Source organism: Alligator mississippiensis, chromosome 3 (assembly GCF_030867095.1).
Source record: "Alligator mississippiensis isolate rAllMis1 chromosome 3, rAllMis1, whole genome shotgun sequence".
Lineage (NCBI taxonomy): Eukaryota > Metazoa > Chordata > Crocodylia > Alligatoridae > Alligator > Alligator mississippiensis.
In genome coordinates, this window is record NC_081826.1 from 218232449 (window position 1) to 218520806 (window position 288358).

Consider the following 288358-nt stretch of genomic DNA (forward strand, 5'->3'; position numbering starts at 1 on the left):
CTGGAGTACTAGTAAACAAGTCTGGCCACCATGTTCAAGAAAGATGAACTGAAACTGGAACTTATGCAGAGAAGAGCTACTAGAACAGGTAGAGAAATTGAGTGCTCACCTTACTAGAAAGGACAAGAAAAGCTTGGCATGTTTAGCCTAGCAAAATGAAGGCATAGAGGATGTGATAGTTGCTGTATATAAACACATTAAGGGGGTAAACATGAAGGAGGGATTTAATTAAGCTAAAGGGAAATGGCACAAAAACAAATGTGTAAAAACTGGCCATGAATAAATTTAGGATGGAAATGAGAAAAAGGTTCCTAACCATTAGAGCAAACATGTTCTGTCACAATCTTCCATTGGGGCATAAAATACTACTTTTAAGAAGTATTTCAATGATTTTATGATAGGAATTATAGGGCATGGTGCCTGTAACAGCTTGAGACTGGACTTGATAACCCAGGAGATACCTTCTTGTCCTATAATACTGTAACACGCACACACACAGACTTTGGTTGTGTATGGCAAAGTGTGTGCTTTTGGTTGTTGTGTATTATGTGTGTGCATGGTTGTTTTTTTTAACGTGGACAAGATGGCTCCTGTTGTTCTGGCCATGTGCTCTTCATATGGAAATCTGGGGCCTTGTATCAGGGCAAAATGTGTAAAATCCTTTGGCCTGATTGGCCAGGGGCAGCAAAGACTTTTCAAGCAGATTAGTTAAGAGGAAGATGAGAGTGTGTCACTCCCTAACTGGACAAGGCCCTGGTGATATAAAGGAGGGATATAAAGTGAGCTAGGCTGGCTTGGGGAGGAGGAGAAGCTGCTAGGGGTCAATGAAGAGTGAAGTCTCCTCCAAGGGAGAAGGAATCCGTCCAAGGAGGATTATTCTGCACTGGTCCGGTCCTGTAGGGAGCAGACCAGGAAAGCCAAGGCTGCAACTGAACTCCAGCTAGCTTTGAGCATCAAGGACAATAAAAAGTCCTTTTTCAGATATGTGGGGAGCCGGAGGAAAAGCAGGGGCAACGTTGGACCCCTGCTGAACCAGATGGGGCAACTGACAACTGACGCCCAGGAAAAAGCCAACCTATTAAATAGGTACTTTGCGTCAGTCTTTCATCAGCCCCATGGGACGCCCATGCCCGCTACAGGGCCAGGAAGTCCGGGTGAGGGTGATCCCCTGCCCTCCATTAATGCTGACTTTGTGAAGGAACATCTTGAGAAGCTGGATACCTTCAAGTCAGCCAGCCCTGACAATCTTCACCCCAGGGTACTCAAGGAGCTGGCGAGCATCATAGCCCAGCCTCTAGCGCGGATCTTTGAAAACTCTTGGCGCTCTGGTGTAGTGCCTGAAGACTGGAAGAAGGCCAACGTGGTGCCTATCTTCAAGAAAGGGAGGAAAGTGGATCCGGGTAACTATAGGCCCATCAGCCTGACTTCTATCCCGGGGAAGATCTTAGAAAAGTTTATTAAGGAGGCCATCCTTAATGGACTGGCCGACGCCAACATCTTAAGGGATAGCCAGCACGGGTTTGTTGCGGGTAGGTCTTGCTTGACCAATCTCATTTCCTTCTACGACCAGGTGACCTATCACCTGGACAAGGGAGATGAGATTGATGTCATATATCTTGACTTCAAAAAAGCCTTCGATCTGGTGTCCCATGATCGTCTCTTGGAGAAACTGGCCAATTGTCGCCTTGGGTCCCCCACGATCCACTGGCTGGAAAATTGGCTCCGGGGTCGGACCCAGAGGGTAGTAATTGATGGAAGTCACTCATCGTGGTGTCCTGTGACCAGTGGGGTCCCCCAGGGCTCTGTCCTTGGACCCATACTGTTCAACATCTTCATTAACGATGTGGAAACTGGAGTCAGAAGCGGACTGGCCAAGTTCGCCGATGACACCAAACTTTGGGGCAAAGCATCCACGCCAGAAGACAGGCGGGTGATCCAGGCTGACCTGGACAGGCTCAGCAAGTGGGCGGATGAAAATCTGATGGTGTTCAATGCCGATAAATGCAAGGTTCTCCACCTTGGGAAGAAAAACCCGCAGCATCCTTATAGGCTTGGCAGTTCTATGTTGGTTAGCACTATGGAAGAAAGAGACTTGGGGGTCATCATTGACCACAAGATGAACATGAGCCTGCAATGCGATGCTGCGGCTAGTAAAGCGACCAAAACGCTGGCTTGCATCCATAGATGCTTCTCAAGCAAATCCCGGGACGTCATTCTCTCCCTGTACTCGGCCTTAGTGAGGCCGCAGCTGGAGTACTGCGTCCAGTTTTGGGCTCCACAATTCAACAAGGATGCGGAGAAGCTTGAGAGAGTCCAGAGAAGAGCCACGCGCATGATCAGGGGTCAGGGAAGCAGACCCTACGATGACAGGCTGAGAGCCCTGGGGCTCTTTAGCCTGGAAAAGCGCAGGCTCAGGGGTGATCTGATGGCCACCTACAAGTTTATCAGGGGTGATCACCAGTATCTGGGGGAACGTTTGTTCACCAGAGCGCCCCAAGGGATGACGAGGACGAATGATCACAAACTACTACAAGATCGTTTCAGGCTGGACATAAGGAAGAATTTCTTTACTGTCCGAGCCCCCAAGGTCTGGAACAGCCTGCCGCCGGAGGTTGTTCAAGCGCCTTCATTGAACACCTTCAAGATGAAACTGGATGCTTATCTTGCTGGGATCCTATGACCCCAGCTGACGTCCTGCCCTTTGGGCGGGGGGCTGGACTCGATGATCTTCCGAGGTCCCTTCCAGCCCTAATGTCTATGAAATCTATGAATTTGCAGCTAGAGAAAGGAGAAACTCAGGTGCAATGGAGCCTCTTGCAACACAGAAGGATCCATGCTCTCAAACAGCTCCCCGCAGTGCAGTGACTCCAAGGAGCAGCTCATAGGACTCTCTGGCATAGGCCCCCTCTCCAGCCCATTTCTGAAAGGCAGGCATAGGGGTGCAGGCCCCTGGAACTACCTGTTGGGGAGTCCCAAATCCCAGACTATCTGGGTATGGGTGAAACCTCCTCAAGAGGATGCCACCTATAGGCTTTGTTTTGTAGTTAATAGTGTTTTAAAATTATATTGCAGGGGTTTAGGTTGTAGCCATGTTGGTCTAAGGATATAGGCAGACAAGGTTCCTTGGGTGAATTTGATATCTTTTATTAGACCAACCCAAATGGTTGGAGAATAGTTATTAAGCAAGCTTAAGCTTAAGCCACTCTCTCTCCAATCTCTCAGTCCTGATCCTCAAGGGAAACTTACACAACACTTCCCAGAGACAAGCCTATGAGCTCCATTTCATCAACCTGCTGGATACTAGAGATCAGGGACTAAACACAGACATTGGATTTTTGATACATTATAATCTGCCTGAGTCCCCAGCCCAGCCCAGCCCAGCCCCTGGCTTCTTTACTTTTCATTCCATCCAGGAAGAGCACGCAGCAACTGCTGCAGCGTCCTTAGCCTGACGAAGGGTTTTTGAACCCGAAAGCTTGCTTAATAACTATTCTCCAACCATTTGGGTTGGTCTAATAAAAGATATCAAATTCACCCAAGGAACCTTGTCTGCTTAAAATTATATTAAGTGTTTTATCTTGTTTTCTCTGTAATAAATTTGGGTTTTGTGTTTGCTTGCTTTTGAGGAGGGGTTTTGTTTATATAGGATGACCCAATTTAGTGTTCCCAGATTTCTGGGTGGGGGCTCAAGCCACTGGTATAATTTATAGGGTAACCCAAAATGTGAACCCGGCCCTTCTTGCTGCTGACCAGTGCCCTGCAGAAGGGTTACAATACTATTAAGTGTTCGTTCATATATTCTAAATAAGTGATGTTGCAGAAACAAATTACATTTGCAAAAGAAAGCTAACATCTATTTAAAATGGTTGCAAAACACAGTCTATAACCATCAGTAACGTTCATTGATTAACTGTATTTGATGCACTATAGTTTACAGAACATGGTTTGAACAGAGACAACAGAGAAGCATCCAGCATTTTGACTTTGAATTTAATAGGGTTGTCTTGATTACATAGCACAAATAATGATAAGCTTGATTAAGTGACTTTATTTCATTGAGGTCTTTAAATAGCTGAATATGTAATTTGTAGCATAACCTACCCAGTTACCTGTGTGTTGCCATGGCAATAAAATACACACTGAAATGACATTTGACATTCTTTTAAGTTTTATAATTTGCAATCAAGACAACTACGAGTGTGCTTTATTTCAAAATGGCTTGTGAACAACAGAAATGTAAATAACACATCTTCCAAACAGCCATAAATTCTAGTAACAAATGAAAGGTAAAAGATATCTACTTTATCTATTGGCTGTGTAGTTCCATTGAAAGCAGCTATCTATGATTACCATGTAGGAGGAAGTACTTAGTTACAAGGCATGTCAAAAGCATATTGCTCTGGCTAACAATTTAATATCAATATTTAAGTACACCTATTTTTTAAACAGGGAAAGCTGCTACAGTAGATTAACACATTAACAGTGATATGCTGATAATGGGTCTCTGAGACTTGCAGGAGCCCTTTGTTAAAATTCTGACATCAAATTAAGCAAAGGTTAGGGTGATTTGCCTGTGCTCAAGAGAGGTCTTCTCTTGTCAGGATACCACTTAACCCTTTCTTGGGGCTCTTTAAAATATTACTGAGAAGCACATTTTCACCAGATACTCTGTGAATAAACTCATCCTTGGAAGGATTCTGAGTGCCATCTTGACATTGTCGCCCAGCAGGAAATTAATCAACAATTGGGTATCTTCACACAAGAGAATTAGGCTCCTTAAATGGATGTTACATGACATAAATGGATTTTCCAATTTCAGGAGGCAAAACAAAGTGGAGTTGGGCAATACTCTACTTTGCATTTGCAGCTCAGGAAAACTCATATCAGGCACTTGACCACATCAGCTATACCTTCATTCAAAAGAAGAGTAATGTTCCTTCTCCCTGAGAGAAAGAGATGCAGCCAATACAGCCAGAAATCTGGTAGAATATTTCTAGTCAGGAGACAAAGAACAAGCCAAGAATGTAATACATTCCCAAGGTCATTTAGATAGAGACTCAACTTTAGTTACTCTGAACCAAAGTCAAAGTCATGGACTTGAGGAACACAGAATGCTTTTTTGAAATCCAGACTCTAGTTTAGAGGAGAACATGATCAGGAGCCTTTCTACAAAATAAACTTCATGTCATTGACCTTCACCTGATTTGAGCCAATGGCCCAACAATTATCACTTAAAACTAAATTAGTTCTTCACACTACAGTATGAGTGTCAACTAATACATTCTTACAATACTTCAATTATATAGGTATATCATAATGATTATTCCATATTGAACAGGTACCGAAATAGAGAGGTTAAGTGACTTGTCTAAGAGCACACAGTGACTCACGGGCAAAATACAGATTGAAATTCAGGAGGTCTTGGCTCTCAGGCCTATGTTCTAGCTGATAGATTATGCTGCCTCTCAGAAATGAAAAGCTCACCTACAAGTAAAAGGCACCACATCCCCATAGGAATTCTCTCAGAAAAACAGTTATAGAATTAAAGAGCAAAGGGCATGTTGTCACACAGTACTAAGATCTTACTAACATATCATGCAGAAAATGAATGTTGTGCCTTTAAATATCATTTGAAATAGGCTTATTCTGTTAAGCAAGCACAGCTTTTGTTTTTATAAGGTGCTTTTGTCTGGCATAGTATGATAAAAAACAAGAGTTCCCTTAATGCCACAACAGCATTATAAAGCACTATTTTGGCTGCACCAGCACTTTGCAGTAAATCCCAAGGTAAAATTTTACATACTGTAATGTCATTGGGAAAAGAGTCAGCATTTTACAGCTTTCTCAACTGTTATTCAATAGAGTTATAGTAAAGAAGGCCAAGGGATGCTTGTTGCTGTTACTTTGACACTGTCATAGTTAAAAAAGTAGAGGCAATGATCTTTGTCCTGGAATAATACAGCTATTTAAGACCTTGTCTTTGAAGTTATAGTCATGGAAATATTTAAGGAATGATGTTAATGAGGAAGATGTATGTTGGCGATACACAAATTTTACAGGTAAACCAAGGACAATAGCTACAAAAGCAATTCTAACAGCATATTTTTCACCCATTTTTGTCTTCATTTTCCATTAAATCTTTGCATGAAGGAAACTCTGTTTACATTGAAGCACATAGAAAATACATGTGGGTCTTGTTGCCAACAGTCATTTTGGGATTAAATTCAGGGTTACCATATTTCCAGTTTCACAAAAGAGGATACCTGTGTGGGGGGTATATGATTAAACAAGTACAAAAAGAGAAAAGGAATGTGCCCTTCACAACAAGAAACACATAAAACCCATTGCCAGAGCCTTATTACAGAGGTAATTAAATACCCCCCCAAAATTGACTATGACATACACAATTTGCAATGTATATGATGAAAGAAAATGTTTTGAGCCAGATCTTAACCTGTAAGATTTCAAGACCATAATTTCAAATAATAACTTCTCACTTGAAGCTTGTCAGAGGGCAAAATATGTAATTTCATAATAATTACCTGATCCTGGTGCTCTACCTTTTCCAGATACCATGAACTAGTCCCAGCCTCTGATGGGAACATGATCATGCCTTCCACTTCTTTATTAGAAGTGCATTCATTCAGTTGGTTAACAAAAAATATCAAGTGTGAAATTTTGGCTCCACAGAAGACAATGGAAATTTTGCTTTTGGTTACAGTGGGACCAAAACAAAGTCCACACGATTAAATTGACCAAGAGCAATGATGAATATAGACAAAAAGTTTCAATCAAAAAGTTGGTGTAAAAACACTCTCTAAGCTGAAATTTGTACACATCAAGCATTTGTCAAAAAATTATAAACAGACATTGAAAGTGTAAAAAACAAAATCTATAAATGGAAAAAATGGTGAAATACACTGGAGAAATTGGTTGCTGTAAATAGCATTTCCACTATCCATTAGAAGTACCCTTATTGGACAAAAGTATAAAAAAGATACATCATACCTCAATATAACATTAAGGGGGTTTTTTTTGTCCTATAAGGCTTTGAATTTCAGCACTTATATTTTCAATGATGTTTCCATTGATCTTTCTTTTAGGTTAGGAATTACACGAAAAACCTTTCCAAGCTGGCACCAAAACATGAATAATTGGTCGAGTCTGCATAGAAATGACAAACATAGCATCAATAAATCTGTGTGGATTTGACATCAATAAGGATGTCAGTGTTAATAGTGGAAGATTGATGTTCAAGTTTTTCTGGTTGCTGACTGCATGGGATTGTTCTCTTGTGCATTACAGAAAAGAGTTGCATATCTAATAATAATTTAGAAAGCGTATTCTTGTGGTATAACCAGTAGTCGTCAAGCCTGGTGACTGGAAATTTGCTTCAGGATGAGACGATATAGCATTTCTGTGCTACAGAATTCATGTTTTTTTGGGCTTTTTGGCATTGATCCTTTCTTGAATGTTGTCAGAGGATGAGTTGTTGTTGGGAGTGGGTTCAGTTTGGTCGTGAGAACCTGCAATCTCTGATTTGAGTTCCACCAGAAATTCAACAGTCACCATCCCTCCATCCGACTTTCTTTAGAATACTCCAGCACCAACATCCCCTTTTTAGACACAATGATCAATATCCAGAAGGGTAAAATACAGACCACAGTATACAAGAAACCCACAGACCGACATACATATCTGCACAGAACCAGCAAGCACCCGAAACACACCAAAAAAGCTGTGATATACAGCCAAGCCCTCAGATACCCCCGCATCTGTACTGAAGAGAACACCCGGGATTGCCACCTCACCAATCTTAAAAAGGCTTTCACCCTTTTCACATTTCTCACAGGAGGGCCACTCTCTCTCCAATCTCTCAGTCCTGATCCTCAAGGGAAACTTACACAACACTTCCCAGAGACGAGCCTATGAGCTCCATTTCATCAACCTGCTGGATACTAGAGATCAGGGTCTAAACACAGACATTGGATTTTTGATACATTATAATCTGCCTGAGTCCCCAGCCCAGCCCAGCCCCTGGCTTCTTTACTTTTCATTCCATCCAGGAAGAGCACACACCAACTGCTGAAGCTTCCTTAGCCTGACGAAGGATTTTGAACCCGAAAGCTTGCTTAATAACTATTCTCCAACCATTTGGGTTGGTCTAATAAAAGATATCAAATTCACCCAAGGAACCTTGTCTGCCTATATCCTTAGACCAACACGGCTACAACCTAAACCCCTTCTGGCTTTGTCATCTTTTTGGTTCATGATTCTTAACATCTACTAATAAAATTCAATATGTTTGGCCTTACAAAGCATATCTCTGAGTAACTGTGTATAAGTCTAAAGGAAAAGCGGTACTTTAGGGCCCATACCCACTCCATTGAGATTGCTGGGAGTTTGATCCACAGGCTGTAGAGAAGCAGGATTTGGTTCTTACAGCAATTTTGAGGAAGAATATAAAACAATGCTTGTAAGTAATAATGCCATTATGTAAACTTAAAAGCAAGTTGTAGCATTAGACCTTAATTGGTAGGAAATGTCTTACTGGAATTTCTAACAAATATTCTCTTAAAAATTATATTATGTGTGGCTGCTGAACTGTGTTATTAGTAAGCTATTTTAACAAGGAAAATTAATACTTTTTTATGGATACAACATATCCACGTCTTGCAGAATACTTCCTTGGGATGTTGAATACACATACATCCCCAAAACCAAGCTTTATACATTTTCTCCCAAAATACTTAGATGTAGTACTTGTTATATTAGTCTACATGATTTTTTAGCATCTTTTTTGTTGTTGTAAATAATCAGATTGATTAATTTTCTACTTAACAGAAACTTCTGGTGAACTGTAAACAGCTGAGAAAAAATAATTGTCAATCATCAGAAAAAAATGTTATTAAAGGTAGAAAAAGAATGTATCCATAAGCTAATGGAAATAAAACCAATAAGCCCTGAAAACAGTAAAGGAAACATTAATTCAGTCAGCGCCCTTTCAGTTCGCCTTAGGAATCATGAGTAGCAATTTAAAATCCTGTTTTTCTCCTGGGAAGAAGTGCTGCCTGGAATATGATATAAACTATACTGATCAAATAAAAAGGGGAGCCTCAGGCTAAAACAGAGAGAAAGAAGTTACAACAAAGAAAAACAGCTAGTTGTATGAAATGACACATTTATATACCAGCAAAGTAAAATTAGAATCCCCCCCATTTACTTTATATCAGCTGCAGAAGAAAAATGGCTGTTTTACAGAGACAAGACAACAGAAAACTAGAGTAACACAAAATAAAGGGTTATTTTGAATCATACCCAGAGGATGCCTTCCAGTATATATATTTAGGGTCTGGTAATAATATAATATCATTAGTTTGTTTTGGACACAAAAACCTGATACAATAAAAACATACATATTACAGAGGTGTAAGAGTATATTAATAAAGGTCTGTATGTGACAATTCAAGCACAAAATGGGATTTTTGCCCAAAACCTACCAAAGAAGAGAAAACAACCTCTTTATGCCCTGTCAAAGAGGAATTACAATATAAGGATTTTGTTTTCTGGAAGCTTGAAATCTCTCATGAAATCATACTTTTTTGATTTATGCTTATGCTTTAGATTGAACACTATCTTAAGAAATAAAGAAATCATGCATACTAAATAGCTGTGTCCTAAAAAGCACAGATACTGCCAGCATATGGGATATAATAACTTAACAGAGAAATGAGATTGTGAATTTACTGTTACCAAGAATCTCATTGAAATTAATGACCCATCATATGTTAAACAGTTCTTGATTTTGTTTTTGTGGCTAGGCTGGCTTTCCAATAGAGAAAGAATATTCTTTCAAAAACACTCTAGGTATTTGTGCTTGCTGTTACAAAATAACAGCTGACACTATTGTATGTGATAATTGAAAAAAATGCCCTGTGGCACTTTGTGGAAGTTACATGGCATAGCTGTGCGTTCGGTGAAAGGTTTCTAGTGAAATATATCAGTCCCAAATTTCAGCTTAAAAACCTATCTTGCTGCTAATTAAGGAACAGCATGTAATGGGTAAGTACTGTAGATTCATAAAATAGTAGGTTTAGAAGGGATCAAACACCCAGAATGATAGGAGAACCCAAGGTCAAGATCTTACATCTAGATGAAAATTTACAAAGAATTTTAATTATAGCTGCTTAAAGCAAATGCTCTAAAAGTGTAATAGAGGTCAGCTTAAACAACTGTTCCCATCCTTCATGGTTGTGAGAAGATACATCAAGGCAGATGGCAAAAGAAATAATCTACATCTGCCTTATGCATAATAAAACTGATTTTAGCTTGAACCACAAAGGACACTCAGCGTACAAGGCAGGTGTGGGGAGGCGATGCAGGTGAAACAGATTGTTCCAAGACACTGTAATTTTAACTCAAATTAGAGGGGTGTAAAGAACTGATTCTTATTAATTCTACTGTACATTCCACGTCCAAAATGAGAACAAAAGGAACACATACATTTTCTTACCTGTAACTTGCATTTTTCCTAGAGCAGACTTGTTGTTCTGGACCAAAGACCATCAAATACTGCCTGTCTAATCTGGTTTTATGAAGGAAAGAGTCCTTTTAATAAAACAACAAGATTCCTTCCTTTAGCTTATTTGCTGAAGATACCACACCATTCAGGGGCAAACACTTCCTAAAGTAAATAGAATCAGAGCAATTACCATTTGAAACTGAACAAACCAATACAATCAGTGCATAAATGCTCTTATTGTTTTATTTCAGCTCCATTTGACTTTCCTTTTTTGTACTGACTTGAAGGAGAACAAGAGAGAGGCAAACTAAGCATATTGGACCTCGTACATATATATTATGAACGATCTTTAATTAGATGCTATTTTGTCACAGGACACCTGTTTCACTCTGTATACAGAATGAATAGCGTTAACTAAATGTTAATATTTTGCTTTTGTCTCATTCCGTGCGTGGTCCCTAGCTACTGCACACCATTCTGTAAATACAAGTTTATTAATTTCCTGATAGACTTTCTTTAGCACACACCCTGATAGCATTTCTAGCATTTTAGAAACAATGGCATTCCAAATCCCCCACAAAGCAAAATTGGTGTTTTAATCCCCTTTGTATACAGAGGCGATTAAAGAATGGAGACACACAGAAATTAGGGTCAAAATTATTAGGTGTGTCCACAAATTATGGGTGTCTGATGTGGCACCATTCTGGCCTGAGCTGTCAGATACTTAGAAGCTTATATCACTTGTAAGCTCGAAGCACAGCTCCTCTGCCTCCATGTACAGTTATGAACCTGAAGTATTTCTGTGAATCAGATCCCCAAATGTCTCAGACTGTGCACAGAGAATATGAAGAAATTAAAATGGCCAGCTGTGAAAAGCTAGGTTTAAATGATTTGCCGAGCACAGGCTATTCATGGCAGAGCAAGGGATAGAAGCCACTTCCTCTGGATGCAGGGGTTTAGGTTGTAGCCGTGTTGGTCTAAGGACATAGGCAGACAAGGTTCCTTGGGTGAATTTGATATCTTTTATTAGACCAACCCAAATGGTTGGAGAATAGTTATTAAGCAAGCTTTCAGGTTCAAAAACCCTTCATCAGGCTAAGGACACTGCAGCAGTTGCTGCGTGCTCTTCCTGGATGGAATGAAAAGTAAAGAAGCCAGGGGCTGGGCTGGGCTGGGGAGTCAGTTGCCAGGCAGGTTGTAATGTATCAAAAATCCAATGTCTGTGTTTAGTCCCTGATCTCTAGTATCCAGCAGGTTGATGAAATGGAGCTCATAGGCTCGTCTCTGGGATGTGTTGTGTAAATTTCCCTTGAGGATCAGGACTGAGAGATAGGAGAGAGAGTGGCCCTCCTGTGAGAAATGTGCCCCCACCGGTAATTGGGTGTTTCTGTCTTTGATGGATTTCCGGTGTGCGTTCATTCTGGTGCGCAGTTGTTGTCTGGTCTCTCCTACATATCTTCCATCAGGGCATTTGGTGCATTGGATGAGGTATACTACATTCCTGGAGGTGCAGCTGTAAGATCCTGGGATGCTGATGGCTCTGTTGTGGGGTGTAGTAATAGTGGAGGTGGTGGCAGGTTTTGCATTTCTTGTCATGGCACAGTCTGGATCCTTTTGGTGTGTTCTGGGGCTGAGGAAGTTTGCTTCTTGTGATGAGGTTGGCGAGGTTCGGTGCTTGTCTGAAGGCTAGGATGGGTGGCTCTGGGAAGATTTTTTTAAGAATAGGGTCTTTTTCTAATATGGGTTGCAATTTTTTGAGGATTTTCCGTATAGGTTCAAGGGATGGGTGATAGGTCATAACCAGCGGTGTGCGATTTGTGGGTGTTTTTCTTCTGTACTGCAGCACTTCTTCACGTGGTATCCAGGTGGCTCTTTCAAACGTGCGATCTACCTCTCTGGAGGAGTGTCCTTGCTGGGTGAAAGCCTTTTTAAGATTGGTGAGGTGGTGATCCCGGGTGTTCTCTTCAGTACAGATGCGGTGGTATCTGAGGGCTTGGCTGTATATCACAGGCTTTTTGGTGTGTTTCGGGTGATTGCTGGTTCTGTGCAGATATGTGTGTTGGTCTGTGGGTTTCTTGTATACTGTGGTCTGTATTTTACCCTTCTGGATACTGATCATTGTGTCTAAAAAGGGGATGTTGGTGCTGGAGTATTCTAAAGAAAGTCGGATGGAGGGATGGTGACTGTTGAATTTCTGGTGGAACTCAATTAGAGATTCCAGGTTCTCACTCCAAATGATGAAGATGTCATCGATATATCGTAAGTACAGCAAGGGTTTGATAGTGCAGTTCTTGAGGAAGTCTTCTTCCAGGTGGCTCATAAAAAGGTTGGCATACTGGGGGCCATTTTAGTGCCCATAGCTGTTCCCATCGTCTGGAGGAAGTGTTGATTATTAAAAGTGAAATTGTTGTGTGTGAGGGAGAAGTGTATAAGCTCAGTGATATCTTTGGGTCTGTATTCTGGGTTGTAATCTTGTTCTTGTAGATATGTAAGGCAGGCATGGATGCCATCCTGGTGTGGGATGTTGGTGTATAGGCTGGTAACGTCCATGGTGGCTAGGAGTGTGTTGCTGGGAAGGTGGTCTATGTTTTTAAGTTTCCGTAGCAAGTCTGTGGTGTCTTGGACAAAACTTGCTCTGTGGGTGACAAGTGGTTTTAGGATGGATTCAACAAAACCTGATATTTCTTCAGTTAGGGTCCCATGGTTGGATATGATAGGTCTGCCAGGGTTCCCTTGTTTGTGGATTTTAGGGAGCATGTAAAAAGTCCCTGGGTTATGTAGCGGGGGGATCAAGGTCTGTAGTTTTTCTTGTAATCTCGGTGGAAATGATTTGATGGTATTGTTGAGTTTTTTGGTGAAAAGGGGAGTAGGATCTTCTTGTAGTTCTTTGTAGTAGGTGGTGTCAGAGAGCTGTCTCTTGGCTTCCTTTATGTAATCCTCACGGTTTAGGATGACTATGGCTCCTCCTTTATCTGCTGGTTTTATTACTATTTGGTGGTTAGATCTTAGAGATTCTATGGCCTTTTTCTCTGGTAGAGAGAGGTTGTTGTGGTGGCGCGTGTTGCTGATTATTTCATTGTTCATTCTTTCCCTGAAGTAGTCAATGTAGCGGTCAAGGTTAGGGTTTCGTCCGAGGTGTCCATCCTCTGGATGGCATTCAACTGCCTTAACCATGAAACCATACACTCTATTCCTACAGTCTTCTGCATCATTCATTCCACACCTTCTAACTTCTACAACCAGTGAGGCAAAAGTCCTATGCAAAATAGTCTTCTTCACATGTGATAAAATACAGAATAAATACCAAAATAGTCATTATAAACACAGAAAAACTAGTGACTATTATTCAGTGGAAATAAGCTACTCCATAGCTATCAGTGAAGATAGTTATGCTACCTTCTTCTATCCCTCAAATAATAAAGGCTAAACAATTAGCTTTGTTAGCAAAACTTACTATTGTTCAGAAGACATAAACAGAAAACACCTGTCTTACATACGCACATATTTACGTATCAGATTTATTTTTGAAAGTGACTAAAGATTTTGGATGTTTTTCAGTGATGAGCACACATGGTCTATAAATCAGCTCTTGTATGGTGTCTTTAGTTTGGGCACCTAAAATGGTAATTATATAAGGCCATCATTTAATTTATTTGCATCAAATTTATACAACTCTTCTTGAAGATACTGGCAGTTAGTTGACGGATCTGTCACCTGAAATTTAATCTGAAGAACAGAGAGAGTGAGTGTTGCAGTGTTTTGGGGGAAAAAATGGACTGATGACTCAGTAATAGACTCACAGCCTTCAAAAGGAGCTGCTTTCTCTCCATCCAATATGTTATCCATTTCTAGAAGAATAAAGACCAAAATTTCAAAGCAGGGTAAAATAGCAGCTTAATCTGTCTAGAAAATAGAAATTTCCTTCTGATGCATCTGGGAAAGTAGGACTTGGAGGATGATTAACAGAGCCTTTTTATTAGACTGCTAAGCAACATGAGAAAGGCATCGGTCTTCCTCCAAAGATTAGAATGGTTTCTGTAGAAACTATTGTTCAACCTACTTTCTCAGAATTAAAATATATTTCTAAGTTGTCAAAACTCATGACTGGAAAGGGAGAAAGGAACTGACTGCTTTAGGTGGAGTTCAGCATTCTAAACTGAAAGCTGCTCTGCTAATCGTCTTCTCCAGAGAACTGAAAATAGGGGAGCTACAAATGAAATAAAAGAATCCCTGCTTGCTTAACCTTCCCACTGAAGTGAAAGCCATGACAAGAAAGATCTAGAAAAAAGGAATGCTACATTCTTCTGTTTGAAAGTAGCTGTAATGAGGGCTTGTAACATCACATTAGGAAACTGTCAAACCCCAGGTAGCCTTCTAAGTGGACGATCATGAGCTACAATTACAAAAGAGTGGAAAATACAGTGATAGAACCAAATGTTGCAGTAGGAGAAGATAAGGTGCATGGTACATGCTGAGAACTGAACCTAAGTATGCTCCTCTCAGTCCTTATGAAAAACCTTTAAAAGGCAATAACTTTCATACAAAAAGGAATAGGAATAATGTTTTAGCCAGGTTCCCATTGAGAGTAAGATCTCTGAATGGCTGTGTCAGCGCAGTCAATGTTTAGTATGTGAGAGGTTCAGGCACCGGACATCAAGAAGCCCCAGTGAAATTTCCTGTAGTAGTTCTGCTAGGATGGCATGTTTAACAAAGGCTAATGGTCTGACCAGAGCCTGTCATTGCACATTTTCCTAACCATTTCAGTCTCGGTAGGAAGATGGAATAAAATAGTATCCGTGTAAGCGGATTTTGGAAGCCTGGTCCATGATTGTTGCAACCCAAGAAATCAGTAGAAACAATTAATTTTGTAAGAAAACTATTTAGTTGAGATCTGCAAGATGTGACATCACACTTGCTAGTTGTTATACCGTGTAGAATTGCCAGTGTGTTAGCAAACACATCCTCTCTAGCATATACAGGGCTCAGGAAGTATATTATTCTTCTTTAAGATAGACCCAAAGTGACCACATATTGATGGACTTGATCCCATCATTTATGTGTGCTCCTCGGGAGCAGTGTTATCACACTCCATAAGAGAGTGTGATAACACTAAATTATCATACATGCCAACTTGGGGATCTGCCTTTTAGTCATCACTTCACCCATTTAACTGAATAACAGGACAAGGAAACAACAGTTCTGTAAGTGCCCTCCAAACCTCAAATTCACTACAACTTTCCTGAACCAAGAGTACTGCCACTTAGGCTCTCAGTTCAAGAGACTATCTTCCCTTGGTTCACAAGCAGTAGGCATGCTTGATGAAGAATTGCTTCTGAGATGATGGTTGCTGGGTTTTCATCCAAGGAAGAATTGTTTATAAATCATTCAAGAATAATCCACCTCCAGAAAATGGGGGAGAGATGCTACCCAAGGTACAATCAGAAAATTATGCTTAAGGTTTACCTTAAAGGATTATGGGTGAAATGGAGCCATTACATTGTTTGTTGGTGTGACATCCAAATGAAAACTTTTTTTTATTTTCCTTCCTAAATCTTGACATGATACAGGTTATGATGAAGAATAAATTAGCACTGGTCTACTGCTTTGACCTCAAAATAACTGCTAGCAAAATGAGGTCTGTTTTACCTTCTAATGCTGAGGAGGTGGCAGATTAGGGTTCATGGGTTAAAACAGACGTGGAATATCCAGGGCTCTCCTCAAGAGCAACATGCAACAAAGAAGCATAAGGCAACTAAGATTCCCCTGTGATGATAAAGTTAAAGATCTACTTCGTCTTTCTTTGCAATGTGGAGCACAGTTCTCTTCCTATGATAATATATTCATATAAGAAATACTGCCATTGCAATGGTGGAACATTTCCTGCCATTGGAAGCTCTATTTTCTCTCCTGCTCTTTACCTGGGGCACACTGTGGGTTTCATTTTTAATGAGTTGGCTGAAATGTGAGATTAGAGTGGATATTTTTGTAGATCCTTTGGACATGATTGTCTGAAAATGTAAAGAACTGGACTCATTAGCCTGGGAAGTTCCTTCCAGTCCCAGATTCTTATGTCCCTAAATTATAGAAAATGAGGGTTGGAAAGGACCTCAGGAGGTCATCTAGTCCACCCCCCTGCTTAAAGCAGCACCATCCCCAACTAGATCATTCCAGCCAAGGCTTTGTCAAGCCAGACCTTTAAAGAGGATGGAGATTCTACCACCTCTCTAGGTAACTTGTTCCAGTGCTTCACCGCCCTCCTAGTCAGAAAGTTTTTCCTAATATCCAACCTAAGCCTCCCTTGCTGCAACTTGAGACCATCGCTCCTTCTTCTGTCATCTGTCACCACTGAGTCTCTTCTCATAACCCCCAGTCATGACGCCTGGCCCCCCCACCATTTTAGTTGTCCTCTGCTGGACTCTCTCCAACTTGTTCACATCCTTTCTATAGTGGGAAGACCAAAGCTGGACACAGTACTACAGATGTGGCCTCACCAGTGCAGAATAGAGAGGAATAATTACTTCCCTTGATCTCCTGGTAATTTTCCTACTAATGCAGCCCAGTATGTTGTTAGCCTTCTTGGCAACAAGGGTACACTGCTGACTCATATCTAGCTTACTGTCCACTGTAACTGCCCAGGTCCTTTTCTGCTGAGCTACTGCTTAGCCAGTCAGTACCCAGACTGTAGTGGTACGTGGGATTTTTCCGTCCTAAGTGCAGGACTTGGCACTTGTCTTTGTTGAATCATGCAATCTCTTTTGGCCCAATCCTCCAATCTGTCTAAGTCACTCGGGGCATGTCTGCATGTGCCACTATGGCACTGTTGTTACTGCGCTGTCATTTAGTACATGCGTGCCATGCAAGGTTATTTTTAGGCACTACATTGCCATAGCAATGCAGTATAATGGGGGAGTATGTTGCTACAGTGATGTAGCTGCAGCGCCATGGGTTTTGCCCACAGGCGATATGTCACTGTAGCATGTTGCTTTGGCAATGTAGTGTCGTGTGTAGACACACCCTCTGAATCCTAGCCCTACCCTCCAGTGTATTTACTATACCCCCAGCTTGGGGTCATCTGCGAACTTGCTGAAGGTGTAATCCATCCCCTTTTCCAGATTGTTAATGAATTATCATACACACCAACTTGGGGATCCACACTTTAGCTATTACTTCTCTTATTTAACTTGAAAAAAAAGGCCAGCTAATTATCCCACAAAAATCCCTTATAAACTGTCTATTAATTAAGTAATGTTTCAAGTCTCTAAACCCAAGTAAAGAGAATTTTTGGTGCAGTTATTTTTAAGATTGAGTTAAAATAGACAGCATTTTAAATATGTTTTACCTCACCTCTGGTGGTATTACTAATTTCCTGTTTAGCAGAGTCAGAGCCCCTAAACAGGAGGTGAGGGAGATTCTCCATTCAAAAGTTTATTGCTAACTTTACTTCTGCTTAATGCAAAATTATCCAATGAAAATAATACAGCAATTCTATTTTATAAAAGCAAACAATGGTCAAATGTCATCATTTTGATGGCAGCTATGACAGTTTTCATACAGTATTGTTCATGATATCTTTTGTTATGACAGTTGCAATCGAGCTGTTCAGAAAGTTATTGGATACTGACAAGATAGGTTTCTTAACTGTTTTCTCATTGTGAAAGGGGAGCCTTGCAAAGAAGGAGGTCTAATAAATGATGAAATTTGAGAGGAAATATGAACCCAAACTGCCCTAGCTATTTGCAAACTCAAAAGTGTGGATCTGCTGACTTTAGTAGATAATGTATCACTAAAAACAGCTGCTGCACTGCAGGCCTGGAGGGTTGCCAATATAACACCATTCTTTACAAAGGGCTACAGAGATCTGGGGAACTCCAGACAAATGAGCCTAACTTCTCTTCCTGGAAATTTAGTATAAACCATAATTAAAAAAAAAAAAAAAGGATTCTCCATCACATGGATGAAGAGGACTTGCTGGAGAAAAGTCAAGGCTTTTGTAAAGAGAGGTCATGCCTCATAGATGTTCTTTGAAGGCCTCAGCAAACATCTCAATTGGGGTTATATGATTGATGTAGTGTATCTTATTTTCAAGAGGCTTTTGACAAAGTCCAAATGCTCTTAATGAAATGAGACTGTGATAGCATTAGAAGCAAAGTCCACTCATGGTTCAGTAACTGGTTAAAGGATAGGAGATAAAGAGTAGGCATAAATGATCTGTTCTCAGAATGGAGAGAGGTAAACAGTAGGGTACCCCAAGAGTTTATGCTGAAGCCCATGCTGTTTAATATAGCCATAAATAGAAAAATCAGAGTTGGAAGGTCATCCAGTCAAACCCCTGCTCAAAGCAGGACCATTCCCAATTACATAATCCCAGCCAAGGGTTTGTTTAGCCAGGTCATAAAAACCTCCAAGGATGGAGATTCCACAACCTCTCTGGGAAACCTGTTTCAGTGATTTACTACCCTCCTAGTGAGAGTTTTACCTAATATCTATCCTAAATTTCCCTTGCTGCAACTTGGAAATGATTTGGAAAAGGCAGGTCAGTAGTGAAGTCAGTAATGTTTTGATCAGGGGCATGGAGGAGCTTTGGCACAAGAGACTAAATAGTCTAGGATTTTTCAGCTCAGAGAAAAGACAACTGAGGGGAATATGACAAAAGTCTATAAAATAGTGAATGATGTGGTGAAGATAATAGGGATTTACTTTTTAGTATTTTTCATAATACCAGAACTAGAGGACATACCATATCTACCCCAGTTCATGACAATTTTGAATTTAAGATGACCTCTCTAGGAATTCATAGTTTCATAGTTCATAGTTGGTAGGGTCAGAAGGGACCTGAGCAGATTCATAGATTCATAGATGTTAGGGTCGGAAGGGACCTCAATAGATCATCAAGTCCGACCCCCTGCATAAGCAGGAAAGAATGCTGGGTCTAAATGACCCCAGCTAGATACTCGTCTAACCTCCTCTTGAAGACCCCCAGGGTAGGGGAGAGCACCACCTCCTTTGGGAGCCCGTTCCAGACCTTGGCCACTCGAACTGTGAAGAAGTTCTTCCTAATGTCCAGTCTAAATCTGCTCTCTGCTAGCTTGTGGCCATTGTTTCTTGTAACCCCCGGGGGCGCCTTGGTGAATAAATCCTCACCAATTCCCTTCTGTGCCCCCGTGATGAACTTATAGGCAGCCACAAGGTCGCCTCTCAACCTTCTCTTGCGGAGGCTGAAAAGGTCCAGTTTCTCTAGTCTCTCCTCGTAGGGCTTGGTCTGCAGGCCCTTGACCATACGAGTTGCCCTTCGCTGTACCCTCTCCAGGTTATCCGCATCCTTCTTGAAGTGTGGCGCCCAGAATTGCATGCAGTACTCCAACTGCGGTCTGACCAACGCCCTATAGAGGGGAAGTATCACCTCCCTGGACCTATTTGTCATGCATCTGCTGATGCATGATAAAGTGCCATTGGCTTTTCTGATGGCTTCGTCACACTGCCGGCTCATGTTCAACTTGGAGTCCACTAGGACTCCAAGATCCCTTTCCACCTCCGTGCCACCCAGCAGGTCATTCCCTAGGCTGTAGGTGTGCTGGACATTTTTCCTCCCTAGGTGCAGCACTTTGCATTTCTCCTTGTTGAACTGCATCCTGTTGTTTTCTGCCCACTTGTCCAGCCTATCCAGGTCTGCCTGCAGCTGTTCCCTGCCCTCCGGCGTGTCCACTTCTCCCCATAGCTTTGTGTCATCTGCAATGATGATCATCAAGTCTGACCCCCTGCTATGGCAGAAAAGAGTACTGGGGTCAAACGACCCCAGCAAGGTGTTCATCTAGCCTCCTCTTAAAGACCTCCAGGGTAGGAGCCAGAACCACTTCTCTTGGAAGTTGTTTCCAGATCCTAGCTGCCCTGGCAGTGAAGTAGTGCCTCCTGATGTCTAGCCTGAATCTACCCTCTGCCAGCTTGTGACCATTATTTCTTGTCATTCCTGGTAATGCTTGGGGGAACACGGACTCCCCCAATGCCTGCTGGTCCCCCCTGACCAGTTTGTAAATGGCTACTAGATCCCCCCTCAGCCTTTTTTTGTGGAGGCTGAACAGGTTCAGGTCCCTTAACCTCTCCTCGCAGTGCCTGCTCTGCTGACTCATGATCATGCGGGTGGCCCTCCTCTGGACCCTCTCAATGTTGTCCGCATCCCTCCTGAAGTGGGGTGCCCAGAACTGGATGCAGTACTCCAACTGCGGCCTGACCAATGTCGCATAGAGGGGGAGGATCACCTCCTTGGACCTGCTTGAGATGCATCTGTGGATGCATGACAAGGTACGGTTGGCCTTCGTGACTGCGTCCCACACTGTCGGCCCATGTTCATTTTGGCATCAATAATGACTCCAAAATCCTTTTCTGCCTCTGCACTGATGAGAAGGGAGTTCCCCAGTGTGTAGGTCTGCTGCTGGTTCTTCCTCCCCAGGTCCAATACCTTGCACTTGTCAGTGTTGAAACCCATCCTGTTCTCATCTGCCCACCCCTGTAACCTATCTAGGTCTGATTGCAGCCTATTCCTCCCTTCTAGCATGCCCACTTCTCCCCACATCTTAGTGTTGTCTGCACTTCTCCCCACATCTTAGTGTTGTCTGCGAATTTGAACAGGGTGCTTTTTACACCCTTGTCCAAGTCGCTGATGAAGATGTTGAACAGTGCTGGCCCAAGAACTGAGCCCTGCAGAACCCCACTGCCCACATCCCTCCAGGTCAAATAGGACCCATCCACCACCACTCTCTGGATGCAGCCCTCTAGCCAGTTAGTGACCCATCTGACTGTGTAGGTGACGATGCCACAGTCCCCTAGTTTTTTAATGAGAATGGGGTGAAAGATTATCTCAAAAAGCTTACCCAGGACCGAGGTAAGACTGACTGGCCTTTAGTTTCCTGGGTCTTCCTTCCTCCCTTTTTTAAAAATGGGAACTACACATTTCTAGTCCTATACATGGAAAATGATAAATATGTTATAATTTTCCATATATGGAATCTAATGATTGGAGGGTCTTCTTAAACTGCAGAAGGGTAAGCAGCTGCAAAGCGATAAAATCTGATCCCCACCCCCTTTGCCTCCCCAGCTGTCCCCCAATCCCTTGTCCCTCCTCTGCACTACTTGCCCTTCCATCCTATGCCTGCTTCCCTGCTGCCTGCCCCCCATCACTTCCCTGTCCCTGGTGTCTAGCCCCTGGTGCCTGTCCCCACTGCCACTTGTTCTCCCTCCCATTAGTGCCTGCCCTTTACTGCCTGCCCCTCCCTCTCACCACTTCCTACCTGGGTGTCTGCTCCCCTGCCCCTCCCTGATGCCTGTCCCCTTGCCACATGCCTCCACAGTCTCTGCTGCTTACCGTAGGAGCTAGTTATGGCTTTGGGTCTAGCCCAGGGCACAGGCCAAACAGTGACCCTGGCCTTGGTCCCAGCCCTGGCCAGGTAGAAGTGGCAGCAGCAGCAGCAGCAGAAGCAGCAGCAGCTCTGGCTCTACCCCTGGCTCTGTCCCCTTCATGCCCTCCCCTGCACTGAATAGTCTCCCCCACACATATTCCCTCCATCACATTGTATGGTCTCCTCCAGGCTCCTCCCATCATGTATCCCTTCTCCTACCACATGAACTATTTTGAACTGCCCCAGCCAGGCAGCAGCAGCAGTAGATGCTCCAGCCCTGGCCTCAGAAACCTCATCTTGGATTCAAGTAAAAATGCTACAATGAAATTATCAGGAAGAAGGTTTCAAGCAAAGAAAAGAAAATTGTTTTTTTTTCCACAGTGTATAATAAACTCAGGAAATTCATTGTCACAAGACATTGTAAAGGCTGATAACTTAACCAGATTCAAAATAAGATTCGACAAGTTCATGCAGCATCTGATGAAAGCTCATGAAAGCTTATGCATTTCTGATGTAGCTGGTCTATAAGGTGTCTCTGTAACCTGCCTCATACAGTGTGTATTAAACATGAGAGTAGGGATGGAACATCCAAATTAAGATTTCCTAGGCCTCTAAATGCCAGAAGTTGTAAGCGTAGGGAGGCAAGGGACAGATCAGTGGGCCCTGCATAAATACTCTTCCCCTTACCCTCTGCGCTGTGCCACTGTAAAATACAGAATTCGGAGATAGATGGACCTGTGGTCTGACCCAATAAGGCATCTCATATGTTTCTATGTTGAGCAGAAGCAGTGATTTGAGAGTTCTGAAAAAGGAACATTATTTCTGTTTCCTGGAAATACCTGTGACTACAAGGGCTAGGGACAGAAGTTAAACACAAACAGGTATAAGCAAGTGGCAAAGGGTTCAAATCTGTAATACAACAGAAGCTCAGTATACATAAACTGTTTCAAAATGGCCAAAACTGGTTTAAGATAAACCTGGATGGACGTAGTATCAAACCTAACTGATTTAGGTTAAATCAATTTATTGAACTTCTGTGCCAGTTCCCCTCCAGATTCAAGTTAACTCACAGCCTCACAGAATCCCAGGATGTTTTTTACCTCTCCTGGAAACCCCGCCACACAGGGTGGGTAGGCTAGCCATGTCCCAAGCTGGCTGATCCTGCAGAGCAGAGAGGTGTGCTCTAGAACCCCCCCCCCCCCCCCCGCCCCAGCTTTTTGCCTGGGCCACTGCAGGAATGTATCTGAATTTCTGGAACCAAAAGTGAATTTCTGGAATCAAAAGTTCACTTGCCTATTGGTTCAATCTATGCAGCTTAGACTAATCTACAGAAATTGAATCGATTTAGCCTTGTGTTTTTTTGACTGTCTGTATTTAGTCCATGTGTCCAGCACTACATAGGACACTCTGATACATGATTTTTTGGTGATATTTTCATGAGCTATTCCTAAAACATGTCCATCAAAGTCAACATATCAACTGACAAGACTGTTTTGTTCTGGTAGACATACAGGATTTTACTACCCAAAGCATGAAAAAAATAACAAATTTCCATCCAACCCTTCCTGAAATGTCCCTTTAAAAGGGTATCAGTTTCAGTTCTTGCCTCTCAAGTATCTGCTTCTTTTTACAACTCAACTTAAAAAAAAAGAGTGCTTGTTTTAGTTTTGCATGAAAGGTCTTAGATTGAAAGCTCTAAAGTCCTCTCTACAGAATAGGTAAGGTAGCGGTAATGGTAGTGTGAATCTTATCATTTGGATTCTCAGCACTTACATTACTCACCTTTTTCACTGATCTAGTTTCAATTAAGTCTCGTAAAATCAATTTAACAAGGTTTAACTTAAATCAACTTTGAAACCATCTCTTTATTCTCATTTCAAATCCCTGTCTAAACCTGAAGCAACCTTGTCGTCCTGAAAAAACGAATGACAAAAATTCCATGTGTGTGATCACTGGCTACTTGTGTGGATAAGAGTGGGGGTTTTTTAGTATAATGTTCCAGAAAGAAATACTGGGCATACCTTCATGAGACGTTTACTGTGGGGTAGACTAATTAGCTCTGCAGTAAACATCTTGCATCTACAGGTGTGGCCCTATTCGGCTGCAGGAAACTAACTCTGCAGCAGGGTAGTACTTGTAAATACATCTACTACCCTGTTGCAGAGTTATTTTGTGTGCATCAGTGCACGTGTAGATGCTGACCCAGCTGGCTGGGGCACACAGGTGCTTCCATGCGGGTGCTGCTTACTGGTTTGGCCGTCACTGGAGCACCCTTGTGCCCCAGTCAGTCTGTCCGCAACCTATAAAGCCAGGTCAGAGCAGCCCTGGGCTGGAAGGCTGACCCTCCGTGTTCCCTGCCAGCCAGGGCTGCTTTGACCTGGCTCAATGTGCTTTAGTCCCGGGTACATGTTCAAACCTGCCACCCAGGAGCAATAAACTCCAGTGCATGACATATCACACTGGAGTTTATTGCTCCATGCTAATAGCAAGTGTAGACATGCTCACTGAGAAGGACATCTACATTCTACAAATAGGATACAAATGAGAGTCTAAAGCCCAAATGGCAAGCCCCAATTCCTTGTTATGTTTCATTGCTTGAATGCATGTTACAGTTAATTGATGGTTTGTATAAGTTGTATTTGTTTATGGCAGAGACAGAGAATCAGGTTTCTGTGCATTTCAGTCTGTCTGTCAATCAGCAAAAACTTCAGGATGGTTACATGATATTTTGAATTTCTGGAAATGTAAAGGCCTCTCAAAGTGTTAAATATTGGAATTCTTCCAACTCATTTGCTATCCAAGTAGGTATGCATATATCAGCAGCTGGCACTTTAACAGGAACTTTTACATAATCTGTACTGAAGGGCCATATATTCCCATGCCAGTTATTGTACCCTACTAGTTGTATCTCTCAGTATAAGTTACTTTATAAAATGGATTGGTATATAATTGAAATCCAAGAAAAAAAAAAGTGGTGAAGAGTGAGAATTAAATGTAGGAATGTCATAAATTACTTTCTAATTGAGCTTTCTAAACACCCTATGTTAAAAACTCTCCCTTCCAAATTTTTGAGTGAATTTAATGCCCATGACACTTTGGCTCTTGGCAGGTGTTCAATTAAAGGTACTATGGGTTCAAAATATGTGTAATCACTTTGTGGCTTATTCCTTGTTTTATCACACCATTAATGCATTAATGTGTGGCCAGGCTGCTACTTAAGACGTGATTAACTGGTTTTATCATAATGTAACCTACAATTTAAATCCAAATCTCCAGAGGTTCAAGAATAATGTAAGTATTCTGAATGGTCAGGCTGAAAGTAACCAACCCAGTGGAAAGTTCTAATTTACACACAATAGTTCAATTTATTAGGGATATTCTACAAAACAGTTGGCCCATTTTTACAGTGTCCCTTCAGTGTCCAGTATTGAAGTACAGTTGTACCATACAGAATAGATTAGGCTCATAATTTTTATTACTATTTTTAATTTTGGATATTGTAGATAAACCCCCCCTATCTAATATACTTATGTGTTGTATACCTATAATTAATTATTATTATTTCTCCTCTTGAATAAACACATTTTATAACATTTAAAGGCACTGATGCACTACAGATTTATTTAACAGCTTATCTTCCTCTCCAAAACTGTTTCTCCTTATGGCTGTAACCTGTTAAGATGTGGGATTTTACTTCGGATTTAGAGATGCATGGTTCATATGTAAAATTCAAATGTTGATCCAGGTCAGATTCTGAACATTTATACCCCCAAATTTTTGGTTCAACAAGTGATTTTGTTTGCACCAACTCCCTATGATTGATTTAATTATGTTCTAGATATGTTTTGTGTATGTTTGAAAATACATTCCATGTACAATGTGTTTTTCTGCATAATGTGTTCATATGTTATTGTTTTGAATCACTAATTAGAAGTGGGGCCAAATCACAAAATCAGAATCTGAGTCTGTTTCACATCCTTTATAATTTTAACCTGTCCAGAGCTTGGATTTTCATTCTGCCTGTAAAAAGATCTATTATGAAATTTAGACCTGAATCCAGGTTTAGATTCCAGCATCCCCCAAATTTATACATGTTTGGAGCTGGATTTTTGTTTCTGTGCATTCACTTATTAATTGCAACACAACTGGGATTAGAATCCTGATTTTACAGCTCAGAATCACTTCAAACTTTAATAAATTCAGAGAAGCATACCCATAACCTCACCTCTTCTTCCAACTTCTCTTGCATTAATTTTAGCAGACTTAGCCAAAGATAACAACAAGGGACTCCTTTTATACATTACCTCAAAGAAATTTCCCTCAAATGTCCACCCATATTGTTTTCAGTCATGCTCATCTGACATAAGCTTTCATGTAAGTACCAAATATTTAAAACATACCCCAATGATATTTGTTCAAGTCAAATTTCATCATCTCTTTAATATAATAATATTGACATCATCTAAACTGGCACATGAAATGCAATATGTCTCTTGGGATGCCTGTAGATTTCCTGTGCTGGAAGAGTCTGTAACACTAACAGCACTGCTGTTTTAAAAGAAAAACAGTCTTCAATATTCTTTAGACATTTGTGTGGCAGGGAAACACATTTGGGATGAAAACACTAGGAATATCTTATAAAATTATCACATCTATAAGCAAAGTAATAGAGGGAGCCAGTAGCTTGATTTATTACAAAGAGGAGGAGATAAAGTAGATGCAATAAGCAGTGGATGACTTTTGGCTTCAAATAGTAGAAAATAATTGGTTCTTGCTACTCTCAACAGGAGAGGTACAAAGAATGAGCATGAAATCACAGATAAAGGGATTCTTACTTTCTAGACATATTACCCCCTCCAAATGGTGGAAAGGAAATCCTAGCCGTAAGTCAAAGAAGGGTTTCTTCCTTTTTACCTTGAGCTTACACAGAGAATAGTCAGATAAAATATCCTATTTAATAAGGCGCAACCAGTATTATCTGCATTTGCACAGCATGCATGAAAAACATATGTACTTCCACATCAATAATTATTGATGTAGTCTTTATCATATATGTCCATAAAAACAGGCCACTTTCCTTTCCTCACATATGCTTATGTGAACCTGGAGTAGCTCCATTGGCATTGATGGAGTTTCTGGATTAAATGAGAGCACAAAATTGGTCAAGTCCCTGTAGATATAATATACTGCCACCTAATACATATACAGGACAAGAGGTTAATAAAAAGCCTTAAGATAATGGGGTATGGCAACTTTGATCTTTAATTCAGCAACTGTAATTCATCTCAGATTGTCACTGTTGGCAGTCCCTCAGTACGGGGATGACAGTCTTCCAGTAAATATGGAAGTCATCAGTGAGTCTATAGATGACTGAGGAAGCTGATCCAAGATCCACATGTTTGACTAGAGATGTGGCAAACATTTTCCACAGGAAGGAGTGGAACCTGGTGGTGTCGGGTCACGGCTATTTCTCTTTGCCTCTCTCATCCATCTACCACCATAATGAGGTAAATTTATTCCAAATGATCAGTGTCTTGTCATATATCACAGTGCTTGAGTCTCCCAGGTATTGATGCTAATATTGCATTTCTTCAGATTGGCCTTCAAGGCATCCTTGAATCTCTGCATTTACCCACTTCTAGAGTGGGACCATTGGTGAGCAGGCAGGATAGGACCAGTTTTGGGAGCTGGTTGTCAGGGATCCTTATAACGTGTTCTGCTCAGTGGAAATGATGCTGTATAAATATGGCTTCAATGCCGGTGGTGTTTGTTTGAGCCAGAACACTGGCATTTGCTCCTCTATCCTTCCAATTGACATGGAGGTTTTTCCAAAGACATCTTTGGTTGGAAACATTGGAAACCTTTGAAATATTACAATGTCATCCAAATTTCACACCCATACAAAACAGTTGGAATGATGACAGTATGATAGACAAGAAGTTGGGTACTGATATGAAGATTATTGAAGACATGATTTCATAGATTTCCAAAAGCAGCACTGGTAGATTTTATCCAGTTTTTTATTCTATTTTATCCATTTTATTCTATGTTTACTTTTTGGGAAAGGTAACTACCTAGGTAGGGAACATGCTCAACATCCTCCAGGGATTGGCATCTACTTGTAATATGTGGAGGAGTAGCTGATTGACTTGGGGTGAGTTGGTAAATTATCTTGGTTTTTGTCAAGTTGACAGTTAATTCAAGCATTTCATACCCTTCACAGAAGCAATCAAGAACTTGCTTCTGTGAAGGGTATGAAAGTTCTAGATCATTCTTGATTGCTTCTGTAAAGGGTATAATCTAGAACTTTTAAATTCAGTGGGAACACACAACACTATTGTCAGCTGGTGTTAGTTAGCTTGGAATTGTAACGTAATAGTTTAATGTTAAAGAAATTCTCATCCAAGTGATACTGGATTCTGATTCCAGATGGAAGTCTATCACCATTGAGATGCAGAATAGTTGTGATATTGATAGAAAAGAGTGTTGGAGCAATCATACATCCTTGCCTGATTGCAGTTCTAACAGTGAAGGAGTCCATTTCCAAGCCCTTGTTTAGGATGGTTGCTGTCATGAAGAAGTCTCATAACAATAATAAATTTTGGTGGGTATCTGTAGCAACATGGGTGCTGTAGTGGTGAAACCACCTCTTCTGGCCATTACCTGGGCCCCCATTGTGTTACTCCTATTTGGCCTCTTAGGGTCCCATCCTGGTGTCTTGTCTGTCACGCCTTGATGTTATAAATTGACAGGGGAGGCTGCCCCTAGAGGACAAAGAGTGTTTTGGATGGTGGGTCTTTGTCTGGGTTAAGACCTCTTTGGCTTTGTCCAATTTTGCTCTGGTTGAGCCCCTCAGCCTGGGGTCCACTGTCTCAGAACTTCAAATTCCTGAGCCCAAGATCTGGCCACCCTCTCACAGTCCTGGGCCCTCTAGCCCTCTCTCAAGCCCTTATGGGTTCTGGGCTGGTGCCCCAAATCCTTACTGTATCTCACCACTTGTGGGCTCTGGGACCCTCAGTTCCTGGTCTCACCCTCTGTGGGCCCTAGGCTTTATCCCAGTCTAGGAGCACAGTCCTTCTGTCAGCAACAGCACCTAGGATCTGGGGTGTACCTGGACACACCTCTCAATGGCCTCCTCTGCCTCTACAGCCATACCCCAAGCCTTCAGTTTAAACACAAACCAAAAAAATCAGCATCTGCTCCCGAAACAAAGGTTCCCCTCCCAGGGTTAATCTCACCCTTGACTAACACTACCACAAAGACTCAAGGCACTTACCTGTAGCTGCTTGGGGTGCATGGTTTCTTCTGCCCTCCTGTAGCACATAGTTTTTCCTCTGTAGGCAGTCCAAACTGGTCTTTCCCTGGAGCTCTGCTGGCTGCAGCTCCTATGGCCAGACTGCCCCTTCTGGGCTTATGAGTCTCTCCTTAGATCACCTGACCCTCTACTTCTGCCCCAAGCCTGTCAATAACTGCCTGTAGCTGGGCTGGTGGCCATTTTATTTAAGGCCCCTTTGCTATGGTAACTTTGTTCCAGGGGCTGGGGCTGGTCATCTGACCCTGGGCTCCCTTTCTTACTCAGTAATAGGACAGGGGCCTCATTACATCATTCAAATCTCATCAACATATTCCATAGGGCCTCTCTGTTGATTGAATCAAAGGCCTTAGTCAGGTCAATGAAGGCCATGTAAAGATTCCTGTGTTGCTTGCAGCACTTATCCCACAGCTGCTTAATAACAAAGATCCTATCTATTGTACCTTTGAGCATTCTGAAATGAAATTAGGACTTGGATAGAATCTCCCCAGTGAAGAAGATAAGTCTATTGAGTCTATTGAGGAGAATGAGAGCAAGAATCATGTACAGCAGGAGTGCAATACCATGATAATTGCCGTGATTTGATCTACTTTCTTTCTTGAATACGGTAAAGATGCTGGCATCTCTCAAGTCACTAAGACTCTGTTTGTGTTTCCAGATTTTCATAATAATGACATGTAATTGGTGAGAGAGCTTGTTTCCACTTTGCTTATAAATTTCAGCAGGTATTCCACCAAGGCCACATGCTTTGTTGTTCTTCATCTGTTTAATGGCTTGTATGGCCCCTTGATAATTTGGTGGATCTGCAAGGTAATCCTTAATGGGGAACTGTGGGATGGCTTTGCTCACTGTCCAGTGAGTTAATGGCTTTGCTATGTTCTGTGAATTAATGGTTTTTAGTCCAGTTCCTAGGAAACATGAGAAATCCACTCTAAATAAGCCTGACCTGCTGGTAGCCTTTAGGCTTCTCTTTAGGGTTCAGGCTTTGTCCGACTGCCACTGAGAAACTACAGTGACAGAATCTCTATAAATGGCCGAGATAGAAAAAAAGTCTAAACTTCATAGCACCTTTTGTGTATCGGCCTCACCATGTCTGCATTTTATTCATTGATAACTGTCGGCCAGGTTGCCTCAGTATCTGACTTCTTTAAAATCTGATTCTCAAAAGTTTCTTTGGGGAAATTACCATAATCTGGTTTAAACTGTTTTAATAATAGGAAAGTTTGATTGATATATGATACGAATGAATAAAATAAAAAGTGAGTAAACATACTTATGCCACAGTCTGGTATTGATTAACATTGCAATGTGAGATAGAAAATTTGAGTTGAAAGTGCAACATTTGATGACTGTAAAGACTTGATTCTAAATATAGATGGGAAAAGTTGCTTAACTTCTCAAACCTATCTGGTCCCTGTGTCTCAGTGACATGCAAAAAAGTCATGCTTTATTAGTGTCATTCACATTTCCTGACCATGTGGCACAGTTGTTTGTTAAGCCAGGCTGTTTGGCTTGTTTTCAAGTTCAGATTTTGATTTATAATTTGTTGCTTTCATCCAACTCAAGAATAGCACAGCCAGGTTGACTCCTGCTGGGATGACTCAGATTTCTACTTATCTCCTGTGATTGTAAAACACATTCAATAACACTGTTAGGTAGCCTTTATAACAACAGTGGTTTTAGAAGACCCCATGCCTGCATCCAGAAGTGCAGGGGTGTGCGCTTGCAGCACTAAAAATAGTAGCAGCATAAATTTGTGCCACTACTTTTTGTTGCAGCACATGCTTCTGCACATGCACTTTCTGGAGTGACAGATGGTACCACTTCGGGCAAACTGCTTTTGCCCAGCTCCTCCTTGCTCCTGGAGTGCTGGAGAAGCCGGGGCACAATTGAAAGAGTGGAGGTGCTCTGGCCAGCAACCAGAATGTCTCCTTTCAGGAACAAGCCTCCATGTCTTTGGGTGCACGTTCTTGTCATGTGCACTGTGCCACATATTTTCCTGGTGCTTTTTTTTGCTACCCGGTTCTCCCAGCAGCAAATTTTGGTCCTGCGCTGCAAATCTGCAGTGCAGGCCATGTTTTAATATTCTCCGTATGTAATTTGTGGCACCATAAACTGCATGCCCCTGCTTGTCTGGACACAGCCCATTTGTCCAATTCAACACATCAAGCCATTGCAAGCCTTTTATATCAATTCTACCAGTAGACTTAATTAATTAAGAAATGTTAGATGTATAATACAATTTTTTAAATCAGCGATACAAAAAGAATTAGTTGACAACTCCATCTTCATAGAAAACTACTGTGTTAGCTTCAGAATTGAAAAAGTTTAGAGAAAGACCCATCATTTCACTTTAAGAGATGATTAGCAGTATAGCAAAGGCACACTGGTGGGGCAGTATAGAGAAACTTATTTTTTCTACTCATGGTGTACTTTTTTGTGTATAAAAGGGTGCCATTCTTCAGGGCTATCATTCTAGTAGTTCTCACAAAAAATACATTTATTTAAAAAGTATTTATATGTATAGGTACATAATGTGGATAAGTAAACTTTCTTTAAAATATAATAAAATTAAAATATTCTTTAAAATATAATTGTGATATATGGGTAAAAACAAAGGAGAAGTAGTTTGTAGAAATTAGACATATGGGGTTGAACTGTAATTCGTTTTCCAATACATTTTCTTCCTTGTGTCATCTTGCATTTTCCCAATGAGAAAGTTATAAGGGGAAAAAACAAAAACAACAAAATAAACAAGCAAACAAATAAAAACAAAACAGACCTTCCTCCCCAACCCATCCTCAATGAAAGCTATCAGTCTTTTCCAGCGGGGCAGTGTATCAACTATTTACTCTTATTGAGCCAACACAAAGCATACAACTTCATTAACAGCTTCTCTACTATCATACTGAAAGTACAAATGAGTGAAATTTATACTGTTATGATGGAAAGTTGCTAATAAAAGATTTTTATATTACATTATTCCAGGAATTTGACTGCTGGCAGTATTAGTTCATATTCTGCAAAGCTTGTGACTGCAGCAAAACAATGTATTAAGTTCTGCACCCATTCCAAACTGAGCTCTGTTCTCATATCTTCGTTTGTGTAAGAAAATGTGTTTTTTCTACATTGTTTGCTACATATATCTAGGTTTTGGTAAAAGAAACTCTACTTCTTGAGTATGCATAGCATTTGTACCTTCAGTTCTGTCTTATGAATTGTAACCATTTACAAAGTCCTAAAATATTTGTCTATTACAATGAATGCAACCTTGCATACAATCTTGAAGCCAATCAAAAGTAGAAGTCAGAAGCAGATATATAGTATTTTGTTTCAACTTCTAATCTCCATTTTGATAACATACGTGTGTAGGGATTATTGAACTAAAAACTTTTGCATATGATATTTAAATTTAAATAGTTATAACCCACGTATAACTTTCATCATCACTACTGAAGCCATGGATCAATTTTAGCACTCTCCCTTCGCTGCAGAACTGCAATATTTTTCAGATTGGATGTCAAAGTGAATTCTATTGCTATCCTAAGGGCTAGATGCAAGGTCATGTGATTCTTTACTTCTTCAATAAAAATGAACTTATAATGCAAAATGTGATTTTCATTTTATTCTTGTGTACTCATGTAATGGTGTTTGGGTTGCTAAGGTGTTCACATATATGTATTCTGCAGCCTTTCATTTCTGCAAAATTGCATTTATATAATTTCTTGCAACTGGCAATAGCTTTATTCTTGATGAAATAGTTTCTTAGTAAAGGGAGTAAAAGATGTGGTGAGGTGAACCAGGAGATACCTGCAGATCTGTTTCTTTTCTGTAATTGTTTTTAAAGACAATGGTACAAAATGGGTTACTTTCCTTCATAAACCTATTGCAAGGAAACTCTGCAAAACCTAATTGTCTTATTTTTTTTTGTATTTAGAAACCCATTTTTATCTTGGCTAACATTTGGGCTTATATCATGGACAGTCAATGATCCTATAGCAAAATTATTTATAGGGAGTTCACTGTATTTTCAATGAATTAATTTAGAGCATTGGTGCTCAACCTCTGGCCCACAGGCCAAATGGGGCTCTCAAAGCCGTCAGATATAACCTGCAGGACTCCCCACAGGTCTGGAAATTTGGCGGTGGGGAACCAGTGGCTGTTAATATGGAAACCCTCTCCCCTGCCATACTCCCAAGTCCGCATGCCCAGTGAGAGCCAAACCATGCCCCCTCTCACCCTGCAGGGCCAGGTTTGGACCCCTTTTCCCACTGAGGCTGGGCCATGCCCCATTTCTCCTGCAGAGCTGGGTTGAGGCTGGGCCACAACCTTCACAAGGCCAAACCATACTCCCTTTTCCCCTGTGAGGCTGGGTCAAGGCCCCTTCCTCCCTACAGGGCCAGGTCATGTCCCTCCCTCCCTATGGGGCTGGGTAAAGTCCCCTTTCCTCCCTGCCAAGCCTGGCTTAGGCTGGGCTGCCCCCACCCTCATTGTGGCCAGATGGTGGCCAGCACACTGGCGCTGAGTACCGGATCATAACCACAACCTAGGCAGCATTTGGACCAGGTAATACCCATCAGCCTGCGAGGGAAAAAGCTTGAATATGACTGATTAAGAGCAATGCATTTAAAACAGGGTTAAAATCTATTAATATTTTCCTCCTTAATGTTTCTTCTCTATGTCCCAAGTTGGGGTGGTTGACAGAAGTAACCCTTCAACTTCCATTGTCAATGGAAGGAATTACATGGAAACACTCTGATATGACTCACAGAGCATTCACTCCCTACTCTGGTCTACCCCAAGTAGAGAATTTGACTTGAGAGACAACGTAGCTATCATTGTCAAACTCCCACTGACATGGATCAGAAAAGGATTTCACCTAGTCTACAAACTGCCTATAATTATCTATCTAATGATTTACTATTCTAAAAGTTTATAAAACAGGATAAATAGAAAGTATGGTGTTGGAATGTATCAGATGGGTTTGTTAATTTTTTTCTTCTATCAATATCAAATGATTAATACATATGACATGCAGTTTAAAAATATGAAACCCAGTTATCCAGCAAGTCAAATATATTTATTGGCTGCAGACTGAGAAAAGCAAGAAGAAATGAGAAATAGCTGGTTTGCTAACAACAGAAGCTTTAATCTTGCTATTTGCTAACCTCCTCTTGACTCCAAAGGTAACCATTTCTTCCCTGGAAGAGAAGATGTCAATAAGCTGCTATGCATCAGAGAGAAAGGTTGTGGCTGACAACTAAAGTTGGCGTTCGCAATTATTTTAACAAGAAATGAGCAACATGTGTATTTTTCACCATTTCCAGTGCAGCAAAGAATAAACCTGTACAAGAGATTTATTTCTTTTATAAGGAGAGTCAATTGAGCATGTCACTAATATATTGTTCCAAGAAAAGTTTAACTAAACTAAACTGAGACTCAGTAGGAAACTTAAAGAGAAGCAATTTCTGTTATCGACTTTAATGAATACCATTAAGTGATAACCAAAGAGAAAGGGGGGGTTGGGGAGGAAGGGAAAGATTAGTGATTGCTCAGAAAACATCCTTCCCACTCCTCTAAATTATCATGACACCACAATCTTTAGCTGTGAAGTTAATTTCCTCAATAATTACATTCTGTTTAGAAGCATAAGAGCTTAGAAACACCCGCTTGGTAAGTTTTTCCCTAAAGAATAGGGAAAATAGGATCTTCCAACAGCAAAATTCATGAGGATCTTTTATTTCTCCTGCTTCAACCATTGACCATACCACCACACCACCACAATACATGTCAAATATACCAAAGTTTTACCAAAATATGACTGGATAAGATTATATTCAGAAGCTGTCACTAGGATTCAGTCAACTGGAAACATCATTCCAGAGTGACCTGAATCACTCTGTATGTCCCAATGTTGAGAGTGAGCTGAGTTTCTACCTAATTTTTACTGACTTCAGGAAAACCTAATTAAATCCTCCTCCTATTATGACTTAAATTTGTACTTTGTTGGATGCTGAGTGTATGTTATTCACAGCATTCATCTAAAATTATTAAATGTGATATATGTATATATCACTGCTTTCACAGACCATAAGCCCATATTACTACAGCCTTTGTGATAAGGGTTTAAAAAAAGTTACTTATCATAGTAACTATAGAAACCATGGCTTTTTGAAAGTGTATCATTTGTATACTCACACTTGTGGGATGCACCCTCAAGCCTCACCTTGCATTTCAGAGCTTTAGGGACCTTCAGAAAAGTAGTACCTTGGGGCTAAATGAAGTCCCTCTTGCGGAACCAAGCAACGAGAGCCAACATTATAATTTGGCAATGCAGCCAAAACTGCCTTGGTTCCCTCCTTTAAACCCAAGAGTCCTATTAAGAGAACAGAATTCAGAGGAAGAGAGGAAGGGGGGCAGCTAAGAAGCGTGAATATGCAGAGGCAGCATTCCTGAGGAACTGTAGTTACTATGGTAAGTAACAGTTTTTCTTCTTCCAAGCGGCTCCTATGTATTCCCATCTGTGGAAACCAAAGGGGCACTAAAACCCAGGAGGGTGGGATGAGGAGCTGTAATTACACAAAGATAGCAGGACTGCCTTCGCAAATGAGCACTGGATCCAAGTGCCAAGACAAGAGACTAATCATACATAAATTTCTTCGCAGAACTTCAGGTAGTGCCTGGTAGGCTTTTATGATAAAACATGACAAAGGCATGCTATTAATGCTGCTTTAACACTAGTTGCATGAGAAATATGACCCTGGGGTACTTGATACATTAGTAAACACTTAAAAAAATTGAATACAGGTATTATGTAGAAATAGGATTCATTCCCTTCATGGTGTTCTTCAAAGGTTACAAAAAGGTCTTGCTGATTTCCGAAGCCAAAATAAAAATACCAAATTCTTCTTTGGCATCAGAGACTTGGCGTCAGTGCCTTTGATGCACAATATATTTATACCAGTCCAATTAACCTTTATACTGGTGTAAAGAGCTAGCCAGATGATATAAACCTTTGCAACAGTGCAAAGGTTTACACCATCTGGCTCTGAATCAAGGAAAAAGTTATCCTGGAAACTTTTGGGGTAAAAATATGCGTGTATAAGTTACACTAGCGTACAGATTATATTTATGCTTCTGTTTGATGGTATCAGCGGACTATAAATAAACAGGATATTACAGGGATGAGCAATTATTTTGGCTAGATTTCACTTCAGGAATTTTGGTGATCTGTTGTGGGTTCATGGAGGGGAGGGTGCTGATCTGGTCCAGTGCAGTGGCAGCAGGGCAATTGATTGTATCCAGCCTGGGCCCACCCCACCCCTGAACCCACTTCCCCCTGCACCCACCCCTGGGGACAATGGATGGAGCATGTGGGCAGGCAGGTTCCTGTGTGTGAGATGGGGGCACAGGTAGATGGGGAGCAGCATCCAGGAGCAGGATGAGTAGGTCAGAAAGTGAATTGTAGCTCTTCCCTGAGTCTGGCCCCAGCCCTACAATTAACATCACCCCACGATCCTGGCCCCATTCTCACTTGCCCATCCCACTCCCAGATGCTGCTCCCCACCCAATCCACCCTTGCTGAGCGTCCCTTGTATTTTGCCCATCCTTGGGCTATTACATACACCCTGACTCCTATTAGTGAGGTATTAATACAGCCACCTACTCCTGGCCAGTTGCTTGTTTGTCTGATCAGGGCTCCAGTGGAATGTATGCCAGTTTAGTAAAAATACCACAAGATCAAATAGAAACACTGGAATCTCTAGTGTCAGGTGATAAAGCTGACCTATCAATGGGATGCTCTTTTCTGGGTTGAGTAGCCCAGCATTAAAAGTAAGAATAAGCTTGCCTTTCTATTTGGATTCACAGAAGTCTAAGAACTGATGCATATTTTTCCAGAACAGTGAAAGAGTCGAATTCTAGAGTCTCTAGCATAAATCTTATCAGCTCCTGGATTTGACTGAAAAGATGAAATAAGGAGATGACCACAACTTCAGGAGAGGTAAAAAACAGGAGGTCACCCTTCTTTCTGGGCTGGATAGAATTGTTTTATATCTCTTGCTCCTTCTACATCTTCCATATCAGAAAAATAATTTGAAATACATGGTTTTACCCAGTAATTCCACATGACTCATGGATGAAAGGCAAGGCAAGGAAAGGGACCTGATATAGGCCATTCCAAGTGTGCAGAGACCAAGAAAAGCCTTTTTCCCTATTCTAAGCGAGGATGACAGAGTTGGGATACAATTAAGCATGAACTTTAGCAGGAGGCTGATAAAAACAAGTCCTGAAATTGCACTGGGATTGAGAGAGAGAGAGAGAGAGAGAAAGAGAATAAACTCTGGTTAACTCACCATTCCAAGGGGAATGCAAATAGTTCTGAATTATCCAGTAGTGACCAATTATCAGAAACTGATAATTAGGGGGAGGAAGCATGCTGGCAGGGAATTAGAACAAGGACAAATTAAAACACAGTGGTGAATTATCACACAGGTGAGTGAACCAGAGTTTCCTATAGTCCTCTCCACATAATTAAGCTGCAGAAAGAAAGAAACGGAAGTGCCCTTTTACAATGGTGCCATATGGCTTCAACAGGCACAGTTTTGCAAAAGGTTCCCAAAGTTTAACACCGGCAGGGAAGCAGAGCCTACAGTGGGAAAAGGAAGTCGTCACCTCACATTATGTTTAAAAGCTTGTCCTTGGAAACATGATACCTAAATATTATTTAGATTATTTACTTATATTGTTTACTTATTTTAAGGTGACAAATGGCTTTTCAAAGTCTTCCATTTAATGAGTAAAAACACATTCCTACTGACTGTGCACTTAGCCAAAGCTGAATGGAGCTGAGACTCCATGTGTTGAAACCTAATAAACAAAGTATAGAGGTCAAGTTCAATGTCATTTCCCACCCAATTTTGTCATTTTATTAAGATACTGTCTTGCTGTTCCTGCACAATATGTCCCATCTAATTTAGATGCTGCTCTGCAAGTCTCCCATTCCAGTGCCTCACTGAAGCCAGAGCCAGCACATTTTCAAAGGGACTGGTTTTGTATAAAAACTTAAGTCATATAAATATTAGTCTCCCTTTGTTCTTTGTACCCAAGCAGAATAATTGCTATTCCAGTCCTCATTTTTTAGAGAGTTTAATAGAAAATTCATCTCCTTCCACCCTTTCTTTCCCTGCTGATGGTAGACTCTTCCAAAGCTATTTGATCCTTCAGGTCATAAAAACAGTCTAAAAGAAAAGACAGACTCTACAAAGTCTTTTCCTAACTGTGACTGCCTCAGGGTGGGACCACAAGAGAGGGCTTACCCCATGATATCAACCAGACCAGAGGGCTCCATTCAGCAGACTTCTTGACAACCCAGGTGATGTAACCAGATGAACGCTGTACAAAGTAGAAAACAAAGGTGATCTATTTCTAATGGGTAACCTGAGCAGATCTACTCATATTTTCCTTGTTTATGAGGGTCTGAAATTCCTGGCATATAGTTCACCGAAGCTCTAATTCTATTGCTGCCTCACACAGGCTGTTTGTATTTGCTCATTAATGAAACAGTATCATGACTGAACGTGTGGCAGCCACAGTAATTAGCAAAGCATCTCCTTCCATTCTTCACAATGTCATCAAAACACTTGTCAGGAAACAAACTCATTTTCAGTCTCTACTGCCATTTACAGGGTTTCAGGCACTGATGATAGCTTGTCTGCTTGGTTTAAAAGAGCTTCTGATATAACAGAACCTGACACTGTTTACTTCAGCCTATTATTCCTGCTGCATTCACTGAATGCTTCAGTGGAAAAGAAAAATCAAAAGAAAGCTATTCATTGTAATGCCAGCTGCTTTTTAAAAAAGGAAATCAATTTTTGCTTGAGCTCAGAATGTACTCAGCAGGCCCAGAGTGACCCACCACTTCTGATGTCAACAACAAAAGGATCTGCCTGCATTTTCCACAACAATCACAAAACAGCTTAAAGAACATTGAAAACCCTAGATTAGTTTCATTTTAGTTTATGTTCCAATTGGTATCCATTAGTATTGACAATATCATAAAATAGAATGGCTTTGATGTCACAGGTTGCATGTGAAAATGTGGCAAGAAGCACAGGCATATTACTTCATTAAAAATTACTTGGCACCATTTTATGTCTGAAATAATTAGTTACGTTTGGTATTTATAGCTGGTATCATGATGCCTTTCTGTACTACTAATTAATTATTTTATGGCCAGCTTGTTTCAAATGCAATTAGTTAGGTATGGCAATGATCATAATATTTTACATATTCATGACAACATTCTGCCTATGTATTGCAAAACTTGTTGGTATACTGAATGTCAAATTCATTTAATGTCTTTTTCTTAATATTAATGTTCATATAGAGATGTTTGCATAATACATGTGAGGTCCTATGAGCCTAATCATGATAATTACTATTATTATTTGTATGGCAGTAGTGCCTACATGGGCTGATCAGCGTCAAAGTCCCATTATAATAGTCCCTACATAAAGACAGTTTACAAGGATGGTCCTTCCACTAAAGACCTTATAATTTAGACAGCTAGGCAGCAGAGACAAAGCTGGAGGGGCACTACCTAAAGCATCTTGCATGGTCTTCTAAGTTTAGATTGATATTTATTCCTCTTCAGGGAGAGCAATGAGACTTCTAAGACCATATCCTTCAGAATGCCCCCTCCCCTGTTTTTTTTCTTGTTCCTGTATTTTAGGACTGTTTAGAGAGAGCCCAAGATAGTCTCAGTGAAGGCCACTCCAATGCAGGCATGAAATGAGACAGGAAATACAAGAATTCCTTTTTTGCTCTCTTAGTTCAACCCCAAAGGAGCGCTCCAGAATTTCAAACTATGTTTAGCTCTTAACATCCCCAAACACTGTATGAACTCATTCAGGATACTGCATTTAAATTAGTGTACACACAATGTCCTGATTTACACCTTGGGGAATACATTTCATTTTTTTTATTAGCCTCTCTCCTTTCATGGAGGCCTTTTCATTGCTCATTCTTGTTTGCTACCAAGTTAATTTAAAATGAAGAACTTTTTGACTGAAAGTATAAGATTACTAGAACTGCCTAAAACATCTCTATCAGTATAATGTTTCAATAGAAAATGACTTTTTGATCATAATAAACATTTTTGCAACCAATATTTATGTTGGTGAAAGTGTCCCCATTTTTTCAAGTAAAGCAAACCTTTTAGAGGGCATTTAAGCTCTTTTATCTTTCTGTCTACATTTCAAAAGAGAAAGGAGAATAACTCAAACAGGTAAAGTTTTTTTTTTTGGTTTTATTGGGTGCCTGTAGGTGATTAATCGAGTCTGCTGAAGCATACTAATTAGCATGCTCCATCAGCCCCCACGTCTCAAGTATTCAGTGTCCCCATGCTTCAAAATGCAGTGGGGGTTCTTTAACTAAAGCTCATTGAACAAGCTTAAGTTAAAGTGCCCCTACTGCCATTTTGAAGTGTGGGATGCTGAATACATGAGATGCTGTGGGTGCTTTAATTAGAGTGGCTCTCGGAGCCGCTCTAATTAAAGCGCTCCTGGTCCTCCCCCTGGAGCATGTATAAAGATTCTCACGTAGTCAAAAATGGAAAAATTAATCACACACACAGACACAAAAGAAACCTCTTATTTCACACTTCTTCCCCCACAGCCCTCCCTCAAAAAACCTTGTTATTGGTCTGACTCGAATGACTGGTCTTTTGGGGGAGGGAAGGGGCAGGTGCCAAGTCCAAATAGAGGGAGTTGCAGACTGAGGCTACATTAGTATGAGCAGACAGATGAAGTTTGCAACATAGACCTGAAGCAAAGTGCACCATGACAGCTGTGTACAAAGGAGCTGGCTATGTATTTTGTTGTGTGAGAGATGGACAAAATAAAGCAGCGCAAAGCAAAAGGGGGTGCTGGTTTACTTTTGCATCAGCAGCTCTGTGGTAACTGCTCATGTGCATGCTCTTTCTGACCTCCCAGCAAATGAGAGCTAACTCATGGCATTTTAGCCCTCAGTGAAAGAGCTAGGTTTCATTTACCACATGGTGAGAGAGTACAAATGGAACAGTTACTGAAGAATAGCTGACATGCTGTAAATCTTTGCTCTTTTGTACCTCAGAATAACTTATTTCTGTGCCCAGGTCCTCACACTCTTGCAGAAACAAGCTGGTTCTGCACTGAAAGTCAGGCCTCTGAAGCATGACATATTTAGGCCCACACCTGCCCCTTTCTTAAATCAGAGGAAGGGCAACTTGATGCCCAGAAGCTTATCTAGCAGTTCTCCCAACTATACAGCTGGTCCAGTAAAACATACCACAAAGAAATCCTTGCATCTCATACACTCCCTGAATCATCATGCCTACAATAATACTCCAACCCTACCATAAAATTAGGTCTGATCTGTTCAGAGGCAAAACTGCCACCCCTTTGATGTGGCTACCTTGCTTTCAGGAGGTTGTATCAGGAATCTTTCAAAAAGTGGGATGGCTTGACTTGCCACAAATTCACCGGTCAAAGTGGAAAGAAAGAGGAAGGAGTGGGGGTCAGAGGAAAGGAAGGAATGACAAAACAATTTAGTTGTGTAGGGGGGCCAGGGGGGAAGTGTTAGGAGACGTACTTTTGCAGGGAATCCAAATGGAAACTCTAAGACTATATAAGATTTTTTCATCACTCGCAAACAGTTTTCTACATGATATTGGATATGATAAAGGAAACCTAGTCAAAGATATATATGTCTATAACATTGGACCATGAACACAAGACCTTGTAACATTGGACCATGAGCATAAGACCTTGTTCCAAACAACTGACTCTTTCTAAAATCCTAAGAGACTAGTAATCACATGCTGAATCCTGAGAATACGTTCTCACTTTGCTTCTAGACAAGATAAACAACATCTGTGCCCAGCTGTCCCCCAGGTCACTTCCTATTTATGCATTTTTAAGTCATCATGGTTTGGCTATTTTATACAGATTCTCTCACAAAATTTAGCAGAAAAATGGTTGCAGATTTGGAAGGGGGTTTTTTTGAGATAATGCTGAAACATCTGCTTGGATTCTCTGGCTATATTTGGACATTTTAAGTCCTAGCATTGTGCTCTCATTTTCACAAGACTGAGATTCGTTATGTTTGAAGATAAGAGTGGTTGTAATGTTAAAAAAAAATTGCAGATGGAGGATTGTCCCGTTTGTCCAGATTCATAGATTCATAGATGTTAGGGTCGGAAGGGACCTCAATAGATCATCGAGTCCGACCCCCTGCATAAGCAGGAAAGAGTGCTGGGTCTAGATGACCCCAGCTAACCTCCTCTTGAAGACCCCCAGGGTAGGGGAGAGCACCACCTCCCTTGGGAGCCCGTTCCAGACCTTGGCCACTCGAACTGTGAAGAAGTTCTTCCTAATGTCCAATCTAAATCTGCTCTCTGCTAGCTTGTGGTCATTGTTTCTTGTAACCCCCGGGGGCGCCTTGGTGAATAAATCCTCACCAATTCCCTTCTGTGCCCCCGTGATGAACTTATAGGCAGCCACAAGGTCGCCTCTCAACCTTCTCTTGCGGAGGCTGAAAAGGTCCAGTTTCTCTAGTCTCTCCTCGTAGGGCTTGGTCTGCAGGCCCTTGACCATACAAGTTGCCCTTCTCTGGACCCTCTCCAGGTTATCCGCATCCTTTTTGAAGTGTGGCGCCCAGAATTGCACGCAGTACTCCAACTGCAGTCTGACCAGCGCCCGATAGAGGGGAAGTATCACCTCCTTGGACCTATTCGTCATGCATCTGCTGATGCACGATAAAGTGCCATTGGCTTTTCTGATGGCTTCGTCACACTGCTGGCTCATGTTCATCTTGGAGTCCACTAGGACTCCAAGATCCCTTTCCATTTCCGTGCCACCCAGCAGGTCATTCCCTAGGCTGTAGGTGTGCTGGACATTTTTCCTCCCTAGGTGCAGCACTTTGCATTTCTCCTTGTTGAACTGCATCCTGTTGTTTTCTGCCCACTTGTCCAACCTATCCAGGTCTGCCTGCAGCTGTTCCCTGCCCTCCGGCGTGTCCACTTCTCCCCATAGCTTTGTGTCATCTGCAAACTTGGACAGAGTACATTTGACTCCCTCGTCCAAGTCGCTGATGAAGACATTAAAGAGTATCGGTCCAAGGACTGAGCCCTGCGGGACCCCACTGCCCACACCCTTCCAGGTTGAGACCGACCCATCTACCACGACTCTTTGGGTGCGACCCTCTAGCCAATTCGCCACCCACCGGACTGTGCAGTCATCCACGTCACAGCCTCTTAACTTGTTCACCAGTATGGGGTGGGATACCGTATCGAAGGCCTTCCTGAAGTCTAAGTATACAACATCCACCCCTCCTCCTGTGTCCAGGCGTTTTGTAACCTGGTCATAGAAAGAGACTAGGTTGGTCAGGCACGATCTGCTCGCCACAAACCCGTGCTGGTTTCCCCTCAGCATAATCTGCCCTGCTGGGCTCTCACAAATGTGAGCCTTGATAATTTTTTCAAAGACTTTACCAAGGATGGAGGTGAGACTGACTTTCAAAGACTTTACCAAGGATGGAGGTGAGACTGACGGACTCTCAGATGGAACTGAGAGCACAGCGTAAGCAAAAGTAGGGGGGTTAGGTGGGGCCTCCACAAAACTCTCCCTTATGGGAGTTTGTAGAAACTCTGAGATTCACCTTATCGCTATAACTTTATTGACCATCACTTCAGACCAAACAGCTGTAAACAGGGAGTACTGTCTCCAAAACTCACAGATCACTGGCGAGCTGTTAGAAGCATAGGGTAATTCCTTTATTATATCCAGAATGAATCTTACACTTGAAGGTCTCTCACAAACATCAGCCAGTGCAGAATAAACAGCTAGTTTTAACAGCATGCTTATGACACTTGTGCTATACAGATTATGTAAGGATTTTTGCAGAGTAAAATGCACAACCTCTCTAAGTTTACTATAAAGACCAGCAGCACCTGTTATGGGGCACTTGTCATTAAGGTTGCCTCAGTGACTAATAATGAAATAAGAAAGTGTCTTGCATTTGAAAGCTTGTCTAATTCTATTCTAACTATACAGTTAGTCCAATAAAAGATATTCTAAGAAATCCTTGCCTCTGGCATAAGTTTTATTAATTCTCATTAGCTGCCTATACATATGCTTCAGGGTGCAAGGAAGCATTTTAATTAAAATGGCTCATTGTCACATATATTAAGCCCCCGCATGTTTAAAAATGGCTGGGGGATGCTTTATCTCAGAGGTGGGCAATTATTTCAGGCGGAGGGCCGCTTACTGAGTTTCAGCAAGCCATCGAGGGCTGCATGACAGGCAGCCAAGGGCAGATATATATTAATTTTCTACATTTTTTAGGGGCCTCACAGGCCAGTTACAATGGCCTGGTGGGCTGCATCTGGCCTGCGGATTGCATTTTGCCCACACTTGCTTTATCTAAACCTTATTTGACGAGGTTTAGATAAAGGGTCCTGCGGCCATTTTAAAATGCGTGAGGGCTTAATACATGTGATGATGAGATAACGCTAGAGTGTTCTAATTAGAACATGGGGCAGACTCGATGAATCGATTCATCGAGTCTGCTCTGATGCATTCAAATTAGAAGACCAATGAGCTCGTGTATAGGCAGCAATTAATTCTAGACCATCATGACTGCAACATCACTCTTACACTACTGCAAAATTATCAAGTCCTTTTACTGGTATCACAAATGTAAACAAAGAATAAATAAAAAGTGTACAAAGAAAATATTGGAAGTCACGATACATATGTCAGGTTCTTTCTCTATTAAGAACAGAGAAAAACCAGTGATCCACAGTTAATTCCCACCATTCCACTGCCATTTCTGGAAGTGTGATGAGCCTCATGGGTTAGGGGTTGAACACCCCTGTTTTATATAGTTCAAGCTGTGTCTATTAGCTCACCAAGGTCTTTGAGCTTGCTACAGTTCTTAGCAACTCTATTTCAGCAGCTGAAGCCAACTAGGATGTGCTAACAGACAGTTTCTGAACTTTTATGCCTGACTGCAGCAGGTGGGGCTGTCTTAGCAGAGGGCCATCGGTTCTGGATTTTGTTTTCCCTACTAGTTTGACAGAAATTAAGGGGCCTGGATCACAGCATGTTTCAAGGCTATTTATCTAAAGGCAAAGGTTGAGTCTGATAACTTTTGCAACTTTTATCAAGTTTTCCCTGTCGTTAATGCTTGTGACTTACTTTCTATACAGCAGGATTTGTTACCAATGGAACAGGTACAAACAGTTCTTTAAAAAGATCTTATAAACACTGTTCAGTTTATTTTTTGCTGGATTACAGCAAAGTGAATGTGAACAATATTCAAATAAGCTTCTATTAAGTTCACCAGAACCAATGCAAAAAATATACCAATGCTCTTTAGCTATGAGATTCAACCAAAGAGAATATTCCTGCCACTTGATAATATACCTGTTATTTAAGGCCCACTCATTGGTGCAGTACTTACCAAGCCAATCATTCTCATAGCACTTTGGACAAAACAGCTAGTCAAGGGAAAGAAGACAGCTGCTAAAGAAATATTTTAAAGGGCCAAACCACTGGATGTGTTGCTTCAAAATGAGCTGGTCTGGCCATTATAATTGCAATCTGAGAAAAAGATGAGAGTAGATGATTAAAAAAGAGAAGGAGAAAGTGTTGAGTTAAGCTGAGATGTTATGTATAAAATAAGTGATAGGCTGTTTTTGTAAATATATGTGTTTACCCAAACTGCACAAATACCTTCAATCATGATTGATTGTAATAATATATATTCCTATACTACCTCCCCACTAAGGTTCTAAGTATATTTAAAACAATAAAGAAACAAAAAATTAATTTAATTACCTCTCTTTTTGTGATGGAGACATAGTCTTATCGTCATTTTACAGAAGGGAAAACTGAGGCAGAAAGGGCACATCTACATCACTTCTGTGTTATGCCTCAGAGTGTTGCTGTGAAGAACCCCCCAACTCACTCTCTTGTTTCCTTTCCAGGCCTGGCAAATCCTGGAAATGAAACAATCTGGCCACATTTGAGCACCACTGAGCTTATGCCCATAAAGATGCCTGAGACAGAAAGCCCAAGAACAATGGTGGATGCTCACTCAGTATTCACCCAAGACTATTACATTGTCTCATTTTTGGGAATTGGGACAAGTGATGTAGGAGTCTATTGGTCAAGTGTGCTTCATACTAGTAATCCTGCATGTGGCATGTAGGCACTGTAAGCATGCCCAACATATCAGGTTCCATAGCAAGGTTGTGAAAGAACCAGATACAGAATATTGCTACTTATCCCAATGCTTTAGCTGCCAAGCCTCAGTGCAATGTATAGCTAAGAGAAACATCATAACTCACATTTTCAAAGAAAGAGACACAGACAGTTAGCAGCACACAAACACCTATGCCCTAACTTTTGATTGAAAGTTCCCAATGTGTGAAAATTAAGCCTTTTTTACATGGATATGATAGCTAAGGATATAACCTGGATACGTTAAGTACACATTCAAATATTCTTATACAACTGTGTGCAGCTAACATGCACATTGCACAGATGCATCTTAAACTTGCAGGTGATTCTCTTAAGGGAGCTGAAGACTTCAATAAATTCTAGATTGGAATTGTCCTAGCATCAGTTTACCCACCTATCAGTTTGAAACAGCATTTTTAAAAGGTATGTCTCCATGGAACACAAAGTCCTTTATATTTCAGACACTGAGAACAGTCTGTCACAGGTTATGTTGCAGGATAAAGGTTGTTAACATTTTCCAAGCTTAGATTTGTATTCAGCTTTATAAAATATCATATCAGAATTGTGCCCCATTCTCAGTCAAAATGGATGACTAATATTTGCCAACTGTAGACTTCTTTTTTAGAGCTGCTGGGTGTGTGTACAGTGTAGCTAAGAATGGCTTGGAAAATAATGCAGGCCAGCTGTGATAAGTTCCTGTTTTCTTCAGGCAAAAGCAGAGCTGAATTTATTTTTAGTTTCAGGGTATCTACATGTCAAGATAGAGTTATATGGTATGTGTGCATGTGTGAGTTGTATGATAATTTTATCACCATCTGATTTCTAGCAACTTCATATAAATTGCAAATATATCTCAAGAAGATTGACTTGTAGCAGTCTTGTAGAAAGACTATATCTGTTACACAGATGCCAGTGCCTCAAAGGAAAACATTAAATATAGTTTCCACCATATGATTATACTCATTTGGTTATTAACCATATTATTTTCTAAAATGGAAAAAAATTGATAATACAATCTATTTTGAACTTAGATATGACACAGTAATCGCATCTAACAGCTACTAGGACAAATTAGTAGCAAAAACTTCCCAGACTAAGTCCTTGACTAGCTTCAAAATTGTTATACTTTTTTGTATGTGTCCTTCGTAAGGCAGGGATGAAGCAGCATAAGTCATTTTACTGAGTTTTTTTTTTAGACCTTGGAGTATCCATCACATTGTATTTTGAGGAGATATTTCACATCACTAAGAAATAAGTCTCCAGGAAGAAAAAAATATTATATTTTGAATATTGTGATTAAAAGAAAACTAATGTAAATATTTTATATCATTTTTATTTTGCTGGTACTATAATTTCAAAATCTTTGCTAATTCTTTTTCTCTCTGTTTTATTACCTGGATGAAGCTCTTAATAGACACATAAATATCAGTAGGATCTGGGAACATACTTCGGTTTAAAGTTGAACATATACTTAGATCCAGTAGTCTGTGTGGTGGCTTTTGTTCTTCCAATTCCTTCATACATAGACAGCAAAAATAAAATCAAGTTATGAAGTTGGGAATTAGAAATACCTTAGTTATGAAGATCAGTTTTAGAATTTTTTTCAACTTCCTTTACAATTTCTTACTATGTATAAAGAAAACCTCTTATAAACACTCACTCTCCAGCCAAGCTGGGGTTCTTGACCCTGGTGGAGTGGCTCCCTGCTGCAAGCAGCCTGGGATCCTGCAACCTGCCATGAAGCCTACGCTGCTTGCAGCAGGGCTCGCTTCCTGCTGCAGGCAGCCTGGGCTCTGGGTATGCCCTTGCCGCTGCCACAGAGCCTGGGCTGCTCTCAACAGGCTGGGGGGGGCACGCTGCAAGCAGCCTAGGCTCCATGGCAGGTGGCAGGAGCCTGCCCTGAGCCAGAACTGCTTGTAGCAGACAGCCATGAGGCTGCAAGCAGCTGCACCAGGGTCCAGATCCCTGGCTTGACTTGTTGCTGATGGCAATTACAGTAGACCTGCTTGCAGCCTTGTGGCTGCCTGCTTCCAGCAACCCAGGTTCTAGGCAGGCCCCTGCTGCTGGCCACAGAGCCCAGGCAGCTTGCATCAGGGCTTGCAGCCTCCCCACTGTCTGCTATGAGCAGCCTGGGCTCCATGGCCAGTGGCAGGGACCCGCCAAAAGCTGGGGCCGGCTGTGGGATACTGAACAAAATGGCTCCACATGCCATGCTCTGGCATCAATGCCAGAGATTGCCGACCCCTATGCTAGACTATATGAGAGAAAGTCACTTCTGTTGTGATTATAGAAAGCATGGTTGAAACTTCCCAGTATGTCCTATATTATGGACTTACCTACTTGGGAGATTCAGTTGAATTAATTAAAGGTGTGAATCTAAAGTGCATTAGTTGAAGCAAATTAAAGCAAGCTATGGCTACTTTACTTCTGAATGAGGATATCCATATAGTGGTTTGGTGTGCTTTAAAATAATGTATTTTAAATTAACAATTTTTGTCCATTCTGCTTAAGTCTCCAGGTAGAAGAACCCAAACAAATGTATCTGCTGCTGTCAGTGGGTATCAGCAATGGAAGCTGATGTTGAGTACTGTTTTGCTGTAAGTGGAAAAAAGTTCAAATTGTTGAGCACTTTTTCAGAAATTGTGAAAGCATTCTTCAAGATATGCAGGAGGAAGCTTGTGCTGTTGCTTTTTGGGCTAAAGCTAATTTAAAGAAATTGAGAACTTCAGTTTCTAGTACCGTCAAAGAAAAAGCAGAAAGGCCAAATAGAATTGTAATAGTAAATGAGCCTCTTTTTTAGAGGAAAAAAAATTTAAAAAGGAGAAAATCATCCTTCAAAAAGGCAGGAGGTTAATTTAAGAGGCAAAGATCAATTGGGAAGGCAAGAAAAGGTACAAACCTGGATCTTCTTGGTTTATTGATATTTGTTCTGAAAGCCTGTTCAGAGCTCTTTTCTTTTTTGAGTATTGAAACATACTGTTAGAAGACAGAATAGCAATATTTGTGATGTTTCCTTTGTCATTCAGCACCACAAGGGTCACTCCAGTTTTACGGAATTTTGCAAAAGAGCATTTGTTTTCATCTCAAGCATTTTTTAGTATTCACTGTAATAAAAACCTGAACCGTAATGTATTCATTTGGTGTTGATGTGGCTGTCATATGTTTATAGAAATCCCATTGTAATGCAGCATTAACCATCAAAACATGTGTTAACATCTGAAAGCAATAGGGCCAGTTTTACATCTTTTGACATGCAAAGGTTTTAATTTGAACAAAGGATACAGTGTTTTCTTTGCTAGGGCTTTTATATTTTCTCCAACACTTCAATGAAGCACAGCGATTGCTGGAAGAAACAGAATATCCACATTTGTTAATATTTATTGTTTTCTTATCTGAAATTAATTTTAAAAGCATACTTCTGAGAACCATTTACATTTTAAATAAATCCTTATAGCAGATGTATTATTTGTTTTGCTTTATGATATTCCAGGAGGCCACATATGCCAGCCTGTACTATATTGAGGCAAATGAAAAAACCTCTAGAGTAATCAGCTCCATGGAACTAATGCTACCTCTAATCCAACGCCTGAATGAGAAACTAACAGATTTCTGTTTCACTAAGAAATCAGAAATTAGTAAAGCCTCCTCAGTGTCTTCTAGTTAGAATAAAATAAATAATACAATGGTATCCAATTCTGATTCTATTGAAGTAATGGGATCTTTGCCATTGACTTCAGTAGGGTCAGAAACAGGCCCCTTTTCAGGCCAAAGGTGTTGATCAGACTTGTGATTCTATTCCAAATAGATCTTTTAAAATGGGCTAGAAATTAGGTTACTTCCTAGAAATGGTCCAGATCCTGCTCTCTGTGAGGCTGTTATGTTGGGCAACGAGGATGAGGGTGAAGGTTTTCCCTGTCCCAGACTTGTGCACTGTACAGCAACAGAGCAGGAAATTATATAGTACTTAAGAAAGCATCTGCTTTGAGATGCCGCAACAGGCGTGTGCTCATTCATCTGGATGCGGCCCTTATGTGCCAAATCCCAGAAGTGAGGCACTGTAGCTTTGTTAGAGCACTGGCTATATACTCAATGCCCCCCTACAATGCCTCATTCTGGGAGTTTATGCATACCAAGCAGGGGTGAAATGACAGGGCGTGCTTCACAGATATCCTTCTAGACCCCATGTTGGGAGACAGCATAGACATCTAGACATACCCTAAAACTTACCCTACAAACGGTAGGATATCATGAGCCCATGCACATGAATTATTGTGGAAAAGTCAGGGATACCTAATTCAAAGACAGCCCCAGCCAAAGAGATCTGTCCAGCCATTGCAGCATGGTTATGCTCCAAAGGAGTCTCCCAATTTGCTCTGGCATAGCCTTATCAGCCTTCTGGGTGAACCAAATTGGTTTAATTATGCTGCTGGGAGCTATTTCTGGCCCCAGATGTCGGCAGTAAGGGGAAACACCTGCCTGCTGGCCAGGACTGAAGTCCCCAGAAACAGGGCAGCAGACCTATTTGGTCTACAGAGCTTGGAGGAGCTCAGAGAAGAAGAAAAAAAAAAGGGGGGGGGGGACCCCAGCTCCATGCTAATTGACTGCAGCAGGTGTTCAATTAAGCTGGCAGGATACCAATTAGTGGGGAGCAGAAACCCCCCTCACAAAAACACTCAATTGCTGGAGCCATGATCGAGAGCGCCCTGAAGGTAAATGGGGAAGGAGTCAAGCCCCAGAGGTCCTGGCCTGCGGGCAGAGTGAGAGTGAGAGAGAAGATGCCGTCAGGATTTTTGAATTTTTCTTTTTTTTTTTCCTCTGGCTGCACCTGCCATCTTGATAAGTGGCAGTCAGTTTTGGGTCAGGGAAACCACCATACTCCCAGGTTTAATCAAATCATCAAAGTCGTGGCAGGCGAGATAGCAGAGAAGAATTTTGACCCAGTTTTGCTTACTGACGCCTATCCTGTTACAAGCCAGGCAAGTGAATGTCATCAGGATGCAGGGGCCTGCATCCGTATCCTGTGATATCTTGACAATTATTTACATACAAATCCTAATTTTTAATACCATGTTCATGAATACATTTTATGGGGTCTGGGTTTCTCATACAGTAGCTGAAGAGGAAAAACTGTCTTTGAACTTGATAGTTTTTCCTGTAGAGGGACTCTATGATTGAGCCTGAAGATTTCTTACTGTGTTTTTAATGTTTTTATCTGGTCAGTTCAACTGTATACATGCATGAAACATTCCTTTTTCTTTAGTAATCTTTGAAAGGAGTATTTCAAAGAAACAAACTTTTGTCATGCTTCTTTTGCTCTGCAACTGAGAAAGATTTGGGCAGTGCCTGTGAGTAGCTTAGCCTTTATTAAATAGTCATAATCAAGTATGGAATAACATATTTTGCAAAACATATTTTGCATTTTCATCTGAGATTATCAAACTACTTTATAACTACTAAAGTGCTCTGTCAATCTTGCCACTCTTCGTACCAAGCCTCTGCCTCTTCTAGAACAATATTCCTGCATTTCTTATCTCAGTGACTTTACATCTCATTGCAAACCCTATCACAGCAGACCTTTTTTCCTTAGGCCACTGATTTTCAGATCCAAGACCAGACTAAATTAGTCCCTGGATGGGGATATCCTACAGCCTTTGACATATCACCTTATGTCTGCATTCAGTTCCCTGCTAAAAGATCAATATAGCCTAGCACACCAAACTATTAGACCTAAATTAAAATGACTTTTGACATCAAATACCTATTTCACACAACCAGAAAAGTCTGTAGAATTCTACCCTGATCAGTTAGTAAAACCTGTCTGCTATGCTGCCTCTTGTGTAGTGCGGTAATGTAGCATTGCCACTTCTGATCCTTCACCATTCTCTAATGTTAACTCAAATAAAACAATAGAAAGCAGCTTCTAATCTTAGTAACAGTTTTATTAGATAATACATTTAAAAAAGGACCCACACTTAAACTTTCTGGCACTCAGCTTTCTGCCCTTTGACACTGTCTATTGTACACAGAATAAATCTATGTTTCTCAGATATATTGAGGGGGAATCCTTATGTTTGATTGACTTTAGCAACAGCACTTGACCTGGAATTGTTCTGTATTTTCAAAGAGTCCATTCTGTTCTATTGGAGGAGGCTCTATTTTGCTTCTTGGGGAAAATTTCTCTTGTTAAGGCACTAGACTGAGCTGGGTTCAATTCCTGGCTTGTTGTGTGTGATCTCGACCAAGTTGGATAGGGCTCCATTATCAAAAAATGACCCCTAAGCTTGATTTTTAAAAGTGTTCAGCACCCAACATCTTGGATTAGACATTTATGGATGGATTTAGTGAGGCGGTAAACTGCACTGCGTTCTTTTGAATATCTGCCCCCCTTACATCAGCATCTAAATGAGTGTGGAGCTAATTTGAAGATGACATCGTTTCTGTTCATTAGCTCCATTTTGGTAAAAAAAAGGGGGAAAATAAGACTTTCTTATCTTCTCACACAGTGAGTTGTGAATATAAATTCAATAATGCTTGGGAGGGGCTCAGATTTTAGATAAATATTATTTATTGCAGAATCATATTTATTGCTATTTCTAGCAGACTCAGAGGTTTGGCTCCATTCAAAAGTTACATTAACATCAGGCCTCCCTGTCTTTTTCCCATTCATTGCATGGTTTGTCCTGAATTCTTGAGGCATCGCATTTCATACCTTTTTCATTGGGCTGCATTTCCAAAATGTTGAGTGCTTTCTGTCCTTAGTTGCCCCCCTGAATCATATAAATTATCTCACGAGGAACTATTAAAAGTTGAAAGCTTCCTTTTATGATGTTGAGCAACCTCGAATCTCAGTGATATGGGGGATATGAAGCTGTTCACTACCATAAAGACCTGGACCCAATGCTGCATTTGTTCCTTTTAACTTTCTTTTAACAGCCATAACAGTCAGACATCAACATTCCTTGTCTTTTACTGCTTCACTTGCCCTAAGCCAAGGGTGTAAAACATGCATCCTGCAGACTGGATCCAGCTCACGGATTTGTCTCATCTGGCCTGCCAGCAGTCTGGTGGACTACTGGAAGTTGGGGAAGGGTACAGCCTGCTACAGAATTCAGGGTCCCTGGACCCTGAGGAACATGACCATCAGCGGCAGTTCCCTAGCTCTATGATGCCACCCATATACAGCTTGCTGCTGCCACACACCTCAACACAGTACTTCAGATGTGGCCTCACCAGCACCAAATAGAGAAGAATCACTTCCCTTGATCTATTGGCAATGCTCCTACTACTAATACAGCCCAGTATGCCATTATTCTTCCTCATAACAAAGTCATATTGCTGGCTTATATTCAGTTTATTATCCACTGTAACCCCTAGTCCTTTTTTGTGAGCTGCTGTTTAGCCAGTTGCTTCCCAGCCTGTACCATGGGATTGTTCTGTCCTGAACCTCATGAGATTTCCTCCAATTTGTCTGAATCCTAGCCCTACCCTCCAGTGTATCTATTACTATCCCCAGCTTGGTGTCATTTGCTAAGGGAGCACGCCATTCCATCTTCCAGGTCTTTGATGAAGATACTGAACAAAATCAGCCCCAGGACCACCTCTGGGGCACTCCACTTGATACCAGCTGCCAACTAGACATTGAGCCATTGATTAACACACTTTGAACCCAATGATCCAGCCAGTTTTCTATCCACCTTACAGTCCATTCATCCAACCCCTACTTCCTTAGCTTGCTTGTGATAATGTTGTGGAAGACTATATCAAAAGCCTTGCTGAAGTCAAGGTATATTATATCCACTGCTCTTCCTGTATCTACAGAGCCTGTCATCTCATCATAGAAGGCAATCAGGTTGGTCAGGCATGTTTTGCCCTTGGTGAATCCATGCTGACTGTTCTCAATCACCTTCGTCTTCTCCAAGTGTTTAGAAATGCATTCCTTGAGGACCTGCTCCATGATTTTTCCAGGGACTAAGGTGAGGCTGACTGCTCTGTAGTTCTCCAAATCCTCCTTCTTCCCTTTCTTAAAGATGGGAACTATATTTACCCTTTTCCAATCATCTAGGACCTCTCCCAATCACCGCAAGTTTTCAAAGAAGATGGCCAGTGGCTCGCAATCACATCAACCAACTACCTCAGCACCCTCAGGTGCATCACATCTGGCCTCATGGACTTGTACATATCCAGCTTTTCTAAATAATCCCTAACCTGTTTTTTTACCATTGTTGCCTGCTCATCTCCTCCCCAAACTGTGCTGCCAGGTGCAGTAGTCTGGGAGTTAATCTTGCCTATGAAGACTAAGGTGAAAAAGGCATCAAGTACTTCAGCCTTTTCCTCATCACCTGTCACTTCCCCATTTAGTAATGAGTCCATACTTTCTCTGATCATCCTCTTTTTGCTAACTTACTTGCAGAAGCCCTTCTTTTTACCCTTCATGCCCCTTGCTAGAAGCAACTCCAATTGTGCTTTGACCTTCCTGATTTCATCTCTACATGCCCAAGCAATAGCCTTATACTCCTCCCGAGTTGTTCGCCCAAGTGTCCACTTCTTGTAAGCTTCTTCTTTGTATTTTAGCTCACTGAAGGATTCCCTGCTAAGCCAAGCTGGTCTTCTGCCAATTAAAATTTTCCAAAAAGATGGCCACAGAAAAATGTATCTGAGGGCCAGATTCCAAAAGTTTTCATAGTTTTCATAACAACTGCTACCATGTCCCCTCCTAAGCACCTTTCTGCAAGCTGAAAATTCCTATTTCCTTCAACTTCTTTTTATATGTTTTGCCTTCAAGGCCTTTATCATTTTTGTTGCCTGCCTCTGGACCCTCTCTAACTTCTCTATGTCCTTTTTAGAATGTGGAACTAAAAACTGTATACATTGTTCTAGATGAAGCCTAATCAGTGCTGAGTAGAGAGGTGTTATCACTTACCACCTCTTGCACCTAATTGCATTCTATTGATGCATCCCAAAACTGCCTGTGCCTTTTGTGCAGTTGCATCACACTGGAGACTCATATTGAGTCCGTGGTCTACAAAGACACCGAGATCCTTCTCCATAATGCTGTCATCCACCCAGATGTCAGCCATTTTGTATTTGTGTTTTTGATTATTCTTTCTGAGGTATGACATCCTGCATTTGTCAGCAATCAACTTCATCCTGTTCCAGCCCAGCTTTCCAATTTCCTCTTCCAGATGACTGCAAGTGGACATCCTTAGGATATGCTCCAGTAACTTCCTAGGTATTAAGGGGAGACTATCTGTAGTTCTGTGGGTTCTCCTTTTTGCTTTTTTTAAAGAGGGGAACTATATTGGCCCTTTCCCAATCCTCTGGTACCTCGCTCACCTCCCAGAACTTCATAAATATTATTGTCAAGGATTCCAAGATCATCTCTACAAATTCTTTCAGTAACCTGGGATGAAGTTCATCAGGCCCTGCTGAATTGAATTCATTCAGACCTAGCAAAACCTCTTTTGCCTGTTTTGTTTTGTCATCCCTCAGCTTGTCCCCTTCCTTAGCCAAATAATCTTTATTACATATCTGGTTGCAGCTTAATTTTTTTGTGACGATTGAGGCAAAGAACCTGGTGAGTAGCTCTTACTCTTTGCATACTCTGTTAAGAGTTTACCATGGCTATTTAACTGTGGGCCTACAGCTTCTGTAGTCTTTCTTTTCTGGCCAACATGCTAATTCTCATTAATAATTATTAATGAGAATTATTCTCATACTAATTCTGGCCATACTAATTCTCATAGGAGAATTAGTTAGGTCTGGTTGATTTTGTTGAAATTTTATATATCCTGAAGCCAAGCCCACTGGCTGCCCTGCACCCTGCCCCTCTATGGAACCTTGCTGAAGTCAGTTGTCCTCTATGGAGTTGTAGCACTCTGCAGTAATAGCTTCTTATGCAGGATAGAAACCAAAAGGTCAAAAATGCAAAGAAAAGAAGAACAGTTCGAATACGGGTCGGCAACCCCCGGCATGCATGCCAAGCATGGCATGCAGGGCCATTTTGCTCGGCATGCCACCACCAGCCCTGGCTCTGGGTAACTGCTGCCAACCACAGAGCCTGGGCTGCTCCCAGCAGGTGGCTGGGAAGCTGCAAGCCCTGCTGCAAGCAGCTCGAGCTCTGTGGTTGGCAGCAGCTACCTAGAGCTGGGGCTGGGTGCAGCAGGCAGGCTGCAAACAGCTGCGCTGGGCTCCAGCATCAGCTCTGTACTGGTGCGTGCATGCATGCCTTGGAGCAGGCAGTGTGGAGGGGCCTGAGGCAGCGCAACCCAGGTTTCTCCCCCGTCGCTGGCACAGCTGATGACTGGGCTCCGGAGACAGGCGCAGCTCCTTGTAGTCAGCTCTGGGCTGACTACAGCAAGCAGTGGGCAGGCTGCAAACAGCTGCGCCAGGCTCCACAGCTTTGGCATCATCTCCATGCTGGCAATGACTGCACACGCACCTCGGTCTGTTCTGGTTCTCTGTGTTTGTGCACAGGTGGTTGTATGCATGTGCAGTTCTCTGTGTGCATGTGTATGTGCCTGGTTCTCTTTCCCTCTTTCTCTCTCTCCTTTCTCTTATTTCTTTTTTCTTTCTCTCTTACTGCAACATGCTTAACAAAAAAAGTACACAACAAAGGCAACATTTATGATTATTAAATATACTATTATGCAGTGTGTCCTGCCATGTGCTGCTCCCCCCCAATTTTGTTTTTCTGGCATGCCAGCACTCCAGCACCTTCCAAGGTAGGCATTGTGGTTTTTTCGGCACTCCGGTCAAAAAACATTATGTACCCCTGAGTTAGAAGATAAACATGTGTTTCATGTCACAGGCAGAGGATTCAGCTTGTGTTTTGGCAACTCACATTACTTCTCCCTCCCAGACTTGTCTTAGGCCCACTTGAACATGTGCATGTGGGAAGATGCTATTACATTTTTATTCCAATTCTTTTTTAATCAAGTTCTCAGGCCAGGTCTGATTCAATTACACCCATATACATCCAAAGTTGATTCCAGTGGAATCAGTAAATTTACTCTGAATTTACACTAGTGTAAATGAGATCAGAATCTGGCCTTTTGGGGATATAACATCTGCCTTTGTAAAGCACAATTTGCTGGAAAGTGAATCATTATGAAGCATTAGGTTTTACTGAGAAAAACTTAGTTGTGACATTATAACATGACTAAACATTGTTATTTTTAGACTGATCAGTGTTTTTAAAAAATCCAGAATGTTTTCCTGATTTCTCCTCTGCACAATACATATGCTAACTTAGGAAACAGCTTATACTCTATAGCATAGAGGGATCATATGTCTATCATCACTTGTGTCTAAACATGCAAGAAAAAAAATTGTTCTGTTTCCTACCCCTCACCTCCCAGAAACAAGAGATGACAACTTGCTTTGGAAACCATATCAAGTTAGATATCTTAAAAGACCTTCTTTATGGGGCATTCCAACTGTACTGAACCCTGTTCTAAAGTCTCTGTTTTCTAAGAAGTTCTTCTCTTCATGGCAGGCAAATGGACCTGTTTCAGAGAGCATGCACTGTACGTGATGTCTTAATTTAGTTTTGCAGTTGTTATAATAAAGATTTCAAATAAAAAAAACCAATCTGGAGGATGAAATGATCCCAATTAAAAAAAAAAAATAAGCAGCAATAATTAGCTATTCCAAAAGCACCCAGTGACATGAAAAAATGAGCTATTGTGGACTGGTTAAAAAAAAGGAATGAAAAACACTTAGTTAATCAAAACATACTACTTTATCTGGACTGAAGCTGACTGCAATAGTCATAATCCTACTATGCTAAATCAAGGAGAGAATCCTTTTCACAGTAATAGCACAGTAGCACTTCATGTCCAGTGAATAGGTTTTGGACTAGAGGGTGAAAATGCTCAATTGTTTTGCTTTGTCTGTGAGCTTCTTAGGTACTTGGGCCAAATTTGAAGGCACTAGGTTATGGAGGCTGGGAGGTATTAGGCCCTTAATACTCAACTGTCTAATATAACTATCCAGTTCAAGGAAAAACTGCATGCACATTTCCTGGTATATCAAGACTAGATATAGGTTAATAGAAACTCAATATTTGTATTAAAAATCAATAACTGGTCCTTTTAGAAACTAGCCATTGTTTGATTTGTCCAGAATTTATAGAATTAACTACATTTTTGAAGTTGAGGTTGGAAACAAGTTATACCAGTAGTGATCTTACTTTGACTTACATTTTCATCTCAAACAGCCAGAGAATAAGGTTTTGAAGTAGATGATATATTCTTCTTTTCAGTGTTTCCAGACAATATAGTAAATACTAGACTGTAACCACCCAAGTGAGTGAGATTGAGGAATAGAGACAGGGGCTGAGGGATTGGAGATGAGGCAGACAGACCACCAGTTCCTGCATTCCACCTGAGACACACAGCAATATAACTAAGGAGTGGTAACCAGGGCAGCTGCCCCAGGCTCCAACTTAAGGGGGGAGGGCACAAAAAGGGGGGAGGGTACAAAAATAGTCACCACCCAAGGCTGGGTAGGACTGTGGTCTAAGGCTACACCCCTTCCACATATGGTACTGCTCAGTCTATCAAGAAATAAAGTACACATTGCACCTTTCCTAAAACATACAACTCCTGATATCATGGAGTATGTTTTATATATGATGTCATAAGCACCTCATTCATCACAGCCTGAAGGCAGAGTGCTTCATGACACTGTCACTTAGGCAGAAGACCCTCCATTGCAAAGTCACAGTTTAATCATGCACATATCTTGGGATGGAAGAAGATAATATGAGCTCCAGAGTTTCAAGAAATAGTGTTCTGGATTAGTTTTGCATTGATAATAATTAATAATAAAAGGTAGGCATGTTTAGAAAAATCACTTGGCTTTTTAAAAATGGAAATGGAAATCATAAAAGCTCACATATAATTAATGCTACTGGATGAATTTTTAACTTCCAAACATTTCAAATATCTTTTTAAGTGTCAGCACCCAAGCGCCTGATACGTAGAACAATACAATAGTATTTGCATAGTGTTTTCAATCTGAGGCCTTCAAGACACGTGACAAATTGAGCCCCACTTGAGAAATAAGGAAGCATTATTGCCATATTTTCTTGCAAACAACACACATGGCTTTTTCCAAAAGCCAGCTCCTGGAAAATGGAGAGTACATTATTATGCAAGACATATGGTAAAAACATTTTTTGCTGCTCAACAAGCCAAAGTGAAAATAAATCTTCATGTAATCCACATAGAGCAGAACAATAAACAGATTTGACTCTAGCTCAGGGGCGGGCAATTATTTTGGGTGGAGGGCTGCTTACCCAGTTTTGGCAGGCTGTTGAGGGCTGCATGGGTGCCCCACCCCCTGGTCACCATCTCGGGACCAATGTCCCAGTGCCAGCACTGGTGGGGCCCAGAGCAGGGCACAGGCTGGCAAGGGTCTGTGGAGCCGGGCTGTACTGCACCAGCAGGGAGGGGGGAGCTGGCCCGCCTCCATACAGCCCCTGCCAGACGGGACCCCGTACTCCTGCCACCCTGCTCTGGGCCCCACTGGCACTGGCCCTGGGACACTGGTGTGGACCCCATGCTCCCACTGGTTCCCTGCCCACTCACACCCAGTGCCCCTCAGCCCTGTGGTACAGGTGGGGGGCAACGCTCAGTCCCAACCCCCTGCTTGCCAGAAGAGAAGTAGCTAATGCTGAGCATGGGGAAAAGCGGCCCCTCACCCGCCCCATGGCCAGCGCCCCACATTGCAGGTGCTTGCAGCCCATGCGGGGCTGTCTGGAGCAGGTACAGGCAGCCTCATGCGGCTTGCAGGTGGCTGCAGTGCAGGGTGCCGCCCATGGGGTGGGTGAGGGACCACTTTTCCCCACACCCAGCACCAGCTTATAAACCTCCCCACTGCCAGCCTGGCAGTGGGGCCAGGTTACAAGGTGGTGCTGAGCGTGGGGGAGGGGAGAAAGCAGCCCCTCCCTGCCCCATGCCCGGCACCCCGCACTGCAGCCGCTCGTGGCCTGCCTGGGGCGTAATAAAGAACAAACCAGAAATCCATACATTCTGCCTTTCAAAAACAAGGTATGCATCATATTCCAGGGTGCAGTTTATGGAATAAAGAATGGTATTAGAGGTAGATAGGAACTAGATATTATGTTTTAGGGGAAATTGTGCATTTGTTTTAAAATCCATAACAGAATGGGAACAAAACATTTGAAAACTCATCATGAAATCAAATTCCAAGCCAAATTTTGTTTTAGGCCAATCAAAGCTTCCTTTTAATAAAACTGAAACATTTTATCCAAATTTTGACCCTTTAAAATGTTTTTAAAATATTTCTGTATAAACAACATCCTGTAATGAAAAATGAAAATGAAAAAGGTAAAGTGAGATGTGCATATTAATGAAATAGTTACTGATTTCTTTGTAAATGAAATTTAATCCAATTGACGCATTTTCATGACACTTGGGGTCTCAATGAAAACAGTGTTTTCCATTTTAAAAAATGCACAAAAATGTTCTTACCATTTCAAAATATTATCTCCTAATGGAAACTGAGGCACAGAAAATGACTAACCTAGATTAAGACAGAAAGACTGGTAGAGCTCACTCTCCTCATTTTCCAAGTCTGCTTTTGCCACTCCCAAAGCAACCAATCCCCCTCAGTAAATACGGGAAAAGTTTATCAAGAAAAGGATTATTAACATTATCCAGATTTGACCTGATTTCCAGCAAACACAGTCAACTAAAATAATGTGGGCAGATAATGTTACAGATGTATTTTAGCTAAATTTAATCCAGATAACTAAAAAGTAAGCGATGGTCTTGTGCATTTGTGCCTATCCAAAATTATGACATTAAAAAAAATCAGTTTATCTTGTGTTGACACATGTGTGTACACACACACATGTGCAAGCACATGTGTGTATGGATTTCTGGCTTGTTCACCACTTCATTAAACAAGGAAATTCCTCTTTTGCTTAACATCTTTTCCTCCTGTTTGTTCATACCAAGAGGTCATAATCCCTCATAGCCTTATATATAATCTGTTGCTATGGGAATGATTGTGGTGTTACAAAGGGAGGATTATGACCTTTTATTATTAAAAAAATGTTAGGTTGCCATTATATTTTCAAATAGCGCTGAGACATTTTCATTTTAACGTTTGGAGTTATCCTTCCTAAATGCATGTAGAGCTAACTATCCATGTATGTGATAAGTGTTATCCCTGGTCATTACTGATTGTGCCAATGCTTTGATTTCCAAATGATAATGAGTAACTTAATAAAGAGCTGTCAATGGAAGGATTGAAGTCTTTAGCTAAGTACTAAAAAGCTTTCACTGCTTAAAAAGGATTTATCAGTGCATGATGCAGGTTAAAGAATTATCACCAAATCCTGGCCAAAAAATAATAATATAGAACATAGCAAGGGAAAAACAAGAATAAATGGTGCAAGATTTTTAATTAATCTAAATTTTCATGTTGCTTAATTTTCTTTCATTATATGTTTTAGGATTAAAGAAAGAAACAAGTCATCACTTGACTGCCTATTGCAAGACATCTCTGGCCTTGACTGATAATAAAAAGGACTGAATAGTACGAAGCCTAAGGAATGAAGCTCAATCACTCCCAGCAATTACTGTGTCTTATTGATAACTTGCAGCTCTATCCTGCAAATGCCATCTCTGGAACAAAGCCTGTCACAGATCAGACTGAATCCATTAAAAAGCTTTGATTAACATGTCCCTGGGGTGTGCTGTGGAAACTTTTTACACCAAATGACAGCCTATTGCTACTGCTTCTGAATTGTCCTCCTGAAATACTCTTGTGTTTTAATCTAGTGCACAGTTTAAATTAAAAAACGGCAGTGACTTTGTGTGACCTAAATACGAGCCTCTCTTATTCATTGTGGGATTTATCAGCTGCTTGCAGATTAAGTGTTCAGAGAAGCAACAATTAACCTTACTGTGTGTTAGCTAATATTAATTATATATCTCCAGTGCTTTCTTGTACTAGCATACATGTGCCCAGAGACAGGGTCATATTTAATGTGTTTGGTTTAGTGGACAAGAAGCTTTGTACTTGTCCTCCCTTGAAAACAAATTGTTTGTATTTGACAAGCATAACATCAACAATGTTGGCTTTCTCTAGCCAGAGCTGACATTGATGTGTAAATGGATTAGTCCTTTTAAACAGACACACAAAAGCTCGATCTTTCTGGGCCTCAAATTTCAAGAGGGAAAGGCATTGCCCTCTACCCACCCAATCATTTTCCCATCATCCACTGGGAAAAACAGCCCTTATCTATTGTGGATATTATTTTTTCTTTGTTACCCTGCAGTCCCTTGTAAGACATATGCTGAATGGTATGTGTCAGGGCCAGCAGGGAATACATTATGAACAAAAAATGGATTCCTTTATACTCCATTAAAATACATATTTAGAAACACCTGCAGGTATAAGAAGCATTTACCAGAAGATCATTCAATGAAATGTGCTAGAATCTAGAAAGAGATAAAGCATTAAGGGACCTGCACTGGTTTCCATTTAAAGAAAGACTGAAACTTTCAGGCCTAAGTCCACAAAGGGACTTGGGTGTTACAACGCTGAAAATTACAACATGTAAGTTTTGGCACGAAAGCACTTTACAGAGTGGCATTCAAATTACTCATCTATTTAATGAGGACCAGCCACCATCATACCCCCACATCATGTAGATCAACGGTGGGTAAAATGCGGCCCACCAGGTCATTCTATCCAGCCCGCGGGGCCCCTAAAAATTTTAGAAAACTAATATTTATCTGCCCCCGACTGCCTATCATGCAGTCCTCGATGGCTTGCCAAAACTCAGTAAGCAGACCTTCACCCAAAATAATTGCCTGCCCCTGATGTAGATGCTCAATCTCTAGCCCAGGTTAGATTAATTTAAAGAGAATAGAATGGCAGCTGTGATCAACAGGATGCAGGGATATTATACACATGCCCCCATTATCCCCCATTCACTGCATCAGCTTCAGGCAGGAAGGGAGGTAGCACAGAACGTGCTATGGGTAATGCTGCAATGCATGGGGTGCATCAGCTTAAGATTTGAGAGTCCACAGTTGACCTGATGTCCTTGAGAATCTCAGCCTACTTAGCAGGGCAGTACAACCTCTGGGCAGTGAAGGGCCACAGACACTCGCGATACATGCTGCACAGGCCCCATACCGTGGGATGCCCCTCCTGTTTTCCCTCTCATCATGCAGGCAGCCTGATCCCGTACCCATTCTGTGGGAAGCCCAGCTCTGCTCCTGCATGTGTATGCAGCCTGGTTCCTCTTCCCCCTGACTGTGGGCAACACAGATGCCTCCATCCCATCTCACTGCCTACCCCAGGAGCAGGGCAGGGAGCAGGAACTGGAAGATAGTGGGGGAGCCCCAAACCCCTGGCCACTATGGCATCAGGAGCAATAGAAGGAGTGGTGGCTGGGTGGAAGCCAAGGCACATGTTAACCCCTCACAGGCAGCAGGTAGCCTACAGGCCACTAGTTGGCTAGTCTTCCTATATACAAAACTGATCTGTAAACCAAAGCTAGAAATAAGACACCTCTGCCTGTCAGTGAGAAAATTATAACTTTTTAGGATCTAGATTCAATTTAGTGTCCTGGGATCAGAGCCCACCCTCCCAACTTCTCTGGCTGCAAACTCCCTTGGTACCACATTGGTGGGTGCCACTCCCCCCCAGCTGCTGCACCATGTGTGCATCCAGGTGCCTCCCTCCCCATTGCCACTATGAGCAGGCTCTTTGGCTGCAGGCTTCCCCAGCACTGCAGACTGTACTGCACAGTGCTACCCTGACCTACCCTGCTCCCTGGACTGGAAGCCAGGGGGAGCCCATGGGCCAAAGATTAACCCCTTGCAAGTCACCAGCTAGGCAACCCAGGCCTAGAGCACAGTGACTGCGTATACACAAGATGCTATTGCACAGTACTGTTGCGGGCACTAACTGTGATGCAACACTACTGGAAAAATCATTGCTACTGGGAAAATAATCACCCTATGATGACAATTATCTTGTTATTAGATACATGCTATTATGAGCTCTTTTATTTCTAAGAGTGCCAGTTCTTTGACTTCCAAAATCGTACCCATTTTTCCAGGCTTACAAGTTGCAGAATGAAGTGTATAGACAAGGACCTTGCCTCCTGCTTTTGAACTTAAAGTCACACAATTCTAAAAGATGTTCATGCAAGCACTGATTATAAATGTATTTTACACATGTATTTTCAATGTTCTAAATCCAACAAAAAGCAGCAAGGCAAAAGAGATGTTCAACATCTGAAGAAGAGTTTGAGTAACTATGTGGGGCACTCAGAAAATAGGTGCTATTGCAATCATTCATTTGTGCAATTTATACAAAAGGATGGGGCCATACATTTTAACACCACTGACAATGCTATTTGTTGACTTTGTAGATTGACCACCCATGTGTGCTTGACAACAATTGACAAAAGATTTTCTATATAGGGTAACTGTAGCTACAAATGCTCTTTCACTGCCTCCATTACCTTCTTTCAGCAGGTGTAGAGCTTTATAGCCTGTTACTACTCTCTCTTTTAGAAGTCTGGCTCCAAGCCTTCTTTGTTTCAACCCAGATGCCAGCCTCTATTTAACTATTCATTTAAAAAAAAACAAACCCAACAACAACCAACCATCTGGAGTAGAACTGACTGGGGAGGGGACTTATTTTTGTACCTTTTTTTCCTGGTCTTAAAGGTGAAAGGATTTGTCAAATGCAGTAATGACCTATCTTAGATCTAATAGACACTTCACATTAAAAAACAAAACAAAACTCCTTCAGAAGCAGAATCAAACAAAGACAGCAGAAGCAAGGAAGGACCTTTACAAGTGACAACATGAATTGGGGAAATATAAATCTACCCAATTATAATTCAAACAAAAACAAGTGAGAAACTGTACTCTGTTGAGGCACTATTGGCCAAGCATCTGGGCTTTGCATTCATGCATAATTAAGCTTTAGACAGCTGCAGGCTTCTACAGTGTAACAGGGCACAAGATATCATAATACAAAGTAAGATGAGTATCAGTGCTTAATGCTTAAAAGCAGTTGTTTTAAAATTCACATGAAGCATTAGACAAAAAGACATCAGCAAAATTAAACAGCATTCAAGAGGTCACTGAAGAGGGGTCTGGGACTCACAAGAAACAATGAAAATGATGTTTTCCCTCCCACCCCCACAGATTTGTGCAGCTTTTGTACATACTTTTGTTTTAAGTTTCCACAATATCCTGGATCAAAGCAAACAAGAAACATTGAACAACTTTCAGGATATTATGTTAACAATTAAAATGACCTATCAGTAAATACGTACAAATCTATTAGGGTATAGTGACATGCAGACAGCAGCTTTCAAGAAGATTAAATATTCAGGGAAGATAAAGCCTCTCCAGTGGTATTTTTAACATGTGATTTAAGCCCAGTACTCTCCTGCTTATGGAGACTGATCCCTTTCTCCATTACAAATCATATTTGGCATAAAGGCTGAGAAGATTGCACATTGTGATGTCAACCACTTACAGTCCTCTGTTAATAGTTGCTCCAGCTGTGATGATCTCATAAAATATTATTGTCACGGTGTAGAGAATCTGGCTATCTTTTTACTTTTATTCTCCTTTGAGGCTGCTTCTGTTGGGAAAGACTACTATATTGTGTCTGCTAATTGTGTTAAGCTGCTAACCAGTACTGCCTACTTTCTAAGCTGCATGTGACAGATAGTGTTGATATTCAAACGGGTTGTATACAGTAAAAATCATTCCATTCTCAAAAGCAAAGAGATTCTATTTTACTGCTTTGGTGGGTTGTTTTTTTTTTGATGCCATTCATCTATTTGACATGGGACCAAACTTGCTTCTTGGAGATTTTTAATGTGATTAATTGCATATGGAGGGGAACAGTTGCCTAAGGACAGGACTAGCTCTAGTACAATACAACAAAACAAAAGCAAAGCAAACCAAGGAATTAAAGATAAGCATCCCTACAAAAGACACACAACAAGAATGACTTTCCTGTACATGGTCCATTGATATCAGGGCTGCATTAGTTACCTGTGAGTGAAAATAATTAAAGTAAAATTGAGCAAAGGGTAGGAGGATGCATAGTCCAGAGATGCCTATTTGGTTCTTGTTGACAATATTGATTTTAATGTAGCCATGAAGCTGTCTTCACTGCTTATTTTTTTCCTGATATAAAATTAATTGCATATTGCATGAAAAAAATATTGTAATTAAGTAGTCTTTGTTTTGCTATTCAGCCATCTTTTTTCCTTCAGTCTCTAAGATAATGATCTATATAAAAGGCAAGTAATTAAAGAATAACCAAGGCATCAACAGAAGCACTGGGGTGAAGTTCAGGTTAATTGTATTTGCATATGTGATAATTATTTGATCAGTTCTGCTATACTGGTCAATCATGATTTCTCTCTGTTTCATCTTAATGATTTTGTGTGATATTTTCAAAATGCTCAGCTTTCAGCAGAGTTCGGCCAATACTGGGCACATTTGAACATTCTGCCCTTTATGGTCTTAGGGATTCAAAAGTATCTAAAAGCTTTCATCCACCACTCTTTTCATAATGGAGTACAAAAAATATTTCCTAAAATATCCTCTTACAGGATCCAAGGACTTTTAGTGGCTTTTGCATGGGTAGCTTTCATACATGCTTGCTAAACTTTTTGAACATGAGTAATCTTCACTTTTGTTAAAAAGATTTTCATAGTGGCTATAGACGTGTCAAGTTTAGACATAAGAACTGATTAATCCTTTATGTATGTCTAGCTGGTAACTTGAACCACCACCACAGTGATTCATCACTGGGTTGTATTTGGCACTTGAATGGGTGACTTGGTTATAATTTCAGTGATACTACTTAAATGTGAAATAATTCTGCAGATGTCACTTGAAATAGCTATTGAGGCCAATGGAATTATGCTAAATTCACATTCTTGTACTTAAGATTATAGTTTGGCCTGTGGTGTCATCTGCTGAGTAAACAGAAATGGTAGGTAGAAAAATATCAACCTGTTCTTTGGAAACAGAAGGCCTCACATTTCTAGTAATCATTGTGTACAATTTCTTCAGCATGTGCAAATCAAAATGCAGAATAGCTAATTAATCATCTTTAACTGCCAGAAACTTTAATTGTTTAAGCTTTCAGGTACTGATTACTTGCTGTCAATCAATATGCAGGACTCAGGAAACACTGATGACTTTATTATAGATGCTATAAATAATATTAAAAAATTAGCCTCATTTCTCTTAAAGGATTTGCATATTGCGGCAGAACCAGGCAAGTGAAACAATAGGGGCACCACCCAGAGCGTAGACACGTGTCTATGTTCTGGGTGGTGCCCCTATTGTTTCACTTTGCTATGTAGCAAAGCTTGAATAAAAACTGGATCATAGGGTCCAAGGTGTTCCTCTGAAGATCAGAAAGGAAATGCAGCAGCTAGGGCATTTAGGGCACAGACAGAAGTGGCAATTTTCACCCAATCTGGCCACAGTAAGTGGTGTATAGCTGTGACCAAACACAAGTGCACAGCTGCAGACACCTTAAAAATGGTTGATCAGGAAAAAATCTGAACCGTTATTGCATGAAGGGTCAGATGAAGAAGTTTTAAAACAGCATTTTCTTTAACTTCTGTCTGCACTATCTATCCAGCCTCTGAGCTGTTTTCAGAATGGGAGGGGGGAAAAAGAGAGCAGAAGGAGTTTGATCTGGGGCTTTCCCAGCCTCACCACTGGAGGGTGAGGCTGGGAAAGCACCAATTCATCCACCCCGCCCACCGGTAGTCAGGGCAAATGGCAGGGCAGGGAAGGTAGCTCCTCCAGAGCTACTGGGATCTTGTGTCGGAGGCAGCTTGGTCCGAAGCCAGGGCAGGATGTGCAGACTGCACACTTCAGGCAGGGACATACAGGCAATGGATCACAGCTCTGCCTTGGCCCCGGACCAAGCTGGCCCTGCCACAAGATCCCAGTGGCTCCAGAGCAATGCCCTGCCCTGCCGGCACCCTGCCAGTGTGCCTGGGGCTGGTCTCCTTGGCAACTCCAGCCTTGCACTATCACAGCACAGCTACAGCTGGGGTCTCCATGAAGACTGGCCCCAGCCATGCAGGCAGGGGCTGCCAGGAATTGAAGTCCAGCTGCCCTGGACCTGCCATTTTGCTGACTCCTGCCCTAGAAGGAGCTCCTTCTGCTCCACTTCCCCCTCCCATTCTAAAAACAGGGACAGATAGGGAGGGAGGAAGGGCAGTTGCTAGGGGAAACCGGCTGCAGGCTAGCACTCAGCAGCTAGATTCCCCTTCCCCATGGAACCAACAGTGAACTTCTGTTTGGCCCGGGGGATCAGTGTAACTCAGCATGCTTCCTGCAAAGTGTTTTCAGTTACAGCGGGGAGCTGCACCTCTGTTTGCACCTTTATTGTCCTTTGCCTAGGGCACTGGGAAAGACCAGAGAAGCTGAAAGAGAAAGCAGAAAAAAGGACTAGATACTGCAGCAGAATCGTTGATAACAAAGTCCTGAGAAAGAGGTATGAGAGAGAGTTTGGAGGCAGGTGCTAGCTGAAGGAGGCTTGGAGCTGTAAGTTATTTGATTCCTTCTGTATTCAGGGAAACAGTACTTTGAATATTCTTTGTAAAAAAAGAGGATGGCTCAACGTTATATCTGACTCCATCATTGGTCTCTCCTCCTAAAGAAACAACCCTCTATGCCCCAAACTTTGTTCAGGTCAAAAAGGGGTAGCAGGATGTAGCCAAAATAATAATTAAAAAAAAAAACATGATGTTTTTCTTACATTATTTAGAATATATTATTCTTTTATTGGCTGTGAGTGCATATAAATATCATAATACAGATTAGTTTTTATGTAAGACAGAAAGAGTAAGCGGAGAAAGAGAAAGAGACTGTATGTTTAAGTATATATCATAATAAATAATTCATAATAAATAATTTGCTTGGAATACTTTTTCTGCTGTTTTTGTTAATGAATAGCATAATAATTATGAAATTCTTATATTTCTGCTTAGGAGTCTCCTAGAGGCAATTGCCCTTTGTCAGTTCACATGTGCTCATGCCTAGGAGACATGTGCTCTATTGTAAAGACTGTTTCCCTTCATTTAAAATGGTATGAATTTAGAATAAAAGTATGTGGTTGTTCTCTGGATATTAAAAAAAAAATCCCCCCAAAATGGCCTTGATGTTAACTTAAAGCTCTTTAATGTGGTTTTATTTTATCTCTTTGCTGCATGCTTTTCCATTGCATATTGGGGGATTGGAGCTTATTATGTAGGATCCTGTTCTACTGCATTTATCCCTTTTCTTCTAATTCCTTTTATGCACAAAATTTACCACCCTGGAGCAGGGGTGGATCCAGAGAGGCATGAACACTGGATGTCCCCAGAGGCTGGAGGGGCAAGCGCCAACCAGGGGTCAGCGGCTACCTAAAGATGCTGCTGGCAGTGGCAGTGGCGTCCAGCAGCAATCTCAGACCGTCTGCAGACACCACTGGTGTCCTCCGTGAGGGGAGAGGGGTGGTGAGTGGTCACTGCCTGCAGGCGCTGCCAGCAGTGTTGGCAGCACCTTTTCACAGGGGGTGCATTGTCATGCTCAGGGGGTGCATGTGCACCCCATATGCGTCACCAATGCAGAAAGGATGCAGTGGTGTGGTTGCATTCCCTTTTTGAACCACATTGTGAAACCAGCAGTCGGGGACTTTAAGTTCCCACAGCAGGTAAGAATTATCCCACTGTTGCCACCCTTTCCCTTCCTCAGCAGCACTTCCCCTCCCATCCCCTTACCGCCCCCCCCCCCCCAGCTGGTGCAGGGGCACAGGAAGCTCCAGAATTCCTCCTGTCCTGTTCGAGCTGGACTGTGAGGGAACTGGAGACAGCAGGGGCAGCTGCAGGTGTGGGGACAACTTGCCTGCCCCAGCCACTGTCCCTGGACCAGCCTGGCTCCCTGCACAGCTGCTTCCCACAGCCCCAGCTGGAGCAGGACAGGAGCAGCTGGGACAGCAGGAGCAACAGGCAGGTCTCCTCAACCTCTTCCTACACCAGGAGGCGTAAGTGTGGAGGAGGGCACACTCTGTTGAGCAAGGATGGGAAGGCAGTGGGTGCTGAGAATTGGTGGGGAGAATTCTTACCTGATTGAGGGACTTTAGGAAAGTCCCTATCCATTGTTTCCATGGCACAGTCTGCTGTCAGAGGGGCTGGAAGGAGGAGTGTATCCAACACTCATAAGTGACTGGTAGGGGGTTCACAGGGGTGCATGTACCCCCCCCCGATGGGGCCGGTGCCCCCCCACTGGCCAACACTGATGCAGTCAGTAGGGCTGGTGCCCCCCCTGACAGGGTAGGTGGCTTCTGTGGGTCCGCCCCCAGATTCAGGAGGCACCAGTCACTCATGCCACCACTGCAGCACTAATCGCTGGCCACACCCCACTTTTTAAAATCCTGGATCCACTCATGCTCGAGAGAGAGATGGCTTTGGCCTGCTTAATGAATATCATCTTTCCAGAGAGGGTCAACAGGCCCTGGTACTGTACAGAATTGCTACAGTGCTGTTGTACTATGTACTTACACCTAAGCTTCTGATGGGGTCATAAAACAGCCTTAGTTCCTGCATCAGATAAATATTTATCTAGCTGGATGTAGAATTTCTAGATTTCCTTTCTATCTTTCCAGCCCTTATAACTGGTGTAAAGAAACCAAAGTAATACTCAGGATTTCACCCTCTATTCTGAGGCTATTGGCCTCTTTCTTTCTGTGGCTGCCAGTTTGCTCACTAGAAAACTTTATTATGTGTTAATGTGATTGTAAAGAGGAGAGTTAGATGACATGTTGTTGACTATGACTGATTGGTGAGTGTAGAGGAGACAAATCACATTTAACATTGTGTCAAATAAATGATTGAAATCATGGTGAAGAGAAGTACATTGCATGCCAAAACCGTGCTTATATTTGCATATGCTGCTGTGCCTTTGGTCAGTCCACACAGAATTACATTTCAGGCTGAACAAAAAATTGGGCCCACTAAATGAAGTCAAAATTTACACTGGAAACACTATTGTCCCATTGCCTGAGAAATGAAGTCTAGCATAGGCAATCAAATAGGGTGAAAACAATTGTAATTAATCCAGCCATTCTGTTTTGAAACAAAATGTTAAGGCCATTTTAAGAACTAAAAGCAAAGCATATGTTTCTGAGTGAACTATATGAAAATCTGTTCTTTATAGGAACTGTGTCCAAAAGGTTAATAATTTGCCTGTTAAGGTATATCCTCTTTTGTTACTGCACTGCAGAAGATGAATGAAAAATAATAATGTTAAGTAAAAATATTAGAATAGGAACCAGTCTTAACCTAATTCAATATGTCAGCAAGTTGAACAGCTATAGCCACTGAGTTCATTAGGGGAGATTAAAGACTGAACACAAAGACTTTGCCAAAGCTATGATTTTAATGCTTGATCATATCAGAGTCGCTGCTTTAGTAACATCATAACTTTATCCTAGAACCTTGTCTTTCCCTCAAAAACCCAGAGGATAATCTAACATTTTCTGGATCAGTTCCCATTTCCTGGATTACAACATCATCTTGAATATATTAATTTGATATATTGTGCCGAAATACCGTTATTCTGGGATGGCACATAAACATACAGTGAAGAAGATGTGATTTTCTTCTTTGTTCTGAATTCCAGTTTTAATAAGTGGATTCCAGCCTTATCTGGAGCTGGATTTCTAATATCAACAATTGTAATCTTAAAGCTAGACCAGAACTATGCACTGAATGTTATAGATTAAAATACATTTGTATGTATTTCCTTTTGTAATTCTATTTCCATTAACATTCAAAAAAACCTATCACAAATAGGCATAGTCATAAACATAGTATGAGTGACCTCTGGGAAAGTATATTATAATCATAAGGACACTGGTTTTCTCTAAATACATTAGATGTTCCTAAAGATGAAAAATTGATAAATCAAGTTTGAGTTTTTGTCAGACACACAGAAAATGAACTCGTGGAGAGTGGATCTAGTGGTAGTTCTCAGCTGGCTTCCTCAGAGCCCTGGGGCACCCTGAGATCCTTGCATGGGTGCCACAGGGTGTCACAAAATGTTAACACTGTTCAGTGTGAAAAATGAGTCACAGGGTAAACCCAGATGTTTCAAATAGGAATTTCAAATAGGATGCCAAATAGGAATAGTAATATCAGAAACACTGTGTCCTGTTACTATCTCTCTGAGTCCTTTGCAACAGACAAATGATTTTTCTGTAGTCAAAAATGGAGAGTAAACTAGGAGCTGGCATTTTCCATGGGTGTCTTGAGTCTAAAAATATTGAGAATCACTGATCTAATGATAAAGAGTACATGAGAATCCTGTTTCCTGGAAACAGCAGGCCTTAATTTGTACACCCTTGATGTTATATTAAGAGTGGCCAAATACTCTGTTAAACACATACACAGCTCCTGTTGATATTAATGGGAGTTGTGCTTGCATACTTTTGTGGGTCACATTTATTTAATAGTGCCATGCCCTTTCTAACCTCCACTGGCCAAGTTTCAGAAGGCTCCCTCCAAACACTTCAGTCATTATTGCAATTAAACTTGTAGAAACTGATTGGTATTTCTGATAAGGATAGTGCTGAATGGGCTATTGCCATCAACTGAGCTGAAAATTGGTGATTTGTCAAGATTCAAATTTAGATTTTTTGTTTAGCTTGAGTATTAAGGTTTAGTTCTATTTTGAAGAGTGCTTATAAAATGTCATTAAAGGGTAAACAGAGTAAGATGGATATTATATGCCTATGTTGGGCAAAATGAAATCCTGTCACAAAAATAACTTAGACTATCAGATCTAATATACTTTTAAAATTTCCAGTTTTCGATGCTTTTTTTGTAGAAGAATTTAAAAAATTAATACAGATAAGGCTAGTGAGTGCAATCTGGTAACTGCATGTGCATCAATCACAGATTGAACTGGACATTTGTGCGCATGGATTAGAAATATACATGTGCATGCATGTGTGTGAGCTGGTGCAAATGCAGAGTTCTTCAAATCTAGCCAAGATTAATTCTTGCTGGCTGGTACATCAATACCACTAATAAAGATCCACTTTGTGAAGTCCAGTCATATAGCTCAGTTAGTTAAATCTTGGTGCTAATAACACTAAGGTTGCAGGATTTGATCCTGGGTTGGACTAGAACAGGGTGGGCAAAATGCGGCCTGGGGGCTGGATGTGGCCCACCAGGCCATTCTATCCGGCCCATGGGGCCCCTAAAAAATTTAGAAAATTAATATTTATCTGCCCTGGGCTGCCTGTCATGCGGCCCTTGATGGCTTGCCAAAACTCAGTAAGCGGCCCTCTGCCCAAAATAATTGCCCACCCCTGGACTAGAATCTGGAAGATCTCTTGAGGTCCTTTCCAGTCTTACTTCTCTCTATGAAAAGTCAATTAAGAAGGGCCTCTTTCACATACAGATCTATGGAACTAAAAATCCTCTTTATTGTTCTTATATTATTTTTGCAATAGTAACAGTAGAAGTGTAGCACATCAGAGAACAAGCCATGGAGTAGAAAGTCAGTGTGCTAGCTACTGTATCTGCGGACAAAGGGTTTGTTTTTTTTTTACTTTTCTCTCTCTCAAGCCCCTCTGAAGTGATTGTCTTGTGGATGGAGTGTAAAGGTGATGTCTTGTATCATTCACATTCATTAAAGTTTCTATTGCACTTGTCACAAGAGTTTCAACCTAAGTATTCTCACATGTAAAAAGAGCGTTAACCTGAAAGACCAAATTAATTCCTGATGTAATGCACTGAAGTCATGTTACAACCAGGATTAATGTAACCCAATGTGATTACAGCAGTGAGAATTTGCTGCTGGGATTTATCTTCAGTCTGCATATAGACACAATAACAGTTGTCTTTGTTTCTGGAAAGCAATTGCTGTTTTAAGAAAGAAAACAAGCTTACATGGATGATCAGAAATCATCTTTCCTTGCCACAGAAAATAATAAAGACTCAGATTTCATTGAATATCAGTGAAAATGATTTGTAAGGAGCCCCAGGCCCAAAGTGAACACTGCAGTTAAACTCAGTCTGAACAGTAGAGCATAATGTTAAAAAAATCAATACTAATATTGAAAAGGCAGCTGGTCACAATAAAGATAAGACATTGTAACTCTAACATTAGGAAGCTGAATCTGTTTTGAGCAGCCCAAAACAAATTAAATGGAATAACAGACTTTTTAATTTATTCTTGGGGTTGTTGTTTTTTTTTCGCTTACTGTCAAATCCTAAGCTTTTATTGAAACTTAGTTAAACCACACTGTCCTCCTAAGTAAATATTTAACTCCTGCCAGGTTTAACAAAGGCTGGTGGGATTAACCTAAGAAAATGCCTATAATTGGAGTTATTATTACAATTAGACCTGTTCATGTCAGAGTTTTATGGTTCTCTTAGATGGTTTTACCAAAGCTAGTGAGATTAATGTAAAAGAAATGCCCAAATTTAAGGTCATTATTGCAATTAGACTTGTTCATGTCAACATTTCATGGTTTTATTAGAGAATGATTAATGTTTTTCTGCCGGAGCAGGGAGTTTATTGTCAGCTCTAGGCTACATGTCATCAAATCAGAATTTAGCTGTAATATAATAATATTCACCTAATTGTTTCAATCAGTTATTCTGTAGCAATTTTTATCAACCTAAAATATGGAAAGGAGAAAGAATTGGTTCTAGTTATACACCAAACAGTGGTTCCCCTCTTTCACCAAAAAATGCTAACTAAGAAGCTTCATTAACTATACATGTCAAGTATAAATGAAGCAATAAAATGTGGAGTTTAGAATACACATATATGGATGTGTTTGAATTAAACTATTCACCCACCCAAAGAAATAAAGGAAATAGAAAACGGGACAAAAATTCTAGCATTTTACAGAGCAGCACAGGGAGACTGAACTCAATCACAACTGTACATATACCCAAATAGTGAAGGGTTGATTTTACAACCTACAGTAGATCAATCTGTCTAGCAGCAATAGTTGCTACATATTATTTGGAAAAAAAATTCTAAGGAAAAAAAAAAAGACAGCATTGTCAGTAACATTCCCATTTGCCTCTTCACTAGCAGAATCTGTTTGCTGAACTGGTTTAACCAGCTGCAGGAGGATCAGCCTGGTAGAAGGAGGGTGCATCTACACATCGTCATATAGCAACATTGGAAGTGCTAAAACATGGCGCAGTAACTGTCTGTACTGTGCCATACAGGTGACGCACACTTAAAGTTCTCCACTATGTCACCGTAGCACCGTGCTATAAGCAGGGAGCGCGCTGCTAAGATGACATAGCTAGTGATCACATGTAGACCCACATGATCGCTATGTCGCTGTAGCACACCATAGGACAATGTGTAGACATGCCTGGAGTTTCCCAAGAAGCTGACAGGAAGCACAGTAACTCCTATGCCCACCGTCCCAACCTGTGACTATGCAGAATGTAGCTGAAGGAAATTGGATGTGGTTATAACTTCCTGTGTGCAATATAATCCTCAGGTGCTGGTTTGATCCTTTAGGGCATTGTCAACTCCTTCACCTACTATAATTTATCTCTCAGAATCAGATCAGCACAAAATTAAGATGTGTAAAGATCAATGATCTGTTGCTTTTACCCCCTTTCTTCACCCCACTGCCATGTGCTCCTCAGTCACAGTAAAAAAAGTTGGAGAAAAATGATAACCCTTTTTCATAAGGTTACAATGAGGCACAGAAACACATGACTGTCCGAAGTTGAAATACAAGTCAGTGAAGTAGCTGCTTACAAAGCCTTGAGAACACTGAACATTTTGTTACATGAAGTGTGTAATGCTGAGCCAAAGCTCTGCTTCCAAGTGCCCTGTTCTAATATTAGCTACTTTGCTTAAAAGTTAAAGAACCAGATAATACGTCAGTAAATGCCATATTCCAGGCTTTTGCAATAATCCAAACATTTTTTCATTACAGCAAAATGTATAGATTTTTACTGTAGTTTTATTCCAGATGGTTCTGCATGAAATAATTGGTTTTTTTCCCACCAGTAGACGGAAAAAAAAGATCAGCTATATAATTTTAATGGAATAATTAAAATAGCTAATATATCAGAAAGGTGTTCACAACTAAGTAAACATGCAGGAATAAGGAAATAAGCTAACAAAAATATTAGGGTTAAAGTCTGACTTAAGTCAACAGGGAGGTTTACCATTGATAGAAATGGGGATAAGAATTTATTTGTAGATGTACCTTTTGGTGTGTATTCAGGCAAATATGTGCTTTCCATTCCACATGTCAATTATGCACATATGTACATACTTTCCATGGAGTGCAAATGAGCAAGGGAACAACTATGAGGAGCTGCACACTCCTATTTTTGACGTTATGCTTCAATGAGCATTTAAAGGAAAAACTTATTGCCCAATTGCATTCCCCGGTGCACATTGTTCTTTACCTAAAATATGGTACAAAGCACATTTTAGCAGGATCATTCCATATGTGTTGAGTATTATAAGGCTTGAAGCTGAATGGGTTCAATATCCTGGGAACTGCATCCTGAAATACACAGCTTGCACTGTCGTTAGTTTTAAATGGGAGTTGCACAAAGATAAAATGGAACAAATGGTTGTACTCATGCCACACTTGAGGACTGTTGATACTGCCAGCCAATCAGACAGCTCCAGTTTGTTCTGATTTCTAAAGCTGTTTTGTAACGGTAATTAATTACTTGCTATCACTTGATTTGTGCAAGACTTTGTAAAGCACTAATTTGGTCATGCCACACAATGGATAAGTGATGATGTGCCAGGTTACATCAAGTCACATGAAATCACATGATGGGACATAATTTGGCATAGCTCGGTATAATGAAATCCATCCAGTGCAGTCAATTATACAAAAAGGAGAAGGAAATTACTTTAAAAAAATGAACCCTCTGCCATAGAATTTAGTTTAAAACCAATCCTCCATTCATGTCTGCCAATAGTTGTAGGTATAGTTAAGCCATTATAAGCAGACTGCCAACATAAAAAATGTGAAGATTCAGATTAGTCAACATAGGTTAATAAAAAAAAAACCCTTTAGCTTATTGAAAGTGAAAGAATTTTATACACTTAATTTGTCAAGGTGCTTCTAATCCCAAGCTTTCAGCACTCCTGAATTGAGCCCACCCAATACTCCTGAAAGCAGTTAATAAATCAAAAGAAATAATACAATTACATAATAGTCTTGTTTTCTTTTTCCTTATCTGCTTTCTCATTTTTTGAACCTTTAAAGAAGTTGTTTTCAAAACTTCATGGAACCCTTTTATGTCTTGTGCTGCAGAACCACTACTCATATCCTGAAGATTAATGCAGATCCAGGTGACCTACCCCAGCAAAGGTGGTGCACTGCCTCCCGCCCATTCCATCATCCCCAGGAAGCATTCTGTCAGGGCTTTGTAGCTTGTAGTCCCCTCTTCCATCAGTTATGTGCTGCTGTATCTAAACAATGCCTGTATCACAGCTCACCTCACAGGTAGGCAGACAGTAGTGTTTCTTTGGTGGTCTGTGCTGGGAGGGGGGGATGAGCCGGGATAAGGCTGGGGGGTGGGTTGCTAGGTGGGGCAGCATAGTACAGGGTATGGTAAAGGGTATCAGGTGTGGGGATAAGTAGGGGACTTCTGGGGTGGGGGTGGTATGGTGGAAAGCCATTTCTACAGTCAAGCAAGGTTGCCAATCCAAGATTTTTTTCCCCCTGATGATGTGCAAACTTTTTACTAACAATCAAACTTTTTTACTATGGTTGGTGTTAAACCCTCAATTTGAACTTTGGCCCTTGTCCAGGTTTTGGAAGAAGAGTTACATTTATGTTATGTAAAACCTATGTCAGTAAAAACATTTGTCACTAAAAAAAATTTGTCAGTAAAAAGTTTGCATATTGCCAGTGAAAATATATGGTCTTGGGTTGGCAAACCTGTGCAGTCTCCTTTTACTCTCAAAATCCCATTTCACCTCAGTTTCCTCTTTCATCCCTCTGCACTCTCCATGATGTCCTCCTACATCACAGTCTGGTTTCCTGTCACCTCTGCAACCCATTACTTCTAGTCAGTCCCAACCCCTACCCGCTCCACAGTCTCTTGCCAGCTCCTTGAACTGCTCATTTTCTCAGACCCTTATCTCTTACCTGCTTTCTATGTTTTCTCATCCCAACAAATTCTCACGCACCTTAGTCTTTTCTTATCCAACATATAACCCAGTACTCTGCCAAAGTCTGCTCTTGCATCTCTTCAGGCCTTCTTCTGGACTCCACAAACTCCTTTTGATAAGTGTTTTCTCTAGAAACTGTAGAGTATAACCAGAAACCAGTGGTGCTAGCTACTAGGCTGGCAAAGGCAGTATTGGCAACTCTCATGATTCTGTGAGTCACATAAATGTGATGTATGTTTTACTTAAAGCTCAGAGGGTAGTTAGTCACGTTAGTCTGAAATCAGGCAGAAGGCAGGGTAGATATACACCTCATAGACTAACTCAATAAAATATAGAGAGTGTAAGCTTTTTTTGAACTTGAGCTCACTTCATCAGATGTTGTGAAATGACAAGCATAGAGCAGAATATCTTATTTATAAGATACAGTCTATAAGATGCATATTTACCCTGCCTTCTTTCTTAAAGCTGCAATTCCTGTAGAAAGATAATTACATAAGAATCTTCATTTTTCTTTTATTTTTGTTTAATGCAAGTGTCTATCCTTCATGAATGCAAAGAAATGATTGAATATGTGAGCACAATTCACACTGGAGGCTCAAGAAGCAGTAGAGATGTAAAAAATATTCCAACATTTATTACTGGTTTGTGAATCTCATGTTTTCAATACATAAGTTTTGTGGCAGACTCATGATTTTTTAATGTTCAGGTTGGCAACACTGCAGTTCTCACAACAACTCACAAAAGCAGCTTTAGTAAAAAACTTCGGGAATCAACACTGCTATAAGGAGATCTGAGGCTGCAGTATTCCCCCAGTACTCTGCTTCTGTTGAAGTACAGACAGCTTGCTGGCACATTCTACCCTGTTTGACGCTATTTAGGCTTCTTACTTAGGGAGATTTAGATCTGTTAATTTGACAATAACTATAATTTGTGGCTAGAGCAGCTTATTGTAAAATGGAGTCAGTTGCACAAGATAATTTTTTTAGGACTTTCTTCTCTCCATGTGAAACCATGAAGCCCATGAAACCAATAAAACCCTTCCAGACATGGTGATTTTCCCAGTAAAATTATTTAATCTATGAAGGTTGCCTGCACAAGAAAATGGTATTTGGTATAACAATATTGTATATAATTAGAATTGATAACATTTATATACATCAGTTATACTAGTGTACTTAAACCAATATAGTTATGACCGGATAAACCCCTGTGTGAATACTCTTATATTAGCAAAAGCATGGCCTTTTCTGGCTCAGCTCATACTTCTCCCTAAATGACACATTGAAAAAGTCTGTTGTCATTCAAAATACAGCAGTTGCTTATGCAAATGAACAATGGATGGACCTCAGTGAGGGAACGAACGGTTATACTAAAGGAGGCAAAAAGCTCTAAAGCCTTTGTTCTGGTCAGAACATAGTGGAGATTAAGCTGAACAATTTATACCCATGGGAGACTAAAAAATGAGCTCATAAGCAACCTGTTTTTAATATGTAAACACATTTTTGTTAAGCTTGGTGTTTTATAAAAGTTTGTTGTTATATTATTATTAAAAAGGAGGCAAATTTAAATGAATAATATCCCCTTAACTATTAAGTGCAAAAGGTGGTATTTAAATGGCTAACCTACACATCAGATGGATGCCTATCTGCCATCATTGTGACTTTAATTAATTGTGGGTGCAAACTGGGGGGCTGGTTTTCAAACTCAAGCAGTTAATATTCCTGTCTTCATTAGGGCAATTTGTCTTGCCAGAACAGTTAATACACTTCTACAAATGGAAAAAAAAAAATCAAAGAGAAACGAATACTCACTGACAAACTGAAATCTGTCAAATTTAATTTCCAGTAATAAGGACCTCCCTCCCATTGGGAATATTTTTAGTCCTATTATTCCTCTGTTGAGACTTCTCAATTCTTTTTCTTTTACTTCCTTAACAGTTCACAGATGGTACTTAGTTAATACTGAGTAGATTTAAAAATATAACTTTTTTTTTTACTGTACAAATATATCACTTAGAAAGAAAAAAACCTCAGGTACCTAGAAGCTTAGGCCCCTGGTACACATTCATTTACTGGCACAATGGGAAGTGTTCCCCAATCCCAACAGTTGTGCCTTCTGCCACATGTGGATGGCAGGATGCACAATTTTGAAATTGAGAATCAGATCCCAGTCACACCATTACTCTTTGCCAGTGCAGGGAGAACCTGGGAACATGAACCTGGGGTCCCCCTGCACTGGCAAGTTGAAAGCTGGGTGCCCATAGCTCAGTGTGAGCTTGTGCAGTCCTGTGGCTGAGACTGATAATCACCTGATTGTCAGCTCAGCTCCAGGACTGCACTGGGGCTGGTCCCAGAGCCCCATGTGCTGAGGATGGCACAAAACTGTGTGCAGCTGGGCTGCACATGTGTTTTTTTAATGTCTCAGAGATTATGTAACCTCTTCCTGATTCCAGGGTCTCCATTGCTGGGATGTGTCAAGTGCCTTGCTCCACAGATCCCTGGGATCAGTCTGCATAGCAGGGATCCTGCCACATGTTCAATTTAAGGCATGATGAAAACCGGCCACAAAAATATTAAATGTAAATTTTGTGGAACATTTTTGTGGCTGGTTTCCTGTTTTGTCGTGCCATTAATTGCCTGAACATGTGACTGGATTACTATTGAAATACAATTAACATGTTTAATGCCTCTTATATCTAACATTGACCAGGGGCTACAGACATATAGGGATAGGCAGATCATGCACTCCAACCCCTTGCATAGAGGAAGGTGTAAAAGAAATATTGAAAAATGTTGTCACCGAAGAGATTGCTATGGCATCCTATTTGAGATACACTTCCCGCTTTTCAGTAAACCATTGATAACTATTCTTTAGGAAAATCTTTACTGTGGAACAGAGAGTTCTGTTTTTCTGCCATACACCTGTTTCCGCTTTGTGTATGCCATTGCTGGAAATGAAATGGGGCGCGTCTACATGAGATGCTTTACTCAAGATTAGAGCTAATTACTGTGCAGTAAGCATCACCATCTACACATGCAGATGCTTACTGCACAATAATTTGCTCTAATCACATGTAAATTTGCTACCTGCAAATGCAAGTAGCAAATATACTCCTGATTACTTACTGCACGGTAGTACACATGTAGACGCCTGATCAGGAGCAAATGTGCTCCCGGTCAGCCGGGCAGCAGGGGATGACAGATTGCTCCCTGCCCCTGGGAGCTCCCTGCTACCAGGGTGGGCTCTTCCACTGGAGCCAGGGTGGGGACTATGTCCCCCTACCCTGGCAGCAGGGAGCTCCCAGCCCCTGCTTCACAATCTTGAGTTCCTGTAATCTCAGGCTCCTGCAGTCTTGGGCTCCAGTCCCATAACCATGGAGCTCAGGCTTGGAGATAAGGATCTCCCAGTCCCAGCCCCATGATTGCGATCATAGAGCAGGGGCTGGGAGCTCCCTGTTGCCAAGGCAGGTGGACATTGTCCCCACCTGGGCTACAGTGGTGGAGCTGGCCCCAGCATCAGGAAGCTTCTGGGAGCAGGGAGCAACATCCTAGCCCCTTCCAGAAGACTTCTGTCCCAGCTGTCCCAGCTCCCCCTGGCTGCTGCATGGGCTTGGTGGGAGCAGTCTGCTGCTAGGAGCAGCAAATCTGCTCTCATGTCCCTGAATGTGTAGATACATGCCCAGGAGAGTTTACTCTAGAGTACTTTATTCTAGACCAAACTGTTTCCAGGTTATTTGCATGTGTAGACATGTCCCTGGTGTCACTTCCTCTCGAACTGTACTTAAGACCTGAATTTCTGTTATACTGAAGGGCACAGCACCTTAGGGTGCCCAAAAATGTTCTCAGAGTCGTATTTCCAGGGCTGACACATCAGGACAAGGAATGAGCGCATGGGCAGCAAGATTGAGCTCTCTACTGCTGCAGTGTAAATATACTCTTTGAAAGCAGGTTTTCAGTCAGTTGTGCACCTATCTGATGGTGATCACATAGAAACCATACTTCCTTAATTTGCTTATAAGCACATTATATGGACAGTGTCAAAAATCTCACTGAAGTCAAGATATAGCTCATCTGCTACAATCCCCTTTATCTTCTAAGCTAGTTACCCAGTGAAAGAAAGAAGGTGGGTTAGATTGATACAATCTGGTCCTGACAAACACACAACTATCTATCTATCCATCCATCCATCCATCCTTGCTTCTTCTTCCCTTTTGACCCATTTCCCCAAGTCTTTGCCTCCTTTTTAAAGATAGAAAATATGTTTGCCCTTCTCCAGTCTTTAGCTTGTCTGATTTGGTCTCACTTTTCTACCCCCTTGTCTTCCTTTCATGTCTTGTTGTGGAAAGAGCAGAAATCCCTGGCTAGTTAGGGAGAAATTTCCATAAGTGCCTCAAGATGATGTGTGATGTCATCTTCCATGCTACATTAACCTGATTCTATTGTTTCAAGTGGAAACAAAGTTAATTAGAACTTGCCAAAATAAAATAACCTGACATCATTATGACAAGAAATAAGCCCAGGCAAAAAATTTCTAAATTTGATCAATTCCAGATTTTAAGTTTGAATCTGAGTATAAATCACAAACTATGCTTTCTGTGTTAATTTTTATCATAACTTGGGATATAGTTCATATGCCTCGCCACATGAATTGTGTGGGTTTTTAAACTAACTTGCATGTATTTTATTTTAAATTTTCATGAAGAATTTTGCAGTCACAGCAGTATTCTGTAAAACATTGTGACAGATGGATGGATCTTGTGGAACAGTCTTTGATTGCTCTCTCTGTTCTTGCTGTAAGTGTCAAATGTAAACAATAGAAGGCATTTTTTCTGATGTGTTTTCTCTGAGTAGCTGAAGATGGTGAGTTGAACAAGTGTAAAAAAAGTCACAACAGACTTTTAGAAATATTTATCCCAGGTTGCCAGATTTTATTTAGTCTGATTCATTTATGAAAATCCAGATACTCTATTAATTGTTCATTATGATTTTCCTGCAGAATCCCCAATTTATGGAGCTACTACTCCGAAAACATAATATACTTCAGACTAATGACAGCAAGACCTCAAATAAACTCTTCATACCTTAGGAGACTTCTCTGTATTTCATACACTTTTCAGTGCTATTCAAAGTTTAGCAGGAAAAAGCTGCTTAAAATTAGGATGCAAGATGAAAAAACTTACAATAAACTTCAAAAGCAGAGGCAAGGGAATTGTACAATAGTTCCTATCTTTTTCTGACACGTGGCAAGTTCTGGATAAATTCCAGATTTTTTTCTCATTTAGTCCAGTTTGAACCTCCATTCAGCTGACTAAGTAAAAATAACAAACCTGATACTGATGTTCTTTATTTTTAGCAGATATCTTTGGGGCTACTCATGTAGGACTTTCCACAAATTATTTAAGAGGAACCTTACATAGTCTACCTAACAAAACGCAGAACAAACAGCTCTGCAGAACCACTGTTAATGATATAACGTCATACATTTAATAATACTGTGGGTGCAGATGCTTAACTACTGTGTATCTGCAAACTATAGCACTTTCATTTGATTAGAGGCACACAATTTCAGTCACAAAATTGGAGGTTGGGTTGAAGCCAGGCTAAAAATCAGTTCCAATATATTCAGCCACGTACAATAGCTGGCTGACTTTTGAATAGTGAAGATTTTGGTTTAGCTAGATTTGGACAGGAGTATCATGACCTTCTTAAGGGACATAAAGGGTTGCAACAAGTCATTATTGCCTGAGGGCTTAAATTTACTCTTGGTCTCACTGCTGAAGCAACAAAGTTTTTCTGAATTCACACCACTGAAAAGAAAAATGGAGCCTGGCCCTCTGGCCCAAATGGTCAGAGAGAATTCAGAATGACCAAATCTTCTCTGCGTTGGAGAGATTCTGATATTTTGAGAATGAAAATGCACCTGCAGGAATTCCACTGCTAAGCTCAGCAGGAAATCAGACTGTTGAATGTGGATGTTAAATCTAATGATTTCAACTGTAGCAGGACTTAACACTTGTTTATGAATATCACCTATTCACTTTCAACCTGACCTGATGTTACCCCGCTTTTCTTTGGTCTTAGCTGATATTTATTGGCTTTCCCCAGCTGTGAGGGGGAAGCAGTCAAGCTAAAATAAATTAGCAACACAACCAAATAACAGTCTTTTTTCTGACTAGCTCTTGGTTTTAGACAGCTACCAAACTAGGAGTACTGTGTATTTCCCCTTCAGCTCCGAGAGAGAGAGATGTAATTTATAGTGAAACAGGTATAAAATATCCCCCAAAACACAAGTGTTAATACTGTCTGGTTTCCAAATATGCAAGGCCTGATTTTCAAAAAGGAAATGTTCTGGATCTTGTGGAAAAATGCATGTAGGATTTTCCTGTTCCATTTATACTCTATATTTTTTCTCTGGTAAATGAAAAGTTTTGTAAATATATACAAAAGTAGATAAAAATATACACTGAAAAGGCTTAGAAAAATTCATGAAAAATTACTTTCATCTATCTTTCCTACTGTTCCTCTTCTTGCAGGCCAAAACTCATCACTCAAAGTTATCAGTGGGTTTGGTGATGCACATTAGTAGGAAGATGGCAAGGGGAGCACCATGCGTGTTCCTGCTACCCAGGGGCCCAAGACAGTGCTGCCAGCTCCTGAAAACAAGAATTCACTGAATAAACCTTAAGATGTTGCTAGATGCTGCTAGCTTTTCTCAAAAGGTCACTAGGTAGTTTACTGAGAGTTAAAGTTAGTAAATTGATCCAGAGTCATTAATACACACAGGTTATTAGTAGGAACCCCCAGACTCACAAGGAACCCCCAAAAGTAGCTAGATCTAAGATGATCACCAAATTGGTAATACTAATGAGGGAACAATGCTCCACATCCTCTCAGAGCCACTGACCATTAACTCTTCAAAGGCAATCCAGGTGCTGCTTCCCTGCTTGCTATATTCCTGTCCGCAGTGCCCTGGAAGCAAATGGTGGCAACTGGTACTGCAGTCTGCAGGAGACAGCCCAATCTACAGACCAGTGTCTTGCCAGCAGTGAATGGCAATCCTCAGGTGGGCCAAAAATGGCACTTTCGGGAGAAAAGGCCACAAAACATTGAAACTATAACTATCGCGGGCAACATATTTTTTTCTCTGTTTTTTTCAAAGCCCACCCTACTTTCATGGATGCATATCCTCTGCCTAACTCACGAAATACACACACAAATCAAATATAAAGGTTTGCACATTTTTACATTTACCTTTGTAATAATTCTAAAGGGGACAATAACTTTTGTCATTTGATTTATGGGTTCAGCCATGTGAAATGGTTGCAAAACACTAGCCTACTCTATAGATAATATATAGAACTTTTCATCCATGAAGGGAAACCCAGAAAGTACTTTCTTCTCCTTCTTTTTCTAACATTGGAAATGGGAATTTTAGAAATTGTCTATCCTGTTCATTTTCGGAAAGATTTGTGGATAACTGAACAGCTGGCAGGTTCATGGTTTTCTGGAGACTGAAGTAATGAAGCCTGATTAGTTGACATTATGTATTCAGTCTGCTTAAAAATCTTTGTTTGATTTTATCATTGTTCTGGTTTGATTGACTGATACTTGCTTAGCCCAAATGCTTAGTAAACAGTTGGAAAAAAAGCGCTTGCTTCAAGATTCAAACTTCCCACTTATTTAATTAGAAGTCTGAGACAGCTCTCAAAAAAATCCCTGTATTTTAGAATAGCAATTTATCTAATATTGGAGTATGCAGTAAACTTGCTATTAGTTTGGCTAGTTGCCCTTTTATCATGAATGATTTTGAGATGAATGTCTCGATGTATACAATGTAAGAAAACACACTCCTGCTTGGTTTTAAACTATACCGCAACCACAGGTGTAAAAACCAAGTGAATAGAACAGATATTCCTGCTTCTCAGTTCTGAGAGAGTAAATCTCTGAATAGCAGAGCAAGCCCATTTCAGGCATTATGCAGTACTTCACACCACTGGGTTTTCTTTCCCTGCCAGCACACTGTAATTAAAGAAGAGAGACATCAACATGAAATCAGATATGAAATGCTGTCCAGTTGAAAAGGTTATTGCAGCAAATGAGCAATTAGTGCACCCTGCTGCAATGACTGCTTCAGCTTCAGAAAAGGCTCAGACAAAATACAATGGCTGAATAAACTAGCTTTGTAATCTGTTTGTCATAAATTCAGCAGTCAGTACTATCCTATGAATTGGCAGGGTATATACTTCAAGGACTGAGGCCTAACTTATGCTAAAAAAGGTCTGCCTATATAGCTCTACTGGCATTGATACCCTGAAAAACCTTCTATTGCAGATGTGACATATTCTGATCAAAGAACACTTTTGTCCATCTAGATTATGTCGGTCCCCTGCCTTAATGCTGCTATAGATGCATTTACGCTCAGGCTCCTGGCAGTGTAGAAATGTCACAGAAATCATACCCCTTAATCAACATTACTGACCCAGCAAATAGTTTAAGTGAAGACTTGAATTTAAATGATAAAAAAATAAAATCAAAAGCCATGGAACTGTACACGCATTTAGCCTATACTCTGCAGGGCATCATTGAGGTGGTCCAGATTTAGAGTTATTCAGGGGCAGATCCACTGGGGGTTCAGCGGTGCAGGTGCACTCCCCTTTCAGTAAGCCACACCATTGGAGCAGCAGCTGGGGAGGTTTTTTTTTTAACTCCTTGAGGCAAATAAGAATAGCAATCTCCCTCTCCCTTCCCCTCTGGGCTCAGTGGCACATCCCCTTCCCCTTCCTCACCCATCATTGCCACTGTCCCCAGCTGTCCTGTGGGTGAGGATAAGGATAGGAAGAGCTGCAGAGCCACTCCTGCCAGGTTCCACGTGGAACCAAGCTCAGCCAGGGACAGCAACAGCAGTGGACAGGTCCTTCCTCCCTGCCTAGTCCCCTTGGTGTTCTCTGCCTGCCTGGGGGCAAGCACAAGGGAGGGGAAGCCTTGGTCTCTAGCCAAGGTTGGCTCCATGTGCATTCTGGCTGCAGTGGGGCAGGAATGGTTCTGGACACCTCTACGCTGCCCGTTGTTACCTGGGGACAGTGCCAGCAACAGCAGTGTGAAGGGAGGAAATGTGCTGCTGAACATGGAAGGGAAAGGAAAGGGAAGGGATGATTTTTACCTGCTTGAGGGACTAAAAACAGTTCCCCACTGCTACCCCTGTGAGTGATCTGCCCACTGTGGTGGGAGATGTGGCAGCAGAGGGTGCAACTACCCCTACAGCAAAGGTCAATGCTCCTGGACCCCCTTTCCAAAATCCCAAATCTGCCCATGGAGCTGTTATATAGTATATAGAGCTGTCATAAATCTACAGTAACTTGATTGGCTTCAATACAGCTTCCCTCCAGATTTTCACCACAGACCTAAGATTATGTACAGCTTGCAATTATGCCAAAGGAGGTCTGGCTTGACATTTCCATTGTGAACTTTAGCTATATTAGAATACTTCAGCCTGAGCTGTGTGTGTGTGTGTGTGTGTGTGTGTGTGTGTGTGTGTGTGTGTGTTAGAGAGAGAGAGAGAGAGAGAGAGAGAGAGCTGGGTTGGCATTTTTTTGTTTCTACAAAAAAATCTAGGTTAAACCATTAGCAGTAGAGTGCTTGTCCAGTTTTAGTGGCTTTTAAAATAACTTCCTCAGAAACACAGGCTACTTCAAAAAAGGAATTCCTTTTGGAGTAGTTCTAAAAGATGATTTATCACTTCTATTGTTTCAAATAAACATTGTAAAATGATGAATTATTTAACTTTTGAGAATTAAATCCTCAGCAGTAAAAGCTTCTTTGCTAATTTTTGTGAATGTATGAGAATATAGGTTCATAGGTCCTATTCAAGTGGTAGGAATAAAAGTACTGTCACAAGGCTTGCTGTGATTAATGACATGTGCCAGTCAAAGTTCTGTGATGATGTTACAGCCAGCTGGACTATCTTGAACTCTTAACATCATCAGACATTCTGGTGCTACAGAAGTGCCATTCGAACAATTTCACTAACAATGCTACAAGTTCAAATGAATGTACAACTGACAGGGCACAACTGAGGGTCCTCCACTGGTATAAATCAGCATATGCAAAATGCAAAAAGTAGAGATGATGGAAATGTTTTTGTAACAAAAATAGTTTTGCAATTGCTTGTGAGTAAATGTTGTAACTGTTAACACTTGTAAAGTTTATGAGAAATGTGCATACTGTATAAAATCAAAATATACATTTTGGACTGAACTTGTTCTTTTTCTTTTCAGAAATGACCCAAATGTTGGCTATGGCACTGTCTTCCCTTTATTTCCCCTTTTTTCTTTGCTGTCACCATGTGAAATAGAATAAATGATGTCTACAGCCTTTCTTTTCTTTTTTTCCTTTCATTTCCTGTTTTAGCACCCTTTAACTTTTCTAGACCTCTCAATATTAGAAGCACTACACTGGCAAAATGAAGCATAATACACCTCAAACTGCTGATCTCTAACCTTTCAGTGCTGGAGAAGCTGTGAAAAATTACAGAATGAAAGGAAAAAAATCTGAAAATGTTTACATTCATTTGTCGAAAAACTTAAAAAAAATCTTTGAAAAAAGTTCAAACAAGGAAATAGAAACAATGTTGAAATTGCAACTGTTTTGTGACATTGTTACTCTATTTTCTATCAGTTCTAATAAAAATGCCTATAAAAGCAGCCTATATAAACTTAAGACTATCAGACCAAATGATTTGTGAAAGGTTGTGCTTGATTTCAGTACTTAAGCAGTTGAAAGACAGCTATTAAGAATGTTAAAGGATTGACTTATCCACAGTGATCCATCTACTAGAGAATGCAGTTGTTCATCAACCACTATGGCAGGCATATGAAACTGGAGAAAATTGGTTTTGAATGCAGAGTAGCCAGTTTGGATCAGGATGCATAATAAGCAGACTCAGGGGAGACACACACACAGAGAAATCTATTTCTGGACACAACAACACAAGGCTGTTATGCTGATGAAGGAGGTCAGAGATAGGACTTTGTTCCTAAACAATGCAAGAATTGCCTTTAGTATTCTGTAACTAAGCTAAGGAGAGTCAGACTCTCAGGGCTTCTGCAAAGTATTCCAGTCAGTTATGGTGTGTAAACTGTATCTTTTATTTTAGCCTAATTTACAGACTTGCTTTTAAGAGAACAACTACTACTGTTGTGTGGCTATTTCACAAAGTCTGACCTCAAAACAGAGAAGCCTTTCAACACCTTTGAAGAGGTAGACAAGGCAAAAGGTGGAATTTACTATTCAATGGGCACATCTATGTATTTATTAATGTGCAGTAGTGACTGCCAATTTAGTTTAGTACTTGCTTAGAGAAGTACTAAGTAAATGCACGGTAACAGTTACTGCGCTGTAGCATCAGCGCACTTTTTTGTGATGCTTACTGTGCAGTAGCCTAATAGCACTATGCAGTAGAAGTAGAGTATTAGCACAGTTTTTGATCAGCACACTACTGCGCAGGGTTATTAGGCTACTGTGCAGCAAGCATTTCATGTAGATGTGCCCAGCCTTAGTCAAATGAGCATTGACAGTGAGAAATTTAAGTTGAAAAGGTTTCAATGAACTGCGCTGGACTTTGAAAGGGAGATGCCTAAATACTGAGTGGTCCTTAATAAAAGGGAGTGCTTGTGACAGTTTCATTGAGCTAAGAAGTTTTATCAACCTACTCACTATTTTTGTTTTTTGGGCCACAATGAGTTCTGAAATAAATTATGGCTGCTAATGTTCTTTCCCAGAACCAGAAACTAATTTTTGTAGCAAGGCTGGGCTTATTTTGCTTGAACATTTTGTTGTCACGCATCAGTTTGACAGCATTGCATTAGTATCACTCTATCAACAGAAACTAAGTTTAAAAGCTTGTAATTACTGTTTAATGTTTAATATTTACATAGTGCTTTACAAATCTCAAAGCACTCTAGAGGAAAAAAAATTACAAAAAGCAACAGTACATTGAGGGTGGGGAGAAAATGAAAGAATAATGCCAAGTCAGAAGGAATATGAAAAAAAGTGAAAGAGACATTTCAGAAAGATTTAAACTGGCAGCAAAATCTACATACTAGAATGCACGGTTAATATAGCAGCTCATTAATCTGTAATGCATTTTGCAATAACTGAATGAGAAAGATGCTCTAAAGCCAAATTTCACCCTCTTCACTAAGCAAGCAGAGACAGCTGGCTCTTGAAAAGGGCAAAGGCAGGGTAAGTTTGCATCTTAACCAAATCAGAGATGCATAAGCTTGCATAAGCAGCAGCTTACTCCATCAGGTGCTATAAAGGGACTGCAGAAAGCAGAGTTTTTAAATAGAGAGTGTTGACTTCACATGCATCAGATCAACACTTGGGATGCCAATATTGCATTGTTAGACAAGAGGGCATGATACAAAATTATATACACACAAACTACACAAACACCACTATGAGTTCACACACACACACACGTACACATACACAAACACATATTTTTGTGGCTGTGTGTTAACACTAGGGGGCGTTGGGGTAACTTGGTGCTTGGGGTTACTTAAGGTCAAGTGGCCTTGGGGTTACTTGAGGTCACAGGGGCTTGAGGTTACTCAGGGTCAATATACCCCAGAGTTACTTGGGATCACTTAGGGTTGGGGTTACTTGGGGTTACTGTGGCCCCTGGGGTTACTTAAGGTTACTGGGCCTTGAAGTTACTTATGGTTAATTAGAGTTGATTGATCAAAGAAAAAACTGAAAGCTGGCAGAGTGGAGGAGTGATGCCAGGGAGAAGCCAGCACAGAGACTGGAGCTGAAGTGAAGAGACTATGGGGAAGCTGAGAAGTAAGTGGGGAGAGAAGCTGGGGCTAGGGGTAGTCGGGCACTGGAGAGGGACTGCAGGGGAAGCCAAGGGAGGCTGCAGGAGCCAGGAACCAGGTCGAGGAGCTGGGAGTTGGGTTGGGGAGTCTGTGAGGGTGCCAGAGCCATATTGGGGTGCTGCGGGGGAGCTGCAGGTAGTGAGGAACTGGGTAGGGGCTGTAGGTGCTGGGAGCCGGGGGAGATGTGGGGAGCTGGGAACCAGGTTGGTGAGCAGCAGGGGAGCCACAGATGCTGGGAGCCAGACTGTGAGGGGAATAAGGAGAGGATGTAGGTGCTAAAACTGGATTGGGGCACTGCAGGGAAGCTGCAGGGAGCTGGGTCAGGGAGCTGGGAGCCAGGTTGGGGAACAGCAGGGGAGCCATGGATGCTGGGAGTGGGAGCGGGGGAATAAGGAGTGGCCCCAGGTACTGAAGCTGGATCAGGGTGCTGTGGGGGAGCTGTGGGTAGCTGGGAACTGGGTAGGGGCTGCAAGTGCTGGAAGCTGGATCAAAGCACTACAGGGGAGCTTTGGGGAGCTGGATCAGGGGGAATAAGGAGAGGCTCCAGGTGCCAGAGCTGGATCAGGGTACTGTGGGGGAGCTGCAGGTAGCCGGGAACTGGGTAGGAGCTGCAGGCACTGGGAGCCAGATCGGGGTGCTGTGGGAGAGCTGTGGGGAGCCAGGAGCCAGATCAGGGGGAATAAGGAGAGGCTCTGGGTGCCAGAGCTGGATCAGGGGGCTGTGGGAGACCTGCGGGCAGCAGAGAATTAGGTAGGGGAGCTGGGAGCTGGGTCAGGGAGCAGCAGGGAAGCAGCGGATGCCGGGAGCTGGACTGTGGGGGGGGGGGGGGAATAAGGAGAGGCTCCGGGTGCCAGACCTAGATCAGGGTGCTGCAGGGAGCCAGATTGGGGGAGAATAAGGAGAGGGTCCAGGTGTTGGAGCTGGATCGGGGTACTGCGTGTGCCAGGGAAAGAAGGTAGGAGCCACTGGAGACAGTGGAGGCAAGCCGGGAGGTCAGGGGACGCTGTGGGAGATATCAGGGAGGTCAGGGAGAAGCCAGAGGTGGTGAGGCACACTGGGGGAATGGAAAGAGGGAGATCAGGGAGAAGGCAAGGGCAGTGGGACACAAATGGACAGGGATTGGGATGAAGGCAGAGGCAGAGAGAGACAGGGATTGGGGAGAAGGCAGAGGTGGAGGACAGAGTGGGGGCTAGAGCTGGGAAACAAAAGAATGGGACCAGGAGGTCAGTGGAGAGGGAGAGAGAAAGCTGGAGCCAGGGGAGACAGAAGTGGCACAGAGGAAGGGAGGTCAGAGACATGGGGATTTAGTTGGGAGCCTGAACGAAGACAGAAACCAACTTGGGGTCAAGAATACCAGTTTTACTAGACAGGCAATGTACTATACAGCTCACAAAGTTATTGGTTCCTACACACACACAAGCACTCACACATGCACCCACACAATGGTAGCAGGAGAGAAAAAGGCTTGGTGGAGGGATTGAAGTCAAGGTGTGTAGGGACAGAGTCTAGGTCCTTTGGTTGGGAAAGAAAGGTGGGTAATAGCTACATATCCTGGGCTGTGAGTTGATCCTCGATGGCTAATCGGGGTCTTCTCCAGCAAGGTGTTGTTCAGAGGGGGTTGCTGGCAGGGCCTTTGGGTGGATAGGTGGTGTGGCACAGTGCTGGTCCAGATGGAGAGAGCATCCCAAGGAGATCACACTCTACCACCCCTTTATAGTTGTGAGCTACCTGTGTCTCCTATGGGAGGGACACGTCCAGGCAAGGACAGTCCTGCTCAGATACCTACGTGCAGATCGAGGTGTCCTCATTGTCTGGTAGGACACAATGGTGGGATTGCTGGTTTCTGTAGGGTCTTTGTCTTCTAAATGTTGGGTTTCTGTTCTGTTCCTGCGTGATGTCCATGGTTCTTGGGTGAGTCAATGCAAGGCAATGTTTCGGCCATTGAGTTGATGGTCCAGTCGTTGAGTTGATCATTCAGTAGAGGCCTGCTACCATTGCACCTCAAGCACCCTCATTCAAAAGCAGTGATTAGAATATAAAGGGTAGGGAAGGGAAATAAAAAGGAGGGGTAATTGCTAGGAGAAGCAAAGGAGGTAGGAGACACAAAAACAATGTACCGTATTTACTCAATTCTAGGATGAGGGTTCTCCCTCCCCCATTTATCATGGGGGGAAAATCTCTTCTTAGAATCAAGTATGGGACAGGGAGCAGGCAGCTGCTGTGGCTTGGGCTTTAGCCCAGGGTCATGGTCATAGCTATGGTTGCTGCCTGGGCAAGTGTGGGAAGGCTGGGGGAAAGGGGAAGCAGAAGCTGAGGAGAGGGGAGAGGTGGGAGCAGAGGCTGGGGAAGGGGCAGGAGAAGGAGCTGAGGCAGAGCAGGAAGGGGGGCCTGGGGCTGCAGTGTGGGAGGCAGAGGAACAGGCACAAGCAGGGGGAAGCTGCTTGACCTCTCCATACCACCTGCCCCCCCCCCCCCCATCTGCCCCCTGCAGTGGTGGGAAGGATGAATTAAAGATGACCCTCCAATAAATAGATTCTATACATGGCAATTTACAACAAATATATAAATTGTCCATACACAGAATATAATTATTGGGGGGTCGTCTTAGATTCAGGGTCATCTTAGATTTGAATAAATGCAGTAGTTAACCTATTGAGAGACATGGGGGTTATCAAAGCTAATCCAGATAATGTGATAAGAATCCTTGGTTTATACAAAATACTTAACAAAATCCAGATTTGGAAAAGGAATCAGTAATAGTGACATGACCTTTCCTTTGAAAAACCCAAAGGGGACTCAACAGTGAAACAGAGTGTCCCCCTCAGAGTGAAAAGGGTTAATAATTTAAATTCCAGCCCCTTATCCTTTCCCACTGCCCCGTTCCCAAAACTAGAAGTGTTGGCAAAGACCAAGAAAAGAGATTAAAAGTACAAGGAAGCAAGGTGAACACTCATTTTAAATGTAATATGCTAGTCAGCTCCTACCAAAAGAAATGTAGTGTATTCAACGGAACAGACAAGGATGTTCCAGCAGGATCTATTGAAGAAATTGCCTGGAAGATTTTGAAGCCTGTTATCCTCCACTTTCTGCGGTAAAACAAATCTAGTGGAATTAGGTCCATACACAAGGAAAATGACAGCACTGGTATAAAATAACCTCTTCTCATGGCAGCCTTTCTATGAAAGTATAATATGGGGTTAGGACACTGTAGATCACAAGGGGTTGGGAAGGAATGAATGGGCTGGAAGGGGATGGGAATGGGTAGCTGTACAAATCTTTTATAATTTCCCTCTGTAAAATGGTGACATGAAAACTCAGCCCAAAAGATCACAAAACATATTGAGATGGAAAAGCTGTGTTTTATTCTAGCTACAGAATACATTGAGGAAAATCTGAAAGAAATTTTATAAGTGAACCTTGAAAACCCTTTGGAAGACAATTTCCTTCTCCAGGTGTCGCTGCAGAAGAAGATAATATGGCCCATTATATTGAGAGAAACAGTTACCTAAGTATGTGGAAAGGGAAATAAATAAATTATTCTGAAAGTACCCCCAGAATGTTTTCTTTTACCGGCTTTTGTTATGGTAATTACCATATCTTTTTGCATACAACCCACATCTTTCCCCACAAACCAGCTCTTAGAAATTAGGGTGAATACTATATGCCAAAACAATGGATCCATATGGCTCTGTTGCTACTGCTCCCTGGCTGCAGAATTTCTAGACCCATGAGGAGGCCCTTGTCCAAGTTTCAGGGCCCTGCCATGAAAAAATTAAAAATGAAAAAAAGGACAGAGAGTTAGCTTAGTTCTTGCAAATCTGCAGGGTTAATCAAGAGGCCTCAGTTCTGTCTGTAATTCTACAGATGCTTTCCTATATAAGTTTGGATATATCACTTTGCCCATTTGCACATCTGTAAACTAAGGATGCATATCTACTTTTCAACCCTCAAATGAAAAGCAAATGAAAAAGTCAAGTTATTCTTATTATTTTATCTTTATTATTGCTATTTCTGAAATAGTATCTGTCTACTACTATTTTAATAGGTTACATTTTAATATAAATGCTATTTCTTAAAAATTACAATAAATATGTTCATAAGAAGCATTTGTTTTATTCCTAAGTGCTAATCAAATGTGCTTGCAGAAAATAAACTTGAAAAATAAACTAATTTGAAAAAGAAGAATGAAAATCCCTATTGTACATGATACTAGACATGAAGCTTCCATTAAGTGTAATGAGAATGACACCACTAAAACTCATTGCAATTATTTGAAAAAATTAGAAATAGAGTTTAAAATGATTGGTTAGTACCCAGCTTTCATATATTGTAAAGAATTTTAGACAAAAGTAAATCACATATTTGTACATAAGTTAAAAAATTCTCACGTTTGTTATGATATTTGTATTGTTGGGTGGGAAAACATAGCAGAATTGGCTAAATACAATTTCTAAGCTCAATTAGTGAAGGAAGGTGCTCTCAGACTTCCTTTACGTATGATTTAGACGGAATTTAATCAAAACAACCTTCACAGGTCTTTTAGAATTGGGTTTAACATTTGCTTCATAAAAACACCTATGGCTAAAAGACAAAGGCATAACATTTTTTTTTAAAGCATTAAGACTTTTTTAAATCAAAACTTAATAGTCACTTTTGTCTACTGGTAGATTTGGAGACTGTCTGTTCTAACTTTGGAATCATGAGTGGAACAACAGATATGAATATTGCCTGTGGCACAATAGTAGTAATTAAGATCTCAGTTATGAATGACATTTTAGGTTGAATTATATAATTGGAAATGAGAAAAAATCAGGAATTTTAGAACAGTAAAGCTAGATCAGGAGTCATAATAATTAACTGTAACTTAACTGTAACTGATACATGTTTCAGATTGATCTAATATAAAGAATCAAAATCCCAGATAATAAGTGAATTTCCTAGGAGAAGCTTTGCCTATCTTTTCAAATTTCCTTGCTGTTTGCATATTGGCTCACGCTGTTGTCATTATCTGTCTGACAATAATGCACCATTACCAACATGATGCATGGTATAAATGTGATCATATTTTTAGTCATTCTTTTAAAGTGGGGGTTATTATCTTTGGTTTTGTTCATTTTTGCTAAACTGAAACAGGTAATAGATACAGCATAAAGAAAAATTGAAGTTCAGTAACCATCTTATAGGAGATAAATGGTTCCAAGTGCTCTTACCATTATATTATGCTAAACTATGTAATCCAATTGCCATTTTCTAGATTACAAGTGATTTAACTGCCAAAGGAACCTAAATCATTTTTTTTGTCCCAATAGGTCAAATTTTCTTTATTGCCCCAGTAACGCTTTTTTGTAAAGGGGGAAAACAACAAACCCAAATCTCTTATTATGTGGTACATGCAAGAACTTTCAAATTCATAGGATTGGGATCAACAAAGCTGTTACCACCACTCCAGTGAAAAGGTACAGATCATACTGAAAAAAAAGTGCAAGCTTTAACAGATTCTGCAGTAGGGTTACTCAAAGTAAAAAGGTTTGTAGTAAGATCAAGGTTTTCATAATTCCTTTGGTTTCCTCTACTTGTTCTTATATGCTAAACATTATGTGGCTGAACCCATGTTATATGAGATACTATATCACCTGCACTGAATACCAAATCCATTCCAAAGCTTGATTTTTATCATGTAAATTGAAGTTGCAAAGATAAACAATAATGTGTACAGGAAAGAATGTCATAGGGCTATTGACCAAGGGTAATATGTAATATGTTCTGAATTTTTTAGCCAGAATTCAGGTGTGAATGTCAATTATTTAAGCATAATGAAAAGTCAGATAGGGAAAAGCATGAGACCTATTCTGCAAATAAATTCAGGGTTCAGAGCTGAACATCTCAGGGAGGGGTGGCACAAGGGTTTCCATGGAAAGATATGACATTTAGGTATGGGGGGTTATGTCTTAAGCCTGCCCACAATTATTTTATACACACAGGGTGTCTCTACACGTGCATTTACACCAGTTTAAATTTACTGCATACTGAGTGGGAATAGGCCAGCGTCCACACATGCAGGCATCAAAGCACATTAATGCTGTGTGTGGACTGACTTGGGACTACAGTTAGTCCCAGGCCAATCCACACACACAGTGTTACTACGCAGCAAGGCATCTACATGTGTGTTACTGCACAGTAACTAATCAGGCATAAATTTGATACCTGCATGATGCCTCAATCAAATTTACACTCATGTTGGAGTAAGACACCATATTTACTATGCAGCATGGGCATTCATGCGTAGATGTGCGCCCATACTGCGCTGTAATTTCAGTTACCATGCAATAAATGTGCATGTGTAGATGCAGCCAAAGGGGATGTGCAGATGAGCCTGCATGTGCCTCTTACCACATCTCAAAGCAGTTTAGGACATGGCAAGAGGCACACTGGAAACAAAAAAATGTTCCCCGTGCTGCAAATTTGCAGCGTGGGCTCAAAATTTGATACCTGAATATCCAGGTATGAAAATAAAAGAAAGGGGAAAAAAGCAGGGCAGGGCACAGTCCCTGACTATGCCCTGAGATAACCCAGGAGCCGGTCCTCCAGAGAGATGCTCTGGTTTCTGACAAGAGTGGCTTTATGGTGATCCTGCTGCTCCAGTATGTGGGGCATGAACCCTTAGCATGCTGGGGCAAGTTGAAGCGTGGCAAGGATCAGGATCCAGGCACTATCACGGGTAAGTAGGGACATGGGGCTGGGGGGAGGTTTATGGGTGTGGGTGGGTGTGGTGTGCGGAGTGTCGGGGGGATGGGAGGGTGAGGAGTGGGGGGGTGAGGAGTGGTGGGGGGGAAACATGCAGTCTGTGTGTGGGTTTGTGGAGGGACTTGAGCAGGGGCTGCCACACACCTGCCTCCCCCAGTGGCAGCAGCCAGCGCAACTGTGGCCTGGCTGCAGGTACAGCCAGTGGTGACATGGTGCTGTGTGACCTGGGCTTTGTACATGCTGAATTGACCTGGCCCGGCCCAGCCGAGCCCGCTAGCACACAACTTTGGACAGGACTGGGAAAGCCATGCACTAGTGGGTCAGGCTGGGCCGGGTCCATTCAGCATGTACAGAGCCCAAGTCACAAAGCGCTGTGTTGCTGCTGGCTGTGCCTCCAACTGGGCCACAGCCACGCTGGCTGCTGCCACCAGTGCCATGAAGGGGGAGGCAGGCATACAGTGGCCTCCGCTTGAGCCCCTCCACAAAGCATGCAGCCCACTAGTGCATGTTTGCACAGGACCAGGAGGTACGGCTCTGGGATGTGCAGCTCCTGTGCCTGGGCTGGGTTGACTCAGGTCGGGAACGTTTTCCATGAGGCTCAGGCTGCAATGCATGGTCACCTGAGCCTCATGGAAAATGTACCTGGCCTGCCTGACCTGACCTGGCCAAGGCCACGCAGCTAGAGCACCTTTGCACAGAAGCCGTGTGTCCCAGAGCTGCACCTCCTGGTCCACTGCAAAGGCACACTAGTGGGCTGTGCCAGGCTGGATCCCACCATGCACTTTCTCCCCCCACACACTGTGGGTCCAGCAGCACTGCCGCTGGAGGCAGGACGTGGCTTGACATGACATCTGGCCCCTGTGAGTGGCGCAGGGCCCCAGGTGACAGCTCAAGCAGCCCAGCACTGCCTGAAGGCATAGCTCCATGCCACACTGTACTGCGATGAGCTGGACCCGTGATGAGTGGCACAGGCAGTGTCATGTCTGAGGTGGCCAGGGCTGCGCCATGCCATGCCACTGGGGGCTCTGGCTGCAGTGGGCACTGAGCGCCTGACAGCTGCTGCTTCTGTGAGGGTGAGCTGTGGGCCTTGTGCGGGGAGGGTGGGCTGGGACACTTCAGGGAGTCTGGGGTCCTGTGGGGGAGGGATGGTGCCCAGTGGGGGGGCAGTCCATATGCTGTTTGAGGGGGTGCTGCACCATGTGATGGGGCAGGGGACCCACCCCTCCTGAACAGCTCCCCCACACAGTCCCCCCACTCCCCACATCCCTCCACACTCACCCACACATTCACATTCCCCACACCTCTTTCCACCCCCCACCTGCAAACCCCACATCCCCCCATTATGCATTCATTGTGCCCAGCTGCCAGACAGGATGAGACCTCCTGGCAGGAGCTGTGGCTGCAGGGGCAGCTGTCTGCACATCCTAGTTAGTGAAGAGCCCAGGGGAGCTCTAATTGTTCTATTATAAGAAAACTAAAAGCAAACATCAAAACATATAGATATTTAGAATTCATTTTATTATGATGATAAAGAAACACTGGTATGCTTCCAAATTGCTTTAGAACTGTTGCCCAACTGATTGGCCTCTCTCGCTGTGTGTGTGTGTGTGTATATATATATATATATATATATATATATATATATATAGCAGTCTTTTGTTTTCATTGTGGAAGAACATGGATTTTGGGGTATTTTAAAGAGTGAATTTGGGATTTTCTATCAGAGATTTTGCAGTTTTTAAATAGGGAACACCAGAATTCCTGCTAGTGAGGCAAGTGGCAGGACCCAGGCAGAGATGTCTGCTCAGGGCTGGCACCTGGGACACAGATGGAGGTGGCTGACCTCTTTGCCACTTGGGGCCAGGAGGACGTGCTTTGACAGTTCAAAGCAGGCCACCGTACTGCAAACATCTTCCAGGCAATAGCTGTTGAGATGGCAGGGGGGCAACACACATGGCAGTAGTGCCACACAAAGGCCAACTGTGCAGCCACAGCCCACTGGCAGCCCCCATGCAGCCATGCAGTCCCCATCTGGGTCTGGCAGGTGTGTAGCCTTGGAGCCACATACTGTTGCAGGTGGCAGCAGGTCATAGCCAGGCAGCAGCCCCCACTGTCTAACTACTGCAGCAGGTAGATGGTACATGAAAGTCTCCTGAGAGCAATTAGCCCTGAGCTACTTGCCAGGGCAGCTTTTTATACTGCTGGAGACAGCACAGGTGCTGGCCCCAGGCTCTAGTTCCCCCTGGCTGCAGATCTGGGAGGAGTTGCACAGGGTTATTTTGACCCAAGTGGCACAACTTGCCCCACACCAAAGTGCTTGTCTGGGCATGTCCACTGAGGCAAAAATCCCTTATTCAAATTTGTGTCATTCCTATTCAAGCTGCTGCAAGCGCACGTGCCTGCATGTGTGGACGCACCCACAGAGTCTTTTAGATGCACTTAGTATGCACTGTATATGGTCCACTACATCACAGAACCTTCCTTTGCCACCTACTAACTCCCTATCAGCCTATGTCTCCCTACTCAGAAACCCCGCAAAGAGTTAAGTTCTGTATAGTGCCCTTCAGAAAGCACAGCACAACAAGATCAGTATTAGAAAAGAGAGCATAAAAGTAGTCTTTAAAATAGATAAATCTGACCTTTTCCCCTCAAATATTTGAACTCAATTTTCATTTGTGGTAAGGCCTTTAGCACTAGCAGGGGATAGTGGTGGGAAATTAAAAATGCATTATATTACATCAATCTGCATTAAAGCTATTTAATATTGACAGAGCAGCATATGGGGGTGTCCATGTAAATGAAAATCAGGTCTTTTATTCTCTGTTCTCAGGTGTCTTTCTCTCCCTGCATCAGCAGATCTTTCCTGTTTCTGCCATACATACATCTCATATTGCTTTTTCTTTAGCAGTAATGTAACTATGGAAGGGTGATCAGGACAGCAGCATGAGCTGCAGACATGGTGAGGAAGGGTGGGCAGAAAACTAATAGCACCCAGCTACCCTTTAGTATTTTATTGTAACCTCCTGCACTTATCTTTAGTCCCTGCCAGGTTCTGTCTTTCCTTGTGATTCATTTGCTTCATTTCCACGCTTCCTGCAGTCCTTCTCATATGATCTTCCTAATGCCAAAGACCTCTTTGTTATGTTGCCAACACTTGCCTAGGTGTAGCACAACAAAAGGCTTGACTATTCCCTGATTCCTGCCACTTCCAAGCCATGTATATCTGCAGGCAAGCTTCAAACCTGACCAGTCTCTTATGGGAGGACATGGATGGGGTAAGCATGGACTTGTCCCGACTAGGATATTCTGCTTCTGTATAGGCAAATTGTGACAGCCAGAACCAGAGGGATTAATAAGCAATAAATATGTGCTTCTTAGAGGCAGTTGGTATTTTGCCTAAACAGGTAATATTAGTTAATATAAAGCTTGTAAGTTTGTAAACCGCAAATGTAACTTGTCTGTCATAAGTTTAACCAAAATGATAAAATTAACTGTTCGTGGAACTGACTGGGCCCCATAGGCAAAGCTGTAGATGCAAGATTAGCTGACCTAACGGTTTCTGCTCAGGGTTCAGCTTTAACGATAAAAAAATGGATCCAACTGCCTGGCACACCCAACACATTCCAGGAAAGCATATTCAAAGAAAACCTAAAAGGGGTTGGGGCTTAGGTGGAGCAATGTTAATTTCAAACCTAAAGGTGCTGCATTGTAATTTGCTTATTGGATAAACCCGAGTCTAGGTAGTAACCTTTTATGATAATTTTTAACACCTTTCAATCCCATAGGGTAAAAGCTATAGGGCAACATTGTGAGTGACTCTAAAGCCAACAGATTAGCATAAGACTAGGTATAAAAAGCGCATGCATCAGGTGACCAGCAGGAAGGAGGGAACAGAATGGTCATTTCTGTTCCACGCCTGGACCCTGGACTCCCGATGTGAGTGAGGATCAGATCCTGATCAAGGGATCTTCCCCGGTAATCCCTCTGAAAGCATCGATCGGGGACGCCTGACTTCGCTGGAATCACTTGACGCATACCTGGCATTGAGGGACTATTGATAAGTTGCCAACCCATGTCTGTCTATCTGTTGTTTTGAATAGCCCAGTGGCTAATACCCTCACAGTGCCCAGTTGGCCTGCAACAGAATTGATCTATTTGTTGTTATATATATCTGTTATTATTTACTATTAGCTCTTAAATACTGCATTATCTGCTTATTGTATTTATCTTTCTGTTAACTGTTGTGTATGTGCAAGCTATAATAAATTTACCTTTACTTCACTCCCAACTTTGCCGCCTTGATCTGAAACTGAACCAAACAGCCCAGTTGGCCTGTGATAAAATCGATACGCTCATAGTGCCCAGCTGGCCTGTGACAGCAAATGCAAGAGAAATGAGTGTTGAATGACTGACAAATTCATGAAAGAGATAAAATTGAAACATATTAATTGTGTAGGAAACATTAAGAAGAGCAAGACTGGTACAACAAAAAACACCAGTATCTAGATTTGCAGGAACACTTTGGCTTCTTTTGACAGTTTTCTGATGAAACAGGTAAACAAGCATAACTTATAACAATGTGATTCCACTTGACTGAAACATTTGGTGCTGGCCATTGTTAGAGATAGGATTCTAAGTTAGAGGGTTCCTGATCTGATCTAGTATGGCAATCCTAACTGTTCCTACAGCAGAGACAGCAAATAGCAAAAGTAAGCATCCACCATAAAAAAAACTGATGGTCAAAGCCATGAAGCGAGGGATATCCTTGATGTGGAAACAAGGTCATAACAGGCTGCTCTAGCTGTCACCTGCCATTCTAAGCTACAACTCTATAAAGCATAACTGGTTACTACACATGCTCTGGCAACATAGCCTGCACCTCTTGTCTCCTCCCCCTCTTCCTACCTCAAATCACATAAACTAGTTTGAATTAGGGAGATTCTAATTCCCTTCTGGCCCCTTCTATACATTTTAGGTATTGTGCAATTAATGGGTTAATTGCATAATTACCTGGAGACCAGCAACACATGCAAAGTAACTACCATACAATAAAATACTCCAACTAGCTAGGCAGTTAGACCTTTAAAATGTGTACTAACTTTACCGATGGTTGCTAATGAGCTTTAATATGCACATGTAGCAGGGTCTTCCTGCACTTGCAGTAAGTCATGATGGGATCTAATGTGCAATTGTATGAATTGTGCATTACATCCCATCAAACCTTTAGACCTGTACATGTAAAGGAGATCTCTGATTCACACTAGTGGAAGTGAACAGGTGTATAGGGGGCCCCTGATTTACACCTTTTCATCTTAATATACCAATGTACTAGGCCCTGTAAAGTAAGAGGCAGTCCATGACCTGGACTGTCTAAATAGAATATCTAAATATTCAACTCTGACAAAAATAGATGGGAGAGGAAACCAAGAGCATAACAATTTACCTAAGGTTAAAAATCATGTCAGTAGCAGATCCAGAAATTGCAGCCTAGAACCCTATCTATAAGATCATGTAGCCCACTGACTTGCTTTTAGGATTGTATCCTAGCTTTTCTTGTAATAGAATAATCTGAAAGTTTTATATATGGGTTTTTCAGTTCATTGAAATATAGTCCAAGACAAAAACATTGATAAAAGTAGCGTAAAAATGCTTACCATCCATTAGACACCCACCCAGCGCATAAGACATTCAAATAAGTTCAATCAAGCCAATTTGCATACAGTGCACACAATAAGGGCATGCAATTTGCACATTTTATTATAAAGTAAAAGCACTTCTCATGTCAGCATTCAAAGCCTTTTAAAGCGAAGTTCCATGCACAGTGAGTATTTCACAGGAAAGACTGTAGGATAGATAGTATTCATAAAATACACTTTACCTAAATTGGTACTGTCTTTAGTAATAAACACGTCTGGAATAGATGTTGACAAGTGGAAATTATATTAAAAACTATGCATGAATTCAACATATTCATGGCCATGTTACTGTCATTTCTATTTCTTATTATATCTTAGCCACCTAAATAAAGCACATTTGCCCTAAATTGAAATTTAAAATATTGAACCCAACTCAACCCATTTTACTCATCTGCTTCTCCCAGTGACTTAAATGGGAATCTTATCTTAGAAAGGGTAGTAGGATCCGGATATTATTTATATAGGTATACAGCCAGCAGATGTCAAAGTCTTTGCCTCAATTTGAACATGTTTTCATACAAAAAATCCCCTAATTTTATGTTTGTCAGGAGCTGGTAGAGCTACTGTTTCTAAGCTTCAACCCTATTTACCTTTTAAAGAAATAATATTGAAGCACAGAAGCACATTAAGGGTCAGATACTCAGATGGTGCACACTCTCATAGTTCTATTGAAGTCAAGATAACTATGACAATTTAAACCAATCAAAGACTTACCCTAACAGCTAATTACATGAGTGCATGTGCATGGATGTATACTTGCACACACACATGCACATACACGTGTGAGCGTGTGCACACAGACACACAATTCACACCTGAATTAAACACATTTTCCTCAAGTACATCATTGTTCTGGAATGCAAAGTTTGAAAAGCTTGCCATAGAGAGAACAAGTTTTCCTCATGATATTTGTGCTTATCATTCTGTAAATATATGTAAATATAGAATCTGTGTTTGTGTGTTACACTAAGTTATTAATGTTGAATCTGTCTTAAATTCCGGGTGTGTCTACAAGACATAATGGGTATGTCTACACGTGTATTAACCCAATTTAAGGGGCATTAAGGGCACGTGTCTACACGTGCGCACCCTTAATGTACCTTAAAAATGGTGAATTTAGGCTAATCCCACCTAAATTCAATATCTGCATAAAGCAAGTATCAAATTTGGATGCAATTACAGTTCCGATTTCTGCTGCCACAAAATCCTGTCCCCAGCCAGTTTGTTCAGAGAGTTCTTGTTCCTGTCCCCTCCTGGAACCTCTACCTACTAGTCCTTCTCTCTCAACCTGACTTCCACCTGCTTTTCCCTATGCTTACAATACCTGTCCCACAAGGCCCATTTGCTAATCATTGGGTACATCTACCCAAGCCATTAATGCACAGCAATAAACTGAAGACCTTATTGTTCCACAGTTTATTGCTCCTAAGAAGCTCCTGGGCACACTGTTTACACATGTACCCAGACAGCAGTACATTGAGCCAGGTCACATCAACCCTATGTAGCAGGGAACCCCCGGGGGTCAGCCTGCCAGCCTGGGGCTGCTCTGACAGGGCTCAATGTGCTGTGGAGGGGCTGGCTGGGGCACAAGGATGTTTCCATGAGGGGCTAGCCAGCAGGCACCCTCCTCACTGAAGCACCCTCATGTCTCAGCCACCTGGGTCAGTATCTACATGTGCACTGCTAAGCACAAAAAAACTCTGCATCAGGGTAGGATTTGTATTTACAAGTCCTACCGTGTTGCGGAGTTTATTAGTTTCTTGTACCCAGATAATTCTGTTTCTCCCTCTGTATCTTCTTTCCTCATTAAATTAGCGTTCTCTCCTTCCTCAGTTCCTTGTCACAGCCCTGCTAATTTTCCATGTCTCTTGCTCAATTTCTGCTATGGCTTCTCATATGGCTCTATCTTGTTCCCAGACCCAATCTCTCCCTGCCCCAACTTCCAGCCCCAGATTCCCTCTCTCTCCCACCACTCTCCAGACCCAGTTTCCATTCTCCCTCTTCAGGATCCTTGTCCTCAGTTCCTATGAGATACTGCTCCGCCACATATGTATTGCACAAACCAAATTAAGCACTATGGGCTTTTTTACACATGCTCCTTGGGGGGGAACAGGGGAGGACTTTAGGTTAGAGCAGCTCTGACTAAAGCACCTGGAGCATCTCATGTATCAGCATATCTGTGCTTCAAAATGGTGGCAGCGGCACTTTATCTAAAACTCATCAAACAAGCTTTAGTTAAAGTGCCCCCACTGCCATTTTGATGTGTGGGGATACTGATGCATGAGATGTGGAGGCTGGCTGGAGCACATTAATTGGCATGCTTCAGCAGACTCAATCAATCACCCCATTACTTTAGGTGAAAAGGAAAATAGGAATTTACAAAATAACTCCAGATTCAAGGCATTAAGATGCATCACAGAAGAACAATTCATAGAAAAATTCAGGGGTTTTGACACAAAATCATTAGACATTTGAATAGGAATTTATTTAATCCTATGTATTTTCTGGGAAAACTTAGAGGCCAAGTTCATTTAGGAATGAATTTTTAAGGGAAATGTTTAGCTTACTTTTTATGGAGGTCAGTGGCACTGGAATTTTGGAATGGATATAATTTTAATTATAGTGGCAGGAGAGGGCAGTGCCATAACAAATGAACAAATGGGAATGATGCCAAGGATGAGGGCCAAATGGCTTGCCTCCCTCAGGAATCTTAAAGTGGAACAGTGTTTGCTGTGAAAATAGGATACATGACAGTAATTAGGGCTGTTGATAGGAAGCTTTTTGGAGCTTTTTCCTCCCAAAACATTTCGCAATTTTAGTCAAGGCTATGCTGGAGAATTCTAAATACTGTAGACTATCAGTCTGTTTATAAATTCCTCCAGGCTTTTTTTGACAGCTCATTCAGTAGTGCTGACCAACACAAATTATGTACATTTTTAAGCCATTCAACTACTTGGCAATGTTTTATCAAGGAGGTTTGTCTGATGAAACTGAAGTATTAACAACTAGCCAGTTTGGTTTATCTGTGTCTTTATAAAGAGAAGAGCTTCAAAGAACCTTATGTGGCAGTAGAACAGGAAAATGAAAGCCTGGAAGCATTCATGTATATTCTTGGCACTCCCACTGTCTCATATAGTTTCAGGCAACCCATTCAACTTCTTTGTGCCACAACTTTCTTCATCTGCAAAACAAATCTAATACTGCATATTGTCGCCACTGAGAGCCGCGGCACGGGGTTCAGGGCCTTAGGAGCCCTAGTCGGCGGGCGGGTACTTGTGACGCTTGGAGTGGAATCAGGTACTCAAGCGTTTTGATTGAACAAAAAAGAGTGTTTACTAACACTGCTTGTACAGTGCAGGCCAGAAGCTTGCTTTGATTACAGTTGTAAACAAAACTTGGGTCGAGCAGAAATTACAAAGTTCGTTTGGTCAGTCTGCAAATGTGTTCGGGGTGTTCGAGCCAGCAGTCGTCTTACGTCTCGGGTGGGGGCGTGCTAGGCCCCTTTGGGTCGGTGACGGGGAGTCCTTAGTAGTTGATCAGGCTGCTAAGTTCGCTCTGAAACACGGGTGGAGTTTGCTAGGCTCCACAGTGTACTCAGAGCTCTCCATGAGGTGTGTGTGGAGTTCTCCAACTTGGGCAGAAACTGCTTCAACCTCTTATATGGCTAGCAAGCCAATCGCTGGTCACCACGTAGGAATAATTTAAAACTGGCCAATAATAATGTGAATTTGCATATGAGTGGCGGGAACTTTTTTCTAAACTGTAATTTTCCACTATTGTAGCATTTGGTTACTGGGTTCAGGCATAGCGGAATTTTCCTCCATGACCTAGTTACTGCCACCAGAATGACTGACATCAAAACTATGCCATATGTATCGAACCCATGGAATTTTCCTCTGTGCTATGTCATTTCTCCTCTGGGCTATACCAATTCTCCTTTGTGCTATACCAATTCTCCTTTGTGCTATAGGCATCTAATTAATGGGTTCTGACACATATCACAGGAAAGATATACATGATAACAAGACACCTCCCTTTCCATCCAAATGGAGAGGAAACAGGATGATTCTTTAGGAAGCTGGGCTGGATCATGGCCCTTGCTAAAACAGTGTAAAGTTGCCATAACATCAGCTTAACAGGTTACTGGAAGATTTAGCCATTGTGAAGGTCTTCACAATGTAGGATAGACTACCAAAGTGATCTCATCCTTTGGAAACTGGTACAGGTAGTATGCCCAGGGAGAAAGGATATGAGTGGAATATCTCTATGCCCAAAAGTGCACTTTTGGGTCCATGCATTGCTGCAGTGAAGAATTAGTCCAGCTCCTGGACAGGCCCAGAATCAAAGGCAATGGAAGTTAAGAAAGTACCCTTGCTTCATGGATTTGAGCTGTGTTGGGTACTACTCAGATGCTGATCTAGACAGGGACAGTTATATAACATACAATTTTGCTAAGAAGGTTCTTTCATTGTAGATACCATTGGTAGAACATTTAACTATGGAAGCCAAGGGAGAATGTAATTTAATTTAATAGAAACCACCCTTGCTTTAAAAAGTTATAGGGGAAGACAATTCTATTTAATAGAGGTTATAGCTTACAAATATCCATCGTATTTCACAAATAAAAATACTTTGAAAAAGACAACGTATTCAACACAAATGCACCTTTTTTCTATGCAGTCCCCCATGCTATGGTGTGACAGAAAGGAAACTAAAATCCTGCTGTTAGGACCCACTTGCTTTTCTCCCTCTTCCTCTCCATTGGATATGCATAGCCATCTTCAATAGCTCTGGTAGTAGTTACCGGCATGCTCCACTCCCCACTTCACCATGTAATGATCCTCAGCCCGGTTGTCAAACACAATTATTTCTCTGGGTAACAATATGAAAGGCAGCTGCAGCAAGCATGGAGGTCAGGCAAAGCAGGCCACGGACGCTATGGCACCTGCCTCTTGCACGCAAAGACAGAACAAATTACAACATTTGTCGCCAAGGAACTAAGCTGCAGCACCATGTGGGATGGTCTCACAAGCACCATTTTCATCATGTGCATGGGTATATCTTTTCAAATCTAGAGCAGGGAACAGATGTTTCATCAAAAGACACATTTAAAATAAAGATAATTATACAGTAAGAAGCTTAATTACATAGGATTATTCAGGTCCACTTAATTGCCTGACAGTCTGAGAGCCTCCCACATATTTGTGACAGAGGCACCCATCTCTTATTGGGTTACCAAACTCCTTGATTGCTTCAGGACAAATGTAGTTACTTAGTAATTCAGTTAATATCAATTCCTGATATCCGGCTGGAAGGAGGAAATGTAAGTAATCTTAGCAAGCAATAACATATTGTCTTATTCCTATAGGCATTGTATTCTGTTCCATAAAATATTAATAAGTTGAACTACTAAAACAGAAGCAAAACTGAATGCTATTATTGTAATAAACTTAGCTGAGCATTAATCATACTTGAAACATTTCAGATATATTAAACAATAAAAAATCCTTTGATTGGGTTGACCAAATACCAAGGAAACCTGGGGATCACTTATTTTAAGGCCTTTATCTTGATCTTGCACTTGGCTTTCCATAAGTAGTTATCTCTTTCATCCCTGTCTCCATATACTCTCACATTCTGCTTGACTCATGACCAAAAGAATTGCAGTACCATAAAAAAGTACTGGTTTTTTTCTTCCTGTTACCAGGAAAAAGTGTCTTTAAAAATCTGGTCACATCATCTCTGACTAAACCATAATGGCTACATCTACATGAGGTGCCTAAATGCGCAGTAGCCTAGTTTACTGCACAGTAAGAGCACACATTTACACATGTGCATGCTTACTGAGCAGTGAAAACCCTTAATTGTTTTCAGGATTAAGTAACAGGATTAGTTACTGCACAGTAACAAATGTGTAGACGTGACCTGGGAGCAAGTCTGCTCTCAGGTCTGCCCTGCCACTAGGGGGCTGGCCTCAAGCTAGCCCCAGGGCTCCAGGCTGGCAGCCTCTCCTGGCCCAGAGCTGGGCTGCCTCTATGGCAGCCCCTGTGTCAGGCTTTAAAAGCCTACAGACATTTTGAGCTACAGCATTTTGAGCCCTGGGGAATACCACCAGGGAGCCTGAGGGCACTCCAGGCCCCTGTGTCCCCCCTGGGCAGGCCACAGCCTAGTTGTGCCAGCCTGCCTGCACCCCCATGAAGCTGCCAGGACCATGCCATCCAGGCCCACAGGCTGCAGGCTGCCGTAGCCTCTGGCTAGGCCTGTCAGTCCCCCAGGCCCAGCTTCAGGCAACTTCTGGGCAGTAGGTGGCAGCTTCACCTGCCCACAGTGCACATCCAGCAGCCTGTCTGGAGTCTGCAGGTGCTGTGGGGCATTGCCTCTCCCACATGGCTGCCAGTCCCATGCCATTCCCCTGCACTGGGCACTGAGGCCTGGCAGCACTGGGACAGCCACACAGAGAGCCAGTGCAGAATCCCAGATGGCATCCTTCCCACTCAGGCCTGTGCCCATACCTGTGCTTACCACCCAGGATCCCAACTGGTCCAAAGAGGAGACTAGCAACCTCATGGTGCAATGGGGTGAGGTGGAGGTGCAGTGCCAGTTCAAGTGGGGCGGGCACTCCAATGCCCACATCTATGGGGTGCTATCAAGCCAGATGCCGGAGCACAGACACAACTATGTGGTCAGCACATCAGTGCTGCATAAAGGTCAAGGGTTTGCAGGCATAGTGGGTCACCGTGACTGACCACTATTGCCAGTCCAGTGGTACCCATAAGTCCATGCCTTTTATGCGGCAACTATACACCATCCTTATGCCCTGGGACACAGGCCACAGCCATGCCGTCTACAGCAGCATGGGTGGCCTGCCTGAGTCCCTGCCCCAGCCTTGCACCTCCAGTGACACATCACCAGAGGAGGGCCCCTTGGACGTCCAGCAGCCCATCCTGCTGAGCTCCCTGGCTGTAGTCTCCAGCCAGTCAGTGTGGTAGGCCAGCAGTGCCAGCACAGTGGGAGCATGGGGCAGTGGTCATCACTTCTAGGGGCAGGGGCTGGAGCAGCCGTAGTGCAGGGAGGCAGAGGTGGTGAAGAGAGTGCTGCCATGTGCTGTTCTTGTGCTGGGCACACTGCTCCTGGCCAGGGAAGTGGCTGGCCAAAAAGCAGTGTGCAGGGCTGTCTGTTGAAGAGGCTGCCAGCTGCCAGCAGCTGCGGCCAGCGCCTGGAGCTCGCCCAGTGGTGGCAGGGGCCCATTGCAGGGCGGCAGGAAATTGGGTGCTAAAAGAAGCAGATTTGCTGCCTAGTCCTTGCGTGAGTAGAAGCCTGTCTTGGAGCACTTCATCTGCAGAGGTTTACACCTGAGTAAACAGAGCCAAGATCAAATGCACACATAGACATGCCCATTGTGTATTTCACATCTACCTATGACACAACTATTTTAAACCATTAAAGAGTAAAGATGGTCAGGAATTTTTACAGCAAATGCTGATTTGTCAAAAACAAATGGTTTCTCCCCTTCCTCCTCCCCGCCTTTTAGTTTTAATTAACTTATCTTGAAAGACAGGCAGGGTTCCTATGGGAGTTTTAGGGAGCCTGAGCTTCCAGAGCCCACAGCTTTGGGGAAGTTGTAACATGCAGGCTACCTTGAAACCAGAGAATCCAGTGCTTCTGTAACTTTAGGATAGCTCTGCCATACCAGTTGCCTCAGAGTTAGGGCCCCAAAAAACTGTCAATTTCCTCACCATGAACCCAGCTTAAATTGGCATGACTTCTACGCTTTTTTCTATGCTGTGGGAAGCTTGGTAACTCTGAAAGCCCTGTCCGTGATCTCACTGATTCTAGACACCCTGGAGCATAGTGAGTGGCTGTTTGACATAGGGACTGCCTAGGCTGCTTCAGAGTTGGGTGTCATTTAGGGAATCGGGGATAGTGTGAGAAGCCCCAGAAATCACAGTAACCAGCAGGTTTGTTTTGTTTTGGAAAAAACTGGAAAAAAAATGATTTTTCCAAAAAATGAAAACTGTGGGAAATTTTGCAATCTCTAGTTTTTGGTTTGATTCAGTAAGAAAACTCTTTCAAAATATTGGCATCTCTCATATATTTCAATTCTGAGTTTTTCACAGCTCCAGTAAAGAATACATTTTATTTTTGCTCTTTACAATTTTCAATAGACAGTTCAACCCAAGGCTGAAAAGAACCACACTATTATATTGTTCCTTGCACATCACATTTCTTAATCATCTTATTGTAGAGCCCTAGTAAACCCAACTGCAAAATTTGTAAGGCTGGAATATAAAAGTGATATTAAAAACCCAAAGGTTAAAATATTCTGTCCTACATTCTATCAAAGAAAGAACTATGCTCTGTGTAACTGACAAGCCACTGCAGATTTTTCTTTATGTAGACAAGCTAGGAATGATTTCATTGTATATTACTAAAAAAAAAATTTGCAGTAGAATTAACTTTATAAGAAGTTAAAGCCTGTCATTAAAAAAAAAAATCTTAGTTCAGAGGAAGCTGCTAAATGTAAGTTAAAGCTGGGGAAAGACGATTACCCTATAATGGCTCCATTCACATTCACAAAGTTGGGGTCATTTTAAACTACTGCTAAGTTTTGGAAAGCTGCCCAGAAAACTTTTGGTGTGAAAAATCTGCTGAATGCCTTTGTACAACATTAACTAACGGTATGTAAGGTCAATAATGCAGGTGTGGACCTTCCCATATGCAAGTTGCATTGTAAGACCCTTAAAATCTTTCCACTCCATGAGCCTAAAATTTTGCTTGAAAATAGTTTTTCCTTGAGTCATTAGAAAGCAGCACCACAAAATTCCCATTTTGTTGCTGTCAGAGGAGAACAAAAAGGGGAGACTGCTAGTGGATGATAAGCCAAGGATCTAGATCTCAGATTAGTTTTAGTAGATACAAAAAAACCCAATTTCACTTGTGTAAACATGGATCAGTGCTAAGTGCAACTTACTAAGAAAACCACTGGGACTTATACCTACCTTCTACACTAATGGTTACAAGGTAGACAAAATGCTTCCCCTCTGCAGTTTGTGAGTGATACTGTAGAGGCCTTTGGCTGAGCTCATGTCCTAGTTCTATTTCAGTTATCATATGCTACAGCGACACTATGACTGATTACACTCAGGCACTGCTTCTGTCTGTAAATGGGCTTTCAGTTATAATGGAAATGTTTAGTTCAAAGCAGTGTATACATTACACATGTTATTAATGGCTGAAACAGATGCTTCCTTCTAGCGAAAGGGGTTTGTTTTTCTATAAAGTGAATCCTCCTGTAAATCTGAATCTTTTATTTGGTCACACATCAGTTTGAGGGATAATAATATAAAAAGCCCTTCATACTCTGCCTTATATTACAAAGACATTTACATTTTTAATTTGTTACATATAAACAACTTTATATACATACACACATTTTATTACTCATTAAATATGACTCCATTTGTTTCTATTGTAAATTGCACAGTTTCTTAATCACTGCTTAGCATAAAATACCCTATCAGTAAATTATTCCTACAATGAAATACATGATGTGGTCTACAAATGACAGTTATTAATTTCAAGACTAAACTGTTGCATTTATGGTGTGGTTTATGTTCAATTAACACATGACTGGATTAATGCAGAACCTCTGTTTATCCCTGCACCAGATATTAAAGGAAAACAAAGTACCCTAAAAGGGAATTACTGCCTGTGCTAAACAGAATAAGCAGCAATTTATTTGGGTTTTACTTGTACAGCATCACCTGAGATACTCATGAGGAATTCCAAATGTGCGGCTCACGTTTCAGAAAGGAAATAAATTGATTGCTTTACCTTTGACGCACTTTTTGTGGAAAGAATTGTGTCTCTGCACATGATAGATCAATGGCTCTGAAGCTGGCGCAGCTGCAGCTCATGAAAACCAGATTATTAGCAGAGGGAAGACATCTTTAAAAATAAGTCACCCATTTCTTTCATTAACTACAAACAAGCTTGTTTTGAGGGCTAAGCAGCTTGTGTGAGTGAGCACATGAGGAGTCACAGTGGAAACAGTGATCATGATTCTTTTTGATGCAAAACATATAACTACAGTGAAATGTACTAGCTGCTATTTTGCTAGATGTACAAAGCTTCCTATGAGTGAAATTTGCTAGAACAGGGTAGAACTAGACTGGTTTGAAGCTGAAATGCTGAATCAGCCTATTTTGTTAACAGCATAGCCTTGCATGAAGTTATTGCTTGTATATTTTGAATTTGAGTGCTTTGTAGGTGAAAATTAGCTCTGACTGAAAAACATGTGGGCCTGAATACCCTTCTTTGAACCCATGCTTGATCTGACCTTTAATTTTCTGTTCTCAACCAGAAAGGATCTTACTATTCTTTTGTCCTTGAATAAAAATCTGCACAATTACAGCCTAGCTGTAAAATATTTGTGTTTGATATTAATAGGTTAGTATTATGAAACAGATCCTGGACTCCAGTATTGCTGAAATAATTTTAATATCAGAAGACCAAATTATTAGTGTTCTCCTTTTGTACACCATAGGGCTGTACAATTTTAGCAAAAACCCCACATCATCTACTTGGCAAACCTCCCAAAAAGCTCTGTGAGCCACTAAATCTCATCATGTGGATTTTATATTAGGACTTGTGTGTTTGTAAAGGAACTTAAAGAGTCCAGCTGGTGAAAAATGACTTCGTAAAACTGGCACTGTGGTACCAAATAAATTGTATAAACTCCCTCTGAGATTTACATTTCATTTCACATGGATTACATTTGCTTAATCATATTGGCCCAGAGCATTCCTCTCCCACAGAAAAAAATGCCTGGGAAGAGGATTTGGAAAAAGAAAATTTCTACACAATTCCTCTCACAGAGCTTCTCCCATGTTGTTCCATGTGAAGGGAAAAGGAGGGAGGGTAGGTTTTGCTCCTTCATGAAATAGGTCACAGGTCCCAAATCCCTCACCAGATTTGGACCATCTGTACCGAGTCCCTGTGTCTTTGCACCAATGTTGGCCCTTTGCCCTTTACTCCTAGTGGCATGACTCCATTTTATTCTATTTATTTTCTGGGAATCACTGCATAGGGGTAGATAGATTGGAAGGACGATGTCATTTCCCCCTAATGGTTCCAAACCTAGTGCATGGACCTTAAACATGTAGATGATCCTCCGTAGTGTGCGGATGGGTATGAAATGGTGCTGTAGAGATAGCTCCACCTCCCCTCTTCTTTCTGGCAGGGTCTATCTATGCCAAGACTTGGTGGGGGCCGTGGGAATCTATCTATTACCGTGCGTCTCTCAGGATTATGGAAACTGTTTTTGAGGTGGAGGGAAGGCAGAGGAAGGGTTGTTTTTTTTGGGGGGGGGAGGGGGTTTGTTGGTGCCATTTCCCTCCAGTCTTCATTAGTTGTGTGGATTGTTAATCAATACTTTTTGCAGGATGCTGATCAAACCATTTTTTAAACCTCCAGTTTTGTGAGGTCAGCTTATTTGTATAGTCAAGGAACATGCACTAGCACACAGATGCGAACTATTAAGAAAATTTAACTGGCATTTTAGTGTTCAAGATACTTTGGTTCCAGGATGTTTAAAAGGGGTTGTCGGCAATGTCATACTTTCACTTGTGAAAGTCAGTGCAGACCTAGAAAATGAATCTCAGCATGCTAATCTGGGCACTTCTACAGAATCAGATTCTGGCTCGGTTGTGATGTAACACATAGTCAGTATGTGTTACATGTCACTCTTTCTGCCTTGTGTTGCTTTGTTTTAGAATGACCCAAAAGGGTTACTTGCTAAAACTCGTGAATCCTGAGAAGCAGCTAAAACTGTTTAACCTGGCAGTGCCCAATACCCTTACAAAAGATATGGTATGTTCACTTGATGGAATCAAAGCTTACAGACAAGACATTTGGGAAGCTTCTGTATCCTCTCCTTTTGCCAGACTTGGTCAGCTTCCACCCTCAGAAAATGACAAATATAAAGGGGATTTTATACTCAGGGCTGCAGCATTACTTCATGGAGGACACAGATATCATTCCTTGCCCACATAGCTATCTTGGATTATATATGGGTAGAACATAGGCCAAATTCATCCCTGTTATAATTCTTCTGAATCAGTTTAGATGCATCTGGGAAGAATGTAGCCAAGAGATTCTAGTAGTTTAAGCAAAAGATTGAGAACTGGAACTCAAGGTTTCTAGTTTCAGCTTTGCCACAAACTCCTGTCCTATGTGTTTTTATGGAAGTCCTTTAACTTCTGTGTGCCTCACCTAAACCATTGGTAAAATGGACAAATTATATTAATACAGGATGGACATAAATTTAAGTGGGAGATATGTATTTTTTTCTGTTTTTTTATTTACCTCATAGTGGTATTGTAAAATATCTATATTCCATAAAGGAGGGTTCTTTAACCATGATTATATTAGAGTTGAAGCCAACTTGATCTGGAAGATATACAAGATTAAAATCAGGGGATTCATCATTTTAATCCTGGTCCTATGAATGACTTGCTGTTTGGCTTGAACAACACACTTTGTTTTTTTCTGTCTCAGTTCCCTAGTTGTACATATTGTCATGGTGTGGGGTCCCCAGGGATGGTCATGATGGCCCTAGGGCTCCATGACCATGCCAGTTCTGCCCCTAGGGTGCCTTCTAATCTCACCAGCCATGTATTGTTGGTAAAAATAATAAGTAGGGAGGCTGCCCATGAGATTTTGTGCAGCCACAGTCCTATTGAACACTACTAGACCCTGCAAGAGTCTGCTCAGCCCTCGAAACAAGCTTGTTTCTAGTCAATGAAAAAAATGGATAACTTAGTTTTAAAGATGTCTTCCTTAGACCCCTTGCCAGGTCCTGCTCCAAGTCAGTGCCTCATGGGACATCTTCAGCCTTATGGGCTAATTGCATGGCTCCAAACCTCCCCTTATACCACTCCCCGTGTCTCACAGATGTTGCTTGAATATTGTTCCCTCTGTTGGTGTCTCAGCCTACTCAGCCTCCTCCCATTTAAGGTAGCTAAGCTTTCTAGCTGAGACCCACTATGACAGGCCCAGCTTTGTAGCGCTAGCTCCAATCAATCTCCTCTAGTTATTGGGCTCTCCAGCCCCTGTAGCTGTGCTGGGGCTCTACATAATCATATGCTCACCTTGGCACTAATGAGGCATCCACCTCCCCTAACCGCCTCATTCCAAACCACCAGTGCAAATGACAACACAAACATTGGCCCCTGGGCTATAACATAACAATAATGACGGAGTCACGCTCTGCCCCTCTAAGAAGTCAGACCTCTTCCCCAGTCTAGGGTGCCAGTTAGCCCAAGGCACCTTCTAAGCTCCAGGAACCATAGGAGTCCTGCAGGTAGCATACCAGGCAACCAAACATCTCAGGGCAGCTCTTGGATGCTGGCGCTCCTTCCCCTGGTGGCTGCCAGTGAACTAACCACTGCCAGCTCCAGCTCCGGGGCTTATATATACCCAGGGCCCTGCCTCCTTCCAGTCAACTGACCGCATACAGAGTGGCGATGTGACTCCTGAGAGTGCCGGTGTACCCCCTGACCAGCTCCGCTTGCCGCTTAAGCAACAGGCAGAGGGGACAGGTGGGAGCACTGGTGCCCACCCCCTATGATTGGCCATGAGGGGATCCCCCGGGTTGCTGACAGGTCTCTGACTAAGGTGGCACCAGACAGCCATGCGCATGCAGGTGCCAGCTAAATCCCTCATTAGCTTGTTGCTCAGGCAACCTGCAGCTGTGGAGCATTGTCTAGCCTGCAGGGCTCTCTGGCTAGGCTGCTTCTGCCCTTAAAGGAGCAGGCAGGCCTTAGTGCCCTGCAGCACATATATTATAATATGAATCCACCTTTGTCTTGGGGATATTTGAGATCTAAATTATTAGGGTAAAATTCTGCCCTCACTGAAATCAATGGGAGTTTTCTATTCACTTCAGTGGGATCAGGCTCTCACCATTAATATTTAACAGAGTTGGTCACGCTTTTTTGGATTTTGAAATTAAAGGGGAAAAAAAAGTGCAATTCAGTAGATTTCTTAATGAAAAAATGCCAGCTGCTTTATTTGCTATAAAGGTGGACCAACTTTTTAAAATATTCAAAACCTTTTTTTTTAAAAAAGGTAAAATTTCCTTCTGCATTTCCCAATCAGATTTGCTGCCCAGTGTCTATTCAGCACTCAGGACAATGAACCTCCAAGTCCAGACTGGGGTCTGCAAGTGCTACCATAAAGCCCGTTAAAAAAATAATGTGCATACAGTGAACTCAACACAGAAAGTGCACTTTGGAAGAATTTTATTAATCATTAGATAGTAACAAAGCACTGTGCTATATTCAGATGAAAGACAAGTTAGTGATTTGTGACAAATTGTGAAGATGATTACTATAACGCTGACATATTCTTATATGGTCTAACATTAGCAGATTCTGAATTACACTAGTTTTATGCCAGTATAATTCCACTGAAATTGTAGCTGTGTTGCTAGTTTGCTATGGGCTATATGATGCTATACTATGGCATATGTATGCTAAAGCACAGGGTGCCTAACTCTTTGGATTATTACCAGTGTAATTTAGGAACAATTCAAAAGAGTTACATCTGTGTAAAACTGGTGCAAGAGCAGAATTAAACTCTCTTGAAAACTTGAGATACATTGAAATTACAGCTACTGGGCAAAGAGTTTGCCCCTTTTCTGAGACTTAAATTAATCTAGTTTCTAAAAACAAAACCACTTTGACTGCTACAATTTCCTGTTGCATGGTACATATTTTACTTCTAATTTACTGTATGGTATATATTTATGTTCTTATAGGGTCTATTATAGTGTTGTACATCATAGTTTATTGCTATGATGCTGTTGTTAAGAACAAGTCCTAAATCAGGATTTGTTTTCCATTTTCTTCTTATTGATAATATTGCTCAAGGAAAATAGCTTGTTTTACAAGTTGTGCTTGCCCCACAGGACTTTGAGCAGCAGATAATAAAACTTACTTTGACAGAAAACTGACCAGACATGATGAAGGAAGGAGGGTGAAGAGGAGTGGGAGGAAGGAGAGCTTTAGGGAGGGACTGAATGCTTGTGCATTCCACACCATGATTTTTATTTTTAGTTTTACAAATTACTTTTTCATAAGAAGCACACAAAAAGTATGGTCCTCTTTGGCAGCCAGGAGGCAGAAAATAAATTCGCTGAAATTTCTACTTTGTTTATAGATGAACCCCCAGGAATAAAATGAAATAATTTTGCCCTCCAGGGAAGAGATGGCAGGCTGGACCTGGCAGGAGGCTGCATACCTATTGGTTCCCCATGACTCCATGTTTCATGTTATTAGGTAAGTGTTGCCCCCAGGTTAATATTACAGTTTTGTAACAGTTTTGTTGCAAGAGTGACTGACTGGGCCTGAGGAGGAAGAGAGAGGCTCTGAGAAAGCTGGGTAGATGTAGTCTCTGGAAAAATGGAGAGGAAGCCCAAGGGGAATGGAGTGGCAAGTGTCAGGGAGGACAGAGTAGAGTCCAAGGAATGACAGAGGGAACTGCAGTAATACAGTAAAGACTGTTTGTCTAGAAGCAGTCTGCTGTGCTGTTTGGGACATCAGCACTCAGACCCCCCCGTGAAGAGAGAAAACACCTCCCTTCCCAGGAGGTGACCAGAAAAAATGGAGCTCTCTAAGGAACTACAGATCACCATGGAAGCCAGGGACAGAGATGGGCCAGGGTCTTGAGCCAGAGGCTTGCCCTCAAGAAGCCACACCAAGGCTGACTTCAGGGGGGCCTTCAGAAGAGGAAGACAAAATAGGGCTTCTTCTTGAGGAGCTCCAAGGCACAGCTTCCCCCTGAAAGTGACATTGATCTGTGACAATCACCCACATCTGTTCAGTGTACTGAGAATTTAGGAAAGGGGTTTTTTTTGCCAATGTTACCTGAACTCATGGATTCCACTATAGGTTTTTCTCTCCCATCCTCTGTGACCTCTAGATGCAATATTAGTTGCCATATTTTTCTCCCTCTATCAGTGCTCAACATTGGCCTGTTTCAGAGTCATCACCAGCAGATGAGCAGATGTCCTCTCCTTTCAAAAATCACTTCTGGTCCCAGGTGTCTTATGTGACAAGACAGAGCCTGTGCATTTTAACAGTTTTATCATCCTGACCCAGAGAACATATACATTTGGGTTTGATTCAGGTCCTTTTTAAATCAGTGAAAACAGTTCTACTGACTTCAGTAGGAGTTGGTCAGACTGGACATTTTATTCTGCTCTATGCAGTCTCAGTCCTATGCACTGCACTGAAACAGAAGCTTAAACTGAGGTATGTGATAATGAAATCATTGTCCCTATTCAAATGTGCAGTGAAGTCCAGGCTCAAATACTTTCCTGGCTTTGGGACCTATGCATGTAAGTTGTATTAAAAATTTGAGGGCTGTGCAGCTTATAGATGTTAGGGTCGGAAGGGACCTCAATAGATCATCGAGTCCGACCCCCGAAATTTACATTTATGGAAATGTAAGAGTGCTTGGTATTTTCAAGACTGACTTCACGTTGTGGAACGTCAGTCAGGCCTTAATTTCAAAGCTGAATGACCTCACTGTGCATTTATTAACTATGATGAGTGATAAAATATCAACCAGAAATTTCCACAGCACGATGAGTAAGTGCAAAGTGTTATGACTAGAATAAGTCTTTGAAGACCAAGAAGGAATGAAAACAAAAGAGCAATAATGGTTTCAATATATGACAGAAGGCAGGGTAGTTATAGACTTTACAAACTAACTAAATAATATATATGTAGAACTTTGTCTGATGAAGATCAGATTTTTCTGATGAAGTGAGCTCAAGTTCCCAAAAGCTTGTGCTTTATATATATCTTATTTAGTTAGTCTATAAAGTGCATATCTATCTTTCTGTCTCCCCGATGTCAGACTAACATATCTAACTACCTCTCTCAGTTTAAAATATCCCAAGATTAATTAACAGAGAAATTAAACATACAAGGGAAAACTAAAGGAGATTTAAAAAATAACGATATCACATACATAATAATGACTTTCATTCACAAAGAAATGTTTAAACAATAAATGGATGGATTTTCAAAGATGAACATGACCAAAACTCGGACCAATGACAGATGAGCCCTGTATCTGCTTACCAGCTATGAAACCTGGGTTCTACACACACATGCATGCACATACATCCCTTCCTCCTCCATTAGCCACCACTTGATATTTAGCCATCGCTGTGGTTGGATATTACAAACAATTACAAACAATTACAAGCACACAAAACATATAAAGAAAACAAATATGAATGCCATATCAAACTGAGATTAGAGAGAGATTTTTAGGTAAGGCAAATACAATCAACCAAAATCAGAATATTATAATCTCTACCACCTATCACATGGGTCTGAGGATTTTTTTCCCCTTGCAAATATTTTACTTACCAAAAAATATTGCTTGGGTCAACTAAAATATTCATGAATCCAAGTCAATTTGCGAAATAGTTTCAGCTAGAAAAATTCAAGGACACTGAATGTCCTTGTATTAATGCCTTTTTCAAAATGAAAATGTGTCAACTTCCAGTTGTTGACAAACACAACAAAACGTATTTTATAAAACTAAAAGCACCCCTGCAAAAAACAAAAAATGTTGCTTGGGTCAGACAAAATGTTTTATTTAAACCATTTTTGTTTGTTTTTATTCTGTTTATAAAAACAAAATGTAATCCTTTGGGGATTGGTGTAAAAATCCCTTGATTTTTGGTGCACCAAATGGAAAAATCAGTTATTTTCACAACCTGACTTATATATCTTGACACTTTTATAGATAAAGATGAATGCTAGACACATGCAAGTATTATATTTTGAATGCAAATGAGGATTTATATGTGCACATTGATAGTTGGGTAACCCACTAACTGATATTTTGTGCAAATGAAGTAATTACATTTGGTATTAGTGGAATGTAAATGTGGTCTTTAATGATCAGAAGTGTGTCTGTTTTATCTATATTTCAAAAGTTAGAAAGATCTGCCAACATTAATCTCTTCTGACAAGGTTAACATAGTACCTGATTGAGTCATTCACTGGAAATAAATTAGTAACAACATTTAGTCATTTTTCTCTACTCAAATTGTTTGTAAATCAGACCCAATTTCTGATTTCTGCCTCATTCATAAGTAATACCAAAATAGCAGAAATATTCAAACACTTTTAGCCCTATCTGCTGTTCATTTTTGGGTCTGATTAGTCACTTAAGTCATATATATTGTCTCTGATCATTGACTGAATGACTGAAACTTTAAAACTAGAGAACAATGAATATCCTTGTTTATACATAAATACCTTAGTATGAAGAGGAATACAGGTGCAGATATGAAGAAAAGCAATTCCTTTATGCTTAATTAAACGTTATCTTTAATTAAAACCCCCCATAAAACCCCCCAAAACAACTTTGTGTAAAATGCTGATAAAATTCTTGTTTTTTTGAAGTATTTAAACAGCTTAGGGTAACATTGTCAGCATCCTTTATCTGACTTATGTGAAGTACTGTTTGAGGGTTTGGTTCACCCACTCTGTCTGTCAATTGTTTTGGGGTGGTAGGCTGAGGAATAATAGGGTTCTATACCCAGAGTCTTGCAGAATTCATGCTAAACACATGAGATGAACTGAGGGCCATGGTCTGAAATCACCTGAGTGGGCCATTCATGGAACCAGAAAATATGTTTCAGGAAAAATCGCATGGTTTCACTAGCAGTAGGAGTAGCACAGGCAGGGACAAAGTGGACCATTTTAGTCAATAGGTTGGCCACCACCATAATTGTAGAGCAACCTGTAGAGCATGGGAGGTCCACAATAAAATCTATGGAAACCATGTACCAAAGCAGTGAGGGAGTGGTAAGGGCTGGAGAAGCCCAACTGCTTTGGTCCATAGCTTCTTGGTTTGGGTGCAAGAGTGAACGTATCATTTAATGTCAACATTCATCTGAGGCCACCATAACTGTCAAGACACTAATGCTTGTGTCGCTGACAAGTAGTAGATTCACAGGTAGACTGAGCCAAGGAATAAAAGGCAAAGCTATTAATAATGTAATTAGCAGCACTTGGCTCTTGAGTGCAAGGGATCCCATTCCATGGCCAGAAGAAGGCTGGGTTTGGGCATATAAACACAGTCCCTGACCCGATAGGGAGGCAGTCTGGCCCTGGCAGCAGAAGGACAAAAAGCTCCCAAAGACAGCTGACTGCAGTGAGAAGCCAAGATAGCTTGAGAGAGGTACCCATGGGCTGGAAGGATGGAAACAAGCCAACCTGAGAAGCAGGGCTCAAGTCCTGGAGGGGTTTTTGTTTGGGTCTGGTCAGCTTGCTATTTTGTGTTGGAGTTCTTCTACCGAAGGACTGGATTGTGGCTACAGAGAAGGACGAGGCCATGGATGGGGGTGCCTGGGTTGCACTCCCTGCCATCAGCAACAGGAGCTAGCATCAAGCTAGGAAGGCTTAGGCTAGTGGGGTAAAACTGGTGCCCCAGGAGGGACTGCTGCCAAGTCAAGGCTGATGCCTAGGAACTGAGGTCTTAGCAGACCACATCTGAGGGTGCAGTCAGAGAGAAAGGGGGCCAAGGCCAGGATGGCTGAAGCCCCAACAAGTGCTCAGAAATATGAGGGGGTGCTCCCTTAAAGGGAAGCTTTCGAGGGGAGAACATACTCCTCAGGTGTGGGGACATACCCAAGAAGGCAGAGCTGACTGTCAAGCAAACCAGAGAGGCTACTCCCAGTCCCAGGGACTGCCTCCCCAACAAATCCCAAAGATAACATCAAAGTTGTGCTGGGTGAGTGAATGGAGGTGAAGTGGGGCCAGAAAAGAGCCAATAGTCAGGTCAGGCCACAGGCAGGGGCACTAGGTGCCTGGCTGATGAACCCCTGAGTCCTGCTACACTGACCTACTGATATCTTATCCTCCAGTATTAAAATAAAATTAAAAAAATGAGAATTCCATCCTTACTTTGCCTTGCTAGTCACAAACTTCTATTTATATATTTACTATTCTATAAATAGTTTTTTAAAATGTTACTACAAAAGTATCTTTTATCTGAAACAGTCAAGAAGTCAGGACATCCCATATAAAAAATATTAACACAAATGGATATAAAATGATGAAGGGACTTTTGTGTTCTTCAGCCTTTAATTAACTGCACCACTTAAATCATAGAGAATGCCCAAATGGAAAAACATAAAATAGAAAAAAAAATCTAACAGAAAGGCACAAATCTGATACAAGACTAGGTATTAAATATTAAAGGGACTAAACAGATACACACAAACACATTATATATACATACATACATACATACATATATATACACATATATATATATATATATATAATGTGTGTGTGTGTGTGTGTGTGTGTGTGTGTGTGTGTGTGTGTGTGTGTGTGTAAATGGCTTTCATCCATACCTAGGTGCTTGGGTCTGGCATAATTCCAGGTAAATAAAAAAAAAAAAAATCTGAAGAACCACAACAAACAATCAAAATCTACCCTGAAATAACAAAACGAAAAACAGTTCACAAGGAACAGTCAGTTAATTTAGAATATTATTATAAAAGGGACTGAGTTGGACATAGTGATAGTTAAATTGTATATACCCTTGTGATTGATTACAATTTTGTATGCTCTATTTGGGACTTGAAAATAATCACAGGACAGGAAAGAGACGGGGAAAAAAACTTAAATTAGAAATGAATGTCACAGGAACAAAAGCCTGCAGACTAAAGAGCAGTGACCTAGTGACTTAGTGACTTAGTAGATAAAATTCTAGTCTTAGTATTACCTGGAAATCCACTTCTGGAGCCTTGTGAAAGAGTTTGATGGCATCAGACCAGTTCCTAGGGAAAATAATCCACATGACTTTGTAGGTTTGGAGACCAAATTAGCTCTCACCCTTACAAAAAATGGTCTTTTTAGGTCAAGGTTCAGGTCAATGAAAAGTCATTGTGAAGAGGCTTAACACTGCATCTGCTTGTCACCTATCTGCCCTCGGGATGAGAAAGAAAAGCTTTAATGTCAAGTCTTACCACTGCTTTAACCTTCAGGGTCAAACATATTTCACTCCCCCACCTCTCCAAATCCGCGCAATTTCATAATTGAATTACATGGTCAACAGAGTGATAAATTAGCCTCCCCTCCCCCACAAAGGATAAAATCCTGAGGTCCCAAGCTCTTGCTGAGTACCCAGGACTCCCAGTGAAGTCAATGAAATGGGAGCCCTGACATTTCAGCTAGTGCTTCCAGCTCTTAAGATTTGGCCCAAAGAGATTCAGAGGCTATTTTCCCAGCTATATCAAATGAGGTTTGCATTCAATTAAGAGAAATGTACTGTAATATTCTCTTCTAACAAAAAAGGTTTTGTAAGTAAAAATCTAATCAGGCTTTCCAACTGGGGCTTTCAAATGTACAGGCAGCCACCTATCAATAAATTTGATAATAGAAACATCACATTTTTATACTGCACTTACCATTTCAGCAAATATTTGCCTGTTCCACTATCCTTGTTGCATTATAGTGATGAGTCATTTATGCTTACATGGGTCAAATAACATTATGTTGCATATTATATCAAAGTACAGCTCCTGATTAACTGATAGGACTCAGTGCTAACCCCTATGCCAGATAAGAGATTTGAAATATTTTTTAAAGTGAGGGGGAAAGAGGTCTGAAGTTGCACTTAAACATTTAGATAAAATATGCACCCCCCCCCGCCCATCTCCCATTTGAAAATATTCTAAGAGAATACATTCCCAATCAAATCAATGGGTCTGTTTGTGCTTTTCATGTTCAATGAGTTGTGAAGTAGAATAATTGATTAGGAAGAGACATCTGTTTGTAGCACAAAAGTATAAGCAATTCAAAGTACGTAGGGTAATCCATCTTTCTTCTTGCATCCCAATGCTGAGATGCAAAGAGACATTATGCAGTTATACAAAAATGCATGGGGATTGACCGCAAGATGGAAAATAGATATTTTCCGCATGGACAGATATAGATTCAGTAATAGAAAGACAGATCAGAATCTTTCCTACAGTAAGATTCATGCTAAATACTATGAGGTGTGTAAGTTAAACCCAAAAGACTTACAGTGCTGCTACCAGATCAGTTTTTGCTCATATGCAACCTAAGCTCAAATAATTGTTTTTTTCTCTGTTATTGGAAGTATCATTGTGTACATGGAACAGAACTACCCAAAGAGGCAATTTTAAAATCTTTTCCTCTGAAGCAGAGCATAATGCCAATATTGTCACCAGATTATATTTTAGACATCTCCAAAAATGACACAATCGCAGCAAACCTACACTTTGCCAGTGAAAGACCCATAGCATGCTCATGGAAATCTTGTTGATGATAATACAGGGTCTTCATAAAGTCCTTGTGCACTTTTAAACTTTAATAACTTAGGCTGTAGGTATGATAGAAACAATCTGCGAATGGCATTTAAAAGCAAATTTATTAAAGTTTTAGGACAACTAGAGTACACTATGCTAGACTTCAACATAACGACCATCTATCATGATACAGTGCTCAATCCGATCTTCCAACTCCTTGAAAATGTTTCCCAGTTGCTCTTGAGTTACTGCACTAATTACATTGGTGATCCTAGCCCTAAGTTCCACCAAAGAGTGTGGTTTTGAAAAGTAAACTACACTTTTAACATGTCCGCATAAAAAGAAGTCCAATGGCAACAGGTCAGGTAAACGCGGAGGCCAAACTATTGGTCCACCTGTGCCTATCCACTTCTCTGGGAAAACATCATTTAGGAACAGTCATACATTCAGAGCATAGTGGCACAGAGCTCCATCTTATTTAAGAATAAATTCATTATTACTTATGAAGTCTAGCATTGTGTAGTCTATGTTAAAAAATGTTAATAAATTTGCTTTTAAAATGCTGTTTACAGATTGTTTCTATCATACCTAGAACTTAAGTTATTAAAGTTTAAAAGTGCACAAGGACTTTATGAAGACCCTGTAAAAGCTGAACCAACTTCCATTTTCTGTTTAGCACTATACAGTTTCTTTTGTCTGTTACAAACTTGGTAAACTAGACTCATTGAATCTTTCAGTATTGATATTGGGTTCATTTAGTTTCTACTTCAAATTGCTAGACTATTTGGTAGGGCTGTGCAAAGCTTTAGTCATTGATTCAATTCGGTGAAGATTCAGCTTGATTCGGCTGCCGAATCTCCAAATCCAAATCAAATCAGGAGACCCTTTAATCTCTCTGTATCGAATCAGAACCCTCCAAATCAATTCGGAGAGATTCAGTGATTCAGACATAGACACAGCTTTATATGTTTTTTCTAAATACCTCAAGGTACCAGGTGGCTTGTGAACACTGAGATGGTGGAGTGGATGAATTGTCCCACAGGAGTGCAGGAGGGTCCCTGGTGTGCTCGGTGGCTGACCTGGAAATGGACCAGAAGCATTTCTGGTCCACTTCTGGGTCTACTGTGGAGTGCACAGGCCCCACCCCCTCCCCCCAACTCAATGACTGATGCCATTTGGGTCTGGGGGGGGGCACCCGGAGTTCCCCCATGGCCAATCACCAAGTTGGGGGTGGGGGTGGGGGTATCCACCGAGCACGTGGGGGGCCACCCCACACTCCTGGGATGCTCCATCCAGCCCACTATCTCAGTCTTCACAAGCCACACCTGGTACCTTGAGGTATGTAGAAAAAACATTTAAAGCTGTGTCTATGGCCGAATCATGGATTCTCTGAATCGGCATTGAATCTTCAGATTCAGATACAGCTGAATCAAATCAGGACAGTGATCTGAATCAATGAATTGAATCACTGTCCCGTGAATGGTGCCGAATCCAAATCCAAATTGAATACTGCCCACTTCACACACCTCTACTATTTGGCCCTTGTTGATATACCTTAATATTATTACTATATGGTATGGTGAATTAACATGAAATATTAATTCTATATATATATAAAGGGCTTAATCCATCTGTCTGTGTGTCTGTCTGTAATGCTCTTGGAGCACTTGGATTGATTGTCTCAGCATCCAATCACAATGCTTACTGAAACAACCAGTTAGAGTGCTCTGCACAGACAGACACACAAATAGATGGCCAGACACAGTGACCGGGGCGGGGGGGGACATGTAACAGGGCTGGACGTGGAGATGGGGTAGGGAGGGTGCTGTGGTTGAACTCGGAGTGGTGGCTGGCAGCAGTGGCTACTGCATGAAAGCTTTCCTGCCCCCCACCCCCCCACTCCTAAGAGGCAACAGTGACATGGTGTGGTAGTGTGCAGCGCTCCATCCTGCCCCCCTCCCATCATTCTTGATGGGCAGTTCACTAGTATATTAATAATAGTTAGTAAGAGCCAGATAGTTTATTTTGAAGAAACAGAAGCTAAATGAGCCTAATATATTTTTTTTAATGATCTATACACACACAGACAGTTATTTTAATATATATTATTTAATGTATATTATTTATTTAGGTACATAAATGTGCATGGCAGATAGAAAGATATTTGGCCCAATTCAGATCTCACTTACACTAGTGTAAATCAGAAATAATTCCACTAGACAGTTACACTGATTTGACTGATGCACGATAAAGCAGGAACAGACCTGTGTTCCCTAACATGTTAACAAGTCAAAAAGATTCTAATACCCCTTGTACTAATATAATGGAATTTTCCAGCACAGATCTGTGGAATTTTCTCTAGATAGATGATAGTGCGACTTAGCTTAGAACATGGCTCATCCTTTCCAATTATTTAACTCACATGGTAGCTTATACCAGTGTAAGGAAAGGGTCAGATTCAAAATATGCAATGTTCTCTTAGGTAGTGAAATATTAAAATATATTTTGCTTACACATTTAGAAATCATTTAAAAATAAAATGCTTCCTATTTAAAAAAATAACACTGGAATGGGTCTCATAACAAAATATATAACTTATTGAATATTAACTAATGGAAAAAAATATAATTGGTTCTTCAATATCCCAACATTTGGTTTAATTTACAGCTATGATTTCAACAAACACTTATTACTTTCAAACCAGGTTGACATTACACTGCAGAAAGCTTATTTTATTGTTGCCTTAATTAGTATTATTGTTTTGACATGTTAATTTTTGCAAAAGATTTGCACTGGAATTTTGAGTACAATATTTCATTGCAGCAAAACAGTCTAATGGATGCTTACTGTACTACTACATCAGTAATAAGATTTTTTTTTTTAAAGGCCATATAGATATAAACAGTGCAGCTGCTTCTACATTACCAACTATTAAATTGCAGCAAAATGTGATTATTAAATCTTTTATTTGTAGTAAATCTAATTTTAATGCAGCCTTTTCTCCAGAGTGACTATTTTCTTTGTTCTCTAGGAGGAAGCTTTAAAAGATCTCTGTTATAAAAGGCTGTATTTTCTTCACCTGAAAAGCTCTACATAATTTGGCTCATGAACAATCAGTTTGTCACAGCCAAACTGTCTTGGACTTTGCTTTGGAGTGTTGACATATCCTGAAATGATGCTGCCATGCATTACACAGCAGGATTTCAACTACAAGTGCATGGTAAACAATTAAGCTTCATTTACATTCTGCAATTAGGTTTCACTTACATTTTACTGTGATTTTAACACGCATCAAAGATTTTATTTCACATCTTCACTAAATCCACAAACCGTGAATTTAAGCGTCCCATATTTTTGACATGTTATTCCACATGCTAAATGTCAGTAGTCTACATTTGGTTGAACAAAGACTAAGAATTATACAAGAGCGAGCCCAAATTGAAATTAAATGATTCTGAAATCTAAAAGCTAAGCTTAAATCATTTGCAGCAGCTCCGTAAAAGGCTGAGAGATGAAATGCAAATTTTCTCTGGTGTTAAATAAAATATATTTAACTCATGTCATGTATTATAAAGGTCTCTGCTGGTAGAATTTTGAGGGCCTGTCATTTTATTGGAGCACAGATGATATCCATCAATTGGAAATCGATATGCAGTGCTGTATTCTAATTTTAAGCAGTTGGGTAAATGCAGGTGGTAAATAAATAGAGAATTGCATGATAACAGCCTTAACTACAAAAGGTATAATTTTCGCTGTGCAATCTGAAGTAATTTTTCTTAATCTTAAATTGTATTTTCAGATTCTAATAGTTAAAAGGGAAAGAATTTTTTATTTATGAAAGAATTACCAGTGGATGTTTGCCTTTCTAAAGTCTAGAAAACAACACTCTGTAGGATATACTTCAACATTTTATTGTTCTCAAACAATATTTTCCCATCTTCAGGTTATTTTGTTTCATAGTCATTTTAGAAAAAAGTATTATACCTACTGCAGTGTATATATTTACTGTTCATCTATATATAACATTTTTCTTGTATCACAGCATTTCGATTTTGCCAGGCCTCTAATCCTTTTACATTGTCAACACAGAGATCTATAAATATGACTTTGCTTATATCACTAACAGGGAAACTACTTGTTAGTTGCAATATTGTATGCACAGTTGTGATGCAGTATCTATCCTCCATGGTACTGTGACATTTGTGTCATGATCTTGGTTCAGGAGTCTTCAGAACTAGTGCTAAGAGCAGGAAATTGGGAGGCAGTGGGTGTGTCTACACGTTCATTAACAGCAGTTAAGGCGCATGAAATTTAGTACTTGTATAATCAAGTACTAAATGCGCAGTAACTGCCATTACTGTACAGTGGTGTTGGTGCATGCCTTTTTAATGATGCTACTGCACAGTAGCCTAATAATGCTGTGCAGTAGTGTATTAGCATTATTTGTGCTGTGACACGCTACTGTGCAGTATTATTAGGCTACTGTGCAGTTAGCATCTCCCAGTGATGTCTACACAAGGCATTTACTGTGGAGTTGCCTAATTAGCTCTGCAGTAAATGTCATGTGTTTACACATGTGGCCGTATTAGGCTAGAGTAAACTAATTAACTCTGCAGCAGGGTAGTACTTGTAATTACAAGTAGTATTAGTACTTGTAGTACTACCCTGCTGTGGAGTTTTTTATTCCTCAGCAGCACACATGTAGATGCTGTCCTCGTTGGCTGGGGCATATGGGTGCTTCAGTGTGGGAGCCGCTTGCCAGCTAGCCCCACACTAATGCACCCTTGTGTCCCAGCCAGCCCCTCCAGAGCACACTGAGTCAGGGGAAGCAGCCCTGAGCTGGCAGGCTGACTCCCAAGGCCCCTGCTAGTAGGGTCTGCTCTGGCCTGGCTCAGCATACTGCAGTCCCAGGAGGTGCACATTCAAATCGCACACCCAGAAGCAATAAACTTGAGCAATAAGCTCTGGAGTTTATTGCTTTGCGTTAATTGCACATGTAGACACACCCAGTATCCTTGTGCCGTTCCTGACTGTGTCATTATTCTGTGCATAATGCTGGGCAAATAATTTCCTCATTCAGTTCCGTTTTACAGTTCTTTAAAATGGGGATAATGCTTCTCTACCTCACACAGTGGTTGCGTACACAAATTCATATCATCCTTCTTTACAAAATGACACCACATCTCAGCAGAAGTAGACATCATCTCCTCAAAGCCAAAGTTCAAAGTAGGATCTAGGAAATCACACCAGGAGATTCAGCTCTATGCCAACAAAGATGACATACATAGTTTCTTTGAGGCAATAAAAGCCATCTATGGTCCAACCTCCCCTGGTCCTACTTTCCTTTGATTAAGGAGTACTGAACTATCCTGCAAAGTTAATAAAACTATCCAAGCTAGATGGAAAGAACACTTTGAGGCACTCCTGAGCCATACGTTAATTGTGATAGGTGCCACCACTGATTCTGTCCTCCAATACCCTGAATGGGGATCCCTTGCCAACCCTATTATCATAGAGGTCTGGCTTGCCATCAAGGAAACCAAAAACAACAAGGCTACTGGGCCACATGGAATACCTGCTGAAACCTTCCACACTGGCAGTGAAGAAATGGTGCTGAAACTCCAGAAATTTATTCTCCAAATTTGGAACAATGAAGAGATCCCTTGAAGGCAGCATTCCCTCTAAGCTGTGTGGTGTGCGTGGCCACACAGGTGTGCCTAGCAGCATGGCATGAATGTGCCTGCATGGCCACACATGCCACACAGCTTAGAGGGAATGCTGCTTGAGGGACCCAAGGAATGCTAACATTGTGACTATCTTCAAGAAATAGCATAAGTCTATGTGTAGGAACTATTGAGGTATTGCTGTCCTTTCCAAAGCAATGAAAATCTTTGCCCACATCCTCCTGAATTGCCTTCTACCTCTTGCTGAGGAAGTCCTGAAAGAAGCTCATGTGGTTTCAGACAATCCTATGCATCAATATGAATGAACTTTCTTGCCTGCCAAGTCCAAGAAAGGTGTCAGGAACAACAACAGGTTCTGTATATAGCCTTCATGACCTCATCAAGGTTTTTGACTCCATCAATCCATCAAGTGTAACCTCTCTCCTCAAATTACCATCAAAGGAGAGATCTTAAAGGTAGTCGAGGACTTTCCTTACCTCAATGGCCACCTCTCAGAGAGGGAAGGTTGATGAGGAGGCCCAGCACAGGATCCAGTGCACAAGCATTTCTTTGGGGTAATTGCTTAGGCATGTTTTTAAGGATCACAATTTCTTGAAAGACATCAAGATCCAGGTCTACAATACAGTCATTATCCCCACTCTCCTCTATGAATTTGAAATGTGGGTGACCTACTGTTGTCATCTAAAGAGCCAATTCTCTATATCAAATGGGAAGATTGCCACATAAACACCAGCATCCTTGCAGAAGCCAACGTTACCAGCACTGAATTAGTGATCCTCAAATACCAATTTTGTTGGACCAGAAATTATATGCAGATGCCTAACTCTTGACTCCCAAAATAAGTGCTCTATTTTCAGCTTAGTTACAGCCTGAGATCTTACAGCATAGGAAACACTATGGGTGCAGACAAAAGTGTAGCTCCCAACTGCAACTCAGAACAATGGGAAGTCTGATAGGGTCAGATGATCCCAGCAAGATAAGCATCCAAACACCTTTTGAATGAGTCCAGAGTAGGTGCTTGTACCACCTCTGGGGGGAGTCTGTTCCAGACCCTGGACACTTGGACTATAAAGAAGTTTCTCCTTATGTCCAATGTAAATCGGCCTTCCAGAAGTTTGTGACTGTTAGAGATTGTTATCCCTTGGGGAGTCCTGGTGAACAGGTGTTCTCCCAGATCCTGGTGCACACCCCTTATATACTTACAGACTACCACCAACTCCCCCCTGAGCCTTCTCTTCTCCAGGCTGAAGAGTCCCACGTCCTTCAACCTCTCTTCATAATGCTTGCTCTCTTTGCCTTTGATCATGCAGGTGGCTCTCTTCTGGACTCTCTCAAGCTTATCCACATCCCTCTTGAAGCGGGGGGCCCAAAACTGGATTCAGTACTCCAGCTGAGGCCTCACTAAGGCCAAGTAAAGTGGGAGGATGATGTTCCTCATTTTGCTTGAGATGCATTGGTGGATGCATGCCAGAGTTGGCTTGCTTTGCTGGCATCACACTGGTGGCTCATGTTCATGTTGTGGCCAATCCATGTTGTGGAGGAGGAGAAAGTAGAAGGATTGTGGGTTAGGTTACAGTGAGGTCAAGGAGAAAGGGATTTGGTGGTAGGGGTCTGCTACAGACCCCCCCAACAAGGGGAAGAACTAGATTTGGGGCTCCTGAGGCAGCTCTCGGAGACCATAAAAACTAGGGAGGCGGTAGTCATGGGGGACCTAAACTACCCAGATGTCTGCTGGGAGACACAGACAGCAAAGTCCCACCGTTCACGCAGGTTCCTATTCTGTGTACAGGACCTCCATCTGACGCAGGAGGTACATGGTCCCACTAGGGGGAAGGCCTTACTGGACCTGGTATTGGCAATGGGGGATGACATGGTAGGAGACCTACAGATTGGTGGTCACCTGGGGGACAGTGATCACCAAATAATAGAATTCACCATAAGACGTCGAGTGGGTAAGGTAACTAGTAGGGTGAAAGTGCTAGACTTTAGGAAAGCTGATTTGAATGAACTCAGGCGTTTAGTCAAGGATGCACTGCAGAGTAAAAGTTTTGAAGAGATGGGAGCCCAGGAAGGGTGGCTGTGCCTTAAGGAAATGATCCTTCGGGCACAGAGGGAGACGATCCCGATGTGAGGAAAAAGGGGGAAAGGGGCCAAGAGGCTTCCTTGGCTGACCAGAGAATCCAGAGCAGTCTACGGGCTAAAAGGGGGCATATAAAAAGTGGAAACAGGGAGAGATTACTAAAGAGGAGTATACCTCCTCTGCTCGCGCTTGTAGGGAGGCAGTTAGATAGGCCAAAGCCACCATGGAGCTGAGGATGGCATCCCAAGTTAAGGATAACAAAAAATTGTTTTTTAGATATATAGGGAGTAAAAGGAAGGCCCAGGGTGGAATAGGACCTCTATTAAATGGGCATAAGCAATTGGTGACAGACAGGGGGGACAAGGCTGAACTCCTCAATGAATTCTTTGCCTCAGTGTTCCTAAGCGAGGGGCAAGACAAGGCTCTCACTGGGATTGTAGAGAGGCAGCAGCAGGATGCCAGACTACCAACCGTAGACCCTAAGATGGTGCAGAGGCACTTGGAGGAACTGGATGCGTTTAAGTCGGCAGGCCCGGATGAGCTCCATCTGAGGGTACTGAAGGCACTGGCTGACGTTATTGTGCAGCCACAGGCAGGAGTATTTGTACACTCATGGCGCATGGACTAGGTCCTGGAGGACTGGAAAAGGGCCAATGTGGTCCCCATTTTCAAGAAGGGGAGGAAGGAGGACCCAGACAACTATAGGCCAGTCAGTCTCACCTCCATCCTAGGCAAAGTCTTTGAAAAAATTATCAAGGCTCACATTTGCGAGAGCCCGGCAGGAAAAATTATGCTGAGGGGAAACCAGCATGGGTTCATAACAGGTAGATCATGCCTGACTAATCTAGTCTCTTTCTATGACCAGGTTACAAAACACCTGGATGCAGGAGCAGGGGTTGACATCGTTTACTTAGACTTCAGGAAGGCCTTCAATACGGTATCCCACCCCATACTGGTGAACAAGTTAAGAGGCTGTGATTTGGATGACTACACAGTCCAGTGGGTGGTGAATTGGCTAGAGGGTCATACCCAGAGAGTCATAGTGGATGGGTCGGTCTCAACCTGGAAGGGTGTGGGCAGTGGGGTCCCGCAGGGCTCAGTCCTTGGACCGATACTCTTTAATGTCTTCATCAGCGACTTGGATGAGGGAGTGAAATGTACTTTGTCCAAGTTTGTGGATGACACAAAACTGTGGGGAGAAGTGGACACACCAGAGGGCAGGGAACAACTACAAGCAGACCTGGACAGGTTGGACATATGGGCACAAAACAACAGAATGCAGTTCAACAAGGAGAAATGCAAAGTGCTGCACCTAGGGAGGAAAAATGTCCAGCATACCTACTGCCTAGGAAATGACCTGCTTGGAGGCACAGAAGCGGAAAGGGATCTTGGAGTCCTAGTGGACTCCAAGTTGAACATGAGTCGGCAGTGTGACGAAGTCATCAGAAAAGCTAATGGCACTTTAGCGTGCATCAGCAGATGCATGATGAACAGAACCAAGGAGGTGATACTTCCCCTCTATTGGGCGCTGGTCAGATCGCAGTTGGAATACTGTGTGCAATTTTGGGCGCTGCACTTCAAGAGGGATGTGGAGAACCTGGAGAGGGTGCAGAGAAGGGCCACTCGTATGGTTAAGGGCTTGCAAGCCAAGCCCTATGAGGAGAGACTGGGGCACCTGGACCTCTTCAGCCTCTGCAAAAGAAGGTTGTGAGGCGACCTTGTGGCTGCCTATAAGTTCATCATGGGGGCACAGAAGGGAATTGGTGAGGCTTTACTCACCAAGGCCCCCCTGGGGGTTACAAGAAATAATGGCCATAAGCTAGCAGAGAGCAGATTTAGACTGGACATTAGGAAGAACTTCACAGTTAGAGTAGTAGAGAAGGTCTGGAACGGGCTCCCAAGGGAGGTGGTGCTCTCCCCTACCCTGGGGGTCTTCAAGAGGAGGTTAGATAGGCATCTAGCTGGGGTCATCTAAACCCAGCACTCTTTCCTGCCTATGCAGGGGGTCGGACTCGATGATCTATTGAGGTCCCTTCCGACCCTAACATCTATGAATCTATGAATCTATTAATCAAGACCCCCACGTCTCTTTTTGTCATGGTGCTAGCAAGCATAGCACTGGCAAGACTATAAGTATGGTGCTGGTTTTTCCTCCAAAAAGTACACTTATCTACGTTGAATGCCATCAGGTTTTGGTCCACCCACCTTGCGAGCCTGTCCAGGTCAGTCTGTATCCCCAGGCTGTCCTCCAGTGTGACTGCCTTCCCCCATAGTTTAGTGTCATCGGCAAACTTTGTCAGTCTGCATCTGATTCCCAAATCCAGATCATTAATGAAGATGTTGAAGAGTACTAGCTTGAGTACTGAGCCTTGAGGACACCACTGGTCATCTTGCATCAGGCTGATTTGCTCCCATCAACTAATAGTCTTTGGGTCCAACCCCAGAGCCAGTTCCCCAGCCATCAGACCATGAGATGATTGAGGCCACAGTTCTCCAGCGTAACCATAAGTACATCATGTGAGACCCGGTCAAAGGCTTTTTTGAAATCCAGATATATGACATCAACTTCATTTCACTTGTCCAGGCAATTCATCACCTGGTCATAGAAGGAGATGAGGCTGGTCAGGCAAGACCTTCCAGTAACAAAGCTGTGTTGGCTGGCACTCAGAAAGTTGCCTTCCATTAGCCTGCTGCTGATGGAACCCTAATAAATTTCTCCAGGATCTTTTCAGGGGTGGATGTCAGACTGATTGACCTGTAATTCCCTGGATCTTCCTTTCTTCCTTTCTTGACGATTGGGACCACATTGGCTCTTTTCAAGTCTTCTGACACCTTCCTGAGATCAATGAGTTCTGAAATATTTTCACCGTAGGGCGGTGCTATGATGTCCGTGAGCTCCTTCAGGATTCTTGCATGCATTCCATCCGGGCCCAGGATGTTGAGCCTCTCGAGGTGTTCCCTCACTTTATCTATGTCAATTGTGGGTCCATCTTCCATCCCCTGAATGCTTTGCATTCTGTCCAACAGGGTGACCCCCTTGGATGGGTGGAAGACCATTGCAAAGTAGTCACTTAGGAGATTGGCATTTTCCTGAGTGTCCGACATCAGCTGCCCCATTTGATCTAGCAGGGGTCCAATGTTGCCTTTGTTCTTTCTCTAACCTCCCAAATATCTGAAAAAGGACTTTTTGTTGTCCTTGAGTCTCATGGCTAGCCTGAATTAAGTTTCTGCCTTGGCTTTTCTGGTTCACTCTCTACAGATGTAGGCTAGTGCCATGTAGACCTCCTTGGTGATTCCAATTTTCCATTTGGAGTAAGCTTCTTTTTTTAGTTTCAGGAGGTCCAAAAGTTTCCTATTGAGACAAGGGGGTTCCCCAGCCCACTGACTGCATTTCCTGTGGGATGAAATGGACTTCCCTTGTGGTTCAAGGATTGCATTCTTAAAAAACAACCATTCCTTGTGGACTCCCCTTTCTAAGGGGCTATAATCTCATAGTGCCTGGCTGACCAGTCTCCTGAGCTTGTGAAATTCAGCCTTCCCAAAGTTGAATATTTCTGTTTTACTGAGAGATTTGTCCACCCTGCATTGGACAGAGAAAGTGATCTTCCCTACTTGGCCCGTAGACCTCTTACTCATCAATGCAAGTGAGGAAGCTACACAACCAGTCAGATTTGGCCATGTGCTCTTCCAATGAGCTTTTGGGAAGGTTGAAGTCCCCCATGACAAACATGCATCAGAAGCATTCAGCCACACCCAGTTCCCTATTGAACTCACAATGCAGCTCTTCCTCTTGGTTGGGAGGTCTGTAATAGACTCCTACAATTATATCCTCTTCCCCATGCTCTCCCCATATTTTAACCCAGAGGGTCGCAAAACACGCTCCTTGGTTGCTAAATTTGGTTTGAAGGACAGTGTACTGCTCCTTCATGTAGAGAGGTACACCTCCACCCCTGCTCCCAACATGGTCTCTCCTGTACAAGGTATAGAGCCTTCTATAACTATCGACCAGTTGTGGGTGGAGTCCTACCAGGTCTCCATTATCCTGACAAGTTCATAATCTTTGTTGCTCAGGAGAATGGCCAGTTCCTTTTGCTTATTTCCCAAAATCCTGATGTTTGTGTACCAGCAGCTAAGGCTGCCATGGGAAACCTTAAGCTTCCCTGTGCACTGGGACATGATCTTCTCTTAGACTGTCATTGGAGTAGGTTCCCTTGGGCTACCTAACCTGTTAATACCGTGTTTGACATGACCTGGACTAGAACTGTTAATTGACCACCCATCCCCCAGAAATCCTAGTTTAAAGGCCTGTCAAGTAGTTCAGCCATTTTGGCTGAGAAGAGCTTTTTCCCTTTCAGGGTGAGCTGGAGGCCATTCCTTCCCAACAAGCTGCTGCTTCTCTCCCTGAAGTGTGGACCATAGTCAAAGAAGCCAAACCCCTTGTGATGGCACCATCACCAGAACTGGACCCCCCCCCCACTTCAGGGGGGCTCTAATATACCTGCCCTACCCTCCAGGGGAAGAGGGGGCCTGAAAAAACCTCAGACTGAACTCCTTCCATTCCCTTTCCCCGCCTCCCATTCTAAAAAAAGCAAGAGGCAGGGAGCTCCAGAGACACAAGTTACAAAAGATGCTATATTTTGAAACATTTTTATCGATCACATTTTCACTCGATCAGCTATTTTTGAAGCTGTGTGCATTCATGCACTTGTGTTTGGTCACAGCTGTAAACTGCTTTCTGTGGCCAGATTGAGTGAATACTTTCACTCCTATCTGCACCCTATAAGGACAAACTGAAGGCATACCTCACAAAAACATGCTGACATCAAAAGCTGACAGGAGCTGGCTGCTAAATAACTCCAGTGACACCTCAGCCTCAACCTCAACCACACAGAAGCCTACTTTCAGATAAAGTATCTTGCCCTTGAAGCACAGAAAGACAGTGGAGAAAAGGAGAGAAATCCTGGCTTACTTTCCCATGTAGAGAGACCTGCAACTTCTGCAGATGGATCTGTGGCTCAAGGATTCATCTTCTAAGTCACCTCAAGACCCATCATTGAGTCATGGTAGAGATCATCCTCTAATTAAGTGATTGCTAATGTGATGATGACATAGATTCAAATAACCTGGGAGAATTCTCTTATCCTGCTACAAAAACTTACCTGGGGACACCTGAGCAGATATTTGATTGCTAAGCCACTGACAAGCAGAGAGCTTGCAATGCTGATATTGTGCAGTTGGGGGGGGGGGAAGGAGGGGGCTGTGCACACATCTCAGCATGCTCTGCTGGCTCCCTCAGACTATCTAGCAACAGATGGGAAAAATACACAGGGTGGTCCTGATTGGCTGACCCAGACTGCTCAGAGTCAGCCTGTGCTCCCTACAGCAAATGTAGACTACTGACAGTGTGGAATTCTGAAGGGGGTGAATTCTGCTCCCTGTTCTACTGGAGTTGCAGGGCCTTTGTATATGCCACATTTTTTGCCCTTTTTTGTGCTGCAACTGCATGACTTATTGCACGAGCGGGTTTTCCAGATGCTTTAAAAGTCTTTCTGGCGCATTACACTAAAACTCCTTGGATGTAGTTTAATTCAGCTTGCCAGAAATTAACGTGTCACATCCATGGATTCATTGTGTGCAAACACAAAGGCACTCAAAGATGTGTAATGAGGCTCTTTGTCCACCAGATGGCGCTGCAATTTTTTTGTAGTTCACCCCTTTGAATTGCTTTCACTTTTGAATTGCTGTTTTGTTTTGTTTTTTCTATGAGCATGGCATGGGTGAGGGGGCAGCACTGGACTGTCCCCCTGTCTTGTGGTGGCAGCTGAGAACCAGGCTTAATTCTTTCAAAAACCTAGTGCATGCATATACAGATGTGATGCTCCAAAATAAACAAGTTTAAATTTTATAAACGTTTTTAATTTAATGAGAATTAAAACCCATAGTATGTATAGGCACCCATTGAGTTGAACCTGAGCCAATCTCGGTGGGGAAAAAGGTGGGGAAAAAGCACCTTGGGATGCTGGAGGACTGTACTATGCCTTCTCTCAGAAGGAAACCTGTACAGACATCTGCTCTCCCAGGAGAGTTTCTCCTGAGAGTTGATTTAATCCTAGTTGTTTCCAGGTTATTTTTTATCCTGGTGTGGCCATTTTTGCTCTGAGAGAAAAAATCCTGAATATCTGTACACTCATAGTTTCTTCTGGAAGAGCAGTGACTCTCCCAGGAGAAACTGAATGTCTCTTCATGGCCAGTGTTAGAAAGCTAACCTCAGTGTATTTTGACAGGTAATTTCTGGACCTCCATAAAAGCTGACATTAAAGGTACAAATTACTTCTATGATGCCATCTTGTGGTGCCAGATCCCAAGTACTTCAAGGTTGTTTCTATATGGAATGTAAGACATTGCTTTGTATGTCAGTAGAGCTTAAACCAGGGGTGGACAAAATCCAGCCCACAGGCCAAATCCAGACCACCAGGCCATTCTGTCTGGCCCACAGAGCCCCTAAAAAATGTAGTAAATTAATATTTATTTGCCCTTGGTTCCCTGTCAAAGCTAACAGGAGCCAGGGGCAGTAGGACCCAGAGGCAGCCCTCAGCAGGCTTGCAATCTTGAACAGCCCAGCCCAGCCTAGCCCTGCCCTGCCCACCCCCAGCCAGTTCCTTGCTTTCCTGACACCACCCTGCTCAGACACCATGTGGCTGTGGCTCCTGAATGCATCCTCCAGACTGTGGAGCATGGGGCCATGCTGGTAGGGGGTGTGTGAGTGTGTGTGTGTGCGCATGTGCACACACGTGTCTGCAGGCCCAGGGGCAGAGTGTGTGTCTGTGTGTCTGCAGGCACGGGGCAGAGTGTGTGTCTGTGTGCCTGCAGGCACAGGGGCAGAGTGAGTGTCTGTGTCCACAGGCACAGGGAAGAACGTGTGTGTGTGTGTGTGTGTGTGTGTGTGTGTGCCTGCAGGCACAGGGCAGAGTGTGTTCATAGGGTGATTCCCACATGCACACCCCACCACACACATGCACCCAAACCTCCACTTGCACTGCCATGCACAAACCCCAGCCACCCTCCCCCCATACCCACCCACACCCCACATACCCACACAACCACAAATCTATACCCATCCCCCACAGTATACAAGAACAAGACTTCATTTTAAGCTATTATTGTGCAGTCACCTCTGCGTACACTACATGAACAAATGTAAATCAAGACAAAAATATTTTTTGAAATCAAATTAATGAACGGTGTAGATGTTTGATTTTTAGAATATAAGTTGGTATTTTTCTGGTCCTCAGATGGCAAAACCTCTTGCTGTAAGGAGTACTTCCAGAGGCAAAGGGAGGGACTTCTGGTGGCAAAGGTCAGGGGTTAGGGGACAGGACTTCTGGTCACAAGATGGCGAAGAGGGGGCAGGGCACCTGTCAAGGGGCGGGGCTACCCATGCGGCCCTCAACAGTTTGTCAAAGCTATGTAAGCATCCCTCTGCTCAAAATAATTGCCTGCCCCTGGCTAAAACAGTGTGGTTTCCTGTCCTCCTCTAACAGCACCCCACAGAGGTTTGTTAAAACCCTTGCAAGGTTATTTAACTCCAGTAACAAAAGCTGTGAACTTTTCTTTTCTTTTTTCTTTTTTGAAATCCAGAAATCCTGAGTTCAGTTACCAGTCTTGACATTCCACATACAATCAGTGTGTTATACTTGCAAAAATGAGTTGCAACTATAAATGCATACCCAAAGATACCAAATTTGAAAATATGGCCAGGAGTAGTCGACTTAATGCTTAATGCTTCCAAAATCTGTCCCAAGCTATTCTTGCTGACCAACAATGAAAATATCCCGTTTTTTTTCCACTGGCAGCAAATAGTTATAAATTTATCATGCTACCTTCTTACTGCTTGGAATTGTATCATATTTAATTACCGTGAATAAAGTTATATTTGTTGAATGACTTTTCATTCATTCAGTTTCTTCACCATTTCATTTTCACTTGTATAAAACAAATACTATGAAACGCCTACCCTGGAGATCTTCAAAAGGAGACTGGATATAACCTTGCTAAGGTTATTTGACGCCAGCAGTCTTTCTTGCCCAGAGAAGAGGGACTGGACCTGATGATCTCACAAGGTCCCTTCCAACCCTAAACTTCTGTGAATCTGTGAAACAGGGGGAAAGAGAAAAAAAGACAGCTTCAGGGTTAATAGTAAGGTAAAGTCTTCTCTTGCCTGTTATTTGACTAAGATACAATTGTTACAATGTTATGGGAAGTAAGGGCAAATGTGGCTATATTCAGAGTCAGTGACAGATTTGGGGTGAGAGAGAGGCAAGAAGGAGGAGATGATCCAGGGAGGCTAATGCATGGACCCTCCCATCCACTTTATATCACATGACCAAAGAGAGGTCTCACTTCCTAGAAGTCTTTCCTACTTTCCACCTGAATAAGTTGACTTGGTTATGATCTCACACATATCGTAGTAAACTACTATGATTATACTGAAGTTAATGAAGATTCACCAATGCACATGAGATCAGAATTGAGCACCCTTTATGAGGAATAGGAAATGCAATTTGAAAAATGAATGGGCATAGATCTTTCAAAATTTGGTGACACGATTTAAACTTCGGGCCAAAAAGCCAATGCTTTTGGTAATCAATAGGCACATATTCTGTTCTGTCTATGAATGAATGTTGACTTCATTGACTTCAAAATACCTTTCAGCAACATGACTGCCAAACAATCTTGAAAGGATGGCACAGAACATTATGATTTACTGGAGTTACTCTCATTGTCTTAACAAAATCTGACTTGCGTGGCTGTAGAAAACCTGTTCAGTTTTCCTGACTGACTGACTCTTGTTGACTAAATAGATTGGCAGAACCATCATTACTTTTTCAAAGAGTTTTACTTTCTCCCCCTATTCTGCTGTATGGTTTTAGCTCACTTCCTTAATTTAAACTCTAAAACCATGTCTATATGGCAGAGACATACCTAACAATTTTGGTGCCCTAGGTAGAAAAGGGAGTGCTGAGCACTGAACAGCAAAAGAGGATGGATGGAGTGCTGGAACTGGTACCCCCTCTAAATTGGCATCTAGGGTTGATGCCTCACTTGCCACACCATAGCTATATTACTATGAATAGAATATCCACAGAATAGGCAGAGGATATGTTTTGGGAGAGAAGATTCTATAACTGATCCATAACAGAAGAGGAATTATCTACTTGATCTACCTTTAGCCATGACCACTTAGCTAAAAACAGATATTTATCATTTGGTGGCTGGAGTAAACCAGGTAAGCTATTTCTGGTCAGGGAGGCAGTATATTTAGAGTGGGAACAAAACATTTCCACAGTGCTGTACTGGGGCAGTGTAGATATGCCTTTAGCCCCTGTTTCCCATCTGTTAAATGGGGAAGAAAGCACATCCTCACATCACAGGGTACTGTGAGGAAAAATATATCAGAGATTGTAAAGCACTCAAGTACTGTGAGCCACCTAAGTACCACAGATAGATGGAATATTTTTATGATGCAAATAACATGGTTTGATGCTATATGTGGAAGAAATTCCTTCTTCCATCTCTTTTCCAAGCATCTGCAGCAAGCACCATTTCTATTTGTAAGGTTTCGGTTTGCACACAGACAAACGAAGCTAAAGGTCATAAGCCTGGATCTTCATATTACAGCTACATACCCAATCTTGGTTAAGTGCATAATAGGAAAGTGCCTTTGCATTTTTATATGCAAATATTAAATTTGCATGATAATTTACTTCTGCCTAAGTATATTTCCTTTTTCAGGCATGAGCTGAGATGACAGTTTTGAAATTGTGGCCTTCTTAGTCTTAATAACATCCTGCTGTACTACAGTGCATTCTTTTGTGTTTAAAAAAAAAAGTATATAATTTAATGGAGATGCTTGTGCTTCCATATATTTTTCCTCAGTTTTTCCCTTAGTTTGTGCAACAGGAGAAGCAATTTTCCCCCAGCAGAAGACAGAAGGATGCATACATTAGCTCTTTTTCTCCCAGAGCAAAAATGGCCCCCTGAGGAAAAAAAATAGCCCAGGAACCATCAGGATTACATGACTCCTCAGGGAGTATTTCCTGGGAGACTGAATATTTGTACACTTCTCCTCTTCCCCACCCCTCCCCAGCATGCAAAACAGCTGCCCCCTTCTCCTGTAGACAGGAGGGGAGGAGTAGCCCTAGCTGTTCCTCACCTGTTTCTCACATCAGAATTACTGGTGTAAGAAGCAAGCAGGGCTTTGCTACATCGCTTTCTGCGCAAGGCTCCTGGACCTGTTTCCCCTTGCCGCTACTCACTCAGTTAAGTGGTGAGGGCAACAAGCCTGCCACACCAGCTTCCCTCTGCCTTCTTCTGCTGCTTAGCTGAGCAATGCGGGTAGAGACTGAAAAGCCAGCAAGGACAGAAGCCTGGCATTCATAGACAAGCCCGACTCCCAGCCCTGGCCAGCTTGCCCTTGGTGCCCAGCTGCCCAGCAGAGTGAGGTGAAGCAGGCTGCTATGGTGTGGGAGACTTGTTGCTGCAGTGAAATACTGCCACCTCACCCTGCACTGCTCAAGGCCAGCCCAGAGCAGTGCAGGGTAAGGTAGACTGCTGTATCTGTGTGGCAAGGCTCCCAGAGCCATGCTGTGGTGACTGAGTGCTCCCTCCTGCACTCCTCTGGGTCAGCCAGGAGAAGTGTAAAGAGTGGTGTTACTCTCCTGCAGGGGAGAACCAGGAGGGTTCCCAACACAGGACAATGCCCCTCTCTTGCCAATGACTTGATTGATGGGATGCAGGGCATTCCCCCAAGACTGAACCCACCCTGGCTGTCTGTGGCAGCTGCTGCTTTTCAGCAGCTGCCAACTGCCACTTGACAACCTGCCCCCTTCCCAGGCATGGGAAAGGACAGGCTGTCAATTAATGGGCTCCCTGGCTGAGAGCTTGCAAGTGAATCTCTCCGGCCATGGGGCTGGAGGAATGTCTGTACAGTCAAGCTCCAGAGCTATTTTTCTACTGAAAGAAATTTCCTCCAGTACAAACAAACTTCTGTAGGCAGCCTAAAACTGGTCTGTATAAAAAAGTATTACTCAGAAAATCCAGTAGAAAAAATGTACTTCTGGTCAATGAACCTGGAGAGCTTAATATTGTTTCAAGTGCATTAATCAACCACATGTAAACCATGAAAGCAAATGTTACAGGCAGTGTAATTCCTTTTAGTGCAAAATATGCTCTTATATTTTGTTGAAGGCTCACTCCTTATACATGAACTTTATTTAGTACTATATTTCCAATGTAGTTTTTCACAGCATTAGCACCTTTCACACTGTGATTTTCTATATCTATTGCAAATGTTCAACAATTTACAGAAGAAATTTAGTTCACGACTTTTTTTTCCTTTTCTTTTTTTTTTTTTTTTTAGCTTTTAGCTTTAAATGTAGGAAGATGAAAAAATGAATGTGCAATCAACATGCATACAAAACAACCCCTGCTAAAATAATATGGATGGTTCAGCTGCTTAAACCCCAGTGGAATTCATAACATATATATTCACTGCTACCTCTCTTTTGTGTACTCCTTTCTACTAAATAGGCTCCCCAGAGGTATGAATTGGTAAACTAGAATGTACATTGGTAACATATTATTTCCCTCTCTAGCAGACATGGGCACTGTCAGAGTATTTGTTTCCAAAACCAAATTTAACACATTCTACATGGTTATAATTTTCATTGTATTTTATATTCCATAAAAGTTAACTATTGGCCCACCCTTATATAAATTCAAGCTTCATGACAAAGAAACAGAAACCTATGGTAACATTGAAAAGATTTATCATGTGAAATACATCATTTCCTGAAAGTTTTAATGATTTGTCCATGTTTTGATGTGCAATATCTATTTATTTCAATTATATTCAAACTGGGTAGAAATCTTTTGTTTATATGCATGTACACACTATGACCTGCATTTCCAAAGGGGTCCAGAACACAGAACTACAGGTAAGCACCAGGTAGGATTTTCCCAAATGTTTAAACAGATTAAAACTCTGAAATTCCACACCTTTGAAAACTGTCATTTGAAACTAACTACATCTCCTACAACAAAAAAGACAACGTTGTGCAAGAGATGTAGGAACTCCTTTTCATGACTGCTAAACTCACTGGGCCATTAAGAAGAGAGAACTGACCCTATTATGGGCAGCTGATATTTTTGCCTGACCTCTCAGTCAGGGTTCAGGGGTGCATATATGCATGTGGGCAAAGACAGTTTTAAATCCAACATAAAACACACCTGAACAATGATTTGAGATGTTATCATTTAATTAAATATATCTGCACATATACTTTCATGCACATCCTATAGATACATGCTATGTTATACAGACTTATGAAGAAAAGCTGAAAAGGCTAGGGTTATTTAGCCTGGAGAAAAGGAGACTGGGTGAGGATTTGATATCAGCCTTCAAATAACTGAAGGACAATTATAGAGAGGATGCAGATGGGCATTTCCCTGTGGCCACAGAGGATAGCTTGAGGCAATGATTTCAGGCTGCAGCAGAGGAAATTTAGGTTGGAGACTAGGAGGAGCTTTCTGACTATGAGAGTGGTCAAGTATTGGAAAAGGCTACCTAAAGAAATGTGGAATCTCTGCTCTTGGAAATTTTCAAGAGTAGGTTGGACAGACACTTCCCTGGAATGATTTCATAAGGGATAATACTGCCTTGAGCAAGGGTCTGGACTATATAACCTTGTCAGGTCCTTTCCAGCCCTACTTTCCTATGATCCTGTATTAACCTAAAGGAGCTATTGCACCTGCTATTTAAATTGTGAAAGTATTAAAAAATTTCAATCTCTGGTTAGAAAGTCCTACAGAAATGATACTTGGGTAGATTTGGATCCAAACTGCCATTATGACAACTCCATTTTCTGACAAAAAAGCTAACCTTTTTTTCTGAACCTTCTATTCTGAAATATATTAGAACAATTCACATTATTTGCTATGCATAAATGTATATTGGTTTATTTATTATAGTATTTCATTATAAATACTCCTCCCAGTTTTGAGAGTTATAAGATTAATAAATATTGTTTAAGCATCCCAATAATATTCTATATGCTTATTCAAACATATGGCTTTGGTACTAAGACTGCATGAAATCTTCATTAGAAATGGGCATGAATTAAACCCATAGATCTACACACCCATTAGCTTTGCATCTCAGGCCCATCAGTTATATTAATATATTTTAACTGAAAAAGATTTTCCAATACTGTAGACCAGTGGTTACCAACCAGTGGATCTTGATCCTCTGGTAGATCTCGGAGCCTCTTGTGGTAGATCTTGGAGCCTCTTGGAGTTGATCTGAGGCTAGGGTTGGGAGCTGAGTGCCCACATGCCTGCGTACACACCCCAGACCAGCAGGTCAGTCCATGGGGGGTGGGGGGAGGGGGAAAGGGATGGTGGCTAGATTGATGCCCCTGCAGTGAGGGTCAGTGCTGCAGAGGCAGGAGCAGGGGTAAGTTGAGTGGGGTCCCAGCCGGGTTGAACTTACCTGCTGGGAGGAGTGCCCCAAATAATTTTTTCTCCCTCTGCCTCGATCTGCTCCCCCCCACGCCTTTCCCTCCCCACAGACTTACCTGCTGGGGGGTGGAGGGGAGGAGGTGGTGGCGATGCATGGTAGATCTTGGGTTGCTTTTAAGTGCCAAAGATGATCTTGTACTTAAAAAGGTTGGAGGCCACTGCTGTAGAGTGATCAGTTGAGGAAAAACTATGCTACCATATCTGGTAGTATATATTGTGGATAAATTTATACTATATCACTGATATACCTAATATTTTTATATAAATATATAGCCATTATTAGAAAGGGGAGCAACTAGCTCAGAAGTAAAGGATAAAGAAACTGGGAAATAAAAAGAAAACATAGAAAAATCAATGGAAGCCAATACAATCGGTAAAATTCTCTCTCGTAACCAGTAAAAATCTCAAATAACTGTTGGTCCCATCAGGACATTGTTTAAATGTCTTTAAGCATTTTATAATGAAAATACTGCCTTATAATGCAAAACCTGCCAAGAAACATGCTATGAGACCAATTTATAATATTGGAAAGGAGATAGTGGACAAATATAAATAAGAATGAGATCAGAGTTGGTGACCTTGTTTCTAATGAGCTGTCCAGAGTTCAATTAGTAAAAGCTAGATTTTCCCACTATGCTCATGTGCTGGACTGTTAAGATTATAAAGCAAGTTCAGGACTGCAGTTAAAAAATAGAGAGACCAGGACCAACAATCAATTATGAAGCAGGCCCTCCTATCTAGGACAGGCACATTCACATTACAGTGCTATCTCATCAGGGAAGCAATTCCATCCAGGAGCCTTTCGGAAGAAAGATGTAGGAACATGTTTGCTCCTATTTGGGGAATGATACAAGGGGGTTATTTTTGAATGATTAATTAAAGGGAATCAATCTTCATTGCATTGCTCCTGACATGAAAAGCAGCATAGCTGTGCAATAATCGCATGCAATTATTCAACTACCCCTTTGGCAAGGACAACGTAATTAGTCCTGGTGGTGTCAAGAGATTTTCTTTATACCCAACAAATTGGCAGTTTTAATCAAGTGTTGCTGAAAATTTATCATAACATAGGGAAAACAATAGGTGAAGGTACAAGGCCCCAAGCTGTGCAACTCCCAGCTACAATGGTACAAATTTACAATACTAACAACATGATGAATACTACCAATCCTTGAATAAGCTGATTATAATTGCATATCAGCATCAAGCCACAATAGTGCTTACTTGTTTAGAATTATGGACATAACCCTTTTCATGCCTTGTTACTAGAGCTGCTTCAAGTCATTAGCCAGGGGCTCAAGCTCTGATATCCTGCTCCATGCACCTGTTATTATGGCTATGGAAAACAAGCCTGAAACTGCCTCTCAGAGAGCTGCTGAGCCATCAGGAAATGTCAAATAGCTCCAAGTCTAAGAGCCTGTGAAAACATATGGGAAAGTTAAAAGGGAAATCACTCCGTCATGCTCTATTGCTGCACCATGGAACATAATACATAGTGGGTACTGTTTATAGATAACAGTAAACCGGAAACCTTTTGAGCATAAAACCAGCATACACCGGTATTTTACAAGTCAACTAATCCATTAAGTTATATTCAGAGCCTACATACCACATTGTTGAGTTTTGAAAGATGAAGCGGGTGGACTTTGTCTCAAGCAGTCCTAAGCCTCACTATAATACTTTTGTTTCAGTTTGTGTTCAGTTCAATGCATCTTGCTGTCCAAAATTGTACCCTTGTGGTAATACATAGGGCCAAATCTACCTTTGGTGTAACCCTATTGATTACAATGCATTTACACGCCGTGTTGAATACAGTGATTCACAGCAAGCATCTTTCACCTCTGTAGCCCAAGAGCTATATTATCCAGATTCCCAGAGAAGCATTTTACAGAAGATGAGTTGAGTAGGTATGCAGTACTGACAAGAGAGAAGTCAGACTTACAAGAGTTGCCATTAAAAAAGGCAGCAAATACCAGAAGTGATGACCTAGAGATATCTGAGATACTGCAACAGTTTCTGTTCTAAATACAGAGAGATTCTGCAATATTTTACATACCAAAGTGTGCATTACATTTTCCTCCCTATCTCTTCAAAAGGTATTTGCATATTTATAAAATGCTACATTGTCAATAAGTCTGGACCACCTATTCTAGAATCTAAGGCATAGAAAGTCATTCATCAATAGTAAACATGGACCCCAACTGTAAATTGTAAATTTGCAGCATAACAACATAATTTGTATTGTGTTATCTGTCATTTTTTCAGTAGCCACATCCATTTTAGCCACTTTGCAGAATAAGTAAAAGAAAAGCCCTTTTCCCAAATAGCTCACATTCTGGAACACAAGTACTATTCTGCAAACCAAATACTGGTACATTTGGCTGATTTCTCACCAAGCAACTGTTGCTATTTTTTGGGGTAGTGGTTCTCCCTTCCCCACCCAAAAGACAAGGAGAGAAGAAATGTAAACGTGATATGGGGAATAAAGACTTTAAGCTCTTCTCTCTCAAGCCTCTGATGAGAGAATGAAGAAAATACTTTATGCCCTGTAATGTGGCCCATTCCCTGTTCCAAAGGAGTAAGAGAGAGAATAAAAGCTCTCATTTCCTCCATTTCCATGCCAGCAGGCTCTGTACAGCATTAAGCACAACTGGGATTGCTGCCACTGTGCTCCACCACAATACAATAAAATAAAAAAAAACCATGATGATTAGGACAGCAGGAAGAACTCTACATTCTAGGTTCCTCACAGGCACTTACATTCTTTTTTTTTCCCTTGGATGTGTGCTCACATGAGTTTGTACCTTCTACTTTTATATGTCTTTAGGTTGCAACTGACTGTCACCACTCGACATTTCAAATGTTCGTGCAGGGCTAGCTAGAAGAACCACAGCCTCTTTCTGCCTGAGCAGCAGGCAGGCTTTCCATCAAGCAGGCAATTGCTGCTGGCAGTGCTACGCTGAACAGGGGACCTTAGATACCCTCAGGCAAGATGGTAAATATCCTAATAAACTAGTTCAGCAACAACAGGAGCAGATACTTGTCCTGCAGCTGCAGAAAAGGGACAGGACAAGCCACCTTCCTCTCTGAAGATCTTTCCTGCTGATTGGTGTCAAGAAGACCTGAAGGAAGAGCACTATAGTAGAGAGGTGAAGGAGAGGGGGAAAATCTACATAATCGTAATACAGTCCTTTTAAATCTGTCATTGTCTTCCTATTTTTGTTAAACTTGTCTACAAAAACATTTGGTCATATTTATTTAAGATTCATCGCTGTTACCCCAAACTACATAACCCTTAATAGTTATTATTTAATGTCAACCTGTTGGGGTTTTTTTAGCTTCAATAAATGGATTGAGAGAAACATACTAGACATATTATGGGGGGAGTTTAAAATTATGCCAATAGGTATCTATGCCTTTAAAGTGTCCCAGAACCTGAAATGTACTCACAAGATATATGAAAATAGGAAAGAAAAAAAAAATGATAACATCGCTGAACACTGGAGAAGTCATGAGCAATGAAAAAGTCCTGGATCATGAACTTGACTACGGCATAATTCTGTTCTTTGTTAATATTGGTAGATAAATTAATGGCTTGGGAACCTCTCAAAACTGAGGTAGAAAAAAAGGTTTATATCTATACAAATATGCAGAACCATCTACTCAATAGCTTAATAACCACATATACGCTTGCTTTTGTTTTAAATTGTCAAGCCTCTTTTCAGGAAAAATAATAAGGATACGTACAAAGGTAATATCTAGATTAATATTTTTTTATAATGTTACTGTTCACAAGAGCTTTAAAGTAAACATGCATATGAATATGTTACATTTACTTAACATATTATAACATTGTTGCTACTGGCCATTCCCAAACAAATATCAAGATACAGGCTTTGCCCCAAACAGTGTCTCAAATTAAGCAATCTGAAACTGTTATTCTCTAATGCAAATTGCCTAGAAAGATGTATTGAATATTTTTTCATACTGTCAACATCATCTGATTATTCCCTTCTGGAAATATAGAAATACTGGAAATACCGTGATCTGTCTAACATGCCCAGGTAACAACAGGAAGTTTATGTTCAGTCTGAGTAACCATGTGGGCAAACAGGTTGGTAAACACCAAACTAGCTCTTTGCATTTGCTTTTATACAACAAAAGGAGTAAATAATTATCTTAGCTCAAGTAACCTTAAGATTCAAAAAGCTTTCAAGCCAGCTCTTTTTTCTTGTGTTTTGGAATATAAGCTTTTATTTTAAAAAATGTCTCCAGCCTATTTGCAAAGATATCCTCAGGAACATGAAACAATTTTGAAGTGATTCCATGTTATCTCCCTGAGCCTAAAATAACAGCTCTCAGGTGTTAACTTCCCCTACATCCTACCTCTGGTCTTATTATTAAAAGTTAAATATAATATTTAAAACTATACTTGACTCCCAATAATTAGATTCTATATGTGGGAAATTTATAAATTTGTTATCGTTTCCCAGGTATAGAATTTAATTATTGGAGGTTTGCCTTCCGTTTGTCCCTTTCCCACTGTTACAGCAGGAAAAATAAATCTGAGGGGTCAGGTGACCCCTTTGCCCTCTGCCCCTCCAACTTTTTCTCTCTATAGCCCCTCTCCCCCTTACTGTCTAACCCTGCTTTCTCATAGCACATGGGAGTGAGGGGAAAATTTGAAAACATAGGGCACATCTACACATGCCCCTGACTATGTAGTTGGTACTGTGCTGTCATTTAGTACTTGCTAAAGCACAGTACTGCACAGTCCCAGTGGTGCATGGGTCGTTTCCGACCCTACATCACTATAGCAATGAGCTACTCTGCAGTAGCTCATTGTTATGGCAACATAGCAGCAGTGTTATGGTTAGTGCCCGCCAATGCTACGTCACCATAACTCATCACTACAGTGACACAGGATCTTGTGTAGAAATGCCCATTGACTTTGAAATCAATGTATATGGCACTATAGCAGGAGCTTGTGTTAAGCCTCTGCTATGGACCCGAGGAGCCAGCCAGGCTGGGAAGGAACTCCCTTGAGCATGCCCAGGAGAATCACGTGGCCACAGAAGCACCAGGGAAAAAGGTCCAGGGAGAACATGGACGTTCATGGAACAGGGGCACAGGATCACGTGCCAGGAAGAGCCAGTCCTTTTTTTCCCAGTGAGCTAACAGGGCAATGTAAAGAAGAGCCAGAAAATGGACCAGAGACAGGAAAGTATAGCAGAAGTAGAGAGCTGTATGCCCCATGTGTAGATGCAGGGCCCTGGGGAACATGACCAGGACTGAGCAAGGATCCAGATGACCCTGGGAAAGAGAACTAAGTGAAGTTGGCAGCTGGGTTGGCAAGGGGTTGGTCTAGCAATTTCAGGGGTTGGAGGAGACGGGATCCATACCTGAGCACTCAGTGAGCAGATTCCAACAGATTCCAGGTGGTTAGAAGGCCAGATGTGACTGAATCTGGGGGACTTTCCAAAGGAATTGCCAAGATTAGATAAGAAATTAGAAGAAAATTAATTTATGGACTATGAATGAATTTATAGAAGTGATCAAGAAGCAAGAAGGGAATTAATTTATGAATTGTAAATAAATTTATAGGAGTGATTAGGAAGCACAAAGTAATTAATTTATGGATTTTGAATAAATTTGTGGAGGTGAGTGGGCAACCCATAAGTGAGTTAACTCCACTTTATGGAATAAAAGTAATATTAATTAAAAGAAAAAGGAGTGAACTCATTTTGGGGCTCCATGAGTGACTGTGCATAACATTATGTTTATGAATAACCAATCAACTTAACACCCAGATATTGATGTTATAAGAGAGCGGACAAGAGAAATTAACCAACGATGTAAGGAATATGGAGGGAACCCAGATAGGTTCCAGACAGGAACCCTATTGTAGGACTGTTGAGAATCTTTCACCACAGACTTGAGAGGAAAGGGACAGGGTGTAGAGGAGGTGGAGCCCTGGAGAAGAACCATCAATTCAGCCAGACGGACCTTCACCCAAGGAGTCATCCAACCTCCCTAAGAAAATCAAGTCATCAAGGCATGGCAGATGAACAAGAGTGGGGAAGACAAAGATCAGGTGTGTTCCAACATAGTAATAGCTTGAAAGTCCACATGCACTCACAGACACCCATAGACTTTGATTTACCATGTAGTTCACTGGGCTGTGTCCCCACGGAGCCAGACCAGAACAACCTGGTCTGGCTCCACCTCATGAAGGATGGGGCCACACTAATCATGTGTGACAGGCTGACAGAAGGGGCAACAGGGGGATTCTGGGTGAACTGTTTGGGGCCCTAGTTGATGATGTTTGCCAGACATTTAAGGCCAGTAAAAAAAACAGGAATCATTGAAAATGGGAAAGGAAGGCAAAGAAAAAGGTTAAATGTATTCAGTGTAGTAGATCACCATGACCTGAAAAGGAGTTTGTGCTGAGAGAGACTGAGTGTAATGGGAACTACCACTTATCTCATTCAGATGGGCTGCACTAACCTATCCTCATGGTAGGTTCCCAGCAGTGACATATCTTCTTCATTGCTGCTTGGCCAAAATCAAGTATAGTGGTTGGGCAAAGGCCCAGTTTGCCACTTTGATCAATGCCAAGAGTGCTGGGGGATACTAATGGAGCACCAGGATGGAGCAGGAGGAGGAAGGCTCAGCGCACAGAACAGCACCAATGGCAGTTTCAGAGAGCAGAATGGCAGTTAGGGAAGGAAAGCAGATCAAGAGTTGAAAAGAAAATCAGAGAACAAAAGTGAAGCTCAAGAGTCTGATGGATGATAGATGAAGGTGGGGAAGACGGGATGAAAGAAGGTAGGAAAAAAAGGTGTGGTGGGATTGGTAGTTTTGGAGCAGGCTTTATTGAAGGAAGCAATGAGGGAAGAGTACAGTTAGAAGGAAGAATAAGAAAAGAGGAGAAGAGGGAAACAGAGATAAATGAGGAAGGAAACAGCGATTGAAGGGAAGAAGACTAGTGGGAAGAATAAGCCAGACCTACAAAGAGAAAGGAGATGGGAGGAAGCGAGACATGGAGTGGCAGGTAATCTACACCTGAGCAGTGCTAACAGGGAAAGGAAAAGTTGGACAATGAATAGATATGAATTTATAGAGAAAATATTGTTTGAAATTTTGGATGTTAAAGTGGAATATCTGAATAACCTCGTCACCTTTCCTATCCAGAAGTCTTGGGAAATTTCATACTGGAGCCGAGAAGGTTATGAGGATTTTTGGAAGATGTATGTTGCAGTATGTGAAACAGAAGAATTTAAGGGGATAAGATTAATTGCAGGAGAAAGACAAGAGAAAGGGAAATAATTAGTTGAATATACTTGAAATAGGAGAGATATAAAAATGGTTGAAGAATTATGTACAAAAAGTGTGTTGAGAAGGTACACAATAAATATGGTATATGGGTGGGATTATGGAACGCTTGAGTGATAAAGAGGGCAGATGAGAGGAGTTCTTGTGGGATAATGCACTTACTATCAGTAATCCAAGTAGGGCCACACCAAAGGTTGCAATGTATTTTAGGCAGCCTAAACTCTGTAGCAGGTGTGGGCAAGAAGGGCATCTGGATGCATACTGTCAATACACAATATGCTATGGATATGAAGGGAAAGACAGAGAAGCAGAGTGCCAAGAAGTACAGAAGTGTGTTATTTGTGGAGAGGAGGGACACTTACAGTGGCAGTGCCCATGGGCCCTCTCATATAAAGCTAGATCTACAGAGAAGCAGCAGAGACAGGAATGGGAAAATTGGGAAGAAGATGATATTGAGGCAGAATGTAAGACAATTGAGGATATGCAACAAGAAGGAAGAGGTGGGGAGGAAGAGAGCAAAATCTCAGTACTCATAACAACACAGATAACAACAGAGATGGGAAAAGGAGGAAAGATAAGTGACTGAGAGGAGAGAGAAGGGAAAGAGGAGAGAACACTACAGGAAGAAGGAAGAGGAATGAGGACAGAGCTGGAGAAAGAAGTTTGACTGCCCTTGCAAAGCCAGTCAAACTTCGGCCTGCTCTCCTGTCTAGGGCAGTCAGCCCTGCCTCTCCTGCCATGACTTGCTGTTTAATAAGTTTGATGTAAATATGCAGAAGGCTGCCCATTTAATGCTCTGATGCCTGGAGCATTATACATGGCTCTGACCTCCCCTACACCGTCCCCCATGTCTCACAGATGGCATCATAACTCGTTCATAACTCCAGCCTGAGGCTGGACCAAATTCTGCCCCTTGCTGGACCTCTCACATTCTGCCCTTCACTGGGCCTCATACATACTGCCCCCTCTCACAGGGCCTTTCATACTGCCCGCTCTCACTGGGCCACTTGCAACCCACCCTACTCCATGAGCAGCCCACTCGAGCCATCAGGATTACCTACTCACACTCCAGTGGGTTGACATGCAGCCCTTTGGGTCACTCGAGCAACCCTACTCTATGTAGCACCAGGCTTATGCCTCACACTGGGCTGAGCTCCTCCCCTAGCCCCTTGCCAGGCAACTTGTCCAAGTTTTCACTCTTGTGAGAGGTTGGCCCCTGTGCAGGCCTTTAGTTTGCCAGACCAACCCTATTCTACACACCTCCAGTGCAGCCCTTCAGGCCCACCTGTGCAAATTCTACCCCCCAACCCACAGCCCTTCAGGTGCCACAACACACCCTACTCTGTGCAGGCCTCCATACATACTTCCACCCCTACTGGGGCTCCTTTCTGCCCCCTTACTGGGGCCAACTCATGCCCCTTCACTGGGGCTCGGGGTCTTACACTCCATGGGCTCAGGTGTCTGCAGATATGCTGGCCCTCACTGCCTGCTCCTGATCTAAAATTACCCACTTGGTAGTGGGAGCTGGGGTTATACAGTGCCCCTACCCACCTTTTACTGGGGAAGTAACTGGCTTGGCATTTTTGGGGAACTACCCCACCACAGGCAGTCCCACCAGGCCATCCTTCCCTAGCAGAGTGCAGTTTCAAGTCATACCGAGGACCAAGAGCCTCCTGACATCCCCATAACTCCTGCCCTTACCTCTACGATATTCCAAGCAGGTCTAGCCAGGCAATATTCTTTCCCTGGCTACTTACAGCAACTGCTGGCTAAGCCATAAGGGCCTGAGCTAAAATGGAGACCACTCAGCCCTTGCCTCCAATCCCCTGGCTCTTCTGTGGTCATGTGCCTCATCAGGGCTGGCTTGCACCTACTGCCTGCTCTCAGCCCTTAAAGTGGCAGGCACCAAAGGTGCTCTGTCACAACGGACAAGTTGGGAAAAGAAAGAAATCACATGCTATGAAGCTTAGGAAGAAGGCAAAGGACAAGAAGAGAGAAGGGGAGGGAGACGGGTGAATGAAAAACTGATTGGAGCTAATGTGGTCTGGGACCAATGGAGAGTGGGGAGGGAGCAAAAGGGAAAAAGGTAGGTGAGAAGGGAAAGGGAACCCTTTCTTGAATATCAAAGCAATAAAATGACTGGCAGAGACTATGGGGATGTGAAGAGGGGGAGGATTAGAGCTGACTGCACCAAGCAGCAGCATAGAAGACTTGTAAAAGTGGTACAGATATGTAATTTAAATGGACAAGTATGACTTTATGTATTGCATCTATAAACATTAGAAGTGTGTTATTGAGGAAGAAGTGAGATAAGATTATGCCAATACTGAGTGGGGTCAAAGCAGCATAATATGTTTACAGGAGTGTGGAATCTCATGGGAGAGGGATTACAAGTGTTTTGTAAAGAGATGGGGATGGGGACCATTGTGGTGGGCAGGGTTCGATATAAACAAATGGCTGGACTTGTGATTTTGCTCAAGACTGAGGAAGTGGAAGTGCAGCTAGTACAAGCAATTGTGAAAGGGAGACCACAACAGATGGTGGTGGAGTGTGAAAAGAAAGTGTTAGAGATTTTAAATATATACATGCCAGCTGAAAGAGAAGGAAGGATAGCCCTGTTTAAGAAATTAGAGGTGAATGTAGGTGGAGGTGGGCAATAAATTCCTGTGGGGGGATTTTAATTGCATTATCAAGAAGAGGGACAGGAGTGGGGCTAGAGGGTAGGGACAGCTAGACAGTTCATCAAAAGTAGTGATTAATATAATAAAAGAAGGAGGAGATTTAAAAGATGTATGGGCTGGCGATTATGAGGACAGAACCAAGTGGAAGATGTCAAGGACTGATTTTGTATTAATGTCAAATGAGCTCGGTATTGGAAAAAAGGAGATCTTAGATGTGACTTTCAGTGATCACTGAATGTTGAGAATGGAAGTGAGTTTAGATAAAAGCAAAGGTAGGGGGAAAGGGTTGTAGAAGTTACATGTTTAATTTATTGCAAGATGTGAAGACCTGTCAAGACTATGTGGAACTGTATAAAGGATGGAGGATGCTCAAGAGATACTACAAAAACATTTGCAAGTGGTGGAAAATGATCAAGAAAATGATCAAGAACATTTTTCAGAAATATTGGTTGAAAAGAAGTGAAGAAGAGGGTGGAAGAGCTAGAAGAACAAGGCAAGGGAGCAGGAATTATTAAAGGAAGTGGTAAGTGGTGTATGAATGAAAGAAGAGCTGGAAGAAAAAGTGACAGACTGAAGAATGGTTCAAAAAGAAAACAAATGACAACATCTTTCTGACTAGAGCACCTTGGGTAGAGAAGGGCAAAGGATGGTGTAAGTATTTTTCAGTGAAATTGAGGAGGAGAAGGAAGAAATTGAAACTAGTGAGAACTGAAGAAGGAATTTAAGTAGAAGAGAAGGTGGAGGTGTTGGACGTGGTGGCAGAGTTTTATAAAAAGCTGTACAAAAGAAGAAGAGTGGATGGAAGAAAAAAATGAATATGTTCCTGGAGGGGATAAAGGAAGGGATAGAAGATGGAGAGAAACAAAAATTGGAGGAAAAGTTAAGTATGAGAGAGGTGGGGGACTGCATAAAATCTTGCAAGAGAGGGAAGGCACTGGGAAGAGACAGACTTCTGGTGGAATTCTCAATGGCTGGGGACAGATATAAGAGAGACGCACAAGGAAATAATGGAGGGTGAGGTGACAGGGGAGGATTTTGCAGAAGGTGTGGTAATTTTGATATTCAAAAAGGGGAAGAGACGTGTTAGGCAACTGGAAGCCAATAACACTTTTAAATGTAGACTATAAATTGATGGCAAAAATACTGGCCAAAAGAATGTGTGACTGTTTAGCAGATGTGACAGAACAGGAACAAATATGTGCCATTCCTGGAAGGAGGATATCTCAAGCCCTATGGTTAATGGGAGATATCATATCAGATGTGCAAGAGAGGAAAAGAAACAAGGTAATAATAAATTTAGACCTGGAAAAAGCTTATGATAGGGTTAAACATAATTTCATGTTTAAAGTATTGCAGAGGATAGGGGTTTCCTGTGAATATGATCAGATAGGTCAAAGTGTTATACCGTAAAGCAGGAAGTCACGTATTGGTAAATGGTTACTTGAGCAAAGCACTCACCATACAAACAGCAGTAAGACAGGGATGCCTGCTGTCCCCCTATCTTTTGGTGTGCACAATGCAACCATTGGCACAGAGAATTTGTGATGATAAGCTAGCAAGTGGTATGAAAATACCAGGAGGAGAAGTTAAATGTAAATTATATATGGATGACATGAACATAGTGGCTCAGGACAACATATCAATTGATAGGGTATTGAAACACACTGAGGGCTATGGTGAAGTGTCAGGGGCAAAATTAAATAAGATGAAAAGTATGTTGATGGGTGTGGGGAATTGGGAGAATTTACAGAAGTTGGGCTGCACGTGGTAGAGGGTGTAATCAAAATCTTGGGAATCCCAATGGATGTGGACGGGAAATGAACAAAGGCATAAGAGAAGTTAGAGCTGAGAGAGAGGTAGATTTTGGAACTGGAGAGGTAGAACATTATCTTACAAGGGTAAAGTGGCTGTGATGAAAATGGTATTTTTGCTGATCTTCCTTTACACAGGACTGGCGGATCCATTGTCATGGCTGCAAATAAGGAGGATACAAATATGTGGTGGTTCTGGTTTTTTGTTTGTTTTTTGCGGGGGGGTGGGGGGGAGGCAGGGAGTAAAAGAGAAAGGGCTGATAGAACAGAGCTGGGGAATTAGGAGGTTGGGAAATGCCAGATTTAGAAAGCTTTGTGTATACTTACTTTATAAGTATGCTCCGTAAAGAGGTAATGGAGGGGTACGGAAGACAGCATGTTTCTGACATCACCTGACAGGAAGAATGTTAAGAAGATAGGGCATGTGTGGGGAAGACTGGAAAAAAAAACATGTGTGTGACAGCCACCAGCTCACTATGCAAAGATGGAGTTTTTTTAAGGATAAATAAACTAGAGGGAGTGGGGTTACAGTGTTTGAAAGACCATAAGAAGGTGATTAATTGGATAGGAAAGAAAGATATCATAACAATATTTGGGGACCTGACAGAAGGCAAATAAGTGGAAAGAAGTGACAGATAATAAATTGAAAAGAGAACCTATAGATATCATATGGATGATTATACAAAATATTTTTCATATGAGGGGTTATGACAGGGGTCCACCCCCATGCCTGTTTAACAGAGGCCTGACCCTCTGTCTCTGGGCTATCCACCCACCTATCTTTCCTGCCATGCCTTGATGGAACAATAATTATGATGTTATTCAGGTGGGAGGCTGCCCATTTAATACCCCCAACCCTAGGGGTTGCTATCCACTGCTCCAAACCTTCCCTACATGGTGACCCATGCCCCACAAATTATATAAATGTTGACCTGAGCCCTAGGGCATTGGGTCAGCTCACTCTCTGTTGCTGTGCCTCTTGGCACTGGGGTTTGCGCTTTGTCTCTGTGCCACCTGACTCTGCACCCCGCTGGTGCTGGGGTCCAATCACTCCCTGACTCTGCACCCCCCTGGGTGGGGGCTCCCTGTTACAGGGGTATTCAGCACAAGTGGGGTTTGGTAAGATCAGCAGCATGCTCAAGAGAGGGATGTGGGGCTGAACAATCTGTATCACATGCATTTTAGGAATAGCCTTTTGTGCAAGGGGTATAGGAAGGGGTGGATCAATTTTTTAGACTGATAGATATTAACTGTGACTTAGCATATGACATGGTGGTGTATGGGTTATTGACCAAAAGACTGGAGACACAGAGACTGAGATCCATACTATTTTGTGTGACTGTAGCAATCTGGAAGGCGAGAAACCTACTGTTGGTCAAGGGACTAGCTTTCACCAAAAGAGAGTGTTTGTAGTTGCCAATATGTGAATTGAAATATAATGTGGATCAAGATGTGGATTAAATAGGAAAGGAGAAGTCTGAGAAGAGATGGAAGAAAGAAAAAGGATAGTGTTTCTTCGAAAAGGACAAAGGGGAGGAGTGAAAGTTGTTCTTTCCTTCTCAGTTGGGGGAATTTTGTGAGAGATTAGTGTGTTAATGGTAGAAGTGGTATAATAAGAACAAGGTAATTGTTGCAGTGGAGTTTGTCAAGTGTCATGGAAATGTAGTTTCTTTTAGTCATTTTGTAATATAAAAAAGGTTCCTCTCAGTAAGTTTGCTCAATATGGGTTATGTGTTTTATAGTTATGCTCAGTACATGCTGCTTTTGGTAGCAGTTTAATAACAGACAATATGTTTCATGAGACTTCCTTTAATGCAAATGTAAGACAAAGAGCTTTTTCCCCCATGCTGATTGGAGAATAAAACCTTATCTTAAATTGAGTAAATACAGTATTATTCCATAACCATGCAAGGATGGGAATTAGAGCTTTAGGCCATGTAGCAGAAGATTCCCTGTATCTAATGCAGGGGTACTCAACCCCTGGCTTGCAGGCCTGATCCAGCCTGGGGCTCTGTGTCATGCAGCCTGCAGGGTGCCTCACAGGTCCACCACCACTGAATTTCTAGACTCATGGGGAGCCCTGGGCCTGGTGTGCTGAATCAGGCACCTGATCCCAGCATGGAGGGCCAGGCAGGGGCAGTGTCAGGCTCCTGAGACTCAGTCCTTCCATGTCCAGGTCAATCCAGGTGTACAGAGGCAGGAGAGGGTGATGTTAGGCCCCCAAGGACCAATCCTGGTGTGCAGGGGTGATAGAAGGCAGTACTGGGCCGCAGGGCCTGCTCCTGGCATGCAGGGTATGATCCAGCCTGCTGACTGGCCCCTGCCCCAATCATTTGGCCTGTGGGGCCAAAAGATTGAGCACCACTGATCTAATGACATCCTCTACTGCTTCCTAATCATTATAGAAAGGATCATAAATATTAAAATATAAAAAATTAGCATTTTTTTCATGAGACAATTAGTATAGGTTACCTTTAAGGGGTCTGAAGACTTCCTTTGAGTCCTCTCCCATGGGTTTGATATATCCACAGAACACTGACATACAGATCAAAGAACACCAAAAAGGTATTCTCAAATAACATTTGGAACAATCTCAAATAAGTTGCTCTGTAATATATGTGGCTTAGCTAGGTACCTAGCAGGTTGTGTGGCACAAAACTTTTATTATCCCTCATTTGGTACATAATCACCAAATGCATAATTTTCCAATAGTTTGCCTTTCTTGAGTAATAGCTCAACTGACAGATACCTTCCTATCATACCACTACAATTATGTATATTTCCATTCTTTTGCTCTTTTTCACTTGGTCTCTCTCTCACATGCACTTGCACACCAGGAACTGCATACACTTTTGAAAATCAAATTCTTAGCTGTTAATTGCATGCAAATATTCTTAAAATTGCATCCCAGAGCATATATATTGACTCCATCAGTGGTCTGAGAATGTATGTTGTCTTTTTTACTATCCATTGTCTCTAAGATTACCTTTGAGCTTAGAATACAAAACTTTTCCTTAGGCTACATTTCCATTTTCAACGTTTTATAACTCTGTGAGTGGAACTGCTTTGCACAGTGACAGAAGCATCCATTACTTGTGGCAACATGGTGATTTGTTACATTTTACTGCCTTCAGTTGAAGGGACAAAAAAGTAGGGGTGGGGGAGGAAGAGTGAAGGAGGAGGGAGAGAAAATCACAGTACATATACACAAGAGGTTTTGTATATAATCTGAATAACTTCCATCCCTGCAGAGGTCTCTTATCTTAATGACTTTGCTAAAGAAGTTGTCTTGTCAAACATATTTAAAAGCTTTTGCCTCATAGGAATAATTTACAAATGGAAGCAATTTGGCAACAGCCTGAGTCAAGATAAAGAAACTCCTTGCCATGGCAGAAGCATGCAAATGTTAAGCAAACTATAACGTTACCAAATATTGAAGAATTTTGACTGTCATTTTTCAACATTAAATTTATTTGAATGCACCCCATTCTTCTTAGTGCTGCTGAAGCTTTACAACTTTCCACTGGATTAGAGTCTGTTCTGTTCTCTTCCACAGTCCGATGTAATACAAATACCATACAATAGTATTCCAAACAAAATTGAATTGTTTTGCACAGATGGATAGAGCCCATACAGATTAAATCCATCTCACAGAATGCTGGCTTCTGATTTTTTATTCTCACATGCTGTTTTCTGCTATTCTTGTATTGTATCAAAACTGCACAGGAGATGGGTAATTGAGGACAGGGAAGAGATATGATACCTGATAAATCCAAGATGAAGAGGGAGAGAGAGTATGTTGGTGGCTAGAAGAAAGATGATGGGAACCATGGAGAACTGGGAGACGATGAAGGAAAGATAAGGATTTTTTTTTACATGGAAAGAAAGAGATTGGGAAACAGAGAGAGAGGAAAGAATGGGAATTTGAAGTTGAATCCTGTTCCTGTTGCAGTGCATGGCCAAATACGCCTTGAACTAAACAAGAGCAAAACTAGTTCCTTAGAGTATAAGGGGCAGGTGGAAAATGAGAAGCAACAGGGGAAGACAAATTAAAACAAATACGACTAGAGCTGTGCAAACACATTGACAAATTCATTCAGTGAATCAGTCTTGGATCTGATTGAGGTAGTACCATATTTTGTGCATTTTTGCACTGTCTGTTTGTATTTCATGTGAATGCTTGGGGTGGTGCTTATCAACATGTACATATGTATATGCATATTTACATATGAACTAGTATATTAACATACAAACAAGAGTATGGATGCTGGAAGGGCTTACCTGGCTGCCCTATTATTTGTGAAGTATGTGACAAAAGAGAATTGAAAGTAAAGTCTTCCAGGCAGCCAATGAATCAGGTTTACATAATTCTCTCTCTGTCAGTCTGTTAGGAACCTAGTTATTTTCAAATTTGGGTTTCCAGCCAAAAATGAGAGCAGGAAAAGAGCACAGGAAACAATTTTAAATGCCTTAAAAATTTCTTTGCCTACTTAATCTTTTAAGCTTTTCTCCTTTAAGTGCGCCACATTCCTTACTCAAGAGATACAGTACCCTTGTGATTTCTTCAAACCCTGCTCCTGTTCCAAAAGATTAAGTCATCTGCAGAAACTATGTCAAACAAATAAGGTAACCAGTCATAAAGGCAGCAAATCAAACACTTAAAGGCAAACATGCTGAACCATTCATGAAAACCCTGGGTCCCAAGTACATTAAAATTATTTGTCAATTAGCTGTAAATGAGGACAAACTCATAAAAGTCCATGTATGTAGGCAGAAACTATCATATGCAGAGAAGAGGGTGAGGGGGAACATTTTCAAAAGGAACCAATTCCTTAGGAGCCTAAGTTCCTCTTTCAAAATTGAATTGGTAATATGAGTCAGATTTAGATAAGTTAACGAGTCCTGAATTAAATTGCAAGGCATTCCAAGATACTTTTAGATACTGGACTTGGGCTTCCAACTCACTTTGACCCTTCTGAAAACATTCCCCCAGATATCACAAATTGTTCATGAGTAGTTCAGACAGCCTGAGATATGGTGAAAGGAGCAAGTGCAACAGGAAACATTAAAGAGTCTGGTTGCATTCCTGAGCTGAAATGGGAAGAAACAGGAGGCTTGAACGTGAAGGAAAACATGGACTGAGAATAATAACGGTATTGGTGTTTTCTTTCTTTCATTTTCCATGTTGGTGTGTCACCTGGAATCCTTGGTTATATATGTAATCTTTTTTATAATGCTTGGCTTTACTGCACAATGATTTAGATTCTGTTCTGCAATTTGCCCCTTGTGGGAATCATGGGAGCAAAAGGGGATACCAACATGGTGTAGTTGGCAGGATTAAGTCTAAAAAAACCAAAGGGCCTTCACTTGTCTAATATTCTGCAGACTCGCTTGCTGTCAGAGAAGTACAGGTTAATTACAATAGGCAACATATTTTAGCCATAGTAATGTCAAAAGCATGATATTGTCATGAGGTTGTTACTTCACGATGTGACACTACATATTACATTACTGTAGAATAGGCAGCATCATTCGCAATGCCCCAAGCAATACCATGTGAGGACACAAACCCAGGTATATTGTGACTTGCTGTCAAGATACAGTTTGGCTTCCCATATTAAACAAACTCCATTAAGGCCGCATAGAAACATTCCAAGAAGGAATCAATCTAAGTTATGTGGGTTGCTGTAAGCAGCCTAGATTAGATTGATGAAGAACAGTATACACCTTCACCCTTAGGGAGGGAAGGCACACAGGCTGCCTGCACTGACAGAGGCCTGCAGGTTGAGGGTATTCCTGCACACTTCCCAGCATGCCCCAGGGGCTCCCTGGACTGCTGGAGACTGCCAAGCACCCAGGCTACCCTGATTGGCTGCTGACATGGGCAAGCAGGCCCCAACCCCCTGCCACATCACTGCAGCCCTTCCCCCATGCCAAGTATTAGGCTTCCAGAAAAGCCCCAGAGCAAGTGCCCTCCATCATGAACTGCATGTGCTTCTGTGCCCCAGCCTGTCTGCACCCTGCCATGGAATCCCACAGCTCTCCCACAAGCAGAGACCCAGGAGCTGTGGTGTGTCCTGCTTGTTGCCCGAGGCTGAGGGACATCATACAGCAGCTGGTCACCACTGGACTTGGCTTTGTGCCCCCAAGCCAGCAGCCAGACATCCCATGCAGGGCCACCAACTACACCCTGCATCCACCAAGAGTCCTTGACTGGGCTACCACCTTTCACACGGCTGACAAGGAGAAGGCCAGTTCTGGGCCAGACTCACCAGCACCAGCTTCCCTCCCCGTGACTCCCCCTCTTGGGGCACACACTGGGATGCAGGGAGAATGTGGTGTGAAGATGTGGTGTAAACTGTGCCTCAGTTTACAATGTTGCCGTTGCCAAACTTTTCTCATTTTTAATAAAGACAACCTGTTTAAAGTTGCACGTGGCAGAACTTAGCTACCCTTTCTATTAATGCAAACCAGCAAAGTTTCCAGGGGCATCTGCCTGCTTGCCGTGGCTTGGATGCTCAACTCCCCTGACCTGCCCTACTACCTTGGGATCTGATAGCTGTGGGTCAAAAAAGGCACATGACTCAGATACCTGCTAGGAGTGGCTGAGCTGCAGAGGTCACAAGGTTGCCTCTGTGCAGGCCCAGTTCCAATATTCTCCTCTCTATCATCCTGACCCACCAAAGGCAAACTACCATCACCAACTCCTGCATGCTGGGGTCTGGTTGGCAGGTTACCTGGCTCTGGCCTCAGAGGTATGGTGTACAGGAACAAGGGTTGAGGTCCTTGTTCCCAAGGACAGAGGCATGGGGGTCCCTGACTGGATCTGTGGGAGCCAGGGTTGGGGTCTGTGGGGCTGTACCTGAGCACAGGGGTTCTCCTGGGCTCAGTGTCAAGTCTGTGTGTACACTGTGGGGTGTTTTGTAACAGGATGTGGGGGCATGGCCTGGGGACTCAGGTGCCCAGGTCACAGAACTTGTGCAGCAGACACAAACATCTCTTTTCCCCCTGCTGCCTACCTGTGGCTGACAGATGGCAGGAGGCAGGGTTGGAGAAAGGGTCTGTGCTGGTTCAGCAATGGGAGAGGTCAGCAGTGGCACCCTCTGAGCACTTGGCCAGAGCAGCTGAGCGTGGGGTGAGGGCTAGTGTGCCTCCCTGCAAGGGAGGTAAAGCAGGGGCTGCAAAGAAGGCTGGGATGCTGGAGGACAGTGATCTAACTTGAATTAATAGAGTCCTGTGAAAAATGTGTAGCTCTGTCTGAATGATAAGGTATTCAGGTATGTCTTGATTGTGTTCTGAATTGAAGCAAATGTAAAGTTTTTGTAAAGGTATCAGCTGGAGCAGAATTAGATCCTTTCTGAAGATTTATCCCAGCAGTCTTATGGCTGGTAGTTTATTCCTCATTTCACTGTCGATATCGCAACATCCTATTCAGAAGTCAGAATTTATAAATGTCATTTTATCATAACTATGGAGATTATTATTGCATGTCAATTTTCCAAAAAATGCCTGAAGGAAGAGTAAAATCTCATCTTCTCTCAAGATATTAACGTTTACAAATCTTTGCTTCAGCCTTTTAGAAACAATAATATTCTTCAAGTGTTAGCTTCTGACAAGTTAGAAATATGGGAAAACATATCCATGACCAAATTCTCTTCTTGCTTACTCTGTTGGCAAACTGGAGTAACTCCACATAAGTCAAAGCATTTACATCAATGAAAAAATGATGAATGCAAGAAGAGAACCTAGCCCATAGTCGTACCATGTGGCTTAAACATAAGTGCAATGTGCAACTGAGAAAAATGTGTTTAATGTAAACTTCATAAGTCATCAGTACAGAACCCTTTCATTTTGGTCTGTGTTTATTCATGTTACAACATGCCTTTGTTTAGGAATTTCACTAGCCTAGTTTAACAAAAAAGTGCACCAATAATGCAAAGCCCAACAAATGAGTTGGTACATTATATTGGTTAATAGCACAGTGTTAAAACCAACTACATTGAATGGATTAATTTACCTACTTTTTCTATAAGCAGGAAAAGGACTTATAATATTTATTGGCTGTTTTCATTTGCCCTCTCTTCCCCTGCCCTTCCCCGTCCTTTTCCCTTCTCTGCTTACTCGCTCACTCTCTCTCTTGCACACACACACACAGTTATTCAGCTTAAAACCTGTCATGTAGAGTGTGGAGCGATGAAACAAGTATGCCTGTTAAAAAGGGCTCTGGTTCAGCTGAATTTCATCTGTCCACTCTCTCTCAATGTGGTTAGGTACAGACATTCAAAAAAGCTGAAGTGGAATTGATCCAAGTTACATGGTTTTCTGTAGGTGGCATAGTTTAAATCGGTAGTGACCAGAACACACATTTGCCCTTTGATGGGGGTGGGTGAGGGGAGGGTAAAGGGGGAGGGGGGAGGTAGAGTCTTAGGCTGGGTTCTGCCATTTTAAAACCAGTCTATGTGCGCTGAACTTCCGTTCTGTTATGGGTATAGACTGGTTTCTGATCACTTATCACTTATAAAAGTGTAATGTCTGTAGAAACTAAACTGGAATAATTTGCATCTGACAAAATAGGCTGTGGGCCACAAAAGCGTACGCTTCTCTGAACCAGTGAGTGTCTAAGGTGCCACCCTGCCCTTCCTTTTGCCTGACTTCAGGTTAACACAGCTAACTGCCTCTCCCTAATTCACTGAGGGATCAATCACAGCAGTTTAGCTTAAGTTACTGTGAGATAGCTGCAGATAGATGAAAGAGTTATAATGGTACAGTTGATGTGTACTTAGGAGCAGTAAACTCTCTACATTAAAGTGGTATAAACTACTTGTTTATGTCCTTAGTCCTATAGAACTATAGTTATGTCCTTAGTCCTAATGTCCTGTAGCTTTTCTAAGCCAACTAAAGAATAACTAAGCAAGTATGTTTCTTCTTGGAATTATATAATAAGAATTATATAGCAGGATAGCTGTTTTGAAGTTGTTTCTCACCTATTTTGAGAAAGGAAGCAAGATTTGGCATGAAGGATCTGTTACATTTTATACACGCATTAGTAACAGGATCCTCCAACAGAGAACAGAATTCTTATCGAAGGCACTGTATAACCACAGAGTAAGGCCAGGGTCTTAATAAAGAGGTTTATTCTTTCCCTGAGACAAGGGACTCTGGGTTTTCCTTGCCCCAAGACAGGAAATTTTGATGCAAAAGCCTGAAGGTCACTGCATCAGGACCACTGCACACAAACAAACAACTGTCCTGGATCCACGATAGTTTCCCAAGTTGGGGCAGGTTTCTGGGACTGCTCTTTTTAATTTTCTTTTTCTTTAGGACAGCTTGGGTTTTCAGGAAAACCTATTCAAATGTCCACAGCACAAAAAAATATAGTCTTTCTCCAAGAGTTTACAAACTGAGACTTAATCTACACTACACAGCTCTGCTGGCAATGCATAGCTATGGCAATAAAATTGCTGGTGTGGATACAACTATCCTGATAATATCTCTTTGCTTTTTTTTTTTTTTTTTTTTTTTTTTTTTTTTTTACAGCTCCAGTTCTTTTAAGCAAACTGTTTTTATTTACCTAGGGAGTTTTACACAGGCAATTGTTATATTCCTTAGTTAGCTCAAGCTGTGTCTGTTTCTTTTTCACAGACCTGAAGAAGGGCACTGCATGCTTGAAAGTTTTTAAGATCTCTCCCTACTGTGCAATTGATCCAATAAAAGATGCCACCCCTCAAAATATCCCCTCCTTTCTCATATTTCATGGACCATCACAGCTACCATATCACTCCAGCACTGCAGCCATCCTGACAAAAGAGAGCTTTTGTCAGATTAGTTTATGCCATTCTGGGAGAAGGCAGCACCAGAGCATTAACTGGCTCAGAGATACACAAGCTTTTGCAGGTGATGGTCTATTCTCATATTTTTCTCTTATGTGCACTATAGTTTCCTTACTTGCTCATTAAAGTTAATAGGACCAAAATGTGTTTTATATGCTGCAACTAGTGTTAGAAGCTCTATATAATTATATGCATTGCTTCTGACCCAGTTCCAATACCATTGTTTAAAAGGAGACTGCAATATTTAGCACTAGCTTAGGTGTTTATGAGGGGCGTAAAGTCTTGAATTGGCTGCTCCCCTTCCTACAATGCCACCTATGTATAGCCACCAAAAGGGGTTAAGCTCTGTCTCAGAAGAATGCCATCACTATTTTTCAGCAGTGATTTCTCAAAGTTTCCCAAGTAACTGGCAGAGTGAAAATGCAAATCCAGGTTTCTCATACTCCTAGATTATATCACTTCATCTCCTCTCAGCATGAACAATTAAAAGAAAGCACAGATTCATTACTTTTCACTGAAGTTTTCTAAAACGTGTTTTAGGAATAAATTAATATTTTTATTATTTGACTATTTATTATTACCCAGACTTAGTTACTACTAAATGTTAGTTATCACTTATATTTTTCTGAAACACCATAGGCAATTATACTCCAAAATAGAAAAGCTTAATAAACTATAGCAGTGAAGTCTCCTCTAGTAAAATTCAGTTGATTTCAGGGACCTTAAACCACAAGAAAATCTGATCTATGCTTTTAGGACAAAACACAAGGAATGTAATTTTATCTGCACAGAAAAAAAAAAAAAAAAAATCACACAGACTTCATGTCCAGGAGGTCTTTCCCCATTGTAGCGTGTTAGGTCCCTATAATCATTTCCACTTACTTACGCGCCAACAGATCTGAAATCTTAAGTGCTAGTGAATGGCTGTTATAGGAAAAACAAACTAGCTTGTTTAGTAAATAAAATCAGAAGCAGAAACAGAAGCAAGCTAAAATCCCAGGCCTTGATATTTTTAGAACATTGTCTGCTAGGTTTGTTCTAAAAGCAAATTCATTCCATACAGCGTTTGTAACAGGCTCCGACTGGAAGCTAGCATTGTTAAAGAGTATCAAGAGGTCTCTTATAGGCCATGGATTCCTGAATCAAGAACAGGTGCAGTCACACCCACTCCACAAACAAAGATATTTTGTTTGAATAAGCACAGCCCAGAAGAATGGGATGTATTAATAGCTAAATAGTGTCTTTATTAACAGTAGAACAGCTGGCAGTTCTATATGACAGCACTCATTCCAATCCATTTTATCCAATTGCAAAACTATAAGCACACTACACCAGGGAACCAAAGAGACCACACACAAGCAATCAGCCATTCAACAGCACTATAATTGCTTCACAGTTGGAAGTTTGTTCTACTCAGCCACTGTTATTCTTTTAGGCTGAATTGTTGGTGCACTGCTACTATCTAGAATCAAGTGCTGCTAATGCAGATAAGCTTGCTTAGAGAAACTTCCTTTGTTTTACAAGCCCCCATGAGCTATTCCCCTGCAGGAGCTTTTGCTGTGCCTCTAAGGATCACAAATGCCTCAAGTGCTGGGTGCCAGAAGTGAGGAAGAGGCAGTTAGTTTCAGGATCTCTATTATCCTTAGCAAAGTGGTTACCCTGACAAGGGAAAAAAATAAACTCCTGAGTCTTAAAGACCCTGTTAGACCTTGCTTGAGAACCTTTCCTTAAGACTTCCTACTGAGCTGAAGAATAACCTCTGTGAGTCAGTATGAGATGTATAAATGCCTGTAACTGTACTAGTAGCCTCTCCCCAGCAGGGAAGCTGTTCTAGAATGAATTGGTTTGAGGGTTTAATCAGTTTTCATAGGTAGGTGTAAGTGTGTGTGTGTGTGTGCATGTGCATGTGAAAGGGAAAGAGTGATTGCTGGTATGTGTGCATACACATGTGCATGTACATGCTTATGAGAGAAAAAAGATGTTTGGATGATCTGAGAATGCATAAGAAATTACAACCAAGCATATCTTTTTACAATCTCCAATAAGGATAGTCTGGTGTGGGTCTAACCTTGTATTTTCCATGTCTGATTACTGTTTTGTTTGCAGTACACAGTAGCTCTGAAATTGTTCTTTGTTAATGCAATTTTTTCCCTACAGTATAATAGTTATTTGGTGAGTTTTCCAAGTATTCTTAAGGGAGAACATTAAAAAGCTCTCGGCTGTAGTTAGCTCAGCAGAATACAGACAGATATGAAATTATAAACTCTTTATAATTCACAGTTTCCCACCCCCCTTTGCTTTCTATCATCTTTGGGGATTAAATGACTCAGAGGAATAATGCTTATTGTTTAAGGTTTACCATTCAGGAGATCTCTCTGACTATATCTACAACAGCACTTCAGTATATTGTTGTGATTTCTTTGTTATTACTTGACATATGGCTCTAGGTAATAAAATAATGGGCTGTCCCAACTTGTTATCTGTTTCTGCTGCTTCAGGATGACTTTCAGGTTGTCCTTTTTTTTTTTTTTTGCTCCATCTCTACTGATGGCACCTTATGAATAAATGAACAGGTCTTATAGGCAAGACAATAGATTTGTATGAACTGAAGATCATTGTTAAGACTAACAGTAGATTCAGGACTAGAAATCTGATTAGTGAAGACAAGTTGCTTAAAAAAACCTTACCAAGTCCAGGGGCTGAAATTAAGTTTAATTAAAGCCAATAGTTAACTGGAAAGTGTGTGAAATGGGCAGTAATACATTCCAGATGCAGAGAAAAAGGAAAGATGATCAATGATCATGTTTAAAAAACAAGGCATGAAAGCTGAGCATAGATGTTATGGTAATAACAGGTACAGGTAATACCTGTGCATGCAAAATGAATCCAATCCTCCCCCTTGACCATTATCTCTTTCCTTCACCTGAACAGATCTTAGCACAATGGAGCCCTATTTTGATTTTGTCCCTTTGGCTCTCTTCCATAATTACTAGCACAAGAACCAGTGTTGTGGAAGCTAATGGTGAAAATGGGTACTGAAGACTTGATTTATACAAGCAGCTTCATGTCATGTGAGCCCAATACCTCATAAAAGAAAATATTTCCCTACCTACACTGATTTTTTTCTTTTTCCAGTGAATCCAGTTTCCTAAACAACCTTATCTTAAGCTACTGGCATATGGATTACAGTGGAGATGGAGCAGCAGCATGGGTTTGAAAGATGAAACAATCTTGCATGGAAATACACACCACCACACTTGAATTTCCCTCTTTCACCAAAACAATGGGACCAATGATTCTTTGTGCTTTTACATATCTTTCATACAGTAGCATTTCCCAGACTGTGTGGGTTTATGCCACACCTTAGTAAAGTTAATCATTCTCCTCCTACTTCAGTTGCCAACGCCATTTCCATTGCAGTTTCTTTTCTCACTGCTAATTTCCTCCTCTGTCATCAGTGGAAATTGGTGATGGGGGCAGGCGATAACAGCAACAGTGGCATCAAAAGTTGGGATGTATGAGAGCAGCTAAAGTAGGGCAGGGGGCACAGGAGTGCTCAATTTTACTATGGTGGTACCATAGATTGATGCCATGATCTCACACACCCCTTCACCAGTTACCTTTTGTTCCCCTCTCCCCACCAAGGAAGTATGAAAAACAGTTTGGCAAATGCTGTGGTACAGGACTGATAGTCTAGTAGTTATATAGTCTACAGTAATCTAGTAGCTATAATAGTTTTGAGAAAATAGAATTGTAGAGTCCTATAACAACAGCTCCAAAACACAAAATAATGGTCCTAATCATTGACTTCAGTGGAGTCAGGATTCAATTCTTCTTCTGGTTTATGCTAGGGCTACCATGGTAATTTGGATGATTAGTGACCATTTTGACTATTTTCATTTAAAAAAAAAGAACTCTGTAAAAAGGTTACTGACTAGATTCTAACATTTATTATATTCATGTTGCAAAAAAGGGAATGAGCCCTTCACTGATCTATATGTGGTTTGAACAGCAGTGTGTTATCTACACAACATACTTTGAGAATTATGATACAAGAAGTCATCCGTGAGCATGTTTAAAGAATGCATAGATTGTGTACAGCGTTCGAGTGGAGTCACTATCTTTCTGTGCACGTACTTTGGAGGCAAAATTGTTTGATGAAATGTTTCAAAATCATGCTGGGGACTCTCTCTCCTTATTTTTCATTCTTATCTCTTGGCTCTTGGTTTTCTAATAGTTCACAGAGTAAAAGAAAAGTGCAGCGAGTTCATGGTTGTTGAAAAGGAATCATTGCTGTTGGCAACCAGCAGAATATTGATGTGGATGCACTGCTTCTGGAGGGTGCCTGGTACAAATGTATCAGTGTGAGTTACAGACTTGCTAGAGCTCCCATTTAAGTAGCAAGATAGCCAGACGGCTAATAGATATAATACTTCCTTATACGGGGTTAAAAAAAAAAGCCATCTAGTTTCAGCTGTGCAGGAAAGATCAGATTCTGTTTCATGTCTGAGAGTAGGACAAAATGACATGGGTTCAATATTACTTACTAATTAATTCCATTAACTAACACAAAACCTAGCTGGAACGAATAATTATTTTGAATAGGTGAGTGCAATGGATACTGGAGATGTGCATGTATTCAGACCAAACAAGAAAGAATTCTATCCCATGGACTGGAGATTGTGTGGAGATAATAGCCATTTATAAATCAGCTAAAGGTGATGGATGGACTAAATTGACAGCACCATGTTTCCCTTTTTATTAGGAATAACTTTAGCTGCTTTAACTCCTTCCATCTTTGAGAGTCTCTGTAGCATCCTCTTGCCCCCTCCCCCTTTTTTCATTCTTTTTCCCTTCTGCTCAACCTCAGAGGCAAGTCTGAAATCCATTTGTTGGATTCATTCAGTAGAATTGACTTGCAAGTGTTAGGGCTGTATTTGCTGCTCTCAAAGACATGCATGCAGTTGCCATCAGTGGCAGTGTGAGAATCAGTATTATGTCTAGCTCTCTCGGGCTGACTACCATGAATGACTAGATAGACTGTCACTTATGACCCTTCCTAAAACAGGAGCTGCTGTTATAAAAGGCCAGCAGAATTCTCATTTGATTGATAAATCAGAAAAATTGTGGGAGCCTGTGGCACCAAGACCCATCTGTGATTGTGGCCAGTTTTCTTTTTCATGATTTTCTTTTTCATTTGGTTTGAGATTGGATTTGAGAGTGAACTTCAACACATACTAGTAGCCTATGACAGCAAACAAATGAGACAGGGCTATGCTATGGAATAGGATGCATGCTACACACACGAAAAGTAAACAGTTGAAAAACTGAAATGACAAGAAGAGTTGAAGTACTTCATGCTTGGTAGAGTTATGGTAAGTTTTGTTGAGGCAGACATGCAATTTTTGTAACCTTAATATGATCTTGTACTTAGACACTACAGAATTTGCAAACAAGGGACTAGATTTGATTGATAGTGTCTGGGCAATCTTGTAACCAAGGCAGTCTAGTAATGGTGTAAGTGGCAAGCATTTTTGTGGTTGATAACTTTTCTTGGATGAACTATATAGTTGAGGGGGACAGTTGGCCTGTTAAAAAATAGCAGTCAAAAATTGTTGTATGAATTATATTTGCATTTACAAAAGAGTAAATTTAGTTAACCCTATTGGCATCAGCAATATTACATGCTTATTGTAAGTATAAATCAGTCTATCATATAGGCAAACATAGAAATGATTAAGCAAGAGATACAGTCAAATAAATCATCCTCAATTCATAAAACCAACGATAAGATATTTAAAGTCAGATTTTAAGTTTAATTTGAGTAGGAAACTTCCTAGTTTTCTCTAATTAAAATTGTACCACTGAAGTAACAACAACTCTTTCATAGTTGAAGAGATGTGAATCTGCTTAAGAGTAGCTCATATGGATGGCAAAGCTACTCAGCTACCCGTTTCCCAACAAAAATAATTCTTTTGATTGCTGCAAATATGTTTGGACATATCTGAAAAGACTCAGTGGCAAAGATGGCAGCACAGTGTGTCAAGGGGCCAAGAAGGCACAAACCCTGCTCCTGTAACTTTCAACCGGTATCAGAGAAACTGGAGGGAGCTGGAAAGATACAGATCTAATTGGATCCTATGTCCTTCATAGACAGTGAAGGCCAATAGGGAAACTTTGGACCCACTGCTTAAGATAATTAATGTTCCTTCAGAAAGTCAGGAGGTAACTTGTCTGTAATGGATCAATTTGTGGCCTCTGATCAAGAATTAATCTGACCAACTATCAATCTGTTTCATAACTCCCTTTCTTGGCATTATTGGTAAAGGGATGGCAAGGAAACAGTTCTAGCAATATCTGTAATCCTTGGGTTTCCTTGACCCTAGATAGTCTGGTTTCAGGCCAGGAACTGAAAAAAAAAAAGTATTAGGAACAGGGAAAGCTTAGGTGTTCATACAGACTTTTTTAGACCTGTCATCTGCTTTCAATAGTGTTGGTAATGAGGAATAACATAACAAAAGCATAATAAGATCCAGACTCAGCTATTTTGTTTGGAATATTATTTTCAATTGTCTTCACTTTCATTATCAGCTATTCCATTTTTTTTTCTTTTTGGTAACATAATTTTGTTGTATGGTGACATCACCCTTGTGAGGATTGTGAGCATCTTTGGAAATTATCAGGGATTTTTATTTATTTGTTTATTTTTGAAGAACTGCCATTTCTGAGAATGGAAGTGGCAGTACACATCAAAATGTTCAGCTATTGCACAAGGTACTGCCTTCTCTCACGGATGCCACATTCACCATTTTGTGTTACATCACCCTTAACTCTGAAAATGCATTAATGCAATGAAAAGGCCACGTTCGTGGAAAAAGAATGTAATATCACAGTTTAGACAAAAAGAAAATCCATCTAAGTCAGCTATATTGTTTGCAACATCTTCTGCATGGAAAAGGATTGACAGAAGCAGAAATAAACAAACTATTTTACCACTATCTTTTCTGTGGCAAAAGCTTATGCCCATTAGGAGACTTGGTTTTGATTTTTTTTTTTAATGCAAAACATAAATCTCATAGAGGAAAATAAACCCTTACCTGTTCCAAACAACAGCAGCTGAAAAGTAGGGCCATATTTGATATGAATTTTAATATGCTGTCTGGATATTTCCCAGATGTGTGCATATAATATTAGAAGTGCATTTAGTTTAATAGGGCTTTTGGCATCTAGATACAGGAGATAGGGACTCCTTTAAAGAGCATAAATATAAGTCATATGTGCTGGAAAAATGACTGTGAATAACAGCATAGACTTTTTCAAACTAGAACTGAAATGGTGGGATAACCTTGTGTTTTTAGGCTTATGACCTTTGTCTCATTAGGTGTACCTTTAACTGTGATAAACATCCACTTAAATGAATATCATTTCCTTACAATTACAGCAGGGTCATACATAATAAACTAAGTTCCCCTGGCAGCATATGTGTTAGTCATGCATATTTCATGAGCAGTTTTATTCCCCCAGTCAGCTTCAAGCAATGCTCAATCCCATGGCTTTGGTGTGTAGGAAATAAAGGTCTTGTCCACAAAGAGATCCCATGGCAATTATTGTAACTCTGCACTTTATCAAGGGGAGCAACAGAATGACCTGCTTGTACATCTGATCAGCGCTAGTCTCAATTTTCCTTTTAATATCCCTAATTCTTATTATTTACCAGTTGCGGCAGAAAACACACTTTCCCTGATTTCATAAGCTTAATGTAAATAGCCTGAATGATACTGAGCAATGAAGGGTGGTGAGAGTGCTGATAGTTATGTAATAGGTAGGTTAAAAATGGCATGTTTACATGTTAAACATTTGTGGGACAGGTTACAAAAACACATTGTGAGCTATGGAGAACCAACATCTGTTTATGAAATGATGGGTTTTCCTGCTGCATAAGCGACAGGAAATAAAGTGCTGGAATGGTAGATCGGAATAAAAAGAAGGTCATAGTAATGAAAGAGAAAACTAGTTCTGTATTTTCAGAACTGTTGGTGACAACTTTCCAATTGTATTTCTAAGGATATCAAGTTCATCAAGGCAGTTAAATCCATCTGATATTTCCCACCACACTGACAGCACTTTTAGGAGACACAAGTCACAGCCATCATCTTGGCTGGCAAACATGTTCAACTACAGTGATGGGACAAATGGATCCAAACTCATCAGAAAGGTTATTCTCTGTACCAGTAATCTGAAAATGAGTGCAAAGGCCGCACAAAATAAACTGCAGAAGTGCCCCTTTCATAAAGATATTGCTATGAGCTTCTGATGACATGTTTGATACCACATGTTTTTAGCAGATTTTTGTTCAACAATTCCACCAAAGAAAACGTGTTCTTCTTGATGTACTAAATTAATATTTATGTTGCTAAAATATCAGAGAGGCCACAGAAAAATATTAATATAAAAAGGTTATAATTATCTTTAAAAATGTGGCAGCAATTGAAATGTAAATCCTAGAGAGCTAGGAGAGATACTTGTTTGCATTGTGCCTGGGGCACCCTGCCTGACTGCCGCAGCTGCAATTGATCATTTCAAATCAAAGGAAGCTGGAGATGTCTCTGGTGGCTCAACTGGAAAAAAAAAGCGAGGAGAGAAAGATGCTCTGTTCTGCAGGACTGTTATCAAAAAAATGAGCTGGAATGTGTTTCCAATCTTTCCTCTGTTGAATTTGAAGCCCTTCAAAGCTTTGCCACAATAAATAAAGTTTTCAAAACACATAGACTCTAAAGGACACATTTAAAATTCCTCTGAACTAAGCATTTTCTCCTTTCTTGCCATTACCAGAAAACAACGGTATGAAACAATTGTGCATGGGGTGATTAAACGCAAGGGATACACAAATATTTTGATGTTTTCTACAGCAGGGGCTCTTAGACTCTTGAAAATAGAACATAATTATTTTCAGAGATGAAGAGAGGGTGGGGAAAGAATACAGGGTAAGAGGGATCTGAACTCTGGATTTCATTATTATTTCTACACTGTACAGTCTGTATACTGTACTGGGCAACCATATACATTATGCCATCAGCCATACACACTTCAAATAATAAAAGATAAAAGTGTATCTTCACTAAACCCAGAATATTACTGACTGGGTAGACTTTTCTTGAGGTCCATTAAATTCTATTTGACATACATTAAAAAGATTTAATCACAGATGCCAGTCAGCTAACCAACCCATTAATCTAGCTGTTTTTCCTATGAAAATTGTATATAAAAAGGTCTATTTTTCCCCTCAATTTAATTTAGTCATCCATTTAAATTTCATGTATTTATCATGTAAATGTGCCTTATTTGCAAAAGAAAAGCTCAGGACTCAGTGAAATAAATAGTTATTTCATTAAAATGGATACAAAAAACCCTGTGATTAGGGTAATTAATTTGCACACTAAAAGCTATCTTCCTAGTTCAGATCATTAATATTGATGGTGTTCGATTTTGTTCTCAGTAATGTTCCTTGAAATACACTCAGAACTGGCAAGCAAGGATGAAGAAGCAGCCGCTCAAAGTTGAAATGAGGCTTCAGTAAGCACTTGGCTACTTTCCCTTTGCTACCATTCAGAATTAATAACACAGAATTCTGATGCTTGTGTCCTGAAATGAACTGGATTACTTGGATTGTACGGGATTATGTGGTTTGTCAGAAGAGGTGCTTATTTATGTATGAAGCTCTCACTACCTTTTCTGATTTTATATTTTAAATTGTAAAATAACATTACAGGAGATTAAGTCTTGGTACCCCATGCAGTTATACGTATCAATGCCAGATAACAAGGCAGTGTCTGCCAGTATACGCTTTTGTCATTAGCTTTTCATCTGCATAATATGCAAATTGCATTGAACAGTTTCCCAGTTTGAATCCTTTCTACTGCAAATCTTAGTCAAGACACATATTTTGTTTCCCCACTGTACAGCAGATGTATTCCACGGAAGACCTTGCAGGAAAGGTGTCACATCACTGGTGCACTATCAATTACAGCTCTAGGCAAACTCCTATGAAAATCAAGTCCTGGAACAATTTTAGATAGATTAGACTATCTCTGTCTAAACACAGAGATATTTTGTGGGGGGGAAACAAATTAGCAGTTCACTACAGGCTGTGTATATTTTATTTATATAGCCAAATTATACAATACATAGATGCATATACGTGCAGGGCATGTGAAAGTCATATTTCCGTGAAATATTTATTTATCACTTGACTACATAGCCTAATCTCTCCCTATTACTCCTTCTCCCTGGAATTTATTTTAAATTTCAAACCCTTAAGAAACTTCAAAAAGCTGCCATTCTTGGGAAACTAACCAGCAGGAGGAATTTTTTCACTTTCCCCAACTATGTCACCCTCCACAAATTATTCTGGCTCAAGGAACAGCTTTTCTGGGTCTAAAATGCCATTAGATTAAAAATTCAAATTTGCAGAGGTAGAATTAGGCAGTCCATCTCACTAAAAGGTTGATTCAGAAATCATACATCTCATCTTAGAAATTCCCAGGAAATCAGACTTTAAAATCTTGATTTTATATATTACATACACATGCACGCACATGCACACAGAGCAATTTTAGGTCATTTTGGTTTGAGTTTTACAGTTATTAGATTTTTTTTCCCTTAGGCCTTCACAGTTGTACTCATGGCAACATTGCACCTTGCTTTCCAGGTGTGTGGGGGTGGGGGGAGAGGAGGGAGCGGGGGCAAGGGCATTACAAAGTACAGAGGAGACAACAGGGAAGGCCTTCTCATTCTTGCTGAGAAAGTAGGGCAATTGGCTAGTTACCTCAGGTGTCTGTACATGAATGCACAGAGCCTGGGAAACAAGCAGCAAGAACTGGAGGTCCACATATAGTCACAGAACTTTGATGTGACTGGAATAACTAAGATTTGGTGGGATAGCTCACATGATTGGAGCAGTGTCATGGATGGGAAGGACAGGCAGGGGAGAAGAGGAGTTGCACTTTATGTAAAAGAGCTGTATGATTGCTCAGAGCTGTAATACAAAACTGAAGATAGGCCTGTTGAAAGTCTCTGAGTTAAGGCCAGAGGGGAGAGCAACAAGGGTGATGTTGTGATGGGTGTCTGCTATAGACCACCAGACTACCAAGTGAGGCTGTCTTCAAACAGCTAACATAACTTTCCCAATCCCAGGCCCTGGTTCTCGTGGAGTACTTCAGTCACCCTGACATCTGCTCGGGCAGTACAGCAGTGCATAGGCAAGCTAAGAAGTTTTTGGAGAGTGTTGGAGACAACTTCTTGGTGCAAGTGCTGGAGAGGCCAAGTAGGGGCCAGATAAACCATCCTGATACGCAGAAAGATTAACAAGTATGGCAGAAGACCACCTTGGCTTAGCAGGGAACTCTTTAGTGAGCTAAAACACAAAAAGGAAATTTACAAGTGGAAACTTGGACAAACAACTAGGGAGGAGTATAAGATTATTGCTCAGGCATGTAGGGATGAAATTGGGAAGGCCAAAGCACAATTGGAGTTGCTGCTACCAAGGGACACAAAAGATAACAAGAAAGGTTTCTACAAGTATCTTAATGACAGGAGAAAAATCAGAAAAAGTGTGGATCCCTTACTAAATTGGGGAGGCAAGCTAGTAAAATGATATGGAAAAAGCAGAAATACTTAATGCCTTTTTTTACCTCAGTCATAGGCAAGGTTAGGTCCAAGACTATTGAACTGGGCAGCACTGTTTGGGGAGGAGGTGAGCAGCCAACAGTAGCAAAAGAACAGGTTAGGGACTACTTAGAAGAGCTGGACATGTGGTCAGATGCAATGCACCCAAGGGTTCTGAGAGAGTTGCTGATGTGACTGCAGAGTTGCTGGGCATTATCCTTGAAAATTCATGGTGATCAGAAGAGGTCCCAGATGACTGAAAAGGGCAAATATAGTGCCCATCTTTAAGAAAGGGAAAAAAGAGATCTAGGGAACTACAGACTGGTTAACCTCACCTCAGTCCCAGGAAAGGTCATTGAGTAAGTCCTCAAAGAATGCATTTCTAAGCACTTGGAGGAAGAGAAGATAATTAGGAACCATCACAGCATGGATTCACCAAGGGCAAGTCATGCCTGAGCAACCTGATCGCTTTCTATGCACTTAGGATAGAGCAATCCCATGTACAGGGTGGGGTCTGACTGGCTAAGAATCAACTCTGCAGAGAAGGATGTGGGGTAACAGTGGACAATAAATTGAATAGGAGCAAACATTGTGCCTTTGTTGCAAAGATGGCTAATGGCATACTGGGTTTTATTCGTAGGAGTGTTGCCAGCAGATCGGAGGGAAGTAATTATTCCCCTCTATTCATCACTGGTGAGGCCACATCTGGAGTACTGTGTCCAGTTTTGGGGGCCCCACTACAGAAAGGATGTGGATAATTTGGAAAGAACCCAATGGAGGACAATGAAAATGGTTAGGTGACTTGGGCACATAACTTCTGAGGAGAGGCTGAGGAAACTGGGCTTATTTAGTTTGGAGATGAGAAGACTGAGGGGAGATTTAATAGCAGCCCTCAACTATCTGAAGGGGAGTTCCAAAGTCAGTGGAGCTAGACTGCTCTCAGTGGTGACAGATGACAGAACAATGAGCAATGGTCTCAAGTTGCAGCAAGGGAAGTTAAGTGAGATATTAAGAAAAACTCTCTGTAGGAGGGTAGTAAAGCCTGAAACAGGTTACCCAGAGAGGTTATGGAATCTCTGTCCTTGGAGGTTTTTATAGACCCAGCTAGACAAAGCCTTGGCTGGGATGATATAGTTGGGGATGGTCCTACTTTAAGCAAGGGGTTGGACTAAATGACCTCCTGAGGTCCCTTCCAACCATAACTTTCTATGATTTACCTGCATACCACACGCACCTTTTCCCAAAATGTAGCCCATGTTTATTATGGATGCACCTATACACACCCATACACACATACGTGTGTGTGTGTGTGTGTATTTATACACACATCCATACATGCACAGGCTTTATTTATAGAATCTATATTCTACACTAAACAATTATATACTGTATAGGTATATATACATATATAAGTAATATAGGACTCATGCCAGAGTTTGAAATGCAGTTATTATTTTTTAATTACTGTTAAGTGTTTTCAGAGACAATCTGATCAGGGTTCGGAGCCTAGGCCAAATCAGCCTGTGTGGGGCCCTGCCCGTGGATGCGAGGAAGCCAGCAGTAGATTCGGCAGGGGGAGGGGTGGTAAGTGGCTGGACCTGCCGATTTCAGCAGCAGATTCGGCAGTGGGGAGAGAGGGAGAAGGGTGCTGAGTGGCCGGACATGAAGCCGGCGGCAGTGCGGCATTGCCACACCACTCTGTCTGGCTCCATGGGGCCCCACAAAGTGCAGGACCCCAAGCCATTTGCCCCTATTCATCCCCACCCCCTGCGACGGCCCTGAGCGTATGATTTGTGAGACTGATCTGTATTTTCCCTATTGCCCATCCTCTTCATTTGACATACAGTGTGCACTTGAAACCCTAAATTCCATCATAAAAGACATTTCAAGTTACAAACAGAATAGTAATTTTCTCTTGCCCATGATACTGTGGACCTTATTTTAGATCAGTAAATAACTTCAGAAAATATGGACTCCCTATTTTTTTAAACAAGCCTCTGTGCTGTTTTATGGACAAAAATGTGTGTGTTAATATTTAACACTATTTTGTAGAGTGCAAGTTATGTCCTCTGAGAATTTACAATAGGACTCATTCTTGGCCAGGTACAGACATTACACTTCTTCCAGTTTAGGTGGTCTGGAACTGGTCTATACCCATAACAAAACAGAAGTTCAGGGCACATAGACTGCTTTAAAATGGTGGATCCCAGTCTAAGATATACCTAGATTGATATAGTATCAGCTTTACTCGATCTAGGCTAGACCAGTGAATCGAACATCAGTATCAGGTCTGCTCACAAATCAAGGTAGGCTGCTGTCCACCAGCATCCCAGGAGCCATTGTACCTCCATCACAGGGAGCTGTGGCTTGGTTGCTCCAGCCAAGCACCTAGCCAGATCCTCCCCTGAGCTCTCTAGCTGTCAGCCACAGGCAGGACAGAGGCAGGGGGTGGGACTCACGAGCTGCTGGTAGGAGGTGGTGCCAGTGGTACATTCCACATTCCCTTACACAAATAAGGGAGAGAGGTGGACCACCTAGAGTGGACCCCCATGCCCACAGTCCTGGACAAAGATTAGGGACCCCCATGCTGCCCAAAGTAGCGGGGAGCATACCTCCCTCCACTAGGTGCCTGCAGCTGCCTTCTGCCTGATAAATGATAGATCAGCAGCAGGAGGCATGTGTCTGATAGCCAGTCAGGGATGGCGCAACCATTTGGCTGCACTTGGCTGCCCTCATCAATCTCCAGCACACTGGGAGGCATATGGGAGGTCCCCCACACTTCTGGCCTTGGCCAGTGCAGGCTTCTATGTGCCCTCTCCTACTGAAGGGTAAATGAACATGAGTTCTGTTCACTCCCAATTCAAGCTACACAGCTTAGAGAAACCCATGTAGATTAGATCAATCCTGCCTCAGGCTTTTTGAATGTCTGTACAGACATTCATATAAAGAATAGAATAGAATGTTTAAAGACCAGTGTCATGCGAGAAACTGTCCAGAGTAAACAAGGGCAGTTGGGGAATAGATATGAAGCCCTGGCTGCACTGGAGGAGACTGCAGTAGAGGAGACAGCATGGGAGGAGCTCCAATCCATCCCCAAACAAGCTGAGGGCCAGACAAGCTACCGGAGGAAGAGGAGACATGTCATCATAGTGGGTGACTCCCTACTGAGAGGAGCAGAGGGAAACATCTGCTGCCCAGATCCCATGGCACATGGGGTGTGTTGCCTGCCAGGGGCCAAGATTCAGGATGTCACGACAAGGATTAATGACCTGATCTGGGGACTACTATCCCATGGTCCTCATCCATGTGGGAACCAATGACGTGGCCAGGAGTAGTCCTGACCATATCATGGGGGACTACAGGGCTCTGGGGGCCAGGCTTAGGGACACGGGGGTGCAGGTGGTCTTCTCGTCCATCCTCCCGGTCAGAGTACACAGTAGGTATCACAGCGCCTGCATCAGAGAGGTCAACCTGTGGCTCAGGAGTTGGTGCCATCATGCAGGATTTGGCTTCCTGGATCATGACCCACACTTCCTGGCAAGGGACTTCCTGGGACACGATGGACTTCACCTCTCAGCAAAAGGTTAAAGTCTTTTCTCCAACAGATTGGCTGATCTCCTACATCGGGCTTTAAACTAGTTCAGACGGGGGATGGGGAGGCAGAAGAAGGAGAACATCAGGAACCTACAATCCATGGGACGTCCAGCAGTATAGCACAGGTAAGCAATAAGCAGGTAAGCAACAAGGGGTCCATTGGGCATCAGAGCCAGGGGACGACAAAGGCACCAGTCACAGGGCTCAAGTGCCTATACTTAGTGAAGTTAACAGAAACCTGGTGGGACTCTACCTACGACTGGGCAGTACACATTGAGGGCTATAAGCTGTACAGAAAGGATAGAGTAGGGAGGAGAGGGGGAGGGGTTGCGCTATATATCAAGGAGCTTTATACATAGAGCCTTATCAAATGAAATTGGAGGAGGAGAAAGTAGAAGGATTGTGGGTTAGGATACATAGAAGTCAAAGGGAAATGGATTTGGTGGTAGGGGATTGATACCGACCACCACACCAAGGGGAAGAACTATTCTTGGAACTCCTGAGGCAGCTCTCAGAGACCATAAATACTACTAGGGAAGCGGTAGTCATGGGGGACCTAGATTACCCTGACATCTGCTGGGAGATGCAGATAGCAAATTCCCACCATTCACGCAGGTTCCTATCCTGTGTACAGGACCTCCACCTGATGCAGGAGGTACATGGTCCCACTAGGGGGAAGGCCTTACTGGACCTGGTATTGGCAATGGGGGATGACATGGTAGGGGACCTACAGATCAGTGGTCACCTGGGGGACAGTGACCACCAAATAATAGAATTCACCATAAGGCATTGAGTGGGAAAGGTAACTAGTAGGGTGGAAGTGCTAGACTTTAGGAAGGCTGACTTTAGTGAGCTCAGGCGTTTAGTCAATGACATACTGCAGAGTAAGAGATTTGGTGAGATGGGAGCCCAGGAAGGGTGGCTGTGCCTTAAGGAAGTGATCCTTCAGGCACAGAGGGAAGACAATCCCAATGCAGGGGAAGAGGGGGAAAGGGGCCAAGAGGCTTCCTTGGCTGACCAGAGAAGTCCAAAGCAGCCTAAGGGCAAAAAGGGGGGCATATAAGCAGTGGAAACAGGGAGAAATTACTAAACAGGAGTATGCCTCCTCAGCTCACAGTTGTAGGGAGGCAGTTAGAAAGGCCAAACCTACCACGGAGCTGAGGATGGCATCCCAAGTTAAGGATAACAAAAAATTGTTTTTCAGATACATAGGGAGTAAAAGGAAGGCCCAGGGCAGTATAGGACCACTACTGAATGGGCAAAAGCAATTGGTGACAGACAGGGGGGACAAGGCTGAACTTCTCAATGAGCTCTTTGCCTCAGCATTCCTAAACAAGGGGCAAAACAAGTCTCACAATGGGATCATAGAGCGACAACAGCAGGGCACCAGCTACCAAGCGTTGACCCTGAGATGGTGCAGAGTCACTTGGAAGGACTGGATGCGTTTAAGTCAGAAGGCCCGGATGAGCTCCATCCGAGAGTACTGAAGGCACTGGCTGATGTCATTGCACAGCCACTGGCAAGAATATTTGAGCACTCGTGGCACACGGGCCAGGTCCCGGAGGACTGGAAAAGGGCCAATGAGGTCCCTATTTTCAAGAAGGGGAGGAAGGAGGACCCAAACAACTACAGGCCAGTCAGTCAGTCTCACATCCATCCTTGGTAAAGTCTTTGAAAAGATTATTAAGGCTCATATATATGTGAGAGCCCAGCAGGAAACATTATGCTGAAGGGAAACTAGTTCGTAGCAGGTAGATCATGCCTGACTAATCTAGTCTCTTTTTACGACCAGGTTACAAAACACCTGGACGCAGGAGTAGGGGTATATATCATTTACTTAGACTTCAGGAAGGCCTTCAATATGGTATCCCACCCCATATTGGTGAACAAATTAAGAGGCTGTGACTTGGATGATTACACAGTCCGGTGGGTGGCAAATTGGCTAGAGGGTTGTACCTAGAGACTTGTAGTGGATGGGTTGGTATCAACCTGGAAGGACGTAGGCAGTGGAGTCCCACAGGGCTCGGTTCTTGGACCAATACTCTTCAATGTCTTCATCACTGACTTGGACAAGGGAGTGAAGTGTACTCTGTCCAAGTTTGCAGATGATACAAAACTGTGGGGAGAAGTGGACACACCAGAGGGCAGGGAACAACTACAAGCAGACCTGGACAGGTTGGACAAATGGGCAGAAAACAATAGAATGTGATTTAACAAGGAGAAATGCAAAGTGCTGCACCTAGGAAGGAAAAATGTCCAGCACACCTACTGCTTAGGAAATGACCTGCTTGGAGGCACAGAAGTGGAAAGGGATCTTGGAGTTCTAGTGGACTCCAAGATGAACATGAGTCATCAGTGTGACAAAGTCATCAGCAAAGTTAACTGCACTTTATCGTGCATCAGCAGATGCATGACAAACAGAACCAAGGAGGTGATACTTCCCCTCTATCGGGTGCTGGTCAGACCGCAGTTGGAATACTGCATCCAGTTTTGGGCACGACACTTCAAGAGGGATGTGGATAACCTGGAGAGGGTCCAGAGAAGGGCCACTCGTATGGTTAAGGGCTTGCAGGCCAAGCCCTATGAGGAGAGACTAGGGCACCTGGACCTCTTCAGCCTCTGCAAAAGAAGGTTGAGAGGCGACCTTGTAGCTGCCTATAAATTCATCACAGGGGCACAGAAGGGAATTGGTGAGGCTCTACTCACCAAGGCACCCCTGGGGGTTACAAGAAATAATGGCCACAAGCTAGCAGAGAGCAGATTTAGACTAGACATTAGGAAGAACTTCTTCACAGTTAGAGTGGCCAAAGTCTGGAATGGGCTCCCAAGGGAGGCGGTGCTCTCCCCTACACGCGGGTGAAAGCTCGCTGCGCCCCCCGCTCCCCTGAAGCCCCCCAGAAACCCTCCAGCAGCCGCGGAGCCCCCCGCTGACCCCTAACACAGCCGGGGTAAGCGGGGCCCATGGAGAGAGGGGGCTAACCCCTTAGTGTGTGTGTGGGAGGCGGCAGCTGAGTGGAGCCGGGCCAGGTCAAGCCCTGCCCAGGCCCCTACTTGGCCCAGCCCCCCAGGGAGAGAGAGAGAGGAGGGGGGGTACTCACCAGCCCCCCTCCAGTAAGGCAGGGTCCCCCAAATCCCGGGCAGGGCCCCCTTATTGCCCTAGGAGCAGCTTCCTCGACAGCAGGCCCACTGCGCATGCGCGCAGTTTAAAAGGGCCCGTCGACCGGGAAAAAGCCCAGTTAGACGCGGGAGCGGCGAGAGACGTGCGGGTGAAAGCTCGCTGCGCCCCCGCTCCCCTGAAGCCCCCCAGAAACCCTCCAGCAGCCGCGGAGCCCCCCGCTGACCCCCAGCACAGCCGGGGTAAGCGGGGCCCGTGGAGAGAGGGGGCTAACCCCTTACTGTGTGTGTGGGAGGCGGCGGCTGAGTGGAGCTGGGCCGGGTCAAGCCCCGCCCAGGCCCCTACTTCGCCCAGCCCCCCAGGGAGCCACATGACCGGAGCCGCGCGAACTGGCAGCGCAAACAGGCGCGCTTCTCTGCCGGTGCGTGAGTTAGCGCGGTGTTCGTGTGGGAGGGTGTGCGGGAGGGCCCAAGACCCTGCCTGCGCACCCCCCAGGGTAGACAGCCCCAGCCGTAGCCAGCCTACCAGAGGCATGACATGGATGGGCACGCGCTGCACCCCGAGGGTCCCCTCGGGCTCCGCGGCCCCCCCCCCGGCACCTCAGAGACGGCCACCCAGACAGAGCCCCTGGTTCCGGGCTCCACGCAGATGGAGCCCCTGGCTCTCGGCTGCGGGGGCTGCCTGTCCCTTTTTCAGGCTCTGGGGCCTGGGAGCATGGCGACCTCCCCTTGCAGGGTCTGCTCCCTTTTGGGGTCTCTGGTGCGCCAGCTGGAGGAGCTCCAGACCACAGTCCAGAGACTGTGGGCCATCAGGGACTGCGAGCAGGAGATAGACTCCTACTGCCAGGCCCTTCTCCCCCGGGAGGCAGAGGGTAGATCGCAGTCTCCCTCCACGCCAAAGGAGGACTCTGGGACCTCCTGCTGTGTCCAGCCAGGGGCATGGACCAAGGTGGTCAAGGGCCCTAAGGCCTGCCGCACCAAGGCCCCTCCCCCACCAGAACTGAGCAACAGGTACACACCTCTTGCTGCCCCAGCAGAGCCTGCTGAGTTGCCGGCTCCCACAGGCAACATGGGCCTAACTGCAGCTCCCGCCCCTGCTCTCCCCAAGACAAAATGTGAGGTGTTTGTTGTGGGAGACTCCCTCCTGAGGGGGATGCAGGGGCCAATCTGCCACCCCGACCCCTTAGCCCGGCAAGTCTGCTGCTTCCCAGGGGCCCGCATCCGGGACATTGCAGAGAGGATCCCCAAGCTCCTCAAACCCACAGACCACTATCCCATGCTCCTTATTCATGTGGGCACCAATGACACGGCTCGGAGCACTCCCAGCCAGGTCACGAGGTGCTACAGGGATTTGGGAGCGGGGCTTAAGGGTCTGGGGGCACAGGTGGTGCTCTCGTCGATCCTCCCAGTCTCAGGCTATGGGCTCAGAAGGGACAGGAGAATCTATGTGGTCAACCAAAGACTGAGGCACTGGTGTCGTCAGGAAGGCTTTGGCTTTCATGACCACAGCCCGCTCTTTGGCGAGAGAGGCAGCGAGCTGCTGGGAAGAGATGGTCTCCACCTCTCTCCCCTAGGGAGGAGGCTCTTCTCAGCCAGACTGGCTGACCTGCTCCACCGGGCTTTAAACTAAGCCCGTTGGGGGACGGGGGGACTACCGCCACTGCTGGCCCACTGAACAATCCTTGCAAAGCCAGCGGATCACGGCACTCAAGGGAGCCCACCCCAGCCCCAGCCCTGGTAAAATCTGTGGGCAAGGAAGGAGCCCCCTAGGGGGCACTTGCCTGCCTGTACACTAATGCCAGGAGCCTGGGGAATAAGCAGGAGGAACTCATTCTCCTGCTCAGTGCAAACAATTACGATGTCATAGGGATCATGGAGACCTGGTGGGACTCCACCCATGACTGGACCACGGGTATAGATGGCTATACCCTGTACAGGAGGGATCGTGTAGAGAAAGAGGGCGGGGGTGTAGCTCTCTATGTTAAGGAAAGCTATGCGTCCCTGCAAGCCAATATTGGCGACCAGGGTGGACAGCTGGAGACCCTCTGGGTTAAAATCCATGGGGAACACGGCATGGGGGACACAATGGTGGGAGTCTATTACAGACCTCCCACCCAAAGTCCTGAGCTTGACCAGGAGTTTGCCCGGGAACTGGCTGAGGCAGCTTGCTCCAGGACCATGGTTGTCATGGGTGACTTCAATTACCCAGACATAGATTCATAGATGTTAGGGTCGGAAGGGACCTCAATAGATCATATCGTGGGAGGATCGCTCAGCAAAATCTGAGCGGGTGCAGAGCTTCCTCTCATGCGTGGATAACCTCTACCTGACTCAAAAAGTCTATGGGCCAACGAGAGGCAAAGCGCTGCTCGACCTGGTACTGGCTACGGGGGATGACCTAGTCGGCGACCTAGTGATCGATGGGAAGCTGGGTGACAGCGACCACGAGCTGATCACCTTCACCATCCGCCGAAAAGCTGGCAAGTCAGTCAGCAACACGCAAGTCCTTGACTTCAGGAAAGCCGACTTTGACAAGCTCAGGAGGCTTGTCAGTGAGGCCCTAAGGGACTGTGACCACAGGGAGAGGGGAGTTCAAGAAGAGTGGTTGCTCCTCAAGGGAGCAATCCTCAATGCCCAAACTAAGTCTATTCCATCTCGGAGGAAAGGCAGCAAGAGGGCACAGCAGCCCCCCTGGCTCTCCAGGGACCTAGCAGACCTCCTGAGGCTAAAAAGAAAGGCCTACAAAGGATGGAGGATGGGAGTCACCTCCAAGGAGGATTATTCTGTACTGGTCCGGTCCTGTAGGGAGCTGACCAGGAAAGCCAAGGCTGCAACGGAACTCCAGCTAGCTTTGAGCATCAAGGACAATAAAAAGTCCTTTTTCAGATACGTGGGGAGCCGGAGGAAAAGCAGGGGCAACACTGGACCCCTGCTGAACCAGATGGGGCAACTGACAACTGATGCCCAGGAAAAAGCCAACCTATTAAATAGGTACTTTGCGTCGGTCTTTCATCAGCCCCATGGGACGCCCATGCCCGCTACAGGGCCGGGAAGTCCGGGTGAGGGTGATCCCCTGCCCTCCATTAATGCTGACCGTGAAGGAACATCTTGAGAAGCTGGATACCTTCAAGTCAGCCGGCCCTGACAATCTTCACCCCAGGGTACTCAAGGAGCTGGCGAGCATCATAGCCCAGCCTCTAGCGCAGATCTTTGAAAACTCTTGGCGCTCTGGTGTAGTGCCCGAAGACTGGAAGAAGGCCAATGTGGTGCCTATCTTCAAGAAAGGGAGAAAAGTGGATCCGGCTAACTATAGGCCCATCAGCCTGACTTCTATCCTGGGGAAGATCTTAGAAAAGTTTATTAAAGAGGCCATCCTTAATGGACTGGCCGATGCCAACATCTTAAGGGATAGCCAGCACGGGTTTGTTGCGGGTAGGTCTTGCTTGACCAATCTCATTTCCTTCTACGACCAGGTGACCTATCACCTGGACAAGGGAGATGAGATTCATGTCATATATCTTGAATTCAAAAAAGCCTTCGATCTGGTGTCCCATGATCGCCTCTTGGAGAAACTGGCCAATTGTCGCCTTGGGTCCCCCACGATCCACTGGCTGGAAAACTGGCTCCGGGGTCAGACCCAGAGGGTAGTAATTGATGGAAGTCACTCATCGTGGTGTCCTGTGACCAGTGGGGTCCCCCAGGGCTCTGTCCTTGGACCCATACTGTTCAACATCTTCATTAATGATGTGGACACTGGAGTCAGAAGTGGACTGGCCAAGTTCGCAGATGACACCAAACTTTGGGGCAAAGCATCCACACCAGAAGACAGGCGGATGATCCAGGCTGACCTGGACAAGCTCAGCAAGTGGGCGGATGAGAATCTGATGGTGTTCAACACCGATAAATGCAAGGTTCTCCACCTTTGGAAAAAAAACCTGCAGCATCCTTATAGGCTTGGCAGTGCTATGTTGGCTAGCACTATGGAAGAAAGAGACTTGGGGGTCATCATTGACCACAAGATGAACATGAGCCTGCAATGCGATGCTGTGGCTAGTAAAGCGACCAAAACGCTGGCTTGCATCCATAGATGCTTCTCAAGCAAATCCCGGGACGTCGTTCTCCCCCTCTACTCGGCCTTAGTGAGGCCGCAGCTGGAGTACTGCGTCCAGTTTTGGGCTCCACAATTCAAAAAGGATGTGGAGAAGCTTGAGAGAGTCCAGAGAAGAGCCACGCGCATGATCAGAGGTCAGGGAAGCAGACCCTACGATGACAGGCAGAGAGCCCTGGGGCACTGTAGCCTGGAAAAGCACAGACTCAGGGGTGATCTGATGGCCACCTACAAGTTTATCAGGGGTGACCACCAGTATCTGGGGGAACGTTTGTTCACCAGAGCGCCCCAAGGGATGACGAGGTCGAATGGTCACAAACTACTACAAGATCGTTTCAGGCTGGACATAAGGAAGAATTTCTTTACTGTCCAAGCCCCCAAGGTCTGGAACAGCCTGCCACCGGAGGTTGTTCAAGCACCTTCATTGAACACCTTCAAGATGAAACTGGATGCTTATCTTGCTGGGATCCTATGACCCCAGCTGACTTCCTGCCCTTTGGGCAGGGGGCTGGACTTGATGATCTTCCGAGGTCCCTTCCAGCCCTAATGTCTATGAAATCTATGAAATCTTCCCTGGGGGTCATCAAGAGGAGGTTAGATAGGTATCTGGCTGGAGTCATCTGAACCCAGCACACTTTTCTGCCCATGCAGGGGATTGGACTCGATGATCTATTGAGGTCCCTTCCGACCCTAACATCTATGAATCTATGAATCTCAGTATCATCTAGTTCAGCTCGAGGCAGGATCGCCCATAACTAAATCCTCCAAGCCAAGTATCTGTCTAACATGCTTTGAAAGTTTCCAAGCATGGCGATACCACAACTTCTCTTGGTAACCTGTTCCAATGCCTGACCATTCTTATAGCCAAGAAGTTCCTCCTAATCTCCATCCTAATTTCCCCTGCTTCAAGTTTTCTCCCATACAGCCAGAGAGAAAAGCCCATCTCTGCTGTCTTATAATGAAATATGGGTTCCTCTCTATCAGCTCTTTTGTCTCCTATCACCTGAGATTCATAGCACCATCTCCTGCCAGTCTTCTCCTTCCTTTTCATTCAAGATCTGTAATATGTATTTTTCTCTTCACAAAACTTTCAAATTTATACCCAAGATGGAGACAGTATTCCAGGATTTTGTGATGTATTTCAAACAATAAAATTGATAAAGGAAGTGAAAAGGTTTTTTGATTAATTTATCTACATTACTCAATTAAAAGCATTAAAAAAACTTTTATACTGAGGAGGTATTGAAAGTGGTTTGTAATACTGAGAAGTGATTCTAACACACACCTTATTCTTTTATTAGCAATTATTATAAGTGATCTTTACTGTAAAAATGTCTTACGCAACATGACAAAGTTCTGGAAAATTCCTCTTTACTATGATCTTTCATATCTATTTTTGAGCTGTTTCTATACATTCCAATACTTAAAATTGGATTTCTCTTCAACTATGATGGCCAATTTCATCTAGAGAAAAAAAAAGCAAACCCTAGAGGTAGTATTTCAAAACAGTCCCAAGAATACTCTGTGTTTTTCCCCCCAACTTTTTCATGAATTGATTCAAGTGGTATCCTCTAGATGCACTGTAATAAGACAGCACTCATCCATATAGCAGCAACAGCAGTCAGGTTATAGCAATGTGCTAATTAAAAAGAGGAACACGCCACAAATCTACTCGTTACTATTCATGGCAAGTGTACAACAAATCACTTGGCTGTTTGGTTTTAAAATAAAAGCTTTTGCCTGTCTTGTTTAGAAAGACATGCATAGGCTAAAGAGACTTTTACTAAAGCATGACATTGAAAAGGCATTGCCCTAAGGTTTGATAGAGCAAAAGGCTGGATCATTTATATTGTTTAATGTTATACTTTTTTTTCCCCCCCAGCTATTCACCTCTTACAATATGCTTCCTTTAATTCACTCCAGATCAACAGCTAGGAAAGCTGTATGAGGAGTCTTCTCGGATATTTTTCAGCACAAAGAAATATAAGAAAAGCACTTTGCTGATGAAAATAAAGAACTCTTGAATGCCTGGCAGTTAAGTAATGTCCATCTTTATTAAGGATCTAGGCTAACTGTCATGGCAAATAGTCTGGAATACCATTACCCTTCAGAATTGTACTTTAAGTAACCAGATTCACTGAAGGTGATATTGTATATAAAGAATAAATGATTGTTGTCTAGGAGTCAGCTGTGATATGCTCTCAACACATTTTTCTTTAAAAAGTTATACTTCTAAAAGGGTCAGCAATGTATTAGTGACATGGGTTGCCTGACATGGGGCAGGAGGGGGAGAGTGGGAAAAATCATGAGTCTAACATAGCAAAAAAGTACAAAAATCCTCATTTTAGTTTCAAAAATCAAACAGGCATAGCACAAAATACTTTTCACTAAATTTATTTTCTATTTAGGAACTGATGTAGCACCTGTTAATAGAGTTTTAAAGCATAGAAAGTAAGCAATGCACCAAAACAGAATCAATGCTGAGATTCTTGCATGTTGCTAACTCTGCTCCCATAAAAATGAATGGAATTCTTTTACCAGTGACTTCAAGGGTAGGCCAATTCTGAGCATAATAAAAAAAATCCTTCCCCAGCCATGCACAATGAATGGAAAAGTTTTACTAGGCAACCTGGAGTAAAAAACTATGGCTTTTTGCAAGAAACCCTAAAAGTTGAATATTTTCCCTGAGGGTAGAAATAAATATTATCTTTTGTCACCTTTGTGCTGTCATAAAACAATTTATGGCAACACAAATGCCAATTAAACAGATATCAATTACACATGTGTGAAGCAGCTAATATTCACTTTAGATTTGTATTCGGCCAATTCAGGGGACAGTGATTAGATTCAGTGATTCAAATCACCGTCCTGAATTGATTTGGCTGAATCTGATTTGGAGATTCTGCCGCTGCCAAATTAGCCAAATCTCTGACTCCCCCCATCCCCGCCACTCCCAGCCCCATCAATGAGTGCCCCGTCTGGCTCCAGCATCCCTCACTTTAAAAAAACAAACAAACCCTGCACTCACCAGCTCCTGCCAGGTTGGGGGGGGCAATCCCTGCTGCCCCCCACTGCCTCCCACTACTGCCCCGCTGCATGGGGGAGGGGGGCTTTGCCATGAGCCCCCAGAGGCCGTTGCAGCAGCCAGTGAGTACAGGACTTTTTTTTTTTTTTTTTTTTTTTTTTAAGTGCCAGGACACTTGGGCCAGGTGGGGCAGCCGTTGATGGGGCTGGGAGAGTGGGCAGGGGTCCAGGGACACTCAGGGAGGGCTAGGGGAGAAGGCAGGGGATGGGGCCTGGCAGGGGTCCTCCCATGGTCCCCTCCCCACCTCTTCCAGTCCCCCATCCCCCCCTACTTACCAGCTGGAGTCCAGGTCCAGCTCCCTGCGCTGGTGAGTGGGGACTGGCCAAATCTTCAAATCACCTCTAAATCTTTTCTGAATCAATCTGGAGGCTTCAGATTTATTCAAACCTTTTATTGGTCTCCTGATACGATTCAGATTTAAAGATTCGACCACCGAATCAGACTGAATCTCCTCCAAATTGAATCAGCAACCAAAGTCTTGCACAGCCCTAATATTTATACCTCTTGTCACACTACAAATGTCCAAAATTTGTGGTCGTGATGAAGTTGGTATCAGTTTGTGCCATGATTTAGCAGCAGACCTCTATTTGCTTTATGGCAAATCAGGCAGCCCAGAGATGCCTGTGCTCTAAAGCTGCTCTGGGCAGGTGTTTCAGCCATTTGTGGAGCCTGATCCTATGCACCCTGGAAACCCCTGTGCAGGATTGGGCCTCTCAAAACCTGGGAGCACTTACCTGGCTATTCCCACTTTCAGAGATGTGCACTTACAGTGACATACCCCAGAGATTCCCAGAGGCACTCTGTAAGCAGGGAAGCCAGGCAAGGTGCTCCCAGGGCTTTAGAGACCCAATCATGTGGAAGAATACCCAGGGTGCACAGGACTGGGCCCATCAAGCCCCTGGACAATGTGTTATCCAATATTCTGCAGCATCAGCAGGTGTTCTGGGACACATTCTGGCACAACTGACCTGCTTCATTTTGCAACATCTATTTCTAGCCTGATAGACATTATGGGCACTGATACACAATCAGCAAGGCTGCTCCGAAGCGCCGTAATTACAGCATATTGGAGCAGATTTGACTAATCGAGTCTGCTGGCTCATGGTAATTACTGTGCAACAGCAGATTCCAGCATCTTGTGTATCAGCACCCCCACACTTAAAAATAGCAGTGGAGGTGCCTTAACTAAAGGTCATCAAACGAGCTTTATTTAAAGTATTCCTGTCACCATTTTTAAATATGGGGATGCTGATACATGAGAAGTTCTAGGCACTTTAATTAGAGCAGCTCTTGGATCCACTAAAACTAAGGCCTCTTCCCCTCTCCCCTCCCCCCCACCCCGAGCACATGTATAAACACCCTATGGCATGACAAACATACTGATATAACTGTTGTAATATATCTGTTTTTCAGCTATTAAAATAAAGCTGTCCATTATCATGAAAAATCTGAATACTTTCAAAGACATACTGATTACAAATCATGCAAGAAATTACAAATCATGAAACAGCACAAATAAATTACAGAAATACTTTAAAAAGGGACACCTATAAGCAGGAGCATTAAAATATTTCTGTAAAAAAATTGTCATTATTAAGTCATAGTTAAAGGGATTTTACAAAATACTCATAAGTTGTGGAGAGAGGAGCAGGAACAGGGAGGCCAAAAACAGTATCATTTTTTTAAGTGAAATATCTAATAATTAGGATATAGGAACTTTTAGAAAAATTTGTTATAATTTTTTCCTTTTAATAATGATAGGAGACAAGATGTTTTGAGTGGTGGAGTGCAAGATTTGAAGAGTCAGAAAGAAGATTTGTGATGTAGCTTGTCTGCTTAATGGTACTTGAAGCATCTGGTGGAAGGGCAGAGGTGATACAATCAACAACATAAGACAAGGAGCCTTGGCACCAGTGACCATAGAGTACAATCCAAGTATTTTTTCCCTTTAATCATAATAACACAGCATAGAACACAGAAGTGAACAAAACAAAAGGCAAGTCAATGGGAGGGAAAAATGTAACTTGTTGTATGATACAATGAAGAAATCACAGTGCAGAAGAGTAATGGATAAGAAAGTCAGACTACAAGTACACATCAGTGCCTGAAGCAACTTACTGCAACAATTTTCATTTAAAGGAGGTTTCAATAGATGGAAGACATGGGGTAGAAGGGAATGAGTTCTATCATTTTAACATTTGAGTACTTGCTACAAAACCATTTAATAATCATGCTCATCAATGAAATGTCCTCCCATAGTTGTAATGACTCACTTTCAGTACAAGGAACTGGCATGGCACAAAATGCCAAGAGATTATGAAATAAACAACAAAGCTATAGCATCCATTAATAAACATGAACAGACAGAAATAAACATGTTTGCCTCCATTCTACTGTCTCTTTGTAATTGATTAACATAGCTTCTTTCTCATTCAGATTCAAGTTAATTCTCAGAATCTATATAAACATGCCACAAAGCCTTAAATACAGCCATTTCTGGGATGGGATATAATAGACAATCAGGTCTGGGGGGAAAAAAAAAAAAATGTTCACCAGTTTCTAAAATGGGAAGTAAAGAATATATTCTCTGCTTGAAAAAGCCAAGAGAAAGAAGTAGGCAGAATTTGGGCAGACCCCCAGACTTATACCATAGCCTTTATTACATAAAAACTATAATAATCAAAAGTGATCATAAACTCTGTTTTAGGAAACAGTGGGCATGTCTACAGTTACTGTGCAGTAGCACTGGTACACAGTTATTTAGTGATGCTTACTGCACAATAGCCTAATAACACTACACAGTCGACACAAGACACTGGGTACATCTGTACAAGGCTCCTATTACACATTAGCCTAATAACACTGTGCAGTAGTGTGTCATGGCAAAAACCATGCTACTAGTCTACTCCACAGTGTTATTAGGCTAATGTGCAGTAAGAGTCACTAAATAACTGTGTGCTGGCTCTACTGTACAGTAACTAAATACTGTGCATTTAGTTAATACTTTATTAAGGAAGTACTAAACTTAATGTGCAGTATCTAAGGCGCATTAATGAACATGTAGATGGGCCCAGTATTAACTATTGTTTGCAATACATTAGGATCTAAAGGTCCTACATTAGTATCTAAGACCTGTTATGATAGGTACTTCCCCAAAATATGTACATTTTCAAAAAACAAAACAAAAACGGTATGAGAGAAAATAGAAGTGATTTGCATGGCAGAACTATAGCTGAGAACATCCAATTCTCTGCATAGCACTCTACCATTGAATCACACTCTTTCCACTAATAACTAATAAAGAACAATGATGAAATAAAATAGCCCTGGTGTTTCACATGTTGTGAGTCTCTTAGGGGTACTAAAGAACAATTTCTTTGTTTACATAGGTATATAAAAAAACCAGGCTGTATGGATGAAAAAAAAGTAAAATGTCATCTAGAATTAGAATTAGTAATAGGTTAGTGCTTAACAATAGAATCTCATTGCTAAGGCAACGTATGCTGGTAAAAAGTGCATTTTCTGATAAACTGGTATTCTGAAATTAAATCAGACAAAAATTTGATTACCACTCTTTTGGAAAGACATTATGCTAGGTTTTTTGTTTTTTCTTTTTTACATGCAAAAGTATTGACTTAGTTTTACTAATGTGTCAAGTCTACTTTTAATCAAAACTAAGGCAATGCCAAATGAATGATATTTTCACAACTAGGGCCATGTGGGCTTCCTCTTACATTCATCAAAGTCAGGGGGGTGGGAAGGGCAGAATTAGCCTCATGCGTATTTGCACTAGAGTATAAAAAAGAATGAAACACCAATATATTTAGATGAGATCTTTTAAAATGGAAACGTTTGTATTTAGTGACTTAAAAAGTAGCACAATTTTTAAAGTGCTGAATTTCCAATAATGATATATGACCTTACTTCTGGGTGATCAGCAGTGAAGAAAAACTGGTAATTTATTTAACATGAAGATATGCACTGATGGTCCTAACTTAAGAGATTTATTTAAAAAAACTTGGCTGAACATGTCAACTGATTATATCAGGAAAAACTGAATGAATACAGCGTCAGATGTTCCTTTCTGTAAATTTTTACTTCTACAATTATTTTATATTCTTGTTCCTTTCCAAGATAATTTACTAGCTTAGTAAGGATCATTTGCTACCATATTCATACAGTCCACTCCAAATCCCACAAAGAAGAAGAATTATATCTATTGCACAGACTCACCACAACTCAAAGATAGGGAAATAAATGATGTAAAGACTACAAGCCCTATTATCACTCCCTATAGGACTTTTACACGAGCATTTTCCTTTATGTGGAACACATGTTCCAGGTAAGAGTACATCTGGCATTTCACAACATTAAATTGTAAATTCTGAATAAAACTAAAGAAATTAAATTAATTTTGTGCCTTCAGTTTTATTCAGAACACATGCTCCATAGATACCCATAGGAATAGAGATCAGGAATTAATCTGAACTGTAGCAGAACAGACACAAGTCATCATTATGAACTCACCCCAACCACATCTTTGACTTAACTGAAAAAAACAAGATAGGCTATGCAACTGAATCATGTTTATTTCCAAGAAACTCAGAAAGAGAAATGAACTGAAGCAAAGAGAAACGCTACTCCTTCTCTTTTTTCAGTCCTTCATCATTGCCAATCTGCAGCTGGTGTAGCAGAGATGGCTTCTTTGATTTCAGATCATACAAGGTATGAACAACTCACAATGCTTATCCCTATATTTCAGTCATTATATGGGAATTACCTTAGGCTAGGGACCCAGGTTGTTTCAGGGCCTGCAGTTCTAGTGCAGCTATCCTTTACTGAGCTAACAGATTCCCTACTTCAAAACTGAGTCCAGAAGCACTGGGTGCCCTTGCTCTAACAGGGGCTTGGCTCCCAACTCCAAAGTAGGAAGGCAAGGCTCCAGTCTAACACTTGAGAGGGCAGGACAGGGGAACCAACTGTTCCAGAAGGCTAGAAGCCAAGCTAGGGCAATCTTCATAATAAAAGTTCACAGAGCTGCTGACCTGAAGAGCCCTATGAAGCTGCTCAGTGAAAAAAAGGCAACATAATGCCAATTTCAATCAATCAGCTGTTAAAGCATATTCCATTTGGGAAAAATCTCTAACATATTTTTTTGAACCTACGTTGACACCAGGGTCAATCCTGAGATCATCTTCAACCAGCTTGAGCCATGTGAGCCACCTTTCCCCATCTGTACCATCATCTGTCACTTGAACCAAAGCTTTTCAGACTCTGCTGCTTAATTTTGTGCATGGCAATGACATGTAACCCTGGTTCCCTTATGGAGCCTTTCTAGAAACTGATCTGCAACTATCTGTTCTCCTTCTCAGCTTGTGTCTACCTGGGGGCAGCCGAGAAAGGAAATGGAGCGCCAAAGGTCTAGAAATGAGCAGGGAGTCATGACCAGAAGTTCAACAGAACTTTCAGTCTTGGGCTGGACTGGTTCTGAGAGCCAAATAAATAGGTTTACAGCGCAGATGGTGGGTTCTGTAGGCTTTATTCAACCATAAATTCAACCTTAAATTCAACTATAACTATCCCTGTAGATATAGCCTTGCAAAGCCGCTGTGAAAAAACATATTTAGAAGGTGGTCCTTATAAATGGCATATCTGGTAGATTATCATTTGCTACTTTATAATCACAACATTCATCACTGATTGTTGCTGTTTCCTTGCTTTTGCAATTCTCATCAGTCCAATGAGTTTCAGAACAGCATATTTTGTTGAATGCTCTGGAGAAACTATTTCAAAGTCAGAAACATAATTACTAAATAAAATTCAACATTTTGCAAACACAAGAAAAGAAGAGTTCAAAATCTAGGTCAGGGATAGGTGAGCGAACATGTTTTAGCCAGCTCTGAGAAGGAGCAGATAAAAAGGACACTGTCCTTGGACTGGACAGAATGGGCATATAACCTCTGTCTTTCATCTATGAATGTCAGTTGTGATCTGCTTCAATTCCAGTCTGCTCCCCTTGAGAGCTACCTACACCTAATAAAACACCTGATCCCCTTGCTGGGTATGTTTGAATGTTATGATCTTGAAAAATATAAAGAAGATATGAAGTGACAAAGGAGACAGGATATAGTGTCTGAGGAACTAAACATGGCAGAACAATAAAAAAATGGCTTAAGAATCTGTCAGGGAATATTGTTGTTAAAAAAGAATAAGGATCATGCATAACAAGTATGGCACAGAAATGAACAAAACAAGAAGGCAGTACTGAAATAACATGATTTTTGGGGAAGTCTATCAAATTTCTCCAGGCAAAGGAAGAGGCAGGAAAGCCATTTTCAATGTCTAAGAGGACACCATTTCTACTGATCAATTACAGTCAGTGAAACTATTTGGTCGACTTTAGAAACAGTTTTCACATGCCAACCATCTTTGTTCAGTAATTTCCATGAGAAAGATATGCTTACAAGATCCCTGAATTATTCAAGAAGCTTTGATTGTGTTGATGGTGTGGGTCAGCAACACTTACTTTCTTGGAGTTTACATCTCCAGTGGAATCTGCACCCCAATGTTATACTCAGCACCTGAGAGCAGTTGTTGTGCTGCAGAGTACTGTGGCAAATCTTGTCCATAAAGGACAGCAGCTCTAGTATAGGCGTTCTCTCACCACTCAGGCCAGGAGTCAGAAACCTGTCACTAACGCAGGCTGCAGCTTGAGGCCTGATTGGTGCAGCAGAGGACTAATCCCATACTGCAACCCTAGCTGTCCTTGCTCTATGTAGAGGGTTGTTCTACCCCTCCCCAATGCAGTCTCTGCCACAAAATGTGCCATGAAAAAATGTGACAAGTGAAAATTTGAACTACAATGGGGGGGGAGGGTAGAGGGGCAGGCAGAAGCAGTCCTCTGTGCTGAGCAGTGATATAAATCATAGAAAATTAGGGTTGGAAGGGACCTTAGGAGGTCATCAGAGTCCAACCCCCTGCTCAAACTTGGGACCATCCCCAAATATATCATCCCAGCAAGCATCTTAAAAACCTCCAAGGATAGCAATTTCCCCTACCTCTCTAGGTAACCTGTTCCAGTGCTTCACCACCCTCCTAGTGAGAAAGTATTTCCTAATATCCAGCTTAAACTCCCTTGCTGCAACTTGAAACCATTGCTACTTGTTCTGTCAGTTGTCACCACTGAGAACAGTTTTGCACCATCCTCTTTGAAACCACCTTCAGGTAGTTAAAGGCTGCTATGAAATCCCCTGTTTTCTCTTCTACATACTAAACAAGCCCAGTTCCCTCAGCCTCTCCTCATAAGTCATACACTTCAGCCCCTGAGCCATTTCCAGTCTTCTCCTGATGTCTCACCTGCCATGCCTTTGATGTCGTTGATGAAGAGGGGAGGCTGCCCTTAGAAGCTGACAAGCTCTAGATGCTCTTAGTTTCTTTTTCAACTCCAGGGGCTCACTCTGGCTTGCTCGGCTTAGAGTTCAGACCTCAATGCCCCAAAGTCTCTCTTTCTCTCTGCCCAGACTAACAAAGGGCTCCTTGGACCCCAACCCTTGTCTGGGCTTCAGCCTGCTTGGCCTCAGCTTCTTTTTCCTCTAGTTAAGGCCTCTTCACCCAGGGTCCACCGGTTCCTTCCATACCTCTTCTGGCCTCAGCTTTGAAAGCAAAGGGTACATACCCAGTACCCTGCCCATGGCCTCCTCCACTCCAATAGCCACTCCCAGTCCTCTGTTTATTTGATAAATAAACATACATCAATACAAATAAAATATACACCAAATGCTTTCACAAAATTCACCTCCCCCAAACTATAACTCCCAGGGCTAGGCCCACTCTCACCATTGTGAATAGCTTGGGTAGCCCTGGTTACTGCTTCCCATAGTCTGCTTCTCTGTGGGAGCGCCTCTTCCTGCAGCCTGCAAGGCCCGACTGCCCACTTTGACCCAGGCCTAGGTTTATATGCCTGGGAACCCCACCCCCTTTCCGTCACATGCCTCCCCCCCACAGCCATACACTGGGGTTTTACTCTAATTTACGGTCAGTTTACACTCCTTCCGCTGCATTCTCTTAAAGTGACAGGAGCCCCCTGGTACAGATCTCCTTTCCCTGCACCAGTTGCTTCAATCCCCAATCCCACCCCAAATGTCTCTCTCAGATTTTCCTCTCTTAATATCATTTGCCCGGTCTAATTGGGTTTTCTTCCCCCTTCATTGTGTCTGAGTAACAGGGTTTAGGTTCTCTATTATAGTGGGACATATCAACCAGCTGGGAATCAGTGCATGGATAATAAAATGTGGACTGGATCAGACCTTTGCAGGCTGTGTCCAATCTCTTCCTGAGCTGGATATGGCCCACAAACCATAGTTTGCCGGTCCCTGGATTATGTATTTAGAACCTACATGCAGCCAATTGTATGAAGCTCACAGGTGTCTTGGATAGCCATTATTTATCATGGCCTGGCACAATGTCTGCTGCTTGTGATTTAGCTCAACAGTGTAGCTAAACATAAATTTCTGCATTTTCCCTTACTTCCTTTTCAGATACCCTGTGCCAGGCAAAATGTGAAACCTGGCATTTTTAAGGGTGGGTGGAAGGTGACAGGATGTCACTTTAAAGGACTAAGTCAAAGCACTTAAATAAGCCAAGCTTGTTTGAAGAAAGAAGTACTACTGGGTTGGTATTTTCAAGACTCCTGATGAGATTACAAAACTGTTATAAACTCAAACCAAAATGTTCTCAGGATGAGAACAAGTACACATATGGAGATCAGGGGCTGTTTGTTTTAATTGGATAATACTGAAAGGACAAAGTCATTATCCCTCTAGGATAATATTTTTTCTGCGGAGTACTCAACAATGTGCTTATGGCTGGCAAGGCACTTTACTCAACACTCTCAGACTACGCAAAGCCACAAGGTTCACTAGAGTACAAGGGGTAAATGCAAAAGCATGGGTGGGTAGAACTATCCTGTGTGAGTGAAAACTGGACCCAGTAGCTTGTAACTAGTTGAGCTAATCAGTTTAACCAAGAAGCTAAGTTTTAAATTGGAAGAAGCTTGAAATGAATGCATCTTTAAGCCCCCATGTTAGTTGTCCTCTCCTCTTGTTTCCTTTACAGCATTGTTTTATCTTCCATTCCTGTTTTCTTTGTGGAAAACTTAAGACTGAAAGATTTTGTATATTTTTAATGGCTCTTGTTAAAGACTTGAATAGATCCAAAGACTTATTATAATAATATTTTTATATCCAAACATCAGTATAGTAGCACTCTTTTTCTCTACTTTTTTCTCAGTTTATAGATCAACAGTATGAATGTATGTATATTTGCCTTTAATTCAATGAGTTCCCAAAAGTATCTTCATTGGAAAGTAAAAGATTTAGATTTGTCCCATGGTTCTTGAACACCAGTTTTTAGAGCTGTATTTAGCTTTTATATTGTCATATTTCAAAATGTTGTGACATTTCAAATTTTTTGTGAAACTAAGTTGTACCTCTTTTGATGAAAACAGTTTGGCAGGTGCAGTTTTTCATCAAGCAGTACCTCCAGATGTTGATTTTCTTTTTGTGTTCTCAAGCTATGTCAGCACACACTTCCTGGTCTCCTGGAAGTCCAAGATTGTCAATATCTATAAGCAGTGAAAAAGTTTTCCAAACTTGAGCTTCCCTAAACATTTACCATTGTTTCCATATTTTGCTGCTCCCCAAAGCTATCCTTGTCTTGAAGAGGTTATATCTAGTTGGGCAAATAAAAGGGGTGGTAAGGAGAGGTGTTCTTTTCTGTTTCCAAAATATCATGCCATAGTGTCTTTACCAATCCAAGGATTTTTACCAATCCAATCATTTGAGGATGATTTTGTATTGACAGCAAGCCAAGCACCAAATGAGGAAGTTAAATCTGCATTAATTAATTAATCACCTGCTGTCTTGTTTGACTTCCTTTCCAAAAACAATATGCATCATGGATGATCCAGATACCCAGCGTCAAATGATAATGTTTTAACATCTAGACAGACTCCATTTTCATAGGACAGTGATCTGAGTACTGTCTCACATGGACAGTGTGGGGTTTGGTTTGGTTTATTTCTCTCCTGAATCTTTTTGCTTTCTCTGTAAATTTTCCCAGTATGTCTCATTATATTCCCTAATTAAATAATTCAAGGTGCTATTGAAATTGTATTTTTATAGAGAAGGAAAGGCTGTTGAATGTATGTATAGATGCATTTAACTTGATGAGCAGCCATAAGTATCTTCTTGCTTTTGACCTTCATAATGTAACTAAATTAATATAGCTAAGATTAATGAGCCAATTATTTTTGACAAGATAGCAAGCACATAAGACTATTTGCTCTACATTACTGCTGTATATTATTAACAAATGAGGAGCATCTCTAACACTAGCAAGGATTGGTGTTTACATCTGTGCTCTATTCCCAAGGAATTAGAGATGAGATTTTGCTATTGGATTCTAAAATTTGGAGAAAGAAAAGAGCAGAAAAATACACAACAAACCTTATTCTTGGCAGAACAGCTGCATGCATCATTTTTGTGGAGAAATATCTTGGAAAGGGCAAAATGCAGGCATCCAGGCGGTCTAAAGCCCTCAATGTGAGATTTATGGTGAAGGAGAATTTATTAGGAAACAGAAATTCTGTGCAGCTGCTGTACACGATGGGGCTAGGATCCACATCAGTTTTCTATAGATTGGAGTTGGGGTAAAGGATTGTTATATTTACAGCCAGCATATGACAAAGGCCACAAAATAGACATTCAGTTTCTTCTGGGAGAGTCACTGCTATCCTAGTAGAAACCATTAGTGTACAGATATTCAGGATTTTTCTCCTAGAGCAAAAATGAGTGCTCAAGGAGAAAAATAACCCAGAGTTTCTCCTGGAAGAGTGAATGTCTATAAATGTTTCCTTCTGGGAAAAGACACAGCACAGTCCTCAAACATCCCAGGGTGTTTTGGTCCCTCTCCTCCCCATCCCCCCACCATCCATCAGGGAGATAGTGTATCACTCAGACCAGATTCTACTGCTCCAGTCGCATAGGGGGCAGAACACATCCACTTCACAATCCCTATATTGTACTTCAAGGAGACACAGGTTGACCCTGAGCAGTTTGGGACTGCCAAAAAGGGCTATCCTGTGCATTGCTGCCACCTGACTCCAGGCTGACTGAAGTAGTCTGCAGAGTATGCTGAGATGTGTCCCCCCACCTCTCCCACACCCTCCCCACCCCCCAGTTGTATTTTAATATCTGTTCAGCAATCTCCAGGTAAATTTTTCTACCAGGAAAACAAAAACAGAAGAATGCTTCCAGATCATTTGAACATATGTATACAGCTAAAGTGTGTGGACAAACCAGTCATGGCAGGCTGTAGAGCACTTTCAGGGGTCAGATCAGATGAAAATTGTCATTTCTGTCTGCACCCTAAATGCATGCATTTCCCCATCTATAAGACTAAAGCCCATGCTACAAGTTACATATGACACAGGTAGCTGGTTAATCATGCAATAAATTTAGAGCACATGTGCAAAGTAATTATCACATGATAAAAAGACTATCCAGCTATAAAAAGAGCCAACCAGCTATAAAGTTAGCGCTAGAAAATGTGTAACCACTCTATAGCTGGTTTCTATCCAGCTTTATTTAAACTTGTAGCAGTGCCCTGGGAAAGCAACAGTGTTTTCCAGCTGTAAAACTGGGGCATTGTGAGGCCTTATTCTTTAATGTTTATTAAGGATTTCAAGATTCCTGCATGGATGGCACTGTGGAAGCATACATTAAAAAACAAACAACAACCTATGAAAATACAGTTACTCTGGGCTTGGTTTCATGAAATGCCAAGGAGTCTAACTAAATGTTAGAGAATGCCACAAATAAAAATGAAGGTCATGATGACATTTTTCTGGGCAAAAATTGTTTGTTTTTCACTGCTACCGTTCTACAAAAATTCTATTTATTTAACAAACATTTTGGAGAAACAAGTTCTGCCCAGGTGTACAAGCAACAGTTCTGCATTTAATATGCTCCACAAACAAGAAAATGAAAGTCACAAAGTGTACTGTATATGAAGCCTATAAATTATTAACTACCAGTTTCTAAATCTCTACCTGGCAGTGGCTTGTCAATTGTGGACAATCCTAGGCATTTTTTGTATGGGTTGCATATTTCCACACCTTTTTTTTTTTTTACTCAAAAGGAAGTATATGCAACCAAGCAAACCTGTCAGCAAAATCTCCCAACAACTAAACAACTTCAGGGAAAACTTCTTATCCCTGAATTGTGTTCAGGTTTTGTGTCTCTTACACTTAAGGAGGAAAAAAAATGCTCAGTTACTCCGTGCACAACATACCCAGTGATTCCATCAATTTGAAGGTATGATCAAGCAAGCTAAAAAATCTTGCAACACACCAAGCATGCTAAGAAACTGGGCTTGTTACTCAGAATATCATCTCTGGTACAGAGCCAAATGTAAGGTGAAGAAAATGTCATTTTGTTAGATACTTTTTAACACATTCTAAAGAAAAAAATGTAACTGACAGCTACTTGTCTTTACAAAGACACTGCTTTCAAACATCTTATCAGGAAAGCCTAAGAATATATTTAATTCCAGAGAAAAGCCTTTCAGTGCCCTGAGAAATCCTTTTTGTTCAAAACTAATCTATTTTTGCTTTGTGCACAAAAGTAAAATACTTTGTCAAATTCTCTGCAGAAATCCTTTTAGCTATCTTAAAAATACGTTTAGTGAAGCCCTGCTTGATTTCTCTTATATGAGCAAAAATTTACTTTGTCAAATTATATTCTCCAAAAAACCTTTCAGCTGACTTAAAAATCCATTTTGTGCAAAACAATGACCATGCATCAGCTCAGAGTGATTGCACAGTAGTTACTTAGCCTGGCAAATGGCAGCAAAATGTCAGCTGAAATGAAAGACACACAGCCCTGGGCTTATCAGAGAAAGTCCAGATGATTCATGTAACATCATAAATAAATAACACAGACTGTGTGTAAAGGTAAGTTTAACAGTACAGGTTCTCTTACCACCACTGGTTCATTTCAAAGCACCCATAATAGGAGCTTTATTTGATGACAGTGACATGTGGCAAGATAAAGTATCTTGTCGTTAACACTCATATTTCAAGGTCACCAAGTGTTACATTTCTAAGTGAACAAGAAGAAAACTTAATCAGATAGTGTGTGCATTAATGGATCATCAAAATATTGATAGCTACAAAAGGAATGGAATCAAAAAGACTGCTTGACACGTGAGAATACTGAAGTGAATGTGCAGTGCTGGTTAGTAATTATGGAGTGGGGGTTGGAGGGAGCGAGGCACCCTGATACAGATTAATTCCTTTCTTAATACCTTCTTAGTTTATGTGAAATCTCTGGATGAGTTGTTGGCATTGGGATTTGTAGCTCTAAAAGTATGAACCTCTACTGCCGTAGCTAAAAGACCAGGTCAATGAGCCCACGAATAAAACTCTTCAGAATCCTGCCACCAGAGAAGAACAGACATATCCTCTATATATGGATAGGTTACACTAACAAAAGAATTAATGGCATCTGTTAGAGGAGTTTATTTAACAGGGTATGATATCCCAGGATGGTTTTATTTTGGTTCCTGCCTTTTGTGTTACCCTGTAAATGATCCAGATTTGGTAGCAGATTTATCTGTTTTGAGGACAAGGCTGATGGGTGGTTGGTAACCAGGGAAAGCCATACTGCTCTTCATTACTTCACTGGTAGACAGCTTTATAATGGTGTCTGCAAGAGGTACTCTGGTAATATGTAGAGAAGCAAAGACACATCCTTGCTAGCAATGTTGATGAAAAATACAAAAAGAAAGAGACACCCAAAGAGCCAACGGACACTAGAACTGTCATTAATTATCACAATTTATGCCACAGAATTTTCTACCAATTCACAGTGAAAATTCTCACATTGTTCAGTATAATACAACATTCAGTATTTGTTATTTTTATGTTGGGTGGGGTAGTGGAGGTGTACAGCAGGGTGCAAGATAAAGCACATAGGCTTAGAATGATAAAGCACATGTACATAGGCTTAGAATGATAAAGTTTCTAGCATTACTTTACATTGACATACACAGTGTATTTGTATTTCAATTAGTTTAGTGTATATTGTTTTATTTCTTGTTTAGCATTTATAGAGCAAATATTTTAATACAACACATCTAGTAGACTAATGACAGAGAGCTATAGTAAACTAATGTCTGGCATTTGGAAGCCCCTACAATCTTCAACATTTACCAGTAATTAACATACAGTCCTATCTGAAATATCAGATTTGTTTCCTACTGTACTGTAGAGGAAAATTCTACAGAAGCTTAGAAATCACTGTTTAGCAACTGTTGGTAAGTTTTATCTTTTGTAGCGATCACTCTTTACAAAAGCTCTGTATGGGAAACAATAGTGAGACTTGTTAAGACAGTACATAGAATCTACCCCTGAATTCAATTGTCCACCTATGCACACCAAAAGCTGAACATCACTTCAAAATAAGAGGAAGGCCTTGATCAATAAGTGGGTTTTTTTCCACATTTGCAAAGTTTAGTTAAAAGCTTTCTGTAACCTCTTCAGCTCCACAAGTGTTAGCAAGGAGATCTGTATTCTAGCTGTCAGAAAAGCTTCTAAACAGACAAACGCTCAAACTGTTTCAAGGTAATAATTTCCATTTAGGTTTCCAAAAATATTTAAGATATATGTCAGACCACAATATTTCAGAAACATTTCACTGACACAGTGGAATATATAATTCAGTCATTATCCATTGTTCCAAAATCTGCAGAAGACTTGAATCCTCTTACATTTAAAACAGCAAAACAGATTTAACTATGTAAAACATCTAAAATGCCATATCACATTCCAGGATGATTTTCCATAATCAATGTTCTGTTTTATTTCTTGTTACCATAACCCCCACAAGCCATATAAATTGAATATGGTTCTTTAGTAAATATTCTTCTCCACCCACATGATGCCAAGTAGTGAGGAACTGGGAAGTTAACTGTTAATGTTTTCTAATAGTTTCATCTCCCATACCCCTTCATTCTGTGAGTCTGTTTCCAACTTCACAATCCCCAGCTCCCTTGGACCATGAAGGCACAGGAAAATACTCTATAAAGAACAATCTTAAATAACTGTATCTACAGCTGTAACACAAGGTCCTAAACTGTAGATTAGGATGCTGTTTTAATGCAACATAAGGTTAGAACCCTGTAGCTGTATATACCAGGCCCTTATCTAACATTTGTTCTCCTAATGACAGTACGTTAAAAGTACTTACCAAGTTGTAAATATTTAAAAATTAGAAACAAGGCAGAAGTCCAAAAGCTGGCTTTTAAAAAAATCCTAAATTAATTCCATCATTCAACCACGCGGAACAGTGGTCTGCTCATATTAATGAGTGCTGGGTGAGAGCTATCTTGGGGTGAGTCTTAAAATCCATATTTTGTCCTTACTCAGAGAAAATTCTCAGCAAATTCAGGAATAAGCCTATATAACGACAGCCTGAAGGTCAGAAAAACAGGAGTCAAAAGAGAACTGTAAAAATACCTGAAACTCGCACGCGCGCGCACACACACACACCCCCCAGTCCTGAAAACAAGAAAGAACTTGTTACAGAGGTTATAGGTGGACCGAAGTTAGAGATGAAAGAGGCCTATTAGATTATTGAGTCCACTCTCTTGGAAGTGAAAAAGAAAGGTGACATGGCAGAATGGAGCAGAGAGACGTAAGCCTGTGGTCTCAGTATACCTTTGCAAGATTCCATTGACTTCTGTGCAAGTTATTCATGCATCAGAGAGAGAGTGAAAGGGAAAGAGAGAAAAAATCAGACCAATCAGGCCAACCATAACCGAGTCACTATTGTTTTAAACAGGGTTACTTGAGGTGTCTGGCATCAGAATTAGGCCTCCGGATTATTAAGAGAGCAAACCTTAGCAAATCTATTCAGTGAAAGGGGATGATTGATGTGTGCCATTTTTTCCCTTGTAATTCTCTGTTTCTCCCTAAATCCTGCAGCATATAAACCTATTCACTGAGGCAGGAAGAATCTTTGCAATTTCTTTATATTTCAAAACATTTTTTTCTATAAAAATAAATCACATTTCATCAAACACCTAGCTATTTAATGTCTTGAAAACGTTAGCATTTCTCTTACTCAAACATGGTTTGTGTGTAACATGGGCCAGATCACCTGCTTATATAAATTTTCATATCTCCATTGACTTCACTTGAACTATGATCGACAACAGCTGAAGATCTAGCCCCATGTGTTTAAGAATGTTCTACTATAACAAATCTGAAGACTGTATTAGAGAATTAATTAGCCAGTCAACTAGATCATTACTCAGCTATTATCTACACATACAACAGTTTGCAGCACACTGTGAGGACTCACAGCCAGGCCTCCCAAATATAGCCAACACAAGGTAATACTGCAGCTTCCTTGGATGCATGAGGGAACATCACACAAGGTTTTCTGCATAGGTCATGAATTTTCATGACAGATAATGGATGTGGAGATTACACCCTTCCTAGAATCCTGATACCATATTCTTTTTTAATTGTGCTACCTTCATTTCCTTATCCTCTCCACAAACCATACAGAACTCCATCTGATTTAGGTGGATGCACCTTTTTTTGTACTCACTGTAAGTTTGGATATATCTTATTTCCACTCCCTGTTTTCTGACAAGCTGCCTTTTTGGTCAGTGCTTTTCATGACACATCTTCTAAAACATGTTTTCTCAGTCCTTAATTATGAAACTCTTCAAGCATATTTAAGGCAAAATCTTTCAAAGCCAAAAAGGAATCAGTGTCCAGCTTCTGCAGTCTAACACAGCTCAACATTCATTGCTCTAAACATAAATATGCTAGTGCTAAAAACCAAAATATCCCCTTTTTAAATCTCACTGCTTTATTTTTATGCTTCAGTGCTTCAAATTTCCTCCTCAGCCCCTTTGCAAGATGCCCTTATAGCCTACAAGGAACAACAATAAAAGTAAATACATAAATAATAAAAGAAAAAGCCAATTGTCTGGCATTTATCCAATCCAATATGTTATATTTCAACCTTACTACTTGCAGTGGAGGGCTTACAGGGCTGTTTATATGCACCAAATGGTGAAGTAATAGGAAAGCTTCAAGGTAGGAAAAAAAATAGAAGTGGCCAGCAGCTAGGATTTAATCTGAATGACCACTTCGCAAATAGACTGAATAAATATTTTTCCCCCAATGCAAGGGCAAGAAAATGAACAAACAAAAATCTTCTCTTGGAACAAAGTGCTCCCCACACTCATTCCAAACAGTTAGGTATTGCAGTCAGCAATTTTGAAAAGCCTTACACAATTTCCATCTCCTTTCCACTAGAGAAATAAGTGTAGGGGGTTGTGAAAACAAAGGGATTTCCAGAATATTGATCTGAGAGACTAAATGGTAATAAAGAATGTACCAAAGTAAAATGTAATTGTCTTTTTCTTGGCTACAAACACCTCTAGTTCACATTTATGTTATAATGCTCCTACATTATGTTTTCTCTAGTTGAAATATTACGTGCACACTAGGAAAAAAGAGAGAGACATTGGAACTTAGACAATTTGCCTACATTTAGTTCTATTAATATCATTAGACAGGAGAATCAGTGACACTGCAGCTAAAAGCTAGAGATGAACTAACCAGCGCTTTATCTTCTGTTGCCAAGGACTACATGATGAACTCTGCATTGACCTAAATTTATTACAGAATAGAGCTCGTTGCTGCTGTACCAAGCACTCTGTTGCAATTACAGCACATTAGGCAGAGGAGTGAATCTCAAGGGGAAATGTCTAGTCTTTTAATCAGGCAGTAGAAAGTCAGAGTGGACAAAAATTAGCCTGCTGTATATATCTGCAGTCAATCTGTACATGCGCATCCAATAGCCATCTTAATTTTACCCAGAAAATGCTTTTATTATATACAGGGGTCATGACTGTACAGTTGACTCACTTAATCTTTTCTGTACTTCAGTCCATTTTTTCCTGTATTATGTTCTCAACCTTCCTGAACTATCTTGGGAGCTTTGGGAAGTTAAAATTTTCAAACCTAGGACTTCATCTCTATACTGACCACTCTCAAATAAAGATAATGTTTTTCCCCCCTACATTTTTGTTGGGGTATAATGCAGATTTGAGGAGCTGAGAAATAAATACCAGCATTTTAAATGCTCAGGGATAGACAAAATGATGCTTTTCTAGTAAACAGACTTTAGCATTTCTTGGAGTCTGCAATGCTCTCTTTACAAGTATACAGGAATCTGACAAGTTATTGATTTGTTTTAATGGATAAGAGGAAAGCTTTTGTAAAGAGAATGTTCCAAATGTTATTAAGGAGTTGAAAAGGAGAAACATGGTTTAATTTTTTAAACAATACCTGAAGGTTTTAAGTTTAAGCTTTTTTTTTTTTTTAAATCATCATTTAAACTGGAATAGTATGTTGCCCTCCGCCTGCAGGCTGGGCAAAGGGTGAGAGCCCCTGCCTGCTCCCCTAAAAATTAACAGCAGACTTCTTTGTGAGATCAGACACAAAATAAATTAGAGTGCCAGAGATGTCTCAGTTTGCTTTGATGTCAACAGATGAGCCTGATCCTGGAAACACTGATGCATGTGAGCAATTCTTAATGTCAGGGATAGCTCATGTTATCACGTATATTAGGTTACTCACCCAAGCTCTTGAAGAATTGGTCCCTAGATGTCATATAGTCTTTTGCTTCTTTTTCTCCTTTTTAGATACATATGGCAACATGCTTAAATAGATCAAATATAATCAAATGTAAGCAGAAATAATGCACTGGTAATGGTCACCTTGGGCTGAATTATAGCTAAATGCATTGGGATACATTATGGCTTAAGGACCTTTACCTAACCCCTGGCAATACCATTGTCATGGCATTGTATTTGTGTATGACTAACTAGCAAACACTAAGTCAAAACATGGAGAGATCTTCACTTTAGCTCTTTGTTTCACCATAGGCAATTGTCATTGCTTCTTTATGCTGCTGAAGAAGGGTGATGCATACTAATGACTAAGGCCAGGTACAGACATTACACTTCTACTGGTATAAGTGATCAGCAGGGATCCAGGTTTTCCATTTCATGGATCATGGATTTTCCCCTTTAAAGTATAAGAATGCAGATTTCCCCCTTTAAAGGAGAAACACCAGGGAAACCATGGGTTTCCCCTTGCAGGTCAGCAGAATGGAAGGGGGGTGATCAGAGGCAGCGGACCACATGCACGTGTGCATGCACACATGCATGTGGCCGGCAGTGCAGTCAAGCAGTGTGGTAGAGAGCAGCTCCCGCAGCTCCCTTCAGGTAAAGTCTGTGGGGAGGATGAGTGAGACGTGGGGAGGTGGGGGGGGTAGCATAGGCAACATGGAGGGAAGGAATTGGGAGGCACCTGTCCCCCCACTCAGATATCTGTGCCCACTGTAGGGCATGGGGCTTCAGCCTGGCTGGACTGTTACAAGGCACAGGCCAACTCCATGGCTCAGTGGGCAGGACCCAGCATGGGAGGGCAGAGAGTGGGGCAGGGAGGCTTGGTGCTGCTGCCACCAGGAGTGCCACACAACTATTGCTGCCAAGGTGAGGTGCCCTCTGCCTGCCTAGCAGCAGCAGGCGCCCAACTTCATGCTGCTACAGCACCTCACCTTGGCAGCCTTGGTGTCATGACTGGCACAGGGCTCCCAGCAGTGGCAGCACAGAGTTGTGCCACCCCGCTGCTGCCAGGTGGGTGGGGGTGCCTCACTTTGGAGGCCATGGTGGTACAGCACTCCCTCCCACAACACGTTCCATCCACTGGACCATGGAGGTGGCTCCTGCCTGGTGCCAGTTTGGCTAGGCTGAAGCCCTGTGCCCCATGCCCTGATGTAGGTGCAGAAATCAGGGGGGGGGCACATGCCCCCCACACCTCCTGACACATTGCCTACAGTATCACCTATGCCCACACACCCCCTGTCCCTCACACTGGGGGGCTGGAGCCTGGGGGCAAGGAGCAGCAGGTCAGGCAAGAGTGAGGGGCACCAGCAGGAAAGGGAGCTGAGAGCTGAGAAACTGTGGGTCAGAAGCAAGGGGCAGTAGCAGGGCCAGGGGGCTGCACCAACAGGGCTGGGGTGGTGGGGGACTGTAGGTCTGGAGTGAGGGGCAATAGCATGGGCAGGGCACCATCATATCAGGGCTGCTCAGCACCACTAGGCAGCAGTGGGGTGGGGAGACAGGGAGGGCAGCCACAGCTGGACCCACATCCTGGTGAGTGAAGGGGCAGGGGGAGTTCCAATTTTCCATGCTAAAAAACCCAAATCAAATGCCAAAATATAAAGGCATTTAGAATTTATTTTATTATAATGATTGAGGCATTGGTAGGCCTCCAAATTGCTTTAAATTTGTAATTATAGCATTAAAACATTGTGTTGAACTGATAACTATACATATAGTAGTGTTTTACTTTAATCATGGAAAAACACAGATTTTTGTGCCCGGGGGGGGGGGGGAGGGGGGAAAGGGAGGGGTTAATCAGTGAATTTTAGATTTCTTATCAGAGAAAACCAGGATCCCTGATTGGCAATTGGTCTATACCCAGAACAGAACAAAAGTTTGGCGCACAGACTAGTTTAAGAACATTAGAAACTGTTTTAAGATTTGCCGCCACCCCCCCCCCCCCGGGCAAATGTGCGTTCTGTTCACTACTGATCTAAACTACACTGCTTACAGAAAGACACGTAACTTACATCAATTCTGCCTTGGGTACTTTTTGCGTGTCAGCAGCTAGCCTAAGAAGACTCTTGCAGAATACCACATTTTGCCAATTAGCAACTGAGTCAACAAAACAAGAGGTAAGGATCACAACAATCATTTGTTCATTTATTTCAGTAATTGTGACATAATGTTTTGTGATAACACTTTGCAATAGGTAGTCAATTTTGTGAAATCATATTCCCTAAAACATCTTCTGAGACACGTGAAAAGACGCGCCAAATTCGCCAGCATGAAGTGTGGATTAGCAGACCTTTTACACTTATGTCTTCCCTTTAAATGTGCTAAATGCAAAAGTGGCAATACAAGACTGGGAGGCAATGTCAATGATGACCTACAAAAAACCTATGGGAATTACTCCCTGTGCTACAGACACATTTTTGCATCCTGGCTAATAGGCAATTACTGAACTATCCTCTACAGAGGAGAAATCACTCACTTTAAGAAATACCGTATCTGAACCTTGTGCATTTTCTCAGTAAGTCACACACATGTTATTTACCTCCGGTGTTTTTAAGCAGCAACTGACACAGCATGTAATGATTCCCCTAACTCATATTTCCCATCTGTACAGAATAAAGAGAACACAAGGGTGTGGAAGACTTGAAGACAGCTGCCAGGGAACTGCCTAGAACAGTGATCTCGGGAAGGGAGAGACCGGTTCAAAGAAGAGAATAGCTTTAAAAACCAAAGGGATTTCCAAGTGTGAGAAGAGATAGAACCTAGAAATGCAGCCAATAAGGACCAGCCAGCAGAAGAAAGGCTGAATGGCAGGAGACAAGTGGAAGACAGAAAGTAGAAAGTAAATGAAAGTTGGATGAAAAAAAAGTGAAGCCTCGTAAGGCAGCAGTCAGATACAATTGCTGAAGACAATTGTTGAAACCGGATTTAATGAAGAGAGATGACAATGTCAGGACATGCCCACAATTCCTCTCCAACACAAAAAGATTATCCAGTCAACATAACACAATATCACACACCACTTAGTACCTTGCATCAGACTACTACTCATCAGATGCCTAACATCTGACAAAGTAGGCTGTCCCATACGAAAGATTATTCCTCTCTGAACTGGTTAGTCTCTAAGGTGCCATCCTGCCCTGCCTTTTGGCTCCTGCCTCATCTTCAAAGCATTTCACAATTATTTCTTAAGACAATACTCCTATAAGTTGAGGGCTACAACTCCATTGTAGAGAAGGGTGCACTGAGGCATAGAGCAGTAAAGCAATTTGACAAAGGGATCCAGTAAGCAAAGAGAACCTGGGGTTCTGATTGCCACATCACCTGCACCAAACTACACTGCTTTTCATAACATAGCACAGGGGGTTGCAGTAGTAGGAAATTTAGCAGAAAGGCTAGGTCTTTGGCATTTTTACCTTAAGACATACATAGAAACTAGATATACACACGTGTGCCTGCATGCTTGCATGGTGGGGGGAACCAACCACCTTTCCAAATGTTTCAGTTTTGTTAAAATGTTTAATTTTGTGGTTGTAAAAATGGGTGAAAATTTCATATCTGCAGTGATAGAGGGGGGTTCGTTTTCTGATCTTTCCCCCTGTCTCTGTTTAGACTGAGATCTTCTCTTACTTCCAGAAATAAAGCTGAGAGATTTCAGGAGAGCTGAGCTTGCTGGTTTGACTACACTCTGCATCTCAAAATGATTATAATGATGGCTCCATTCTAGCTGTTTGATGGGAACCTTTTGGCAGCAGAGTAATTCCCCTGCTGTTATTATTTGATGTGCTTTCATGATTATTTGTATGAGGACAAAGCACTGTAAAAGGGTTAGACATAAGCGGAAACCTACATCAGCCTGCACAGGGGAAAAAAAATTAAAGATTTTAATAAAGGAACAGGAATGTGTAAAGGTTTATATAGCCTCTCAGTCTAATCTGGTAATTTTCTGTCTTTATTAGGAACTATAAAATAGCAGTTTGGGGGTAAGTGAAGGCCATTGCATTACTAATATATGAAAGATTATGTGTTTACTTGGAACACAGATTCAAGTATTACTGAATATTTTGAAAGCAAGCTGGATGTACAAAGACATTTCAAAGCCATATTGCAAGTAAAACTGAGCTGCCACATATCAACAGCAGTAACAAGAGCTGGGTTCATTATAAGGTTTATGGGTCCCTTCTAAAATAAATAAAATCTTTGGCTCCCGTCCCTACCTAAAGTTAAACTCACTCTTCTGCTTGTATGAAATTAAAATCTAAACACTTCAGCCACCCTTAACATAATTTTTCTCCCCTTCCTGGAAGTACACAGAGGAATCTTGGTTACTCAGAATATGGTTCATTTTATCCAGTAAGAATCAGACATTTAGCCACCTCAATGAAAACCCCCAAGGCTCTGGCTTCCACATATGCCTCATTCACAAGTCCAAAGAAGTACCATCTAAGTCAAATGGGTTCAATTTGGATTTGTGTGTGAAATATATACATTTATCAAGAAAGGTAAGATTAATCATACTGACATAGCCACGATAGCAATTTGTGTCTCCAAAAATATATGAAGAAAACATGTTTTGTTCAGGTAGCATGGCTCTTGGGCTCAGTACAGATGTTCAAAAAGCCCATGGCAGAATCAGTCTAAGTTGTATGGTTTTCTGTAAGCAGCATAGTTTAGATCGGTAGCGAACAGAACACACATTCACCCTTTGGTGGGGGAGGAAGGCAAATCTTAGACCAGATTCTGCCATTTTTAAACCAATCTGTGTGTCAAACTTCTGTTCTGCTATGGATATAGACTGGTTTTGTGTGCCGAACTTCTGTTCTGTTACACATATCACTTATACTGGTAAAAGTATAATACCTGGTCTTCGAGATTCATAGATTCATAGATGTTAGGGTCGGAAGGGACCTCAATAGATCATCGAGTCCGACCCCCTGCATAGGCAGGAAAGAGTGCTGGGTCTAGATGACCCCAGCTAGATACTCATCTAACCTCCTCTTGAAGACCCCCAAGGTAGGGGAGAGCACCACCTCCCTTGGGAGCCCGTTCCAGACCTTGGCCACTTGAACTGTGAAGAAGTTCTTCCTAATGTCCAATCTAAATCTGCTCTCTGCTAGCTTGTGGCCATTATTTCTTGTAACCCCCGGGGGCGCCTTGGTGAATAAATACTCACCAATTCCCTTCTGTGCCCCCGTGATGAACTTATAGGCAGCCACAAGGTCGCCTCTCCACCTTCTCTTGCGGAGGCTGAAAAGGTCCAGTTTCTCTAGTCTCTCGGCGTAGGGCTTGGTCTGCAGGCCCTTAACCATATGCGTGGCCCTTCTCTGGACCCTTTCCAGGTTATCCGCATCCTTCTTGAATTGCGGCGCCCAGAATTGCACGCAGTACTTCAACTGTGGTCTGACCAGCGCCCAATAGAGGGGAAGTATCACCTCCTTGGACCTATTCGTCATGCATCTGCTGATGCACGATAAAGTGCCATTGGCTTTTCTGATGGCTTCGTCACACTGCCAACTCATGTTCATCTTAGAGTCCACTAGGACTCCAAGATCCCTTTCCACTTCCGTGCCACCCAGCAGGTCATTCCCTAGGCTGTAGGTAGGTGTGCTGGACATTTTTCCTCCCTAGGTGCAGCACTTTGCATTTCTCCTTGTTGAACTGCATTCTGTTGTTTTCTGCCCACTTGTCCAACCTGTCCAGGTCTGCTTGCAGCTGTTCCCTGCCCTCCGGCATGTCCACATCTCCCCATAGCTTTGTGTCATCTGCAAACTTGGACAGAGTACATTTCACTCCCTCGTCCAGGTCACTGATGAAGACATTAAAGAGTATCAGTCCAAGGACCGAGCCCTGAGGGACCCCACTGCCCAAACCCTTCCAGGTCGAAGCCGACCCATCCACCACGACTCTCTGGGTGCGACCCTCCAGCCAATTCGCCACCCACCGGACTGTGTAGTCATCCAAGTCACAGCCTCTTAACTTGTTCACCAGTATGGGGTGGGATACCGTATCAAAGGCCTTCCTGAAGTCTAATTATACGACATCTACCCCTCCTCCTGTGTCCAGGTGTTTCATAACCTGGTCATAAAAAGAGACTAGATTAGTCAGGCACGATCTGCCTGCCACGAACCCATGCTGGTTTCCCCTCAGCATAATTTGTCCTGCCGGGCTCTCGCATATGTGAGCCTTGATAATTTTTTCAAAGACTTTGCCAAGGATGGAGGTGAGACTGACTGGCCTATAGTTGCCCGGGTCCTCCCTCCCCTTTTTGAAAATGGGGACCACATTGGCCCTTTTCCAGTCCTCCGGGACTTGGCCCATGCGCCACGAGCGTTCTAATATTCCCGCCAGTGGCTCTGCAATGATGTCGGCCAGTGCCTTCAGCACCCTTGGATGGAGCTCATCCAGGCCTGCTGACTTAAAGGCATCCAGTTCTTCCAAGTGACTCTGCACCATCTCAGGGTCTACGCATGGTAGTCTGGCGCCTTGCTGCTGCCTCTCTACAATCCCAGTGAGAGACTTGTCGTGTCCCTCACTTAGGAACACTGAGGCAAAGAACTCGTTGAGGAGTTCAGCCTTGTCCCCCCTGGCCGTCACCAATTGTTTCTGCCCATTTAGCAGGGGTCCTATTTCTCCCTGGGCCTTCCTTTTACTCCCTAAAAGGTTACTTTCGAGGTTACTTTCAATGTTGTTATTCTACGAGCATGATTTTAAGAGGTGCTGGGGTACTTTTAACTAGTAATGGGCCCCTAAATCCTCAGGAAAAAAGAACATTCAGGTACTTATAAAAATGGGCTTGAGATTAATATTTTTAGTAATATTTTTTCAACTATGCTGTTAGCAACTTTCAAAAATCTAACCAATTTCAGCCCTAAAATGAATATCTTTACTGATCTGTCTAGACCAATTTTGTGGGTTTCATCATATATGATGAAAGCATCTCACAATAGTTAACAGATTTTTATCTTTTGAACAGTCCTAGGAGGTAGAGGGAATAATTAGCCTATTTTAGAGGTTAAATTTTAGAAGTTAAATTCTCTGCATCTCTGATAAAATTAATACAAAACAGTATCTCTCCAAATACCAAACTTGGGAAGAACTGGAGTTAAATCAAGTTTTAAGTAGCAAGTAGTAAACACTGACAGAATGAATGATTTCAATCATGGCATTGTTACATTCAGAGACATCACTGACATTTCATGATTTCATCCCATGATTGTACCTTCACCCATGCACCTTCTCCAATACCAAAATGGAAATACCAGCAGCGCTTTCTTCTTTTTTTATGCTTCTAATGTTATCTGGAGATAATTTTCTAGCTATTTTGTAAACCTTTTAGTTTGCTTCTGAGAGGACTGCTTATCCTCCATCCTAACCACATACACAATGGATTAGTCACTGCAGGTAAAAGTTAAAAACTGCAGTTTCTAGAGCCTTCCCAAATGGTTCATTTGGGTTCATTACAGATAACATCTAAGGAAGCTCTTGGTTTAATTTGCTGACCCCCATAGCTCAAATTTCTAATATCATCCCACAAATGATCACTTCTGGAGCAGAAGAGTCTTTCTGACCATCCAGTACTAGGTTTTTCTGATAAAACACATTACCTCCTGTCACTGATGATATTAATCAGCATCGACTCTTATACTGCTATTTTGGAAAGTGTCCATAAGGACCTGGCCTGAGACCTCCAAAATTGTTAATCTTGATCCAAACTTTAAAGTTTTTATATACACAAGCAAGAAGCTAGCCTTGACATCTGCTGAACTAACTCATCATATCAAATATGGTTAGTTTCCCCAATTAAAAAAAACAAAACACATAGCTGGCACTTATTTCTTTGTTTCTGAAAGGATATGTCAGAAAAATAATTTCAATTGTTTCTAGTGCAGTTCTTCAGACACGATCGTTACTGATATAATGTTGCCTGGCAAAATGATTATGCATCAACAGTTCCCTCTGAAATAAGCTGTCATCAGCACATTCCTTTATGAAATAATATTCATTAAAAATTGGATATTCTCTTAGCTAAAATGACAGCTCATCACCTTGTCATTTTTCTATAATATACACTTTACAATATGGTGCTAACAAGGCACAAGGTAGCAAACCAGTCATCTTCTCCAGTGTCAAAGTGAAGACTAGATACACCATATACAAAGAAAATATGTCAATTAAATGAATCCTGTCTGCAGTTAGAGCTGTACTGCCATACAGCATCACAATCTGTACTCTTATTATCCTGTATTATATACCAGAGAGCCTTTATTTCAAAGTGGTGTTTTTCTTTTCATATTAATGTAAAATAGAAAACGGTTAACCTAGAAACAACTAACAAAATACTTATGATATAAATTCCTCCTTCCATGGGTATTATGACACTGAGGTAGTTGCTACAAACAAAGCAAAGATGGACAAATAGACTAAAACTGGAATCAGTTGTGTTGCAGATTCACAGTTAGTATAAAATGGCATAGCTCTATTAACTTCAGTTAAACAGCACTATTCACATCAGGCAGCTTCTGACCTCAAATCTGTATAGTCAGACACTTTTATCCAGGAAGGTTCTGTTTTGGGGCAAAATTATAATGGAAATAACATACTATACTGAAATATGATCAGGTAGATAAACTGCATCACTAAAGTAAGCAAAGAAGGGAGGAATACATTTGGATTTTTTACTTTAGTTACTCATAGCTGTATGATATAGCTGTGGCAGAGAAAGACATGTAGTTCTAGATAGTTAAGGCATGGAAATAGCAAATGGAATGGATATGAATTGGCAGCTACCTCTTCAACAGAAGTTTGGCATGCCTAGAGTACAGATCCTTCTGGATAATCCAAACTCTGGTTTGGAAATTTTCAGTTTGAAGCAAAGCTTCTGTCTTTACACATCAGTGACTCACTCATTAATCTGTGATGAAATTCCTAATTATATTCCCTTCTGCAGTTTCTTTAAGCTACCAGTGTACAGTACAGAGAAGCTGTACAAGTGTCAGGTAGAGTTGGATATTTATATTTAATTGACTTTGGCATGTAAAAGTGCTGAGTGACTAATGGCTGTTTACCTGGCAACCCACTGTGACAAATACTATCACCATATTTTCTCTTCCTAGAAGGCCACACCACTGAAAAGTAGCTTCCCCTGAAGCTACACTCTAACACTTCTATTTCTAAAAATGTTACGACTAAGTGACTGTATCTTCTGATTTATAAGAAGTTATTACAAACGTGATTTGCTCTCACTTGAAGTATAGATTTACTTGCTGTTGCAAGGCTTAGGAAAAAATATCCTGTAATCAGGAAGTTATGAAGAGAACTCCTGACAGAAGAATAACCTTCTTGTGTGGTGCTCACAGGCACATGATTGCACTGCAACATAACGAAATGCTGTTTTAACTATATTTTGGGGAATGAGTTTTATAGTAATATGAGCTGTAACAGCATTTACTAATTATGTGAAACTAAAAAATATATACTTTAAGCAATATTAATTTCCTAAAAAAGTAACTCAACCTTATTTTATGTTCATATAGAACTCAGCACGTCATAGACCCTATGGGAAACATAATAAACAACAAGAGTATTCTTCACCTCTGGTGTCCTAAAATGTATTTTTTACTCTTTATTAAACAACAAATCTTTAAGAGAATAGGATTTAAAATGTATCTCTCTGCTATAAATTAAGATTAACCAATTTATTCAGGACTGCTGGAGAACAAAATATAAAACCAAACTTGTATTTTACCTGCGATGAAGAATGACTTGTTATAGAGTCATAGGGCACAGATAGATAGAAATGACAATTTTTGCCTGATCTGCCCACAGAAAGCTGTTTATAGTCATAACCAAATACAAGTGCATGGCTGTAGAGAGCTTCAAAAATGGACAGTCACGTCTGACCCCTCGTTGCACGAGGCATCAGATAAAGAATTTTCAAACTGTAGCGTCTTTTGTAGCTTGTGTCTGCAGAGCTCCCAGCCTGCCTCTGTTTTCAGAATGGGGGTGGGGGAACTGAGGTTGTTCAGTCTGGGGGGTTTTCAGTCCCCCAGAGAGTGGTGTGGGTGTATTGGAGCCCTTCCCCTCCCCCCCCCCCCAAAATGAGGAGCTCCAATTCACCCATCCTACCCTTCAGCACCAGCTGGGGAGCCCCAAGAACAACCTCCCTCCATGGCCTTTCTCCCCTCCCATTCTGAAAACAGTGAGCACTGGCAGGGAGCCCTGGCCATTGCTATGGAACCTGGCTGCAGGCTCCCAGCCCACAGCTAGAATCCCCTCCCCCTGGAACCAGCAGTGACTTTCTGTTTGTTTCAAAGGATCATTGCAACTCAGAACATTTCCTGCAAAGCTTTGTCAGCTGCACTTCGGTCTGCACTGATAAAGTAGGGTTAGAAGCAACCTCCAGACCATTCCCCTGCCTGTGGCAGGATCATCCCTATCCAAATGATACTGTACAAATCCATAATCTCTTATTTAAAACTACTGTCAACCCTAACACAATACATAACACCATAACCTGCCACAGGTAAAGCAGGAGAACCATGGTAGCCAGTGTCCCACTTGTATAAAAGGTTCTTAATATTCACTCAAGAAATCCCAGGTGGAAAGCCTACAGAGGAAGGCAAAAAACCCCACAGTCCTTATCAATCTGACCCTGAGGTAAAATTCCTTTCTGATCCCAAATATGGTGATTGGTCTGACACTTAGCAGGCAGGCAAGACCCTCTAGCCTTAAGTCTCAGGAGAAGGCTTGACACACCAAAGCCAAAATCCCCAGCCTTGGCTGTAGCCAACACCCAATGTTTCTTATTTTACACTGGGTATTAGGGCTACCTTGAGTTTGAAGCAGTCACATTTTAAGGCTAAAATCCTGCTCTGTCACCCGCCTGCATAGCTGTGACTGGCCACTTGGGGACTGCCAAGGAGGGTCCGGACTAGGAACTACAACTGTGAGTTGCTACTACAGGGCTGGTGAGCCAGGACAGGCTTCTATCTCTGCTCTAGGTGGGGCGGGGGCGAGAGGTAGTTTGGCAGGGAGGGTGAGGGCATGAAGCTGGGAGGTGGAAAGTTAATGAGATAGGGGTAGGTAATGCAATGGGAGGTGAAAAGGAAAATATGTTGGAGTGGAGAAAGGGTGGGAAAATAAAGGAAGTCAGCCACTGCAAAATAAAATAGATGAAAAAAAAGAATTTAAAATAAAAAGGAAGTAAAGAGGCTGCATGTTTTAATAAACTGGGATATGTTTTGCATTCATCCCTTCTTGCATGCAATTCAAGACATATACCTTTCTGTGCCACATTCTGCGAGTAGCTGAGGAGTCTGTTCCACATGATTAGGTCCTCTGTATTCCCTTCAAACAATTGGGAATTTCAGCTCTGTAATAACTGGTTATTATACTATACTATACTATACTGAGGACTCAGCACATGAACTACCAGCACCCACGGCTGAAAATATCAACAAGACATACATCAACTTCACCTCCATGATTCTCAAAACAGCCCATGCCACCATCCCCATAGGGCACCGTAAGAAGTACATCCCACACTGGGATGAGAAATGCAACAAGCTACTTCAGACCTTAGAATCATCACCTGATAGCATGGTGAGATGTCATGCCACTGATAAGATAGAGCTCCATCTAAATGAGATGAAGAGGAACAGGTGGCTAGATACCATAGAAGACATAGACATAACACATTCAAGCCAAAAGTTTTGGTCAACCAGCAAGAGACTAACCAGAGAGGGCAAGCCACAGAGATTTTGCCCTGTTCAATGAAATGCCATCGCAAATGTATTAGTCACAAACGGCAACTTTCCAGAACCAGACTGGAGTTTTGACAAGTTTATCAAGCAGAAAACCACATTCATCCTAAAATCAGCAACTGCAAATCAAAACCTGACAGCTCCTTTCACTGAAGAAGAGATAAAGACAGCACTATTTAGCTCTAAAACAGACAAAGCTGCTGACCACATTTTTCCTGAACACCTCACCAAACTCAGGCCTATAGCCCAAGACTGGCTATGCAGTTTTCTTTCTGTCAACATGTATGCATCATTGTAAGATACCAAAAATCTGGTTCAAGGCCAACACCATTGCAATACAGAAGCCAGGGAAAGACCCCCACAGGCCCAAAGAGCTAGAGACCCATATCACTTCTGCATAACACAGATCAGTGATAAACCTGCCCTGGAATGGCATAGCTTTAAGCCTGCTAGAGTGTACTTAAAACAAGTTTCAAGTATAATTGTGTGGACAATTCAAGGTTAAGAGCTCCAGGAGTCACCTAAATTTAATGTGTAACAAGGCCTTCGAAAATATAAATAGCAAAACTATGTACATCTCTCTCCCTCTCTCTAGATGATATATACACACATATATACACCTACATATGCACATTTGTTTTATATATTTATTAAATATCAATATTGTATGCAATATGAATATATACATATGGATCTTTGCATTGCATATATATGGGTCTTATATACATACTGGTTTTATTATTTAGCCAGCAAACTGAAAGAACCATGTTTTTGTACAGTTCTATTTCTAGGATTACAATTTCCTTATATCTTAGACTCTATTCCTTACAAACAATGGATAGCATTGGCAACTGCAGCTCTATAAGACATTCATGATCAAGTTGTTAAATATGTTATAATCAGGGATCTGGTTTTCCATTTCCCACAGATAAATAGAGAAAACCACGGATTTCCCCCTTTTATCAGAGAAAACGTGGATTTCTCCTTTTAGCAGAGAAACCCACGGATTCCCTGCTTTTGCAAATAGCTCCCCAGGCTGGTTGAACTCCAGCCTGCAAGAGCTGTTTGCAAACATGGTGGGAAACCCCCAGCCCTGCCCAGAGAGGGAGGGCAGGGCCTGAGGCTCTCACTCAGCCACAGCTCCACTCGACTTAGCTCAGTCTCACTCTTCTCCTGGAGCCTGAGGTAAGAGGGGCTTGCAGGGGGCTTGGGGCCATGCTGGCAGGGCTGGGGGATTGCAAGTCATGGCTGGGGAGGCACCGGCAGGGCTGGGGTGGAGCCAGGAGCTGGCCCCAGTCCCACCCAAGCAGGTGGCAACAGTGGGGCTGCTGGGGGGGGGATGCAAATCAGAGCAACCGCTCCGGGCCCCACGCACAGCAGAGCAGCTGTGGTGACTCTGCACTGCCACCAACTTCACATCTGGCCATTTGGCACCCCCCTCCCCCTGCTGCTGAATCCACCACTGGGTTCCTTGTGTCTGGGGGCACACAGGCTGATTTGCCCTGGGCCCCGCACCTTGCTTGGGTTGTCTCTGCCTACAGATCACAAATCCCCACTGACATGAGCTCATGTTTGGGGCATGCAAGAAATGCAGAATCATACCTTAACCACAATTTCAATGCCAAGTAATATAATTTTTGTATCTTTTCCTGATTTGCACATAATATAACGGCTGTGGTTTGTCATTTATATTTTTACCACCACAGTACCATAACTAATTGGTTAACCACAATTTAAAAACAGAAACTGACCCCTCAATAATAGCCAACAACAGACAAGAAACTTCCTACAGAAAAAAGTCCATACTTATTTGAAAGAACTCTTTTTTTACAGTAATGTGAAATATTATATGGGCAAAGATCAGAGAAGGAAAGAACTGCTTTTCTTTCCATGCTCCCTACCTCTAACCAGTTCATCTGCAAAGGTACTCTAGAAGAGAGAGGCAAAAAAGCTGACATTGTTTACTTACCCCTGGAGCAAGGGGGAAATAAAAACCCAAATTTTCACTCTTTGTCAGTCTGGCGTCTCATCTGCTCCTGGGGCAGTTCAACTATTCAGCGCCCCTTAGCCAGGGCTCATGATGACTCTTCAATCTGCAGCTGTATTAAATAAATTTTAAAAGTATTAGGGGGAAACACTACAGTATGTATGTCATCACATTTACCAAGTGTTACTTATTTTACTTGCTGAGTAAATGTTAATACAGTAACCAGACATTGCAATTTTAACATTTCTATATTGAAAATGCATCTTCAGGTCTTTAGATAAAAGGAGTTTTATAGAACGGAAAGAAAGAAGTGTTTTATTTATTTGTGCCTGTGCATCTGTGGAGGGTAGAAGTGGGGGTTATGTTTACATGTATCATATTTGGCTAGTGCAGTCTATTTTTCAGACCAGTCACTTTGTATTGTATCTATCTAAACACTCCTGTCCCAAAATCCCAGCTAAAAATATAAATGCTGGAGCCAATGAAATAAAAAAAATAGGCACTTTATTAAACCACAGCATTTCCCTCCACTTCCTCTGTGGTATCATTTGAAGCCTGCTTTCTAAAACAGAAGTTGAACAAATGAATCCTTCTGTCCTCACTTTCAGTTGTCAGCAGTGCTTCAGTGTGAGATGAAATAAATTGCCAGGCTCTTTCATCTTCTATAATCAGCTCTGCACAGCTGAGTACACCCACAGCCCTTCGAGCTGCCTCTGCCAGCACTAATTCTATGTGGAACGGGAAGTCTTTGTTAGTGCCACATTTCTAATGTTCTACATCGGAGTGGGTTTTATTATTTTTATTTCTCCCTTTTTCTCTCATGCACTCTTTTCCGCCTGATAAGCTATTGTACAATCCATTTTCTGCAGGAGAGAAGCCTTTAGGTGGTAACATTATTTTCAAAATGTGCTTGATGTCGAGTATTTCTTTTCCAGTGTGTGCCATGATCATTGATGGTATCAGTGCTTTAACAACATAATACTTATAAATTGAAGTTTGTTCAGAGAAGCCCTGAACCAATCCCACAGCAGGTCAAAATGTTTCATTTTTTAAGACTTGAAAGCTATAAATTCATACCCATTGTATCAATGCAGGCCATCACAGAGATTTACTTACTGCAAGATTGTTTTTGTCTTTCCAGCACAAGTTCGATGTTGGAGTCCATTAGAGAGCAGTGCAGAGGGTAACAGGCAAAGGAGGAGCTGGATTTCAAAGGATTCACAGGCTGCTGAGAATCCCCCCAGGGCAATATCCTTTACCAAATTAATCCTTTGGGAAATGAGAGGCAAATCAACGAAAACTTGGGCATGTTTCATAGGGGGATGTTAAGAGAAGCCTTGTCAATGGATTGAATGACTCAGGTGATTGGTAATAGGCTGTGGAGCTTTTAACCCCTAGGTCAACAGTTCAAATTGAGTTCAGGTCACTAGGGTGGAAATGTTGTTGGCATCAGAACCTGCTCTCCAAGATGCACCAAAATACTACCACCACTGACACTCCTGATGCCAATGGGCAACCAAAGGGGTCAAGGATTGATTTGCCATAGTAACTGAGTACTCTCTCTTCCAGGTTAGGATTCAGAGTCCGAGTGAAACTTGCACTGGTATTCCCTGTTCTGTAGCCCTGCTACAGACAATGTTAGTCCCCTGGCTGGTCTAGGACTGATCTCTCATAGATCTTAAATGCAGTTAATAATACAAATAAATACAAACATTTTTTGTTACACCTCAGCTACCAGGAACTCCCAGTTGCAGGGGGAGTTTTTTCTTCAAAGATCTTTTTCTTTTCTCCCCTTCCCCCCCCCCCTCCCACTTTGCACTACGCAGAAAAACAACTTCACATTGCAACTGGAAAACTACCACTTTTTTATTCATCAGCTGATTCTGACATTATAAACCTAATGGCTCCATTTGGCTACAGCTTGGTTTCTCCTGGGCTGGTAAGATCTTTGCTTAATTAAGTCTTTCAATCCAACCTAGTAGGAGGTGCCATTTCATCATGAAATAATCATATTCCTGGGCAATAATGAGGCAGAAGCAAAACACCTCTCTACCCCTGAGAGTTTGATTACTCCAAGGCAACCACAGCCAAAAGAGTTGATTTATTAAAGTTCTTATAATTAAATAATGTTATTCTTGAGAAAATGAATATTGTAGAATTTTATTAAAAGGAACCCAATCATTAAAAGCGCTATGTAACAGAGTGAGTTTTATATATTATTCTACTCTTTAAAAATGTTTTAATAGCCAATAAAATTGTACCCTGTGCCAAGCAGTTTTCAGATCTTTAAGTTATAGCTGAAAGTGCTGTTAATCATTCTTAAATTACTGTATATTCAATACTGACCTCTAAATGACCTGGTTAGTCTTTATGCAAAATTTAAAAATAGTGATATGCATATTTTCACAGGTGTATACTAAATGTCCTGTGCTGGAGTCAACCCTTAGAGGTGCAAGGGAGCAACTGAACAGTCCTTGTGTTCTCCAGTACTGCCCTGCCTCATCAGGCATGTCTTTTTCCCTAGGTGAAAAGGGCAACTTTATTCTGTTTGTTTACAAGATGGCAGCTATATTTTGGGTCTGGAGCTCCATAACAGATCCACCAGCAAAGGTTACCTGCACTAAGTGAGTACATCTCCTAGATGTCCTTGTCTTGCTTTTTCTCTTGTTGTCCAACTTACTCTGGGCTTTGCAGTTGAGTTCTGGGTGCACCAGAGTAGTGAGAATCTCTTGACACTGAAACTGTTGCATTCTCTCATTCAGTTATGGCCCTAGAAGTACAAGGTCATCCAGGAATGTTCTAATGTTATCCATGGAGCAGTTACCACACCTATACTAAGGCTGCATAGTACTTTCAAATGTTATACGAACGTATAAATTATGAGCCTGCTTCTCCCCCTGCCTGGCCCCTTGTGCAGTCATTTGCAGATTAGAATTAGTTTGGTACCAGTGTTGGCAAGTCTAGATGACTAAATAGAAGATACTCAAATGTTGTATATATATTATATATAGAAAAGAACATGAGCCAATATTCAGAATAGTAGCTCTCAACATTTTTTAGATTCAAGGCACCCCTTGTTAGACTTCAGGTACCCTCAGAAAATGCCAGCTTTCAGTTTTCACTCTTTTTCTGAGTGCAGAAAAATAATAGAGCAATTCTCCTGTTGCAGAGAATTCAAGGGCTACAACATACATAGCATTAAAAACATTCCGACCTGAATTCCTGTTTGAAATCTTTGGGTTTATCTTGTGAATCATGTTAGCACATCTAACAGTTCTAATGCTGCCTGGCACACTCTGGCTCCCTTAAAAGGATCTCAGGACACCCCAAGGTGCCTTGATTCAGAGAATAATTGATTGAGATCATGGGTTTTTCAAAACTGTGTCCAACTGTAACAGGGATCCTGCTCCAGGGCTGACTGTTTTGCCACTGAAATACTCTCTTGGCCCTCAGCCCTGCCACCTCTCACACACAACTCTGTTTTGTTTTCCCTCCACACCTTGTTGGTATTAACCTTTAAGAAATGGGGGGCTGACCCAGGTCTTCCTAAGCGTTATCATGCCTTAAGGGCTAATTATGTAGCTCCATCCATCCCTACACCATGCCCCATGTTTCACAAGTGTTATATCACTCACTGATTTTCATCCCACTTCCAGGGTAACCTGCTTCTCCTGGCCACCTTTCCTCTTTCCAAACAGTTTTCCTGCCTGGAGTCTACCTCCATCCCTTGGAGGTTCTTGGTCTCCTTGGTCCCACAGTCAGCCCCCTCTCAACTCCCAGACCCTCTGGTTCCACTCTCCATAGCTTACCCCCAGCTAATATGTCAAGGCAGGAGCCCTGCTGCAGACTTGCTGCCCAAAGCTGCTCTCCCTGTGGCTGCTGGAACTAAAGTGCCTGACCCACTCAGGGCCCTGGGCTTATATGGCTCAAGCCCTGCCCCTTGCCAGTCAGGTGCTTCTCTAATCAGCCCCTACTATACCTGCAGACTGCTTCTCGAGCAGCCTCTCTGCTCTTAGTGTGACTTGAGCACCCTAAATTTTGAACTTTGGTTAGGCCTTATGTTTTAGAAGAGATCAAACTCCTAGAAGTGAATTCCCCTGAACTTTGGGGTGTCTAGAATCTGGATCCAAAACTTTTTTTAAGCTTATTTCTAACCCCCCACCCTGGCATGTAAGGAACCCAGCTGGGCTGTGCCTGGAGGGGGAGAAGGGAAGCAGCCCTTGCCAGGCTTGTCCCCAAGGCCAGACACCAGCCGGGGCAGTGCCACAGGCAAATCGGCGGTGGAGGCGGGGAGCTTAAACTTCCCGGTCCTGGTCAGACACGGTAACACAGCCAGGGTCTTCCCAGCTTTCTCCCCTGCTCCTGTTCAGGCGGTGGGAGACCTGGTAAGAGCCTGGACCTGGTAAGAGCCTGGCATGGCCCTGATTATCCACCTATGGCTGGGGCTGTGGGGCTGGGGCTGTGAGGCTGAGCCGGGCTGGCCTGCAGGTGCTGTTGAGGGTGGGTTGCGGTTCAGGCTGGGGCCATGGGGGTCATGGGGCCAGATTGCTCCTGTCTCCCCATGCCCAGGCCGGGAGAGAGCCACGGGGGCTGGGCCATGGGGGCAGGGCACTTCCCAGCTGGCTGCAGCTATGTGACAGCCCGGCTTGGCAGCATGGGTGGGGACTGGCTGGGCAGCGGGTTGCCTGGGCCAGCTTGGAGGTGCCAGAGGGCCCCAGGCCTGCCAGCTGCCTGCCATACACCCTGTGCAGCACCAGGCAGCTCCAGCTACACTACAAGCTGCAAGCTGGCTGGGGCCATAGTTTCATAGTTGGTAGGGTCAGAAGGAACCTGAGGAGATCATCTAGTCTGACCCGCTGCCGTGGCAGCAAAGAGTACTGCAGTCAAATGACCCCAGCCAGATGTTCGTCCAGCCTTTTTTTAAAGACCCCCAGGGTAGGAGCCAGCACCACTTCTTTTGAAAGTTGGTTCCAGGTCCTAGCTGCCCTGACAGTGAAATAGCGCCTCCTAATGTCTAGCCTGAAACTACCCTCTGCTAGCTTGTGTCCATTGTTTCTTGTAACTCCCAGGAGTGCTCGGGGGAACAGGGACTATCCCAATGCCTGCTGGTCCCCCTTGACTAGTTTGTAGACTGCCACTAGATCCCCTCTCAGCCTTCTCTTTCGGAGGCTGAACAGGTTCAGATCCCTCAGCCTCTCCTCGTACGGCCTGCCCTGCTGACTCCTGATCATGCAGGTGGCCCTCCTTTGGACCCTCTCCATATTGGCCACATCCCTCCTGAAGTGCGGCACCCAGAACTGGATGCAGTACTCCAGCTGTGGCCTGACCAGTGTTGCACAGAGGGGGAGGATCACCTCCTTGGACCTGCTTGAGATGCATCTGTGGATGCACGACAAGGTACGGTTGGCTTTCCTGACCGCGTCCCCACTTTGTCGGCCCATGTTCATTGTGGCATCAATGATGACTCCAAGATCCTTTTCTGTCTCAACACTGGCAAGAAGGGAGTTCCCCAGCCTGTAGGTGTGCCGCTGGTTCCTCCTCCCCAGGTGCATTACCCTGCACTTGTCAGTGTTGAACCCCATCCTGTTTTCATTGGCCCACCCCTGTAACCTGTCTAGATCTGCTTGCAGCCTGTTCCTTCCTACTAGCATACCCACTTCACCCCACATCTTAGTGTCATCTGTGAATTTGAACAGGGTGCTTTCCACCCCCTTGCCCAAGTCACTGATTAAGATGTTGAATAGTGTGGGCCCAAGGACCAAGCCCTGGGGAACCCCACTGCCCACATCCCTCCAGGTCGAATAAGACGTGTCCACCACCACCCTCTGGGTGCGGCCCTCCAGCCAGTTAGTGACCCATCTGACCGTGAAGGCATCAACACCACTGTCTCCTAGTTTCTTACTGAGAATTTGATGAGAGACCAGTGGGAGAGACCGGCCAGGTGGGCTGTTCTGCCCTGCCTCACCTCCAGCTGCCACTGCTGCTGCTGCCCCTGTCCCTGCTTCTGCCGTGCTGCTCTGGGTGTGTGGGTGGGTAGGAAGCCTCAGCCCTGTGGCTTCTGCCCACCACATGGGGCTCTGGCTCCAGCTCCTGGACCTCTTCCATCTGCTTCGCCCACATGGGCTGTTCATCACGCTGGATGGATGGAGTAGATGGAAGGAAGCTGGAGCTGGAACCAGAGCTCCATGTGCTAGGCAGAAGCCACCACAATCATACTTAGCAGTCTGCTGGGGCTTGGCCACACCCTCCCCCCTGCCCCTCGGTTGCCTTTCCTCCAGCCTTGCAGTTGCTGAGGATAGGAAGGGAGGACTGCTCTAGCGCCCCCCAGCTTCTAACCTGAGCCACTGCAGGCATGTGCCTGCATTTCCGGAATTGAAAGTGAATGTCTATTCACTTGCAAATTGGTTCAATCTATACAGTTTAGACTAGCCTGCAATGATTGAATGAATTCAGGCTCTGGCTTTTTTAATGTCTGTCCCTAGCCTTGGTCAATGGAAACTGAGCATCCAAACATCCCCTCCCTCCCCCAAGCAAATTTGGAAATGTCAGTATTATGGTAATGTACTGGCTATGACTACTAGCATGGACCCTTCTCCCATAGATTCTACAGGATCAACAAAGCAGCAGTTTGAGAGCTCCTTCTATTATTTTTGCTCCTTTTGCTGTTAGGCCCCCCTGCTATCAGAGTGAAATGATTCAATCAGGACAAAAAAAAAAAAAGTCTCCTCAGGAACAGCAAGATCTCATTAACTGTTGAGATAAAGGAAGTATTGACACTAATAAGCGATACCAAGATACAACGTCTGTCATCGATAAAACAACATATTTTCCAGAAGTAACAAGACTCAAAAAGTTGCACCAAATTACTTGTGGATGAACTGGGCCTTAAAGTTATTGCTTCTTTCCCATGTAATTTCAATAAAAACAACTTTCTACCCAGTTATGGAAAAGGGCAGAGGGACCTGATAATGACTCAGAAAAATCAACTGAGAGAAATCAATGTTTCTGTCTTCAAGCATGGATTTTTTTAAAAGATATTAGGACTAGTAGACTCTCTTCTCTTCTCTCTCTATAACATTTCAGGGTGATGATAACTGTCTTTCCACAAAAATTGAGGTGCTGTAGGCTACATATAACAAACATAAAATCAAACCCATATGCATAAAACACATATATGCATGCTGTGACTTGTGATTGCCGCTACTGTCATATTTAAGGAACCTGCCACGTGCTCATTCTTAGTATATGCCTGACCACACACATCTATCAAAGTTTAGAGTAAAATTAAGCAGCAGCATTCTTTTTAATGACCTAAATCCCTAGAATGCATGGCATGCACTGAGGGTATATCAGTTGAGGATCTTGTCAATTGTCTTCTTGTATCTCCTTTTCTATTTTCAAAATACATTTGTATCCTATTCCTTTCAGTCATTTTTAGAATCCCGTCTTTGATGACTAAAACTCTCTTAACCTTCATGTGCTGGATATGTCTCTGGAAGGTTCTTCCAGACATTGGTATATTTAATAATCCTACAAGCCTATTTTCTACATAACGCTCTAATATAAGGTATGCGATAGAAATTTATTATTTACCAGAGTGGCCTATCAAAGAGAGAGATGGATGCAATTTGTACAAACACTCAAACCAACTGAGTCAATATTCTGTAGCTTCAATCTGAATGAGTACTTTTAATGAAAGAAAACTGACAAAACAGTGTACACTGTTAGATCTCCGCACAATAAATGTCAGTAAATATAGCATTTACTTTTTAATCTTTTCTTGCTGTGTCTGTGTTTAGGAGGGAGGGTTTTTTTCTTGCAAGACATATTTTTTTAAGTCTTTCATCAGGCAGTACTGACTGATAGAAGCTTTTTTGTTACCTTCCTTCTGCATAATTAAGTCCTAAACATTGTTTTACTGTGTCCACTGTTTTTGACATTGGTCCTGCTCCCAATGCAGTCAAAAGGAAGTCCTGTCATTAACTACAGTTGGGGCAGGACTTGAACCACTGACAAAGAAATTTGCTTTCAATAATATCTCATCATTACTAGTAATAGGCATCCCGCACACATGTGGAGAGGATTAAGGGTTTGCAGAAGGCAACCAGTTTTCTCTTCCAGGCAACATTTCATATCATAGCCTTGATACATTGCACATTAAATTTACATTATATCTAAAGGTCAAAAGGGAATTAAATATGCTGATAATATAAAATCATAACCACTTCCACTCATGATGGATCCAGGATTTCCTAAAGTGGGATACACTATACGGCCCCTCAGACCATGGAGGTGTGACTGCAGCTCCAGAGCAGGTGAGGGACACTGGTAACAAAAAGGTAACATCGTAAGCAGGGAACAGGCACTGGAAGGAGGAAAATGCACCTGCCCCCCACATTGCTGCTGCTGTCCCAGAGCTGATAGGCATGAAGGAGCCACAGTCCTGCCAGGGGCTGTGGGGAACAGCTGCATGGGGTACTGGACTTAGCAGGGCACAGTAGCGGTGGCACTGAAGGCTTCTTCTTCCAGTGCCTGATCCTTCACCCTCCCCCACCATTTTTTTTCCCACTGGCTGCAGCTGGAGCTGGAGAGGAGCAGCTCTGTGGCTCCCCACACCCCCTAGTCAGCTGGGGACAGAGGTGGATAGGTTCCTCCTTCCAGCTCCTGCTCCCAGCCAGTGGGAGACATGGGGATGGCAGCAGGGAACAGGTACAGGAAGAGGAAACCTTCCTACTGGCACTACTATCTTCTGCCAAGCCCAGCACCCCACACACCTACAGCCCACAAATGGAGCAGGGCAGGAGTGACTCTAGGGCTCATCCAGCACCTGGGTCAAACAGGGACAGCAGCAGAAGTGGAAGGGGGTGTGTGACTATCCCAAGACACCCCTGCTGGATCCACTCCTCCCTCTTCCTAAAGTGCCAATAGTGTTCTGTGCTACATTGGTGCGTATACGTTTAGAAACAATGATGACTTTTTCAAGCTACTACAGATTTAAGATACAACTCACTCTGAAACAGTTTAAAATGCATGTCAGAATTCAGTTGGCTACAGAATGGGGCCTACAGAATGGGTGTCATAGCAGTTTGTCATAAGGCTCCTCACACTGTCCATTTTGAACTGTCTGTGGTGGTCTTTCTAGGTTTTTACCACCACAGATTCTAAAGACCTTGTTATATTCTAGTATAAAACCATTATTTAAGTTATATCGAGAATCATTAACAACATTATTAATAACATTACATGCCATGGGTCAAGAAAACCATGTCCAGAGATGAAGTTTTCTTTTTCAAAGAGAGCCCCAATGAGTACTACCTGTGAAATCAGGCAGAAGATAGGGCAAGGTGGCATCTTGGAGACTAAGTTGTTCAGAAAGGCATGAACAACCTTAGGAAATAACCTACATTGTCAAATGTAACAAATGGACTGGCAGACAAAAAGATGTTGTTATGTAGAAGGGAAAGAAACAAGGGGAGGAGAGTCTGCTAAGAGAGATGTGTGGGTTGGTTAGATCAACTGAGATAAACCAGGCAGTTTACACTTTGAGGGACGTCTCTGTTGAGACCATGGTTAATACAGTCCCATTTGTGGATGATTTTTTCTTCTGCATTTTCATTTTCAAGTTGTTTTTTAAAAGAGTATTTTGGTTAAGCACAGCTACATTGAGCTCAGTAATGGAATGTGCAGGAAGTTGAAAATGTTCTGCCATGGGTTTTTATGTGTTTCTGGAACTGATATCAAGTTGGTGTCCGTTCACTGGAGTTAGGTAGTCTGTTACAGTATGGAAGGTATGTGAGGCTGGGGATTGCCTGTAAGCCAGGAAAGGCTTCTCCTCAAAGGCCAGTTTGAGAGGGTCATAATTTTTAAGGTTGGGTGGGAGGCTATTATGATATGTGTCTAAGGTATTTGAGAAATTCTGTTGTTCTTGTTCCAGGGTTAGTATTGTAGCAGGTCAGAGTGGGCTCCAAGTCTGGCTCTGCTGAAGTTCATAGTTTCATAGCAGGTAGGGTCGGAAGGGACCTGAGCAGATCATCAAATCCGACCCCCTGCCATGGGCTGGAAAGAGTGCTGGGGTCAAATGACCCTGGCTAGGTGATTATCTAGCCTCCTTTTGAAGACCCCCAGAGTAGAAGCGAGCACCACTTCCCTTGGAAGTTGGTTCCAGATCCTAGCCACCCTGACTGTGAAGTAGTGCCTCCTGATATCTAGCCTGAATCTACTGTCAGTCAACTTATGGCCATTGTTCCTCATTACTCCCGGTAGTGCTTGGGAGAACAGTGACTCTCCCATAGCCTGTTGGTCCCCCTTGGCCAGCTTGTAGACAGCCACCAGATCCCCTCTCAGCCTTCTGTTGTGGAGGCTGAACAGGTTCAGGTCGTGTAGTCTCTGCTTATAGGGCCTGCCTTGCTGCCCCTTGATCTTGTGTGGCCCTCCTCTGGACCCTCTTGATACTGGCCACATCCCTCCTGAAGTGCGGCACTCAGAACTGGACGCAGTACTCCAACTGTGGCCTGACCGGTGTCACATAGAGGGGGAGGATCACCTCCTTGGACCTGCTCGTGATGCATTTATGGATGCATGACAAGGTGCTGTTGGCCTTCCTGACCACATCCCCACATTGGCGGCCCATGTTCATTTTGGAATCAATAATGACACCAAGATCCTTTTCTGCCTCTGTGCTGACTAGAAGGGAGTTCCCCAGCGTGTAGGTGTGCTGCTGGTTCTTCCTCCCCAGGTGCAGTACCTTGCACTTGTCAGTATTGAATCCCATCCTGTTCTCATCCGCCCACACCTGTAACCTGTCTAGATTCATAGATGTTAGGGTCGGAAGGGACCTCAATAGATCATCGAGTCCGACCCCTTGCATAGGCAGGAAAGAGTGCTGGGTTTAGATGACCCCAGCTAGATGCCTATCTAACCTCCTCTTGAAGACCCCCAGGGTAGGGGAGAGCACCACTTCCCTTGGGAGCCCATTCCAGACTTTGGCCACTCTAACTGTGAAGAAGTTCTTCCTAATGTCTAGTCTAAATCTGCTCTCTGCTAGCTTGTGGCCATTATTTCTTGTAACCCCCAGGGGCACCTTGGTGAGTGAAGCCTCACCAATTCCCTTCTGTGCCCCCATGATGAATTTATAGGCAGCCACAAGGTCACCTCTCAACCTTCTCTTGCGGAGGCTGAAGAGGTCCAGGTGCCCTAGTCTCTCCTCATAGGGCTTGGCCTGCAAGCCCCTAACCATACGAATGGCCCTTCTCTGGACCCTCTCCAGGTTCTCCACATCCCTCTTGAAGTGCAGCGCCCAAAATTGCACACAGTATTCCAACTGCGGTCTGACCAGCGCCTGATAGAGAGGAAGTATCACCTCCTTGGATCTGTTCGTTATGCATCTGCTGATGCACGATAAAGTGCCATTAGCTTTCCTGATGATTCCGTCACACTGACGACTCATGTTCATCTTGGAGTCCGCTAGGACTCCAAGATCCCTTTCCGCTTCCGTGCCACCAAGCAGGTCATTTCCTAGGCAGTAGGTATGCTGGACATTTTTCCTCCCTAGGTGCAGCACTTTGCATTTCTCCTTGTTGAATTGCAAGATCTAGTTGCAGCCTGTCCCTCTCCTACAGCATTCCCACTTCTCCCCACATTTTAGTGTTATCCATAAATTTGAGCAAGGTGCTTTTCACCCCCTCGTCCAAGTCACTGATGAAGATGTTAACAGCCCTGGGGGACCCTGCTGCCCATATCCCTCCAGGTCAAAAAAGACCCATCCACCACCACTCTCTGGGTGCAGCCCTCCAGCCAATTTGTGACCCATATGACTGTGTAGGCATCAACGCCACAGCCACCTAATTTCTTAATGAGAATGGGGTGAGAGACAGTGTTGAAGGCCTTCCTAATGTCCAGAAAGATCATGTCCACCGCGACACTGTGACACAGTTTTAGCGGGTACATTTTGGGGATTGCATTGTAATGGCAGGAAACCCTGTTGTAGACCCCTGAGGTATGCATCCTGGTCAGTGGGATCAGAGAATATATGACTGTAAGGTAAATCATAGCTGTTGATGATGGCTCTAGTGGTGTACTTAGGGTGAAAGCTGGTAGCATGCAGGTAGCTATAGCAGTTGATATGTTTCATATAGTACCTGGTGGCAAATTGGCCATTGTTAAACTTTCACAGTGGTGCCCAAGAAATTAATTTGCTGGGTGAAGTAATCAAGGGGTTAAAGTTGCTAAAATCCTGGTAGACTCTCTCAAACAATTCCTTCCCATATGTCCGTATGTTGAAGAGGTCATCAACATTTACACCCCAGGGTACTCAAGGAGCTGGCAAGCATCATAGCTCAGCCCCTGGCACGGATCTTTGAGAACTCCTGGTGCTCTGGTGAAGTGCCCAACTGGAAGAAGGCCAATGTGGTGCCTATCTTCAAGAAAGGGAGGAAAGTGGATCGGGCAAACTACAGGCCCATCAGCCTGATCTCTATCCCGGGGAAGGTCTTAGAAAAGATTATCAAAGAGGCCATCCTTAACAGACTGGCTGATGGCAATATCCTGAGGGATACCCAGCACGGGTTTGTTGCGGGTAGGTCTTGCATGAACAATCTTATTTCCTTTTACAACCAGGTGACCTATCACCTGGACAAGGGAGAAGAGATTGATGTCATATATCTTGATTTTAAAAAAGCCTTCAATCTGGTGTCCCATGATCACCTCTTAGCAAAATTGGCTAACTGTGGCCTCGGCCTCACCATGATCCATTGGCTGGGGAACTGGCTCCGCGGTAGGACCCAGGGGTGGTGGCTGACAGAAGTCAATTCTTTTGGTGCGCTGTGACCAGTGGGGTCCCTCAAAGCTCTGTCCTAGGACCTATACTATTTAACATCTTCATTAATGATGTACACATTGGTGTGAGAAGTGGACTGGCCAAGTTCACTGATGACACCAAACTCTGGAGTAAAGCACCCACACCTGAGGACAGGAGGGTGATCCAGGCAGACCTTGACAGGCTCAGGAAATGGGCAGATGAGAACTTGATGGTGTTTAACACCAAAAAATGCAAGCTTCTCCACCTTGGGAGGAAAAACCTGCAGCATGCTTATAGACTTGGCAATTCAATGCTGGCTAGCACTACGGACAAAAGGGAATTGGGGTCATGATTGACCACAAAATGAATGTGATGCTGTAGCTAGTAAAGTGAGCAAAACACTGGCTTGCATCCATAGATGCTTTTCAAGCAAATCCCAGGACGTCATTCTCCCATTGTACTTGGCATTGGTGAGGCCACAGCTGGAGTACTGCATTCAGTTTTGGGCTCCACAATTCAAAAAAGATGTGGGGAACCTTGAGAGAGTGCAGAGGAGAGCCACGCGCATGATGAAAACAGACCTTATGATGAGAGGCTGAGAGCCACAGGACTCTTCAGCCTGGAAAAGCACTCAGGGGTAATCTGACGGCCACCTATAAGTTTATCAGGGGTGCTCACCAGGATCTGGAAGAACATCTGTTCACCAGAGCACCCCAAGGGATGACGAGGTCGAATGGTCACAAACTTCTCCATGACCGTTTCAGGCTGGACATAAGGAAGAACTTCTTTACTGTCCGAGCCCCCAAGGTTTGGAATACACTGCCACCGGAGGTGGTTCAAGCACCTACATTGAAAGTCTTCAAGAGACATTTGGATGTTTATCTTGCTGGGATCCTATGATCCATGCTGACTTCCTGCCCCTGGGGTAGGGGGCTGGACTCAATGATCTTCCAAGGTCCCTTCCAGCCCTGGTGTCTATGAATCTATGAACATATCTCAGATATACACAAAGAGGATGAGAGGTCAGCTGCAAAAGAAGTGCACATTGAGATCTGTCATATTGGCATATGGTTGTGGGGTGGGGAGCTGCTATGACAGTGCCATTTGTCTGTAGGTAGAGGGAGTCTCCACATCTGAAATAGTTGTGGGAGAGGACAAAGCAGGAGAGTTTGATAGAAATGGAGGCAATGCCGCCATTGGGATAATGTTGCTTATGGTTTATAATCCATCCTCATGGGGGATGTTAATGTATAGAAATGTGATGTCCATAGTATGCCTGTGCGAATAGGGAAATATTTGATTCGGATTCATATTCTGCCAATTCAGACGACAGTGATTCTATCCGTCTCTGAATCATTTTCTGAATCAATTTGGAGGATTTTTTTGGTCTCCCAATTTGATTCGAAATTGGTGATTCAGCCTTTGAATCAGGCTGAATCTTCTCCAAATCGATTCGGCGACTAAAGCTTTGCATACCCTTAATCCATAGGGACTAACATTTTATGGAAGTTTGCCAATAGAGTCTAGTTTCCCAAGGAAGTCTGTTGTATCCTCAAATAGCTGGCAGCTCTGGTCCATTAAAAGCATTTTATGAAGTAGACTGTTGGTGTGATGTCGGAGGTCTTATGGCTAGTGCCACCCGTCGATTAGGTAGCCCATCCCCTCATCCCACCTGCCACGACTTTGCTGGTATATTATTGTGAGAGGGTTCCAGTGGAGTTCTTACCAGAGGGGTTCCCCGACACGGGTGTACTCACAGCTGTTGCCTACGGTGTTCCACGGGGCTCCACCACCCCTACACCCCGTCCACTCGCCAACCAATCACGTGCTGGTGGAATGGTGACCTTCGGTCCTCTGCAGGCTTGACTGCCATCGGTTTCACCAAGGCAGGGACTCGGACTCAGCTGTACAGCTCTGCCAGCCCGTCCTTTTGTCTCTCTGGCTGTTCTGATATCTTTTTGCATCCTTCCTTCCTAACTTCCCTAGAAATAATATACCCCTTGGGTAGGGTGGCTCCCAGAGCTGCCTTCCCTTACCCAGTGGATTCCAGGGGATTCTGCACCTGTCCCTGGCTCTATTTCTCCTAGGGGCAGTGCTGGCAAATGCAGGGTGCCTCATCGTTCCCCTTGCTTTGCTCCTCTCAAGGGGAGTACTGACCTCTCCCCGCTCGCTATCTGTTGCAAGGTAGGAAGTTTCCCCTTGTTTTCCTCTGTTAGCGGTTTACAGGCTCCTCCTGCCTCTTGTGCTGCTACGGCACAGCCTAGCTGGTGCCTTTCCCCAGCAGGAGCCTCAGCACGCCAGACATGCTGCCTGCTCTCTCTCTCTCTCTCTCTCTGGCTCCCCTTCCCCGCGGGTGCTGTCGGGGATTTTAAACTTTCCCGCAGTGGCCATATCAGCTGCCGCAATTGGTCCAGCTGTCTCCCTTACTGGGAACATAGCTGGCATAATGCCACCTCGCGTGGCTGTAGCTGTGACTGCAGCTGCCACCACAGTCTCGGCTCTAGCACCACTGGGTCTCCCGGAGGTAAGTTACCCCCTCCGGGGTTCTGTTCCAGGGTTTTGTCTGTCCCACAGTCTTTCCTCACCTGTCCTTGTGCCCGTGACGGCAGTGCACCGCCGTCACAGTTGGCCATGAAAGTTTCAGCCTTGCTGGCCTAGTCAGTCTCTAAGGTACCACCCTGCCCTACCTTCTATCAATGAGTAAAATACAAGTACAGATAAAAGCACCAATTGCAAAATTTGGTTTAGATTTAGATCTAAACTTTCCCTATTTGGTACTCCATCCAACTCCCAATGAAGTCACTGAGAGACTTTCCACTAACTTCCCTAGGCCTGAACCAAGACCTTGCTTGGGGTAATTTTTACTTAGATATCAGCCTATTTTTTTATGTAAATAAATAAACAAATGTACTGAAAAAATGTACTTTTCACTTGGAAGGGGAGCTAACAAAGCAAAATACCTTTCCCAGTATGAATCCTCTCCAGACAGTTTAGTGGAGTATTTTCTTCAACAATACAAAATGAACTGCTGTCATGAAATGCATACATTCAGTTATCGTACATGCACTCTTGAGATTCACAAAAGCCATAATGTATGTGTATAAAAAGTGATACTAAGCAAATTGGTTGCCCTATTTTAAGCCTAAAGGTTCAGTGAAAAATAACAACAGTCATATGGCCTAGGAAAAAAAGGAGTTCACGTACTCAAAGCCAGGCCAAGTTCATTATAACTTAAGAAGATTACAGCTTTATACTGCTTTCCAGCAAGTGTGAAAGTAATGACAGTTCTTTTCTTTGTTTGTTCTTCACTGAAAAATGTAGTCTGAAGAGTCAGTGATTTGTGAATGTAACAGCAACGGAGTGAGCTGTTAGGTCCTAAGACTCAATGGAAATTTCCTTAACACCATGAAAAAAAGAAAGGAATTTTAAAGGAAAAAAAATCCTACTGTGAAAACAAACAATCCACAAGTGCTGTCTTTCTAAAGCTAACAAGTTCTAACAACTGTTAATTTTGTCTAGTTTCTTGCTGGATCATTTATATAACAAATACGTCCCGAGTTATGTTATAATCCATCTGTAAGGTGGCATAACATCAACTCCCTAGCACTTGGGGCCAAATGTGTGTGCGCGACAGTACCTGAGAGAGGAGGCATCAAAAAAGAAAGATATTTCTGTTGATCAGCTGCACATTTCAAAGACCCTCTGACCCCTTAGAAAAGAAGGGGTTTATTTTTATTTGATATTTTGGTAAAAAAAACAAAAACAAACAGAAAAAAAAACCTGACACAAGGTTATTTGTGTCTATTTGGATTCTACCAGATGGAAAGGTTTACTCATTAGAGGCAGCTGTTTTAGCAAATTACCTCACTGTGGTATAATGACAGAGTTATAACAGACCATTGAAGAAAAGCCTTTCGTTTCCCTGTGAGATCATGATAGCTAGAAACAATTTCAATGAGATTTTTGATTTACTTTGGAAGTGATTCAGTTGGATGCATGGGTGATACAATGATGTATTTCTTTTGTTCATATATATAACATTTGGTTTTGCTTTGAACTAAATATAGTTATTATTTTTTCTGGGGTGATGTATTTGGTTATTTAAAAAATATGTGAAATTCCACGGGGAAGGAAGCTACCTTATATATACGGTCCATGCCAGAAAGCTTATTCTAGAAAAAAAAAGAAGAAAGAAATGCGTGCATTTATTTGACTTCTGCACACTTACCCTTTGCTTTAGATTATTCAGAATAACACAAAGCAAAGCCTGTAGCAAAACCTAGAGCTAAAGTTGCACGAGTGTTTCCATTCTGAAGGGACATTTTCAGTTGGTTTTGACTTTTATAATCTTTTGCCTTTTGGACTGAATTATGCCTCTTTCCAAATCCAATGCTTTCCAAAATCTGAACCAAAGTGGTTTAACTGTTTTGAAGAATGAGGAAAGTAAGGAAAAAAAGCTTTATCTTCCCATGATAAAAACAAAACAAAGACAACATTGTTTTATCTTTCTCTAAAGCAAATTTACCACTATGAAGGCTTAATACAATAGAAACTTGACATTTGGCAGGGAGTGACTCCCTGGGTTACAGAAGTACCTTTTGGAAGTCTGGTGAAAATTGGTTGTATATGGCCTGTACAGAAGCTGTGTTTCCTGCAATTTCCCTAACCTGAGGCTACCCATATAAGAGTGGGTAGCAACGTCAGTTTTTGTCTTTTTTCCCCCTTTTCATAGAATTGAAGAACCAGAAGGGACCTGCAAGATCATCAAGTCTAGTCCCCTACCATGGGCAGGAAGTTACTGGGCTCGAACAAGCTCAACAAGGTACTTATCCAGCCTGGCGACTGTACCACATCTGCTGGGAACACATTCCAGATTCTGGTAATTCTTACAGAAAAAGAAGTTTTTTCTTATGTCCAGCCTAAATTTTCCCTCAATTATCTTGCACCCATTGGTCCTCGTCCTCCCCCGAGGTGCCTTTCTGAAGAGTTGTTCCCCTAGATCTTGGTGTTCACCCCTAACATACTTGTAGGCAGCTATCAAGTCACCTCTTAGTATTCTCAGACTGAACAGGCCCAGTTCCCAGAGTCTCTCTTTATAGGGCCTATCTTCCAGGCCCCTAATCATATGGATGGCCCTCCTTTGTACCTTCTTGAGCTTATCCAAGTCCTTCTTGAAGTGTGGTGTCCAGAACTGGACACAGTACTCCAGCTGTGGCCTCACCAACACTGAATAGAGATGGAGAAGCACCTCCCTGGACCTACTGGCGACACATCAGCTGATGCAGGACAGAGTTCTGTTTGCCCTGGCAACTTCATCATACTGTTGACTCATATTCATCTTCCGGTCGATTGTGACCCCCAGGTCCCATTCAGATACACTTCTAAGCAATTTCATTTGTAATGGAATAAAGAGATACAAAGCATATATCCAGAAAATGCATATGGAATTGCATATACTACAATTATTCACTGAAAGAAGCCTGAATGTGCTACATCTGATAAATTCAATTTTACAGTGACACACCATTCACAGACCCCTGAAATAAGTTGTGTTCCACTTTCACCCTCGGTCACCAGAGGGTTAAAGTTAGTGGTGCCCCTGTCTTTTGTGGGAAACAGCCAGAACCCTAAATCTTTGTGCTTGTGGCTACTTTCTCAGTAAAGTGGGTCTATCCTTATTGCAGAGATATTATATTTATCAATGTCCTCTCTTTCTGTTGCTTGAGAGCCATAAGTAAGGGCTCCAGCTAAGAAATCAACTTCTAGAAACTTTTCCTATCACAGATAAATAAGGTTATGTCCCAGCTCTCTGAAAAGGTGAGTCACCCCATGACAGGGCCACTTAAGAATTTTCTTGGGGGTCTAGCAATCAGGTCGGTAAAATTTGCAACCTATATTACCTAGTTAGAGTAAGTAACAAGCCTGCATTTCAACTGGTTGGTTCTAAGGTTACAGAGTACTGCATTTACTTGAATACAACAAGCACCTTGCTGTAAAGTAAAACTACAAGTAAAAAAATCAGCTGCAAAAAACTGGAGTGCTCATCTTAAATGAGAAAATGTGGGGAGCAGAGGGTCTGATCTGGCTGGAGCTGAAGTGCCAGGCCCAATACAGGCTGGACGGGAAGCCAGTGGCACCTGCTGAGTCACTCAAGGACCCGCCTGGCTGGAGCAGACAGGCTGGACACTTCAGCTCCAGCAGGATCAGCCCCCATTTGAATTAGCATCAAGCACCACTGGCTAAGCCAAACTGCCAAGCCCCCTCTCTTCAAATATCTGTCAAACCAGAGGTGCTACAGACTAGGATCAGGCCCGCAGCTTACCTGACAGGTACTGTGGGCTAACTACACAGCTCTGCCTGAGAAGAGAAGAATAGCAATACAGTTCAACTCAGCCAACTACACCTGCTGTGTCCCACAGCTAGGGGTTTAACAGAGGCCGGCTCCTCTTCCTCCCCCACTCCTCCCCACCCCAATGAAGCTGCCTGTGTTTCCCTGCAGAAATATCAAACTTACTGGCATTTTCAAGGAAAGGTCTTGTTTTCTACATTCTGCCTTTCAAAAACAAGATGTTTCTTGTTGCGGGGGGGGAGGGGGGGAATAGTATGCACAAAAAGATAGTATATAGAACTCAGATAGCTTCTATAGGCCAACTACGATAGCAGCAAGTTTGATCTAGATGAAATACTTTACTCATTTTCATAAGCATCACTGTTTAATGTACACAAGTGTAACAGGGAACCCTAGTCTTGTTACCAAGAAGAAGGGGCCAGGGAAGGAAAGACAGCGAGGCCTCTTTAAGGCCAGAACCTCTATAGCCCAGAAAAGTGGATGATTACCTGCTGTAAGGATGGGCCCAGCCAGAATGGAGGGAGTGCCGAAGACCCTGGCTGTCAAGAAAGGCTCCAGCTGGACAAGAGGGGCAAGCAGCCAGCAGTAGAAAAGGAGAGGAGAGACGTGGAAAACAGATGAAGCCAAGCCCTGGGCCAAGGGTTCAAACTTACAAAGCTCAGCCTGCAGTCAGCTAGCTGCAGGATCACACCTGCAACTAGGGAGCAGGAAACTAGGTGGGTGGAGTTGAGTGAGATACAAATTCTCCCCAGGCCAGAGGAGGGGAGGTTGCTACAGTGGTGGAGGGAGATGGAGTTCTGCAGTGAGGCAAGGGCAGAAACCCTTCTGGCCAGGAAAGCTGGTGCTTGAAAGGAGGAATTTCTATTAACCTGGAACAGAGGAACAAGCATCTAAGGAGAACCTGCTCTTCTTTTTTTCTTTTCCTTTTTTGCCATTCTTGTTGTGCCTTGGAAGGCCCTGGGAAGGGCATACCAAAAACTGGAAGGTGGTTTTATGCTTACCTTAGAGGAGCCCCAAGGTTGGGCTAAGTGTGGCCAGGCTAAGAATTGGTCATGGTGACACCAGAGGGGCCCAGGGAAGCAGTGTCCCCTGAGGGCTGCAGACTGTCTTAAGAGTCCAGTAAGGGCCTCCTTCCTGGTTTTTTTTTTTTTTTTTTTTTTTGTTTTTTTTTTTTTTTTTTTCCTGCCCGTGCCAATAGTAACAGCTGCTGGACCAGGGAGGCAAGGATCCTGCAGAGATGAGGGCCCAGTACACAGAGATTTTTTTTTTTCTGTAGGTTCATTTTGGGGTGGGAGAGGGGAGGCTTACCTTGATGGTTTGGAGGCATGAGAGACCAGGAAAGGGAGCCTGAACTCGGACTTGCCGGAGCCAGGACAAAAAGGAAGAGAACTAAGGCAGCCACATCAGACTTGGCGCTGGGGACAGGATAGAGAGGAAAAAGTGCTGACAGCCTAAGCTTATGCTCTTCAAGAGGCTGTTGTTAAAGAACCTATCAATTAACTTCAAGATGTGGCAGGCACAGAGAGAGAAAAAGAGGGCCAGACTAGGGGACCAGAATAGGTAGCCAGGTACTCTCCCACTACAAGGTGGCACCTGGTTGTCCCCCAAGGAGTAACCTATTACAAGTAGTTTTAAAAGTTCCTCATAGTATGTTACCATGTCCCTGTCCATGCTGAATTTCATCTGCTAGTGTCATGCTATTTTGTTAGGTCTTTATAGATTTTTTTTTTATAATCTTCCTTATAGTTGAATAACCTTAGTGTTTGAGCCATTTGTAATTTTTTTTACTGAGCTCTTTTGCAATTTCTGCCAGTTTATCATAAAAAACCTTTAAATGTCAGCACTCCTAATTTGATCCCTGGCCACTTCTAATAGTCAACATTTTTAAGCTGAAAAGGAATTTTGTACTCCTGACTTTTGCTTAGTGTTTCAAAACCAATTTTTAAGAGACAACAGGCCTTTACCTGAAACTTTGGTCAATATAAAATGTTTCATAAACTATGCAGTGCAATATGGAGAATGCACTTGTAAGAGATAGATAGATAGATAGATAGATAGATAGATAGATAGATAGATAGATAGATAGATAGATAGATAGATAGATAGATAGATAGATAGATAGATGTTGTTGGACATCTTTGTATTAAACGGATTGGGTACTAATTTAATCCACTCCATCTTCTTCACAGAAGAGTTGAGAGTTTGAGCATGCTCAAGGGAAAAAGTCCTGCTTCTGCTACAGATTTTGTAATTCCCAATTCATAAAAACCTGTTTGGGCTATTCCATACCAGGGTTACTGGGGAAGACATGAGGGCCCAGGAGGAGGAGACATGGTTCTGATTGGATCTACATATAAAAGGTGAGAAATGATGGCTTCTAAAAGGGGAGCAGTGAGGGGACAGGGGAACATAGAAGAATTCTGATAAGTTCTGGAACTCAAACGTTCCTTTGTCACAAAGTATTATGAAACTTTCAGTAAAGGATACCTGAAATATTTAGTTTTTGTGAAGGAAAAAACAAACTGTCAGCAGAATTAAATCTGATGAACACAAGGTCTAAAAATACTATATAGAATAGAACAGGCAAGGATTATAACAGTAATAACTAGAAAAAGGCAAGGTTTAAAATACCAATCTAGAGATTATAGATTAAGATGTAATATACATTTTTGTATCATGATGTGTCGCATAAATCAATTAAATAAGAAATCCAGGATCATTTTCCTAATATCTTGTCTGTAGAATGGCTTAAATGAGGCACGTGCAGTACAACTGATTAAAATGGGTTGGCAACCTTTTACCATTATGGGCTGCTGCTTGCTACCCAGCCCATGCCACAGGCCACAAATCAGCAGAAGCTGAGGAGGGATCATAGAACAAGGCAGGAAAAAGGACCCTAAGGATGCCTCTTCTGCTGTTCTGAGAACACTAACAATTCCTTAAGGTGCAGAGGGCCATATCCAGTCTCTGCATGGGCCAGATCCAGCCTAGGGGACGTAGGTGGCCAGCCCGTGGATGAGAACATTAAGATAAAATGACAAACTATATCTCAGTCTTGGGTATATAGCTGAATATATCACGGAGATACAATAATTCTGACAAATTTGTTCTTGTTTCTTGGGGTTCTTTTAATAAAAAGTTTTCTAGAATCGATTTCTTCTCCCCCTCCACCCCCCCCCCTTGCTTGCTTCATATCAGAGAGGTGGAGACAGACATAAAGAACAAATTGGTCATGTTTGATCTAAAAATGGACAATTCATTGAAGTTTTGTTTCAAGAAAATAAACGTAAGCATTTTAGAATCTCAACAGTTGTCCAAGATTCATAGATTCATATAGATTCATAGATGTTAGGGTCGGAAGGGACCTCAATAGATCATCGAGTCCGACCCCCTGTGTAGGCAGGAAAGAGTGCTGGGTTTAGTTGACCCCAGCTAGATGCCTATCTAACCTCCTCTTGAAGACCCCCAGGGTAGGGGAGAGCACCACCTCCCTTGGGAGCCCGTTCCAGACCTTGGCCACTCTAACTGTGAAGAAGTTCTTCCTAATGTCTAGTTCAAATCTGCTCTCTGCTAGCTTATGGCCATTATTTCTTGTAACCCCCAGGGGGGCCTTGGTGAGTAAAGCCTCACCAATTCCCTTCTGTGCTCCCATGATGAACTTATAGGCAGCCACAAGTTCGCCTCTCAACCTTCTCTTGCGGAGGCTGAAGAGGTCCAGGTGCCCCAGTCTCTCCTCATAGGGCTTGGCCTGCAAGCCCTTAACCATATGAATGGCCCTTCTCTGGACCCTCTCCAGGTTATCCACATCCCTCTTGAAGTGCGGCACCCAAAATTGCACGCAGTACTCCAACTGCGGTCTGACCAGAGCCCGATAGAGGGGAAGTATCACCTCCTTGGTTCTGTTCGTCATGCATCTGCTGATGCACGATAAAGTGCCATTAGCTTTTCTGATGACTTCGTCACACTGATGACTCCTTTCCGCTTCCGTGCCACCAAGCAGGTCATTTCCTAGGCAGTGGACATTTTTCCTCCCTAGGTGCAGCACTTTGCATTTCTCCTTGTTGAATTGCATTCTGTTGTTTTCCGTCCATATGTCCAACCTGTCCAACCTGTCCAGGTCTGCTTGTAGCTGTTCCCTGCCCTCTGGTGTGTCCACTTCTCCCCACAGTTTTGTGTCATCCGCAAACTTGGACAGAGTACATTTCACTCCCTCGTCCAAGTCGCTGATGAAGACATTGAAGAGTATCGGTCCACGGACCGAGCCCTGTGGGACCCAACTGCCCACACCCTTCCAGGTCGATACCAACCCATCCACTACGACTCTCTAGGTACAACCCTCCAGCCAATTTGCCACCCACCAGACTGTGTAGTCATCCAAGTCACCGCCTCTTAACTTGTTCACCAGTATGGGGTGGGATACCGTATTGAAGGCCTTCTTGAAGGCTAAGTAAACAACGTCAACCCCTACTCCTGCATCCAGCTGTTTTGTAGCCTGGTCATAAAAAGAGACTAGATTAGTCAGGTATGATCTACCTGCTATGAACCCGTGCTGGTTTCTCCTCAGCATAATTTTTCCTGCCCGGCTCTCGCAAATGTGAGCCTTGATAATTTTTTGAAAGACTTTGCCTAGGATAGAGGTGAGACTGACTGGCCTATAGTTGTCTGGGTCCTCCTTCCTCCCCTTCTTGAAAATGGGGACCACATTGGCCCTTGTCCAGTCCTCTGGGACCTGGCCCGTGCGCCACGAGCGTTCAAATATTCCTGCCAGTGGCTGTGCAATGATGTCAGCCAGTGCCTTCAGTACCCTCGGATGAAGCTCATCCGGGCCTGCCGACTTAAACGCATCCAGTTCCTCCAAGTGCCTCTGCACCATCTCAGGGTCTACGCTTGGTAGTCTGGCGTCCTCCTGCTGCCTCTCTACAACCCCAGTGAGAGCCTTGTCTTGCCCCTCGCTTAGGAAAACTGAGGCAAAGAAATCATTGAGGAGTTCAGCCTTGTCCCCCCTGTCCGTCACCAATTGCTTATGCCCATATAGTAGAGGTCCTAAGAGGTCCTAAGATAGAATTGTCCTCTGGCTAACTCTCCTATCCAGTATTTGGGCATGGATTGTGTCCCTTGTAGAGAGTCTGGAAGGTGCCCCATGTGCTTGTAGGCATCCAAGTAACAATCAATAATCAAGTTAAGAAGTCAAGCATTGAAAGGTTGGATAATGTCATAATTAAGAGTGCCAAAGCCTTGGTTTGGTCCTTTATAATTCAACTTTTACTTACATGATTGTGTACTACTTTTCCACAGGACCCTTGCCCATTCATTGCATGACATGGAGCATCTTCTTACTGCAGTATTTTCTTCAAACTATTCAATGTGTGGCTTCATACTTTGAATGTACACTATTCAAAACCTTCTCTGAAGGCATGAAGTGTGGAACTCCAGGAGACAGTGAGGCACCAGGAACTTACTGGTGTGGCAAGACAGCAACAAGCCTATGCCCCGGACCATTGTGAGGACAATAGCAAGACTATTACTTTATCATAAATAGTTCTTTATATATAAAGTTCCTGTAAACAATAAAGGGTTTTTTCACACCACCAGCTTCATCAAGATACTACAGGCTGCATGTAGTAGCTCACTCTTAGCCAGCTCAGTGGTTCTTCAGCCAAAAGCTACTGCCTCATCAGTGACTGTGAGAGAGTTAATACTGGACTCTGCCCCTGATGCTTGAAGTCCCAGGAAGAAATGACAACTATAGAGGTGTCTGCTTGCTCTGTTCCACCCTTCTTCTATTCCAGCAAAGAAAAATCAGCTACTCCACTCAAATTCTGGATGTCTCATTTTGTGGGGGGAAAGGTGTGTGTACAAGTAAAAGCAAAATCTAAGTGCTTTACAAATATTAATTTAATTTCACAATACACATGTGAGATGAGGGGTTATTAACCCCATTTTTTAAAATAAGAAATTGATGCACAGAGAGATTAAGATCAAAGAAACCCAACTAAATTTGGGCATGAAATTTGAGATTCCTGATTTTTTCCAGGGTACTTAGCATTATATAACATCTTAAGTGTTTAAACAACAGCTCCTGTTGATGGCAGTTATAGCTGTTAGTGCTCAGCACTTCAGCAAAACAGGCTGCAGAGTATCAAGTCAGGCACCCAGAAAATGAGGAACACATAAATAGTTACCACCTGTGAGTCTGGTTCAAATCACAAAGGAAGTCTGTGGCAGAGGCAGGGTTAGACTCTAGCTCTTTGGGAAACATTCAGTTGTCTTAACCATGAGACTATCTTCTCTCTTCCTGCAATCCTCTGCCTCTACTTATCTTCCAAACTCTGCAACAAATGAAGCAGGGGACTTGCATATAATGGTCTTCTTCACTACGCCCTTGCAGCTAATCTATCCTGTGCACTAAGCAAGTCAGAAGTTCCACAGTATATCAGAATCCATATGCAGAAGAGAGCCAAAGTAAGACAACTTAAATTCTGTCATCTTTAACCACTGACTGTTTGTCTGTGTAATCCTAATAGTCTTCTTTTAACATAGATTTTTTGTGATTTCCTAGCTTGGGGGTTTTGTGTGTATCTGCTTTTTTTTTAAACAAACAAAATGGGGGGAAAAACAAATTCCCACATGTGGCATTATCTGTCCTCTCCCACCAGTCACCAGAAAGGTTTACATTATCAGATCTCATTGTCACTTGTCCTCATGAAGCAGCAAAAAACATAGTGAAACTCAAGAATCCTAGGTTTCATTCAAACTGTTAAGGAGTGTGTTCTAGTGGGCACAACTCCCACCAGTCCTGTATCTTTCTTAGCCCTGGCTCCTCATCCCAGTTCTGTTCTCTATACTTAGCCTTCTGTCCTTATTTGCAGACCCAGTATGAGTCCCTGCATCACCTCTATGCCCGTCTCCCCAGCCAGAGAGTTCCAGTCTCCAATGTATTACTATTTTCTGTCCCAGATTCCTCCTTCTCCCACTGATGCCAACCTTCTGCATCAACCTCTTTCCAATCTCCATTACTTGCCTGCAGGTCCAGCTCTTCCTCCTGTGCTTTCAAATCACGTATCTTCCATCTCCATTCTTCCTGGGCCCAACAGGGGGTCACTCAAAGCACAGTTGAGAGTTACCTGATTTCAACTCAAAAGCTCAAACTGACACTATATATGCAGGAAAAGGCCTTCTCAGTTCTGTTGTAGAATATGCCCATGATGGGTGGCATCTTCAGAGATTATGGCTGCAAGCATCTAAGAAATCTCTACTGAGCAGGAGTGAACTGTGTTTTTTCTTAAAGAAGTGTTATTAACCAAGCTTGGATAAAAATCCACAGTCAAAGCAAAAGACGTGTTCCTAAGAACAGAAGCCAAATTTAATTTCCCTGCACCAAAGCATAGAGGCTTTTCAAAGAAAAAGGTTGGTATAATATTTTAATGGGGGTAAAGTAACATATTTCTTCCTAGCTTAATTGTCAGATTGGACCAAACCATTTTGACTGAAATCTGCATGAAAAATGACAGCCCAGACTGTAAACATTTGACAAATTTCTAGTCCAGTTAAAAAAGGTCTAATAATGGGAAGCATCATATAAATCTAGTAATAGAAAGGGTTACTAGCCCCACTTAGGCTTTTCTAGAACATGGTAGAAAATAAAAAAAGTCATTTTAAAAAACAAATGTAGAAAGTGTATGTAGACACAACCTATCTGTTTGACATGCTCAGACATCCTGAGGCTTCTAAGACACTGAATGACAAACTAGAAACAGCTGGATAAAACAAAAGATCTTTCAAATACTTAAGATTTTTGTCTTTTTGACCATAGAGTATGTTATGCTTTTCAGTGATTAGCTTCACCATGTCAATATGCACTTAGTCTCTCAGTTTTTATCAGTGTCAAATAAATTTGAAATTATTTTAAAGATAATTACAATTGGATATTCTCTAACACTGCACAACTGCTTCCAAGCACTCTAGACTGTAGATAGACAGAAAGTGACATCTGATCATGGAAACATTATAGAAGTAATGCTGAGGCATTAGAACCAAGGCAAAGGAGATGCAATCCTTCTCCTCATGTGTTGTTAAAAGGAAAGCCAGATGTGGGCCTGAGCAAGCATAAAGAAAATCTTAATAGCAGCATAAATTATCTTTACACATTTATACCTTTTAAAGGCTTGTTTAGTGCTAGAATGAATGTAAAGAGACCTTGGTGCAAATGAAAATCAGGCTTATTGTGTCAGCATACTTTAAATAACTTGGAGAGTAGCTTTTAGGTGCTAAGCTAGCTGGTAGGTGTAAAATGTAGGTGTTATATTTTTCCCATTGTAGTTGAAATATGCATCATTGTGTCACTTATCGTATGACAAAAAATGAAAAATACATTATATATGGAATACAGTAGTCACAATTTTTGTTGTCTTTGTATGACTATGCAATTATGTGCATGCCATGGGCCCCTGACAGTACTGCAATCAAAGGAGTGCAATTTGATGTGCAATCCTCCTGATTGTGTTTCCTGCCTTGCCACATGTGCATGGCAGGAAGGATGACTGTGTGATTAAACAGTACATCCCATTATGCCTTATTGACAGTGTAGGGGGAGCCCATAATCCTGATCCAAGGCTCCCCCTGCACCAGCAAGTAGCAAACTCCCATAGCTGGGAGACCTGTCAGCTGATGGATTTTCCAGCTGTTAAATTAATGGCATGATAGGAACCAGCCACAAAGTTATTACATGCCTTTTGTGTAATAATTTTGTGGCTTATTCCTTGTTTTATCACACCATTCATTGTATTGTGTAGCTGGGTAACTACTTAAGACATGATTGACTACGTAGTTAATCACATCTAAAGTGTAACATGTATGTTCTTCCTCCACGGCATCTAGTTAGTATGTATTGGTCTGATAGTAGGCATAAATTACACACTGTTTTATGCAGGCCAGGGAAAAAGCACAGGAACATAGGCGAACAGGACTGGAAGTATCCTGGACCATTAAAGTACAGGACATTCATTTGCAGGCAGTTTTGAGAATCCTTGGGTAAATTGATGCCATTTCAAAACTTTGTATACAACTACAAGACACAAAACAAGAAACATCAAGAACTACTGTATTTATTCGATTAGAAGATGAGGTTTTTTGTCCCCCATTTACAGGCAGGGGACATGCAGGTTCTGTGGCTCCAGCTGTGGCTGCAGCTGCAAGCAGCATTGGCAGCAGCTGTGGCTCTGGCTCCTACCCCCAGATGCCTCTGCTCCAACCCCACAGCCTGAAGCCCCTGCTGCTCCCAGTCTCCCCCTCATGCCACTTCTCCCCCTCTGCTGCACTCCTCCTTATGTTTGCTCCCTGGTGGCAGGCCCCATCTTTGCTGCAACCTGGAACATGGAACACGTGCTCCAGCATGGCCCAGTAGCAGCAGTACTGGCTTTGTGCCACTGCTACTGGGCTGGGCTGCAGCCATGATCAGTGCCTCAGACTGCAGCAAGGTGGTGCTGGAGCAAAGGTAAGGGGGGTGGAGAGTCACATGGGGGCTAGAGACTTTGAGGGGAGGAGATGGAAAAAGGGTGGGGACAGGAACCCAAGGCTGCAGGGCGCAGAAGCAGCATGGAGGGGAGAAAAGGGTGAGACAGGCGAAGGGAGATGGTGGGCCTGACACTGTGGGAGTAGGCACAATGAGGGGTAAGTGTGTGGGGGGGTGGAACAGGTGGTAGGGGGCAAGCTGCCTGCCTCTCTCACTGTCTGCCCTGCCACCTTCACACTGCCTGCCCCCTACCACCTGCTCCCCACTGCCTGCCCTCTAACTGCCTCTACTTCCTGCCCTATTATGTGCCCCATGGGGAGCCCTGATCCAATATGCTGGGCTGGGCAGGGGAGGCACTGGCCCCAAGATCCAATGCCAGTACGGGAGCCAGGAGGGGCCGGAGGGGCCGAGGCCTGGGCGACAGGATACTATACTGACAGAAGGGGGTGGTACTGGGCCCCCAGGGCCCAATCCTGGTGTGTGGTGGTGGGAGGGGATAGCGTTAAGTTCCTGAAGCCCAATTCTGTCACATGGGCAGGGAGGGGATGGTGCCAGGCCTCTGAGCCCTGTGTGCCAGGATTGGGCCTATCTGGTCCATGGACTGCCCCCACAACACTTATCTGGCTAGGGGACCAAGAGGTTATGCACCCTTGCTCTAGATGAAGGCAAAAAAAATCCGAAGTCCCTACCAAACTGATTTAGCCCCCAATCTGGTGTTCAGTTTAACCCTGAAGATGTGACACACGAGCCAGGCCCCTAGAAAGTGGATTCTCTGTATCATCTCAGAGCTCTGGTACACTATGTCCAGTGTCTCACTGCCAGCTGTGGCCAATCTCCAAAGCTTCAGAGGAAGATGGAAAAAAACCCCTAGCACAACCAAACAACATCTACTTCTTCCAACAAATGACTCTTTCTAGATCAATAATTTCCTTGGTACAGACTGCAAATGTGTTACCTTATTATCATCATTGCTATAATCGATAATCCACAGAAAACTGCTGCCAAAGCACATGCATTTTCCAACAGTGGATAGATGAAAGAAGTACATGCAACATAATGGCAGGTTTGCAATGTATTTTATTCTTTGTCTCAGAATAAAGTATGTTCTCAGTTCATTCTGCGTGCCTCTTCTCTCCCACAAGCACATCTTTCCTCCTGATTTATTTCCTTTGCACGGTCTCTAGTTCACCTGGAGCACAACCCTGCTAATTTTTGTTCCTAATCCAAATGATCAGCACAGTGCAATATCACAGCGATTTTCTCTTTCCTTCCTTTTTCCTGAAGTGTAGTTAACTGTGGAAAAACCCTCTGTCAGCAGCACTGCCATGAATTGAGTGACAGCAGTGTCTCCCAGCTAGCCCCCTCCCTCAGCTTGCTGAACCATTACACAAGCTGAACTCATCATGTGTGAGAGCCAGGCCAAAAATGAGCCCCAGGCATCTAGAAACACAAGCCAATGCATTTAAGCAGATAACCACTCACCCTCCCTCTTCTGTTTTGTGGCTACAGCAACAGTGTGACCATCTCATGGGACTCATTGTAAATGAAATGCTACTCTTTAACTGAACTGCCATGGTACAATATAATAATAATGAATCCATAACAATAGCTTTGTACAGTACATTACTATTCTAATCAGATATTTTATTGGTAGCAGTATACTTCTTAAAGCCAGTATTTCATTTGCCTTCTTTCCCTTGTAGAAACCCTGCTGCTGTGACAATGGATAGCTGTAAAGCTAATGGTCTTTCTTAAACTCCCCCTTTTGAGGGGCGGAGGGGAGGGGGGAAAGAGAGAAAGAGAGAGAGAAATCATAGTCATCTCCAGCCATTTGTGTTAAAATACAAAGAAAACAAGAATCATTCAAAAATGATGTACTGGACAGCGTCCATTAATATTTATTTTGGCATTAATATTGATAAGCAAGCACAGGCTGCTTTGTTGTCTACCCTCAGCGTCCTTAAGTTCCCTGTTATTCAAGCTAGTTGCCATTAGCTCGCATCTTCCTCGGTACGAAAAGCTTCAGAAAGCCTTGGCAGGGCTCCAGCTCACTTACGCTTAAATGGACACTCAAGCTTCAACGGACACACAGCTAAATAGAGGCCAATAATTCAATACAGTATGACTGTACTGGGGCTGCTAGTAAATCCATCAAGCAGTAAATATCATCTGAAGCCAATGCAAGCTTTTATCTTTCCAATTTTGTGTATGTCTGTGTGAAGCCCAGGCATTCAGCGAATCATGTAATTTATTCTACAGCGCAGAGCCTGGGCTGTCTCAGACATCATATTGACTTTTTTCCATCTGTCAGGGGCAGTCACTGCTCTGCTTTTGTGTGAGAGCATCACATTACATTTATTTATTTATTTCGTTCCACTCCCTAGCGTGATTGGGCAAGGAGACATTTTCTCAGATCAACAAATACTAAGAAAAGCATCTGAACATCATTACAACAGCATGTTAAACACTTGTCCTAACCAGTTTGTTAAATCAGCAAATGCACTTCCAGCAAATGCTTGTAATGGTTCAGAAAGGGCTCCCTACTGCAATGTTTTATTAAGCTGCAAATATGCCCTGTTATTTTCTTTTGCTCTTTAGGTCAGTAGAGATGCCAGCATAATGTAAATAATACTGAACAGCTGGGCTTACTGACTTGTGGCGTCTGTTTGGGTAGATGTACAGATGTGGTAGATAGAGATAAAGAAATAAACGATACATCATATGTATATATATAGATCAGAGCATAATTCCCTTCCATAGTCTATGGTCTAGATATATGCCCACAGGCACAAGAAAATGTAGTTTACATGCTGAAGGAAGAGCAGTGCTGTCTAAGGCCCATTCCCATGGGAGGTTAGGTAGCAGTGCCACTGAACTTATGCTCAGGGGTTTCCCATCATGGTTACACATAAGCCATGTTAGCTGGGAGTCCAAATAGACAGGATAAATAAGCACCATTTCCCAATAGATTGGAACTCATCACCACTGTGGCATATTAGCTGGCATTACTGCCAGAAGGGGAAAAGGCCAGGCAAGTGGGCTGTGGAAAGCTTGTACCACTGTGCTCCTTCTCCTGGAAGATGTATCTACTTTCCCAGACCCACCAGTCTCAGTTGAACCAATGCAATGAGCTCCTTAAGAGCTCATCTATTCTACTGTGGCAGTGTGAGGATGTGGCGGAGTATGCCCATGTGCCCAAATCCAGTGACACAGTCCAGTATTGATGAGGCTGCTCTGTGATCTTCCAGCTCCTGCTCTCAGGCTCAGCAGACATCAAGAGCTGAAGAACAGGTGCTGGGTTTGAAACTAGAGTAATCCCAGTGGAGAATTTATAGATCTGGAGCATGCCAGCAAAGTCAGGTGAGATGTGCTTAGCCCTTTCTGTTGAAGGACCAAACACCAATACAGTATAGACAAGCTCTTGATCTTGAATTTTCCAGTATAAGGGAACTGATTTATTTGTTGTTGTGTTTTTTTTTTTAATTCAGGCCCAATTTCTCGAGTGTGCATACATGCTCCCAATCCATGCATACTCAACATCCACATACCCAGACTACTTGGGATTTTGAATAATGCACATACCTCTGTGTGCTGGCAGAGCAGCTAGGACTTCTTCGTATAGCTCCAGAGGCACAGGTTTAAGCCTTGCTCTGTATTTGTGCCAGGTTGTGTCTAGCCTCTGGCACAAACAGTTGTAAACTGTCAAAAGCAGCCAGACATGACACTAGCCACATTACTCTACATAGTGTGCTATAACAACTGCTGTGCCTTAACCACACTAGGCTGATGGACTGCCTGTGTTTGAGTATGGCTTTACATCCATTCAACCACAATGTGCTCCAACACAGAACATGAACACTTAAAAAACTGGGTCAGAAAATGTATGGGCCATAATGTATTAAAGTCAGACAGTATTGCATCTGGTTAACAAGCTGATGGCAAACTCTGAAAACACTACCTTTTGCTATATTCACACAATGCAGAGTGCAAATGCAAAAGTAAAAAGCAGTACATTGCAGTAGCCAGGTATGGCACTGAAAAAAAAATCGAAGTATCTTGGATTTCAGATAAACTAAGTCTAGAATGATTGTCTCCTGTCATTCTTGCTGCATAATCAGATAAATTATTTAATGGAACTAATACTACTATTTCAGAAATTCAAAATTATGTTGCTTTTTGTAAGCCCAATCTTGCTATGTGATGAACATGATCAAGTCACAGTGAAATTAATTGCAGTTGAGGGTACTCAGTACTTTGCTGGATCCAGTCCTAAACATAGAACCCCAAAACATGAATGGGACATGAATTACACTGTTTGGAAAAAATCAGCATGTAAGCATCTGAAATTCTTCATTATCTGTATTTTGGTACCTCATCCATTCATTTTCTCTCTCTCTCTCTCTCTCTCTCTCACTGTACCAAGCATTCATTCTGTTCATCTTTATTAACCTCCAGTTAGAAAGTACTGCGTGGCACACATTACTTTTAGCATTCTGCAAAGCAGCATGCTGCTTTTCAAAACAAACAAATTAAAAGACAACTCACTGAGCAATTTTCCAACACCTGAGAGCAATTAATGTAAGCAGAGACAGGAAACATCATCAATTATTTAAAATAAAATGAATATGTAACGCTGACCTTCTCCAGCACTCATTGGTTTTATATTTACACCTGAGTAAACTCAGGGGAAACAAAACCACCAGACAGCTTCACACTTCAAACTATAAAAAGGCAGCAAAAGATTCACAGAAAGAACACTGTCTGCCTATATGGCTGTTCTTAGTATTTGCAATCATTTTGTATGCTGGGCTCAGGCTGTCGATCTTTCAGTTTGATACACGCACTCTAGTCCCCTATATTTTGAACTCTTTTCTGTCTTCTTTGCTGTCCATTTCACATTTCCCTTGTCAAACGAAGCAGCCCAGAATCTTCAGATTGTGAAAAAATGATCAAGGGCAGTAAACATTTTCTAGGGGTCATCACTCCCTGATTTTAATGAATAAAAAAGTGTTATCTGCATGCTGTGCTGATTTGGGCACGGCAGAGAAGAAGTTTACAAGGGCTCTGCAGTAGTTGGTTTCCAGAATTCAAATGCTTTTCTTTTAATTTAGAACTGAATGTCTTACAGTGAGTGTTATAGCCCAGATATTCTTGTAATTCATTGTCACAAACCTAGGAGGGAAGAGGGTGAGGGCGGGGGTGAGGGGTACGGGGAGAGACAGCAGATCAAAGGATCATGGAATTTATTACCTAATGCAATTGCTGAACATAACGTACTGCTTGAGGAGAATTTCTGGCACAGCAATGGCCACAAGATTTTCAGAGCAAAGCCTATTAGACACAAAGTACAAAAAGTCCTTTGTGGCTGTTCAAGCTAAACAAGGATTGAAGTGCTGGTGTCTATTTTCCCCCCTGACTTCTATTAGTGGTTTCAAGAAACTCACAGAGTGCTTCATACAAAATGACACAAGCTTCCACTAGGTCATCCACTTAAAATCCTCCTACAGATATTTTCAATCTTTGACTAATTGTCTCAGCTCAAACCCTCCGTCATTATCATGTAGACAAGGCAGATTATTGGTTTGCAGAATCAGGTTCATTATTTTATTGCAGTTTGTGGGCTATTAAGGGTTTTTCAGACTTTCCATTATTTTTTAAAGGGGAGACTTGTAAGAAGTGGCATGGAGCCAAAGTGGCATGTAGGGTAGGAATCTGGGAACTATTAAGAAGTTATACATTAATGTCTGAGTTTTAAAATGCAAATAAATAAATTAGGCAGAATGTTTTTGATGATTTAGTTCGTTTATTGTCAGTCCAAAGCACATAATGGTTTCATTAATAAGAAAAACTGAGTATGAAATACGTTCAATGTGGGCCAGTTGCCTTTTGGAAGAGGGACAAATTGGAGTTACTGAAATATTTTTTCCTAGATAAAGGATTATTAAAACATAAAAGTAGCAAATTATAAAAAGAAATACATTTTATATCAAATATCTACAGTATTTGAATGATCCCCATTACCATAGAATATGGGCACCACAATAATTTAATGTATTTCTCCTCACAACCCTCCAGTAAGGCATGAAAAGTTTTTATTCTCTTTTTATAGATGAGAAACTGAGGCAGAGATATACAAAGGAATTTAGACTCCTGAAAATGCAGTTAGCACTTACTGGGATTTATATAAGTGCCTAAACACATTAGGCTCCTAACTCCCACTAAATGCCTTTCCGTTTCTTTAGGTGCCCAAATAGTTTTATAAGTCTGGCTTAAAATTACTCATCCAGAATCACACAGGAAGTCATTTGGGAGCTAAACCTATTTCTCTTGCAACTCCCACCAAGCTGCCTAACCTCTGAACCTTCCTTTCTTAATGGATGCATAAAGAGCCTGTGGAAGTAATTGCAACAACGAAGCCAGCAACGCAGCAAGATTCACAGAGATAAGGAAAACAATTACGTGCAGGACTATAAAAGTACAAACTGTGTGGGTCTACACAAGATGTTTACTGCAAAGATGACTAGCTCTGCAGGAAAAAGGCACCATCTACATGTGCGGTGCTATTAGGATGGAGTAAATTAATTAACTCCACAATAGGATAGTACTGCCAGACACAAGCACTATCCTTCAGTGGAGTAACATATGCCACCACAATGCACAAGTAGATAGTGACAGGCCTGGATGGGGCACGAGGGTGCTGCAGTGCAGGGGCTGCCTGCTGGCTAGCCCCAAACTGAGGCACCCTCATGACCCAGCCAGCCCCTCCATAGCCAGGGCTGCTCTGACTTGGCTCAACGTGCTGCTGTCCTGGGCACACATGTATACATGGTGCCCAGGGGCAATAAACTTTGGCACAATATAAAGCAGAGTTTATTACATCACATTAATTTCACGTGTTAAACACACGCACTGAGAATAAAAGAATAGGTAGGAATATAAACCCGTGTTCTTCAGGATCTAAGCCAGTCTGTAATGATTGGAAGTTAAGTGGAAACTGCTAGGGTCAGGCATGGGACTTCTTGAACCTTTCTCAAAAGTCATCCAGTATTGCCTGTTACTGGTGATATGATACAAAACTTGGTAGATCATGGGTCTAATCAAATATTGCAATTCTTATGTGCCTATGATCAAGATTTTTTTTAAAGTTTCATAAGGCATTTTTACACATAACATCCATATTCACTCAAGAGCTCATTATAGCTCTCTCTTGCCAATGATAATAATAATTCTCTAAAATTTAAAATAATTCTCTAAAATTTAACTTGAAGTGAGAAACAACAGCAAGTTCAGAAACCCATTAAAAACTAAGTAACTAATCAAAGTTTTTATAATCCATAATTACCTTTTTATACAATGGATAAAGAGCTTTCTTTTGGGGTTAAATGTAATATGCCTAAAGTATAGAATGGATTTAATTCTGTTCTCTCTCTTTCCTTTAGCATAACATATGTCTATAATGCATATAGTGGGAACATGGGATCTGAATTAAAGTCATACACACACACACACACACACACACACACACACACACACACACGACCAAAGACACACACACAGAATTAAGACCAAAGGTTTGGGTTGGGCCTCTGGTGTTCCAGCACTTGCACATGCCTGAATGTTGTCTACATTTTCCTATGAATGCATCAGAGAAATTAAGAATTACAGAAGGAAGACAGAAGGAATTCAAATTTCATTTAAATGAGAGTATATTCAATAAGAATACCAGGAGTTCAATCAGTCCTTTAGACCTTATGTTCTATAGGTTGTTGTGTGTCTGTAAGGTCACACACATCTAACACAATATATAAATGAACATTAATATTTTAAAAGATGTCAATATAATTTATATACTGAATAAACAACACTAGTATTCTTACCATAGAACAGTGGAAAACCTTCAGTGTTGACTACATGTGGTCCTATCAGTATATAGCATGGATTTATATAGGATCTAAGTTAAGCTGCAATATTACCAGAGATGCAAAACTACCCTTTGACTGAAGGATGCAAGATAAGGCCCATACAATGTTGGGCAAAGGGGAAGGGAGACAGAGAAACAGCATAAGGATATGAGCGTGCATGACAAACTCTGTTACTTATTTTTAATATTTTATTATGAAGGTTAGACTGTTGTTTACAGGTGTAAGGGGAGAGCTACTTTGTCCAATATTTTAATAGGTCTATGCCTGTGAATGACACAACCAGGAAGTGCCCCCTTAACATGGTATAGTTTGTATATAATAAAAGCCATTGTCTGTCTTTACTTCTTACACATTTTAAGCAGCTCACCAGTTCTCAAACTGGATTTCCAAGCTGTGATCTATTTACCATGTTTGGAATTTCTTCTGTTTGTTTTGGAATTTTTATGACACATTATACTTTACGCAACCACCACATGTACAAATGCTTTTGGTAATCCATTAGGATGTATACTGTAGGGAACTCATTTTAATTTCATGACAATAAATAGAAATGGCTATTGTTTAATCATGATGATGATGCAATCTTGCATTTCTTGCATACCAAAACCTCTAGTTGACTTCAAAGATTATAGGATTGGACAAACATTCAGTCTTGCATTAACTGTCCCGCATTTCTTTCAGGGTCATATTGTAAAATATAGCTCCTTGTAAAAATAGGGTTTGTTTTTTTACTTTAGAATTAAACATTAATAACATTCTAATTTTTAAACAAAAATGTTATTTCAATGCATTTCCACCAATTCTACCATCAGGTGAAAAAACTGGAAAAAATGTTTGCAAAATCTTGAATAAAAATCCAACCAATTTATTTATTTTTAAAAACGCAAATTTTGGCCAGTTCTAGGGTCAAATAGGTGTGTCAAATTCTAGGGCCAAGCCCATATTACTAACTAGAACAGAAGGTACCAAATTATAAAAGAAAAAGATTAATTTTTCTTCTATTTTGTACACTATAAGTTCATCTAGATCATGGTATTCTTTTTTTCCCCAGCTGTCAATGTCTTGAGCATATAGGAATAGCAGAAAATAAGTTAATTCTGCTATGCATTTCTTCAAAGAAGAATTTTGAATTAAATCTTCTCAGGATTTTTGTTGTTGTTATTGTTATTAATGGTGTCTTCTCTTAATCGCTGTTCCCTGGGCTGTTCCAATTAAGGGGATTCTACTGTATTTGGAATCTGTATATATTATTTTGAAATTCAAAAGACAGTAGCTTGGGAAATGATTATATGCCAGGGCTGGAGAATCTAAGTTTAACCTGTGTATTAAATGATTTATCCCCCCAAAGCCCTTTGTAGAGTTTAAATACCTAACTGTCTAGTTTGTCAATTTTTTTTCTTGGGCTAATAATTTCCAACATGCCCTTTGCCCTGGATCCTTGAAATTAAACAAGGATGGCATTTGTCAGCAAGTTTCATGAGTCTGTTACCTCTCATTCCTTGAGCTGTCATTTAAAGAGTTACATTTAACTTGTGAAAAGGTCATTTTGCTCCCAAGAAGCAAAGTCAGTATTTTAGCTGATTTGTGACTTGATCCAAATTCTACCTGACTTGTTACAGAAATAGCTAGCATACACTTCCATGCATACATATAGGTTTCCAACATAGACACTTCTGGAATGCAAGACTAAATCCTAGGATCAGGCCCAGTTCAAATAAATGCTGCCTCTGTCCTCCTCCCCACCCCCTGCATTCAGAGCCACCACACTGAGGGTCCCATGTATAAAACCCAAGAGTCAACTTCTCCTTTCTTTGTCCAAGTTTTATCAAATGGCTCCACCATGCCAACAATATGGCGGATGGGAGCGTCAACAGGCAATGCATGCATGCCAGCCTTGGTCTACAATGTAGATAGTGTGAACTAACAAAAAGTTTTAGAGTATAAAATATGGATTGATATAACTGTACATGCCATGGCATCTATATGATCATCATGTCAAGTAAATAAAATTTATTTACCAAAGTCCAGAACTATATATTGACAGATATTCAGGACAGGAGAAAACAATGTCCCATAGAACACAATCTGGAACAGGTGGATCTGGATTCAATTTTGTAAGTTTAAGTTAATGACACCAACAGTGGAATAAAAGGTCAATAAACTGCATTTTTGACCCATCTCAGATGTGGAGTCAATAGGGAGCTGTCTGGCTACATGTGATTTTATACATCTGTCAGCTATATCAGAGGGTCAAATGCAAAATGTAGCACTAAGTTACAACATGTGGATTTGTGACATTCCCTCTAGGAGTTCATTCTTTCAACCAATTATGTATTATAATGAGAAATAAACAGTATTTTCATCTGTATCTGATATACGGTTTCACCAACATTGACCATGATGTTTAAGGGAAAACTATCCCTTTTCTCAAGGCAGCAGTTATTAATTGCCAGAGAAGCAGCAACCTTCAGCCTGGATTGACTGTGAAATATAGGAAACTTTTTTGGCATCATTGCTCAAAACTTTAAATCAAATTGTGTAGTTTTCTGCTAACTCTTGTAAATTATCAGATACATGTACACGTGGCATTATGCAAACTATTTACACAAGTTGTTCTCAGACTTTTATCATATTAGGATCACTTCCAAAAGTATCAACAAGATCATTAGTCTCAGTGAGGTTATGCCTCAGGGGGTTCTGGCCCAGATATTATCCATAAAACAAATCTGTAACTCTCAGGACTTCAGATACTGGAGATGAGTGCATGCAATATATTAACCTAATATACTAACAGCATGGCAGGTTTCCAGAAGATGGAAGTGCCCTCTTCTGAGGGTATACTTAGTACCAGGTCCAGTGCATCACCACCAGCAATATATAAACACAAGCCGATCTCTTTTCCCTAGGCTCACCTACAAGTGGATTTCTTTACTGGCATCACTCAGAGAGGCAGGCCAACTATGATGCACGGGCACTTGAACAAGGCAACACAGGGCACAACTTTGATGCAGAACTTACAAAATGAAGGTGGCCTTAACCTGGTGGACTTCTATCTGAATTTTACTTCTTATTCATGAAAGGAGGGGGCTTGATCAAGCCCATTTGTAGGCGGATTGAGGATTTAATAAGGGGGATACAGCACATGATCCCTCAGGCCATGGAGGGATGGAGTCCCCAGGTCAGTGGGGACAGTGGAGAGCAGGCACATAACAGGCAGACCTGCCCCCTGCCAACACTGCTATCTCTGTCCCTGGCTGACCTCAGGGCAGGGGGAGGATGAGCTGCTAGAGAGAGGAACCTGCACCCAGCTCCCTGAACATCTGTTCCCTGCAGCACTAGGCAGGAGTAGCTCAGGGGGTCCCGCTGTGTTTGTGTCACCCAGGGACAGCAGTGGCAGTGTCTAGGTTCTTCCTTTCAGTGCCTACTCCTAGCTGGTGGGAGACATAGGCAGGAGGTGGGTGGGAAACAGGCACTGGAAGGAGGAACCTATACACTGTCCCTGGCTGAGTCCATACAGCTGCTCCCCACAACCTTCAGCGGGAGTGGGGCAGGAGCAGCTCTCGGGCTTCCCCTGCACCTGGATTAGCTGAGAACACTGCTGCATCCTATGTGGATCCACCCCTGAGTCTATTGATCAAATGGCCATTGGACTAATCCTTTGGGTAAGTACCCAAGAGCACACAATAGCATTTTTTTTCTTATCATTTTCAAATATTCTCCTGGAGCAAGGCTATGTAAGTAATAACCATTTGAATGGAGCTCTTCAAAATATTTGTGTTTCATGAGGTGAAAAAACTTCCTGGTTCAATGGAGACTTTTAACCAAGTGTGTGATAAGGGATTTTTTTTTTCTTTCTTCTTCTTTTATATCATACAGAATTGTACAAGTAATGGTAATAGGTTTTCCTCTTTGCTGATAATATAGGGTGTTTCTGACAAGAAGGAAATTCAAGCTGACATATTCCTGGCTCAGTTCAGCTACTCTGACTGATGTGATCTGGTTACCTTTTCCCCATATTTTCCTTTAAAAAATATATTATCATTGGGAAATCTGCACCTCAGAATGAACCGTGTATTTCTCTTACAAAGGTCAGGGCATTATATAATTTTGCACATATGCCCAATACAAATCCATTCTATTTGTCTCAAAGGTACCCAGAGAGGCCCATAGCACATCCAATCCAAATTGTATCATATTTTCTTCAGTAAAATTCACAAGAATTAGATTATTTGCAGTCTAAAATGAACTCTGAAGTTAAAAAAAAAACATTTCTCATAATAGTGACTAAAATATTTGTTAAGGGAATAAATGTTAAAAAATAGCATGGACCAGCAATTTTAGATTTCTGCAAAATGAGTCCAGATCTTCCAGATGCTGTGTGGTAATTAATATCTGAAACTGTTGTGTGGGCTATTTGTAAGTGTGTCATAATTTTATTTCTATTAATAATTAAAAATCAATACACTTCTCTCCATTCTGGGTTGATATGCTTTATGAATCTTAGTTGATAGCAGGAGTTGGTTTTGTTTTATTTATGGTCTGATGTGGAACATTTTGTATATGGAAGTAGGAAAAAAAGGAGTCACTGGCTGCTATAATAAAAATGTGCCATTACACTGCAGATGTACCACTACACTACACTGTTGAAATGTAGGCTTCAAGACAATACAGCATATTTCTGTTTAAAAGTTAATCATGTGCTTAGGAGTCCTTCTGAATCAAAGATTTAATTGTGATGGTTAATTTTTTCCACTCCTGCTATACATGGCTGAAACAGTTTGTTTCTGATTTGGCTGAGAGCACTTCCTCTCTTGCTATTGCAAGACAGCGCTTCCTCTCTTGCTAACATATTTTACAGCAAAAAAGCAGTTATTAAAAAGGAGTCTTTAAGGTATGGGGAGATAAGCTATTTACCATGAAGTACAAGAAGGTGTGGTTTTCACCTGTCAGCTCCTCTTCAGTTAATTGCTGTGGATGCACTTGGAAGCTGAACTGTGGTAGTTTAGCCCATTTTTCACTGAAGGCTAAGTCACCACAGTTTAGCTTTCACTTACCACAGCATAAGAAGCAGGAATATAGGGGATGTGTAGACAACACTAGTGTTAATGTAGAGCGCATGAAAATTTTAACGCGGCTTTTTTTGGTGCAGTGCATTTTTGTTTGCATGACATTCGTGCCCACACGAACAGGGCTTTCGAGCGAGTTATGCCTCGTGTGTCATTCCCCGCAGATTTCAGTATGGGGAGTCAAATACCAGTTTGCCCCATGTAATGTCTTTCCTATTGTATTACAGCAGGAGGTGCATGTAAACCACCTGGGCTCTCCAGTCCCCAGCCCTGGACTCTCACTGGGCAGTCCTGACTCTCACTTGGAGTTTCCCTGTGGCACAGTCACGGTCACCCCTAAATCCTTGTTACTTACACCCGTCTATGCTCAGTTGGTCTGGTCTCTCTCCATCAGTACGCAATCCCAAAGACCCCATCCCAATCCCAAAGACAAGGCACTTGAATCCTCTCCTCCCATTCCTTTCCCTTCCCATCCTACCATGTTACAAATATATTTTTTCTTTCATTTACTATAGCTGCTATGATATCTGCTATGATATCATAAAATATTCAGGGTTTAGAGTAGCAGGTCACAGGCTGCAGCCTGGGGATGGGGGGCCTTACAGGCTTGGCCCTGCTGTGGCCTGGGGCGGGGGGACACTGTGCACATATCCTTGAGCACTGGCTTGCACCAGCCCAGGCCCCACACTCCTGCCAGCCCTGGCCTCGGGCCCCGTGCTCCTACCACCCTGCCAGCCCAGGCCCTGTGCTCGTGCCCCCTGCCCACCCCTTCTTGCCACCACTGCCACTCCTCCCTACCTGCCGGCTGGTCCAGCACCACATGCCAGAGCAGACCCCAGGCACCTGCCACCGCGCCCACTCACCAATTCACTTGGCCACAACACCACTGCTTCTCCCCACCCACTGCACTGAGCGTTAAAACAAAACGCTCTGCACACTAAGTGAAACCAGGTAGGTATTTTAAATGAGTGCTATAGTGAAATCACAGTAAGCAAAACTGCGTTAAGCAGGGGTTGCCTGTAAAGATGTCTACTAACCCAGTGAGGAGTATGAAGACAGGCAATCACTGACTGGCATAACTGTGCTGGCAGAAGCCCCTAAAGCAGATATAGTAATACTAATAAAACTGCACTTTTATTGGTATAGCTTATTTCACTCAACAGGGGTGTTTTCATTTCACCAGTACAAAGCACAGATATTCTGGTTTTAGCTGTGTCCACACTAAGAGCACATTGCCAATATAGTATGCTGGTACTCCTATGCCATTAAAGCTCCCTAGTGTAGACATAGCCTTAGTGACACAGAACAAACAATTGTGAACAGACACTCAAATAGTAAAGTGTATAAATTATTCAAGAATGAAATGTTCAAGTAATATTAACCTAAAGGTATAGTCATCAATTTTGTTCCAATGGATGACATTGGGTAGTTAGTATTCAAGTGTTACTACATAAATAAAATTGATTTATGCTAACTGAGAAGACTATGAGAAAATTTTATCAGGATGCCCAAATTCTGCTCCTTCTTGCTTGATCAATCACCTCTCTGCTGAACTGTGTAGCATTTGCTACAAAAAGTCTTAGCAGAGGAATTGGGCTAAGGCAAAATGAATAATACATTTTCTGCGGTGCTAGACTAATGACCCTTAAGTGCTTTAGAAAAAATGAGCTGTGTGGACTGCTTCCTTTTACAAAGGGGCTGGCTCATATACCAGGACATAACTAGCAGTAAGGGTTATGTTTAGAGCTTAGCATAAGCAGAGTATGTACTGCCTAATTTTATGATTACAGCCAGATATGGCACATTAAATCCTTTCACAAATACCCATCCGCTTGGCTTTGCTGTGCATATTTGTTTTTGTCTCCTCACCTCTATCTTCCGTCTCACTTCAGACAGCACTGTTTTTATATACATGTTAATCATCTTCATCTTTTCTCTTGCTGTTTTCATGAAGCTTATTGTGTCATCATAAAGACACTTATCAAATGATGACAGGCAGGACAGAAAGCTATTTACTTTGAAACAGTAGGAGGGATCCAGGGCAGAGAAGCACAGTTAAAGTCTGCATTGGCTGGCACTTACAATACCTGAACAATTCATAACTTTCCCTGAGCAGGTCCCTAAAGGGGAAGAATACTGCCTTAGGTTTCCTTGCAGAAATGTCATTTTTATCTCCTACATAAAGCAGCAATGAGGAAAAATGCATGTATTAAGCCTGTTTAAAAGGAGGCTTATTCAGTGATAATTAAAGAGAAATGTAAAACCACTGACTGAATGGTGCAGGATTATTTACTCTCATTTTAAATTAACTTGCTTTAAATCCACTGAAGATGTACTTAAGTTGAAACGCAGCTTTTCTTACAATTTTTCCTTTTTAAGTGAGGGAAAGGAGCAATGGAAACCACTAGTCTGTTTGTTTGGGTTTTTTTATTAGAGGATGTAATTGGTAGACAGCTGATGAAAATTAAATGTTCCTTTAAGAAAGAAGTCATTTACAAACTAGTGTACAGTCAAACAACCTCATTATTCTCTTTACATCTTCCATTAGGTCAAAATACCCATACCTACCCCACATGCTTTTGTCTCAAATGGCATATGCCAATGCTAGCCTTTCAACTCTGGCTTTTTTATTCTTTGGAAGGATTAGAATCTACTACAGCACTGCTTCATTTTCATTACGTTGCTGTTCTATCTTTTAAGGGAAATCAGCTTCACATTGTGTTATTCTTATGCTTCTTACTAAGGTTTAGAAAGAAAAAGAAAAGAAGAAGAATCCTTTTAAATTAAGGCAGCCCAGTTTGATAGCACTCCCAAAATACAAAAAAGCTTTATTATCTGAATAGCTTGCTTGAAAAAGACATGCAACACTAGAACATTCAAATCCCAACTGTCTAAGCCGAAGTCATTGATGTGTATTATCTCCAGCCTGCCATCATTAATAAGGAAACTTTAAAGGACATTTCTAAAAGCCTGGATGATTCCTTTTGGCTAGAATTCAGAGGATACCCTCTCTACCCTTTGTCTGAGAAAAAAAATCTGTGGGGGTGTGGGTGTAAAGTTCTTTCCTCATTGCTAGACTTTTTTTTTCAGGGTTCATTGCCCAACTTCTAGTCTCCACCTCCATACAAGACTGAGGCAAATCTACTCTTGAGCAATAAACAGAGCAAGAATAAAGTCCTCTAGCAGATTAGTGGCGTGGGAACCTTATACAGAAGTCCAGCTGTGTCCTTGAATACCAGTTTCCTGCTTCCAATTTCATCTCTCTTTCATCATACATAACATTGTCTTTCTGTGGAGGTTACGTGCATTCTATTTACATATGATGAATTCTTAGGCATTAATGTCTAATGATTAACATATTACCATCCTTTTTCCCATGTCATATCATTGCCTTTTTTTCTCTCTCTACCTATTTTATTTTGCTTTTTCACCATGGCCACAGAAATAGGAGCTGGTTCTAAATACAAAATACCAACATACAATATATTTTTGTTCTCTCATGCACTTTCTCCTTGCTGTAGCAAGCCTGCCTGATGCACAGAAATTGCAAACTAAATACTAAGAATCAAGAGAACTTTTGAAAACAAAACAGATGTTTTATGCAAATAGCAACTTCAGTTCAGACCTATCAAGTTACATGCTGACCAAAAACATAAGCTTCAGTCTTAAACTAACTAATCAGGGCTCAGAGTGTCAACCTTACAGACCACGTTCTGCATGAAGAAACTGCCAGTTGGGAATTCACATCAAGGGAACTCTTCAACAAATGGATTATGCTCAGGATAAGATGGGAGGCCAGCATGATGAATGATATGCAGGGATAGTAGGCATTCACCAAATAATTTTGCTTAGTAAAAAGCATAGTGGAAGTACTTTGGTAGACCAGAAGTATGAACACATAGTCTAACCTCCATTTAGTTCTCTTGAAGCTGATCTGTAACTCCTAATATACAATCCTTCAGCCAACCCCAGCTGTTCTAAGGCAAAGACATCTTTGTGCCTTCCATCCCTAATACTTAGGGACACCAGGTCCAAAAAGAAGCTAAAGTCACCCCAAGTCTGCTGTAGTTTGTACCAGTAATAATCAATCCACAGGAACAATTTTGTGGTGAATTGCTGGAAAGCTTCCATGATCACAGGATGAAATTATTGCAGAGGTAATTTCCACTGGTTACATGCTTCTCAAAGATTCATAGGAAAGTAGGGCTAGAAGGGCCCTTGCAATGTCATCTAGTCCAGGCCTATGCTTAAGGCAGGATCATCCCTGACTAGACCATCCCAGGCAAGCATCTGTCTAACCTGGTCTTGTAAATTTCCAGGGATGGAGATTCCTCAATTTCCCTATGTAGCCCATTCCAGTGCTTGACCACCCTCATAGTCAGAAAATTCCTCCTAATCTTCAACCTAAATTTCCTCCATTGCAGCTTAAGGCCATTGCTCCTAGTCATGTCCACTGCAGTCCCAGATAAAAGCCCAACTCCATCCTCTCTATAATCTCCCTTGGGCAAACTCCGTGGAGACTGTTATCAAATCCCCCTCAATCTTCTCTTCTTCAGACTAAAAAGCCTTAGCTCTTTCAGCCTTTCTGTATAAGGGTGAAGCATTAGATCATATTAAAGGAATTCAAAAACACAAGCATTCACACATTAAGGCTCATTCATTTGTGCTAAGTGCCTTCTAAGCAACTCAAAGTGATGCCACTTCAGGTGAGGATTAACTCTGAGCCATGCTACCTAGATTGTATTAGGGTAATTTCAGTCTGCTCCACAGAGATAAAATATGTAATCTGAAGTCCTCCAACATCTCAAGATGCACCACTCCCAGCACCCTGCCCATCCAAAGAAGGGGTAGAGCTTATGTGTCCTGGCTTTTACACATGCTCCTGCTCACCAGCCCTCACCAGTTAGAGCTGTGCAGGCAAGTGATAGTATTAACCCTTGACATGTGACTGCTCACAGTACAGTCTAACACTTTTTAACATTCCACAGATTTAGTATGGTCTATGTGTAACATGTAATGTTACTGTAAGTCATGCTTTCCAGGCCTCTAACCATTTTTGTTGCTCTGATTAGAGGTTTGGGGATCATGACATATTCCTTAACACTGCTTTATGATCCTGTTGGGGTGATGCTGGAGTAGCAAGGAGTCTGCATCACGGACAAGAAATTATCCCATAAAGGTAACTTAAAAATTATCCAAACCTGCTAAACAAGCATTTAAAACAAGCCCTAATTTTGTTATAGACTTATCAGTCTCTGGTTGGGAAACAAATGTGCTTTCACTAAAAAAAGATGTGTATGTGCATGTCTTCACTAATTGACATCCACCCACTGCTTTCAATTAAACCTTTGACTTTAATTACTTCTATAGCAATGACAGAAAAGAGATGGACTCCCTCAGTCTTTTGAGTCAAGAGTCTTATCTGAGATGCCAAAGATTTTACGATAGCCAGTTCACTCATGGGTTTTCTTTCTTTGTTGAAGAAAAAAAACCAAAAAACTGCAGTGGTTTTCCTCAAGGAAATGAGGAAGACTAGACAATCAATTAGAAAGACTCTAGTCAAAGATTCCATAATGGTTATAGAACCCTAGGTAAGAAGCACCTAAGTGTGACAAAGTACAAAGGGCTCCTATACATGTGCACAGAGCCTGCTCCAACATGCTGGAAATCCAGTGCGTTGGAGCAGACTTGATTAATTGAGTCTGCTGGAGCAGATAAATTGATGTGCTGCAGCAGCCTTCCATGTCACGTGTATCAGTGTCCCCACACATCTCCATGCTGAAAAAATGGCAGCAAGTGCATTTTGAAATAAAACATGTTCAATAAGCTTTAGTTCAAAGTGCCTCACCGCCATTTTTTCTCCATGGGGATGCATGGGGACACTGATACACATGACGTATGAGATCTTTTAATTAGCACAGCTCACTAATTAAAGTGCCCGGTGCTGCATCCCACAGCACATGTAAAATGCTTTAAAAAATGTACTGTAGGGAACAATCCCACATAAGTTATTTTTTTATATCCAGTTCCAGCCAAAGATGGAAGTGAAAGTCCTGCAATAAACCCAGCCTGAAAGGGAACTTGGAAATACTATGTTGTGACAAGTTCTGTTTTCATAAGATTTTCAACAAGGATTTATTTATTCAAGAAATCTGATTATTTGGGATATGATTTATCTAAGCACCTGAGGTGAAATCATGGTTCTGGTGAGGTCAATGGCAGTTCTCCCATGGGGCCAGGATTTCACCCGATTTTTAAATTACAGTGAATTGAACGTTGGTAACGAAAGGAGCAGTGATTAATGGATTTTATGCCTACAGCACAGGGGAGTTTCACCAATATAAATCAAAAGTAAATACACTGAACTCAGTGAAATCATGCAAGTATAAAATCACTGGAAATTATGTCAGGATTCGGCCAATTACGTAAGCACATCGGCATGAATGAGCACGCACAAACACCCCACATGTACATGAGAAACAAATGTGAGCTGTAATTTATAACTTAACTCTCTTTACACTTTCAAGAGCTGCTTGTTGTGCTCACGGGCCTCAGACATTAGCATCCCATCTGAAGCATTTTTTTTTCAAACCAAAACAGCACATAAATTACAGCAAAGGAAAAAAAGCAGTTGCAATTCCTGTTTAGGTATGTTCTGTCACATCACACCATGTCAGCCACTCATGTCAGGAAACTGTCAATCTTTTCCTACCCGGTCATGACACAAACCATATGATATGACCTGATGCAACTGTTGTCAGACATGTGCGAACACAAACTTTCTTTTACACGTCTGTTATTAAGCCATCCCATAGAAAACAGTTTTTGAAAAAAATATTCTTGCAAAAAAACCCATTAGAGAATACATTATAGAACTAGTTGTTATGCTTCTTTGCTTAGCTCTTCCCAAATTCATGGTGAAGCATTTGACAGACCTGTACATGCCAAAGATGGCCCCAGAACATTTTCTCTGTGACTGATAAACTGTCAAACATTTAGAGAAAATTCCACTCATCTATTCTAGGCTCAACTTCAAACTGAACTCATTTTATTCCCTTCTCCAAGGATTAAGACAATATGATTGGGATGCTTCCAAGATGACCAGTAGCAGTCAAAAAATAAATGATTTATAAATTCTAGAAGTGTAGGGAGAAAGAAAGGAAATTAAGTTTTTATTAAAACAGATAACAGGAATGCTATCAGTACAGCAGCTTCCTATTGCCTGCTGAGTCCAGTAATGAGGATTCAGGGTTCTGTAAATGATACACTGTCATAGAAAGCCTCTGGATGCACAGCAAGAGCTTCATAGCATCTTCACTTTCCTGCAGAATGTAATCTTATGAAACATTTATTTAAGAAACACTAACCAATTAAAATATATTGGGGGGAAGGGGGAGGGGAAATAATGTGTGAGTGTATCTTTTAAATGAACCTCTCTTCCAAAAGTTAAAAAAAAAAAAAACCCACTAACTCATGCAGGTTTAGCTGGAATTGCAAAATGTTTAAGAAAATGAAGCTGCATACACTATATTCCCAAAAGAAAGGTTTGTGCCTTCAGTGCACACTCAAAATAATAAGGCCCATAAATTCTGGGATTAACTGCATGTGCAGAATGTGACAAACAATGAGTGTTGCTGCACATACATTTAGCATCTTTACTTGTACTTCAAGTGGGAACCTGACCAGGACTGCCACAAACAAGTTATATAATTGAAAAAAATTGTCCTGCTATAGACAGGTAGTGTTCTGCCTAAACACCTCTGGCCAACAGTGTGCATATTGGCCCTTATTCTCCTGTCACATGTGCTTCACATTTATGCACCACAGTTGATTCTAAAGGGAGTTACTTGTGATTTACCTTGTGAGAGAGGAGAATCAGACCCTTTGTTCTGTAGCCTATATAAACAGAAGTATACTGTATTTCATTGCTAAATCTATGCATCGTTCTTATACTATATATTACTGCAGGTTAATATGCTTTTCAGTTGCTGGCAGCGTGTCTTTTGAAACTGGCCTGGTAATCCAAATTCCTCACATTTTTTAAAAGATGTAAAGTAAGGAAAAAAAGCAAACATTAATGTACCGTATTTTCTCAGGGAAAACTTGCCATGGAATCTAATACACAACTTGTTTTGGAAAGGCAGAATGAAGAAAAAAGATCTTTCCTTGCAGTTAAAAGATTCACCCATACACTATTTCCCAGTAACTGCTACTCAGTTACTAACTGCAAGGAAAGGGCACAAAAGGGCAATTTTCACCCAACAAGCGAGTGAACCTGCTCTTAATGTATTTCTCACAAATAATGCACACTTTAATTTCCAGCAGTTGGCTTTTCAGAGGAAAGTGCTGGCAGTATGTTATATCTTTTATTAGACCAACTAAATAGTTCAAAAAAAGTTATTTGCAAGCTCCTTTCATCAGGCAAAGGGAGACTCTGCTGGTGTCATCTACCCAAAGAACCTTGCATACCTATGTCCTTAGAGCAACATGGCTACAACCAACAACCCTGCCATATGTGAGAAAATATGATATGTCCATTCTAACACTTTTAGGTTTGCTGACTAATAGCACAGGGCTTCAGGAATAATTTGGCTACCAATTCACTTTTTAAAAGTATATACATGTTATAGTATGCCCTTGCCGGCAGCCAGATAGGGCTGCTTCCATCTCTGATAAGCCTCAGGCCAGGGGAAATGAGGGCCTCCTGCTCCCTCCTAATTAGTGTTAGGGCTTGGATTTTGGACTCCTGGTGGATATTCAGTCTATTTTCTTTCCAAGCCAAGAAAAAAAATGTTCACAGAATTACCAAATCTGCCAGAGCACATAAGTTGTTATGCGATTCCTACCAAATAGGTTATGATTGTATTAAAAATATATATGGTTTATTTGTTGCAACTTGGTGTGGCCCACCCAATGCATTGAGCTCAGTTCGCAAGTAAACCTGAGGATGGGAACAGGAATACCAGAGACATCTCCTTTGATGATAGGGTGGACTCTTATAACTGTCACATCAGAAAGCTCCCTTTGCAGCAGCTTTTACATAAAAGAAGAGCAGGGAATTCCAACAATGATGATCAGCATCTTGTGATGGATATAGGGATGAGGTAGTTTTTCTTGCCCAGACAGTATTTGGCCTTGAAGAGTAGAAGACTTTTAGCCCTGATCTAGTCTAGTTCTTTATAAACAGTTAGGCCTGTTGTGTTCTTTATAAACAGTTGGCAGGGGTGGATGGGTGGGGTGGGGAGAAGACAGGGTTAATGGTACAGTTGCATTCCCTTTGATTCCTAGTCCATCCAGAGTTTAGTTTTTTTTAAGTGCCTCACAGTGGCAGCCAAGGTTCCTTGGATGAATCTGATATCTTTTATCAGACCAACCCAAATAGTTGGAGAATAGTTATTAAGCAAGCTTTCGGGCTCAAAAACCCTTTGTCAGCATTTCTATTTAGGCAGCAGTGAGGGAGTCGCTTGACTTTGTGGCTTGTTAGAATCTACCTGATTCCCTCTAAACTCTTCATTCCATAGGTGTTAATGACCCTCTCGCCTTGTTTAATGGTCTTGATCTTTCTTCTGATATCTGACTCCCCAGGTATCTCTCCACTTTCATCCCCCTTCTCTCTCTCCCCCCACCCCCCTCCCCAGCCTGTCTCTCACCCATTGACTCCTCAAATCTACATTTTCACTGACTACCTGTCTTGTACGCATACCAGCCCAGCCACTGGCTTCTTTACTTTTCATTCCATCCAGAAAGAGCACACACCAACTGCTGAAACTTCCTTAGGCTGACGAAGGGTTTTTGAACCCGGAAGCTTGCTTAATAATTGTTTTCCAACTATTTAAGTTGGTCTAATAAAAGATATCTGATTCACCCAAAGAACTTTGTCATTCTTTCTTCTGAAATTCTGTCTGCTAGCTGTTCCCCTTAATGTAGCTCCTATTTCATACCCCTGCAGACTGTTTTTAAATCAGGTGTGGAAATAACTTTCACTGAGGCACTGGATGTGCTGTCAAGAAGATGTGCAAGGCTTGGTTTTGTTTTATGAATGTGAAAGAGATGTATATTTAATTATAATGACTACAGAGCTAAAGAAGCAACATCTGATTATTGTTGCCTAGCTTGTTGTGTTTGATACAGCAAATTAATGAACATTCCAATAAAGTTGTATTTGTCCTCCTTTTGATCTTAAATGGAATGATGTAGACCTAGGCCCCTAGCGTATTAATGAAGTTTCTCGTTTCATTTTACCTGGAGAAGGATACGTTATGTTATATGTGAGGATGCAGTGCGCCATCTGAGCCCCCCCTTTTCAAAATCCTAGCTCCATCCATGTGTCTATGAAATAGGTTGTAGCCCTACTTAAATATGATACATATTCCTGTATCAAATTTGTCTTTTTTCCACAGCGCTCAATTCTCAATTTCCTGGATTCAATATTTGTTGTTATTTGTGCTTTATCACCCCATTTTATGAGATTACTCATAGATTATGATCCTTTTTTTTCTAGTCACATACCACGAGATGACATTCAGTTTTTCTTTTCTCTGCACCTTTCCCTTCTATTTCTCCCTCTTTGGGTAGTTTCTTGTGTTTCTCCCCCTTTGTCTCTGCTTTGCATATATTACAAGGAAATCTGGTTGCCACACAATCAGAGCTGGCTGGGCAGCTGAGACTCCCTTCCATCCTTTGGCAGGGTTAGCTGATTCAGCTTTGTGGAGGAGGGGAAACCTGACATTTATAACAGGCCATCAGCAAAGTGGAACAGCTTTTAACATTTTAGTTAAAATTCATAGCGTTAAAGAGCTGTGCTAGTAAGGTATGCTCAAGATGAGCTAAAGCACTAAGCATGAAGAATATAAAATATATTAGCCTCCATTTAAAACCAGGAAAGGTTCTCCTACTCTTTTCTATATTTGATTAGTAATTTTGTGTGCATTAGTTTCAGAAAGTAATGTTTTGTACGAGTAGATTTGGCCAATAAAATATGTCACACTAGCTAAAATGAAGACAGTAAAATATCTCATGTTACTATTTTCACATAAAATAGCAATAGATTTAATATTATGTAATTACTGAGGCCCTGAGAGAAATACAATGTAATGAACACTAATATGCCTTGTGCCATAATACTAAGAGGTGTTATGTCTTTTATTTATTTCATATACTGTAATTGCACTTACACAGGGCAACATTTTCAAAGCCCCAAGCTACTGAAGTGCGTATAAAATGCACACGCATCTGTTGTGCTCACAAGAACCCTACATATTTTTATATAAACTAGCATGTGTGTGGTTTGTAAGGGTAAATATAAAGTTTTATGGAATCAGAAGGAATATGCATGGCTTGTCAACTTCTCAAATTACTATTCCTGTGAAGTACTGTATACCTAAAATGTGAGGCTGCTACCTTTGTATATTACTGTCCAAAGCATAATGATAGTATCATATGTAAATACTGCTTTAGTAAGCATAAACTATGAAATATTTAAGCATTTTATTTTATATAAAGTGAGACAGTATAGTTAATGCAACCTGTAAGAAAGCTGCTTGACATTCATCATAAATCAGCACATAAGCCCCATGCTTTACAATTTTCATCCTGCAATTGTTACTCACTAGAATAGCAATACAGCAGTACTGGGTACATACAGAAGTGCAGCTCCAAGGTCTAACTCATGGAGATTCACAGAAATTGCCATGAGTAAGATCAATTCTCCTGATCCAACAGATGTTAGCTGTTGGACTGGGAGTGTAAAGGATTGGAGCCAATCCAAGGACAGAGGCTGCATCTTCCCCTGCATCTCTTCTCCTGGCTCTACCCTCATTCTCAGAGCTCTGAGCTCCATTGCTGGCTCTGGATGGGTAGTGGGGAAGGCAAGGGAGGGAGGTCTTCTGAGCATTTCTCAGCTGTGCTGGAGTGGGGAAAGGCAGGTAGATTGGAGCCCCCCTGAGGTAAGGTAGTAAAATGAAATCAGCCAGCCACTGAGGACAAAATAAAAAGTAAAACAGAAATAAAGAGGGAGTATAGTAAAGAAGGTCTCATGTTTTAATAAACTGGAATTTGGGATTGGGGTGGGGGGAGGGCTGGTTGTGCTTCCTGGGATGGCTGGGAGGTGGGAGTGGTGAAGAAATGTGTTTTTGAGGGAAGCTACTGCCCCTGCCCTGGGAAGGAAGCCCCAGCTCATGGGGACCTGATTCAGACCTCTACCTTATTCCCCCCCCCTCCATACCCTTCTCCTAGACCCATCTGTGCCCTGTCTAGCTGGCTTGTACTATACAGGCTCTCTGCAAGGGACTCCACTTCGGGGAGTGGGAAAGGGAGTTGTCTTGGTGGCAGAACCACCCCCTGGGCAGTAGAGTTCAGGGGGTGGGAAGTTTGTCCAGGGTGGGTGGAACTGCATCCTGGGATACATGAGGGCTGCAACTTGGGCAGCTTATCTGTGGGGAGTAGCTACACATTAATGAAACATGAACTGGGTAACATGGATCAGAGATAAACCTGCCCTGGAGTGGCATATATTTAAGCCACCTAATGTGGGATTAAAACAAGTTTCAGGTGTTCATGTATAAACAGTCCAGAAGTTAAGAACTCCAGGGGCAGCCAAAAATTAATGTGTAAGAAGGCCCTGACCTATTGTCAATTTGCTTACAGGCATTTCCATATACTGCAAAAAGTACAATTTAGTGTCCTATGATCAGGTTGGTAACACCTTGATCTCCCAGACCTTTGACAGCATCCCAAGACAATTAACTCAGTCCCTTAAAAACAAAATTCAGAACCAAAAGAATTACCTTGCCAAGGTTTGTTGGGCAGAAGGCAGGACAGAGTGGCACCTTAGGGCACCTATACGTAAGTGCCAAGGCTGCTTTGACATTGGAATTCCAGCACGTCGAAGCAGACTTAATGAATTGAGTCTGCTAAAGCACGGCAATTGCCGCACTCTAGCAGGGTCCTGCATCTCATATATCGGCATCCCCATGCTTAATGTGGGGGCAGGGGGCATCCCACCACCATTTTAAGCATGGGGACACTGAGGAGATGCAGTGGCACTTGAGAGTGGCTCTTGGAACCACTCTAATTAAAGTGCTGTCCCCCACCCCCAGAGCATGGGTAAGTGCCCTTATAGGACTAATTCAGAGAAGCATAAGCTTTCATAAGCAACAGCTTATTTAATCAGATGCTATAAAGATTTGTTGGAAGAGACTTGACAAAATCTGTTCTGCACTGACATAAAGGTCGCGTCCACATGAGTGGGGCTGTTCATTTGCAGCAGCACAAGTTGTGGCGGCACAAATTTGTGTTACTTTGTGTTGCGGTGCATCCCCCTGCTGGTGCAGTTTTCAGTGGGACACACTGTCTCACTGCTGTATGTGCTGCAGGGGGGGCCTGGCTGGGGTACAGCGTGCCTCAGTGCAGAGCTAGCCAGCAGGCAGCCCTCATGCTAAGGCACCCTGTGCCCCAGCCAGCCAGGAAGTGGCACATCAAAATGAGGGGAGCAGGCAATCCAGGACTGCCTGCTCCCTCATCTCCATGCACTGCAGAGCCCCCAGACTGGCTGGGGCAGTGTACCTTGAGATGGGGGAGCAGGCAGTCCTGTCTCTGCATGTCTCAGCAAGAGGGCTTCAGTGCAGAGCTTCCATACTGAGGCACATGGAGCCCCGATCTTGAGGCATACTGAGCCCCAGCCAGCTGCTCTTTGGCTGTCTGGGCCACAATGTGCCTCAGTGGAGGGGCTCCACAGAGGAGCCCCCATGCTGAGGCACATGGAGACAGGGGAGCAGCCAGCCCAGAGCTACCTGCTCCCCTGTCTCAAGGCACACTGCACCTCAGCCAGTCAGGAAGCAGCTGGCTGGAGTACAGGGTGCCTCAGCACGGGGGCTCCACAGCATGGGGGAGCAGGCAGCCCAGAACACAGCACTTTGGCATATTTGCACCCCTTCTTTTTTTACAGACTTGCTTTGGTACCAGGAAATCCCAGTAGCAAATTTTGCCCCAGCTCTGCAAATTAGTAGCACCATACACTGTTTATCATGCAACACATGCAGTTTGTGGCATGGCAAAAAGGTTTGCAGCACCAAAGACCACATGTGCCTGCACATCTGGATCTGGCCAAACAGGTTGTTTTGTACTAACAGTGGTTTTGCTCTTATATAGGCCAAACTTTTCCTTTCCTTCCTTTCCCTCTGCTTTTGTGTGGCATGATAGAAATGATCTGGCGACTGCCATAAGCTGTATTCCAATGATGTTATATGTATATAAGTACTTCCTTATGCATATGCAAATGATTAACTTATATGGAACTACGCATTTGCTTTAAGTCATGCACTTAAACTAAGATTCATGCTCAAGTATGGTACATGGGGGTCATACTTTATTCAGTACTTCACAACTCCACCTGAAAAATCATATATGCAGTTATTGTATCATCTTGTTTTGCAAAATGGTTAAACATACCATTAATATGAATTAAGCCATAACAGATGACTTAAATTCAAATGGCATGTTCTCATGTACATGGTATATTATAAAATCCCAGCCTTTTGTTTGCATGAGAATTTTTGTTGTTAAAATCGCTTTCCAATCGTAGCAAAATGTTGTAAACATTGAATATCAACTGCAGATTCATTTATAAAACAAAGACTTTGGAACACTGAAAGTAGTTTGAATTGGGGTGGGGGGAGTACAATGAAAGGGCTACATAAATGCATCACAGGAATTTGGACGAGACTATTCCTCTTCACTGACAATGGGGGAGTAAACTGAAATTCCTTCGCTGAAAGAAGAGCTTTACATGAAGTAAAGAAGGGTGGCCCTCTTCAAATATTTCAAGATCCATCAAGTAAAGCTCCTTAGCTCTTTCCCAGTTTCTGTTTGATTTTTAGGCCAGTGACTTTGGACAGCCGCTTCAATCACAGTTCACAGGCAACTGATTTTTTGCCAAGAACAACTTTGTTTGGCAGCAGAAGCTGACACATATGCTTCAGTTCCTCTGCAGCACCAAATGTATCTTCTAAAAACTGGTTAGGGACTGTAATAAAGATCTAATTGTAATAAGGATCTATTAAGGAGGGAAAAGGCTGACCTCATATCTGAAAAAAGATTTATGGTGAGTTTTTTATTCAGATACTTTTCAGTTGATAAATTTTGCTCATTTTCTGACAGACTATTTGAAATTTCTGCTTAGTATTACCTAACTAGAACTGGTTGAAAATGTTTTAGACAAAACCTTTGTCTGTTAAAAAAAAATGCTATCTTGTCAAGAACGTTCCTCAGCTCTGGGATGGAATTTGTCATCAAAACAAATGAGAAAGAATTTGCAGTGCTAACATATATCATTTGAGCCTGGATAAAATAATGGCATGACGGAAACCTTAAAATCCAGCTTTATTGTACAAATTTTCAGCATGTCCTTTTATACAGATGTAACTCTTGGATGCTGACAACAGCAAATGGAAAAAGTCTACAGGTGTTTGAAAACAATGTGCTAAGGAAAATATTTGGTGCATTCCAAGAGATGGAGTTTGGAAGAGAAGATGTACATGAAAAGGCCTGATGTGTTCAAGAGAAGAGCGCAGAGAATGAAATAGGCAGGGCATGTTACAAGAACTGATGAGAAAAGGCATGTGAGGCAGATTTTGGAAGCTGAGGTGGAAGATACCTGACCACAAGGCAATGATGGGAAGGGTAACTAAGGGTGCTAACATACATAGAGAAAAAAACCCACGAACAAAGAAAAATGGTGCTTTACTGGAAAAGGAAGCACATCAGTTCGATCCAGCTCCCTAGCATCTGTATAGGTAAAAGTGCCAAAAAGCCTGAGCTAATAGCTGGTTCAATCAGCTTTTTTTTCCAATGTCTGTAAAGAGCAATAAAGACTAATTTGGAAGGGACAGGCAAATATGTGACAAGGTGGAAGGAGACAGTGCAAGGCAGGAGATGGAAGGCTGCAATCAAGGCAGTTATAGGTCCTCAAGGCCTGTAACAAGAGAGAGAGAAAAATACCCACCCAAGAATAACCAAACATTTTCATGGGGGTAGGCCCCTTTGTTCTGAACTGTGCTGCTTGTATGCGTCTTGTCTTCCCATGCAAAAAATGAAAAGTCTCATTTTCATTCTAATGCAAAACTTTAAAAAATTTGAAACCTTAACATTTTTCACGAAGCAGAATTCTTGTTTTATAGCCAGCCCTAAAACGTATTGCCTGTTTTCACATGGACAATGTCTTTGGAACTATCATCATACAATTGGATGTGCAGAGGTTCATATGGGACCATTACATGGACTACCTTGTCATGCATCCACAGATGCATTGCAAGCAGGTCCAAGGAGGTGATCCTCCCCCTCTATGAGACACTGGCCAGGCCGCAGTTGGAGTACTGCATCCAGTTCTGGGTGCCACACTTCAGGAGGGATGTGGACAACATGGAGAGAGAGGGTCCAGAGAAGGGCCACTCGCATGATCAGGCGGCAGCAGAGCAGGCCCTATGAGGAGAGGCTAAGGGACCTGAACCTGTTCAGCCTCCACAAGAGAAGGCTGAGAGGGGATCTGGTGGCTGTTTACAAACTAGTCAGAGGGGACCAGCAGGCATTGGAGGAGTCCCTGTTCCCCCGAGCACTACCAGGAGTGACTAGAAATAACGGCCACAAGCTGGTAGAGGGTCAATTCAGACTAGACATCAGGAGGCACTACTTCACTGTCAGGGCGGCTAGGATCTGGAACCAACTTCCAAGAGAAGTGGTGCTGGCTCCTACCCTGGGGGTCTTCAAAAGGAGGCTAGACGAACACCTTGCCAGGGTCGTTTGACCCCAATACTCTTTCCTGCCATGGCAGGGGGTCGGACTTGATGATCTACTTAGGTCCCTTCTGACCCTACAAACTATGAAACAGCTCCAGGGAATTAACTGAATATTACATCATATACGGGTACATATAAAGAACATGCACTGTACTTTATTTGTTACTTTGGAGCAGATGTAAATACCTCATTTTAATCTGCAGTAATATAGTAACTGATTCTAATTCCAACAGGACTAGAACCTAGAGGATGAAGGCTAGAAGTTGCATTTGGTTAGGAAATAGTTTCCATCACTGAGCAGGGAGGCCTTGGGCAGGGCCTTTATAAGTTTCATCGCAAGCACTTCTACATCAATAATTCATAACATGCTTTTCAGCAGTATCTTGGTCATAGTATGTGTTCTCTATATTGCACAATATGACAGAGTAGAAAGACACAAGTTTCATTTCATTTCACTGATAATGAAGCAATCTTCAGCAAGGTATCAAAAAATCAAAGCAGCTAATGACATTTCTTGTGATCCACCTGCTGATCATGCTTCCATTTGGGGCAAAGAGGAAAACCATTTTACTGGATGCAAATAAGCACTAAGATAAACATTACCTGGATAATGAAGATGATGCTTTGACAGCCTTTAGGCTGAGAGAGAAATTTTGTTCCCCTGTGCTATAGGAAATACTTTCCTATTTTGTACAAACAGCACTTTGCCTGTCTAGCAGAGCAGCTGTGAGAGCATCTAACTAAGGATAAATTAGATATTTATTGACAATGCATGTGTACATGTGATGCTGAGCTTATTTTCTCTTTTCTCTGCATTTTAATTGGAGCAATCACTGTTGGGCACCATTGCGAAAGAGAAATTTACTCTGGCTCTCAGAAAAGCAAAAGCAGAGGGGAAGTAACAGCATGAGCACAGTCAAAAGCCAAGGAATTGAGATTTCTCTTCCAAAGGGTGCCATTTGGAACCTGGCATCAGTCAGCATGGGCATGGAGACAGCCAACTAACCTGAGGGATGCCAGTTATGGTTATGGTATACAGCAATCACTCAATGTTTAAGATGCTTGCAAGATGACTGCTTTATACTGTGTCTGCTTCCAAATGTCTGTGCATAACAACAGGATTTTCACAGTGCCCAGACTCTTTTCTTCCCTTCAAAGCCAACATTTATGAATTGCAATACACAAAACACACAGAGGTAGAAATACTTATAACCCACCTAATAACTAAGAACAGTAGTAGCTTGTGCTGTCACTTGGACACAAAGGACTCTTTTGCTATAACCTACTTGGGCTGTTGCCTGTCCGAGAGCCTCTCAACAGCAGCTTCTGTGCCCCTCATTTCCCTTCCTTCCCAGTTTTGAAGCAATCATCATTTAATCCTCCATAGGATATGTCCATCTGGGTTAATATACTCAAGAAACTGCTGGGCAACATCTTGCAACACCACTGTTTGCAACCCTTCAAAGAGAGGGAGGCATTCCTATGTAATAGTGGTAGCTCCTGGGACCCATTTTTTCCCCATTTTACCTTATTGGTTTCTTTAAATTTCCCCAAGTCACCAGCGTTGTTTCTGACAGCATTTGCTAACAGTCCAGGGGCATTCTTGTTTTCAGTTTTTGTGTCAAGCAAAATGCCAGATAGTGACAACTAGTATTTCATTGCTACTCTTTTGCTATTTAACAGTGCTAACTATGGATTAGAGTTTAACTCACCCAGCTCCTTTAGGAGGTCCTTTATTCTTTTGACTTAGGTTTCCACCAAATCTGTTGGACTGGGAATAATGATAACTAACAGGCTCCATACTTCACTTCATGTACTCAGTACTTCATTACTTAAACTCATGCCCAGGAAACTGGTTTACCTTCAGACATTACAGCTAGGAACAGAAGTTACATATAAACTGGTTTAAGTGATCAGAAATTGGTTTAAACCTGTAACAGAACAGAAGTTCAGTGCACATAAGTCAGTTTCAAAATGGCCAAAACTGGTTCAAGATAAACCTGGTTGAATGCAGTCTCAGATTTAATTGATTTGGGTCAAACTGGTGTATGCAACTTCTGTCCCAGACCCCCTCCTGGTTTAAGTTAAACCAGAGTCTCCCAGCATCCCAGCATGATTTTTAGCCCTGGGCTGGGCTGTGCTGTCTGCTCCAGACTGCAGAGCTGGCTCTGCCTCTGCTCTCTAGCCAGAGCAGAGGTGGGGGCATGGTCAAAAGTGGGCCTGGCCCCCAGAGTGGGCCCCCGGAGGCAAAGGGAGTAGGAAGGTGGTTTATTCCCATGTGGGGAGCACAGCTGGAGTCTGCCTGGCTGGGGTGTAGCAGTTCCTGTCAGGCATTCCTCACCTTGGTGCTCAAACAGTGGGGGGCAGGGGGGCATGACCCCCCCATCCACAGT

At 42.2% G+C, this 288358-nt stretch overlaps 2 long non-coding RNA genes across 9 annotated transcripts; one reads left to right on the forward strand and one right to left on the reverse strand.

Annotated features, from left to right (window-relative positions):
• Nucleotides 1-31692: 31692 nt before the first annotated feature.
• On the reverse strand, nucleotides 31693-227637 carry LOC109280822 (uncharacterized). Of its 8 annotated transcripts, XR_009461037.1 has the most exons (9): nucleotides 210320-210554; nucleotides 142226-142360; nucleotides 124899-124953; nucleotides 49792-49852; nucleotides 49409-49458; nucleotides 47904-48023; nucleotides 45728-45867; nucleotides 38542-38617; nucleotides 34283-34425 (listed from the first exon to the last, which is right to left on the reverse strand). It is a non-coding gene; the product is annotated as an uncharacterized LOC109280822 (long non-coding RNA). The 8 variants fall into 8 exon arrangements; XR_009461036.1 differs by lacking the exon at nucleotides 34283-34425 and adding an exon at nucleotides 31693-31921 and having other exon boundaries at nucleotides 49409-49852; XR_009461033.1 differs by lacking the exon at nucleotides 210320-210554 and adding an exon at nucleotides 227514-227637 and having other exon boundaries at nucleotides 49409-49852.
• Nucleotides 35611-62341, forward strand: LOC109280824 (uncharacterized). The gene is made up of 3 exons (XR_002087267.2): nucleotides 35611-35698; nucleotides 49021-49106; nucleotides 61997-62341. It is a non-coding gene; the product is annotated as an uncharacterized LOC109280824 (long non-coding RNA).
• Nucleotides 227638-288358: the final 60721 nt, after the last annotated feature.